Source organism: Pithys albifrons, chromosome 6, assembly GCF_047495875.1.
Source record: "Pithys albifrons albifrons isolate INPA30051 chromosome 6, PitAlb_v1, whole genome shotgun sequence".
NCBI lineage: Eukaryota > Metazoa > Chordata > Aves > Passeriformes > Thamnophilidae > Pithys > Pithys albifrons.
The window spans coordinates 2240460-2517219 of record NC_092463.1 but is presented as its reverse complement, the minus strand read 5'-3'; the positions used below and the strand labels follow the sequence as shown (position 1 = coordinate 2517219).

General features: G+C 51.6%; 5 protein-coding genes across 13 annotated transcripts; 3 read left to right on the top strand and 2 right to left on the bottom strand.

Moving 5' to 3' along the window:
- Positions 1-43664: 43664 nt before the first annotated feature.
- Positions 43665-54895, bottom strand: TMX1 (thioredoxin related transmembrane protein 1). Its single transcript, XM_071557205.1, has 8 exons — positions 54709-54895; positions 54512-54627; positions 53170-53215; positions 52507-52635; positions 48328-48373; positions 48138-48239; positions 47747-47816; positions 43665-46518 (listed from the first exon to the last, which is right to left on the bottom strand). The coding sequence occupies exons 1-8, from the start codon at positions 54876-54878 to the stop codon at positions 46349-46351; spliced, it is 849 nt and encodes a 282-aa protein (XP_071413306.1). The 5' UTR covers positions 54879-54895; the 3' UTR covers positions 43665-46348.
- Positions 54896-90851: 35956 nt separating this feature from the next.
- TRIM9 (tripartite motif containing 9) lies at positions 90852-165106 on the top strand. 5 transcript variants are annotated; one of them, XM_071557201.1, is made up of 13 exons: positions 90852-91726; positions 132750-132845; positions 133280-133402; positions 144199-144309; positions 144879-145032; positions 146556-146701; positions 148854-148992; positions 154540-154728; positions 157108-157149; positions 158224-158247; positions 159291-159594; positions 160614-160776; positions 163335-165106. In XM_071557201.1, the coding sequence occupies exons 1-13, from the start codon at positions 90911-90913 to the stop codon at positions 163395-163397; spliced, it is 2370 nt and encodes a 789-aa protein (XP_071413302.1). In that variant the 5' UTR covers positions 90852-90910; the 3' UTR covers positions 163398-165106. The 5 variants fall into 5 exon arrangements, with proteins under 5 accessions (XP_071413302.1, XP_071413301.1, XP_071413303.1 ...); XM_071557200.1 differs by having other exon boundaries at positions 146544-146701; XM_071557202.1 differs by lacking the exon at positions 154540-154728 and having other exon boundaries at positions 146544-146701.
- Positions 165107-167673: 2567 nt separating this feature from the next.
- PYGL (glycogen phosphorylase L) lies at positions 167674-182917 on the top strand. Of its 2 annotated transcripts, none has more exons than XM_071557197.1 (21): positions 167674-167781; positions 169526-169778; positions 171251-171352; positions 172935-173013; positions 173257-173360; positions 174064-174195; positions 174953-175064; positions 175139-175221; positions 176218-176361; positions 176519-176611; positions 176823-176969; positions 178109-178272; positions 178370-178484; positions 179166-179267; positions 179344-179491; positions 179571-179629; positions 180296-180437; positions 180591-180798; positions 180877-181011; positions 181458-181524; positions 182509-182917. In XM_071557197.1, exons 2-21 carry the CDS (start codon positions 169536-169538, stop codon positions 182695-182697), a joined length of 2568 nt encoding a protein of 855 aa, XP_071413298.1. In that variant the 5' UTR covers positions 167674-167781; positions 169526-169535; the 3' UTR covers positions 182698-182917. The 2 variants fall into 2 exon arrangements, with proteins under 2 accessions (XP_071413298.1, XP_071413299.1); XM_071557198.1 differs by lacking the exon at positions 167674-167781 and adding an exon at positions 168504-168518.
- Positions 182295-189326, bottom strand: ABHD12B (abhydrolase domain containing 12B). Its single transcript, XM_071557199.1, has 13 exons — positions 189176-189326; positions 187369-187496; positions 186869-186971; positions 186656-186775; positions 186316-186346; positions 186110-186155; positions 185901-186030; positions 185641-185681; positions 184897-184976; positions 184592-184674; positions 183971-184049; positions 183688-183812; positions 182295-183358 (listed from the first exon to the last, which is right to left on the bottom strand). Exons 1-13 carry the CDS (start codon positions 189259-189261, stop codon positions 183337-183339), a joined length of 1074 nt encoding a protein of 357 aa, XP_071413300.1. The 5' UTR covers positions 189262-189326; the 3' UTR covers positions 182295-183336.
- A 5885-nt stretch (positions 189327-195211) lies between these two features.
- NIN (ninein) lies at positions 195212-272846 on the top strand. Of its 4 annotated transcripts, none has more exons than XM_071557194.1 (30): positions 195212-195261; positions 201616-201819; positions 207723-207804; positions 217309-217472; positions 223499-223538; positions 224806-224993; positions 226032-226178; positions 227093-227260; positions 229246-229382; positions 230736-230876; positions 231924-232098; positions 232603-232713; positions 233442-233531; positions 235505-235658; positions 235982-236103; positions 236330-236856; positions 238056-240056; positions 241286-241411; positions 243049-243118; positions 243827-244042; positions 244517-244630; positions 246240-246362; positions 246843-246956; positions 247741-247887; positions 248615-248782; positions 249939-250088; positions 250371-250469; positions 254179-254367; positions 264674-264787; positions 270406-272846. In XM_071557194.1, exons 2-30 carry the CDS (start codon positions 201637-201639, stop codon positions 270613-270615), a joined length of 6270 nt encoding a protein of 2089 aa, XP_071413295.1. In that variant the 5' UTR covers positions 195212-195261; positions 201616-201636; the 3' UTR covers positions 270616-272846. The 4 variants fall into 4 exon arrangements, with proteins under 4 accessions (XP_071413295.1, XP_071413293.1, XP_071413296.1 ...); XM_071557192.1 differs by lacking the exon at positions 195212-195261 and adding an exon at positions 195403-195476; XM_071557193.1 differs by lacking the exon at positions 195212-195261 and adding an exon at positions 201368-201389.
- The last annotated feature ends 3914 nt before the right edge of the window (positions 272847-276760 follow it).

Here is a 276760-nt window from a genome sequence, read left to right as displayed (position 1 = left end):
CTGGGAGGGAACTGTGTCATCTGCCTGTCAGGTGTTTCTATTTGTCTCTTAAGATCAAAAGTGGGAAAAACACCAAGTAGGGAAGGTGCTCCTGGTGTGAGAGCCAGATGTACAGTGACTCTGGTCTGCCTCTCCTGGATTTGGGAAGCGTGTTTCCTCTTCTCTAAGGACAGACTGAGAGAGCTGGGGTTGTTCAGTCTGAGAAAGAGAAAGCTCCATGAGGACCTCAGAGCATCTTCCAGTGCCTCAAGGGGCTCCAGGAGAGCTGGAGAGGGGCCTGGGACAAGGTCTTGGAGGAACAAGATGAAAGGAATGGCTTCCACTGCCAGAGGGCAGGGTTAGATGGGATTTTGGGAAGGAATTCCTCACTGTGAGGGTGGTGAAGCCCTGGCACAGGTGCCCAGAGAAGCTGTGGCTGCCCCATCCCTGGAAGTGTCCCAGGTCAGGCTGGAGGGGGCTTGGAACAACCTGGGCTGGTGGAAGGTGTCCCTGCCCATGGAAGAGGGTTGAAACTGAATGGTCTTTACGGTCTCTTCCAACCCAAACCATTCTATGATCTGTGTTGTTTGCCACTGGCCAAGTTATCAGCCCTTCCTCTGCTTCTTCTCCCTGTCTCTACAGGACCTGTGGTCCCACATGACTTCACTCCTGTGCATCCATGGGATATCTCAGGTCACTTCAGACTGTTGCATCAACAGTCTTGTAGTGGAAGATCCCCCAGTGTATCACATCCTCCTACCCCAACACTGCAGGGAAGGACAGGACAGCAAGAGCCTGAAAAATAAAGAAAGTTCATTCATTTATTTCATATTTTTCTTCATGTCTCTTTGCTGGGCCTCACCAGTGCCAATGGGGCTCTAATGACCATACATGTGATGTCCTGGCAGATCATCATCTCACAACTCCCTGGTGTGAGCCAGGAAATGTCCCTGTATTTCCAGGTAATGGAACGAGGTGGTTCCACCCCTGAAGATTCTTAACGAGCAGCGTCCCCATATCCATGACCATGTCCATGCCTTCCTCCCTGACTGTACTAGAGCCCACAAAGCTGTTTCCTCCTGCCATGGGAAAGGCAGCTCCTTCCCCTAAATGGACTTTAATTAGCCTGACCACCTGCCAGGAGCTACTCTGGTGACACACATGCCCCAATTAAAGCCATGATTTCACTCCAAACTGCAGAACCCAGGCACAGCTTGTCCCTGGCTGGTGGGGACCTTGTTCAGCCTGGGGAATTTGAGGACAAATATCCAGCATTGGGGTGGTAAGGCTGGTCATTGCATAAAATCACAGAATCATGGGATCACAGAATGGTTTGGGTTGGAAGGGACCTTAAAGATCATCCATTCCCACTCCCTGCTATGGGCAGGGACACCTTCCACCAGCCCAGGTTGCTACAAGCCCCATCCAACCTGCTCTGGAACACTTGATGCAAAGGGATAACTTGGAATACAGGGACAACAGCCCTGCAGTGGCTGTGGAAGGATTCCTGGAGCAGCCATAGGAGGCAGAGCCACCTGCCAGCCCTGCCCGTGCGGAGCAGCTCGCCCCGTGCCCCGGGCACAGACGGTTCCTGGGAGCGTCTCAGCCCCGTGGCTTCCGTTCAGGGCTGCAATTTCCTCGTCACTCACTTCATTAGGAGTCACCCAGGGTGGGATGCAGACTGGGCTGAGTCACACCCTGCCAGCTGCTCCTCTCTGCACAGGGAGTCTAGACGGCGGCTGATGTGGAGACATCTCCTCTGCGAGATACCTGCACCAGGTCCCCACATCAAAGGGCCCCTGAGCAACTAAAGTGAGGCTGTAATTAGGACACCCCGAGGCAAGAGGGAGAGAGTTTCTCCCAGGGCTGCCTGATCTCCCTCCACAGCTCCCTCAGTCAGGGCAGTGGCCTCTGCCACCCTCTCAGGAGGCTTTGGTGGCTGCAGCAGGGTCTCCTGTCCCACTGATTGTGGGGATCGTGTCTGTGCTGTGCTGACCCTGGTCTACAAATCCAAACCACTTTGCAATCCAACCATACTTTGCTGTGGCTTCTTATCTCCCTTGTGCACAAGGAGAGGAGCCCAGTGCAAGGACCAACATGCCAGGAGCTCCTTAAACCCTTTCTCCTGCCAAATAGCCCCAAAAGCCAAGGACCAGACTCCAGGAAAGGCTGAGGGAAGCTGAAGCCCTGGAAATCCTTGCAAACCTCACCACAGCCTTCCAGGGACTCACTTCATGGGTGACCAACATTGCAATGCAGCAGGATGGAATTTTCACTCCAGGGAAAGCCCAGGAAAGCAGACATTTAATTAACCAGAGGAACCAGCTCCGTGTCACTCCTTGCTGTGAAGAGCATCCGAGTCTCATCTCCAGCTAAAGGCTCCAAGGAACCCAATGCCTTGCAGGTGGGAGGTGCTGGAAGATGTTTCCCCCTTTTACTGGGGATTTGTGCAGCTGGACCATTTCAGAGCCAGCTGGTGACCACAAAAAGGAGAGAAAATTGGCAAAAACAAGGATATAAGCTCTGGTGGGCAGGGAAAGAGGATCCAGCTGCTGATCCTACCTGCCAGCACCAGCAAGACCAGGTGTAATGTTGCCCTAACAAAAGCAGGGAGAGGCTCCTTAACTTGCCATTAAACCCTAAGCTCCATATGATATCCCTAAGCCTCAGATTAAAGGATTAAACACTGAAGAGACCCCAGGAGGCAGCTGTACACCAAAAGAAAGCCTCGATGAGGTGGAGCGTTGCTGCTGTAATCTAAAATTCAAATTTAAAGAGAATACTGTATTAAAAGGTGGGTCTCATCCATCCAGCTGGCTCTTCACATGACTAACCCCACAAAAGAGGGTTATTTGGTTCAACAAGAAGATGTCCATTCCAAAATGCAGGACTGGCTTCTCAGGCTGTAATTGTTCTCCACGCTGGGAAAATTCTTGTTATTGGCTGGCTGGAGAAGACACAGTGAGATGCACCAGGCAGACTTGCTGCAGAGCAGCCTGAGAATCCCTGAATGGCTTGGGTTGGAAGGAAACTTAAAACTCATTCCATGGGCAGGAACACCTCCCACCAGCCCAGGTTGCTCCAAGCCCCATCCAGCCTGGCCTGGGACACTCCCAGGGATGGGGCAGCCACAGCTTCTCTGGGCACCTGTGCCAGAGCCTGCCCACCCTCACAGGGAAGAGTCAAAGCCCTGTCTTGGAACTGATTTTCCATTTTCCAAGAGAGAGTTTTCACTCATTCTGTCATCCAGTAAATCCAAGCTCTGTTTGGAACACAGTTTGTGCTCACGCTCGCAGCTACACAACGGCCTCATTTCCCAAGAGAGGCGACCAGGGGAGGCTGCTTGGGAAGCGTGGTGGGATTAAAAAAGAACACCCCTTTGAAATGTGGAAACCTGGCTTTAAGCTGAGTGGGGATTTAAGGCTTTGAATATTCTAGGAGCAAACCAATGCAAACTGACTTTAAGGATTCCCTCTGTCTCCAACCTGATTGAGAAGTCGGTGCAGACTTAGATGATCAGTGACATTGAGATGAGAGGGAAAATATAAGCACAAAGAGAATATAAGGTGCATGATTTTATGGGTTATATAATAGTATAATATTATATAATATTATATATAATTTAATTATGATCCCCTGCCCAGTCATAGTTCACCAATGGTTTGCTGTGTTCCCCCCATAGTTTGCTGTGTTCATCCCATGGTTTGTTGTGTTCATCCCATGGTTTGTTGTGTTCATCCCATGGTTTGTTGTGTTCATCCCATGGTTTGCTGTGTTCCCCCCATAGTTTGCTGTGTTCCCCCCATGCTTTGCTGTGTTCATCCCATGGTTTGCTGTGTTCCCCCCATGGTTTGCTGTGTTCATCCCATGGTTTGCTGTGTTCCCCCCATGGTTTGCTGTGTTCATCCCATGGTTTGCTGTGTTCATCCCATGGTTTGCTGTGTTCCCCCCATGGTTTGTTTTGTTCATCCCATGGTTTGCTGTGTTCATCCCATGGTTTGCTGTGTTCCCCCCATGGTTTGCTGTGTTCATCCCATGGTTTGCTGTGTTCCCCCCATGGTTTGCTGTGTTCATCCCATGGTTTGCTGTGTTCCCCCCATGGTTTGCTGTGTTCATCCCATGGTTTGCTGTGTTCCCCCCATGGTTTGCTGTGTTCCCCCCATGGTTTGCTGTGTTCATCCCATGGTTTGCTGTGTTCATCCCATGGTTTGTTGTGTTCCCCCCATAGTTTGCTGTGTTCATCCCATAGTTTGCTGTGTTCATCCCATAGTTTGCTGTGTTCATCCCATGGTTTGCTGTGTTCATCCCATGGTTTTTTGTGTTCCCCCCATGATTTGTTGTGTTCATCCCATGGTTTTTTGTGTTCCCCCCATGGTTTGTTGTGTTCATCCCACAGGGAACAGTCATGCTGATGATGATGGGCTGGAGCAGAGGACAAGAGCTGGTCACCAAAACATCCCCTTATCCAGAAGCACGAGGGGTTGAGGGGTAGCAGCAGAGGGTGAGTGGGAGAACTGCTGGTACAAAGCTGTTCTCACAGAGCCCTTCCCCTTCCTCCTACGACTTTTGCAGATTTATTCTTCTTATAGCAACACCAGTTTGGATTTGAGGCAGGAGAAATTACCCAACCTCACTGCCCTGAGCAGTTCCAGGGCACAGTAAATGCAGGAACTTGTCAGAGCTGCAGTTGATTTGCAGATTATTAATTTGCTTATTAGATCACATTTGGCTAATAGCTCCTGTGATCCTGCACAGCACGAGCTAATAGATCTTCCCTGAAGACCCACCAGCGTCTGGCTTGATGGTCACCTTGGAGGCATCCCTAATTAAACCAGTTTTGCCTTTCTAATAGAGCCCTAGAAGTCAGCCAGCAGAGCAGGAGGCGTTTCCCTCTCTCCACCCTTTGATGGCAGGAGTGGAGGTGAGGAGGAGGAGGAGGACAGTCTGACTGAAGCTGTTCCACATATTCTGTCACAGCTGAGGCCTGCCAAGGCTTCCTGGGGTGCCTGACCTGGGATCAGCATGGATGTGTGCTGGGCAAAGGTCCTTCAGCAGCCACTCCTCTCCCACCACCTCTCCTTGTATGGGATGGGGCAGCTGGGAGAGCTGGAGGTGGCTCTCAAGGTGAGCTGAGCTTTGCACACACAGTCCCTGCAGTATCTTCCCAAAGGAAATGCTTTGTGAAGGGACATTCCAGCCTCTGCTTGCTCTGAGCCATTGTACCAACAAAGCCTCCATCCACCTGGCTGCCCAGGAAAGCCTGTCCACCTTCAACACATCAGGTACCTCTTCCCATCCTACCTCCTCCCTGCACTACTGGTGGGCTCTTCTCCAGGGACCTGATGTTCCTTCCCAAACCTTGCTCTTCCCACCCTTCCAAGACCCAAGTCTTGTCTCATCCTGCCCCACCCATGGCATCTTCTCCAGGGACTCGATGTTCCTCCCCAAACCTTGCTCTTCCCACCCCTCCAAGACCCAAGTTTTGTCTCATCCTACCCCACCAACAGCATCTTCTCCAGGGACCTGATGTTTCTCCCCAAACCCTGATCTTCCCACCTTTCCAAGAGCTGAGCTTTGTCTCACTGTGGCTCACCGATGGCTTCTTCTCCAGGGACCTGATGTTTCTCCCCAAATCCTCCTCTTCCCAGCCTTCCAAGACCCAAGTTTTGTCTCATCCTGCCCCACCAACAGCATCTTCTCCAGGGATCTGATGTTTCTCCCCAAACCCTGATCTTCCCACCTTTCCAAGAGCTGAGCTTTGTCTAACCGTGGCTCACCAACAGCATCTTCTCCAGGGACCTGATGTTGCTCCCCAAACCCTGCTCTTCCCACCCTTCCAAGACCCAAGTTTTGTCTCATCTTGCCCCACCAACAGCATCTTCTCCAGGGACCTGATGTTTCTCCCCAAACCCTGATCTTCCCGCCCTTCCAAGACCCAAGTCTTGTCTCATCCTGCCCCACCCATGGCATCTTCTCCAGGGACTCGATGTTCCTCCCCAAACCCTGCTCTTCCCACCCCTCCAAGACCCAAGTTTTGTCTCATCCTACCCCACCAATGGCATCTTCTCCAGGGACCTGATTTTGCTCCCCAAACCCTGATCTTCCCACCTTTCCAAGAGCTGAGCTTTGTCTCACTGTGGCTCACCGATGGCTTCTTCTCCAGGGACCTGATGTTTCTCCCCAAATCCTCCTCTTCCCAGCCTTCCAAGACCCAAGTTTTGTCTCATCCTGCCCCACCAACAGCATCTTCTCCAGTGACCTGATATTCCTCCCCAAACCCCGCTCTTCCCACCCCTCCAAGCCCCGAGCTTTGCCTCGCCCTGGCACACACCCCTCCGGCACAGGCAACGCTTCTTCCTGACACAGCTCAAGCATCACAAAAATGTGTCCCGGCTGGCTGGGGCAGCGCTCCGTGGGCAGACATCCCAACCCGCCTCTTCTCCAGCACCATCCCACTATCCCTTGCCCTTCCTCTCCTCCCTATTCCTCTCTGCTCTTCCCCGCCTGCGAAACAAGAAGTCTTTGTGTGCTCCCCCCGTTCGGAGCAGCACGAACAGCCTGAACTTTCCCTGAGTGAGTTTTTCCCCTCCAGCAGGATCGTGCTGTGCCGGTGCCAGGTATTAACTCAGAGCATGACTCAACGAACCAGTTCAGACCAAGCAAGAGCAACCCCTCACTTTTCTTCCAAGGCTCAGGCTCAGGCCAGCACCGGCTGTTCTGGAGCATCAGAAAAGGATTGTTAACTTGAAATATGACTTTTGAAGCAGTTTATTAAATTTCCCCTCCTTTGTGACCCAGCTGGTGTGGGAGGATGATGGAAATACAATCAAGGAGATCATTCCAAGGGAGTTTTTCCCTAAATTTTCTGTCTGGTTTTGAGGTTTCACTGTTTGATCTTGGCAGGTATTTTGTTGAAGAGATATAGTATGAGAAGTGACATTTGTCATGGGATGGAGATGGACAGTTTTAGGAAGGACGAGCTCCACAGTTTTTGTTTCATGGAATCACTGAGGTTGGAAAAGACCTCTAAGATCATTTTATTCAATGTTCACCTAGAACTAAGTCCACCACTAAACCATGCCCCTGAGTTTCACATTGTTTGTCCTGGGGATCAGCAGAGTCTTATGAGCTTCCCACCATCCAGAGAGCCCCAATATCCTGAGCCTCTCACCATCCTGAGCTCCCAACATCCTGAATCCCTCAGCATCCTGAGAGCCCTAGAATGCTCTACCAGATGCCCTGGCTTGTGACAGGGCACAGACACGTGGTATGGAGGGGCCCATCCAGCTCCCAGAGGGTCAGTGGCTCTGGCTGTGATGAGGAGCAGAGGCAGCTGAAGGTTTCACCTTGGGAAAGCTGCAACACTCCAATGGGCCAATAAAGGCAGTAGCTCAAAAGAAAAACAGACAAACTAGAGAAGAATACAAAATTCCAAGCAGCCTGTGGTCTGGGAAACAAAGCTGGGCAGGGCCATGCTGGAGGCTGGAGCCACAATTTGGGATTGAAGCTGCCAATTCCATCAGAAGCATCATTAACGTCGTGTTTATCTTTGCTGTTCCAGAGCTGCTTCCAAGCCCGAAAGCCCCAGTGCTCCCAGGAGCTCACCAGGAACAACCCACACTGCTTGGGATTGCCCAGCAGCCCTGGATGATGGGATCCTGCATGTGCCCTGCACATCCTGGATGAGCTATCTGGCCTCTGGATGCCACTGGCCCTGTGATGGCCAGGTCATTGCAGGGTGATAACACTTCCAGGAGACAACCAGGAGACATTGGTGAGGCCCTGGAACAGATTGTCCAGAGAAACTGTGGCGGTCCCACTCCTGGAAGTACTCAAGGCCAGGTTGGATGGGGCTTGGAGCAACCTGGGATAGTGGAAGGTGTCTGTGCCCATGGCAGGGAGTGGGAATGAATGATCTTTAAGGTCCCTTCCAACCCAAACCATTCTGTGATGCTGTAATTCTGTCTCCTCCCTTTGCTTTCTTGTGGGTGACATGGAAGAGGAGAAGGAGGCAAGGTGGGAGCATGGAGTAATCAGGCATTGGAATGGGCTGCCCAGAGAGGGGGTGGCTTCCCCATCCCTGGAGGTTTGTAAACTGAGCTTGGCCGTGGCACTGAGTGCCATGATCTGGTAAAGGGACTGGAGTTGGACCAAGGGTTGGACTTGATGATCTCGGAGGTCTTTTCCAACCCAATCGATTCTATCATTCTATGATTCTATGGGATGTGAAGCAACAGTGCCCAAGTGTGGGGCACAGAAGCCTCCTCAGGTTTGGGAACATCAAGGGAGGACAAGGGGTTGAGTCGTTCATGCCAACACTGGAGGTTTGTCCTGCTGCTGCTCACAGGCATTCAGAGAGCAGGAAGCCAGATCTTTAATGGCAGCATGACACCTACACCCAGCTCCACCAGGAGAAATCCTGCCATCAGGACTGGCCCAGCAAGCAAAGGAGCAGGACCAGTTCAGGAGGGTTGCGCCAGACTGGGCAGTGACCTGCAAGAGCAACCCAGGCAGAACAACTTCAAAGCAATGCTGGGGTGGCAAAGCAGCTCCTCCTGCATCTGCAATGGGCTGCAGACTGAGGAGGTGCTGGAGAGGCTCTGCAGGAGTGTCCAGAGGTGAGGAGCACTCTGGGTGCCACATAGGAATGTTCTTCTGGAGCCCAAGCAGATCCATGTCATTGGCATCACAGTCATAGAATCATAGAATGGATTGGGTTGGAAAAGACCTCCAAGATCATCAAGTCCAACCCTTGGTCCAACCCCAGTCCCTTTACCAGATCATGGCACTCAGTGCCACGGCCAATTTCAGGTTAAAAACCTCCAGGGATGGGGAATCCACCCCCTCTCTGGGCAGCCCATTCCAATCCCTGAGCACTCTCTCTGTAAAGAAGTTTTTTCTGCTCTCCAGCTTCAATTTCCCCTGGCAGAGCTTGAGCCCATCGTGCCCCCTTGTCCTATTGCTGAGTGCCTGGGAGAAGAGACCAACCCCCACCTGGCCAGAACTTCCCTTCAGGGAGTTCCAGACAGTGCTGAGGTCACCTCTGAGCCTCCTCTTCTCCAGGCTAAACAACCCACCAGGGCCATCTGATCTCCATGCAGCAAACAGCTGGGCTGGGAATGGTTTTCCCTGGATGACTCCATGGGGACACACAATCCCAGTGCAGTGGTACCTGAACCATCCCAATTCCAGCCCGATGACTTTGTTTTCCTCTGCAACACCTGCCAAGCATGGCAGACACCTGCTTTCAGCTTGGGAAAGAAAATCAAGGTGTCACCTTCACTTCCATGAAAAAGCACCTCCCTGGGCTTCTCAGGAAGGTGACCAGTGACTGGACCCACTGTAACTCCATGCTTGGCAAGCAGGATCTGCAGTGGGAAGGTGCCCCATATCCCAAAGAGAGCAGGGGAGCTCCAGGTTTGCCATGTACAGGCTGCTCCATGCAAAGAACCAAGCAGGGCCAGAGTGGGTGGGAGCGAAGGTTTCCCAGCACTGAAATGTTTCACTTGGATGTTTTTCTGCATGGAACTTTCTGCCTCTAAACAACCAGTGCTTTCTGTTCAGCAGTGACCTCAGTGGGAAGACAAATTGCTGCACAAAAAGGACAAGGAGCTGACGCCAGAAGGAAAAACTCGGCGCTGGTCCCACGAGCAGCTCTGGGTGGGTCCAGACAAAGAATTTTTCAGAGCTTTTGTGAAAGTAGTGGAATAAAAATTCCTCAAAAAATCTGGGGTTTTTTTGAGAACTCTAAAGTGCAGTTGGTCTGGACTCTTAATATGAGCACCCTCCCAGTTTTCTGGCTTGGCCCCTACACAAAAAGTATCCATATCTTTCCCTTTTCCTCCTCTTCTCCAGGATCCTTTTGCTCTTTCATCTCAATAGGAAGCAACACCCCAATTAACAAACCCTGTGAGAATCCTCAGGGCCTCATTAGAGTTCTGCCCTGGTGAGGGTGGGCAGGCCCTGGCACAGGTTGGGCAGAGAAGCTGTGGCTGCCCCATCCCTGGGAGTGTCCCAGGCCAGGTTGGACAGGGCTTGGATCCACCTGGGATAGTGGAAGGTGATCCTGCCCATGGCAGGGGTGGAATGAGATGAGCTTTAAGTTTCCTTCCAGCCCAAACCACTCTGGGATTCTGTGGTGTTGATCAACCCTCAGTGTGGTTTTATTCCTCTTCCTGCATTTTTGGCTCTGACAATTTATATTCATATATTCATTTATGAAAATATTAATATATTCCTGATTTGTATATTCATATATTCAGGGAGCAATAGCATTTTGGTGACTACTGATGGCTCTTCCCAATAAGACCTTCTCCAGTTGGAGATTTCCCAAATGGTGCTTCACTGGTTTGATCCATGAGCAGTAGATTTGGGGTGAATTGCCACGTTTTGCTCTCCAGGGAAGGCCATCCCAGAGCACATCAGTGGTGGGAGACACCCAGGACAGATTTCCCACTACAACAGCCAACAAAAGTGAGCCAAGGTTTGGCAAACTGCACACTCAAAATGTCTCAAAGAGAGTTTGGGATTAAAAACTCCTATTTCTGCATGTTCTAAAGAAAAATTTGTCTGGATTTTTTTTCCCCCCAAGGCAGGGCAATTAATTCACTCCAACACTTTGCTCAATTAATTTCAAAGTATGCTTGAGAGAAGAAAGGAGAGAAGGTGAGCCCTGCACCCTAATTTTCCATAGTGTTAGGCCTGTGGCAAAACACATCTGAGCTAAGCCATCCATGACATTTATTTCCCAATCCCAACCTGGAAGTTTTCCAAGGGACACCCAGACAAAGAAACTCAGCCTGGGAAGACCACTGGGATTCAGGAGTGGCTGCTGGGTGGGTCATGTGGAAGCTCCTATTTAGGGGTTTAATTGCTGGTTTGGGGGTTCAGCTGCAGGATCCACAGTTTTGGATGCTCCAATGAGCACCACTGACCAGAATCAGGTGCTTGGCATTGCTGTGAGCTCTGACTCCATTCCAAGCTCTTCCCTAGAGTCCCAAAATTGGCATCTATGGCATCACTTCTCACACTGCCAATCCATCCAAGGGTCCAGACAGGGCAGACAGGGATGCACTTGTGGGATTTCCAAGAAAATGCCAATTAGGGGCTTTTCTGCCCTCTGGGTCCTTCAGGACCCTGAAATGTGTGTTGCTGCATCCAACACTGGACACCTCTGACTCCCTGGTTGCCTCCATGACCACACTTTTTATTTTAATTCAGGGTGTTTTCCAGGACTTTGTACAGATAAATCCCTGCATCTCCCAAGAGGTGCCTTAACTTGAAGGAGTTAAAAATGCCTGTAGAGCCCTCCAAGCCTTTTTAATGATGAAAAATAAAGGAAACCTGGAGGCAGCAGGACCTCAGGTCCTGAAAGAGGCACAAAGTGAAAGCCCTGCCCCCACCTGGGCTGCTCCAAGTCACTGCAGCATCCTGGGGCTGGGATTGGGAAGCAGCTCGGTCTGCATGGCCCAGCAGTGCAGTGAGGGGGAAAATACTCCCTTTGGCACAATTTGGGTTGCAAGTTGCTCCTTTTGGTTCTCCTGGAGGGGATGTTAAAGGGTGATCTCGCCCTCAGGGCCACAGCTGGCAACAACACCTGCTTGGGCTTTATTTGTGATTCCAGGTGTTAAATCCCAGACTGCCATCCCAAAATGGGAATAAAAATGGGTGTCTGCAAGCAGCAGGTTTGGGGCTGGCTCACAAAGCATCAGCTTGGCCACGTGCTGGTGTAAATCCCATCTGGGTCTTCAGATCTGCACTTGGGTCACCCACATCCACCCAGCCCCTTCAGCCACCTGACCCAGAGAATTCCAGGCTCACAATCCCAAAAGCCATGGGCTTCCCAACCCTCTCCTTAGGATCACAGCAGCATCAAGGTTGGAAAAGCCCTCCAAGATTGAGTCCAGCCATTAACCAGCACTGCCAAGCCCACCAGTAACCCAGTCCCCAAGTGCCACATCCACATGTGATGTGTAACCCTTCCCTTCCTCGGGGCTCTTTGCAGAGCTGAGGAATCAGCAGCAACTTTTTGTCTGGATAAAAACCTCTGTGAGAGGAAAAAACAGAGGGAAAATCCTTCCTTGCAGGAGAGGGTTTGCTTGGGTCAGGCCCATGAATGAACTGCTGCAGGAGGGGGGAGTTTCTCCATCCCATGGGTGCTCTGCTGTAGGATGTTGGGAGCTGCTGCCTGCCAGGATTGCTGGGAATGTGCTCCATGTTTGCAAACCCATTGCAAAAACACTCTGAAACTTGCCAGGAAACAAATTTCCAAAGAGAAACCGAACATTGGGATGAATGTGGATTTTTTTATTCCAGCTTTGATTAAAAGAGATCTCGTCTCTTCATGAAGAGGGAAGTTTGTCCCTAAAGGAAAAGTCCAAACATACCCTTGCAAGGAGGGTCAGCCACGTTCCTGCAAAACACCTCAGCCTGGATGAAAATACCATTTTCTGCCAGGAAAATTGCTTTTTAACAAAATACCAGCCCATGGGAGATAGGATGTGACAGAACTCATCCATCAGGACATGCCAAGGAGGAGGTGCTGCCCTGAGCCGACTGTCCGGTGCCAGGACATCCCTGCTCCAAAGTCATGCTGGGAGCTTATCCCGCTTATCCCAATTCCCCAAAGTTTACCTTGGCTCCAGAAAACCCTCCCAAGCAATCCATGTGTCTCTGAGCTGACATTTAAAATGTTGGGAGGTTCTGGCTGGCTACAGAGTTCTGCTCTAATTATGTTCCATGTCATGAATTCATTACCGGCCTGATCCAGTGTGGGCAGATTGCAGGAGTCAGATTTTGTCCATGAACACTCGTGTTTTGGATCTCCTGCTTGTCAGACACTTTTCCCAGGAGGCCTTCAAGCCAGAAAGACTTTTTTCCAGTTTTCAGGACTTGCAATGACTTCATCGTGTTTGCTCAGTGCAGATCAGAAGTTTAATGTCGAAAAAATAAAAGTATTAATCCAAAGATTAAGTTGTCAGGGAATGTGAAAAAGCAGCGAGCTGGGAAGAGGAAGGTATGAGATGAGAATATCAGTTTGGTACCACAAACATCAAAAAAACCAACCCACAAACAACCTCCCCCCCAAAATATGTGAAGAATTCCCACTGCTGCTCACAGGAAGTTTGTTACACTTGTTGGTTTTTTCTTTTTAAGAGTAATATTTTGATGTTAAACCTTCTGCCATGAGGACAAGACAGCCTAGTCCAAGCCCAGGAGCAACCAGCTGGGCTTTGGATGTGCTCCCTTTGAGTGAGCCTGGTTTGGGGAGCTGCCAAACAAACCACTTGGGCTCTGCTGGGCTCCCCCAACCCATGGGCACGAGGCAGGGCAGGAGCTGCAACCCAGTGAGTTGTGCCTGAAAGGGGATGAGATGCATCCAGCTGGTAATTTAGAATCATAGAATCATAGAATGGATTGGGTTGGAAAAGACCTCCGAGATCATTGAGTCCAACCCTTGGTCCAACTCCAGTCCCTTTACCAGATCATGGCACTCAGTGCCACGGCCAAGCTCACCTTAAAAACCTCCAGGGATGGGGAATCCACCCCCTCTCTGGGCAGCCCATTCCAATGCCTGAGCACTCTCTCTGCAAAGAAGTTTTTCCTGCTCTCCAACTTCAATTTCCCCTGGCAGAGCTTGAGCCCATCGTGCCCCCTTGTCCTATTGCTGAGTGCCTGGGAGAAGAGACCAACCCCCACCTGGCCACAACTTCCCTTCAGGCAGTTCCAGACAGTGCTGAGGTCACCTCTGAGCCTCCTCTTCTCCAGGCTGAACACCCCCAGCTCCCTCAGCCTCTCCCCACAGCACTTGTGCTCCAGTCCCTTCTCCAGCCTCGTTGCTCTTCTCTGGCCCCGCTCCAGCCCCTCAATCTCTTGCCTCAACTGAGGGGCCCAGAACTGAACACAACACTCAAGGTGTGGCCTCCCCAAGGCAGAGTCCAGGGGAAGGGTCACTGCCCTGGGCCTGCTGGCCACGCTAGTTTGGATCCAGGCCAGGATTCCCTTGGCCTTCTTGGCCACCTGGGCACACTGGTGGCTCCTGTTGAGCTTCCTGTCCCTCAGTCCCCCCAGGTCCCTCTGCCTGGCTGCTCTCCAGCCACTCTGTGCCCAGCCTGGAGCGCTGCAGGGGGTTGTTGTGGCCATTTGCACCATTTGTTCAAATCCTGGAGCCACACAAAGGGTTTACATCTCTCAGCCAAGTGGGGTTTAACGATTCTGTTGCTTCTGCTTGGGGTGGAGACAACAAAAACGCCCTCAGAAAGCTCTGAGAACCCAACAGGGGCTGTGCAATGCTCAGCTTAGCCCAAAAAGGGTTTTTTTAACAGTTTCTTCTTAATTACGATGCTCGTCAGCGACAGCAGAGCAGGAGCAAGGGCTGCTTTTCTCTCCCCAGTCATCTCAGTGCCATCTATCTCCCAACAGTTCATTTTAATTATGCAATTACAATGTGTACAAAGCTTTCTGTGAGCTCCAGTGGGTAATTAAAACAGATGGGGAGCTTAATGGGACCGACTCCTTTTTCTTCTTTTAATTAATGTGTTAACAGTTTACGGCCCAGCCTGTGGAAATCTGTTATTTGGCAGCTCTGGGGGGTCTACACCTTCCTTGAGTAGAAGCCACAGCACACATGTCGTGACACAGGCACAAAGGTGCTGTCCCAAACGTGGTGTGTCACCTCCACAGTGTCCTGTGCCTCACTGGTAAGGCACCAGCACCCTCAGAGTGATGCTGGATGGATGAAGGTCTTCCTGAGGTCACTGAGGTCTCACAGGACAGGGAAACACAAGCACATCTAAAAGGTCATCTCAAATCTCTGCTGGAAGTGGTGGTGGAGGAAGAGGAGGAGGAAGGCATGAACAGATGAGTGCCAGGGCACAATCGTCTCCAACTCCAACCTGTGGGGACAAAAGAGGATGCAAAACACTCTTGGGGTCAAGGTGTGAGGACCAGCAGTGATTGGGAGCAGCAAAAGGGCTCAGCAAGGGTAGTACTTTGAGGGGAAGAGCAGGGAGGGGATGAGACAGGGTAGAATCACAGAATTATTGGAAGGGACCTCAAAACTCATCTTATTTCAACCCCCTGTCACACCTTCCACTAGCCCAGGTTGCTCCAAGCCCTGTCCAAACTGTCCTTGGGCACTTCCAGGGATGGGGCAGCCACAGCTTCTCTGCCCAACCTGTGCCAGGGCCTGCCCACCCTCACAGCCAGGAATTCCTTCCCAATATCCCATCTATCCCTGCCCTCTGGCAGTGGGAAGCCATTTCCCTTGTCCTGTCCCTCCAGGTCCATGTCCAAAGTCCTTCTCCATCCTTCCTGCAGCTCCCTTGAGGTACTGGAAGGCCACAATTACATCATCCCAGAGCCTTCTCTTTTCCAGGCTGAACAATCCCAACTCTCTGAGCCTTTTGGTTTTGCCAAGGGCTGAATCAACAGACCAGCACCCCAACATTGCCTCGTGACATATGGCCACAACAGCCTCCAAAGTGACACCAAAGTGACACCAGGCACTTCAGACACACAGTGTGAGTCTTTCCTGGCCAACCAAAGCAGCACCTCGAGCTTCCTGGAGGAGCCATCCCTCTGAGAAGTGCCAGGTGTTGGGATGGACATGGATCAGGGCGGGAGCAGATGGGACCCCAAAGATGAGGTTCTATGAGGAAGAGAAGCTCTGGGACAGGCAGGGCAGGGCAGGGCAGGGCAGGGAAGGTGAGGAGAGAAAGGAAAGGATGGACTTTATTGCCCAAGGAGAGTTGAGGCTGCAGGATAAAGCAACAACAGGCTGTGGAATCTCAGGAATTAGGAACTGTGTCCAGTTCCTGCTGACACAGGATCAGGGCAGATATCAACTGATGCCACTTGGAGCCCTTTTCATGGCACCCAAGGGAAGGTGGGTCCTCAAACAGCCCCTGTTTCACTTACTGAGCTCCCCACCACAGAACATTGGGAATGCCAGTGGGTCATGAGGATACTGAAGACATTCATGGGATTGAAATCCACTGGGATGCTGAACTCACAGAAGCCCCATCAGGAGGTCCTTGAGCTGGACATGTCAGATGAAGTGCCCATCACTGAGTGACTCTCGTGAGCCTTTGGCAGTGGGACAGGATGGGGTGGGGGATCAAAGGGCTTTTCCAAACTAAACTATTCCATGATTCTATGATTAATTTGTCTATGATTAACTTCAGCAGGATGATGCTCAGGAAGGGTTTGCAGAGCACCTCCCAAGGCTGGGGATGGCTGGAAGGCACATTCCAGGAGCATCCTGATAAACTCATAATATTTTTGGTAAACTGGCTCTGATTACAGTAACAATCAAGGCAGGGGGCATAGCTGGAGGAGAATCCCATCCAGCCCACTATTGGATTGGGGATAAATCATGGCCAAGGCACTGGCTGTGCCCTGGGCTCCATTGGGCCACTGGGATTGGCTTCCTGGAAAACCAGCAGTTTTGTGGGAATGATCCCTGAGCAAAAAGGGCCACTTAATGCCATTTAACAAGAAAACCTCCCTGCAGAGGTTTGCTTTGCCCAAGCCCTGGTGTGCACTGAGTGCTGAGCTCCCACCAGGCAGCACATGGAGCTCTTCCTGCCAAACCCTTGGCTGAGGGATGAGCAGGGCTGGTCCGAGCGAGCTGGCCAGCTGAAATAATAATTCCATGGTCAAGGGGAGAACAATGTGTTATTTCTGAGAGCACTGGGAGTCTGTCTGGATTTGATTTCATGTTTTTCAATTGCAGGCTGGACTCAAAGTGGCTCTGCAGCTTCACAGAGGACACAGAGGTGCTGTGACAACTGAGGATGAGCCCTGCTCAGGGATGTGCATGGAGGGCAGAGGAGGCTGGAGGGGACAGGGACACACACACGGATGTTGCAGCCTGGCGTGGGCTTTCCCCACATCTGCAGCCCAGCTGTTGTGCTACAGCTCAGCTTTCCCAGCCCTTGGATGAAAAATGTTAATGGCAGGGAGAGGGATGCCTCAGCCAGGGACAGTGTGGCTCAGCAGCCACATTCCAGCTCTGGGAGAAGCTCTGCATGGCACTGGAGGCATTTGGAAGTTGAGGCAATGGATTTGCAGGAAAGCATCCAACCCTTTTCAGGCCAGACCACAGGGATGTACTTACCCATGCCAAGCATGTTGTCCCCAGTGAGGGTCACGCAGTCAGGGCAGGATAAATCATCTGGTGATAAGCTCTGTCCAGGCTGTCCCAGCTCCCTCCTGCCCCTCTCCAGAGGACCAAATGCTCCTCAGCCCTCCCATTGCAAAAGGAGCTCGTTGCTACAACAGAAATTGCAAAAACCATGGAAACTGCTTGTCTCAGCCAACCCCAAACTTAACTGTATACACAGCATAAAATTTAGTTGCTTTAAACTTGCATTTTTTGGCTCAACTCTCGTGGCCACATCCTGAGCCCGAGTGGATTGAATTACTGAGCACAAAATAAATTCCATCTGAGCGGGCTGTGGTCCTTGTCTCCCCAAAGAAAGGCCGAGGTGTTTGCTTTGTCCTTTTTTGTTCTTTTTTGTCTTCTGGAAAAAAAAAAACAAGCTAATTTTGTCCATGTGGAGGAAGAGTCTGGGCTGCTGTGTTAGCCATGATTCCCTGACATCAGCCACCTTCCCTGCAGAGCTGGAGCAGAGATTATCGTGCCATGGCCTCTGGATCAGTCCCAATGGCCACGATGCTCCTGCCTCCAGCATCCTCCTGGCAAATGTCATTTGATGTGGCAGTGCCACCCCCTCTGTCCTCCTTTGGAGCAGGGACTGTGCACTAAGACACAGGAGGACTCTGAGTATTTGGGAAGGTGGGTAGCAGGGGTCAGGGCTGCCTGGGGGCTCTCTTTGTCCTTAAATTGGACAGGGGGTAGGAGAGGAAAGTAGAAGGTGGTGGCAGAAGAGCTGGGGGGGAGCTGCAAATACCCACAGAGTGTCCTCTGCCAGCCTGAGGGTGTCTCTGAGCCCCCCACCCAGACACGGGGCACAAAACTTGAGAATGTAAAGAGGGAAATGTCCCCAGTGGTCCCAGCACTGCTCAAGCCTCAGAGGGCTGTGGTGGGGCAGGAGAGGTTTCCCTGGGCTCCAGATTTGGGGGACTGGTGGGGTGGCATTCACAAAGCATCACACTCAGGTGCATCCCACTGATTCCCAGATAAACTCAAACCGAGAGGAATCACAGAATCATAGAATGGATTGGGTCGGAAAAGACCTCCGAGATCATCAAGTCCAACCCTTGATCCAATCCTACTGTGATCACCAGCCCAGGGCACAGAGTGCCCTGGGCTGGTGATCACAGTGGGGTTGGATCAAGGCATGGTGGATTCTCACTCAGTGCCACATCCATAGAATCAGAGAATGGATTGGGTTGGAAAAGACCTCCGAGACCATCAAGTTCAACCCTTGATCCAGCCCCAGTCCCTTTACCAGATCATGGCACTCAGTGCCACGGCCAAGCTCACCTAAAAACCTCCAGGGATGGGGAATCCACCCCCTCTCTGGGCAGCCCGTTCCAAGGCCTGAGCACTCTCTCTGCAAAGAAGTTTTTTCTGCTCTCCCACTTCAATTTCCCCTGGCAGAGCTTGAGCCCATCGTGCCCCCTTGTCCTATTGCTGAGTGCCTGGGAGAAGAGACCAACCCCCACCTGGCCAGAACTTCCCTTCAGGCAGTTCCAGACAGTGCTGAGGTCACCTCTGAGCCTCCTCTTCTCCAGGCTGAACACCCCCAGCTCCCTCAGCCTCTCCCCACAGCACTTGTGCTCCACTCCCTTCTCCAGCCTCGTTGCTCTTCTCTGGCCCCGCTCCAACCCCTCAATCTCTTGCCTCAACTGAGGGGCCCAGAACTGAACACAACACTCAAGGTGTGGCCTCCCCAAGGCAGAGTCCAGGGGAAGGGTCACTGCCCTGGGCCTGCTGGCCACACTAGTTTGGATCCAGGCCAGGATCCCATTGGCCTTCTTGGCACCTGGGCACACTCTTGGCTCCTGTTGAGCTTCCTGTCCCTCAGTCCCCCCAGGTCCCTCTGCCTGGCTGCTCTCCAGCCACTCTGTGCCCAGCCTGGAGCGCTGCAGGGGTTGGGGTGGCCAAAGGGCAGGACCTGCACTTGGCCTTGTTGAACTCCATCCCATTGCAATCAGCCCATCTCTCCAGTCTACCCAGATCCCTCTGCAGAGCCCTCCTGCAGTCCAGCAGGCAGAATTCCACAGGCAGACAGAGAAAGAAGCCGGAGAGGAACGGCCATGCCCCCCTCCCCGCTGCCCGCAACCCGCAGCTGCCTCGAGGGTGTCTCGGTGCGGGCGTGGGAAGTGGCTCAGCCAGCTCTGCCTGTCCCTCCCTCCCTCCCTCCTGCCGCCCGCACCTCTCCTGGCCCAGCAGAGCTCCACCCCGGGGCTGGCGCTCCCCGCATCGTCCCCTGCCTTGCACACACCTGCAGACCCACTCTGGGGTCTCCTCCATGGAAAACATCTCCACAGGGTCTTGTCCAAAGGGGTCACCAGGCCCCCCGGTCCATGCTCGAATAAGCCCATCAGGAGGTCTGACCTCCAAACCATCTTGAATGAAAGAATCCCCCAAAACATGCTTTGGGTACCACCCAGTGCTCGTCTCACAGCCCAGTTCCAGCCCTGCAGCAGTGCTGTGGGAAAGGAGTTTTTGGGGAGTTCTTCTTGCTCAGAGCAGCCAAAATGCTTCATGATTTGCACAATTCATTCTCCGCTGGTGGATCATGGACCCTTCTTTGCTGGTGGCTCATGGACCCTTCACCTGGTCAGGGTGAAGACTCTGCAGCTGGAATGGAAAGTTGAAGCATGTGCCCCACTCCAGCCTGCATAACATTCCTTGAAGACATTCTGGCATATTTATTGGCTTTGGTATTGCAGCCTTTTTTGTAGTTAAAAAAACAGGATGGAGTTACCACCATGGGGTTTGTGCATGGCCAAGGGCAGGGCTGGTGGATGTGGTTTGATGACACCACTGTCAGTAGCTTCAGTGCCAGCCCCCCCTCCCAGCCTCCAAAGTGAGCTGGAAGTAATGGAAGAGCACTCAGTGCCATGGGGATGGTCTTCTGGGGTTCATTTGGCACCCTGGAAGGGAGCAAGAACCTCCTCAAAGACATCCTTAACAAGAAGCAATGGATATCCTGGAGCAGGAACATCCTTTCTGGCTGTGATCCCCCCCTTTGGGAATCACCTCCTTGGGCTGAGCCATCCAAACTCTCTTGCACATCAGGGTGTGACATCCTTGGTGCCAGGGTTGAGCCACGTGGAGCAAATTGTTCCTCACACTTTCTCAGGCTTGGCAGTTAATAAGGATTTAATAATCATTTAATGATTGGCATGCACTGCATGGGAGTGTGGAGCAGTAATTGCCCAGTTCCCTTATCAGGACTCACATCTGCCCAGGGAAGTTTGGCACAGCTGGAGTTTTGATCTCAGCTCCCTGTGATTCCCACGCACCAGGCTCGTGGCACTGCGTGTGCCCAGGCTGGGTCACACTTCCCACCGTGCCATGGAATGACACAATGAGCCACTGCCTTTCCCCAAATCATTGCACAGGAGTGACATCACCATTTCCACAAAATCACAGGGTCCAAGAATGGTTTGGGTTGGAAGGGACATTAAAGACCATCTTATTCCAGGCCCTGCCACGAGAAGGGACACCTCCCACTAGCCCAGGTTGCTCCAAGCCCTGTCCAACCTGGCCTTGGACACTCCCAGGGATGGGGCAGCCACAGCTTCTCTGCCCAACCTGTGCCAAGGCCTGCCCATCCTCACAGCCAGGAATTCCCTCCCAATGTCCTAATATCCCATCCCATTCTCTGTCAGTGGAAAGCCACTCCTGTCCCTCCATCCCGTGTCCCTCGTCCCTCTCCAGCTCTCCTGGAGCCCCTTTAGGCACTAGAAGGGACTCTCAGGTCTCCCTAAATCCTTCTCTTCTCCGGGTAAGCCCTCCCAACTCTCCCATCCTGGCTCCAAGAGCAGAGGGGCTGCAGCCCTTGGAGCACCTTCATGGAGATCTCCTGCAGCCAGGCTGCTCCAATCCCTCTGTGATGAGCAGGCATGGCTGGAGAGAGGAAAAAAAAATTGAAATAGCAGAGGGTTCCCTTCTCCTCCTCCTTCTCCTCCTGAACCACTGAGTCTCCCTCTTGAGACGTGCAGTCACTGGGAAAGTGGAAACCTGTCCTTCAAACCCCAGCAGGGCTGTTATTACAGCAAATGGGTTTGCAAATAAGGATCAGAAAAACAAACAAACCCAAGCCAGAGCCCTCCAGCTTGTCATGGAGAGAAGGAAAACAGCCACTTGCTGTGGCTCATGGCCCCATCCCACCCCCAGCTCTGCTGGGATGCAGCATTCCAGTAACTGCAGCTCTCCCAGAAGTGTTCCTGCCATTACCTCACCCCCAAATCCAGCAGTGCTGGGAGAAGGGCTCTGCTTGCCCCACACCTGGTGTGCTGAGGGGATGGCACGGAGGTATCAGGTGGCTCAGGGTGAATTCCAGTTCAGCAGCAGGATGGGCACATCCTCCTTAGGGGTGGATGGAGGGAGAGGGACCTTCTCAGCAGAGGAGGATTTCAAAATCATCAACCCACTGTCATCCCAGTCTGAGCCAAATCCAACAGCTGGTTTGGACTAAAATGAGAAGGTTCATCCTTACCTTTCCCAGGATTCTCCTATAGAGAGGGATGGTCTGGGGTCTTCTCTGGCCCCACAGCAGCAGGACAAGTTTGTTGTCCTCAGACTTGTCTCTGGTCACAGCAGCTGACACAGCACGAGGTCAGGATGCACCACAGGTGTCCAGGAGCTGGGAAGCTCCAGAGGAATCTTCTGCCAGACCCACAGGGAGGGAGGGAGGGAGAGGCCCAGCTGCAGACACATTCTGTGCAGACAAAGCATCCGGCCCGACCCCTCCTTACACACGTCTGAGGAGCTTGTGCATATTAAAATAATCCCTTCAAAGAGACTGGCAGGGAGAGAGCACTGAAGTATTGATGAGCCAAGCTGGCACAGGGATTGATGTTGAGGTGTTTGTGAAGTTTATTAATAACTTTAGAGAGGGCACACAGCACCCCTGCACACAAACACAGCCCCCTCACCAGGCTCTGATCCCCCACCCAAGGACAAGCCTGGGGCCCATCATCCAACCCCAGGCTGGTACATCTGTCACCCCACCAGTCTGGCTCTGCCTCATCCTGACCTCTCAGAGCCTTCAAAGAGAGGAACAAACAAGAGATAAGGGCAGAATCTGATGCTGCAGATAAACACCAGCTAAAATCAGGGCGGGGAAAGGGGGCACAAAGCAGAACCTCAGATGGGATTCCAGCTCTGCCTCCTCTGGGCTTTTTTATGCAACATCATGGAAATCCCCCACATTCCCATCTTTGTATCTCCTCTCCTCTTAAACCCAAGACAACCTTTACTCCATCAGAGCAGCTCAGCACCCAAGAGAGGCCCTTTTTGCTCCTGATGGAAAAGGTCCTTCCCCCAGAGGGTGGTGGGCACTGCCCAAACTCCCCAGGGCAGTGGGCACGGCCCCAAGACTGCCAGAGCTCCAGGAGTGTTTGGGCAACCCTCTGAGGGACAGGGTGGGATTGTTGGGAAGTCTGTGTAGGGCCAGGAGTTGGACTGGATGACCCCTGAGGGTCCCTTCCAACACAGAATATTCCATGATTCTATGCCCCTGACCCAGAGCTCTGCTCTGCTCTCCTTCAGGACTCCCTTCCTGATACAGATCAGAGAATTTTTAGGTCTCTCTGGGAGATCTGCTCTGTCTTGTCTCCAGCCTGTCCTGTCTCTGCTTCCCTCCCTGGGCTTTGTAGGTAAATCAGATGGATATCAATGAGGGCTTAAAATGAGCCCCAGTCCTTCCTGCAGATAAGCCCAGGTCTGGTGGGCCCAGCCCTGCACCTCCAGGCAGGAGCTGGAAAACCTCAGTTGCTCCTGGAAAAGGGGTGGGCTGGATGTGGGGTCTGCTTTCACCTCTTGCATCAAGGCCAGGTTGGACAGGGCTTGGAGCAGCCTGGAATAGAGGGAAGTGTCCCTGGTAGAATGAGATGGGCTTTAAGATTCATTCCACCCCAACTATTTTGGGATTCTGTGATTCTCCACAGGTCTGCACATCCCACCTGGCTGTCTGTCCATGCCAAACCCCTTCTGTCCTGCAGAGAAGCTGCTTTCCCAATCCCATGTGCATTCCTGTCTGACATATCTGCCAAACAACTCAAGCCTTGGAGACATGTGGAATTGCAGAAGAGCTGTGGATCCCCAGGCAAAGTCTGTGTGGGCTCAGGAGGACACCAGACACCCCTGAGACCCACATGGGACATGATCCAAGACTAGCAAAGATTCTCCTCACATTGGTGACCACAGCAAGTGCCAGCTCTGCACTGACGAATACTACTGAAAACTTCATCACAAGCCCAAACCATCTTGAAGAGCCCCTTTTAAGGGCAGAGAGAAACCAGCAGTGTGAATCTCCCAGGAATCTGGAGAAGGATCTCCCCTCCTTCTGCTCCTGCCTGTATGAACTCCTCTTTCCCAAAGCCCATGGGACCTCCCCATCCCACATGTCTGGGAGAATAAAGAGGTAAAGAAGGAAATACCAATTATTGTCATGATCTCTTCAACACTCAGATTGTCCTTTTTTCCCCTGTTTTTTTTCAAAGCCACATCTCCATGTCACTTGGTTCCTTTGGAGCAAAGCTCTGCCAGGTTTCCATGTGGAGGCACCTGCACCTCCACCACATCCCACCCACCTCCTCCCAGAGCTGCAGCCTCCACAGTTGGCCCGTGCCTGATCTCCTTTCAGCTCTTTCCCCAACCTCTGATCCCTGTAGTTGTAAATCCTGGAAATGAACACGGTGAGCAGCCAGAATGATGTCACCTGGGGCCACTCTGACTCACCCAAAACACGGGAACAGCCTGAAAACACCGGGAGCAGTGATTTACAACCCAGCTCTCCACCAGCTCCAAGGTGACACTGTCTAAGGAGGGAGACAATTTATGAGACCAAAACTCCTTCCTTGCACACCTGAGCTCTCCTGGAGGTGACACTGAGCCACATCCAACCTGCCAGGAAGCTGGAGAGCATCCCCCACACTCAGGGCATGTCCCTCTCCAGCTGGGAACAGAGGAGCACTTTGTGCTGGGCTGTGTTGGAAGTGCAGCTTCTCCTCCTCTTCCTCCCTGTTTGTCCATTATTCCCAAGACAGTTTCCCCAGGGTTGGTGGCCCAATGATCCCAGACTTTGAAAATTGATCAAAAAGCCTGACAATGGAAAAGTTGTGGGTGGGGAGCCTGCAGTGCCTGGCCTGGCCTGGCTGCAGAAGTTTGGACATTGCCCCCCAGACTGTGCCTTCTGCCCCAGAGAGCTCTGCTTGGCAAGGAGGTTGTAGCAAAATTCTTCCTCAATCCCAGCCACCTTCTCAAGATCATTCAATGGTTTAGTTTGGAAGGGACATTAAAAATTATTTCATTCCACCCCTTGCCATGGGGAGGGACACCTCCCACCAGCCCAGGGTGCTCCAAGCCCTGTCCTACCTGGTCTGGGACACTTCCAGGGATGGGGCAGCCACAACTTCTCTGGGAAACCTGTGCCAGGGCCTGCCCACCCTCACAGCCAAGAATCCTTCCCAGTATCCCATCTAACCCTGCCCTCTGGCAGTGGGAAGTCATTCCTCCTTGTCCTGTCTCTCCATCCCTTGTCCCAGGTCCCTCTCCAGCTCTCCTGGGGCCCCTTTAGGTACCGGAAGGGGCTCTCAGGTCTTCCCAGAGCCTTCTTTTCCCCAGCCTGAATGCCCCCAGCTCTCCTAGTCCTTGGAGCATCTCCTTGGCCTCCTCTGGACTTGCTCCAACCAGTTCCATGTCCTTTGTGGGAAACTATGGAGGTGGTGGTGCACCCACAGCTCAAATCATGGCCATGGTCTATCAGCTAAAAGCAGAGTGTTGTGTTCACAGACAGGTTCTCCTCTCCCCATGCCTTGACTCTCCTCCTGGGCTGTACTTGAACCCTTCACCCCTGGGGCCATGAATTATCCAATGACTCATAAACCAGGGCTGGGGACTCAGAGGGAAATTTGCATTTCAGAGCAGCCTCAAGATGGGCAAAATAAGAGAGGACAAAGCCTGGGACACAGCCAGTCTGTGACAAGAATGAACACAACCTTGGGTGCTCATCCATCAGCCCACCACAGGGCTCTGACCATTCCCACCAGGAATTCACCCCACTGCAGGTGCCTTGTGGGATGCTGCAGAGCTGGAAAACCTTTTGGATCAAGCTCCAGCCCCTCTGAGCATTCCCAAGGGATGCTGAAGCATTTGGGTGGGGGGTCGGGGTCAGAATCAGCAGGACTTGCAAGAAAACTCTTCTGAGAAATTAAGGCTCCAGGAGCTCCATCTGACAGCACTTTTGGGGGTTACTCATGAGGGTCTGCAGGCACCCAGTGGGAAAGGATTCCTGACAGGTGCTGCCTCCTCAGCCTTGAAAAAAATAATTGCACGAGTGAGCAGATGACACAGGACAGATTAATTTGGGAGATAAAGTACCAGGTGAGAGAGCTCTGATGAGGTGAGAAGGAGACTGGAAGTATTGGCTACCTTGAGAGTGGGGGACATGACAAATGGACCCCCCCGTGAGGGAGCTGAGGTGGGTTTTCAACCAAATACTGGCACAGTTTATGCTCCCAGAGCCATATGAGCAGTGACAAGCTGATCCTGTGCTATGGACAGGAAAGAAGAGACAAGAAGGGAGGCTCTGAAACCCAGAACTTGTCAGGGTCTTTTGGGGGGCAGATGAAGAGAAAGATTAAATCACAGAAGAAAAATCTACTTCTATCAACATTTTTTTGCACTACTCTGGGGCCACGTGGGAGAGCTCCAAGATGCAGAGCAGCTGTGGAAGTGCTGGTGTCACCCTCTGCATGGCCAGCTGAAGCTCAGCAGAGCAGCAGCTCTGAAGCCACACAGGTGACCTGGAAAATCAGCTGAACGCTGGTCCTGGGGAGCTTCAGAGGAGGCAACAGATGGTGACCCCTCCTGTGTGATGCACATTGCAGGAGAGTCTTGGTTTGCCTTTGCAGATGCCTCTCCACCCCCTGGGAGTGGGAATCAGTGTGGGATGGTCCACATGTGGTTTGGAAATGGCCATGGTACACAGGTGTCCAGGCAGGAGATGCTGTAAAGTCCAGGACTAGGACAGATCAGATCCCAGCCTTGAACAAACAGCCAGTTCTGTTGCTGATGGTGCTCCAAGGAAGACAAGAAATTTGGGATGTGCTGATCTGCAGCTGTTCCAAGAAAAGAGGGAGGGAAGGAGTTGTCCCTATCTCCAAAGCAGTGGCCATCACCTCCCACCAGCTGGCAGGACACAGACTCTTATGGAATCATGGAACTGTTCAGGTTGGAAAAGCCCCCTGAGATCATGGAGTCCAACCATTCCCCAGCACTGCCAAGGCCACCACTGACCATGTCCCCAAGTGCCACATCCACAAGGCTTTTAAATCCCTCCAGAGATGGGGACTTCACCCCTGCCCTGTGCAGCTGTGCCAGGGCTGGACAGCCCTTTCCATGAATAAATTTTACCCAACATCCAACCTAAACCTCCCCTGGTGCAACATGAGGCCATTCCCTCTCCTCCTGTCCCTGTGCCCTGGAGCAGAGCCCAACCCTCCCCAGCTCTCCCCTCCTGGCAGGAATTGCAGACAGCCAGAAGGTCCCCTCTGAGCCTCCTTTTGTCCAGACTAAACGACTCCAATTGCTTGGACCAGCCCAAGATGAGCTTGAGTAGCATCACCTGAAGGAAAATGCCCAGGTGATCTGATTAGAACAGCAGATTGGAGTTTTGTGCTCAACAAGGTCTGCTCCCAACTGTCATAGAATCATAGAATGGATTGGATTGGAAAAGACCTCCGAGATCATCAAGTCCAACCCTTGATCCAACCCCACTGTGATCACCAGCCCAGGGCACGGAGTGCCCTGGGCTGGTGATCACAGTGGGGTTGGATCAAGACGTGGTGGATTCTCACTCAGTGCCACATCCATAGAATGACAGAATCATAGAATGGATTGGGTTGGAAAAGACCTCTGAGATCATCAAGTCCAACCCTTGGTCCAACTCCAGTCCCTTTACCAGATCATGGCACTCAGTGCCACGGCCAATCTCAGCTGAAAAACCTCCAGGGATGGGGAATCCACCCCCTCTCTGGGCAGCCCATTCCAATCCCTGAGCACTCTCTCTGCAAAGAAGTTTTTTCTGATCTCCAACTTCAATTTCCCCTGCCTGTCCTCCCAGGCAGAGGCCAATTCTCCTGGAACCTGCTCAGAGGGGCAGGGGAAAACATTTTGGGTGGCCTGGTCTCCTGCCAGCCTTCCTGAGGAACAGGCTCATCAATCCAGGCCTGCACTGAAGATGCTCATCCCTGTACAAACACAGCAAAGATACCCAAGGAGGATCATTTGTGCCAAATGCTTGGGAAAAGCCCTAGAAATCAGGGAACACGGATGTCTTGGCTCACACCACCAAGGGCAGGAGCTTTCCAGTGAGGAAGGAAGGCAGCAGAGCCAAGCCTGGCTGCAGGAGGGGGGCTGAAATCTGCCCACTCCCAGCCTGCTGCCAAGGTTTTCAGGCCAGGAGGGATTTTCTCTCTGTTGGAGCCGAGCAATGGAGATCTTTCATTGATAAACACAGAGATATGTGCTGGCAAAAGCCAGACCCGATGACTCCACGGGATTTGTTCCAACAATGCAACAACAGGTGTCAAATCTGGGGGGAAATTAAGGTCCTACACTGACAATCTCTGCTCTGGAACATCCATGAGGTCTCTTAGTGCTGCACCCTCTGAGCAGGGCTCTTTTTGGGGAAGGTGGTAAGAGACAGAGTTTGACAAGCTCTGTTGGTTCATCATGAACTTGATGATCTTGGAGGTCTTTTCCAACTTTAATGATTCTATAAACAATTTCTTCCCAAACCAAGGAAATCTCCAAGTGTGATGACTTTGGCTGAAGAAATAAAATAAATTTTAAAATCAGGCAATTCAGCACTAGTCTGTTTTAAATGTACATATTAGCACTGGCAGTGTTAATAACAGATGTGATTATTCAAAAGCTCCTGAGGACATCAGGGCACTGCAAACTGCAGATATTGGCAACCCCTGAGCATTCTTCTTTTCCACCTGCCATTAAATCCACTCACAGTTCCCATCTCAGTGTATCAGAATTAATTATGGGCACTCAGGCAGAGATTACTGGAAGAAGTCCTTCATTTTTTGTTCCACATGTCTGGCTGAAGGATTGTTCCATCTCCAGTGCCTGGAGCAGGAGGGTGATGAAGAGACCAGGGGGGTGGATTCTGCATCACTCTGGGGTCATCTTTGCCCCTCAAAGGTCTGAGGGTGCTCGTGGATTCAGCCCCACAAAGAGGTCACTGAGCATCTCCCATCCACAGCACAAATGGAATGGAATATTTCAGTTGGAAGGGACCTGTAATGATTATCTAGTCCAACTGCCTGATCACTTCAGGGTTGATCAAAAGTTAAATCATTGAGGACATTGTTAAATGCCTCTTAAACATCCCTGGAAATGTTCCAGGTCAGGTTGGATGGGGCTTGGAACAACCCCCTGCGCGCTCCAGGCTGGGCACAGAGTGGCTGGAGAGCAGCCAGGCAGAGGGACCTGGGGGGACTGAGGGACAGGAAGCTCAACAGGAGCCAACAGTGTGCCCAGGTGGCCAAGAAGGCCAATGGGATCCTGGCCTGGATCCAAACTAGCGTGGCCAGCAGGCCCAGGGCAGTGACCCTTCCCCTGGACTCTGCCTTGGGGAGGCCACACCTTGAGTGTTGTGTTCAGTTCTGGGCCCCTCAGTTGAGGAAAGAGATTGAGGGGCTGGAGCGGGGCCAGAGAAGAGCAACGAGGCTGGAGAAGGGACTGGAGGTGGCACTGAGTGTCCTCTTAAACACCTCCAGGGACGGACAGAGAATCCACCATGTCTTGATCCAACCCCACTGTGATCACCAGCCCAGGGCACAGAGTGCCAGAGTGATCACAGTGGGGTTGGATCAAGGGTTGGTTTTGATAATCTCAGAGATCTCTTCCAACCCAACTGAGAAGAGCAACGAGGCTGGAGAAGGGACTGGAGCACAAGTGCTGTGGGGAGAGGCTGAGGGAGCTGGGGGTGTTTAGCCTGGAGAAGAGGAGGCTCAGAGGTGACCTCAGCACTGTCTGGAACTGCCTGAAGGGAAGTTGTGGCCAGGTGGGGGTTGGTCTCTTGTCCCAGGCACTCAGCAATAGGACAAGGGGGCACGATGGGCTCAAGCTCAGCCAGGGGAAATTGAAGTTGGAGAGCAGAAAAAATTTCTTTGCAGAGAGAGTGCTCAGGGATTGGAATGGGCTGCCCAGAGAGGGGGTGGATTCCCCATCCCTGGAGGTTTTTAAGGTGAGCTTGGCCATGGCACTGAGTGTCATGATCTGGTAAAGGGACTGGAGTTGGACCAAGGGTTGGACTTGATGATCTTGGAGGTCTCTTTCAACCCAAATGATTCTATGATTCTATGAACCTGGGATAGTGGAAGGTGTCCCTGCCCATGTCAGGGGGGTGGAACAAGATGGGCTTTGAGGTGCCTTCCAACTCAAATCATTCCATAAAAATTGTTTCAGATTCGAGGCATCAACCAGCTCTCCAGGTGCCCTGTTCTCCCTGCACACCCCCCACTGCAGCAGAAGTGAAGTCATTCCTGCCCAGAGAAAGTCCATTCCTGGTGCACTTCCAACCCATATCAAGTGCTTTGGAGTTTTTGTTGGGCTTTTTTCCCTCTCTGCATATATTTGGGGTTTTTTTCAAACAACCAAGTTTGGAAAGTCGCAGGAAATAAAAACAAGAAATTGCTGACAAGTGTCCCACTGTAATTGAGTGAGAACACAGAGCTCAGCTCTACAGATTCCCAGAAATACAGCCCAGATGTGGCTTCCATGGTGGCTCAGCCAAGCCACAATCCCTGAAATGACTATCCCTGAGACTGAGAAAGTTCCCCAGAGCCCCTTCCAGCCACTCACCACGACAGCAGTGCCCAAACAACACCCAGACAAAGCCTTAGGAAAACACAGCATTGGCAGCAGAGCCTGGAGGGGCCCCAGTGCTGGAGGTCTGCAACAGGGATCAGAGAGGCATGGAATCCCAGAAGGGTTTGGGCTGCAAGAGACCCCAAAGATCATCCAGTTCCACTCCCTGCCATGGGCAGGGACACCTTCCACCAGCCCAGATTGCTTCAAGTCCTGTCCAATCTGGCCTGGGACACTCCCAGGGATGGGGCAGCCACAGCTTCTCTGGGCACCTGTGCCAGGGCCTGCCCACCCTCCCAGCCAGGAATTCCCTCTCAATATCCCATCTAGCCCTTCCCTCTGATTATGGGAAGCCATTCCCCTTCTCCTGTCCCTCCATCCATTGTAAATAGTCTCTCTCCATCTTTTTTTGGAGCTCCTTCAGGTCCTGGAAGGCCACAATCAGGTCACTCTAAAGCTTCTCTTCTCCAGGCTGGACAATCCCAACTCTCCAGCCCTCTGATCATCTTGGTGTCCTCCTCTGCACTCACTCCAACATGTCAATGTCTTTCCTGTGTTGGGAATACTGGAAGCAACTCATTTGATCCACACAAAGCTCACCTGTGCACACACCTGAGCTTGAACACATGACCGTCTATGCCTCACTTAAATCCCACCTGCCTGCAAACCACAGAAAACTGGGAATATGTGGATTGCAGAGGGTCATTGTTGGGGTCTGAACATCATTTCAGCCCCACTGAGCTCCTGTTCGGGGGCAGCTCCTGGGACCATTCCCTCAGGACACAGTTAGGGAAGGGACAACCATGGGATGGGAGCAAGGACCAACCACAGCAATGAAGGATGAAGGATTGTGGCTGGCACATGACTGGGGAAAACCCAGCACAACCAAAGGCACAGCAGGGTCAGGAACTGCTCCAGGGAGTTTGTCTTCAGCATTTCCAAGTCAGAAAGTTCTGCCTTTACAAAACCTCCTGTTTCTCCTTTCATAGCAGGCTGAGCTCTCCATCCATGGTGTGTGCAAAGAAACACCAGTGATGGCTTGGGATGCACAGACCACAGCTGGGACACTTTGACATTGCTGTGTGATTTATGGCCAAATACTCACAATCAGAAGTGTTCAGTGGCACCCAGAGGCCCCTTCAGCTCACACCCAGAGTGTCTGACCCACCTTGGGAGGGTTGCAGTGGCACAGAGGGTCTGCAGGGATTCCTCAAGCCCTGCAAACCCAGCAGACAGGCTGTGTCCTGCCATGGAGGTCCATATGGAGACGGGGAAATGAATGTGCAGCCTCCTCAAATGACAGCCTGTGTTTTCTCCTGCAATATTGAACATGAAGAACATAACCCTGAGGTTAGGAGGGAGAAATTCCCTCCCTCCACTCTGTTGCAAACCAGATGGCCAACCAGTACAGCTGGGCTGGCTCTCCAAACACCAGCAGGTTGGTACAAATCACATGTTTCAGACAGATGGTCCTTTCACCAAGAGTATCTGCCCAGCCTTGCCCGACCTGTGTGTTTTCTGCAAACAGATTCCTGATCCCCACACCAGCCCACGGTGCATCTGAAGCACTGAGGCTCCACTTACAGAGCCTCAAGGCATTTCTGTCACCCTTTACAGGGTGTAATGAGACTTGCCCCTCTCCTCTCCATACTCAGAGAACCATTTTGGGAGAAAAACTTACCAAAACCAGGAGGTGATCTTCCATTATTTAAGCTGGGAACAAAACATGCTGGGCAGGCTCACACTGCAGCCTCTCTGAGCAGCTGGTGATGTCTCCCAGCACCACAGCTCTGCTCCAGCTGCCCAAACACCACTAATCTGTATTTTTTAAATCATAAAAAGACACTAAAATGGACAGTGGACACCTCTCCCATCTGCCTGGGAAAAGCTGGGTTCACATTTCAGTTAAATCCCAAGTGAGATGAGCCCTGGCAGCAGCACAAAGGGGCATTTGGGTGCTGTGATGCCCCATCACAGTTCTGGGCATCAGAGGCTGCAGAGGGCAGGGGATGGTCCCCCCCTTCCCGTTTTCATGCAGTGGGGCTGGGAGGCAAATCATGACTGCTGGGACACTGCCTGGGCCACCAAAAACCCTCTGCCATGACAGAGCAGTGCAAGGACTTCTGCCTGGGAGGGTGGGCATGCCCTGGCACAGTTTGCCCAGAGAAGCTGTGGTTGCCCCATCCCTGGAAGTGTCCAAGGCCAGGCTGGATGGAGCTTGGAGCAACCTGGGATAGTGGAAGGTGTCCCTGCCCATGGAACTGGATGATCCTTGGGGTTCCTTCCAAACCATTCGGAGATTCTATGACCAGACTGTGCCTACACCAGGTCTCTGGGTTGCTCCTGGAAGCCCAACCAGGTTAACCCATGGTCATCAGGCAAGGGTAGCTCAGGGAAGCCCAGTTTACCCATTTCTAACATGGGCATCTCCTCTCCACCCACCCTAATTGGTCCAAGGATGCCTGTTCAATTCCCAAAGTTTCAATGACCTCTTTCTCCTGGAAGATCCACAGCTCTCACCTAAACATACTCAAGTTCCCAAACCAAGAGTGAGGTCTGTGAGGAAAACCTCCCCTCTCCCAGCCAACCCCCTTCCCTGCAGTGCTCCAGTTGCTCCCAGGGGCTCCTTCTCCACTCTTCAACCCTCCTGCTACCTTTATTCCCACAGCTGGGTAGCATTCTTCTAACTACAAGACTTAACTCCCTGTAGAGCAGAGATTTCTTCCCTATATTCCCTTGGAGGGATTATCTCCAGCTGCTGTTATTCCCTTATCAATAATTCACGGTGCAGCCACACTCCGGTTTGTGTTGGTGCTGCTGGTGCAGTTCCCAAGCTCTGCACAGGCAGTGAGTGATCCCATCTCCTCCAATGTTGCTGATGCTCCCAGTGAAGCAGAACGAGCAGCTCCCCCCCCAAAATGAGTCACATCCTCTGGAAGCTTCTCATCCCAGGCTCCCATCGAGGAGAGCGGCTCTGCAGAAGGGTTGGGCGCCCTCAGTGCTGGAATAAATAAATAAGGGGGAGATAATTAAACTCCATATTTCAGTCTTTGAGGAGGAGTTCATAGCAAGGGCCTCTTCAGCTAGAAAAGCCAATACAATTAAGTGATTAAAAGAGAAAAGCACACATAAAACTCGAGGAGGAGAGGCCGGACGAGCTGTTGTGAATACAAATGGTACACCAAAGCCTCCACCAAGACTCACCCACTCCTCCGTTAGAAGCACAGGCTTGTTGCTCTTCCCATTTATCTCCCACAGAACAACAAGTGTGATACACAAAGCTCAGCATTAAAGCAGCATCGTCTCATTGGGCTCATTTATCCTGTACAATGCACTTGCACAAATGCCTCATTTCCCACCAAAGAGATGCTCGTCGGGATAGGTGACACCATCTCGGCACTGCTGATTGAAACCCAACCATGAGGGTGATTTGTGGCTCTCAGGGTGCACAAATGTCCTTTGAGACTAAATGAGGCACTGGTGAGAGATGAAAGATGATCTGCCCCTTCCCAGTTGTCACTGGGAAGCTCCGAACCCACAGCTTGGATGAGCCATCTCGGATGTCTGAGACATCTGTGCAGCCACTGACTGAACCTTTAATCTTGCAGGCTGGCTGTTCTCCTGAGCTCTGTCACAGAGCCAAACCAAGCAGCAGTGGAGTGCTCTTTGATCCAGCCAGGTGGATCTGTCTCCCATGGATTTCTTGGCACATCTCTCCCTGGAAGCTGTGCCTTCCATCTCTCTGTTTATCTGCTCATTTCAACATATTGTGTCACAAATCATAGAAACACTGGATGGTTTGAGCTGGAAGGGACCTTGAAGTTCATCTTGTTCCACCCCCTGCCATGGGCAGAGACACCTCCCACCAGCCCAGGTTGCTCCAAGCCCTGTCCAACCTGGCCTGGGACACTTCCTAGGGTGGGGCAGCCACAACTTCTCTGCCCAACCTGTGCCAGGGCCTGCCCAGCCTCCCAGCCAGGAATTCCTTCCCAATATCCCATCTAACCCTGCCCTCTGGAAGTGGCAAGCCATTTTCCTTGTCCTGTCCCCCTATCCCTTGTCCAAAGTCTCTCTCCTGATTTCTTGCAGCCCTAGGAGGTGCTCCAAGGTCTCCCTAGAGCCTCCTCTTCTCCAGGCTGAACATGTCCAGCTCAGCCAGTCAATCCTCCCATGGCAGAGCAGGGAAGGATCCCTCTGTGGGACAGCAGGATGCTTTCCACCATGGTTTGAGCAAAGCAGAGGACAAATGACTGGAATACAGAAGTTTGGAGAAGGGGAATTCCTCACTGGATGGCCAGTGGCATCAGCACTTGTAGGTAAAGCTGAAAGTGCAAAACTCAAAAGGCTGGATTTCCACTCTCCAGGCTGACTTATCCAGTACCTAAAGGGGTTCCAAGAGAGTTGGAGAGGGACTTTGGAGAAGAGCTTGGAGTGACAGGATAAGAGGAAATGTGCTTAAGCTGAATGAGGATAGATTAGATCAGATGCTAGGAAGAAATTCACAAGAAATTAAAGTGCCTTCAAGAGAGCTGGCTCCAGAAGCTTATCCTGAGCCTCCACTTATGCAGGGAATTGGACACGGTCCGACAGGCTCACACAGGAGATGTTCAGTGCCTAATTCACTGCAGGAGATGACAGTGGCTGCAAAGTAATGGACAACAGTAAAGACTGTGACCAATGGGATGAATCACTCAGAGCTGAGCAGCTTCAGGAGAAAACAGGAAAGAGGGGATAATAAAAATCAAAGCTTAGAGCTTTTAGCCCCAGGACTCAAAGCAAAGGCAGCTCTGGGGTGCTCAATAAAAAAACAAGTCCAGAGGAGGCCATGGAGATGCTCCAGGGCTGGAGCTCCTCTGCTCTTGGAGCCAGGCTGGGAGAGCTGGGGGGGGTTCACCTGGAGAAGAGAAGGCTCCAGGGAGGCCTGAGAGCCCCTTCCAGGGCCTAAAGGGGCTCCAGAAGAGCTGGAGAGGGACTGGGGACAAGGGATGGAGGGACAGGGCAAGGGGGAATGGCTTCAAACTGGAAAAGGGTAGATTAAGGTGGGATACTGGGAAGGAATTCCTGGCTGGGAGGGTGGGCAGGCCCGGCACGGGTTGGGCAGAGAAGCTGTGACTGCCCCATCCCTGGGAGTGTCCCAGGCCAGGTTGGACAGGGCTTGGAGCAACCTTGGATAGTGGATGAGCTTTGAGGTCCCTTCCAACCCAAACCAGTCTGGGATTCTCTGGGCAGTGATGTGGCTCCTGTGCCTGCTCTGTGTTTATCTCCAGTCTGGGGGATTTATATTCTGGCTGGGCAGGATCCCAGAAGCAGCAGGTCTCTCCCCCTGCATGGCCATGGATGTGCAGCACAACTGGAGCCCTCAGCAGACACTTCTCCTGGGCACAGGATGCAATGCTCAGCCCCTTGTTGTTCTTCCCTCATGGAACCCACTTCCCTTTCAATCCTACTTCAGAAATCCACTCCTGAGGGTGAGCCAGCGTGAGGTATCTCAAGATCCATGCTTTGCTTCCATGTGGTTGGACACATGACACTGGTGGAATTTCAGGGTAATTGGGCTTGCCTGGGTGTGAGGGGCTGTGAGGAGGGACAGGGGCTTTGCCACACACAGGGCTGGAGGAGAAGTGGAACAAGGCTGGAGCAACACTGGTGGAGGGCTGGAAGAAGAGCTGGAGAGAGAGAAAGGGCCGGAGAGGGAGAGAGAGAAAGGGCCGGAGAGGGAGAGGGAGAAAGGGCCGGAGAGGGAGAGGGAGAAAGGGCCGGAGAGGGAGAGGGAGAAAGGGCCGGAGAGGGAGAAAGGGCCGGAGAGGGAGAAAGGGCCAGAGAGGGAGAAAGGGCCAGAGAGGGAGAAAGGGCCAGAGAGGGAGAGAGAGAGAGAGAAAGGGCCGGAGAGGGAGAGAGAGAGAGAAAGGGCCGGAGAGGGAGAGAGAGAGAGAGAAAGGGCCAGAGAGGGAGAGAGAGAGAGAGAAAGGGCCAGAGAGGGAGAGAGAGAAAGGGCCCTAGAAAGGGCTCTCTGGGATTTACCCCCTGTGTAGACTGGTACTGAGAGAAAGACAGAGCAGGGGCAGCCCCTGGGGCTGTGGCAGGGCTGTCCCTGCACGGAGCAGTGCCAGGTTTTCCTGCAGGCTGCTGGCACAGGATGGAGCCAACACGTTGTGGGTGCTCCAGCACTTGAAGCAGAATCCTGCTGTGTGCTGTCTCCAGCCCAAAGGCTGAGAAAGTATTTGCCTTCCTGCTTCCACCTCTGAGTTTCCTGCACCTCCTCCTGCCCTGCCTGCACTCAGTGGCCAAAGGGATGCAGCAATTTGGATGCTGGGTACAGGCCCCAGGTTTGTCAGTGACACTTGAGAATTGGCAGCATCTCCAAAATGTGCTGGTGCCTCCACTCAACCCTTTCAAACTAAAATTAAAACAAGAATTAAAACCACTCAGTTCAATCGACCTAAAAGCAACATAAACCCCAGAACTGATACCATTTAAAAACAGCAATCACCTCCTCTGAGCACAGTTCTCACCACAGGGAGGGAGAAGTGCCAGAAATCACCTGGAAATTGCAGTCAATTCTCGGTGGAAGGAATTCAGCTGCTTTGCTGATAAGCAGCAACATAAATCTCTGAGCTGGAGAGGTAGATCATTAAGAGAAAATGTTTAGAGAAATTAAATCCTTTTTGCTGCTTCTTATGCTAACAGGGAAAAGCAAGTGATTTGCAGGAGCACAACATTTAGGAGAATCAAATTCATCAGCATCCCCATCTGTTCCCATTCTCATGCTGACTTTGTCAAAAATCAGCTTTCCTTCAACCAACACCCGCCTCACTTGTAACCAAAAGAGGCCAATTCTGCAGAGATTTGTAAATAAACCACTTGTACAAAGCCAGCCAGGGGAAAAAAATACAAGGGAAAGGCCTGATTAACAGAAATACATGTTGGGATTGGAGGGATTGAGGAGATGGCAAAGAGAATAAAGGACAGGGAATGACTAATCAGCTCAGCTGGGAAAATAACCCAGAGGGCAGTGCAGGGTTAATGATACCAGAATGGGGAAATCTCCAAAACAGGATCCTGCATCGCTGCCTCAGCTGCTGTTGTTGCTCCTGGATGAAGCAGGATCTGGAAATAGCTCCATGCTGGAGCTGCTTTGCATGCAGGGACCAGCAATCTCCTCCTGCAGCCCATGGGGTTCTGGAAAGATCTGAAAAATGTCACAGAATCATAAAAGAGAAGCACAAAATGTCCTGAGTTGGAAGGGACACAAGAATCATGAGGTCAACTCCATGTCCTTCTATTCCCTATGGGAAGCAACACTGGCCTGGTTTGTTAGACTGTTCCATCTATTCACAGTAATTGATAAAACACATTGTCAATACAGTTAATTTAAACAAAACACACTATTGAGAAGGTCCCATCCCAAAACATGTCCATTTGGGATTTCACAGAATCACAGAACTGTTGGGATTGGAAAGGACCTGAAAGATCATCCTGTTCCACCCTTTGCTCCAAGCCCCGTCCAACCTGGCCTTGGACACTTCCAGGGGCAGCCACAGCTTCTCTGCCCAACCTGTGCCAGGGCCTGCCCACCCTCCCAGCCAGCAATTTCTTCCCAATATTCATCCTAAATCTCCCCTTTCCCAGCTCAAAGCCATTCCCTGTGTCCTGTCCCTCCATCCCTTGTCCCCAGTCCCTCTCCAGCTTTCCTGGAGCCCCTTTAGGCACAGGAAGGGGCTCTCAGGTCTCTCCAGAGCCTTCTCCTCTCCAGGTGAACACCTCCAGGCTGAACAACCAATTTAAGTGACAAGGCTCAGTTCCCATATTCTTCTTCAGGGATTATTCTCCATGCTCCCATATCCCATTTATTTGTCTGTTTGTCCCATGCAGGCATTTCCTGCAGCATTTTCAGCAGTGGGGAGTCCAGGTGGGCAGGCCCATGGATCATCCCTGCTTGGCACAGGCCAGGCCAGGCAGGATCAGGCTGATACAGTCCCCCAGGACATCCAGCAGCAGAACCTTCCTGGCAGCTCCGGCGGGGATCCCGCTGGGACACGCACGCCAGGTGTGGGCACTGAGCTGGTTTGGCACTGCAGCAAACAGGGGGAAAAACCCCTGGCATGTGCTGCCCTGAGGGCCACACTGGGCTTTGGGCAGAAAACCCAGAGCTCTGCAGCTGCAGCCCTGGGGCAGGATGGGCTCTGCCCAACACCTGCCCATTCCAGAGCCTTTCCTCACCTCCGGGTGCTGCAGCCGAAGGTTCCAGCGAGGAGAACACACCAAGGAGCCTGTGATGAGGACAGTGTGTTCTGAAGAGCCAAGAGACATGGAATTATGGAATCACTGAGGTTGGAAAAGCCCCCTGAGATCACGGAGTCCAACTATTCCCACAGCACTGCCAAGGCCATCACTGACCTGTGTCCCCAAGTGCCACATCCACAGGGCTTTTAAATCCCTCCAGGAACGGGGACTCCACCACTGCCCTGGGCAGCTGTGCCAGGGCAGGACAAACCTTTCCATGAATAAATTTTCCCCAATATCCAATCTAAACCTTCCCTTTATGCAACATGAGGATGTTTCCTCTCATCCTGTCCCCCATCCTCCACCCCAGCTCCCCCCTCCTGTCAGAAGTTTGTGGAGAGCAGGAAGGTCCCCCTGAGCCGCCCAATATCTCACTGTTCTCTCCCAGGACTGGAAGTTCAAGTGATGATCCCAATCACCACAGAATAAATCCATCTGTGGAAAGCACAAAGGAGTTGGGTATTTCCCTTTGCCATCCTTACCTCCAGCCAAGCCCCATCCCAGGTGCCTTCCTGCTGTTCTTCCTCCAGCTCAGTCTTAATTATTCACTTCCTGACATCCCCTCCTTCAGGAAGTTCTCAGCAATCCATAAAACCTGCTTTTCCCATTTATTTGGTCTATCCAAACATCCACAGTGGAAGGAGACACAGCTGAAAATATTTACATTCCATGCTTTACCATCCTCTTTTAAGGCATAAACTTACTTCAGGTCTCTCCCTAGGAGTGAGATTTCCTTCAGGGAAACACACAGGTCCAAGCAATCCCTCTGTAGCATCTCCAGGTTGCCACCACGTGGTGGGATGGCTCCTTTCACTTCCTCTCCTTTTGGCCACACAACTTCTCCCACAAATTTCTGGAGTGAAGGTAGAGCAGCCCTTTGGGAGATGTGGTCCAAAGCCCTTTAAAAATACTTTAAAAAATAAAAAATTTATTTAAGCAAACCCAGAATGGAGCAGATCTCAGTCTGGAGTCTTGGAGCAGGTGAGGAGCATTAACCCTTGGTGAACTCTTAATTATCCTAAAAAAGCAATGAGTGATGCCCTGGAGTTCTTCCTAAAGAAGGACACAGGGAGCCCATCCCCTGCACATTCTTCCCACCACCCTGCAGCCAGATCCAGTCCCAATTTCTCCAGGAATTCAAACTCCTGCAGCAGCTACAGCTGGATTCTCCATTTCTTGAGCAAGCAGAAGACAAATGGGATGTTTTCCAAAGCGACCACAGGAGTTCTGGAAAAGCTGAAGGATTTCAATCAGCAAATCTTGCAAAAACAATGATTAAACTCCCTCTTTATCGTGCCCCCCATGAGGTGCTGTGCTGGCAGCTCCTCCTGCCCAGCCAGTGGTTGGGGTTTCAGTCAGGGCTGCACAATTCCAGCAGAGAATCCCAACAACTCCTCCCAGAGCTGACAGCTCCTGCCAGGGTTTGTTCTTGCCTCCCATGCTTAAGGAAACATAGAGAAACCTTCAAGGAAAGCTCAGATCCCAGTCAGGTGGGCCTTGGGTGGCTCCAGCAATCACTCCACACTGGGTTGACAAGTGTTTGTAGCTGCGATGGATCAGGAGGGGCTGGGATCATTCTCCTCATCTCTGACAACTGAGGCTTCAACCAGACAGTTCCTTCAGAAACCTGTCACCACACACTTCAGACTGCCTGCAAACCTCTGCTTCTAAAAATAGAGATTACACACTGATTATTCTCCCTGAACAAGAGAGATTTTCAGAAACATTTGGCTTTTATTCATCATCCCACAGTGATTGCATTGATCAGCTTGTGTGGTGGCATCACTGCTCACACCAGACCCTTCAGGAACTCGGAGCCTTTGGGTGCCACAGGCACCATCCCAAGGGACATCAGGTGTCATTCCTGTTGCTGAGCCCACACTAAAACCTGCTTAATTCTGAGGATTTAATCTCCAGTTATTGTTACAAAGTCCTGTTGAATTAAGTAAATACATAAAAGAAAGCTCTATATAAGGCCACTTAAAATACTTCCCAAATACTTGAGAAGGGAATGAGAAGAGTAAGTGGAGGAAACAGCTACTTTGGAGAACCACTTAAGAGAATCCCAGAATGGTTTGGGTTGGAAGGGACCTTAAAGATGATCTTGCTCCACCCCCTGCCATGGGCAGGGACACCTCCCACCAGCCCAGGTCACTCCAAACCCCATCCAACCTGGCCTTGGACACTTACAGGAATGAGGAATTCACAGCCTCTCTGGGCAGGGAAGAATTTCTCACAGGGAAGAATTTCTTCCCAATTTTTATTTCAAATCTACTTCTCCAACCACCTAAGAAACCCACTCTGCAATCCAGCGAACAGCAAGGAAGATTCAACAATGGAAATGTGGGATATTTTCCTGGGAGACCCACACACAGCCTGTGGGAAGAAACCAGCCAGGCTCCAAGGCACGAGCAAGGAAATCAGAGAGTAACGACATCACATCCCCTCAGGAGCCAAACAGGTTCTGCATCCCTCTTATTTCCTGCCCATTTCCTCATGCCCAGCATCTCTGGAGCTCCAGGGCCTTCCCCCACTGCCACAGGAATGGGAAGATGACAGGGAAGGCACACACCAAGAAGAAATTTTTCCTCTGAACATACATTCCCCTTCAGTTGAGTCTTGGTACATCCCACATGCCAAGGAGTTCAAAGGAAGATGGAAGGAATCTGCCTAAGAAATGAACAGTCACACAAAGAGGGGGGAAAAAAGGACAGTGGAGATCCAGGCTCAGCAAAACAAAAAGACTCTGGAAGGAAAAACACAGCCAACAAATATATATATATGTATATACAGACACACACATACATACACATATATGGAATCATAGAATCGATTGGGCTGGAAAAGCCCTCTGAGATCATCAAGTCCAACCCTTGGGCCAACTCCAGTCCCTTTACCAGATCATGGCACTCAGTGACACGGCCAAGCTCAGCTGAGAAACCTCCAGGGATGGGGAATCCACCCCCTCTCTGGGCAGCCCATTCCAATCCCTGAGCACTCTCTCTGCAAAGAATTTGTTTCTGCTCTCCAACTTCAATTTCTCCTGGCAGAGCTTGAGCCCATCGTGCCCCCTTGTCCTATTGCTGAGTGCCTGGGACAAGAGACCAACCCCCACCTGGCCACAACTTCCCTTCAGGCAGTTCCAGACAGTGCTGAGGTCACCTCTGAGCCTCCTCTTCTCCAGGCTAAACACCCCCAGCTCCCTCAGCCTCTCCCCACAGCACTTGTGCTCCAGTCCCTTCTCCAGCCTCGTTGCTCTTCTCTGGCCCCACTCCAGCCCCTCAATCTCTTGCCTCAACTGAGGGGCCCAGAACTGAACACAACACTCAAGGTGTGGCCTCCCCAAGGCAGAGTCCAGGGGAAGGGTCACTGCCCTGGGCCTGCTGGCCACGCTAGTTTGGATCCAGGCCAGGATCCCATTGGCCTTCTTGGCCACCTGGGCACACTGTTGGCTCCTGTTGAGCTTCCTGTCCCTCAGTCCCCGCAGGTCCCTCTGCCTGGCTGCTCTCCAGCCACTCTGTGCCCAGCCTGGAGCGCTGCAGGGGGTTGGGGTGGCCAAAGGGCAGGACCTGCACTTGGCCTTGTTGAACTCCATCCCATTGGAATCAGCCCATCCCTCCAGTCTATCCAGATCATATACATATATATATAGACATATACATTTTTAGGTCTATTTAATAGTGACCTTCCATTAATGGTTTCTCATTTTGCACTTTTAAAACTCCTTTGTGTTATGGAGACATAACTTATAAACCCCTTTTAAATAGAGACAGTCAGAAGATTCCACTGATGTCTTTCCCCCTCTGATGTTCACAGGGGTTTCAGAACCTGCTCTCAATTCAAGGACATCAGTCACATGAGTCCACATCCATGTCCATCCCAGCATTCCTCTCTGGTTTTGGGGAAGGTGGAACTCCTAGGACTTAAGAGTTGGTATTCCAGAGCTTTCTGGATCTGCCTGGCAGCTAAAGAGAATTTCTATAAGCAATGCTGAATAGAAGCGAAACTTGTGTCTGGAAAGTTGTAACTAAGTAGGGAAAAGTGAAGGAAAAGGGCAGGTTGAGGCAGAATCTCTTTTAGAAAGTTACTGAAATTAAAGCAAGGTAAGGACTTTTCAAGGTAAAGAAAAGCTGGTCCAAGGGGGGATTGTAGGAAATCAGCCAAGAAATGAAACTCAGGGAAGAGCCAATGGTGATGGTGCTCAGGTCAAACCAAGAACTCCAGGTGATGCAAACAAGGAACGAGACACATGCAGGAGACACAATTCCCTCTTCTTAATTCAAAAACCTCACAAAATGAAGATTGAGATTGTACTTTGGTGTTCCTAAACACTGAACTACTGCTGTAAATAGCAGACTGGAATTTCTCCTTCCATCAACCTTTGTCACAACTGAACCCACTGATTTCCAAAGCAAAACCTGCAGCTGACTTTGGCAATCTGGCAAACACCAACTGCCAACAACTCACAGTTGCTCCTGTTTCTCACCAGGCTGGTTCCAACTAATTTAATATCTAAATATACTTCAATTTGACTTTCTTCTTGGTTTTTTTTTTTCCTTAGGAGTGATTATTATTTTCTGTTCTGTATAATACAGTGAGTGGCAGAGGAGGGCAGTGAGCTTTGTATGAGCATCCCCTCAATTCCCCAGGCAATATCCATCCCTTACTCCTGTTGGGGAGGAACTAAGAACATTATTGCACCTTCCCAGAAACCTCCACACATTGAGAGCTGAGCTGGCACATCCTCAGTACTCTCTCCTAAGAGAAGAGATGAAGAAAAAAGCAAGGAACAGGCCAGGAGCCTCCCTGGTGGCACAGGGAGTTGCTCAGCAATGCCTTGAGCATTCCTTGCCTGGATTTGTTTCCTCTTCTTTCATTTCAGAGCTGCCACAATTCTGAATTAAGCTTCCCACTCTAAGATTAATGCAGCAGTGTTGATCCCTTCAGCTCTCAGGGCTGGATACCCTGTGGAGGTGGCAGAGGGAGGGGTCTGTCTGCAGCTGAAACACCGTTTGGAGGCGTTTTACGTAACTACAGAAAACAGTTACAAGAAAAGGGATTTTAAACCTCATTTGTCAACTGCAGCCCACAGTTTTTGCTACACAATAACCCATTTTATTACCCTTGCTGGCCAAGCCTGGGATGGGTGAAAGCTCCTTCCCAAATCATTTAATCAAAACGAGGTACACAAGCCTAAAAACTACAACTACCTTCAGTTGAACCAAATTGAAACTCATCTTCTCAAACAGATTTATCACAAATGTAATTTTTTGCTGCACTGTTGCAATTTTTAACCATGGAAATCCATCACTAAACTGCAAGATACTGGCTTAGGAAAAAAAAAAAAAAAGACACAAACACAGAAATTCAAAGCTGGTGGTTATTTTTTACTTCAAGACCCTCCGAAACATTAAAAAAAGTCTTATTACAGGTAATTAATTCCTTCTGGAATGAAACAGGCTCAGCCAAACTGGTATTCAAGCATCATCAATACACACAAAGGACAGGCTCTTACACTTGGGGTACACTGCAACCCTCACTCAGTCTCAGTAAACATCTTTGGAATAGAGATTTAAAAAAAAAATAGCAAGAAATTTAAATATTCACAGGACAAAACCCCAACATTATGCAAAATGTGAATGGGCAGATCTACAGAGATCAGCAAAGACAGGCTGCCTAGGGATAATCCTTGGAGAGGTTGGATTCCAGCAGCTGGGAACACTTATCCCTCAGAGGCAGGTTTGGAATTTGGGGGCTTGCCTAAGGCAGGGAGGCAGCGAGACAAGTGTGCAGCAGGCAAAGGCAAAAGGTAAATTAGTGCTGGAAGTTCTTGCTCAACCAGGAGTCTACAGCATGAAAAAGAAAAGGCTGGTTGTTCTTTTAAAACTCAGAGATAGCCCAAAGTTCTCAGGATATATTTCAGAAATGGAACAAAGTTTTATTGCAACTGAAAAATTAAAAAGCCCTGCCCTGATAAAAGCTACATTTAAATATATTCCAAGTGCAGGGAGAACACACAGTTCAGCTTTTAACACAATTCAACACCTTTCCTTACCAACAGCTACAGCGTTTCTGTGTCCTGACTTAAGCCCTACCCAAATAAAAATAAAAAAAAAATTCCATTTATCTAAGACAGTGCTACTGGTTCTGTCATGGATTTATTGCTTTATTTACAAAGGCTAAAATCTAAACTTTCAGAGAATTAATTTAAGGCAATCCCACAAGCCCAAACTCCTTAAAAGCATTTCTGGTACACGGTGGTCTTTGTTCCAACAGCAGGAAAAGTTTTAGCTTTAAAAAAAGTGAGAGGAACACTCAGATTTTAACCCAAAGGACCTTTTCAAACCTCAATTCCATCTTCCAAGCACATAATTCAAGTCATTCCAGAGCACCAGAGTTCAGAAAAGGGGGGAAAAAAAGAGGGAAAAAGTTAAAGGAGGAAGATGCAAGACATGTTACATAACAACTCATTCTTACTCATCTCAGTTTGGAACATCCACTGAGATATTTGGATAACTCAATCCCTCTTTTTCCACCCATAGCATGGAAAATGAGTTATGTTTTATCACTTAAAATGCATCTTACTGACAAAAAAAAAACCATTCTAATGTGTTCTTAACAGCTTTATGAGCTGATTCACCTGCTGGAGCTCCAAATATTGGATTTCCCAAAATTCCTTGTTCATTACAAGCTCCTTGTTTGATGCTCTGTCTTCTTAACACTCATTAGGGGAGTGGGGATTTGGAGCTGCAGGGAAAATATCAAAAGTATTTCTATATTTGCTGTGTTAATATTCAAAACCAAGTTTACTATTGACAGATTTATCAACTGCCAGTCCTGCAAACCCACCCAGACAATTTAACCCCCCCCCACCAAATAACTACAAACAAAAAAACCCCAAACAATAAACAAACCAGCAAGAAAAGGCTTGTTAAAAAAATAAATCTAAATGTGCTCAGTATTAAGGTAACCCTTCCCTTGCAAATACTTTGGAAATTAAAAGAATATGGAAAACTCTCCACAAGGTAAGTGGTCCAATGGGCATGTGCATTCTTTTTATTTCTATACAGAGTGAAAACAAATACCATACAGAAAACAGCAAACTACATTTTTTTGAAAGAAAAAAATTAAGGTATATTGTTCCAAAATGGTTTTGTGAAAATAGGGGAAAAAATATTTCTGTAAAAGAAATTAGGAAGTTGTTATTTCAACTTCAGGCCAGGTACAGCCTGCCTGGATTTGCAGTGAAATTTGATTAAGCAGAAATCACTAATGATTTATTAAAAATAAGCAGAGTCCTCCTGCCATCCAGCAGGGAGAGGGGAGAGGGTTTGCACAGAGGACCCTGCATGTAAACTCTTCCCACCTGGAGTCATAAACAAGATTTCATGATGCTACTTGTGACTTTTTTTCCCAAAGAACTACTTTGCCAAGAAGCTCATACAGTTTTCTACAGCCTTTTCTAGAAGAAAATGATGCAAACAGCAGGTTTCTGGTCAGCCAGAAAGTCCCACTACACAGAGCCAGTGCCATCATCTCTTGTAAGACAAAAACAAACCTGGGGGTTTGTGGCATTCATTGTCAGAGCAAAAAAGCAGGTTTTGTCACATAAAAAGCCTGGAATGTGTCCCATCACTGAAGGAACTCTTCCCCTCAGCATTTCTTGAGAGCACAGCTAGACAAGGTTTACACTGAGAACCCTTCTGAACACCTTAACAGCAAACAGGTTAGTGCATTTTCCTTGCTAAGGTTCCCTAATGCAACAAGTACACTGGTAAAAATAATCCCTAGGGAACAAGTCATTCCAGAAGCCACATCAATTATTTTCTTGGCACTTCTCTGCACACAGGGAGGAGAAGTTCCAGCTGTTTGCAACAGCAAGTTTTACTTTGGAACACCTGATGCCAAAGAAGTCTCTTTTCTTTTTGCTGAATTCATGAAATGCATCAACATTACCAAGACAGGAGTCATTCTTCTCTCCAAGCTGAAGGATTTGACATTTATCTCCCTTTGAGTTGGTGACTCAAACACTAATCCTGCTCACAAATCCAGCTAAGATTTATGGAGTGTGGCAGCTGTTTTGGGCAGGCGCTGCCTCACAGTCGAGTCTCTGTTGGACGCCTCTTTACCCTCCATTTCATCATCTGAATTATCCTCCTCATCTGCTTCTTGTTCTTCATCCAGCTTGTTCAGCAGCTCCCCTGCCTCTGGAGACAGTTTTCCTTAAGGAGAAAGAAAAACATGGATACACAAATAAATACATGAGCCACCAGTGTGCCCAGGTGGCCAAGAAGGCCAATGGGATCCTGGCCTGGATCCAAACTAGCGTGGCCAGCAGGCCCAGGGCAGTGACCCTTCCCCTGGACTCTGCCTTGGGGAGGCCACACCTTGAGTGTTGTGTTCAGTTCTGGGCCCCTCAGTTGAGGAAAGAGATTGAGGGGCTGGAGCGGGGCCAGAGAAGAGCAACGAGGCTGGAGAAGGGACTGGATGTGGCACTGAGTGTCCCCTTAAACACCTCCAGGGACAGAGAATCCACCTCCAGGGACAGAGAATCCACCATGTCTTGATCCAACCTCACTGTGATCACCAGCCCAGGGCACTCTGTGCCCTGGGCTGGTGATCACAGTGGGGTTGAATCAAGGGTTGGACTTGATAATCTCAGAGGTCTCTTCCAGCCCAACTGAGAAGAGCAACGAGGCTGGAGAAGGGACTGGAGCACAAGTGCTGTGGGGAGAGGCTGAGGGAGCTGGGGGTGTTTAGCCTGGAGAAGAGGAGGCTCAGAGGTGACCTCAGCACTGTCTGGAACTCCCTGAAGGGAAGTTCTGGCAAGGTGGGGGTTGGTCTCTTCTCCCAGGCACTCAGCAATAGGACAAGGGGGCACGATGGGCTCAAGCTCTGCCAGGGGAAATTGAAGTTGGAGAGCAGAAAAAACTTCTTTGCAGAGAGAGTGCTCAGGGATTGGAATGGGCTGCCCAGAGAGGGGGTGGATTCCCCATCCCTGGAGGCTTTTAAGGTGAGCTTGGCCGTGGCACTGAGTGCCATGATCTGGTAAAGGGACTGGAGTTGGACCAAGGGTTGGACTTGATGATCTTGGAGGTCTTTTCCAACCCAATCCATTCTAGGATTCTGTGACACAATTAACATACTCTTTTAGCATCACAGGCAATCACAGCAATGCTGGGAGCTCCACTCAAAACTCTTCTCTCTCTGCCTACATGGAATTTCATATTTTGCAGGTATGAAAAAGCTCAAAAATATTTTTCTACCTCCTAAAAAACAGTTTTTTACAAGTTTAGCTACACAGAAAATACAAACCCACTACAACCCTAAGGGCAAACAGCAAAGCATCAATCACAAGTGCAAAGAGCTGCAAACACAAGTTCTACACCAATATTTAGTTTATAGATTTTCCAAAGAGCTCACTGGATGAGAAGTTCACAGTGGGCTTACTTGACTGAGGGTACTGTGGTGGTCTGTGCCTCTTGGAAGGGCAGATACAGTCAGCCAGGAACACCATCATCTGAAACCAAAGAAAACAAAGGTGAAACCTCCAAACATTCTGTACATGGCATCATCTGGGTTGGAAAAGGCTTTTGAGATCAAATCCAACCATTTACTGACACTCCCCTGGGATGGACCCCACCCACCCCCACACCTCTGTGTGTCAGTGGTGTAGCAGGTCAGGACCATTTCCCCTTGGATTATGGGGGCTTCATCCTGCTCCCCATCCCTGTGTTCCACCTCAGAGTATCCCAAAACCAACTGGTTATCCTACTTGCCCCTGAGGTGAAGGCAGCACTAACACCCAGCAGTCACTCCCTGCTCCAAATGCTGCACTTACAAGTCCCAGTATCAGTCCTGAGAACAGAGTTGCCAACCCATAAACAGCATATGAGACATAGACTGGTATTCCAAGATTTTCTGTCAAATAAGCATGGCCATGCTGGAATAAAAGACAAGAGAATCATTCCAGGAACAGCTGAAATATCAAGCCTGCTAAGAAAAAATAAGGTGGAAATATAAGCACATACCCTGATCCACATGGACAACTCAAACAAGGCTGACATGCTGCTCATCCTGGAACAGAGCAGAGAAAAGAAACTGAAAACAAATCTTTAAATTCAACTCAAACCTGTATATTCTGATTTCCCTTAGTCCCACCCTGAACTTCCTGCTGCTGGTTGGTTCTCCTTCTAACTGCTGTGGGGTTTTTTTTCCTGTTCTGTCTTTAGTTCAATACACCCCTTTCCCATCAGGCTACTTTTGGTATCAGTTTGTGGACAGCTACAAATTCCCAACTTTCCTCAACTTGGATCTGCTGGCACGGGAATTTCAAGTTACTTTTATGTTCCAAGTGACATTTGGACAACAAACTATGAGGAACCAGCTGGAATTCTATTTTAGATACTATGAATGGAACATGAGATTTTATTAAAACAAAAAATTAAGCTGTCAAAAAATCAGGTTATATAAGAACTGAGAGATCTTCAGACACTTTAGTGTCTGAATATAGAAAATAATAGCAAAAACTTGTTAATCCTAAATTAATAACCTGTCTCACACATTCCTTGGTGTGGGATAACATTTGGTAGGGGAACAACCACACAGTTTGAAGACACAAACAGCACTGTGAGTACACAAAGTGAAACAATGCTGAGCCTCCTAGAAGAGCATCAAAAAATGTAAATTTTCAGACATTTCCTAAACTGAGCATTAACAGAAGAAAAATCACGAGCAATTGGGTTCATTTGTCTCAACCAAACATGTGCCCCATTGCTTTGTCACTCACAGTGTCTCCTCTACCACTGATGCCACCACAAAGCCCCTCAAAGCCACAGAACTTTAAACAACTTCAAAGATATGTTTGTTGTCAGACTGCAGAGTCTCCACACTTCATTTTCCTTTAACAAAGAAACTTTCACTCTGCTTCTAATTTTGCTACAGAGACATCAGATTAAAAACCCAGCTATGGGTGCTACATTATTTTCCTTTTTTTATTGCCCATTTGGAATCCCAGAACGGTTTGGGGTGGGAGGGACCTTAAAGCCCATTCTGTTCCACCCCCTGCCATGGACAGGGACAACTTCCACCAGTCCAGGCTGCTCCAAGACCATCCAACCTGGCCTGGGACACTTCCAGGAATGAGGAATTCACAGATACTCTGGTCAATCTGTGCAAGGACCTCACCACCCTCACAGCCAAGAATTTCTTCCCATTATCCAACCTAAATTTGCCCTCTTTCAGTTTGAACCCATTACTCCCTGTCCTATCACTACAGTTCCTGATGGAGAATCCCTCTCCAGCTTCCTTCAGATTCTGGAAGGAAAGAAATTTTGGAATTCAGCTGAGCAAAACATCTCACTGTCCTGTAAACAACTTCAAGTTACCTACAAGACTTTAATAAAACTACACAGTCACTTGTAACTATTTTAAGGCTTCAAGTAAACCTTGCTCAGGGCACCTCTGCTATGGTGACCATGCTCAGGGTCATGGTGACAGTGCTGGGGACAGCTCTGCCGTGGTGACAATGCTGGGGACAGCTCTGCTGTGGTGACAATGCTGGGGACAGCTCTGCTGTGGTGACAATGCTGGGGACAGCTCTGCTGTGGTGACCGTGCTCAGGGTTATGGTGACAATGCTCTGCTATGGTGACAATGCTGGGGACACCTCTGCCGTGGTGACAGTGCTGGGGACATCCCTGCCGTGGTGACAGTGCTGGGGACACCCCTGCCGTGGTGACAGTGCTGGGGACATCCCTGCCGTGGTGACAGTGCTGGGGACACCCCTGCCGTGGTGACAGTGCTGGGGGCACCCCTGCCGTGGTGACAGTGCTGGGGGCACCCCTGCCGTGGTGACAGTGCTGGGGGCACCCCTGCCGTGGTGACAGTGCTGGGGACACCCCTGCCGTGGTGACAGTGCTGGGGACACCCCTGCCGTGGTGACAGTGCTGGGGACACCCCTGCCGTGGTGACAGTGCTGGGGACACCCCTGCCGTGGTGACAGTGCTGGGGGCACCCCTGCCGTGGTGACAGTGCTGGGGACATCCCTGACGTGGTGACAGTGCTGGGGACATCCCTGACGTGGTGACAGTGCTGGGGACATCCCTGACGTGGTGACAGTGCTGGGGACAGCTCTGCCGTGGTGAGTGCTGGGGACATCCCTGCCGTGGTGACAGTGCTGGGGACATTCCTGACATGGTGACAGTGCTGGGGACATCCCTGCCGTGGTGACAGTGCTGGGGACATCCCTGCCGTGGTGACAGTGCTGGGGACATCCCTGCCGTGGTGACAGTGCTGGGGACAGCTCTGCCGTGGTGACAATATTCAGGTCACCTCTGCCACGGTGACAATGCTGAGGACATCTCTGCTGTAATGACAATGCTCAGGTCACCTCTACCATAGTAATAATGTTCAGGTCACCTCTACCACAGTGACAATGCTGGGGACAGTTCTGCTGTGGTGACAATGCTGGGGGCACCTCTGCTGTTGTGACAATATTCAGGTCACCTCTGCCACGGTGACAATGCTCAGGTCACCTCTACCACAGTCATAATGCTGGGGACATCTCTGCTATGATGACAATGCTCAGGTCACCTCTGCCATGATGACAATATTCAGGACATTTTTGCTATAGTGACAATGCTCAGGTCACCTCTACCACAGTGACAATGCTGGGGACATCCCTGCTGTGGTGACAATGCTGGGGACATCCCTGCTGTGGTGACAATACGCAGGTCACCTCTGCCATGATGACAATGCTGAGGACATCTCTGCTATAATGACAATATTCAGGACACCTCTGCTGTGGTGACAATATTTAGGATACCTCTGTATAGTGACAATGCTGGGGACATCTCTGCTATGGTGACAATGCTAAGGTCACATCTCTGCTATGGTGACAATGCTGGGGACATCCCTGCTATGGTGACAATGATAAGGTCACATCTCTGCTATGGTGACAATGCTGGGGACATCCCTGCTATGATGAGAATGATAAGGTCACATCTCTGCTATGGTGACAATGCTGGGGACATCTCTGCTATGATGAGAATGATAAGGTCACATCTCTGCTATGGTGACAATGCTGGGGACATCCCTGCTATGATGAGAATGATAAGGTCACCTCTGCCATGATGACAATATTCAGGACATTTTTGCTATAGTGACAATGCTCAGGTCACCTCTACCACAGTGACAATGCTGGGGACATCTCTGCTATGGTGACAGTACTGAGGACATCCCTGCTGTGGTGACAATGCTGGGGACATCCCTGCTGTGGTGACAATGCTGGGGACATCCCTGCTGTGGTGACAATACGCAGGTCACCTCTGCCATGATGACAATGCTGAGGACATCTCTGCTATAATGACAATATTCAGGACACCTCTGCTGTGATGACAATATTAAGGATACCTCTGTATGGTGACAATGCTAAGGTCACATCTCTGCTATGGTGACAATGCTAAGGTCACATCTCTGCTATGGTGACAATGCTAAGGTCACATCTCTGCTATGGTGACAATGCTAAGGTCACATCTCTGCTATGGTGACAATGCTAAGGTCACATCTCTGCTATGGTGACAATGCTAAGGTCACATCTCTGCTATGGTGACAATGCTAAGGTCACATCTCTGCTATGGTGACAATGATAAGGTCACATCTCTGCTATGGTGACAATGATAAGGTCACATCTCTGCTATGGTGACAATGATAAGGTCACATCTCTGCTATGGTGACAATGATAAGGTCACATCTCTGCTATGGTGACAATGATAAGGTCACATCTCTGCTATGGTGACAATGATAAGGTCACATCTCTGCTATGGTGACAATGATAAGGTCACATCTCTGCTATGGTGACAATGATAAGGTCACATCTCTGCTATGGTGACAATGATAAGGTCACATCTCTGCTATGGTGACAATGATAAGGTCACCACTGCCATGGTGACAATGATAAGGTCACCACTGCCATGGTGACAATGCTGGGAACACCTCTGCTCTAATGACAAGATTCAGGTCACCTCTGTTATGGTGACAATGCTGAGGTCACCTCTGTTATGGTGACAACCCTCCCACAGCTGAGGGAGAGGCAGGACACCCACCCACCCACCCACCAGGCTGACATTGCAGCACAAGGTGTGACCCACCTCAGGATCTGCCCCTGCACATCTGGCAACAAATTCTCACAAAAACCAACCCCAAACTTACAGCAGAGAGGAAGGACCAAACCACGAGGACACTGGTTGAATAGATTTCCATTCCTGGTCATTGATGAAATTAATGAAGTCAGTTTTAGTCCTTGCACCCTGGTATCTCCTGAACTCTCCATCTTTACAACTGTAAACAAACAAGAACAAAAAAAAAAAAAAATCCTTGTTTTTCCATGGTCCAAGAATGGAGCATTTGATTCCACTCAACAAATTCCCTCCTATCACCTTGTCTATTTTTATTTTTTTTTCCTCAGTTTTAATCTTTTACATGATACTGGCTCTAAAATGTTTTCCAAACCCCTTGACTGCAAGTTATTTCCAGACTGCACAAATATCTTGGATATCTTTAGGCTGTGGTTCCATAAAAAAAGATAAGGATCTCCCTAAAGCACTTGCCACACAGTTCATTAGAGATCAACCTACAGAGAAATGATTGCAAAACAGAAACACCCATGGAAAGACAGAATAAGTAAGGCCTGAAGGGAAAGGAAAAGAAACCACCTGGCAGTACCACAAGGTCACAGATAGTCAGGCAGTGATTGAGTCAGTAAAAAGTAACTCCCATTCTTAAAGAGCATAATAAATCACATTTATCTGTCCCAAAAATGATGAAAAAATGTCTAATCTCCTCAGAAAAAATCCTGTTGCATTGAATACTTACTGATAGATGGTAGGAAGGGCTGTGATGACAAAACGTCCACTTAATCCTGTAAGAAAACAGTTATTTTGAGAATTATTTGGAGAAAAGTACAGGACTTGTCTAAGAAAAGGCAAGAAATGTTATTATAAACCAAAATACAGACAGTGGCAGCCACAGGTGTCAATCTTTAACTGCAACAAACACAACCTTCATATCAAAGCAGTGCACACAGTCTACAAGACAATTTCCTGGACAAAGAGCAAGGAATTTTGTCCCGGGGGGAAAAAAGATTTCCAAGGATAACTCTGTTTGACTATTTGGCTGTAGCTCTTCAGAGAGAGGTGCTCTCCTTTCCCCCACGGGATCTGCAACCTCCAGAAAGCCTGAAGGAAATAACCCAAGTCAGGCAAGTTTCAAAATCCACGTGACTTTGGAGAAATGGATCAGCATGGAGAAGGTCATGACTACAAATCCCACACAGATGTGGGAGACTGAGCAGAGGGAGAGCAGATTTGCACTCCCTTTTGCCAACCAAGAGAGGGACTGCCACAGGCAAGGCTGAAACCACAGCTCTGCTCAAGAAATATGACCAAAACTCTTCTGGAAATCCTTCAAACCACTCTCTAGAGAAAAAAACATAATATGTAATCATAGGATATATAATTTATTCTATCTGTTTTATCTATAACCTGACAATCTCCTCCCTCTGAGGGTGGGCAGGCCCTGGCACAGGTGCCCAGAGAAGCTGTGGCTGCCCCATCCCTGGGAGTGTCCCAGGCCAGGTTGGACAGGGCTTGGAGCAGCCTGGGATAGTGGGAGGTGTCCCTGCCCATGGCAGGGGGTGGGATGGGATAATCTTTAGTGTCCTCCCAACTCAAACCATTCTGTGACTCAACAAGCAAAATTAAGAGTGTTTAGTCATGCAGCACCCTGCCTTTGGGAGAGATAAATAGAAGACTTATTATTCCCTATTAATTCTGTTCACTTCTCTACTTGAAGGGAAGTTCTGGCCAGGTGGGGGTTGGTCTCTTCTCCCAGGCACTCAGCAATAGGACAAGGGGGCACGATGGGCTCAAGCTCTGCCAGGGGAAATTGAAGTTGGAGACCAGAAAAAACTTCTTTGCAGAGAGAGTGCTCAGGGATTGGAATGGGCTGCCCAGAGAGGGGGTGGATTCCCCATCCCTGGAGGTTTTTCAGCTGAGCTTGGCCGTGGCACTGAGTGCCATGATCTGGTAAAGGGACTGGAGTTGGACCAAGGGTTGAACTTGATGATCTCGCAGGGCTTTTCCAACCCAATCCATTCTATGATTCTGTGATTCCCACTGTTTGAGCCGATCCCCCCCGGCCCCTCAGCCCCTCTCACCCGGCTGCTCCGTCACATCCACCTTGGCCACGTTCACCCCCAGGTCCTCTCCCCACTCGGCGAACTTCTCCCACTCGGGCTGCAGGTTCTGGCAGGCGGGACACCAGGGCGCGTAGCTGTGGGGGCAGCACACCCGGGTCACCGCACAGTGCCCCACACGCGCCCCGCACCTCCCCTCGCCAGAGCTCCCCACTCACAACTCCACCATCCACTCGCCCTCCAGCAGGTCCCGCCACATCTCGTCCGACAGCACCTTCACGGGGCTGGGTTTGCCCAGGGCGGCGGCCGTCAAGGGCAGGAGCAGCAGAGCCCAGAGCGGCGCCCACAGCGGGGCCCTCAGCGGGACCCACGCCCGCCCCGGCGCCATCTTGGCCCCACCGGCCTTCCGCCTTCCTGTGACGTCACGGCTGGCCACGCCCCCACCCGTCCTGAGGGCCCCGCGCGTGCGCGGGAGGGATCGAGGGATCCCGGAATTCCATAGACATGGAATCGTTCGGCATGGAAAGGGGTTTAAAACTCATCTCGTTCCACCCCCTGCCATGAGCAGGGACACCTCCCACTAGCCCAGGTTGCTCCAACCTGGCCTGGGACACTCCCAAGGATGGGACAGCCACAGCTTCTCTGCCCAACCTGTGCCAGGGCCTGCCCACCCTCACAGGCAAGAACTCACAGAATCCCAGACTGTCCTCGGTTGGAGGGACCCACAAGGATCATCGAATCCAACTCTTCAGTCAATGGCCCACACAGAGGATTGAACCTTGGCATTATTACAACCAAGTTTTAACCGAGTTAATTCCTTCCAAATATCCTAAATTTCCTCGCTCTCAGTTCATACCCGTTTCTCCTTCTCAGAGAATCCCAGAATTCCTGAGGTTGGCAAAGCCCTGCCAGCCCTTGGAGCCCACCCTGTGCTCACTCCCATCACTCAGCACCTTAAGCTTTTTCAGGAAAGGAACCTCCTTTCCCATATGTACAAACTTTCTCTGCCACAAATTTTTCTCCACCTCCTGCTCAGCAGCACCTGTGACAACATCACCTTCCCTTTCCTACCTGGATTAATCCCTTCCCCTTCCCCATAATTTCATATCCCACAACCCAGAGCCTTGGCAGAGGTGTGCAGCAGCCTTTGAGCAGGAAAAAGAATAAATTTTTATTTGATTTTATTTTATTTTTGCCACTTTTCCATAGTACAACATGCATGTTCCCTTCTGTAGGAGAACATTGAGGCGTCATTGATGAGTCCTGTTACTCATCAATTCATTGCTCAGTAATAAGTCACTGCTTGTTCCACTTCAGTCATAATTGAGTTTTTGAAATTCCTTGTTGATAATCCAAGAATATTCCATTCAGCACCAGCAATGAGATGAGGTGCAAAGAATATTCCATTCAGCACCAGCAATGAGGTGAGGTGCAAAGACCCATCTCTCATTAACTCAATTATCCTAAAGGTCTTTCCCAACCTAAACAACTCTGTGAATTCTCTGATTTTCAGCACACATCCTGATAATTTGAGATGTGATGAAGAACAAGTGCATAAAATTGTGTTGTAAAATAAATTTACTGCTGTAAATAAAAGATTCCTCCCAAGGCCCACCGAGCTCTCTGTGGGCACAGCTTGAAAGACCCTGACAAAGATGATTTTAGGCCTCCTCCACTTGGTTCCAGGAGTTATTTAAGTGTAATGACTGCTCTGAATTATTTTTATCTCTGTTGTTAAGGTTACATTGATGCTGTCTTGTTTCTTTGCAAAGTTTTGAGCACAAGAAAGCCTTGACTGTATCTTTTAGGCGTTTCCCTCCATCCTGTTCCCCTCAGCCCTCCCGAGCTCAATGGAGAAATATCTTCCTCATCTTTGAAGATTCACAGCAGAATAAAGAGATTTAATAACCCACTGACTTTAAGAAACAAACACATCTTTTTTATTTCCCTGTTCTTTTCCAGTGCTGCCACACAGAGGCAGAGTTGAGGCTCCTTCTAAACGGGAAGAAAATCCTCGACCTGGATTTCCTGCTGGGAATTTTTCAAGGTGTGAAGGGGCTTTTTCCTTGCCCAAATACTTCTGGTTTTGGTTGTTTTTCTAAGAGAAAGGGGGTTTTGGGGGTCAGTTTAGTATTTCCCACCAACACACAACCACAACTTGATCAAGGCTGGGGTTACAAAAATACCAAATGTCTTTAAGTTTCATGAGAAAACTTGTCCATTTGGAGTGAGCACAGGAAAAGGCTGAAGCACAAACCCAGAGAATTGTTTGACAGAGGGAAATGATGAGTATCTTAACTTGGTCTGGTGAGAGGTGACCCTGCCCATGGCAGGAGGTGGGAACAGGGTGGTCTTTGAGGTCCCTTCCAACCCAAACCATTCTATGATAAATTCTCCTGTCCCCAGAGCTGTTGGGTTTTGATACAGGAAGGAAGATGATGAAGCAAAAAAGGCCTGTCTGATGAAGAAATAATTCTTTTCTTGATGACATCTGCACCTCAGAAAATCAGATCCCACAGGTAGGAGTGGGAGTGAAAAAATTCAGCTTCCTTTGGGCTTTGTTTCCTTTTGAGCTGGGAAAAAAAGAAAAAAAAAGACTAAAATGCTTGAATGTCTCATTTTTCCCAAAGTTAAAGCCACAGAGGTGAAGAAATTCCACAAAATCCAATCCAAAGTGGTCAAAACCAATGCACACAAATTGACCCACTGGGGTTTCTTTGGAGAATGTTGATTCATTTCTATATTTGTATATTCATTTCTGCTGGAACAAACTGAAGCAGGTCTATTTTTACATATTTTATGTCTTTTTGTCTTCCTTTTTAAGTACCTTTACATGTCCTGAGGATGAGCTGAGCACTAAACCAGACGAATGAGCAGTAGGAGCTCAGTGTGTGACCTTTGGAAGGACCACTCGAGGAGAGAGAGCAGAGGCCTGGCCAGGTGATGATTCCAAGCTCTGCAGTCCCTGGATGAGGTTCAGCATCGGAGCCCTGACCTCATTTACAGCTCCTGCATTTATGGAATGCCAAGAGATTATGCAGAGAGCTTTCCTGAGTGGGATCATATGAGGCAGGAGACATGAAGTCATTGTCCTGAAGCCCAAGGTGAACTCAGACTGTCCCAAAAACTCCCAGGCAGGCCTAGGGCTGCATTTTGTAGTGCTGCAGGAAGGAAAACTGATCCTGCTTTATTTGTTTTAGGTTGTGTTCCTCAGGGATTTCTTAAAGGGGATTTTGTGGTCAGTTTAGTCCTTCCAACCAACACACAACCACAATTTGATCAAGTTTGGGGTTATAAAACTAACAAGTGTCTATGAATTTCTTGAGTTGTTCAATTAGAGTGAGCACTTCTGCCAGGCTGTTCCCTGGCTTCATCCTTTTGGGAAAGTTGGTATTTAGAATTCCACCCAGGGCAGTTTACTGGGATTCAGCATTAGAAGAAAAAAAAAAATTCAACAGCCAATTATTTTTCTGCAGCTCAGGGTTTCACTCCAAGAAGACAGTCCAGACATCAATTCTTCCTCCTACAGAAAAATCCTGCATTTCATGGGAAATAATTTGACCCTACCTGCCTGAACTGCAGCCCACAGAGGTGCCTCTGACTTCCCAGGATCCAGACTGGGCTTGGTGTCTGTGGCCATGACTTTCCCATTGTACATGACTGGCCAGGAATAGCAGAACTCCCTGTCCTGCTTGGAGAAACCCTGTTGGAAAGGACATTCCCATCCAACAGCCCAGCCCTTCTGTTCCACCTGAGCTGAAGCCTCCTGGGGTCCAGAACAATCTTTATTAAGGGATTCAGGTTTTTGGGAGCCTCAGTGTGAGCAAAGGGTTTCCCATCCTCTCCTCCTGCTGTTACACAACCCCTGCCCAGCTGCAGTTTGTGTTTGCACAGTGAGATTTGCTGCTTCCCACTTTGGGAAACCACTTGGAAGACCTCAGAATTACAACAGCCCTTCTCACAATCCATCCTCCCAGTGCTAAGAAACTCCAGTAACTGCTAATTATTCAGTAATTAAGTGTCTCTCTGGGGTTGTAATTGTGAGTGTGGCCTCTCCCAGTCACTGCCTGCTCCTTAGGTAGCAGTTTTCTCCAGGCCCAAACAAATTCTCTCCTTTACATTTGATTGGATTACAAAATTGCTTTAAACTCTGTGGAGATGATTAGGAAAAGGGTGTTTTTGTGCAATAGTTACCATGGGAACTAAAGTAGAGAGAGGTCTTTATAAACCAGAAGTCAGAGATTGTGTTGCAGACAATTAATATTGTCTTGTTCATTTGCTTTAACTCTTTGGTGCATTATTCCAAAATAGTCTTTATCTCTCTTTCCATATTAAATGCTGTGTCAAAGAGGTTCTGCTCCTCAAGGGTTCACCCCTCATTCTCTTGCAAGGTTAGCTACATATCCCTCTTCTTCTTTGTCTCCTTGGACTGGGGACATCTCTGCCTGGGCTTTGGTTTGGGATTGGGATATTATGTGTGGGAGAAGTGTCAAAGCTCCTGTCCTGTCAGTGGAACCAGAGCTCTGAGCTGAGCAGCTCTCATTGCTTCTCCTGGATCAACCCCCTCTGCTCTCTTTTCCAACATCCCAGGCTTCTCAAACCTTCATTTCTCCTAATTCCATGTTTGACACTAGAGAAGAGCAGCTGATAACTGACCCAGTGCCAGGAACTGTCCCTCTGCTCTCCTCTCTTTCCAAACCTTCTTCCTCCAGCCACTTTGCCCCATCCCATCTCTTGATTTTTCTCCCCCCTGCCCTCTCCCACATCCTGCCATCCTCTGGCTCTCCCCTCCCAGCGCGTGTCACACCTCAAAAATAATTAGCAAAGGCACGTCCTTATTTTCCCCCAGACTCTTTGAACAGGAGAAATTCCCCCACCAAGGGAATTCAATATTCATGTATTTAAAAAGCAAGCTCCTCCTCAGCCCCCTCCCCTGTGTACTGGTGACCTCCTTCCTCTGGATACGGGGTTGGATTTGGGATTCCTCATTATCCTGGGGGCTGATCCACCACGCTGCTGTTTCAGTTCTCCACAAACAGCATTTCTGTCCCATCAGAGGCATGAGCTGCTTTCAGTGTAGAAGCTGCTTCATTTTCAGGCCACTGTTCAGATCACAGAGTTGTGACCCCAGTTCTTCCACCATCCCACCTGTTTCACAAGAGCAGCCACAGGATCTCAAAGAGCCAAGGGTGTAGAGAAGAGCAAGGAGGCTGGAGAAGGGACTGGAGCACAAGTGCTGTGGGGAGAAGCTGAGGGAGCTGGGGGTGTTTAGCCTGGAGAAGAGGAGGCTCAGAGGTGACCTCAGCACTGTCTAGAACTACCTGAAGGGAAGTTCTGGCCAGGTGGGGGTTGGTCTCTTCTCCCAGGCACTCAGCAATAGGACAAGGGGGCATGATGGGCTCAAGCTCTGCCAGGGGAAATTGAAGTTGAAGAGCAGAAAATAATTCTTTGCAGAGAGAGTGCTCAGGGATTGGAATGGGCTGCCCAGAGAGGGGGTGGATTCCCCATCCCTGGAGGTTTTTAAGGTGAGCTTGGCCGTGGCACTGAGTGCCATGATCTGGTAAAGGGACTGGAGTTGGCCCAAGGGTTGGACTTGATGATCTCGGAGGTCTTTTCCAACCCAATCCATTCTATGGGTCTATGATATTCCCAGTTTCTGATCAAAATCAGGGGCGAGTGAGCCAACCTCAGAGAAACACAGGGGAGAATTCGCATTGCATGAGCTAAGCCTCCTCTTCTCCCTGGCTCCAGTCTCCAACAGCTTTTGGCAGAAACCTTCCAGAATATTTGTTCTGAGGCAGCCTGGAATACGTCAGCAGGCAAGATTTCAGCTCAGGAAGATGAGAGGAGACTGAGAGCAGGGGCTTGCAGTGGGAACTCTTGGGCAGCCAGAAATGTGGGTGTTGGCACTTCCTCTGCTCACAGCATTTTGCTGCAAAAAATGCACAGAGTGCAGAGCAAAGCACATGTGTGTGCTCTTGCACACCCAACTGCACAGCCAGGCACAAAATGACCATCTGCTGCCCTCCAAATATTTATTTACTCCAGATTTCCTCTCACCTGCTGGTTTTCCATCCCTGAAAGGTGCTCTTGGTTCCAGGGACACCACATGTTGTGCTGATTGAAACCCATTTTCCGTGGCAAGAAACCTGTTGCCCTGAGCCAGCACAGGATTCTACCTGAGGATGTCCAAAGACATAGAAGGAGAAAATGATGCTAAAACTGTTTTCTTGTAAAATGTCACCTTTTTCACAGGAGGAAGGTCTGGGCAGGTATTTTTGTACTGATTTAGGAGCTCCAGCTGATGCTGCATGCACAGGGAGGGACAGAAAATAGGCAAAATTTAATTTATTATTCTCAGTCCATAAAAACATTCCACTTCAGGGCCAGTTTCTATCCTTAAAAATCCACGAGGCAAGGGAGATGTCAGCACACCTTGCACTTTCCCTGTCACCATGGAAAAGGAAGCCTGTGTAAGCTGAGAAGCTGGAACCAGGCAACAAGAACCAGAAAGTGTTTATTGTGGCCAGAGCTCCACGTGGATGCATTCCCAGTCACCAGCAGACAAATCCCAGCCTTGTGCAGGCTGTAAAGATCCAACCTGTGTGTTCCCTGCAGCCTCTGGTCTGGAGGAATTTTTCTGGGAAGCCTGTGGGGATGTGGTGTTGCTTTTGAAGCTGAAAATAATTCCATCAGAGAGACAATCTGTAACAGGCCCTTTACTTCACTGCCATCAGATAATGCTGGTGAGATGCAGGCCATGACCTTCTGGAAGATTATGCTGGATTATTAGATCAGATTAGATTAGATTATCTTCTTGGATATTGAGGTCAGGAGGTCCATGGGGTGAGAGGGAGGTTTTCCACAAATCTCCAGGCATCCAGGTGTTCCTGGGGGAAACCACCTCACTCCTCCTTTCCTTTACATCCCAATTTCATCACTGATGCCAACCTCTTTCTAGTCATATCCTTGCTGTTGAGATCCAACCCACTGTGCCAGGCAGAGCCACAAAAGCCCTGGAAGCTTTTCCACCCTCAGGAGACAAGCTGGCTGCTGTTGGCAGACATCCTGCTGCTGCTTAATTGGGAAAAGGGTTTTAAATCAAGCTGGTATTTTTTTTCTTTAGGCAAGACATCTCAAATGGAGTGCTCAGCATCAAAGAGTTGAGCAGAGCAGAACAGAAACAGCAGCAAGATCATCTGATAAGGCAGAGAATGAGCCTCCTGACCCTGGTGAGGCCAGTAAGGCAGACAGCACTTCCAAAGTTGTCTTTGAACACAAGGGAACATTTCTCCTTGTGACTTTTCTATTTTGCAGCAAAAAGAGAAGCACAGCAACAGAACAAAACTGTTCTTCCAGAAGGAACCATAATATAGAGCCAAATATCTGCTCATTGACACTGGTGGGCTCTGAGTCAGGCTCACAGGAGGATGCACAGCACATCAGGATACTGCATTTACCTCCTCTTCCCCAATGCTCTCCCTGGAAAGACCTTCTGTGAGCAGCCCCATTGCTGATGGGCATTTGCTCTCCTGGGCTGGGATTAGGATGGCAGAAACTTTGCAACTTTCAGATCCAAACTCCCTGAGACTGCAAGAGTTTGGATCTCACTCTGGACTTCATTATTTGCATTTGCTTTTCATGGCCAGGTGGTTTTGCCTTTATACAAAAGGCATTGGCCACAATGGGTGTGCATTGGCCACAATGAGTGTGGGCTCATTCTCACAGACAGCTTGTCAGGGTTTCTAAAAACTTCTCTTTTTATAATTAATATTTTCTTCTTATGTTCAGTTCTGGGCCCCTCAGTTGAGGAAAGAGATTGAGGGGCTGGAGCGGGGCCAGAGAAGAGCAAGGAGGCTGGAGAAGGGACTGGAGCACAAGTGCTGTGGGGAGAGGCTGAGGGAGCTGGGGGTGTTTAGCCTGGAGAAGAGGAGGCTCAGAGGTGACCTCAGCACTGTCTGGAACTGCCTGAAGGGAAGTTCTGGCCAGGTGGGGGTTGGTCTCTTCTCCCAGGCACTCAGCAATAGGACAAAGGGGGCACGATGGGCTCAAGCTCTGCCAGGGGAAATTGAAGTTGGAGATCAGAAACAAATTGTTTGCAGAGAGAGTGCTCAGGGATTGGAATGGGCTGCCCAGAGAGGGGGTGGATTCCCCATCCCTGGAGGGTTTTAAGGTGAGACTGGACATGGCACTGAGTGCCATGATCTGGTAAAGGGACTGGAGTTGGCCCAAGGGTTGGACTTGATGATCTTGGAGGTCTTTTCCAACCCAATCCATTCTAGAATTCTGTGATTCTGTGCCGTGGAAATTGGAGTCCCAATCCCCAGGGGCTCCAAAGGACAGGTTGTGATAAGGATGGACATGCTGGGTCACTCACAGGAGGAGTTTTTGTCCCACTGTCCCTTCCTCCACTGCTGTCACTGAGGCCCAGGGGGCTGCACTGAACCACCTGCAGAGCAGGAGCTGGTTGTTCCTCATGTTCTCTGCATTTTCAAATGGAAGCCTATTTTCACTAAAAAAACATGGATTTATTCACCCCTTTGCAATAAAAACAGAGTCACATTAATATGTTTTCAGGGGATAATTGAGTCAGTGATTCAGTAACAAGAGCTGTGTCCCCTGTTCCTCAGAGGGTGTTCTCTCTGGCACATTTATCCACATTCCTGCTGTGAAGAGCCCTGTATGACCTGCCCACGCTGGAACTGCTGTGTGGGCTTATGCAAAATGTTCCTTCACCCACAGATCCCTGCCTGCCTCTGCCATAAAATGTCATTGAGAAACCTTCCAAGGAAGCTGATTGGAGAAGCTCCTCTCCTAGGACTCTGCTCCAGCGTGGACCTGCTGAGCTGCAGGTAACAATCCCATCTCTGGTGCAGAATTAGGCTGAAAAGTGATGGGGAGGGGTTTTTGCATTCAAAGGAAAAACATAAGGACATGTTGTCATGTCACAGAGTCACACACTGGTTTGGGGGGAAGGGACCTTTAAAGGTCATCTTATCCAACCCTTTGCCATGGGCAGCGACACCTCCCACCAGCCCAGGGTGCTCCAAGCCTTGTCCAACCTGGCCTTGGACACTCCCAGGGATGGGGCAGCCACAGCTTCTCTGGGCAGCTGTGCCAGGGCCTGCCCACCCTCCCAGCCAGCAATTCCTTCCCAGTATCCCATCTATCCCTGCCCTCTGGCAGTGGGAAGCCATTCCCCCTTGTCCTGTCCCTCCATCCCTTGTCCCAAGTCCCTCTCCAGCTCTCCTGGAGCCCCTTTAGGCACTGGAAGGGGCTCTCAGGTCTCCCTGGAGCCTTCTCTTCTCCAAGTGAGCCCCTCCTAGCTCTTCCAGCCTGGCTCCAGCCCTCAGAGCATCATCGTGGCCTCCTCTGGACCCAGTCCAACACTTCCATGTCCTTCCTGTGCTGAGGACCCCAGACCTGGACACAATATTCCAGCATGAAAGTGCTCCTGAGAGTGGGGCTCCTGCCCCACAGGAACAAAAGATGCAAGTGATGGGGGTCAATCTGGAGGTCAAACATCAAACATAAGAAAAGTGGGACCCAGGGGTTTCTATCAAACATCTAAATCAGAGGCTGGAGAGATAAGAGGAATTTTGATTAAAAGGGTCCTTTAAGGAGCAGCTTTTCCTGTGGCTCAGACTTGCCTCTCCTTTTCATTTATTTATGCATTTCCTCATGTCAACAACAGCCCAATGTGCTGTTAGAATCAAACTGCACCTTCAGACAAGCAAACAAACAGGCAACCAAATGCTGCCCAAGAGGAACTGTTTCATTTTCCTGGTACCAAAGCACAATGCAGGGATAGCAGGGAGGGGATCTGTCACTCCCATGCAGCTGAACTCTGCTCTTTAGTAAAATCCCTCTTAACTGCTCCTGCCTGAGCTGCAGTCCCAGGAATCCACCACCCCCTGGAAGCACCTCCTGCACAGACTTGTCTCCTGTGGCAGCATCTCCTACTCGCCTGTCTGCTGCTGCAGGATGATAAGTCAGGTTTAATCATTTCCAAGTCTAATTGTTGTGTTTCAGCAGAAATTTGGTGCAGATCAGTAGCTCCTGAACATCTTAAAAGGGCCAATTTCACCAAGTTCATAACAGAATTATAGAATCATAGAATCCCAGAATGGCTTGGGTTGGTATGGACATTAAAGGCCATCTCGTTCCAAGCCCCTGCCATGGGCAGGGACACCTCCCACCAAGACCAGGTTGCTCTAAGCCCTGTCCAACCTTGCCTTGAATAGGTATGAGCTGGCAGCAAACTCTCAGGTAATGTGAATAATAAAGGGGACAGTTTAAGGATGTTTTCCTACAGAATTAAACCACCACGAGCTGGGCCATGGAGGTGCTCCCATGGCTGGAGCCCCTCTGCTCTGGAGCCAGGCTGGGTAAGCTGGGGGGCTCAGCTGGAAAAGGGAAGGCTCCTGGGAGACCTGAGAGCCCCTTCCAGTGCCTAAAGGGGCTCCAGGAGAGATGGAGTGGGACTTGGGACAAGGCATGGAGGGACAGGACACAGGGAATGGCTTCCCACTGCCAGAGGACAGGAATAGATGGGATATTGGAAAGAAATTCTTGGCAATGAGGGTGGGGAGGCCCTGGCACAAGTTGGGCAGAGAAGCTGTGGCTGCCTCATCCGTGGAAGTGTCCAAGGCCAGGTTGGACAGGGCTTGGAGCAACCTGGGTGTGTGTGAGATCAAGGTGGCCATGTGGCTCCAAACGTTCCTGGATTTGCTCAAAAAAATGGGCAAGAAAGAGGCTCTGAAGTGATTCGTGTAGAGGACAGAGAACTTCTCAGGAATGTGTCTAGCTGTGGTGGCATTCCTGGGCACAGCATGCCCTCCCTGTCCAGGCTGAGGGACAGGCACTTCCCAGTGTGTGGCTGGAGAGCTGCTCAGTGAAGGAATGGCTGTGTCTGGGGTTGGGAATCCAAAGATCTCCTGTCCACAGGATGAACAATGGGAAATAGAGCAGGGCAAGGATGGGTACTAGAAACTGTCAGCAGCAGAAATGGGATTAGACCCAACCTTCTGTCTGAGGGCTCCACGGATCTTCCTGGTTTTGGAGACCTGGGCTGACCTGGGGTTGAAGATCTGGTGCTGACCTGGTGGAAAAGAGGTAAAAAAAATTTTAGGATGCTCTTGGAACACCCACAATTCCAGCTGGGGCTTGAGCACAGCTTTGTCATCATGGTTTGATCAACAGCCTGTGCTGCTGCCTGTGCCATCTCCTCCCCCTTTTGTTTTTAAGGTTCTTTAGTCACATAGGAAAATGTCAGGCTATAAAAAACTCACGGAACAAAATCAAAAGCCCAAATGAGAAGGAAAACACAGCTGCAATTCCAAGGTGGCTTTTCAGGTTGGCTGTGACCAAAATCCTTTCAGCACCTCCTTTCCTACACCACGTGAAGACAAACCATCTTGAAGACCAACATGCCTGATTGGGTTGGGGACAGATGATGTAAAACTAACCTAAATGGTTTTATTCAAGTCACTAAATGAGTGATATTAGGACAAATTTCTTCACCAACAGGGTGGTCAGACATCAGAACAGGCTGCACAGGAAAGTGGTGGATCCCCATCCCTGGAGGGATTTGAAAGCCGTGTGGATGTGGCTCTTGGGGACACAGGTTAGTGGTGGCCTTGGCAGTGCTCAGGGGATGGTTGGACTTGATGGTCTTAGAGGTCTTTTCCAACCCAGAGCTAATCCCAGTTCCCAGGAAGGCTGCAGGGAGCCCAGTGCTGGCACAGCCAGGTTCCCGTCCCAGCTCTGGGATCATTCACCTTCTCCCCTTGTGTTCCCATGGCCAGAGGCCAATGAGCAGAGCAGAAACCACACACACATCCACCTGGCAGCTGGCAGGAGCTTCCCAAACCCTGTGGCACTGGAGCAGGCAGGCAATTTATTCCTCTGCCACCCAGTGCTGTGAAGGACCATGTCCCTGTGAAGCAGGAGCAGAGCCAGGGCTCGCTCCTGTGAAAGCAGCACCAGTGGGAAGCAGGGACAGCCCTGGAAAAATGATGTCTTGGAGATTTTAGTGTTTTAATGGAGTTTGGGGTTGTCCATAACCCACTTTTAACACTGGGCAGGAGCAACCTGGATGCACAGGTTTGTGTGCCTATTATTGGGGCTGCAGGAGCCTGTGGGTGCCCAGAGCCCTGACACAGCAGGTACAGCTACACTGTCACTCCAGGCCAGCTCTCCTGTGCTGTGACAGGATTCTGTGTCCATCCCATCCCCTCCACCTGTCCCACATTCCTTCACAGCACAAGTGGGCTCATGCACATTCCCACCACAGAGCTGCCTCCCCACTGCCAGCCAGATGGGATCAGGATCCAGGGCTGGATTCAAGCTGCCAAGAGGCAATGCAGCAATTCCAGAAGCCCTGGAAGAAATCTGGGCTCCCAGCCATTGCCGGAGCAGTGAGCCCAGGCACAGCCTGACGTGTGGAGTGCCTGCACCATCCCTGAGGAAGGTCTTTGGGAAAGCCAAAAGCTGGGGAGACAGAGGTGACTTCTGGAGCATGTGCAAGCACACAAAACACAGACAGGTGAGGAAACACCCAGGGGTGGGAGAACACCCAGGGAATAAATCACATATACTGTCCTGCTGTGACAGCATCATCTTGACTAGAGTGATGGACAAGCTCTTCTGAGGAAAGGCTGAGAGAGGTGGGTTTGTTCAGCCTGGAAAAGAGATGGTGTAAGGGTGACTTAACTATGGTCTTCCAGTACCTGAAAGGAGCTATAAAATGAACAGGGACTTGGGACAAGGGATGTAGGGACAGGACAGAGGGAATGGCTTCCCACTGCCAGAGGACAGGGTTTGATGGGATACTGGGAAGGAATTCTTCCTGTGAGGGTGGGCAGGCCCTGGCACGGGTTGGGCAGAGAAGCTGTGGCTGCCCCATCCCTAGAAGTATCCAAGGCCAGGCTGGAATGGGCTTGGAACAAGCTGGGCTAGTGGAAGTTGTCCCTGCCCATGTCAGGGGGTGAGATTGGATGAGCCTTAAGGCCCCTTCCAACCCAAACCATCCTGGGATTCTGTGATTTGAAGCTGATAACTGGGGACATGAACCATGTGCACCACAGGATGAACAGCAGGGCTGTTTCTCTGATCTTACCCAAATGTGGCTCCTAAAAGAGAACTGTCTGGAAATTCAGACAAAACCAGCAAGTTTAATACACACACTATCAAACAATGCAGAGGGAATGCAATCCCACTGTGCCATTTCCAGGGGGGACAGGTATGAGCTGCAGACCTTTTTGATCTAATAACAACAGTGCATAATGATCCCCAATGGCTGGAAGCTGGAATCTGAAAAATTCCAGCTGGAAATAAGATGCACATTTTCATTGGGAGGTAATGAATCCCTGCAGCAGTTTGCCAGGGAATGGGATGGGATCAAGGCTCTGTCATCCAGAGCCTGACGTACACACCTGGCTCTGGGAGGGGGATGTTCTTCCATCACAGCAGTTCTGTGAGGAGCCACTGGCCATTATCAGCCCATACCTGGCAGATCAAAACTGCTGCACAGCACGGGGCTCTGCCTTAAAATCCAGGATGTGCTTTTTCCAGAGGAAAATGGTCCTACGTAGAAACACAGATTGGTGTGGGTTGGAAGGGACATTAAAGGCCATCTGGTTCCAACCCCTGCCATGGGCAGGGACACCTCCCACCAGCCCAGGTTGCTCCAAGCCCTGTCCAACCTGGTCTGTGACACTTCCAGGGATGGGGCAGCCACAGCTTCTCTGGGCATTCCAGTGCCAGGGCCTGCCCACCCTCACAGCCAGGAATTTCTTCCCAATATCCCATCTAAATCTCTCCTCTTTTAATTTAAAACCATTCCCCCTTATCCTGTCTCTCCAGACCCTTGTCCCCAGTCCTTCTCCAGCTCTCCTGGAGCCTCTTTAGGCACTGGAAGAGGCTCTGAGGTCTCTCCAGAGTGTTCTTTTCTCCAGGTGAACATGCCAGACCTCCCAGCCTGTCTCCAGAGCAGAGGAGCTCCAGCCCTTGCAGCATCTCAGGAGAGGGCTACAAAGCTGCCACTTTTTCCATACTCAATTTCTATGGCTGTTCCCCTATCGTTTTTCCTGCTCCCCACAACAAACACCAGACACCAGCTTTTTACCCCACATTTGACCTACAGTTCAGATCCCAAAGGGCCGTGTATGACCAGCTTTGGTTCAGCTGATCACCGAGACACACCTCTGTTTGTTCAGCGACCCCAGATGAGAAATCATCACATCTTAATCCAGCAGAACACGGGCCCAGGGAATATACTTGTAACACTGTCATTTAATTTATTCACACAATCAGATTAGTAAATGAATATGTGCCGAGCCCCATCTCTGTTACAGTCCATGGATATTTCTCGGAGCATCTGGATGTCTGACAGTTTGTTTACATGATCACCGACATGAATAACTTAAATTATTTGGCTTAGCATCGTGAGCAGCCTCTGTTGGAGCCGCCTGCAGTGGCAGCTCCCAAGGAATTTTAATGAGCTCTTAACAATGCGCGAGGGGTTTGCTATTGTCGGCGGACACGCGCGAAAGGACGGGGGAGTGATACCTATTGCGGGGCACAAAAGGATTAATGATCTCTTTTCAGTGTGTCCTGTGTGGCTGAGCTGCCTGCAGAGGTGGCTCATCCCCCGGCCAGCGGACAGACCCCTCCCCGATACCCCAGAGAATGGCTGGAGCTGTGCCAGGGCAGGGTTAGGTGGGATCTCAGGGAAAGGCTCTTCCCCCAGAGGGTGGTGGGCACTGACCAGGCTCCCCAGGGCAGTGGGCACGGCCCCGAGGCTGCCAGAACTCCAGGAGGGTTTGGACAATAGGACAGGGACAGGGTGGGATTGTTGGGATGTCTGTGCAGGGCCAGGGATTGACCTGGATGATCCCTGGGGGTCCCTCCCAGCTCAGGATATTCCATGATTGTATGATCACTCTGAGCTGGGCACACTGGTCTTGGCACCCCATTTTCCATGCCAGGGATGAGGCACAGAACAACCTCACCAGGTGAACCTCACCAAGCTTAAAATTATGGAAAAATTACACTTTCCTGACTAGCTGATGCCCCTCCTCTGCTGGCACTGGTGGCATTTTGAGTGGAGTGAAGGGCAGAGGTGGGAAGGGGCTTGCAGTGAGACCTGGGGAGGGATTCTCTGAGGTGATGGACCATCTCTTTGTGGAGATTCCAAGCTTGCTGTGCCATGGGAATCACTGTGCTGTGAGTCTGGGTGTGCCCAGGGTGAAGGTCAGGAGCTGGACTGGATGATCCCTGGGGGTCCCTTCCAACTCAGAATATTCTATGATTCTATGACCTGGAAGGATGGCAGGAGTTGTGCTGTCACCTCTCTGCTTGTCCTCTTCCAGAAGGCTCGTTTAAAAGGAAAGGGGTCATGGCCACTGCCCAGTTCTCCTCCATCCTCCTGGCAGGTTCCTCTCCAGTGCCCACAATCAGCCTGTGTGGAGTTCCCTGGTTTGGAGCTCAAGCCATTAGATGAGTGTCACTGCGGCTCTGCCAGCAGCTGGGTTGGGTCTCCAGCTGCTCCAGGGCTCCACAGGGCCTTGCTGCAGCCTTGGGAAGCAGCTTTGCTCCAAACCTCCCCACGCAGGAGGGTGAGCAGCCAAGGGGAGCCACAGGTGGTTGTGACTGTGTGCCCTGATCAGTACCTGCTGGAAGAGGCTGGATCCACACACATGTCATGGATGAGAGATACACACCCCCCAGGGCTGGGAAATGCAGCAGACACCCAGCAGCACTGTTGGGGTGGTCAGGGCATAGCCTACACATCCTGTCTGTCAGTCAGGAGGGCTCCTCCAGATGCTCCTTCAACCCTGGGTGGGTTCCAGGTTTATGTAGGTACCAACTGAAGGAGAGACCCTGAGGGACTTGGAGGCATCAGGAACAACATCCTGGATTGTCTCAGAGTGGAGATGGAGTCCCCCTTCCCTGCAGCCCTGTCTTCCAGGCTGTACCCTGTGCCAGTGTCTTCTCCCAAGGGTGAAAGCAGGGACAGGGACCAAGTGGAATCCCCCCAGCCCTGCAGAGCCAGGAACACCCAGTAGCTCCAGCCCTGGGGGGTGAACTGGAGTCCAGCACCAATTAAGGGCATTTTGGCAGCCCCAGCTCCCTCCTGATTCCTTCCCAGCTCCATCCTGTGTGGAGCTGTAATGAGGAGGCACATGGGCTTGGTTCAGTGGCCTCCCTGGCAGACAATGAGTTTGGATGCTCATGGAAACCGGCAGAACACGCTGGCAAAGCTGGTTAATGAGGAGTGACACAGAGCATGGTCAGGTGGTGGGTAGGTCTGCTTTGAGAGCTTGGCTTATACATCCCATCTGATGGGCTCCAGAGGAGGCCACAAAAAACACCAGAAGGCCACAGCCCCTCTGTTATGGAGACAGACTGGGAGAGCTGGGGGTATTCACCTGGAAAAGGGAAGGCTCCTGGGAGACCTGAGAGCCCCTTCCAGTGCCTAAAGGGACTCCAGGAGAGCTGGAGAGGGACTGGGGACAAGGGATGGAGGGACAGGACACAGGGAATGGCTTCCCAGTGCCAGAGGGCAGGGCTGGGTGGGATACTGGGAAGAAATTCTTGGCAATGAGGGTGGGCAGGCCCTGGCACAGGTGCCCAGAGAAGCTGTGGCTGCCCCATCCGTGGAAGTGTCCCAGGCCAGGTTGGACAGGGCTTGGAGCAACCTGGGCTAGTGGGAGGTGTCCCTGCCATGGCAGAGGTTGTAATGAGATGGTCTTTAAGGTCCCTTCCAACCCAAACCATTCTCGTATTGTACATGCAGGGGTGGCAGAGTTTGGCTAATGGTTGCACAGGCAGCAGCTGTCCTGGAGGATGGGATTTCAGACAGAAAGGCATCAAAAATAAAGGAAAAAGGTGAGGATTTTCTTTTAAGATCTCACAAAGCAAGACTTTACAGTGTAAATATGGCATTTCTGCACCAGAGCCAGGGGACCAGCACGTGGGAATAGGGCACATCCAGTTGCCCCCACGCCAAGAAGCTTCTAAAACACCTTTTATATTTAGTCAAACAAAGTGACATCTTCACCTCACTCTTCACACCCCTCCAGTGAGGGCAAAGCAACATCCCAGCAATCAAAACACCCACCTGGACACAGGAGGAGCACGTCCAGGGCGAGAGGGGGTGTGAGACACCAGCCCAGCGTGGATGTGCAGTGACAGCCCTGCAGGGGGAGAGGCAGGAGGCTCGGGAGGAGCAGCTAAAACGGGATTTGCGCACTCTCCTATTTTAGCAGTGCCTTAGTCAGAGCAACGTGTATTCCTTGGATATTTTTGTCTGTTGCAGTTCGGGAGCGCATTCTTTGGGAATGCAGCTGCCTTATGCAACATAGAATCATAGAATGGATTGGGTTGGAAAAGACCTCTGAGATCATCAAGTCCAACCCTTGGGCCGACTCCAGTCCCTTTACCAGATCATGGCACTCAGTGCCACGGCCAAGCTCACCTTAAAAACCTCCAGGGATGGGGAATCCACCCCCTCTCTGGGCAGCCCATTCCAATTCCTGAGCACTCTCTCTGCAAAGAATTTTTTCTGCTCTCCAACTTCAATTTCCCCTGGCAGAGCTTGAGCCCATCGTGCCCCCTTGTCCTATTGCTGAGTGCCTGGGAGAAGAGACCAACCCCCACCTGGCCAGAACTTCCCTTCAGGCAGTTCCAGACAGTGCTGAGGTCACCTCTGAGCCTCCTCTTCTCCAGGCTGAACACCCCCAGCTCCCTCAGCCTCTCCCCACAGGGCTTGTGCTCCAGTCCCTTCTCCAGCCTCCTTGCTCTTCTCTGGCCCCGCTCCAGCCCCTCAATCTCTTTCCTCAACTGAGGGGCCCAGAACTGAACACAACACTCAAGGTGTGGCCTCCCCAAGGCAGAGTCCAGGGAAAGGGTCACTGCCCTGGGCCTGCTGGCCACGGTATTTATGATACAGGACAGGATCCCTTTGTGCTTCAGCCCCTCTGTGCCCCCTGGATGCTCCATCCCTGTGGCACCCATGCCATGAGCTTGGGAAGAGTTTGGGGGGTGCCAGGAGCATTGCATGTCCTCACTGCTACATATTAAAGGAAGGAAGAGCCTTTCTGGGGCTTGAAACCTTTGGAAGTTGAATTGTTTCCCTCTGCAGTGACCGTTTTGGAGGAGAGCTTGGCAGGAGTCATCCTTCACATCCATGGAGAAGCCACAGCTCCCTGAGAGCTTCCCTTCACTTCTAAAATCCTCAGGCATATTGACCAGGCTCTGAAGGGCCACCTCTGGCTTCTGCCTGGCCCTGGCTTTTCCTGCTGCCCATCCTGGAGGTGACACCTTCTGCTGGGCACCTTTCCTTGCCAAGAGGTATCACCGTGTAATTTTAAAGTCATTTTGGGGAAGAGATCAGCTGAGCTAAGGCTGGCAGCCCATGGAAGTCCAAATGCAGGTGTCAAGGGTGATGTTTAGGAATTAAAACCAACCACCAGTGGGGTCTGTGCTGTATTTCTTTGCCTGCAGATTAAAGCTTCCTGTGGCTGCTTGAAATTTTGCCATGGAAAGTAATTTCTCCTGTAAATATAATGAGTCAGAGATGCCTGGGAACGGTTGTGTGGATGAATTTTCTTACCTCTAGAATCATCATCTTTCAAAAAGGCAAATGTCTTGTTTATTCCTTACTTGGATAAAGACTTTTTTCTTTTAGCATTTATTATTTCCTGCTGCTGCTTTGTGAGTCAGGACACCTTGTACAGACACTGGAAGGTTGTGTCATGCTACAGCTGGTTATTTATGTAAGGGTAGATAATGACAACCATTAATTGGGAAATAAGGAATTGTATTCAGTCCTGCAGCAGCTTTTGTGCTGCACAAAGGCAGAACCACAGCTGCAATGAGCACCAGGAGAGAAGGTCCTCACCAGGGCTCCTCAGGGCTAAAGAAACACCCTAAAAATTGAATTAATGGCCTGTTTTGAAAGCCACTATAAGGGTGATTGAAGCCATTTGATGCCAAGGTTGGTGTTCCACGAAATCTCACCAGATACTGGAAAATATTTTCAAAATACAGATTAAATGAGGGGAACTTATAAAGTATTTTCAAACCCCTAAATCCTCTGTGTGAAGCACCAGGTGGAGAGAGACACAGTATTCACCAATCCAGATCCAGAGACCACTCTGGGAATGGTTTGAATTTTAAGGCTTTTGGGATGCACCTGCAGCTGCTCCTGTGTTTGCCACCATGGGATGTAACAGAGACATTGCCCAGAGAAGCTGTGGCTGCTCCATCCCTGGGAATGTCCTAGGCCAGGTTGGACAGGGCTTGGAGCAACCTGGGATAGTGGAAGGTGTCCCTGCCCATGGCAAGGGGTGGGTAAGATGGTTTTTAAAGTCCCTTCCAATCCAGACCAGCCTGTGATTCTCAGAAAGCTTTTCCACTTTTGCTCTAACTGTTTAGATAAGCACTGAGGCTCCTCTCAGCTTAGAGGACTTCACTGCACAGCCAGCCAGCATTTGCAGTGTGGGGATATCTGTCAAAAATGATTCATTCCATCCCCTCCTCTCTCTGCTGACATTTTCCTCCGAGCCATAATAAGATGCATTTTTCTCTGTTAATCTTCCTCACACTTCATGTTTGGGATATTTCATGCCCAAGGAAGGGGCTGGTGAGGAAGAGGTGGGTTCCCCCTCTGCAGGAAGGGGAGACCCAGAGTGTGATACTGGGAGTTGTCTGGCAGCCACCTCCTCTCCCTGGAGATCACTTATAGAGTGCCAGAATGGTTTGGGTTGGATGGGACCTTAAATCCCATCTCATTCCACCCCCTGCCATGGGCAGGGACACCTCCCACCAGCCCAGGCTGCTCCAAGCCCTGTCCAACCTGGCCTTGGACATTTCCAGGGATGGGGCAGCCACAGCTTCTCTGGGCACCTGTGCCAGTGATATGATACAGCCAAGCTGGCATTGCCTCCAGCACTGTGTGACAGGCACTCAGCAATAGGACAAGGGGGCACGATGGGCTCAAGCTCTGCCAGGGGAAATTGAAGTTGGAGAGCAGAAAAAAATGCTTGGCAGAGAGAGTGCTCAGGCATTGGAATGGGCTGCCCAGAGAGGGGGTAGATTCCCCATCCCTGGAGGTTTTTAAGGTGAGCTTGGCCGTGGCACTGAGTGCCATGATCTGGTAAAGGGACTGGAGTTGGACCAAGGGTTGGACTTGATGATCTCAGAGGTCTTTTCCAACCCAATCCATTCTATGATTCTATGATATTCCCAAGCCAGCACAAGAGCAGGACAGACCTCCCTTATTATTACCAGTTGGAGTTATATATGAAAATACCAGAAGGCTGGAGCCCCCCTGCTCTGGAGCCAGGCTGGGAGAGCTGGGGGGTCACCTGGAGAAGAGAAGGCTCCAGGGAAACCTGAGATCCCCTTCCAGTGCCTAAAGGGGCTCCAGGAGAGCTGGAGAGGGACTGGGGACAAGGGATGGAGGGACAGGACACAGGGAATGGCTTCCCACTGCCAGAGGGCAGGAATAGATGGGATATTGGGAAGGAATTGCAGGCTGTGAGGGAGGTCAGACCCTGGCACCGGAATGCCCCGAGAATCTGTAGCTGCCCCATCCCTGGGAGTGTCCCAGGCCAGGCTGGACAGGGCTTGGAGCAACCTGGGCTGGTGGGAGGTGTCCCTGCCCATGGCAGGGGGTGGAACGAGATGGTCTTTAAGGTTCCTTCCACCCCAAATCATTCCTTGATTTTATGGTGTTTAAATCCCCTTGGACCAGCTTTGGAACCCACAGCCCAGGCCCCTCAGGGACCCATCACCCCATATGAAGGTTCAGGGAAGCAGCTGCTGAGCAGATATAAATAGGGAGCCTGGGGAGCCTGTTTCCAAATGCAAACAGCAGAGCTGCAGGAAAGGCTTTGCTCTGTTTGGATGGTGCTAAATTTTCCTGAGCTCAGTGACAGGGAACACAATAGAGATCTCAGACTTTGGGATCCCATTCTCCACCTGCCTTCACCTCAGTAATTTCCTCCACCCACCTCCTGCTCCTCCTCCAGCCAACCTCCACCCCCAGGTATGGATGGAGCTGCAGCATCTGCCAGGGAGGATTAAGAGAGACAGGGAGTTGGGAAGCCACTTCTCCTGCCTACACATCCCTCTTGGAAATCAGGCTGCTCTGATGGGAGATGTTTGCACCCACTCTTGCAGCAGGATGGGATATCACACATCCTCCCACACTCCCCACCTCCCTGTGGGGCCTCTCTGCTCCATCCCATTCCTTCCCCAGCCCTGACCACATCCCACCTGAGCCCACAGTCTCCATGAGGTCTTCAAGAAAATATCACAGAATCTCAGAAATGATCAAGTTGGAAAAGACCTCCAAGATCATCAAGTCCAACCCTTGGTCCAACTCCAGTCCCTTTACCAGATCATGGCACTCAGTGCCACAGCCAAGCTCACCTTAAAAACCTCCAGGGATGGGGAATCCACCCCCTCTCTGGGCAGCCCATTCCAATGCCTGAGCACTCTCTCTGTAAAGAATTATTTTCTGCTCTCCAACTTCAATTTCCCCTGGCAGAGCTTGAGCCCATCGTGCCCCCTTGTCCTATTGCTGAGTGCCTGGGAGAAGAGACCAACCCCCACCTGGCCAGAACTTCCCTTCAGGCAGTTCCAGACAGTGCTGAGGTCACCTCTGAGCCTCCTCTTCTCCAGGCTAAACACCCCCAGCTCCCTCAGCCTCTCCCCACAGCACTTGTGCTCCAGTCCCTTCTCCAGCCTCGTTGCTCTTCTCTGGCCCCGCTCCAGCCCCTCAATCTCTTGCCTCAACTGAGGGGCCCAGAACTGAACACAACACTCAAGGTGTGGCCTCCCCAAGGCAGAGTCCAGGGAAAGGGTCACTGCCCTGGGCCTGCTGGCCACACTAGTTTAGATCCAGGCCAGGATCCCATTGGCCTTCTTGGCCACCTGGGCACACTCTTGGCTCCTGTTGAGCTTCCTGTCCCTCAGTCCCCCCAGGTCCCTCTGCCTGGCTGCTCTCCAGCCACTCTGTGCCCAGCCTGGAGCGCTGCAGGGGGTTGGGGTGGCCAAAGGGCAGGACCTGCACTTGGCCTTGTTGAACTCCATCCCATTGCAATCAGCCCATCTCTCCAGTCTCTCCAGATCCCTCTGCAGAGCCCTCCTGCCTTCCAGCAGGTTGACACTCCCTCCCAACTTGGTGTCATCAGCAAATTTGCTGCTGATGGAGTCAATCCCCTCATCTAAATCATCAATAAAGATGTTAAACAGGACTGGACCCAACACTGACCCCTGGGGAACACCATTAATGACCAGCTGGACACAACCCTGTTCACCAGCACTCTCGATTCAGATCCACGTCTCTGAACCAGCAGGGGAGTTCACTTGGAGAAGGGTCACTCAACTCCGTGTTCGCTGCTGGAGAAACTCCCAGCCGAGTCCACCACCTGTGGCCATCCTTAAACATACACCCCTTCCATTCCAGAGCATCCTCTCCCAAATCCATTCCCTTGTGCACTCTTGGCATCAGCAACGCTGCTCCTTTTTGATGCCTGTTCCAGAGGGGATCATTTGATCTCCAAATTTCTCAGTACAGTCAAGTCAGAGCTTGCAATTTCCTTTCAGATGTGTTGAGTTCCTGCATAATTTTCAATTCACTCTTCTTTTGTGGGTAATGAATAGAGAAGGGTGTTCTCCATCAAAGGCAGTTTATTAAAATGCAAATAAACTTCAGGCTGAAGGTCCATTTGAGCACTGAAAATCACATACAGCAACAGGGAATATGAAATCTGGTCCCAAAGAGAACTGAGGAACAGAATATTTTTAAGGAGAGGAGACAACATCAACCCCCACCACAAACACTACCCAATTCAACCTACTGAGTGACAATTTTTGGTGGTTTAAGGCATCACCTCAAGGTCTGGGCAGCCACAGCTGGCATTTCCCATGCCAGGTTTCCTACCTGTCTCCTTGGAAAATTCAGTCAGAGCAGGTCAGACACTTCTGAGGAAGAAATAAAAGCTGCAGGGGAGGGTGGACAAGTCCTGGGTGAGAACTCTGTAGAGACTTGATAAATTCATAGCAATGGCACCTGTCTGAGCTGGGCATGGATGGTGTCTGGGAAGGTCTCATGGGAGAGATGTTCCAACTGCACACCTCAAGTCTACCTGATGCTTTCCATATTCCAAAACCCACAGAGCCTGGAGCTGCTCCTTGGTAGGACTCTTGCTGGAGTGGAGGTGTTCCCCTCTGTCCCATGATCTCAGCAGCTCTTCACTGAAAACACCACAGATGAATGGTGGTCTCCCAACCTGGTTCTGCTGCCAACTGATGAGTCCTTGGGTGTCCCAGACCCCCCAGTTGTCACCCAGTGCCACCCAAACACAATCCCTATCCTGGTCACACAGGCAGCACTCAACACCCACAGCCCTGGGAATTCAGATGCTGAAGAAGCTCATGGATGCTCTGGATTCAGGAACACGGGATGGGTAAGGTGGCCACATCTCCTCCCCATCCATGGCAAAAACTGTCTGGCAGTTTTGGGAACCCAACAAGCTGAGCAGGGTAGGAATGGCCATGGGTTGGCTTCCAGGGGAACCAGTGACAGAACAAAAGGGAATGGCTTCCCACTGATGGAGGACATGATTAGATGGGATATTGGGAAGGAATTCTTGGCAATGAGGGTGGGCAGGCCCTGGCACAGGTGCCCAGAGAAGCTGTGGCTGCTCCATCCCTGGAAATGTCCAAGGCCAGGTTGGAGCAACCTGGGCTGGTGGGAGGTGTCCCTGCCCATGGCAGGGGGTGGGATGGGATGATCTTTAAGGTCCCTTCCAACCCAAACCATTCCATGATCCTGTGATTCTATGGATCATGACACACAGACCCAGGTCCTGCCATCCCAGGTGGCCACTGCCCAAACCAGACCCCTCAAAGCCTTCCAGCACCCAGCCCTGGAGGAGCTGCAGCCTGAGGGAGAAGGGAGCACATCCTGGAAGGGTAAGCCCTGCACAGCCCCTGCCCACAGGGGACATTCCCAGCTCTGCTGGTCCTCAGGGAACTGTGTCACTTGTTGGTTAATGTTCCTGTGGTCATTTGCAGCCAGGGAGGCCAAAGCCGTGACCAGAATGTATCCAGGTTGCCATGGCAGCAGGAACAAAAATGTTAAAATATAAATAAAAGCAAAGAAAAAGCAAACCCTAAGGATGGGAGAAGGGATGTCCAACACAATGAAAAGCCAGGATGATCTCAGTGCCAACACAAACCCGGTGGAAGCTCCCGGGAGGAGAGGCAGGGGAGGTGTTGGCACAGGGGAGGGATGATGGATGGATGCAGAGCAGTTGTGGGAGGAGGAGGAGGAGAAGGAAGACAAGCACAGGGTTACCTGTTTATCACTCTGCTTCAGGGAGGAAAAAAGCCCTTTGGAGCCTTATGGGATGGCTGGAACAGGTGGAGGTGCTGCCACAGCCCATGGACTCAGAGAAATTCCCTTTTTTTACATGCAAAATGCTGCAGTGTTTCCTTGTCCTGTCCCAGTCACTTGTGCCTCGTGCTGGAGTCCCCAGGGCCAGGCAGCCACACTCACCACCAGCTCCTGGATGTCCAGTGGTTGAAAGAGCCCATCAAAGTGGATTTGTTCCTCACCTGGGCTTTTCCAAGGTCCAGAAGGATGAGACTGACTTGTTTGAATTCTCTCCCCTTCTTTTTGCAGGTTGATTTTTCCAAGTTCTGTTCCTCCCACCCCTCTCTGCTCCCAGCAGCTCTGCCCCAGGACACATGGTCATGGAATCATGGAATTCCAGAATGGCTGGGGTTTTAAGGGACCTCAAAGACCATCTCCTTCCACCCCCTGCCATGAGCAGGGACACCTTCCACTAGCCCAGGTTGTTCCAAGCCTTGTCCAACATGGCCTTGGACACTTCCAGGGGTGGAACATCCACAGTTTCTCTGGGCAAAGAAGTCCACAAACATTTCATTTTACTGGTGTTTCAGCAGCCCTTTCAAATGGAATGGTTGTGGTGAGTAGGTGGCTGAAGTCTCTGTACAAATGATGCCCTTTTTCTTTCCTGGAAAAAGTCTTTGTGGTTTCTCTGCTAAAACATCAAAACCAAAAGCAGGGAAGAGTGAGTTACAGGCAAGGGCCTTCCAAACAGTATCCAGAAGATTCTGACCCTCTGATTCAGCCATGTCAGGGACAGGGCCATGCCAGGGACAGGGCCATGCCTGGTCACTGCTCTCCTTCCAGCCAGAAGACTCTTACCTGGCTGCTGTTGAACCCATGAGAGTTACACACATCTCCTCCTGGCTGTCTGTGAGCCTGAACTCATTCACTGTGGAGCAACCATGGAGCATCAATATCCTCATGTCCACCTTTTCCTTTTTCTGTGGTGCAGACATCTCCTTTGTCTCAAAATCCTTCAGGATGCTCAGGCTGGAGAGCTGTCTCAGCTCCAGCACAGCAAAGGCAGTCAGGGACAAAAGGGAAAGGTTTTGCTTGGAGAGGGTTTGGTACCTGCATCAGGGGACTGGCAGGTGACATTCCCTTGGCAAAATCCCAATGCCTTGAGGTATGTCTGCCTGGAGCAATGCCTGAGGCAAGGAGTTACACAGCAATTCCCTCCTAAAATCCTGCTGCAGCACAAGGACAGCAAGGACCCTCCAGGAGAGAAGTGTCCCCGTCACAGAGAAGGTGCAGTGAGGACAGCTCAGCTTTCAGTGAGATGATGTAGCAAATGTGGTGTCCCATGAGACGTTTTCTTCCCACATCCTTTCCTGTTCATCTGCTCCACCATCTACCCTCACTGTGTCTGAACTGCAAGGAATCCACATCTTCTTCCATCCTTGAGGCCAGGCTGGATGTCTGGGTGCTGGATCCCCTAAACACACAGGGAATGTGTGTTTGGTTGGCACTTACACTCCCAAAGGAGGATTTTCAACTTTTTTGATGTTAAGCTTGGTAACAGACTAGGAACAGGTAGCAATGGTGTGTAAGAGCAGCAACACTGGACATTCATGGACACACCCTGGTGGGCTGGATGTTGGCCCAGGATGTTGCCCAGCATTCTCCCTGAGCTCCGCTGCCACCCGGGAGAAGAGCAACCCAAAAAGTCATAGGATATCTCAAAATGCCAATTTCTCTCTGTTTTGCCCTTTTATTGAGATTTAAAATATGACTTTGCCAGCCAGAGGTGGGTCTGTGTGAGGAGTGGGCTGTCAGGAATGGGAACATGCCCAGTTTGCTTCCCTCACATCTCCTCAACGCTGCCACCACCTCCCTGATTCATCTGAGCGTGTCACTGCACAGCAACAGCCCGGTGGGAACACCCACATCGTGTTCCCCGAGGTGGGAAGAGGGGGAGATGTGCCAGGGAGTTGGAAGCCATTCCTGTGTGAGGGGTGAGCGTGGGATCAGTGACACAGATCCCACCAAGAGCTGGAACATGGGATCAGTGCCACCAATCCCACCCAGCACTGGAGCATTGGATCAGTGACACAGATCCCACACAGGGCTGGAGCATGGGATCAATGCCACCAATCCCACCAAGAGCTGGAACATGGGATCAGTGCCACCAATCCCACCCAGCACTGGAGCATTGGATCAGTGACACAGATCCCACCCAGGGCTGGAGCATGGGATCAATGCCACCAATCCCACCCAGGACTGGAGCATGGGATCAGTGACACCAATCCCACCCAGGACTGGAGCATGGGATCAGTGCCACCAATCCCACACAGGATTGGAGCATGGGATCAGTGACACAGATCCCACCCAGCACTGGAGCATGGCATCAGTGCCACCAATCCCACCAAGAGCTGGAGCATGGCATCAGTGACACCAATCCCACCCAGGACTGGAGCATGGGATCAGTGCCACCAATCCCACCCAGCACTGGAGCACGGCATCAGTGCCACCAATCCCACCTAGGGCTGGAGCATGGCATCAGTGCCACCAATCCCACCAAGAGCTGGAGCATGGGATCAGTGCCACCAATCCTACTAAATGCTGGAGCATGGCATCAGTGACACTAATCTCACCCAGCACTGGAGCATGGCATCAGTGCCACCAATCCCACTCAGCACTGGAGCATTGGATCAGTGCCACCAATCCCACTCAGGATTGGAGCATGGCATCAGTGCCACCAGTCCCACTCAGGGTTGGAGCATGAGATCAGTGCCCCCAGTCCCACTCAGGGTTGGAGCATGGAATCAGTAACACTGATCCCACCTGGAGCTGGAACATGGGATCAGTGCCACCGATCCCACCCAGCACTGGAGCATGGCATCAGTGCCACCAATCCCACCCAGGATTGGAGCATGGCATCAGTGCCACAGATCCCACCCAGGACTGGAGCATGGGATCAGTGCCACAGATCCCACCCAGGACTGGAGCATGGCATCAGTGCCACCAATCCCACCCAGTGCTGGAGCATGGGATCAGTGACACAGATCCCACCCAGGACTGGAGCATGGCATCAGTGCCACAGATCCCACCCAGGACTGGAGCATGGGATCAATGCCACCAATCCCACCCAGGGCTGGAGCATGGCATCAGTGCCACCAATCCCACCTGGAGCTGGAGCATAGCATCAGTGCCACCAATTCCACCCAGGGCTGGAGCATGGGATCAGTGCCTGCAATCCCACTCAGGGCTGGAGCATGGGATCAGTGCCTGCAATCCCACTCAGGGCTGGAGCATGGGATCAATGCCACCATCCCAGCCCAGAGAGGCAGCTGAAGAATTTGTGAAGGTCTGTCTGCTGCTGTCCCTTCCCACAGCCTTCAGTTTGGATCTGTTGGTTCCATGAGCAGGTCCTTATGGCTGCAAGGAGGAAGGGTTGATCCTCTCATTGTCTCTGCCACAGTCTGGTCACCCCTGTGCCTTCAGGTCAGCTCAGCTTCTCTCTGCCAGGGTTTGGCATCCAGCCATCAGACTTGGGATCTGAGGCCAAGTGACCCCAGGGAGAGGGACTCCTCTCACAGCACCTGCCCAGGACATCCTTGTCTTCCTCATGGTGAGAACCAACCTCCCCTGATGGCACCTCTGGAAGGGAGAATGCACAGTGGCACAAGCAGGACCAATTCCAGGCTGGAACAACCTGGTCCAGTAGAAAGTGTCATGGGCAGTGGGTTTGAACTGGATGGTCCTGAAGGTAACTTCCAATCCAGACCATTCTGTGATCACATGATTCTATAAAATCCACAGTGAGGCACAAAGGCACCTTCTGCTGATCCTCAGCAGAGACATCCTCACCCTCTGGTGAAGGTTCTGCACCAGGGTGAGTGTCCTGGAGCCATGGGCTTCACCTGGAGGCTGCTCAGAGCAACAGCTGGACTCATCCTGTGGGAATCAGCCCATCTATCTCATCCCATCTACCATCAGGTGTCCACCATGAAGACATCCACACCTCAGCAAGTCTCCCCAGGCTCCCTTCTCAAGCCCCTGCCTGATTTAGGAAGAGGAGATGGAGCAAGACCTGCACACCCAGGAGGGAGCAGCTAAAACACACCTGCCCTCCAGGCTGGCTCTCCAAGCCTACATGGAGCTGCCACCTGCACAGGGAGCTTCTCCCAAAGTCCAGAAGATTTTGGATTTAGTGGTTTATTTAGTGATTATTTAGAGCAGATGGACACTGGCACGGGTTCCATGAGTGGGATGTCTCAGGTATTAAACAGCTGCTCCAAGCACTTCATCTCATTACCAACACAGATCCTGAAGAATACAGGGAAGCAGAACGACTCCCAAACCACCTAACCTGGAGACAATTCTCCCATGTAATTACTGTGGTGTTAAACACCCTTACATAATGATTACAGATTTCAGGTCAGATACTCCATACGTCACGGAAGCAGGGAGTGTTTTGACATTTATGGGAATACTTTTTATTTTTAGTTAGTTTGGTTGCCATGGCAGCAAGAAGAAATCTGCACTAGGCTCAGCTATACATTAGATTTGTGCCTCCCACTTGATACATCCAAAAAGTTTCCCCCCAAGTTGTCAGCCAGGAGCTGTGAGGGGTAGAAGGAGGCTGGAAAGGACAATAGTCCACGGGCCATAATTTAAGGTGGAAACTATTGCTGAAGGCCCTCTCTAATGCCTGGGTGAATGCAGGAACTCATCAGCAGAGAAAGTTTTATTATTATATTTAGATACAATTTAGATTATATTTAGAATTTAGAATTTAGGTTTATTTAGATATCTTAACAAAGCAGGTGGTACTGCAGAGGTTGGTAGAGGTGGAACAGGTCCAGATCCTCATGAATAAGCCATGTTCTGCTCAAATGAAGCAGGAATTGTCTGAAAATGGGACTATTATGGAATCCCAGACTGGAAGGGACCTTAATGGGTCATTCCACCCCTTGCCATGGGCAGGAACACCTTCCACTAGACCAGCTTGCTCCAAGTCCCATCTAACCTGGCCTGGAACACTTCCAGGGATGATTAAACAAGCCTGGAGTTCTTTGTGAAGCCAAGAAATTTTGATCAAAGTTTCCTTTTCAACGTTGAAGACACAAGGGAACATCACACCTTCAGCACATCTTCTGAGCCACCAAATGTTACCAGCTGAGTCTTTGGGCAGCAGGGAAAGGAGGATGGAGACAAACCCAGCCTGTGGGAGGAAGGACAGATTTTTCTGGTGGGATGAGTTTAATATTGCTGTTCTCTGGGCTGAGTCACAGGCTGGAGAAGTGGGGCATTAATCTCAGGGGAGATGAGTAAGTGGGCAGGATGGTCAAAGGATCATCACAATTTATACCTCCCCATGTGTTACCATTGGTTTCTGCTCTCTCTTGATTAAGATCAGAAATTTTTCACTACTCCTCCAAGTGAAAAAAAAAACCAATCCAATAATAATTTAAAAATAAATGATGTCACCTTTGAAAACAAGCAGCAAATTTAGATTTAGAGATTTTTCAATACAGCTCCCTCTGAAGCATCATTTGGCTTCCCCCTCGCAGTCCTCCTGCAGCAGTCAGACATCCCTGGGTCCTGGCATCTTGCCAGCCTGGCACTTACTTCATGGAGCAATTTTGCCATCTTATTTCCAGGAGTGATTTCCAGAAGAAGTTTTCTGGGAGCTGACATAGAAGCATCACCCTCTGCCAATGCTCACGGTCATGGCTGGAATTGATGCTGGAAAGGCCTCAGAGAAGAGCAATTCTTCAACACTTGGGAGTTTATCCTTACACTTAGTGCTGGTTTTAATAAGGGAAGTGTGTGCTCAGCAATTGTAATTAAAGTCTGTTAAAGGAAAAAATCATTAAGTATTTAAATGGGTTACACAGTTAATGTTCTCATTAGTGTTTCTCAGGACGTGGCCCTGAGCTACAGCAGCTTTGGCCACCTCCAGGTTCTGCAGAGGGGTTTGAGGATGTAGGAACCAGGGGGCTGTTTGACACCCACTCTGCGTGGGTGATGAGTGACTTTGCTGGTGCCCTGGGCACACAGGGCTGGAGATGCTGCTCATCAGCCAGAGGAGCCCTGAGTGTCACTGTTTGGGGACAGGGAGGTCCCTGAGTCACAGAGTGCTTTGGGTTGGAAAGGATTGTTAAAAGCCATTTAGTCAAACCCCTGCCATGGGCAGGGACACCGCCCACCAGCCCAGGTTGCTCCAAGCCCTCTCCAACCTGGCCTTGGACACTCCCAGGGATGGGGCAGCCACAGCTTCTCTGGGCACCTGTGCCAGGGCCTGCCCACCCTCCCAGCCACCAATTCCTTCCCAATATCCCATCTAACCCTGCCCTCTGGGAGTGGGAAGCCATTCCCTGTGTCCTGTCACACCAGAGCCTTGTCCAGAGTCCCTCTCCAGCTCTCCTGGAGCCCCTTTAGGCTCTGGAAGGGGCTCTCAGGTCTCACTGGAGCCTTCTCTCCTCCAGGTGTTCCCCCCCAGCTCTCCCAGCTTTCTCTCCATAACAAAGGGACTCCAGCCCTGAGAGCATCTCCTTGTCCTCCTCTGGACTCACTCCAGCAGCTCCACATCCTTCTTGTGCTGGGCATCTTTGCCTGCCTCCTACACAACAGGAAAAACTCTGACTCTGAGTGTTTTGCCATTGGGAAGCTCTTCTCTCACCTCCAAAATCCATCTACCCACAGGCAACCTCATCACTATCCCAGGAAGCTGCAATTCCCTGCCAGAAGGGAGGGAGCAGAACTGGCAACAACCTTCAGCCTGGTCCTGAGTGGTGGCAAGGAACCTGTCCTGGGCAAAGGGAAATTGATTGTGGAGAACTGGGCATCAAAACACCCAAAAATGTGAAGGTTTGGCTACAGGCACAAAGTATTTCCTGGATCCCTCATGTTGGGGACAGTGACACAAAGTGGGCAAAGATGCCACTTGGGTCCTATGAAGGTCGGCCATCCACAATAATGTGATTTTTCCTTGCAAAAAGAAGACCTCAGAAGCAAATAGGAAGGGGTTGCAACTCTCTGAGCTCCTTCAGCTGCTCAAACAAGCCCTGGGACTCTGCTAGACATGTCACCAGCATCTTGGCACCAGAGATGAGGGTGACCTCAGCAGCTGTCCCAATGCCAGGAGCCGTCCTCAGGATGGGGAAAAGCAGGACATGCTGAACACTGTGAGTGACCTGAGGGAGTGGAACCACAGCAGGGATGTGCATTTCAAGGTCACACACACAGGGACTAATAAACAAGAGTTTCTCCTGTCAGCCAAGAGCTCATCCACTCAAAATGATGGACGAGGAGGAGGAGGAGGAGGGTGTATTGGTCAGGAACGGGATGAATTATGAGCTGCCAATGTCTTGAAGCCATAAAAAGGCAGCTCTGGCTGCATCTGCTGAGGTGTTTTCAGCACACACAGGGAGACAGGAGTGCTCCTGTACAGGAACACCAGAGGCCCTGAGTAGCTGACAAGGCACCACATGTGGTACCTCCGGGCATGAGAGGAAACACATTGTCAGAGCCTGAAACAGGTTTCCCACATGGTAGTGGAAGATCTCCTTCCAGCAGCCACCTGAGGCCTCTCCAGTGACATGGGAGCACCTCTAGAAAGGTCCTGGGGACCCCCAGCCATGTCCCAGCCTCTCCTCTCAGGAGCCCTGAGCTCTTGTCCACTCTCTGTTTTGTCTCTTCAAGGTGTTACAGGCATGGGATGAACAAAGGGGCTGCAGAGCTTGTTGTCTTGGCTCATTCCTCTCTTTTATTTATTAGCTCTAGCCCAGCTCAGGGCCTCATAAATCAACCCAAATTCACCCCCCTGGCCACCCATTACCTGCACACACACCCTCTTGTCCACCTGTTCAGTCCTGGTGAAATCCCACCCTGGACCTGAGCACCCTTTGCCAGGGAGCCAAGGTCATTTGTCGCCTTCCCAAGAGCCTGCCAGCAACACACCTGTGGGAAGATCCCATCAGGCTCCTGCTGGATGAGAGATTGATCCATCACAGGGATGTTGCTGGCAGATTAATTAGCAACAGCCTTCAGCTCTGTGTCCCGCTGCTCCTCACGCTAAAGACACGAATCCTATTGATTTTCCGAGTCCTGCCCTCCCTCTCTCCTGCAATCCCTTTGCTGGTGGGGATCTCAGAAGTAGATTTTGGAGCAGCACATACACCTGCAGCAATGTAAAGCCATGGAGGTTTCAGAACTTACTGTTGCCCAAAGCAAGGCAAGTTTAGGTTGTTTGTCACCAAAATAATAATAACAACATGAAAATACTTGTTAAAATGGGAAAAAAACCAGCCCCTGCCTCCCAAGCAGGATTCCTAAGGAAAAAAATCCAGGTTTTTTCCTATGAGGGTGGGGAGACCCTGGCACAGGTTGCCCAGAGAAGCTGTGGCTGCTCCATCCCTGGGAGTGTTCACTCCAGCTTGGACAGGGCTTGGAGCAACGTGGGATAGTGGAAGGTGTCCCTGCCCATGGCAAGGGGTTGGAACGAGGTCATTTTGAAGGTTCCTTCCAACCCAAACCATTCCATGATTCTATGATATATGGAGGCTGGCAGGGCATGGAGGGGAATGGTCAGGAGCAGGTGATTGATGTCCCCATTATTATGATTCCCCAAGAGGATCCAACAGCACTTACAGAATCCCAATGACTTTAATTTATCTCAGCCCCACAGAGTCTTCCACAGCCCCCAGAACAGAAGCTGCTTGCAACAGAAACAGGGATACACTGTTCCCATGGCAGAGGTGGAGCTGCTTCTAAAGCTGGAAAATTCAGGAATTTCTTCATGGAATGGGTTGTCAGGCATTGGAAGGGGCTGCCCAGGGAGGTGGTGGAGTCCCCATCCCTGGAGTTATCCAAGGAATTACTGGATATGGCACTCAGTGCTCTGCTCTGGGTGACAAGGTGGGGATCAGTCCAAGGTTGGACTCAATGATCTTGGAGGTCTTTTCCAACCTAAATGATTCCATGATTCTGTGTAAAGATGAAACAGCTGGCAAGAGCCACACGAGAAAAGCAGGAGCCAGCTTAGATCAGGATGACTTCTCCATCCTTTAACTTGGAATTGCTGATCACAGTGACATCAAACAAATGAATGTTGAAGGTGGGACAAGTAATTTTTGCAGGTTCAGAGCTGCACAGATCTCAGGACAGTGACAACTGTGACAGCTGTAAATAATGCCCAGCCAGAGCACGGGAATGCTCACTGGGACAACAGGGAAAGCACAAGCTGCAGTGCCAAGAAGAAAATAACTGAATGTTTATGACCAAGTGTTGCTTCCAAATGTGCTGGCTGAGTTCCTCTTGGTAGGGCTTTCTCCTCTTTCTGCCTGTTTCCACAATCACCAGGATCTCTCCAGCAATCCCAGACCTGCCAGGGTGAAAAATGGCCATGGGAAACGAGAGGCAAACAAGGAGTGATGGTTTTACTTTGGGAAAAGGGCAGCTCGAGGAATGAGAGCAGGGAAAAAATGATCAGCTCTGAGCAGACACCGAAAGGAAGCAAATGAGGAGTGCACAGCAGAGTCCAGGGGAAGCCACGGTCGATATGGAGCCAGCAGGAGGAGGCAGAAAGGACAAAATAAAGAATGGAGCAGAAAGGAAGAGCACTCGGAAAGTGCTTTTCTCCTTATCGCTTGTCCTTCCTTTTCAGGCTGAGTGGTGGTGGTGCCTTCCTTGTGCAGCTCAGCCCGTGGGCTTCTTCTCCAGCTGAATGCCAGTGTGGGAGCTTGGCACCTGCTCACGGGATCCAAGGAACTGCACAGACCCACAGAGACCCTTAGAGTGTCCCATCAGGTACCGGACACACAGCCCAAGGGTGGCCCCCAGTTCTTCTGCCATCTCCCCACTGTGGAAACAGGTGCACCAAAAGTGGTGGCCAGTGGTGGCTTGACTGTTTCAAAAACTAACCTTGATTTCTGGGATACCAGGACCCAAACCAGTTCTGTGCACTCTGTATTTGGATGTACAAGCAGCCAGAGGAGCCAGCACTGGGGACTGTCCCATTTTGTCAGGACATTTCCAGTGCCATGCAGGTCACTGCCTCTCCTGGATGCCATGAGATCATCCCAACCAGTGGGACCATCACACCAAGATGGGGCTCTGAGAGCACTTAATGACCCTGAAGAGTCTCAGAAGAGGCTCCCCCACCTCTCAGCTCATGGTCAGGAAGATCCAGCTAAGCTCAAGTCTTGGTCCTTAGTCCTGGACTAGCCAAAACTCTCAGCACAGGGGCCTGTCTGCATCCAGCCCTCACCCCCTCACAGCTCCTGTGGAGTTGCTGCGAACCTGCCTCAGTTTCCCCAGCTTTGCCACCAGTCCCCTTGTGTCACACCAGGGCTTAGCATTGAGCATCAGGATCCCAAAGCCACCATTCCTGCATCCCTGGGAACAGCCCTGAACTGTGGTAAGGGTCATCCTTTCCCTTAGGCCATGGCCCCACACCCCACATAAAGGATCAGAAGCTGAACTTCTGCCCCTCACTGCCCCAACAGTGGCTTTGCAGAGACTCTGCAGCCCCTCTGAGCTCCAAATTCCAGCCCCAGGCTGGACTCTCTGCTCCCAAACTCCCACATTGTTCTTCTCAGGTCACGGATCCTCTCCCAAGACAAGTCATAGAATCCTACAATGGTTGGGGTTGGAAGGGACATTAAGATCAACCTGCTCCACCCCCTGCTATGGGCAGGGACACCTCCCACCAGCCCAGGCTGCTCCAAGCCCTGTCCATCCTGGCCTGGGATACTTCCAGGGATGGGGCAGCCACAGCTTCTCTGGGCACCTGTGCCAGGGCCTGCCCACCCTCACAGAAAAGAATTCCTTCCCAATATCCCATCTAGCAGTTTGTAGTCATTTCCCCTGTCCTGTCACCAGACACCCTTGTCCAAACTCCCTCTCCAGCTCTCCTGGAGCCCCTTTAGGCACTGCAAGGTGCTCTCAGGTCTCCCTGGAGCCTTCTCTTCTCCAGGTGAACACCCCCAGCTTTCCCAGCCTGGCTCCAGACAGAGGAGCTGCAGCCCTGGGAGCATCTCCATGGCCTCCCCTGGATTCATTCCAGCAGCTCCACATCCTTCTGATGTTGGGACCCCAGTGCTGGACACCATCCAAAGCCACCAGCACAGGAGGCACAGAGGAGCTGGACTAATGGGCAGCGCCAAATGTGTGCACAGAGAGAGAGAGAAAAGAGATAACACCAAGACAGTCCAAGCAATCTTATTTTTCCGTTGACTGAACAGGATCCGCTATTCCACACTGCCCGTTGCCAGGATATTTTTAAGACCTTAGCAGGGTCCCATTCCCGCTCTCCAGTGGCGGAGCGTGTCCCCACGGGGGCGTCGCAGGCTCAGGGACCGCGTCCCACTCCCCACGCAGGGCATCCCCGCATCCCACCGGTGCGAGCAGTGGGAAGCCACAGGATTATGGAGCCTGATGCGATTTATCGCACACGTGCGGCCGCTCTTAATAATTACCACTACAGCCTCATCACCTAATCCCTCAGCAGACTCCTCGCCTCCAGCACTCCCAAAGTCACCTTGCGCTGCCAAGAGGGGGAACTGCGAGAGCGTGGCTGTATCCCAGGGGCGGGATGCTGCGGGCACCGCGGGCTGCCCGCAGGGAGGGCGAGAAACGTGGGGCCGGAGGGCGTCAAGGCGCGGGGGCGCTCCCCGGGGGCCGGGGCGGAGGGGAGGAGAGGGAAGGGAGAGCCGCAGATCGATGCGCGGATCCCCCGCGCAGCCCCCGCGCTCCGCACCGACCCCACACCGGCCCCGCCGCAGCCCCGAGCGCAGCGCCCGCAGCGCCGCCGCCGGAGAGGGGGCGGGACGCCGGGCTGATTGACAGACGGGAGAGCCAATCGCGAGGCGGAGCGCGCCCCCGCGCCGGCGGGCTGGCCAATGGGAAGGCGCGGGGCGGGGCGTGGGGCGCGGCGCGCGGCGGCGCGCGGCGGGCGGGCGGCAGTCGGCGCCCAGGCGCGGTGCGGTGCGGGTCGCGCTCCTCGGGCTCTGCCGCGGCCCCTCCGTCCCTCCCCTATGGAAGAGATGGAAGAGGAGCTGAAATGCCCGGTGTGCGGCTCCTTCTACAGGGAGCCCATCATCCTGCCCTGCTCGCACAACCTGTGCCAGGCGTGCGCCCGCAACATCCTGGTGCAAACGCCGGACTCGGAGTCTCCGCAGAGCCGGCGCGCCTCGGGCTCGGCCGTCTCCGACTATGACTACCTGGACCTGGACAAGATGAGCCTGTACAGCGAGGCCGACAGCGGCTACGGCTCCTACGGGGGGTTCGCCAGCGCGCCCACCACGCCGTGCCAGAAGTCCCCGAACGGGGTGCGGGTGTTCCCGCCGGCCGCCCCGCCGCCCCCCGCCGCGCTGGCCCCGCCGCCGCCGCCGCGCAACGCGTGCCTGACCTGCCCGCAGTGCCACCGCAGCCTGGTGCTGGACGAGCGCGGACTGCGGGGCTTCCCCCGCAACCGGCTGCTCGAGGGCGTCATCGACCGCTACCAGCAGGGCAGGGCGGCGGCCCTGCGGTGCCAGCTCTGCGAGAAGGCGCCCAAGGAGGCGGCCGTGATGTGCGAGCAGTGCGACGTGTTCTACTGCGACCCGTGTCGCCTGCGGTGCCACCCGCCGCGGGGGCCGCTGGCCAAGCATCGCCTGGTGCCCCCGGCCCAGGGCCGCGTCAGCCGCCGGCTCAGCCCCCGCAAGATCTCCACCTGCACCGACCACGAGCTGGAGAACCACAGCATGTACTGCGTGCAGTGCAAGAGCCCGGTCTGCTACCAGTGCCTGGAGGAGGGCAAGCACTCCAGCCACGAGGTCAAGGCGTTGGGAGCCATGTGGAAGCTCCACAAGGTGAGCCCCGGCCTCGGGATGCGCTCACCGCTGTGGGGAGGGGGCACCTGCCCGGCACACCTTGACCCGCACATCCCACCTCCCGCAGCATCCTCAGCCGCCCTCTCGCACTGCGTTTTGCACCCCTGCGGGAGAGGAGCGTTGCCCTGTCGGCACGGGGAGGTTGGCATCGCGCAGGTGGTGCTCCCCATGGGTCCCCAAACCATGCAGGTGATGGTCCCCAAACCGTGCAGGTGATGCTCCCCGTGGGTCCCCAAACCGTGCCGGTGATGCTTCCAAAACCATGCAGGTGATGCTCCCCGTGGGTCCCCAGACCGTGCGGATGATGCTCCCCATGGGTCCCCAAACCGTGTGGGTGATGCTCCCCCCATGGGTCCCCAGACTGTGCAGATGATGCTCCCCGTGGGTCCCCAGACTGTGCAGATGATGCTCCCCATGGGTCCCCAAACCGTGCGGATGATGCTCCCCATGGGTCCCCAAACCGTGCGGGTGATGCTCCCTGTGGGTCCCCAAACCGTGCGGGTGATGCTCCCCCCATGGGTCCCCAGACTGTGCGGGTGATGCTCCCCATGGGTCCCCAAACCGTGCGGGTGATGCTCCCCCCATGGGTCCCCAGACTGTGCAGGTGATGCTCCCTGTGGGTCCCCAAATCATGCCTGACAGGATGTGGAGGTGGATCAGAGACATCCGCGCCGCAGAGCTGGGAAAGCAACAGGGAGCGATGTTTTTGGGAGGATGGGGGGTGTGAAATCTCCGGGATGTGGAAGCTGCGTGCCGTGGGGTGCTGCTGGGGAAGGGGTGCCACCTCCTCCGGCACATGGAGCCACAGGGAGGAGGAGGAGGAGGAGGAGGAGGGATGGCAGCGCGATAACGGAGCCATTCCCTGAATACCGATCAGCTCTCCGGAGCGTACTCACTCCCACACACGTCCACGCTGGACCGGAGCATCCCAGCGCTTGGGGCAGGGATGTGCCATCACCAGCTTCAGCTCCGCTCCATCCGCCCCGCCGCCTCCCTCCCTCCTCCAGTGACCGAAGGAACTGGGGCAGAAGTGACTGGGACGCGGGTGGACAGGGCACAAGGGGATGGGCGTCACTCCTTGGCTGAACATTGGAATAATTGGCCCCCTCTCCAGCAAATCTGAGCGGGCAGGAGCAGGTGGGAGGACCCGTGACAAGGCGCTGGGGAGTGATGTGGGGCGGTGTGACCTGCCTGGTGGAAGGGACTCGGCTGGATTGCTTTCCAGGAATGTCTCAGTCCTGCTTTGGAAGTGTGTGGTCTGTGGAGGATGAGGATTGCTGGGCTGCAGCTCTGCCCCCCGAATTGGGTCACTGGGGGCACGCAGGGACAAGCTGGCACTTGTCATGGTGCCCCAAAAAGGGTAACACATTATGTTGTTGTGGGAGGAAGGGTTCAGTGGTGCCTCTTGCTGCTGGAGGGGCTTTTCCTGACTCCTTTTTGCTGGGAGTGGGGGCACCTCCTCTCTGGCTTCCCAGCATTCCTGCAGGGATGAAGCCCATGTTGCCAGAGCAGTTTGGGTGCCCGTGCCCTGGTCCTCATGCACAGGGTGCAGTCACTGATCCCAAAGCTGGCAGGAGCACCCAACTGCTGCCCAGGAGCACCATGGCACTGCTGCCCTGGTCACAGCAGCACGAGGGCTCTCAAGGAGGGTGCCAGAGGATGGAGCCAAGAAACAGGACAACAGCCAATGAACAGAGACTGGAACACAGAGATTTCCACCTGAACATAAGGAAATTGTTCTTTATTGTTCAGGCCACACTGGATGGGGCTTGGAGCAACCTGGTCTAGTGGAAGGTGTCCATTCTCATAGCAGGGGGTTGGAATGAGATGAGCTTTAAGGTCCCATCCAACCCGAACCGTGGTGGAATTCTTTGATTCTAATGTGGCTTCCCAGAGGAGATGTGGAGTCCCACTCAGCAGAGATACTCAAAAGCCACCTGGACACAATCCCAAGGAACAGGCTCTGGGGACCCCTGTTTGAGCAGGGAGGGTGGATCAAATGACCCACTGTGGTCCCTTCCAAGCTCACCCATTCCATGACTCTGTGTTAGCATGGCATGGACCATTGGATGCTGTGGGCATCTTATTCCTCTTGCCTGTTATGAAACCCAGGGAGTGCTCTCTGTGCAAGAGCAGCCTGTTCTCCAGAGTCTGTTCCTCCTGGCTCAGCTCTTGGTGGAGGATGAACCCATTTGGTCTGAGCTGACAGAGCACCAGCAGAGCTGGGTCCAACTGTCAGTGTTGGCCTCCAAAACAAGAGAAGGGATCAGACCTTTCCATAAGGTTTTGGCTTTCCCTGTGTTGGCTGAGGTGCAGCAAGGCACTGATACACATGTGAGCATCTGGACAACTTTATGTGCAAGCACTCAAATACTTCAGCCCCTGTGTTCTTCATTAAGGTGGGTTATCCTTCCCTGAATGCTTAGCTTTTCCTTCAAAACACCTTTTCCCAGAGGAGAGCTGTGGCCATGCAGGATTTCATTGATGTAGTTCACAGACGTGGAGCTGGAACGTTATTTCAGATAATGATTTTCCTGCAATTGCTTTCAGACTTTTAGAAATGGACTAGTGAAGTCACACCTGCTTTGAGTGAGCTGTGGCTCTGCAGGGGTTCCTGGCTCTGCCCTGGTGTTGCTTTGTTGGGGAGGGAAGAGAGTCTGTTGTGTCAAATGTGTTGTTATGGGATAATTGAAGGAGCGATTTCAGGGCCAGAGCTCGAATTGCTCCCTGAGGTGCCATCTGACAAAATCAAGGCAAGAGGCTGTTGACCTTGATTTTTGTTATCCAATCTATTAAATCAATACTGTTGAGTTCCAAGCTTTATACTGGTTGAGTCTGGGCATTAGGAATCAGAACATCTGCAGATTTGAGCAGTGAAACTCATGGAAAAGCATCTGAGTGTTGTTTTTTGAAGGGCCAGACTTGCTAAAAGGGTGTCTGTCCCTGTTTGCCTGATCTTTTCTCCCTGATGAGCAGTGGAATGATTCCCTACAGCTCTGAGGAAAGGACAGGCTTAGGAATCATGGAATGTTTTGTGTTGGAAGGGGCCTTAAAGATCATCTTGCTCACACCCCTGCCATGGGCAGGGACACCTTTCACTGTCCCTGGTTGCTCCAAGCCCTATCCAAGCTGGCCTTGGACACTTCCAGGGATGGGGCAACCTGTGCCAGGGCCTGCCCACCCTCCCAGCCAGGAATTCCTTCCCAATAACCCCACCTAAATCAACCCTCTTTTAGTTTACACCCATCAGCCAGCTCCTGAATTCTCTCCTGCCCTTCCCACACCTCCAGGTGTGAAATTCTCCTTGCCATCCATCTGTGCTCCTCATTTGTGACCCAGGGAGGTTGTGATTGTCCCTGCAGCCCGCCCTGACCCCAGAGAGCCTCCATCAGCTGCTGTTCTTGAAAGCAGCTCCATTCACGCCCCAGTAGGTGATTGCCAAGCCCTGGGCAATCCGCGTTAAGTGCAGCGTGGAAGGGAGAGCAAAGGGCTTCTCCCAGCCCTCTTTGGGCTCTGCCCCCCTTGTCACTTGTGTGGCTCTCACAGATGATCCTTTCAAAATAATCTGTGCTGAGGCACAATCAGTTGTAATTCAGGGAGCTGGGATTTCTAAGCCAGACACAGATTGTGGGAAATCCTCTCCTCTCCTGTCTCCCTTTCAGGACAGTTGTCAGGAGAGAGGTAAATATTCAGAGGAAAATGGGGTTTTAATCTGAATTGTCCCAGTTTTGTACAGATATTGCAGCTGTCTGGATTTTATCCCCACAAGCTGGAGTGCTGCTTGGCATGTCAGAAGCAGAAGCACAAGATGGAGCTGAATCATTTATTCTTTGCACATCCCAGTCCCTCTTGCTTTTGCTGGGAAACGTGTGCTGAGTGCAGGCTCAGCAGCTCCGTAATGTGTTTTCACAGATAGATGGATACAAAGATGGATGGATGGATGTGGATGTGCAAATACCCAGGGACTGGTAGGGGTCTCTGGGGTCTCTCCTATCTCTGACAGCCCTGGAATCCCATCCATCAGCTGATCAAGCTCTGTCTTAAAAACATTTTACCCGTGCTGGTACATGTTGAGAATGTCTCCAGGAGTTGGTGGGTTCTGGTAGCAGGTTTGAAGCAGGTTTTGGGTTAGGCAATGGACAGAGTGATGCAGAGCAGTTATTCCTGCCCAAACTTTCCCCTTGTGGGTTGCACACCACTCTCTTATCTGGCTGTGCCCTGCAGAGCCCCTGACACCTCTAACCCCATGGCTGGACACCCTCCCTGGGGTGGCTCCTGCCTGCCAGAGGCTGCTTTTGTCTTGGAGATGACTATCCCAACTGCAGCAAGGCTGAACCTGGATCTGCTGTGCACAGAAAAAAAGGCTGAAGGGGTCAGTGGTCGTGGTGAGGAGTTCCTGCCCTCTTTTTGAGCAATGCAGCAAAAAGCTTCCCTCTGCTTTGGGTTGGGATCGTGGGATTCTCCACAGGGTCTCACAGGGCTTTGCCTCTTCCCTGCTCTGCCATCCCATTCCCATTCCTTGTGCATCCAAAGCAGGGCAGTGAAGCAGGTGAGGGGTCCTGTAAAGGAATGTGGTGGATTCCTGGAGGGATTTAAAAACTCTGTGGATGTGGCACTGTTGGACTTAAAGATCTTTTCCAACCCAAACAAATCCATGATTGTACCCCAAGGCTCTGGGGTGGGACCACTCTCTGTTATGCCTTGAGGAGCAGGTCAGGCAGCCTGTCCAGTTCCTCTTGGAGTGGAGCAGAAACAGGTCTTGACTCCAGTGGAAGGTAAATAATTCTGTCCATTATAGTTCTCCATTGGATTTAACTGTCTGGGATGGGATTGCCCATTCCAAAGACACAAATTGTCCTGGGATTGCAAAACCCTGAGAATCTGCATTCCACACTGTGTGGAGTCAGCTGTGTGGAATCAGTAATGATGGTCAGCAATCAGGGGCTAATTAGGTGTCACCTCAGCTCCTCCAGACTCTCATTAGCACAGATGGGAATCAAGCCCTATTAAAAACCAAAACTCCTGTGCACAGCAGGACTTTATTCCAGCTGTTCTGCACAGGGGTGGCAAACCCTGCCAGTCTCTCAGTGTGGGCACAGGAGCCAAGTCAGGGGTGGGCAGGCAGAGCTTTTCTTTGGCTCCCTTGGCCGGGCTCCTCTGTTGGAACTTCTGGAGAGAGTTGCTTTTCTGAGCACTGGGAATGTGGTGCTGTTGGATCTCTGGGAATTCCTGTAGCCCTGCAGTGCTTGGAGAGGTATCCAGGGAGTTGCTGTATGACCAAGATCTGTTTGTTTTGCAAAGTAAAACATTTGCTGCTGAGAATCCTTAATGTTTCCCTGTGTCCAGCCGTGCCCTTTCCCAAGCCTTGGTGTGATGGCCTTCCCAAATCCCACCACTCTGGCTCCATCACCTGCTGTCTGCAGCAGCAGGGTCTGTCCTCTCCTCCAGCAATGCCCAGCAATTCTGCTGGGGCTGAGAGAGGGGCAAACAGGCTGGGATGCCTTAAAGTTGGAAAAAGCAGCGAAATGTCGGGGCTGGAGCACCAGGAGGGACCTGGGGAAGGGTCTGGAGCACCAGGAGGGACCTGGGGAAAGGTCTGGAGCACCAGGAGGGAGCTGAGGAAGGGTCTGGAGCACCAGGAGGGATCTGGGGAAAGGTCTGGAGCACCAGGAGGGAGCTGAGGAAGGGTCTGGAGAACCAAGAGGGAGCTGAGGAAGGGTCTGGAGAACCAGGAGGGAGCTGAGAAAGGGTTTGGAGCACCAGGAGGGACCCGGGGAAGGGTCTGGAGCACCAGGAGGGAGCTGAGGAAGGGTCTGGAGAGCCAGGAGGGAGCTGAGAAAGGGTCTGGAGCACCAGGAGGGAGCTGAGGAAGGATTTGGAGTACCAGAAGGGAGCTGAGGAAGGGTCTGGAGCACCAGGAGGGAACTGAGGAAGGGTCTGGAGGACCAGGAGGGAGCTGAGGAAGGGTCTGGAGCACCGGGAGGGAGCTGAGGAAGGGTCTGGAGGACCAGGAGGGAGCTGAGGAAGGGTCTGGAGCACCAGGAGGGAACTGAGGAAGGGTCTGGAGGACCAGGAGGGAGCTGAGGAAGGGTCTGGAGCACCGGGAGGGAGCTGAGGAAGGGTCTGGAGCACCGGGAGGGAGCTGAGGAAGGGTCTGGAGGACCAGGAGGGAGCTGAGGAAGGATTTGGAGTACCAGGAGGTGGCTGAGGGAGCTGGGGGGGCTCAACCTGAAGAAAAGGAGCCTCAGGGGGGACCTTCTGGCTCTGCAACTCCCTGACATGAGGGGGAACCTGGTGGGGGGGGGTCAGACTTTGCTCCCAGGAAACAAGACACAGGACAAAAGGAAACATCCTCAAGTTGCACCAGGGAATGTTTAGGTTGGATATTAAGGAAAATTTCTTCCTCAAAAGGGCTGTCCAGTCCTGGCACAGCTGCCCAGGGCAGGGGTAGATCCCCATCCCTGGGAGGGATTTAAAAGCCCTGTGGATGTGGCACTTGGGGACACAGTGAGTGGTGGCCTTGGCAGTTGGACTCGATGAGTTAAAGGTCTTTTCCAGCCTAAATGATTCTGTGATTCACACCAGCTTATGTTTGCCCTGGATGTGGAGACGAAGCTGCCACCTTGTCTTAATTTATTTAGAAAGCAGCTTTCTGCCAGGTGGCTCTTTCCTCTGCACTTACTGCAGTTAATGGAGGAAGGAGCAAACACAGATATCCTGTTAATCAAAGGTAATGTGGTACAGCAAGTTCTACGAGGTGTTCCTGGAGCCTGGGAAGCAGCTGATGCCAGGAGATGTCCTTATTTGCAGATGGAAATGGGCCCAGGGCCATCTCAGAGTGACTGTAAATCACTGCAGCTTCATCCATCCCATTCCAGTGGGAAACTTGGATGAGATATGGGGCAGAAATTCCCTGGGAGGGTGGGCAGGCCCTGGCACAGGTGCCCAGAGAAGCTGTGGCTGCCCCATCCCTGGGAGTGTCCAAGACCAGGTTGGACAGGGCTTGGAGCAACCTGGGCTGGTGGGAGGTGTCCCTGCCCATGGCAGGAGTGTTGGAAAAGTCTGGCCTTTAAGGTCCCTTCCAACACAAACATTCTGGGATTCTAAGTCTAAAAACACCCTGACCTGACAGGGTGATGCTGTTTTGCATCATTTATCTCAGGCTTTCCAAAGGCTTCCAAGCATCTCAGCATGGAGATTGATCTGTGGTGGGATTCCTCTTCATCCAGAAGGTTCCTGCACTCTGTAAATATCAAACCTTTTCCAATCTCTCCACATTTCTTTTCTTCTGTTGGCCACTCTATGAGTGAAGGATCCCCATGACTCGACATTGCTGCATTTACTGTGGTGCAAGTCAGGGAGGTCACCACGGCTGTAATGAGTAAAAAAATCATTCCTTGTGTCTCTTCATGGAATTTTCAGCAGATGTGTCAGCCAGAGGTTCCCCTGTCACCACATCCCTAAGCTTGGAAAACCAGGAGAATCAGCAAGCAGAGCAAACACTGCACCTGGTGTTAAGTAAATGACTTGAGAGTGAGAAAAAGGCTTTGCTGTTTATTTACCAGGTTTCACAAGATGCACTTGGAGAGCTGACAGTGGTGCAGGATGGATCTCTGTTGGGGACATGATCTTAAGAGGCTTTGGGGCTGCTCTGCTTATTCCTGCTCTTCTAAATAATCCACCAGCCCCAAAAGCTTTGAATTTTAGAGGAAAAACTCTGCCTGGTATCACTTATTGAATCACAGATGGGTTTGGGTTGGAAGGGACCTTAAAGACCATCTTATTCCAACCCCTGCCATGGGCAGGGACACCTTCCACCATCCCAGGGTGCTCCAAGCCCTGTCCAACCTGACCTGGGACACTCCCAGGGATGGGGCAGCCACAGCTTCTCTGTCCAACCTGTGCCAGGGCCTGCCCACCCTCCCAGCCACCAATTCCTAATTTAAATCTCTCCTCTATTCACACATATGTTCACATATAACCCAAACATCCTCTTTGGGAGCCTTGTGATGTACTTTCTAGAAATCTTAAGACATTTCTGGAGTTTAGCCTGGAGAAGAGGAAGCTCAGAGGTGACCTCAGCACTGTCTGGAACTCCCTGAAGGGAAGTTCTGGCCAGGTGGGGGTTGGTCTCTTCTCCCAGGCACTCAGCAATAGGACAAGGGGGCACGATGGGCTCAAGCTCTGCCAGGGAAAATTGAAGTTGGAGAGCAGAAAGAAATTCTTTGCAGAGAGAGTGCTCAGGCATTGGAATGGGCTGCCCAGAGAGGGGGTGGATTCCCCATCCCTGGAGGTTTTTAACCTGAGCTTGGCTGTGGCAGTGAGTGCCATGATCTGGTAAAGGGACTGGAGTTGGACCAAGGGTTGGACTCGATGATCTTGGAGGTCTTTTCCAACCCAATCCATTCTATGATTCTGTGATTCTATGAAGGTGGCACTGAGTGAGAATCCACCACATCTTGATCCAACCCTACTGTGATCACCAGCCCAGGGCACAGAGTGCCCTGGGCTGGTGATCACAGTGGGGTTGGATCAAGGGTTGGACTTGATGATCTCAGAGGTCTTTTCCAACCCAATCCATTCTATGATTCTCTTTCTCTTTCCTGAAGTTTGAAGGAACTTTGAGCAGCTCTGGCTGAACCTGTGTGATTCACACACATCCTCACTTAGCTCAGAGTGCTTTTGAATTACATTGCTCTTCCCAGCTGTGGGAAAGACTAATTAAAGAAAAACTCAGCTGAAACATTAACAACTCCCCAGCTCTCAAAACTGTTCTTTTGTCAGCCTTGTTCCCTTCCTTGTTCTTGGGATGAGACATTCCACAGGACTGTGGGATGCATTTTTACCTGTTAATTTGGCTTATAAATAAACCAACTCATTCCCTGTCCATTGAGATAGTCCTGCTGGATTTGAATTGGATAAATATCTATTTAGAGCAAACACATAAGCCAGAGAGCTGGTGCTGTAAATCTCTGGTGACCTCAGCTCAGGTGATGTCCTAGAAGGAAAGGCAGAGCCTGGGGTGGAATTACTGTCAGGAGTGAAGCTCTCAGGGTGAGTTTCTCAAATCCCTGTGGACCATCCAAGGTGTAACTGGAAAGGGCAGGATGGTTTGGTAAACCAGTGCTTTGGGATCACCATTGAGGGGTGTCTGGGTGGGCATAAAAAGGCATTAAACTCTTTAACTGGGAGACACATAATTAGAAATATATAGAAGCTCTCCCCCATAGCAGTGGCACCTTCCTGATTATTACAGAAAGGAGACCAGAGCTGAGAACAGCAGGTCAAAGGATTCAGCTTTCCCACCAAAGGAAAATTTTGTTTGTGGTCTGAACTAACTCATATTTTGTCTTCAGAACTGGGTGCAGCTTTGGGAACAACAGCCTGACCTGGAGCTGGCTGGAAAAGCTCAGCAGGGGTTTGATTTTTCCTCCTAAAAGCAGAATTTCTAAGCAGAAAGAGCAAGATAAATTTGAGATTTTCTTGAAGTACCACGTGGCTGTAGCAGCAGGTGAGGGCAGAGAGATCCCTGCCTGTGAGGGAGGGGTGATGCCAACCTGAAGCACAGTAGGCACAGCATGGACTGGATTTTAGGCCCATTTTTCCATTTAATTATCCATTAAATTCCCTGGGTTACAGAAATACAGGGATGTGTTAATAGGGGCACACTCAGTTCTGCGGCAGCACAAATTGCTCTGGGAGGGCTCCAGTGGTTGAGGGATTTCCCATCAGTGCTAATTACCCTTTCCCCTTTCCTAACCTTGTATGAGTTGGTGGATTGGAAAAAAAAAAGGATGGGAATTGGGTTATTAATAAGGCCTGCATGGATGTGGCCTGGAGTGCCATGGGCTGGAGCCTTTCCCAAGAGGAGAAGGAGGAGGAGGTTGGATCCACAGCTGGTGTAAAGCCTCAATAGCTGGGAAATATCAGTTAAACTGTTTGTGCCCAAGCCCTGAAACTGTGGAGCATCTTTGAATCATGGATGTCTTTTTTTTTTTTTTTTTTTACATTTTTGAGCGTTGGAGCCTTGCACTTAATTCCATCTTTTTTCCCTTGTTCCTGGCTGGCCCTTGTGGATTTGCATGGTCAGTTCCCTTCTCTTGCAGTGGTGCCCTGCAGCAGGATCGGGGCGTTTGTGTGAATTAATGATGGTTTATGGCTGTGCTTTCAGCTCCAGGGTCCATAATGCATCCATAGCATCACTCCTGCGCTTTCCACCTGCAGCTCTTGGGGTTTTCTCTGCTGAAATCCCTCTGTTTTCCCAGGTCACCAATGCCCCTGGATTAAAATATATTAATTCCCTACTTCTGTTAACTTCACCATTTTCCTTCTCTTTGCTTTTTACCTCTTGACCTTTGCAGGCTGTAGGCAATGGAAGGAACTGCTGTTCCTGCCCCATCCCTGGAAGTGTCCCAGGCAGGTTGGATGGGGCTTGGAGCAGCCTGGGATAGTGGAAGTTGTCCCTGCCCATGGTTAGAGCAAGATGGTTTTGAAGGTCCTTTCCAACCCAAACCATTCCCTGATTCTGGGATTCCTGGCCCAGCACTTGGGGCACTGCCTGCCCAGGGTGTCTGATCCTTTGTTAGCTGGAGGGTTTGCTGTGCCAGAGGGATTTCTGCTTGGGAAGAACCTTTCTGTCCCTAGAGCCAAACTCCAAGGCCTGGTTTTGACTCCAGTGTGTTGTTAAGAAAACATCCCTTCCCAAACAGGTTTCTCTGATTCTGTGCTGTGGACTCTCCATTGGAGCTGGAGAAAGGGGGTTATGTCAAGCTTTGAAATGGGTTATTTCTAACAAGGCACATTATTGATCCCAAGATGAAGATGGACTGCTTGGGGGTCAGAGCCTCTGTTCCCTCCCTCTCCTAATTGACAGGAGTCTAAACAGGAGCCACCAGTGTGCCCAGGTGGCCAAGAAAGCCAATGGGATCCTGGCCTGGATCCAAACTAGCGTGGCCAGCAGGCCCAGGGCAGTGACCCTTCCCCTGGACTCTGCCTTGGGGAGGCCACACCTTGAGTGTTGTGTTCAGTTCTGGGCCCCTCAGTTGAGGAAAGAGATTGAGGGGCTGGAGCGGGGCCAGAGAAGAGCAACGAGGCTGGAGAAGGGAGTGGAGCACAAGTGCTGTGGGGAGAGGCTGAGGGAGCTGGGGGTGTTTAGTCTGGAGAAGAGGAGGCTCAGAGGTGACCTCAGCACTGTCTGGAACTGCCTGAAGGGAAGTTCTGGCCAGGTGGGGGTTGGTCTCTTCTCCCAGGCACTCAGCAATAGGACAAGGGGGCACGATGGGCTCAAGCTCTGCCAGAGGAAATTGAAGTTGGAGAGCAGAAAAAAATTCTTTGCAGAGAGAGTGCTCAGGGATTGGAATGGGCTGCCCAGAGAGGGGGTGGATTCCCCATCCCTGGAGGTTTTTCAGCTGAGCTTGGCCGTGGCACTGAGTGTCATGATCTGGTAAAGGGACTGGAGTTGGACCAAGGGTTGGACTTGCTGATCTCGGAGGTCTTTTCCAACCCAATCCATTCTATGATTCTGTGATTCCTGACAGGGCTGGGCTGTGTTACCCAAAGCTCCCAGTGATCCAGCCTGGAGCAGGGGAGGAGTGGGAAGCTGCTGGCAGGTGCAGCTCTGGTTGTTTATACTTCACTGAGGGAGGGAACTGTGGCAACATTTCCCTGAGGATGCTGGAAAAGGAAGGGGTGGGCTGCAGGTCTGTTCTCCCTGCCGAGGATTTGCCTCCTTCTCCTGGGCAAATAATTGCACAGCCTCCCTGTTTGTCCTCTCCCTGCTTCCAGCTGGGTCACAGCTCCCTTCCTCCAGCCCAGCAACCCCATGGTGGTGTGATGTGAATTCCTAAGGGAGCACGTGGAGCTGTTCCAGGAGCTTCCAACAACGCGGAGGGCGCCGGAGCCGTCAGGGCTGGGTGAAATCCCATCAGGGATGTAATGGGAGCATCGACCTCCCTCCCTGGGAAAGCACTTCATGCTTGCTCAGACTTAAATGGAAGTCACGGAGATTTCAGGGCATGACTTAAATGTTTTCTGGGCTTGGGGCATCCGAGGTGGTAAATTGGTGAGAGCCCTTGATGTGCGAGCGGCGCGGGATTAACGCCGGGAGCCGTTGTTGTCCCTTGGCTCCGTGACAGATGCCACTGTTTCCTGGGAACACAGAGCTCTTTCTTTGGCAGGGTACAAGACAGGAGTGTAAAACAAGCTTTGACTTTCATGGCAAACCCACTGAAGTCTTAGCCCTGCTGTCTGAGGGAGCAGTCAAAGTGCCTCTGATTGTCCCGACACAGATTTCCTTGGAGCTCCTTTGTGGCTCAGCTGACTCCCTCTTTCTTGTGCTGTTTTTAATCCCCAGCCAGCTCTTTGTGAGGCTCCTTCCAGGAGGAGCAGCAGTGCTGGTTCATGTCTCACTGTCACACAGAACCCACACAGCTCCTCCATCCACCCTGCACCGACACTTCTCCCATCCTGACGTTGAGTTCCAAGGAAACGAGGCCCCGAAAGGGCTTGTGCTGAGCCCACAGCCTGGTGAATCACAGCCAGTGCAGAGACAGTTTCTCACCTCTGAGATTATTTCTCACCTCCTCCAGAACACAACAGATGAAATTTCGAGATCCAGGATTTTTATTTTTTTCTTTTAGCCAACAACAAAGAGTTGTGATAATGTGTCATTTCAGATGGTGCCCTCTGGCAGGACGGAGGGCAGCAGGCACTGCCCCTTGCCCTGCTCTGCTAACAACAGATGACAGCCCAGATCGAGGGGCAGGGAGGTCATTTGCTGGTGGTGGCTGTGGGAATCACGCTGTGCTTCTGGAGCTGGGACCAGATGACCCACCAGCCCATCCATCTGTGACTTGAACTCTCTATTGATTTCCTGCTGCAGTGCCAGGCTGTTGGATGGGCCAGGACATGCTCCAGGCAGGATCTTTCCTCCTTTTCTGGCTGGCAGGTGACTCATCCACATCTCTGGTGGGCAGACCCTGCCAAGTTGCCATCTGACCAGCTGCAGCAGGTTTCTGGCTCGTGTTGCTGTGCCCTGCTCTTTCCTTGTGCCAGCTGTGCCAGGTTGGCCTGAGATGGGATTCCTGGATGAGTCAGGAGCAGTAGGAAAGTGCCTGAGGAAGGGCCAGCACACAGCTCTGTTTTAGCCTGGAGAAAAGGAGACTCAGGGGAGACCTTCTCATTCTCTACAACTCCCTGGCAGGAGAGGAGAGCCTGCTGGGGTTCAGGCTCTTCACCCAGGGAACAAGTGACAGAATGAGAGGAAACAGCCTCAAGGTGTGCCAGGGGAGGTTTAAGTTGGACATCAGGAGGAATTTCTTCATGGAAAGAGTGGTCAGGCATTGGAAGGGGCTGCCCAGGTGGAGTCCCCATCCCTGGAGGTGTCCATGGAACAACTGGACATGGCACTCAGTGCTCTGGGCTGGGTGAAAAGATGGGCATCGGGCACAGGGTGGACTCAATGGTCTTGGAGGTAATTTCTAACCTCAGTGGTTGTGATTCTCTGGGATCATAGAATGGATTGGGTTGGAAAAGACTTCCGAGATCATCAAGTCCAACCCTTGGTCCAACTCCAGTCCCTTCACCAGATCATGGCACTCAGTGCCACGGCCAAGCTCAGCTGAAAAACCTCCAGGGATGGGGAATCCACCCCCTCTCTCTGGGCAGCCCATTCCAATGCCTGAGCACTCTCTCTGTCTCATCCTTGTGTGAAGCCTTGAGGAATGTGACTTGCAGAGTGAAAAGGTGAGAGGAAGAAAGGGGGAAGGAGGTGGGATCCCACCTCATGCTCTCATCATTCTCCTCCCCACCCTGTAGTGCCTCAGCATCTGGGGAGGGTTCAGGGACAAAGAGATTTTGGTCAGTTTGTTCCAGTCTGGATTGGATGGGGCTTGGAGCAACCTGGTCTGCTGGAAGGTGGCCTCAAACATGAGCTGTGTTTGGGGGGATACCTCCTGCACTTATGTGATGTTTCTTCAGCCCAGGGGCAAAAAAGACACTTTTATGGTGCTGTGTCAGCTCCTGGGGTCACTTGCAGCTTGGCAGGGGCAATGACAGTGACACTGCACAAGGTCACTCGTGGCAATTAGCACAGATCATCCTTCAGCAGGACCTGATGCCCTCAGTGTTTGGTTCATCTTGTGGTGCAGCAGAAGGAGGGTCAGAGGAATAATTTATGTCCTGGTTGCACAGGCTGTGTGTGATGGGAGAAAACCCCTTCCTGCCATATGTCACAGCTTGGGCTTCAGCAGAGCTGTCAGTTGTTGCAGTTGTCATGAATCATGGTCAGGTCCAAGAGCTTTGGGTTCACAAACCAGGCATGGCCCCAGGGGAGGGGACAGATCCTTAGCAGGGCTTGTAACAGGACAAGGGGTGATGGTTTTAAACTAAGAGAGGGTTAATTCAATAGATGTAAGGAAGGAATTCTTTATTGTGATGGTGGTGAGGCCCAAGAACAATGAAACTGTGGCTGCCCCATCCCTGGAAGTGTCCCAGGCCAGTTTGGACAGGGCTTGGAGCAGCCTGGGCTGGTGGGAGGTGTCCCTGCCCATGGCAGGGGATGGGATGGGATGATCTTTCAGGTCCCTTCCAACCCAACCCATTTCCAGGACTCCATGATTTGAGCCTGAAGCATTTCAGATTCTCCTCTCAACAGCAATGAAGGGATTGAGACACAAAACCAAATGAGGAAAAATGCACTTGTCACTCAAATTCCCTCTGCCTGGAAATCCATCAAAGAGCTGCTGTTGAACAGGGAGTGTTGGAGCAACCTGGGATAGTGAAAGGTGTCCCTGCCTGTGGCATGGAGTGGAATGGGATGAGCTTTTATGTCCCTTCCAACCTGAACCATTCTATGATTTATTGAGAGTTGTCACCAGGTAGGTCACGGATCAGTTCCCTTCTAGTGATTGTGGTTTTCACCACCTTTTTTGTGTTACAGGCACACAATAATTGGAATTTGAACCCAAACCCTGTCAGTGGGGTTTGTATTTATACAGCCCTTCCAGAAGGGGTTACATCCCAGCCCTGAATCCAAGAAAACATCCACTTCACTTGTACATGCCCCAAGATACAGTTGATTTAAATTAAATATAATGAAGTTTACAGGGCCAGTGTCATCACCTGGCAAGAGCAGTGTGGAGTTCAGGGGCTGTGCTGGTTTAAACTGCTTTAAACTCTGCTGTGATATATGACCTGTTCCTAAATGTGCTTTGCAGGGGATCCAGGGCAGAGTTGTTTGCCTGATGGCCATGCCTGGGAAAAGCTTTTAACCTCAGTAAAATGCCTATAAAATCAATATTTATTCTATTGCAGTCATTTGGTTTAAGCAGTTTACTTGGTTTGGGGTCTCCAAATTGATTTCAAGTTACAGTTTGAAGAAGCCAAGAGATGTCTGATCACAATATCACAAATGTGTGTTGAGTGTGTCATTTAAGGCCAGATTCTGCCTCCTTCATTTGTCCTGGATATCAGGAATAACTGTGGTGACTTGGAGTTACTGAATCCTTCAGTGTGGGGTTGGTGGAATTTGACTCTGAACATTTCTGTGCAGTTGGAGGGTAATTTATGTAACAGTTTATGTAACAACTTGCTGCCTTCACCATTTTGCATGTGCATAAATACATCAATCTACCTCTTCACTGGAGAGAATATTTTCAGATCAGGTGGTCTGGGTGGCTGCACAGCTCTGCAGCAAAAATGGGTGTTTATTCTGAGGCAAACTTAATATGGAGATGATTATTTTTAGTGCCTGTGTTCAGAGGGGCAGATAATATAGTCTGTCATTAAATACCTCTACCATCCCTGGGCCTAGGTGGGATATGGCTTGGAGAGGTGGAGCTGGGTCAGGAGCTGGCTGGAGGGCCCAGAGAGTGCTGGTGAATGGAGCAGCATCCAGCTGGTCACCAGTGGTGTCCCCAGGGGTCAGTGTTGGGTCCAGTCCTGTTTAACATCTTTAGTGATGATTTAGATGAGGAGATTGAGTCCATCAGCAGCAAATTTGCTGATGACACCAAGTTTGGGAGGGAGTGTTGACCTGCTGGAAGGCAGGAGGGCTCTGCAGAGGGATCTGGAGAGACTGGAGAGATGGGCTGATTGCAATGGGATGAAGTTCAACAAGGCCAAGTGCAGGTCCTGCCTTTTGGCCACCCCAACCCCCTGCAGCGCTCCAGGCTGGGCACAGAGTGGTTGGAGAGCAGCCAGGCAGAGGGACCTGGGGGGACTGAGGGACAGGAAGCTCAACAGGAGCCACCAGTGTGCCCAGGTGGCCAAGAAGGCCAAGGGGATCCTGGCCTGGATCAGAAAAAGGAGGTCTTTTCCAGCCCAATCAGTTCTATGATTCTATGGAGATGCTCCAATGCTCCCTCTGCTCTGGAGCCAGGCTGGGAGAGCTGGGGGGTCACCTGGAGAAGAGAAGGCTCCAGGGAGACCTGAGAGCCCCTTCCAGTGCCTAAAGGGGCTCCAGGAGAGCTGGAGAGAGACTGGGGACAAGGGATGGAGAGACAGGACACAGGGAATGGCTTCCCACAGAGAGGTCAGGGACAGGTGGGATATTGGGAAGGAATTCCTGACTGTGAGGGTGGGCAGGCCCTGGCACAGGGTGCCCAGTGAAGCTGTGACTGCCCCATCCCTGGGAGTGTCCAAGGCCTCTTAAGGGCTTGTCCTGTGACACTCAGGTCCCTCCTCAGTGTCTTTCCACTCTGGAAGTGCCTGTGAGAGCTCAGACCCCACGGAGCTCTTTGCTCCTGTTCTCCTGCATGTGCAGCCCTTTGAGCCCTTTCCCTGTGTGTGAGAGAACAGGCCTGGGCAAGCTTTGCTTGATGAGCTGTTTTCCCTTCTGTATTCAAAATTGGTTGTAAGTTGAAATAGAAACATATTTAAATAAGGCAAAATCTTGAAGGGAAAGGAACAGGCCCTGGCACTTGTGTAACTCAGCCCTTGCCTTGCAATGTGCCACTGGAAAAGCTCAAACTCCACATTTTAGAGTTATATTAAAAACACCTCAATTTTCTATGACATTTGTGTGCAGAACCTTTGTCCTTTATTCCTTCCAAGCTGCTGTGAGAAGCAGCCACAGCATCCTCACAGTTCAGTGCTCTGGGGGTGAAGGGCAGCATGAGGGTTGCCCTGGAGGTGGGTGGTACACAGGACAAGGAACATGGAACAGCCCTGGGACAAACCCAGGCTGCTCCTGTGGAGATGGATTGTGGATCCAAGAGGTTGTGGCAGGGACACTCCAGCCTGACCACCTGGGAGCTCATTAAGAGTCTGGGCTAATGAGCTCAAGCAGAGCATTGGGCTAATCCCACTGGAGGAGGTCTGTGGTTCATCCTGCTCTGCAGGGTGGACATCCCACAGATGGGAGAAGAGGGAATGGCCTCAGGTTGCACCAGGAGAGATTTGGTTTGGATATTAGGAGAAATTTCTTGACCAAAAGGAAGGTCAGGCATTGGCACAGCTGCCCAGGGCAGAGGTGGATCCCCATCCCTGCAGGGATTTAACAGCCCTGTGGATGTGGCACTTGGGGACAGGGGTCAGTGGTGGCCTTGGCAGTGCTGGGGGAACAGTTGGACCTGGTGATCTTAGAGGCCTTTTCCAAGCTAAATGGCTCCATGATCCCAGCTCAGACACCCATGGCAGTCCCTGAATCCCTCTCTCCTCTGCACCTGATGGAGCCAATTCCTCCCAGAGCACCTTTGGACATTGTCACCCTCTGTGCAGCCTCTTTGCTCTGTCTGCACAGGCTGCTCCTCAGATCTTCTCCTTCCCTGTTTACTGGTCAGGTCCTGAACCTGCACTGGACCAGAATGAAGCAGCAGCAGGAGTGAAACTCCTGGGATTTGTTCTTGCTGCTCCTGTCCACGGAGCCCAGCAGCGAGGAGAGCAAAGAGCATTGAACAAGCTGTCTCTAGCACAGCTGGTGTGTTTGCTTTCTGCACCCAGGAGATCCTCTCCTGTTCTCTTCAGCGTCTGTTGGTGTTGGAGCAGAGCTGGGGATGGAATACAGAGCTCCTGAGGTGCTGGGGATGGAATACAGAGGTCCTGAGGTGCTGGGGGTGGAATACAGAGCTCCTGAGATGAGGGGAGGGAATACAGAGCTCCTGAGATGGTGGGGAGGGAATACAGAGCTCCTGAGATGAGGGGATGGAATACAGAGCTCCTGAGGTGCTGGGAAGGGAATACAGAGCTCCTGAGATGAGGGGAGGGAATACAGAGCTCCTGAGATGAGGGGAGGGAATACAGAGCTCCTGAGATGGTGGGGATGGAATACAGAGCTCCTGAGATGGTGGGGGTGGAATACAGAGCTCCTGAGGTGCTGGGGATGGAATACAGAGCTCCTGAGATGCTGGGGGTGGAATACAGAGCTCCTGAGGTGCTGGGGAGGGAATACAGAGCTCCTGAGATGAGGGGAGGGAATACAGAGCTCCTGAGATGCTGGAGATGGAATACAGAGCTCCTGAGATGCTGGGGGTGGAATGCAGAGCTCCTGAGATGAGGGGATGGAATACAGAGCTCCTGAGATGGTGGGGGTGGAATACAGAGCTCCTGAGATGGTGGGGAGGGAATCCAGAGCTCCTGAGATGAGGGGAGGGAATACAGAGCTCCTGAGGTGCTGGGGGTGGAATACAGAGCTCCTGAGATGGTGGGGATGGAATACAGAGCTCCTGAGGTGCTGTGGCCACCTTAGTGCTGAGTTTGGAGTTGAGCTTACAAGTGTTACAAAAGCACCTGTAGAATCAAACAATCATGGAATGGTTTGTGTTGGGAGGGACCTAAAGACCATCTCTTTCCAACTCCTGCCATGGGCAGGGACACCTTCCACTAGCCCAGGTTGCTCCTAGCCCTGTCCAACCCAGCCTTGGACCATTCTATGTGGTATCTTCTGTCCCACATCCCTCCTGCCCCACCTCTGACTTAGATGGCAGCTTGGAATTGGCTTTTCCCCTTGGATCTCACAGCTGCTTTGGCTGTCACATCCCAAGGACTGATCACCGTCTGACTGCCCTTTCATTATCACAAACTGCTTGATGTTCTCCAGCCCTTCTGCATCTCCACGTGACCTCCATGGCCTTCCCTCTCCTCCTTTTCCTCCAGGTAGGTGGTGGAGGAGAGAGGCACCTCTGGTTTCTTTACATCCAAGTGTATCCTTCCCATGCCCAGACTGGATTCTTCCCTAGAGACTTTTAGAGACATTCACTGTCTTTGTGGCTCCTTTTCTCCTTTGCCTGGTTTTATTTTAAGCACTTTTTTCTTTCAACTGAGGAAAAAAAAAACCTATTACTGAATAACTGTGAATTATTCCCCCCCTTTTCCTATCCCCTGGTATTTCCTGAATTCTTCACTTCTTCATAAATGATCATGAATGATTCAGTGGGTCCATTAACTGCTTCCCTGGTGACTCCAGGATGGATTGGTGAGCTCCAGTGATCCGGATATCCTCCAGTTGTGGGTCTGGAACCCCCCTCACCTCCTCTCTCCCTGTGCATACACTGACAAATTCTTCATTACTTCCTAATTAGCCAGACGTCCTTTCTTATTAAAGATTAAATTTTTTTAAAGGCACTCATTATCTCAGCTCTTCCAGGATTATTGATTTCTTCTTCTTCCTTTTTTATTAATGGATCTACAACCTTCTCATAATCCATCTGGTGCAATTTCCCTGCCCTGGAAGGACTTTCCTCCCCTCCCTCCACCCTTCCCAGTCTCCTTTTGCCTTGAGTGCTTTTATCCCTTAGTACCTCTCTCTGTGGTTTATTTTCCTTGGAAATCAGTGTGGGCTCCCCAGAGGCCATTTCAAAACACCTTCTGAGCTTGAAGGGAGGAGGATTTCCAAAGGGCTCGTTCCTGGATTGCACTGGGAGAGCTGCAAGTTGGAATCCTCAGAGGTTTGAAATCTTTGCACTCGCTGAATTCCCACCTTCCTGCACTGCCCTGCACCTTTGGGATTGGGGCTTTCTGCCTCTTGGTGACCTTTCTGGAGCTCTTGAGCAAACCCTCAGGGATTGGTGGCACTCTGGAACCTACTGGAGGAATGAAAACCAGTCTGGCCTTACTGCTGGGAGCAAATGGCTACTGGGAGGCTTGGGATTGTTTCCCTGGGGCCACTTCCAGCTCCCAGCCAGAAGAGGAAAAGGGCCTGTGAAATGCCCCCTGTGCCCACCCAGTAAGGGGGTAGAGCATCTGGCACATGGAGTCTGTTCCCTGTCTGAGGGAGGATTTCTGGATATTCTTAATCTGGGAATAATGAGATGCTTTCCCATCTCTCTCCTTCCCCAGGAATCCTGTTCCCTCCATGTTTTGGAGCTCTCTCTAATCCAGGATGAATTTTTGGTATTTGCAAAACCAAATGCAATCACATTTTGGGAGTAATCCCAAATCCAGCCCTTTCCAGCTTGGGAAGCTTTGCATCCAGATGTAGAGGCTGAGACTCCAGTGCCTGGAGGAAGGAGTTAACAGAGCAGAAAGGCTGAATTCCTGTGTTTTTCCTGCACCTGAGGTGAGCTCTGAGCTCCCTCACTGTGTGTTTTCCTGGCAGGATCCACCCAAGCATCCCTGCTCTGAGTGTTGCATTCCCAGTGCTGCAGTATCCATGGTGATGGGGAGCATTTCTCCAGCAGTGCTTGAAAGGAAGTGGGAAATCCTGGTCCTTGGACCTGCCCTTTGGTCTCTGATGGAGGGAAATCTCATTGGGAGAGGAAGGAAAGTGGAGCCCGAGGGGTTTGGGAGCGGCCCTGATCTGTTTTACCCCCGTGGTGAAACTCCAGGGGGTGACAAGGTGGGAGCATCTCTGCTCAAGTGAAGAATTAGAATCATAGAATGGATTGGGTTGGAAAAGACCTCCGAGATCATCAAGTCCAACCCTTGATCCAACCCCACTGTGATCACCAGCCCAGGGCACGGAGTGCCCTGGGCTGGTGATCACAGTGGGATTGGATCAAGATGTGGATTCTCACTCTGTCCCACTTCTACAGAATAACAGAATCATAGAATGGATTGGGTTGGAAAAGACCTCTGAGATCATCAAGTCCAACCCTTGGTCCAACTCCAGTCCCTTTACCAGATCATGGCACTCAGTGCCACGGCCAAGCTCAGTTGAAAAACCTCCAGGGATGGGGAATCCACCCCCTCTCTGGGCAGCCCATTCCAATCCCTGAGCACTCTCTCTGCAAAGAATTTGTGTCTGCTCTCCAACTTCAATTTCCCCTGGCAGAGCTTGAGCCCATTGTGCCTCCTTGTCCTATTGCTGAGTGCCTGGGAGAAGAGACCAAGAAGATGTTCATGGCAGGCTAAAGCTCTTTTTTATAAAAGTAATTCAGCTTTGGTAAAAGAAACTTCAGATTGGGAGGAACATCTGAGAGGAAAAGTCCAGCCTTCTGCCCAGAAGCACCAGCCATAATTGAAGGAGACAGAATTCCAGAATGGTTTGGGTTGGAAAAGACCTGAAAGCTCATCCCATTCCATGGGCAGGGACACCTCCCACCAGACCAGGTTGCTCCAAGCCCTGTCCAACCTTACCTTGGACACTTCCAAAAATGGGGCAGCCACAGCTTCTCTGGGCACCTGTGCCAGGGCCTGCCCACCCTCCCAGCCAACAATTCCTTCCCAGTATCCCACCTATCCCTGCCCTGTCAGCAGGAAGCCATCCCCTGTCCTCCAAGCTCTCCTGCTGAGAGCTCCTTGTGTCTCACCTAGGCTGGCTGGAACCTTCCAGAGGCTCTGGTGTTATCCAGAGAGTTTTCCATCCTGTTGGAGGGGAAGGGAATGAAGCAATAAGACCAGGTGGTCCACATGCATCTCCATTTTGCTTCCTCCTCCTCCTGCTGCTGCTGCTCTGTGATTCCAGCAGTCTTATTAAAAGCAGAAAGCATCAAATTAGGGATAATTTGCTGATGTTCTGTTGCTGGCGAAGCCTTGCCTGCCAGTGCCTGCTGGCAGAGCAGAGATCTCCCAGCACTGGCGCTGCTGTTTCCTAGAGATGTGAGGGAGAGCTCAGGACAGCTGCTGGAATTGTTCAGGTCCCTGCAGTGTGTTTTGCTGATGGCTCTGGGCATCCTTTTTACACGGAACATCTCGGGAGGTTTTAATGCATCGCTTTTGTGCTCGTCAGGCACTCACTGGGAAACAGGAGCTTTAAAGCACCAGCCAAGAGCAATGTTTAGTAAAAAACCAAAGGGAATGTTTGAAGAGAACCCACAGCCTCTTAAAAATATGTCAGAGCAGCAGAGGGAGGGGTTTGTCGTGTCCTCCCAGGTCTGGTAGGGGGTGATGGGTTTGCCTGAAGAGATGGTGGTGTGCAGGGATTTATTGAAGTCCAGCGTGGCCAATTGAAGGGCTCAGAGGAGAGCACCAAAAACACCCCAAGAAGGTGCTGCGGGATGTCCTGAGTGTCAGGGAGAGTCCTGGCAGCTCAGCCTCAGCTGGAAGGAGTGAGGGGGAGCCTCAGTTGGATGGTGTGGGAACACCATGGTGGTGACAAACTGGAAGAGCAGCTGGAGTGACCCCAGGGACAGAACAAGTGAGCTGGGAATGCCTGGGGAGGAGAGGAGGTTGGACAGGGGCATTGGGGTGGCCTTCAAGCCTCTAACAGGCTGTTGGAGTCTTTGTGCTTCTCTGGTGCAGCAGGAAGTAGGACATTTAAATCATAGCAGTGGAGAAGTGGTTTAATTTCTCCTTCTCCCAGAGCTGACTTGGGGATTGGGGATTTTGCCACATGGGCAGTGGCCTGAATAAGTGCTAAGGACTCCAAATCCCTTCTTCTTCCACAGGGATTGGCCAGGACCCCATCAGGGAGTACCAGATGTCCTCAGACTGAGTGTTCAGATTTAGATGGAAATGACCATCATGGAATGGTTTGGGTTGGAAGGGACCTTTAAAGGTCATCCAGTCCAAACCCTTCCATGCTGATGCTGTTGCACATTCCAGACTGTTTCCCACAGGGGCAGATGGTTGGGAGCAACAGCCAGAAGGAACATACACAGAAAAGCCACAGTCTTGTAGTCAGAATCACAGAATCATAGAATGGGTTGGGTTGGAAAAGACCTCCAAGATCATCGAGTCCAACCCTTGGTCCAACTCCAGTCCCTTTACCAGATCATGGCACTCAGTGCCACGGCCAAGCTCAGTTGAAAAACCTCCAGGGATGGGGAATCCACCCCCTCTCTGGGCAGCCCATTCCAATCCCTGAGCACTCTCTCTGCAAAGAATTTCTTTCTGCTCTCCAACTTCAATTTCCCCTGGCAGAGCTTGAGCCCATCATGCCCCCTTGTCCTATTGCTGAGTGCCTGGGAGAAGAGACCAACCCCCACCTGGCCAGAACTTCCCTTCAGGCAGTTCCAGACAGTGCTGAGGTCACCTCTGAGCCTCCTCTTCTCCAGGCTAAACACCCCCAGCTCCCTCAGCCTCTCCCCACAGCACTTGTGCTCCAGTCCCTTCTCCAGCCTCGTTGCTCTTCTCTTCTCAGTTGGGTTGGAAGAGACCTCTGAGTTCATCAAGTCCAACCCTTGATCCAACCCCACTGTGATCACCAGCCCAGGGCACTCATTGCCATGGGTTGGACTTTGGATGTGCCCAAGGTCAGACTTGAGTGGGAGAGGAGATACCTTTTGTTGGGAAAGACAGCTGAGGTTTTGGGTACAGCAGCCCATCCTTGGAGGCTGCAGCATTGAGGATTCCTTAGGGAATGCCAGGAGATGGGTGTCTGTCTCCATGTTGTGGAGATGCTGAGAAGATTTCTGTTCTTCCTCCCATCCAAGGGAAGGGCTGAGTGTCCATAGCCAGAGGGAATGAGATGCCATCTCCCATCTGTGCCTTTGAAAACCTCCCTTCAGCTAAATCCATGAGTACATTCCGTAAAATCCCAGTTTTGGGAAGAAGCCAAGGAGGCAAAGGCTGTGAAATGAGGAGCTGCTGCTCAGGCTCCAGGCTGGGATCTCGGAGAGCTGCAGTTCACATGGACAGGGAGATGCTGCTCAGGGGTGCTGCTGCTGCTGTGGGACATTCCTGCTGCCATCTCCTTGCTCCTGCTGGTTGGAAGGTGGCATTTTACCTTTGTATGAAGCACCTGAGGCCTCCTTAGACTGAGTGCCCACCAGCCCCATTGCCCCAAACCTTTCTGGTCTGCCCTGGGAGAGCTGGACTTGACCAGCAACACCCTGGTCATTGTGGCAGAGCAGGTGTGAACTCCAGACCTCCTGGATGCCATATCAGGACCAGGTTCAGGAGGGAAGGCAGCTGAGCTGTCCTTCCTCTGTGGTGGGAACTCACAGAATCACAGAATGGTTTGGGTTGGAAGGGACATTAAAGATCATCCAGTTTCAACCTCCTTCTATGGGCAGGGACACCTCCCACCAGCCCAGGTTCCTCCAAGCCCTGTCCAACCTGGCTTGGGACACTCCCAGGGATGGGGCAGCCACAGCTTCTCTGGGCACCTGTGCCAGGGCCTGCTCACGCACCCAGGGAAGAATTCCTTTCCAATATTCCATTTAAATCTATTCTCCTTCAGTTTAAGTCAACTCCCCCTTGTCCTGTCCCTCCATCCCTTGTCCCAGGTCTTTCTCCAGCTCTCCTGGAGCCCTTTCAGGCACTGGAAGGGGCTCTCAGGTCTCCCTGGAGCCTTCTCTTCTCCAGGTGAACACCCCCAGCTCTCCCAGCCTTCCTGGTCACCCTCCAGCTGGTCTCAGTGATGGGGTGTATTCCTGTACCCTGTTGCCTCAGTGAGTGCAGCTCAGAGCTGGAGAATCCAATCAAATTTGCATTTCTAGGCAATGAAATGTCAAAGCAAAGTCAAGATGCTGGCAAGCTGTCAAGCCTGGTCCTGAGTGTGCCTGACTACACCCCACAGATGGTTGTTAAAGGACAAGGTAAAAGGATGGTCAATCCACTCAGGGCAGAGGGAGGCACTGCCCCTGTAGGACAAGGTAAAAGGATGGTCAGTCCTGGGGATCTCAGCCTGCCTTCCCCTGGGCTGGAGCTGGGGCTGGGAGAAATCATTGTTTATGCAGTTAATCAGGTTTAAATTTAACTCCAAACAATGTAATCAGATTTCAAGACTTAATGCAATAATGAGATGGAAGAGCTGAAGTGTGAGGAGCCACCGGGGTGTGGGCTGAGTTGGGAGGCACTAATTGGATTGGGGGCAGATGGAGCAGAATTTTAAGGCAGAAAGCACAGGATTTGCACCTTCCTGGATGTTGGGCAGTGCCAGGACCACAAGCACTGCCTGGATTAAGGTGTAAGAGAAGGTGTTTGGTCTTCACATACAGCAATGACCTGACATCTGTCCCCCCCCCAGAAATAGATGTGGATCCCCTGGAAGCATCACCTGCAGGCTGAGGGGTTTGTTTTGTCCCCAGGACCTTTATTCTGTCCAGGACAAAGATCTGAGCCCATGGGATCATAACCTAAGTCTTTGCTTCTATGTTTTCCCATCCACCATGGAGAAAAATGGTGTCTAAACCTTGTCAGATTTACCTGATGGGATTTTCCTCACCATTTTCAGCAATATCCCTAAGATTTTTTGAAGAAAAAGATGCAGGACTGGTTTGTGCCATTCCAACCCAACAAGAGCCAAACCTTTCCCTGTTACTGACCTGACTGGAAGTGGTTTAAAGCTCCTTGACCTTTTCTGGCAGTTGTTCCCCCAGTGCTCATTTGTTCTGCATAAGTCAGAGCATTTCACAGCTGTGGTGATTGACCCATCACCAACATGCTACAGCCTTGAGCCTTTTATAACAACGAGCTGAGGAAAGGAGAGGGGGTTTAATAGTCTTTTAATTAAGAATGTGACCATAGCACCATCACTGTTTTTCATCCTACTCTTCATTTCATGGGCACATGGGGGTTGTTGGGAAGAGCTGACAAGCCAGCCCATGGCTCAGTGTTCCCTGAGCTTGATGTTTGTCCTGCAGAGGCTTCTCTGTGTCTCCAACTTCGGAGGGAATTTGTAGTAGAGAATAGTTGGGGTTGAAAGGGACCTCTAAAGGTCTTCTTGTTCCACCCCCTGCCATGGGCAGGGACACCTCCCACCAGCCCGGGTAGCTCCAAGCCCTGTCCAACCTGGCCTGGGACACTCCCAGGGATGGGGCAGCCACAGCTTCTCTGGGCACCTGTGCCAGGGCCTGCCCACCCTTCCAACCACCAATTCCTTCCCAGTATCCCACCCAGCCCTGCCCTCTGGCAGTGGGAAGCCATTCCCTTGTCCTGTCCCTCCATCCCTTGTCCCTAGTCCCTCTCCAACTCTCCTGGAGCCACTTTAGACACTGGAAGGGGCTCTCAGGTCTCCCTGGAGCCTTCTCTTCTCCAGGTGAGCCCCCCAAGTTCTCCCAGCCTGGCTTGGGACTTGGAACAAGGGCCTGGAGGGACAGGACACAGGGAATAGCTTCCCACTGCCAGAGGGCAGGGTTAGGTGAAATACTGGGAAGAAATTCCTGGTTGGGAGGGTGGGCAGGCCCTGGCACAGGTGCCCAGAGAAGCTGTGGCTGCCCCATCCCTGGAAGTGTCCCAGGCCAGGTTGGACAGGACTTTGAGCAAGCTGGGATAGTAGGAGGTGTCCCTGCCCATGGCAGGGTGTTGGAATGAGATGAGCTTTAAAGCCCCTTCCAATCCAAACCATTCTGGGATTCCATGATCCTGGGATTCTGACATCTACACTTAGACATATCCTGGCCCAATGGACAGATTTCCTTTCCCTAGGGATGACAAAGAGCAGGACACTTTGCAGACAGACAGACTGCAGGGAAAAGGACTCAGAAGATGAGTCTGTGCAGAAGGGAAGCTGCAGGAATTTGGCTTCCTGGTGCCCTGGGAAGCGAATTGGGTGTTACCCAGGGCTGCTGTCAATGCTTCCCTTTGCTCACCTCACCAACACAGACCCAGCCCTGAACAAACATCCAGGAGAGATCCAGAGGAATGGATTATTGCCATGGAGTCACCCAGTGCTGCAGCACTGCTGAGGAAGTCAGTGCATGACAGATATCAAGAGTGATGCTGTTCATTAGTGCAAGGTAATCAAGGCCATGGATCTAGTTGCAATCAGGCTCAGGAAGCAGAGTTCAGCTTCTGGAGGAGTGTTCTGCATGTCAGAAGGAACTGGCACATCAAGCAGAATCTTCCACATCAAAAATAAATTACATCTGTGATCTCAGGCAGCCACTGAAAGAGCATCATAATTGTCGTTGGGAAGCAACAAATTCATTGCAGAGCCTTAATTAGAGAAAAAGGCTAATAAAGGCAGACATTGCATTTCCTGAGAGGGCTGCTTAGCAGTTAATCCCTAGGGCAGCTGATCCCTGCTCCCTGTGGCATTTTTCCTTCACTCTGCCTAAGCCTCTGAGCTCTGGATTCCCCTGCCCACGGTGAGCAGACAGAAGGGAACAGGTATTAGAGACTCAGCCTGTGTCCTGAGCTCCCAGGTCAGCTCCAAGGGTGCTGTTCCCAGCATTCTGGCCTGTTGTCCCAAGAGCTGCCCTCTGAAATGCAGTGCTCCTGTCCCTGGGTCATCATCCCAGCAGGGCTAGCCCTCCATGGTCCAGGTGGCCACTGGGCCAGTGAAGTGCCACCCACAAGAAATCCCAAGCAGCAGGTTCCAGGGACAGCCCAGGGACAGCCCAGAGTTCAGCAGAGAGGGAGCTGCCTCTGCAGGGGATCTGGAATTAAACAAGGGGCAGTGGAAGAGGCTGAACAAGATAATTGGGGACCACAATATCAGAAAGATATGCAGCTGCTGGAAAGAGTCCAGAGGACTCTCAGAGAGCTGGAGCCAGGCTGGGAGAGCTGGGGGTGTTCACCTGGAGCAGAGAAGGCTCCAGGGAGACCTGAAAGCCCCTTCCGGTGCCTAAAGGGGCTCCAGGAGAGCTGGAGAGGGACTGGGGACAAGGCATGGAGGGACAGGACAAGGGAGAATAGTTCCCTACTGCCAGAGGTCAGGGCTAGATGGGATATTGGGAAGAAATTCCTGACTGAGGGTGGGCAGGGTGCCCAGAGAAGCTGTGGCTGCCCCATCCCTGGGAGTGTCCCAGGCCAGGTTGGACAGGGCTTGGAGCAGCCTGGGCTGGTGGGAGGTGTCCCTGCCCATGGCAGGAGGTAGAATGAGATGGTCTCTTCCAACCCAAACCACTCTGTGACTCTCCAATCACGTCTCCTCAGCCCAAAAAGCACTCCCAGCACACGCCCATGGAGCTGGGAATGAGCCCAGCCCTGTGTTGCCCCCTTGTCTCCTGAAGCTGTGCCCAGGCTGGGGGATCTCCCCAGCTCTGTGGAGTGGTGGTGTCTGTCCCACCCCTGAATACACAATCCAGCCTGTGCCTATTCCCCCCAGTCCATCAGGTTGCCTGTGAGGGCTCCAGAGGGGAAGGGATGTGTCCCCAGGATCCCATTTGGATCTTGGCTGGCTGTGGGCATAGAATCACAGAATCATAGAATCGATAGGGTTGGAAAAGACCTACAAGATCATCGAGTCCAACCCTTGGTCCAACTCCAGTCCCTTTACCAGATCATGGCACTCACTGCCACAGCCAAGCTCAGGTTAAAAACCTCCAGGGATGGGGAATCCACCCCCTCTCTGGGCAGCCCATTCCAATCCCTGAGCACTCTCTCTGCAAAGAATTATTTTCTGCTCTCCAACTTCAATTTGCCCTGGCAGAGCTTGAGCCCATCGTGCCCCCTTGTCCTATTGCTGAGTGCCTGGGAGAAGAGACCAACCCCCAGCTGGCCAGAACTTCCCTTCAGGGAGTTCCAGACAGTGCTGAGGTCACCTCTGAGCCTCCTCTTCTCCAGGCTGAACACCCCCAGCTCCCTCAGCCTCTCCCCACAGCACTTGTGCTCCAGTCCCTTCTCCAGCCTCGTTGCTCTTCTCTGGCCCCGCTCCAGCCCCTCAATCTCTTTCCTCAACTGAGGGGCCCAGAACTGAACACAACACTCAAGGTGTGGCCTCCCCAAGGCAGAGTCCAGGGAAAGGGTCACTGCCCTGGGCCTGCTGGCCACGCTAGTTTGGATCCAGGCCAGGATCCCCTTGGCCTTCTTGGCCACCTGGGCACACTGGTGGCTCCTGTTGAGCTTCCTGTCCCTCAGTCCCCCCAGGTCCCTCTGCCTGGCTGCTCTCCAGCCACTCTGTGCCCAGCCTGGAGCGCTGCAGGGGGTTGTTGTGGCCAAAGGGCAGGACCTGCACTTGGCCTTGTTGAACTCCATCCCATTGCAATCAGCCCATCTCTCCAGTCTCTCCAGATCCCTCTGCAGAGCCCTCCTGCATCCCAGCTGGTAGCTGAGTTCCTTGCCCTGAGCTGTCCCACAGGGAATGATGGGGAGGAATTCATCCTACTCCTGCTTGTATGAACCAGCCAGTAGCAAAGTTGAGGACCTTCCTGCCAAGGCTCACAGCCCAAAAAAGCCAGACTCAATCAGTGTCAAGGTTACAAGACTCCAAGGGATGCTGCCACCCAGACCAGGATGTGGAAATGGAAATGGTTCAGCACAGAAAAACAGCAGCTCCAACATGGATTTGGAGTTCTCTCAACCTGCATTTCCACCCTGATCTCCCTGTGCAGAGCTGCTGTGACTCCTCTCAGGGACACAGCCTGGAAGGTGCAGCCCAGGATCACACCCAATGCAGTGGAGCTGCAGCAGGAGCAGGCAAGGGAGAGTCCAGAGTGTCCTGAAACAGGGAGAGGGAACCTCAGCATCAACTCACTCAATCCACCTGATTTGGCCTCGTTTGTTTTCTCCCCTTCCTTTGTTTGCCCCTCTCTGTACCTGTGCACAGGGAGCAGCTTTTTCCCAGCATTCCTGTAACACATCCAGCAGTTCTGTCTGTGCTTTCAAAGGAATGCCTGTTAGATTTTGCCAGGGAAAAGCTGAGATGAGCTGTTGTTGAGTGTTAATGAAGCAAATTAGGAATTAATTGGACGATATCAAAGGGCTGTTAATAGGTGCTTACATTTCTTCTCCCCTAAAAGGCAAAGCAAGGACTACATCCTACATCTAAGCAAGGACAGAGCATCTTCAACACATCCCCACAGTCAGGAGTAGCCCAGGACATTCTCTTATGATCAGGTGACCCACCTGGTGGATGAGGGGAAGGCTGTGGATGTGTCTGCATGGACTTCAGCAAGGCCTTTGACACTGTCTCCCATAATATACTCCTGGAAAAGCTGGTAGCCCATGGCTTGGACAGGTGTCCCCTCTGCTGGGTCAGGAGCTGGAGGGCCCAGAGAGTGCTGGTGAATGGAGCTGCATCCAGCTGGTCACCAGTGGTGTCCCCAGGGATCTGTGTTGGGTCCGGACCTGTTTAACATCTTTAGTGATGATTTAGATGAGGGGATTGAGTCCATTAGCAGCAAATTTGCTGATGACACCAAGTTGGGAGGGAGTGTCGACCTGCTGGAAGGCAGGAGGACTCTGCAGAGGGATCTGGATGGACTGGAGAGATGGGCTGATTGCAATGGGATGGAGTTCAACAAGGCCAAGTGCAGGTCCTGCCCTTTGGCCACCCCAACCCCCTGCAGTGCTCCAGGCTGGGCACAGAGTGGCTGGAGAGCAGCCAGGCAGAGGGACCTGGGGGGACTGAGGGACAGGAAGCTCAACAGGAGCCAACAGTGTGCCCAGGTGGCCAAGAAGGCCAATGGGATCCTGTCCTGGATCCAAACTAGCGTGGCCAGCAGGCCCAGGGCAGTGACCCTTCCCCTGGACTCTGCCTTGGGGAGGCCACACCTTGAGTGTTGTGTTCAGTTCTGGGCCCCTCAGTTGAGGCAAGAGATTGAGGGGCTGGAGCGGGACCAGAGAAGAGCAACGAGGCTGGAGAAGGGACTGGAGCACAAGTGCTGTGGGGAGAGGCTGAGGGAGCTGGGGATGTTTAGGCTGGAGAAGAGGAGGCTCAGAGGTGACCTCAGCACTGTCTGGAAGTGCCTGAAGGGAAGTTCTGGCCAGGTGGGGGTTGGTCTCTTCTCCCAGGCACTCAGCAATAGGACAAGGGGGCACGATGGGCTCAAGCTCTGCCAGGGCAAATTGAAGTTGGAGAGCAGAAAAAAATTCTTTGCAGAGAGAGTGCTCAGGGATTGGAATGGGCTGCCCAGAGAGGGGGTGGATTCCCCATCCCTGGAGGTTTTTAACCTGAGCTTGGCCATGGCAGTGAGTGCCATGATCTGGTAAATGGACTGGAGTTGGCCCAAGGGTTGGACTCGATGATCTTGGAGGTCTTTTCCAACCCAATCCATTCTATGATTCTATGATTCCATACCTCCTGGATTTGTTTAGTGCAAGGATCAGGGACAGCCAAGCAAGTTGCCACACATGAATCGATCCTCAGTGAGTGTCCTTGTGGGCAAAACTGGCCTTTGTCAGCTTCAACAAACTTGGGGCTTGATCTTGGAGGTCTTTTCCAGCCTTAACGATTCTACGATTTGTCAGGTTGTGAGGAATCATCCTGGATCTGCCCTTTTCCAGGGGGATAAGGTGTAAAGCAAGGCTGATCCCACAGCAGTGCTTGAGATGCAGAAAGTCTCTGCAGCTCCAGTGAAGTCCAATAACTTCATCTGGTGTCCCCATATTTTTGGAAGTGTGTTATCTCACAGGCCCCTTGGCAGCCTTGTCTTCTGCTGGAGGGTTTCCCATCGTTGTTTGCCCTTGGAAGAAATGGGTTAAAGAACAAGAATGCTGCAAGTTGGAGGGGTCAGGTCTTCTTCCTTGTACAGGCTCCTCCCAAATCCTGCTGAGAAATCCTTTCAGGCTGCAGAGCACCAGCTGGCCTGGCCAGAGCCAGCCTGGGATCCAGGGAATGGCAGGTTCAAATGAACACAAGGATTCTCAGCAGGAACAAAACACTTTGCTGTTCCATTTTGGCGTGGAAGCAGCAACGTGTGACCTGTCCCTGCAGCCTCCCAGCCATCCCAGCCAGGCTGTCATCCATGTGGCTCCTGGCAGGGGGTTGGAGGCTGGAGTTCTTCTTTCACAATTCTGACATAACTATTCTTTGTATTAAAATCCATGTCAAAGAGGAAAAATGCTGTTTTTATTCTGAGTCTCTTGTTCCCAGCAGTGTCTCCAGTGCTGGCTGATGTTGTGACCAAGTCACAGCAGGTCATTTTTAGAAAATTAAAAGTCTCTTTTCAGGGAGGATCCCCAAAAGCTGAGGCTGCTCAGGGTGCCGCATGTGAGGGGCTTTGGGCAGCCAGGTGGGACTGGGAAGGTGCTGGTACAGATGGACTGACAGACATGGCCACTGTGCAGGATGTCCCTGTGACCAGGGGAAATCCAACACAATAAATCCAACCTGCATCCAGGCAGGCTGGGAGGAGGCAGAGCCCCAGCCTGCCCAGGCCAGGGAATCCTGCAGCCACATGGGAGGCAATGAAAGGGTTTTAGTAAGGTCATGCCTGAAAAGAATATATCCTTGTTTTACTTCCAGGCTGGAGCTTTTGAATCTGTTGTGCCTGCTGAGGGAACACTCTGCACTTGTGTCTGTGTGAACAAAGCCAGTGGCCTGGGACATCTGTGCACCCAAGGAGGGCACATCGGGACTGGGGACTTCAGCTCCAGGCTGGTTATTGCCATCACCACCATATGGGATGATGTGGTGGGATGGGGATCCCAGGGAAGAAAGAAATTCCACAGAATCACAGAATGGATTGGGTTGGAAAAGACCTCCAAGATCATCAAGTCCAACCCTTGGGCCAACTCCAGTCCCTTTACCAGATCATGGCACTCAGTGCCACGGCCAAGCTCAGCTGAAAAACCTCCAGGGATGGGGAATCCACCCCCTCTCTGGGCAGCCCATTCCAATACCTGAGCACTCTCTCTGCAAAGAATTTCTTTCTGCTCTCCAAGTTCAATTTCCCCTGGCAGAACTTGAGCCCATCGTGCCCCCTTGTCCTATTGCTGAGTGCCTGGGAGAAGAGACCAACCCCCACCTGGCCACAACTTCCCTTCAGGCAGTTCCAGACAGTGCTGAGGTCACCTCTGAGCCTCCTCTTCTCCAGGCTAAACACCCCCAGCTCCCTCAACCTCTCCCCACAGCACTTGTGCTCCAGTCCCTTCTCCAGCCTCGTTGCTCTTCTCTTCTCAGTTGGGTTGGAAGAGACCTCTGAGATTATCAAGTCCAACCCTTGATCCAACCCCACTGTGATCACCAGCCCAGGGCACTCCATGCCCTGGGCTGGTGATCACAGTGGGGTTGGATCAAGACATGTTGGATTCTCTGTCCCTGGAGGTGTTTAAGAGGACACTCAGTGCCACATCCAGTCCGTTCTCCAGCCTCGTTGCTCTTCTCTGGCCCCGCTCCAGCCCCTCAATCTCTTCCCTCAACTGAGGGGCCAGAACTGAACACAGCACTCAAGGTGTGGCCTCACCAGTGCTGAGTACAGGAGAAGGATCAGAAGTGGGGTGTGGGCCCAGAAATGGGATGGACACAGGTTTGGTCAGTGCAGACATCCTGGTGACATCCAGGTTCCTGTGGGACAAGCTGCTCTCCCCACCTCCTCACCTGAGCTCTCTCCCCTTCACAAGGGTATTCCAGGGGCTGCTCCTGAGGTCCCAGCCATGCCCAGCTCTCCTCAAACCCAACCAAACACCAGCAGCTCCTCGGGATGTGTGTCCATGTGCAACATTTCACTTTGATAAACAACACAGGATGGGTCTGAATAAAAACCACCTGGGCTGAGCTGATAAAGCCTCCAAATTCCAAGGGTTTGGCAGTGATTTCTGCTCTTTGCTGTTCTGTTATCAATGGCAGCAAAAAAAAAAAAGAGTGGCTTTAACAAAATCCTATCAGCTGGTGGGCAGCAGTTTGGAGTTGGGATGTGGAATGGGGCAAACCCCACTGCATGACCTCCCCCAGCTCAGGGAGGGCTGCACAGGGATGTGAGGTGTTTTCCCAGCTGAACTTCTTGCTGTCTCCATCCTGGCTTGGTCCACAGTCTCTTCTGGAGCGAGTCTCCCCCCTGCCAGCTTTGGGGATGTGTGTCTGCTGTGTTGCTGCACAGGGACAGGGGGAAGGGTGGGAGAGGAGAGGAAGGAGGAGGCTGCAGGAGGCAAATTCCATGTGCACAAAACACAGTCCGTGTGCCCAGGGGTGCTGAGCACCCTCAGCACCTGCTGCTGGCTGTGAGTGCCCTCAGCACTGCAGAGGGGTGAGGTCTGGGTGCTCTGCACCCATCCTGGTTTGGACCCTTGGGCATCCCAGACCCACCACATCCCTCCATTTGCACTGGAAAGGCTGGAACTCACCCGTGGGGATCCTGGGTGTCACCACCACCAAGGTGTCCCCATCTGGGGTGTCCTCCCTCCTCATGCTCTACCAGGGGTTTTGCTTCCTTCCCCCAGGAGGCTCCAGCAGGTCCCAGGATTAACAGCAGCAGGTGCAATGGCATCTCTGCCCCTTCCAGAGACTCCACATGCCCTGGAATTAATTCTGATGCCAATAATGTTGCTCCCAAGTTAATCCTCTCTGCAGAGGCCTGGCCTAGAGATGCAGATCAGGTGGAGGATCATCTGCTCTGCAGATCCAGCTGCCCTCCAGGCCACGGCAGAGGCAGCAGGAGCATCCAACCCTAAGGAGCTCCTCTCCCAGGGGCTGCTCCATGCAAACAGTTTGCATTCCCTCTTCCTCCTGCACACCCCAGTTTCCCTGGCATAACTTCAATGGAGAAGCAAAGCCCCCGTTGTCTGCAGCAGGGGAGGGAGATGAACCATTCCCAAAGGTTCCTTTCTGCCCTGCAGTTTGCCCCTGGGATCTGTGCTCACAAACCTGGCTCTGTGTGTGTGTGTTTGTGTGTCCTGCTGATGACAAGCGTAGGCTCTTCCATCTGTTGCTCTATTTGCAGCTTTCTGTCAGGCTGAGAGCACGTCCTTCTCGTGAGAAACCAGGAAAACCTGAGCTGGAGCTTTGTCTGATGCTCAGCAGCAGAATGGTGCAGTGTTGGAAGAGGGATAATTCAGATCCATGTCCTGTTCCTGTCACCTGCTTTGGCTCAGTTACCGATATTTGGAGCTAAGGTGGTAGAATTGTGGAATCAGGAATGGTTTGGGTTGGAAGGAACCTTCAAAACCAAGGGTTGGACTTGATGATCTCGGAGGTCTGTTCCAACCCCATCAATTCTATGATTCTGTGATCTCATTCCATGTCACTGCCATGGACAGGGACAACTTCCACTAGACCAGGTTGCTCCAAGCCCCATCTTACCTGGCCCTGGACAAGAGAGCTGAGAGGGACTTGGATCAAGGTCCTGGAGTGACCGGACAAGGGGGAATGACTTCCCATGATTAAGAGGGATAGTGGGAAGAATTGTTGGCTGTGAGGGTGGGGAGGCCCTGGCTCAGGTTGGGCAGAGCATCTGTGGCTGCCCCATCCCTGGGAGTGTCCAAGGACCAGCCCCAGCAGGACCCCAGGACACGGCTCTGTCTGACCTTCAGGGGCAGGTTCAGCCCAGGCAACAGCTCCTTGTTTCTTTTCAGAGGCAGCAAAGTCAGGCTCTCGTGACTGGAGCCAACAGCCAATTAGCAGCAGTTCAGCTTCATCAGCTTCCTGACTGAATGCAAGTTTTAATTAAACGTCCCATTCTAATTAGTCAGGCATCAGGTCCAGTGATCTGGCCTCAAGATTCAAAGGCTGCAGGTCCTGTGCCTTAATTAAAGAAGCACATGAGCTCAACTCCAGCATCTGTGGCAGCTCCTCATCCTTGGGAGGGCATGAGGAGAACAGTGGGGAAAGGACCTTTTCTGACCAGGGCTTGTTCCTGGTCTGCCTCCATATGGATTCTCCGGTGGAGGAACTGGCTGTGAGATACCTTGGTTGGAAGGAGAGAAGGAACAGGCTGGTTGCAATGCTTGGGATGTCACAGCAGGTTCTGGGCTCTTGGTGTGCGGCCAAGAGATCTTCAGGGATGAGTTTTGGTGAGTCTGATGTTTGTTGAGAGCCCATGAACATGAGCTCAGGTATGCCCAGATGTGCCCAGGTGGGCAAGAAGTCCAAGGGCATCCTGCTTGGATCAGCAGTGGCATGTCCAGCAGGATCAGGACAGTGACCATCCCCTGTGCTGTCACTGCTGAGACACCTCCAGTCCTGGGGGCAGTTCTGGGCCCATGACAAGGACACTGAGGGGCTGGAGCGTATCCAGGGATGGAAATGGAGCTGGGGAAGGGTCTGGAGCAGCTGAGGGAGCTGGGGGGGCTCAGCTGGAGTAAAGGAGGCTCAGGGGGCGCCTTCTGGCTCTGCAATCCCTGCCAGGACGGGGAGCAGGGGTGGGTCGGGCTCTGCCCCAGGGCACAGGGACAGGAGGAGAGGGCACGACCTCAAATTGCATGAGGGGAGGTTTAGATTGGATATTGGGGAAAATTTCTTCATGGAAAGCTTTGTCCAGCCTTGGCACAGCTGCCCAGGGCAGGGGTGGAGTCCCCATCTCTGGAGGGATTTAAAAGCCATGTGGATGTGGCACTTGGGGACACGGGGCAGTGTTGGCCTTGGAAGTGCTGGGGGATGGTTGGACTTGATCTTGGAGGGCTTTTCCAACCTAAACCAGAGCCTGCAATGGAGCTGGGGTTTGAAACAAGTCACTCTTTGGGGTGGCCAACTCTAGAGAACTTGAGGCTGCTTTTCTCAGTGTTCCAGGTGGAGCTGTCACACAGAGTGCCCAGCAGGACCCAACACCTCCTAAAATAACCAACCCAACTCCCTCCTCGCCCCACGGTAAAGCTGGAGGAGCTCCATCACTGGCAGCTGGGTTAGACAGGAGGAGAACCAGAGCAGTCCCAACCAGGCAGAGTTAAAATGATGCTTTTCTCTGTTTCTTGGAGCGTGCTCAGCCCTACAGAGCCCTCAGCCTTCTGCACCGGCTGTGCTCATCCATGCACTGGGACAAGGGAGAATCAGAGAGTGACAGAAATCCCTTTGTCAGCCGTGCCTGGGAAGGAGGAGGGTTATGGAGCTATTAGTGAGCACAAAGAGGGGACAGATTCTCTCCTAAGTGCTCTGGGGACAGAGATTTAAATGCTTAGCTCCCATTAATGCTAATGTGAATCACAGAGGTCTCTTCTTACAGCCTTGGAACAAGAGCATTGAAAAAGGGGCCAGCTTTCCGCAAAGAATAAATTCTCTTGGTTTTAAGGCGCCGTTAAATGGGATTTTTCTTCATTTCACACTCATTAATTCCCCTGCCTGTGCTTGCTGAGGGTTGGACTCAGTGCATGATCCCCTGGACAGTGTCCCCAGAGCGAGGTTCCTGACCCCAAAAAGCCCCAAAGGGTTTTGTTTTCACGTGGAGATGCAAAGTGCAACATTCCAGCTTTTTGCAGGGAGGGGAAATCCTTCCAGCCTGTGTCAGAAATATCAGCAGCTCTTGTTTCCTGCCATCTGGCACAGAAGGAGACAAGGCTTGAGGTCCTTCAACCTTCTGCTCCCATGTAGAGGGCTCCAGTGTCTAAAGGGACTCCAAGGGAGCTGGAGATGGACTTTGGAGAAGGGCTTGGAGCAGCAGGACACAGGGAATGGCTTCCCACTGCCAGAGGGCAGGGATAGGTGGGATATTGGGAAGGAATTGCTGGCTGGGAGGGTGGGCAGGCCCTGGCACAGGGTGCCCAGAGAAGCTGTGGCTGCCCCATCCCTGGAAGTGTCCCAGGCCAGATTGGACAAAGCTTGGAGCAACTGGTGTTGGAACGAGATGGTCTTTAAAGTTCCTTCTATCCCAAACCATTCTGGGATTCTGCAACTCCTCTTGAGTCTCCACCTCCTTCTCCCTCCATGTCGATCACACACTTGGGGGAAACCTGTGATTCCCTCTGTGCCTGGAGAATTAAATCCCTCTCCAAGGTGACAGGAGGCATTAAAGCCTGGCTGTGCTCCAGGGGTCACCAGAGGTACCTGTAGAATTAATTCCTCTGAGTTATTAACATGATAACAACCAACAAAAGGACTTTGTTTTCCTGTGGCACAGGTTGTGAATCACGTTGGCACTGCCCTGAATGAATCCCTGCACAGTCCCATCCACCCTCCATTGGTGTGTGGCATTAATTAACCTTTGTTAGTGGGCTAATGAAGGCTCACAGTACTGAGCTGGGGTGACTCTTGCCATGAGCAGCAGGGATGAAGCAGGAGAGCTGGGCAGGGGTTTGTTCCAAAAGGGATGGGTCCAGGAATGTGTCCCTGCTTCTGGAGAGCCTTGGAATGATGGGAATCCATCCTGGAGATCACCACGAAGCTTGTGCTGATAAAAAGCCAAGCTCTAGAGCTCCAGTGAGGACCCTGTGGCCACCCATCCACAGGAACTGGCCAGTGCCAGCTCTGGCTGCACATCACAGATGGGTGGGATTAGGGGGAGGCAAAATTCATCCAGAGAAAGTTTGCCAGATCCAAGCTGTGGTCCAGGAGCAGGGATGCAGTGCCTCTTCTGGAAGTGCTGGTAGACATCAAAGGAATGAGTCCTTTGGAGCATCTCATGGAAATTAGGAAAAGGTCCTTCCCCCAAGAGGGTGGTGGGCACTGACCAGGCTCCCCAGGGCAGTGGGCACGGCCCCAAGGCTGCCAGAGCTCCAGGAGGGTTTGGATGATCCTCTGTCAGTGGATCCTGGAGAATACACAGGGAAGAACATCCATGGACATGGAGATGAACTGGGGAACAGTTTATTCTGCTTTTCTCCACGGCTCTTCCAAGCTCCAGACCCACAGTGTGAGTCTTTCCCACCAGCCAAGGTCTCCCAGCACAGTCCCCAGCCAGGGCTGCTGGGCCAGAGGGGAAGCTGCAACTGCTGGGAGCTCTGGGGGGGTCACTGGGTCCAGCTGGAATGGAGAAGGAGGAAAAGGTCCTGGCTGCTCCCTCTGGGCTCTGGGAAACACAGGACACCATCCCAAGCTGCAGCTTCCCGTGGATCCAGCCCTGTGGGCAAGAACAACCTGCAGCTCTTGGCTGAGAACTCCTTGGAGGCACCAACTTCCTTCCCAAGGGCTGGGAGAGGCAGGAGTTGGTTGGAAGTTCCCTCAGTGAGTGCCCAGGGCAGTGGGCACAGCCCCAGGGCTGCCAGAGCTCCAGGAGGGTTTGGACAACGGGACAGGGACAGGGAGGGATTGTTGGGGTGTCTGTGCAGGGCCAGGGATTGACCTGGATGATCCCTGGGGGTCCCTCCCAGCTCAGGATATTCCATGATTGTATGACCACTCTGAGCAGGGCACACTGGTCTTGGCACCCCATTTTCCATGCCAGGAAACAGAACACAGAACAACCTCACCAGGTGAACCTCACCAAGCTTAAAATTAGGGAAAAATTACACTTTCCTGACTAGCTGATGCCCCTCCTCTGCTGGCACTGTTGGCATTTTGAGTGGAGGGAAGGGCAGAGGTGGGAAGGGGTTTGCAGTGAGACCTGGGGAGGGATTCTCTGGACCATCTCTTTGTGGAGATTCCAAGCTTGCTGTGCCATGGGAATCACTGTGCTGTGAGTCTGGGTGTGCCCAGGGTGAAGGAATCATGGACAATGCACACTGGCATGCCAGAGCTCTCATTAAATTTTAAGACCTCATTTAAAAGCTTGCCCATTAGGAAAACCTCAAAGAATTATGTTGATATAAAGAACCCCTTTCTGAAATGTATGTTAATGGGGAAAAAAGCCTTCTAAAGACTTTAAAGGGTGAAAAAAAACCCCACCATGCTGCAGTTTTAATGAGGAGCTTGTAAACATAACCAACCCCTGCTGATTTTCTCCATTAATTGTGTGTGTTATTGGAGACCGGGGCTCTGCAGCTCTCAGCAAACCACCTTTGCTAAGCTGGGCTTAAGGGGCATCTTCCTAAATCCAGGAGGGCTGTGGAGGGAGGTGGAGGCTTTTGCAGGGGCAGGGCTGGGTTGTCCCTGTGGATTCAGGCTCTGACCTCCCCCTCCTGCAGCTGGAGGAGGAGGGAGGAGGGCTGGGCAGACCTGCTGAGCTGGCTTAGCAGTGCCATTTTTATTAGAGATGCATTCTCTGATTAGCTCCACATCCCAAGGACTGGGGCACGATAAATTACCAGGGAAATGCAGGAGTCACTTGGGTTGGATTAACATCTCCAGGGGAAGCAGCAGTGAGGTCATTTTCTGGGCCATTGAATGCTTGCCATTCATTTGCTACAGCATCTCCTTTGACAGCAATTCTGCTTTTTGTTCCTGATTTCAGCCCAGCACCACCTCAGCAGGCCCTGCTGCACCATCACCTCCCCTTCTCCCCTCTCCCATCCCACCTCCTGCCAACCCAGTGCCAACATCCTGATCACAGGAGGGATGAGCCAGTAGGATTTTTAGAGTTTTTTAGGGCACCTTCTGGGCTCCCTTCTGTGCCTGCCACAAAGAAAACTCACCCCTCAAAACCCACAGGGAATTTGGAGCTCACAAAAGAGGCAGAATTTACCCAGAGGTAAATTGTGGAGGGTGATTTGCTGGGCTCTTGAGATAACAACTCCTCCTGGAATCAAGGCAAAAGGGGAAGATTCTTGAGTTAATGTTCAGAAAATACCAGGGAAATGAAAAGGCATTTGATTAAGATGATGATTATTATTACCATAATAATAATCATGTGGGGGTGCATTCCCACCCCTGTATCCACAGGAGAAAGGAGCAGTCAGGATTTGGCCTGGCAGTGGAGGACCTGCTTTACCTTCATTTCTGGGAGAGTTTTAGGCTCATTTGGGTGGCCTGACCTGTGCAATTTGTCTCCTTCTGCTGATCACCCTCAGCAGACATGGGGCAGGTCCTACAGGATTCCTGCTGTCTGACTCCCTGGAGAGCACAGATCCAGGGGAGGGAGGGAGTGACTGCCTTCACCTGGAGACCCAGCATGGATGTGGCTTGTCCCTGACCCCCCAGGGAAGCCTGTGGAAGAGGTGGACACTGAATATCTGCTTCCCAAAGCCAGGGCATCCATTCTGGATGGCTAAGCCTCCTTTTCTTTCCCCTGCACTCTGTGGGATGCTGAAGGCATTCCCAGCCCAAATCTCACACTCATCCAGGGTGATGGATGAGTCCTGGACATGGAAATGACCTTGCTCTCTCTTCTCCCTGCAGAGCCAACTTTCCCAGGCCTTGAATGGATTGTCAGACAGAGCCAAGGAAGCAAAAGAGTTCCTGGTCCAACTCCGGAACATGGTGCAGCAAATCCAGGTACGGTGTGTCCTGGCTGAGGAACTGCCCCTTCCCACCAGGAGGAGCTGCCCTTTGCCATCCTCTGCTGGGTGTTCTCCCAAAGGGCCCCACACGTGACTTTTCATGTGACCTCCCTCAACCCTCCCAAAATCTGCTCCTCCCAAAACTGCTGGTGCCTTGGGGGGAGCAGCAGAGACCCCAGCCCTTCCCATCTGTGCCATGGGGAGATCCAGGGATGTGGCAGGATGGGCCAAGCCTGTTCCTCACCTGCCACCACCACGTTTTCCATGACCCCTCTGAGGTTCCCTTGTGCCAACACTGGGGGTTTGTGGGTTGCAGTGGTGCAGCTACACACACACAATTGATCCATGTGGCATCATTAAAAAGGGAAATCCGGGTTCCCAACTGCACTGGGGACATTCCTGGGCTGTGACTGTCCCTCTGCCCTGCAGGAGAACAGTGTGGAGTTCGAGGCCTGCCTGGTGGCCCAGTGTGATGCCCTCATTGATGCCCTCAACAGAAGGAAAGCCCAGTTGCTGTCCCGGGTCAACAAGGAACACGAGCACAAGCTGAAGGTGAGCTCAGGTGCTCAGAGAGCTCCTTCCAGTGCTGGCACTGGATGGGAATGAGAACTGGGATGCTGTTTGTTGGGGAGGAGCATGAAAGTCACTGGGAAACCACTCTTTCTTCACGTGCTGAGTTCCATCTCCCTGCAGATGCCCAGCCCGCTCCCAGCATGTCCCTCAGCAAAGTGTTGCTTCCTTCAGGTGATTCCCACTGAATGATGCCATTACTGGGCCAATTATTAGTCTGGAATAGGAACAGGCTGGAAAATTACCTTCTCCGTGCTCTGTGTGGCTTCCAAGCTACTGGAATGATCCTGCAGGATGCTGGGGCTCTGTAACTTCTGCTGCCTTCAGCTGAACTTCTGGGGCTCTTGGTGTCATGAGATGCCACTTTGGTCACCAGGCAGGAGAAGGATTTACTCTTTATTTTATGTGCCTGGTGAGCACCTGATGGCCATGGGGTGGTGGTTGCACTGAGATTGTTGGTGCTGAGGGAGCAGAGATGGAACCCTCAAGATGAGCTGGTTTGTGTCATTCCTGCAGCCACCACACCACGTCTTTGCAGCTGATCTGGGGCTGGGAAGGGAAGCAAAGGGCCAAATCTCACCTGGGAGCAGTGGAACAGGTGTAGCCATGCCCAGTATCTGTTGGATAAGGTAGTTGCACCCTGGCCATCACTGGTGGGCTCCAGCTGAGGTGTGTCACACCAATATTTGATTCCAGAGTCCCTCTTCCAAGGTCATTTCAGGGTTCTGGCTGGAAATTTCTCTCTCTGTTCTCTGGCTCCTCTTGCATCCCCACCAGCCTTGCTTTGGGCCACCCTTGGAGCTCCCAGAGGGATTCCTGGACCTGCCTAAAATCAGGGAGAACACCACCAGTCATGATGGGCAATGTGAGGACATTTCCATGGGGAGCTGCACAATGGGAGCTCTGTGGGACTGAGCCCACCATCAGTTCTCAGTGCCCAACAACAAAGCCCAACCCCAAAGAGCCATGGCACAGAGGGGACCCCCAGTGCCTGGTGGGCTCCCTTCCCCTCACCCCCTTCAGGGCATGGTTAATTAAACTCTCACAAAGCCAGGCAGCACAAAGCAATTCCCCTGCTCAGCACAACCCGCGGGGGCCTTTCGCTTTTTGGCCGGAGGAAAGGATCTGCATCCCACTGCCTGCTCCTGCCTCCATCCCACCCCCAGCCACACTCATTACCAGCTGGGAATTGTCATCAGCCAGGCCTGGGCCTTAAGGAACAGCCCCTGGATTTCAGGCTGGGCTTTTAAATCAGACCTCAAGCCTCTCTCCCTGAAAGACTGAGCTCTTGGAGATCCCCACGTGCCACAGGAAGGGCAGGAAGGGCTCTGTGTGCTCTGAGAGATGTGACACATGAAGCTGCATCCAGCTGGAATAATGGAATGGGTTGGGTTGGGAAGGACCTTAAAGATCATCTCCTTCCACCCCCCTGGCATGGGGAGGAACACCTTCCACTAGACCAGGTTGCTCAGAGCTCCATCCATTGAACACTTGCCAGGATGGGGCAGCCACAGCTTTTCTGGGCAGTCTGTGCCAGGGCCTGCCCACCCTCCCAGCCAGGAATGTTTGCCTAAGTTGCCATCCCAGCAGCTGGTGTTTAAAATCCCAAAGCTGCTCCCTCTGCTTTGAATCCCATGGAGTAGATTTTTAGCCTGAAATTATTTGATTTTTCCCTTTTAATTCTTGCAGGGATGGGAGGGGATAAGTGATTAACACAGTGGTGCTGCCATGCTCTGAGACTTGCAGTCCTGACCCACCTGGTGCCAGCTGGAGTCTTGCACACTGAGATTTGCCTCCTGTGGCTCCAGAATCATCAGGCTGGGTCACACATTCCTGGTGGATGCACATCCTTCCCCTCTGGTTTGGGGACAGGGATGGAGAGAGTCTCACCTGCTTGCACAGGCTGCAGATGGCACAGAGGTGCAGGACAGTCTCAGTCCTGGGGGTACCTTCGTCCTTCCCTCTGGGAAAGGGCTGCCCAGATTACCCCCACAGAATCCCCTTTGCCCCTTCCAAGGAACCCCCCAGACAAAGGCAGCACGTGCAGCTCCAGCTGGACACAGGCTGGGCCTCACTCCAAGGGTCAGGGCATGCAGGGAGGCAGAAAAAGGAGCAGCATTGTGACTGCAGCAGCTGCTTCCCAACAGGACATCCCAACAGCTTCCCGAGGCTGAGGGGGATAACAAAGCCCCCAGATTTTGCCCAGAGGCTCTGGAATGCTGGAAGTTCTCATGACTAATGACAGGACTCGAGGGAATGGCATGAAGATGTGTTAGAATCACAGAATCATAGAATCAATTGGGTTAGAAAAGACCTCCAAGATCATCAAGTCCAACCCTTGGTCCAACTCCAGTCCCTTTACCAGATCATGGCACTCAGTGCCACGGCCAAGCTCAGGTTAAAAACCTCCAGGGATGGGGAATCCACCCCCTCTCTGGGCAGCCCATTCCAATGCCTGAGCACTCTCTCTGCAAAGAATTTTTTTCTGCTCTCCAACTTCAATTTCCCCTGGCAGAACTTGAGGCCATCGTGCCCCCTTGTCATATTGCTGAGTGCCTGGGAGAAGACAGTTAGGACAGTTTAGGTTGGATCTCAGGGAAAGGTCCTTCCCCCAGAGGGTGGTGGGCACTGACCAGGCTCCCCAGGGCAGTGGGCACGGCCCCAAGGCTGCCAGAGCTCCAGGAGTGTTTGGACAACACTCAGGGACAGGGTGGAATTGTTGAGGTGTCTGTGCAAGGCCAGGAGTTGTACTGGATGATCCTTGTGTGTCCCTTCCAACTCGGGGTATTGCAGATGGAGCAGGAATCCTTCTAGGGTGGCAGGAAGGACTGAGCAGGGCTAACCCTGCAGCAGAGGGGCCACCTCCCACCTCCTGCTTCCCCAGCATGTGGTGCTCAGTGCCATCTCTTCCTGCATTGTGTACAAGTTGGGCCCTTGTTGGGTTCTCCTGTGGGACTGTGGGCCTTGTCCTGGGTGATGTTCACATCAGCACAGGACGATTTTAGCTGCTGATTTACACTGAGAGTTCAACACTTCCCACAGGAGCCACCAGTGTGCCCAGGTGGCCAAGAAGGCCAATGGGATCCTGGCCTGGAGCCAAACTAGCGTGGCCAGCAGGCCCAGGGCAGTGACCCTTCCCCTGAACTCTGCCATGGGGAGGCCACACCTTGAGTGTTGTGTTCAGTTCTGGGCCCCTCAGTTGAGGCAAGAGATTGAGGGGCTGGAGCGGGGCCAGAGAAGAGCAACGAGGCTGGAGAAGGGAGTGGAGCACAAGTGCTGTGGGGAGAGGCTGAGGGAGCTGGGACTGTTTAGCCTGGAGAAGAGGAGGCTCAGAGGTGACCTCAGCACTGTCTGGAACTGCCTGAAGGGAAGTTCTGGCCAGGTGGAGGTTGGTCTCTTCTCCCAGGCACTCAGCAATAGGACAAGGGGGCACGATGGGCTCAAGCTCTGCCAGGGGAAATTGAAGTTGGAGAGCAGAAAGAAATTCTTTGCAGAGAGAGTGCTCAGGGATTGGAATGGGCTGCCCAGAGAGGGGGTGGATTCTCCAACCTTGGAGGTTTTTAAGGTGAGACTGGACATGCACTGAGTGCCATGATCTGGTGATCACAGTGGGGTTGGATTAAGGGTTGGACTTGATGATCTCGGAGGTCTCTTCCAACCCAACTGATTCCATGATTCTGTGAGACCAGGCCAGAGCATTCCTGCCAGGCCTGCATGTCCCTCTGCCACTGCCCTGTCCCCCCACCATGTCAGCTGAGGACATGAGCAGATGGAGGATGGGTGAGACTTGGCTGTGCCACCGTGGAGCCCTCTGAGATCCAAAGGAGTTGCTCCAGCAGCCGGCGCGGAGCCGCAGCATCCTGGCAGCAGCCGGATTCTCCATGGGCTGCTGCTCCTGCCCATGGAATGTTGGCCCTCCTGGCATGGTGTGGCACCATGTGAGGGAGGAGGAGAGGCACAGGGGGGACAGAGCCTGGCACGGGGCCACCGGTGCTTTTCCCACTGGAGCCCAAGTGGCCATTCCTGCGGCGCCCGGAGTTGGGGTGAGCTTGGCTTTGGGACTGACCTACTTTGTCCTGACACACATTCCATGGAGACAGGCACCAATCCAGGGCTGCCTGTGGGCCAGCACTAATTACTCCAGAGCAGGGAGAGGCTTGTGAGGACATGAGCTTGGAAGGGACAATTCCCTGCCTTTATCCAACCTCCCACTACACTTGGATTCAAGATTGAGAAACTGGGCTTTAAAAATTCACACTTAGAGGGGCACTGGGCCCAGGTACCTGCACCACTCTGGGACAGACCTCCTTGTCTGCCCTCCTCACTGCTGTCCCTGGTTCCCAAAGGAGCAGCGTGGCCTTCCCCAGGGGATGGTGCCCTCCAGCACAGACAGGTTTGTGCAGGGGACACAGAGGCTTCCCTCTGGTGTTGTCCCAGGAAAAAATCTCTGCTCAGCCCACAGCACACAAGGACTGAGCTCTGCAGGCACCTCCTTAAGCTCTCAGCAGTGTGGTGGATCATTCCAGTCTTTTTCTGGCCCTCAGGCCATAGGATGTCTCTTTGCTCCATGATTTCACCCCCGTGCTTTGGCTGCGGAGCCCATGTGGGCAAACAGGAGTTGGCACATTTTGATGACACAGGAAATGCTCACCAAGGCTTTTGTCCTTAGCCCTGGATCTCCAGAGATGAAATGCTGGTCCATGGCCCTTCTTTAGGGGTTGCAATCAGGAGTTTCCAAGGGAAACTTGGTGTCCCCTGTTGGATTAGGTCACTGGTGGTGGTGACACAGCAGCTCTGCCTTTCCCAGCTCCAGCCTGAGCCTCCTCTCCCAGCAGCAAATCACCATGGAAACATCCACCTGGAAAAGCTCCTCTCACAGGCCATGTGTTTGTGGGATTCATCCCAATCAAACCAGCAGGGTCTGGCCTGGGGAGTTTTCCAGCTGGGATTTTTCCACAGCATCACCTGTACCACCACCCTCCATCCCCATAGGTGACTGTCCCTGTCCATGGGTGGAATCTCCATGTCCTCCATGTGGCATTCCCAGCAGGACTCACCCCAGGTGTTGGGAATGTTGAGTGCCTTGAAAACCCAAAAACTAAAAAAATAAAGAAGGTGAGGGAGACATTTCAGTAGAGACAAGTGCAGGTGTTATTGCCTTCTAGGAGCTGTATTGACATGGAAATTATACTTAATGTCACCTTAAAGGGAAGAAAAGCTCTTGAAATAAATATCCTATTTTAAGGTAGTAGTGAACTGCTAGGAATGCTCCCAAAAATCCTTTTTATAGGCTGTAATTAACAGCCAGGTTCTGGCTGCTGCCTCATTTGGCACCTAAAGGGAAAAGCAAGTGGTATTTGGTAGAAACAAGCACACACAGAATGTGTGGAGCTTCCCAAATCCCCTCACTGGGAAGAGCCAGGCTCCCTCCAACTACCTGGAAGGAGGATGGAGCCAGCTGGGGGTCAGGCTCTTCTCCCAGCTCTCAAGTGACAGGACAAGAGGAAAAAGGCTCAAGTTGCACCAGGGGAGGTTTAAATTGGATATCAGGGGAAATTCTTCCCCCAAAATGCTGCTCAGGGCAGTGGTGGAATCACCATCCCTGGAAGTGTTCCAAAACCATGGAGATGTGCCAGATTTTCCTGGCAGTCTGGTGGATACTGCAAGCCCTTTGAGGCCTCCTGAGGATGCCCCTCAGCCCAGCACAGCCTCTTGCACGAGTCCAAGGCCTGAGGAACTTCCAGATTTCACCTCCACGTCTCTTCATGGACACACTTTTCATTACTGAGGTAACAGGGAGTAGAAATCCCACAGGCAGGAGGAGAACCACAGGATGCTTGAGGCCATTTGGAAAACATTTCAGCTTCCCTGACCCCACTGGGTTTAGACCAGGCCATCAAAGGTGTGGGAGATGTTTATGTCTTACTTCTCAAACCTTTAATTTTACAAACAGTGATTAATGGAGTCTCTCTGTTCCTGTCTGTGTCCAGTTTCTTTTCCAAGCTGTAAAGCCATGAAGCCCCACTAGATCCCAACTGAAGATCCCTCTCCTTTCCTTGAAAACAGTTTGGTTTTGGTGAAGGGAACATGCATTTCCACTCTTGCCTTTCCTGCTGTGGAGGTGCTGCAGTTAAACTGCTGTTTCATGCCCTGGTTCTCCAGGTGGATTGTGCTGGATCCCTGAGGGATCACAGATTCTGGAAAGGCCAAAGGTGTGGGCTGGGACAGAGCTGCAGTCACAGCTTTGGGTGCCCCTGGATCAGGCTGCCTCTCCTTGGATTTTGAGTGGCTCCAAGGCTGGGGACTCCACAGCCTCTCCCTTCTGTTTCTTTAACCACCTTTATGTTAAAAAACAAAACATTTACTTATGTCTTCACCAAGCAAAGGCTGTTTCTTGGAGGCTGTTTCTGGCTGGAGGGAGCAGATGGCAATGGGCTCTGGCAGGGAGAGGCTCACAAATTCATTATCCCAGGCAAGCCAGACAGAGATTTAAGCTGCAAAGAACATAAGAAGATTGTTTTAGCAATCCCATCTTTGCTGCCTTCCCAGCTGCACGTGCGTTCCCTCCGGAGAGGGGTCTGACATGGAGGAAGGAGGTGGCTTTTCTGGGCATTCTGCGTGGGATCCTCACTTGCCCATCTGCAGCCCAGCAGGCAGGGAAGGCAAACCTTGCTCTGGCTCATCAGGCCAGTCAGGATATGCTGTAACAGCGAGGTTGGACCCCACAAACTGCTCTTCCCTCACACTCAGTGTCCACCATGATCTGCAACTCAGAGCCCAAACATCACAGAATCATAGAATGGGTTGGGCTGGAAAAGACCTCCGAGATCATCGAGTCCAACCCTTGGGCCAACTCCAGTCCCTTTACCAGATCATGGCACTCAGTGCCACGGCCAAGCTCAGTTTCAAAAACCTCCAGGGATGGGGAATCCACCCCCTCTCTGGGCAGCCCATTCCAATGCCTGAGCACTCTCTCTGCAAAGAATTTTTTTCTGCTCTCCAACTTCAATTTCCCCTGGCAGAGCTTGAGCCCATCGTGCCCCCTTGTCCTATTGCTGAGTGCCTGGGAGAAGAGACCAACCCCCACCTGGCCAGAACTTCCCTTCAGGGAGTTCCAGACAGTGCTGAGGTCACCTCTGAGCCTCCTCTTCTCCAGGCTGAACACCCCCAGCGCCCTCAGCCTCTCCCCATAGGGCTTGTGCTCCAGTCCCTTCTCCAGCCTTGTTGCTCTTCTCTCCTCATTTGGGTTGGAAGAGACCTCTGAGATTATCAAGTCCACGGAGTGCCCTGGGCTGGTGATCACAGTGGGGTTGGATCAAGACATGTTGGATTCTCTGTCCCTGGAGGTGTTTAAGAGGACACTCAGTGCCACATCCAGTCCCTTCTCCAGCCTCATTGCTCTTCTCAGGCCCCACTCCAGCCCCTCAATATCCTTTCTGAACTGAGGGGCCCAGAACTGAACACAACACTCAAGGTGTGGCCTCCCCAACGCAGAGTACAGGGCAAGGAGCCACAGAGCCAAGAGCAAAGCAGAACAACCCCCAGGCCCCTCTTGGGACAGGAGCCACCAAATGATGGCAAAGGGCTGCCCCTCTGTACCTCCTGGATCCCTCCTGAAGGACTGAGCATCCCCACTGAGAAAGGAAACCCAAGGGCTTGCCCACGCTCTCCAGAAGGTCAGGGTAGGATTCAGATCTCCAGGAGCAGCTGTTGGCTCTGCTTTGTTCTTACAGGGCCTAAAGGGGCTCCTGGAGAGCAGGAGAAGGACTTTGGGCAAGGGCCTGGAGTGACAGGACAAGGGGAATGGCTTCCCACTGCCAGAGGGCAGGGTTAGATGGGATACTGAGAAGAAATTCTTCCCTGTGAGTATGGGCAGGCCCTGGCACAGGTTGCCCAGAGAAGCTGTGGCTGCCCCATCCCTGGGAGTCTCCCAGGCCAGGTTGGACAGGGCTTGGAGCACCCTGGGCTGGTGGGAGGTGTCCCTGCCCATGGCAGGGGGTGGAATGGGATGATCTTTAAGGTCCCTTCCAACCCCAACTATTCTGATTCACCACAGCAGAGCCATTCAGTGCACTCAAGGGTTAGAAACTGGCATTGAATGAACTCTTCCCTCTACTGCAACACCATCTGAGGCCAAAACCAGTGTGTGCTGGTCCTGCTGCTCCCTGGCTGCGTGTCACAGCCATCCAGCATCTCCACAAGGCTCCATCCACAGGTCTGGGTCCAGAGGAGCAGTGTGGGAGCTCCCTCTGCTGCCTTGTCCACCCTGCACCCTGCCCAGCACCCAGGCTGGCTCAGCCTCCCTCTGCCACAGCCTGGAAACACCAGGCTGGGATTGCTAAAAGCAGCAAGGAGTGGCTGCTCCCTAAAAATCCAGAGCTTTCTTGGAGAGTGTTCAGTGGCATTTCACAGAAGATGATGTGCTGTCCCGAGCCTCCCAGGAAAACAAGTGACAGGACAAGAGGAAACAGCCTCAAATTGCACCAGGGGAGGTTTAGATTGGACCTGAGAGGAAATTTCTTCATGGAAAAGGTTGTCCAACGCTGGCACAGCTGCCCAGGGCAGGGGTGGTGGAGTCCCCATCCCAGGAGGGATTTAAAATCCCTGTGGATGTGGAACTTGGGGACATGGGTCAGTGGTGAGCTTGGCAGTGCTGGGGAATGGGTGGGCTGGATGATCTTGGAGGGCTTTTCCAACCTAAATGACTCTGTGATTCTGAGCTGCAAGGCTGGTAATTCTTCTCTTCCTGCTCAGTGATTCAGTAGAGGTGATTAAATGAAAATTAAACCACACATGATGGGATTGATTGCCCTGCAGGAGTCACCTCCCCTGGAATCCAGGTTCATTCACTGCACCATGTGCTTCCTTCCACCTCTCCATCCCTCACACAGGGTTGCTGTAGGGATGCTCACAGGAGGAGGTGCTTCCCGGCCTGGTGTGAGCATCCAGGTGCCCATGGAGCAGCGGGCACAGGGACCCTGTGCCCTCAGGAATGTTCAGCCCTGGTTGTTGCAGCTTTTCTCATCTGCACCTGCAGATCTGAAGCAAAGCCCATCCTCATTGTAACACCCTGTCTGTGCCCCACAGAGCAGCACAGCTTTGTTCAGTGCCACTGGAGAACTGTACACAGCTTTAAAGCTCTTCCAGGGATAAAAAAGGGAATTATCTGTCATGAGCACATTCCTCTGAGCATCAAATGTCTCTTCCTGAGCTGCTCTGCCAGTCTCCAGTGGCAGAAATCCTGAGGATATGAAGGACCAGCCAACCTTCAAATACACCCTCATGGTATCCAGCCTGAATCCTCTCCTCCCTGCTGTGCCTCAGGGAAGGTCAGCAGAGCCCTCAGGCACCAGTAAACACACTTGTGCTCCTCTGCTGGGATGCTGGAATGTCATCCCTTGGGGAACCAGCTGTGGGTGCAAGAAGATGTGTCTTATCATGGAGCCTGCCCCTGGAAGAGCTCCATGAGGAGCCCAGCCAAGGCCAGCAGGATTTATTTGTCTCCTCTCACTGGCACTTCTCACCCTCTGAGGTGGAGAAATGAGTCAGTTCTGCAACGTGGACGTATCAAATAGACCCTCAGAGCTGCAGCTGGGGGAGGTGGTGTGTTCATCCCTCTTGGAAATACCAAAATACTGGGCATGGTGGGTGCAGCTGCCCCAGAGCCAAGGATGGATTGGGCAACTGTGTATCCATGGAAATAGGCATTGCCTTGCATGAAGCTCATAAACTGCCATTTGGAAGCTGCTTAATTAAAAACAGGGCATGGAACTGTCCTGCTTTGAATAATTACGTGGGTTGGTAATTTGGAGCTAAACAAGGTTTGTTGGAACAGGTTGCCCAGAAAGATTATGGACTCCCCATCCCTGGAAGTGTTCCAGGCCAGGTTGGATGGGGCTTGGAGCAACCTGGTCTAGTGGAAGGTGTCCCTGGTGCCCATGGGAACACCCTGGTGCCCCTGACCCCTCCATCCTGATCCCAGGACACTGCTCCTGGGAATGCCATGGGAATGTCAACCATTGACATCTTGAGGGTCAAGGAGGGGTTTCTCCCCCTCTGCTCCTCTCTGGTGAGACCCCACCTGCAGTGCTGCCTCCAGCTCTGGGGTTCCCAACATCAAAAGGGTGTGGAGCTGCTGGAGTGAATCCAGAGGATGCCACGATGATGCTCCAGGGCTGGAGCCCCTCTGCTCTGGAGCCAGGCTGGGAGAACTGGGGAGGATCACCTGGAGAAGAGAAGGCTCCAGGGAGACCTGAGAGCCCCCTCCAGTGTCTAAAGGGGCTCCAGGAGAGCTGGAGAGGGACTGGGGACAAGGGATGGACGGACAGGACACAGGGAATGGCTTCCCACTGCCAGAGAGCAGGGCTAGGTGGGATATTGAGGAAGAATTATTGTCTGGGAGGGTGGGCAGGCCCTGGCACAGGTTGGGCAGAGAAGCTGTGGCTGCCCCATCCCTGGGAGTGTCCAAGGCCAGGCTGGACAGGGCTTGGAGCAACCTGGGATAATGGAAGGTGTCCCTGCCCATGGCAAGGTGTTGGACTAGGTGGTCTTTAAAGGCCCTTCCACCCCAAACCATTCTGGGATTTTATGTTGTTGCTCACAGGTTTTCCAAAGATCTGGAATTCAGTGTGTGAGTCTTGGCCAGCTCCCTTGAGTCTCTGCCTCCCTTCACATGTCCTGTCCCTGTCCCTGTGCCCACACAGCTCCAAAGGCCTTTGGCTCCCCATCTCCCCACACCCCAGAGCTGTGACCCCCCTGCTGTCCCTGTGCCCTGGCAGGTGGTGCGAGACCAGATCTCCCACTGCACGGTGAAGCTGCGCCAGACCACGGGCCTGATGGAATATTGCCTGGAGGTCATCAAGGAGAACGATCCCAGTGGATTCCTGCAGGTTGGTGTGGAGCTGCTCCTGTGGGGGCTGTGAGGGGAGTGGGATGGACCCTGCAGAGCTGAGTCCAACGTAGCAGAGCTGGGGGTTACACCAAGGGGGATGTGCCCAGCTTTTCCAGCCATGAAATCTGGGACCAGCCTCTGATCTCATCTCCACAGCAGGACAGAAGCAGAGCCAGAGCAGGGACATTTCTGACTCTGACTGGAGGAACAGATGGTCTGGGGATAAATTTGGGATTTAGCAGGAGGTGGTGGGTGGTGTCTCTCTGGAGCAGGGATCAGAACGTGCTGTCTCATGGCTCTCCATGGAGAGACCAACACCCAGCCCTTGGAACTGCATCCCACCACTCATTCCTGGGCTGGTCCTTTTGGTACTGGAACTGCCTTTAAACAGTCCCCAGAGCTCCCAGGTCCCCTCTGCCAACTGAGCCTGCGGCGAGGGGCGATGCTGGAACCCACATGTGCCATCCCAGCCTTTGGGAGTCAGAGGGAGGGAGAGGAGCAGGGTGGGGACATGGCACAGCTCACATCCCAGTGGTCCATGGTGGCTGAGCTGCTCCTGGTCTCCAGATCTCCGACGCTCTCATCAGGAGAGTGCACATGACCGAGGACCAGTGGGGAAAGGGGACGCTCACCCCACGCATGACCACAGACTTCGACCTGAACCTGGACAACGCTCCTCTGCTCCAGTCCATCCACCAGCTTGACTTTGTCCAGATGAAAGGTAAGGGTTATTTCCAATCCCTTTCCAAAGCCCACCTCTTCTCATTCCATGCAGCATCTCAGAGGGAAGGGGCAGGAGAGAAGAGTTTCTTGTCTTCTCCCAGCAAGACTGAGTGCCCCAGACCCAGAGTTATGCCCATTTCTTTGTGTTTTGCAGCCTTGGGCCAACCATCTGCCTCCCTGTCTCAGATCCCTGGGCACCTGTGTGCCAAGCCAGGGTGCCAGGGGCTAGGCTTTGCCTGGAAAACCTCTCTGAGTGCATTAGAAAGTTCTTAGTGCCTTAAAAAGTGCATCGAAAAGTGCTCTGCAGGTTGGGCATGATCACAATAATGAGCATCTTCGGATCAAGAACCTGCTGGACTTTGCAGCAGTGAGGAGGGACCATTTGTGGTTTCTCATCATTAGCCCAACTGCTCTTTTGAAATGTCAGTGGTATTTTTTGATAGCAAACCCAGGGAGGGCTGGGTTGCTGTTTTACATTAGCCCTCCCTTCCTGTAATTTAGCCCAGAGGGTTATTTTTAATTAATAAGAGCAAATCTGCTGCTGGTTTAGCTGCCCACCCTCCTCTCATCATCTCCCTCCTCCTCTCATCTCACCCTCACTGTGGAAATAAGTTGTGGGTTTTGTAGACTTGCAGAAGGTGGGGTATGGATCCCAAATCTGTGTCACAGCACCAGGGGAGGGAGGGAGGTGTTGGTAAAGAGCAGGTGAGCAGCAGGTACAGGGCATCCCACCCCCTGTCCCTGGCTGTTCCTGAGGGTCCAACCCAGGAGATGGAGAAGTCACAGAGGGTGAAAACTGAGCCTTTGCCAGCAAGTCCATCTTTTCTCTCCCAGGCATCCCTGGCTGCTCCACAGCTTGTCTGGATTCTCCATGTTAGTTTTCACTGCTCTTGTCACTTGGGCAGTGAGGATGAGGGTGGTGGACAAGCAGCTCTGTTGAGAGATGTATCAGTGGACATCTCCCTTCCCTGTCACACTGTCACTCTTCCATGCTTTTCAGAGCAGGAATGGGCTGCATGACACATGTATAGATTCCCAAAAACAGCAGGAACAACCCTGGGAGTCCTTTCTGTCCCCTGTGTAGCTGATGGGAGGCCATAGGGGGTACTCAGCCCCCCAGGTTTAATTCCTCTCCTTTCTGTTACAGTGAATTTATTTGATGGAAAGGCAGAGCAGCACTTGCTTCTGGGCTGTAGATAAGTCCAGGCCCAGGGCTCTGTGGAGCTTTGGGAGAGTGTCCCAGGTTTGGGATTGGCTGGACCAGGCAGCTCTGTACCAGCTGTGTTGTTGTGCTGCCGTAATTCCCGAAAATTAATTAGAAAACAGGAACAAAGCAGAAAAGCTGTGGGGGAAACCTCAGCTTCCCCTGGCTGGGAGGTGGAGAAATTTGGAGTCCTTTGTGCTTCCTCTCCATGTCACACCCTGCAGACCACAGACCCTTAGGGAATAAACGCATCCCTGTGACCCCGTGCGGTGCCACCAGCCAGGGTGGCACTGACTGGGGTTTAGTGTCGTCCCCAGTGCCGGCGCCGCCCATCCTGCAGCTGGAGGAGTGCTGCACCCACAACAACAGTGCCACCCTGTCCTGGAAGCAGCCCCCTCTGTCCACGGTGCAGGTGGAGGGATACATCCTGGAGCTCGACGACGGCAACGGCGGCCAGTTCAGGGTGAGTGTCCGGAGCCAGTCCCAGCGGGAAGGGGATGCTCCTCCCTCCGGTGTTTGCCTGTTGGGAAGTGACCACACGTTTTTTTCCTCATACTTCTTGCAAGTCCTGTTTTCCCTGAAAAGCAGAATGGCTTTTCACTGCCAGAGGGGAGGGCTAGATGGGATATTGGGAGGGAAGTTATAGCCAGGTGGGGGTTGGTCTCTTCTCCCAGGCACTCAGCAATAGGACAAGGGGGCACGATGGGCTCAAGCTCTGCCAGGGGAAATTGAAGTTGGAGAGCAGAAAAAAATTCTTTGCAGAGAGAGTGCTCAGGCATTGGAATGGGCTGCCCAGAGAGGGGGTGGATTCCCCATCCCTGGAGGTTTTTAAGGTGAGCTTGGCCGTGGCACTGAGTGCCATGATCTGGTAAAGGGACTGGAGTTGGCCCAAGGGTTGGACTCGATGATCTTGGAGATCTTTTCCAACCCAATCGATTCTATGATTCTAAGAAAGTCTTGGCTGGGAGGGTGGCAAGGCCCTGGGCATTCTGGGTGGGATCCTCACTTGCCCATCTGCAGCCCAGCAGGCAGGGAAGGCAAACCTTGCTCTGGCTCATCAGGCCAGTCAGGATATGCTGTAACAGCGAGGTTGGACCCCACAAACTGCTCTTCCCTCACATTCAGTGTCCACCATGGTCTGCAGCTCAGAGCCCAAACATCCACACAGCCAAGAGCAGAGCAGAACGACCCCCAGGCCCCTTCTTGGGACAGGAGCCACCAAATGATGGCAAAGGGCTGCTTTGCACCCCCTCTGCACCTCTTGGATCCCTCCTGAAGGACTGAGCATCCCCACTGAGAAAGGAAACCCAAGGGCTTGCCCACGCTCTCCAGAAGGTCAGGGTAGGATTCAGATCTCCAGGAGCAGCTGTTGGCTCTGCTTTGTTCTTACAGGGCCTAAAGGGGCTCCAAGGGAGCTGGAGAAGGACTTGGGACAAGGGCCTGGAGGGACAGGACAAGGGGAATGGCTTCCCATTGCCAGAGGGCTGGGAAAGATGGGATATTGGGAAGGAATTGCTGGCTGTGAGTATGGGCAGGCCCTGGCACAGGTTGCCCCATCCCTGGACACCAAAGCCAGGTTGAACAGGGCTTGGAACAACCTGCTCTAGTAGAAGGTGTCCCTGCCCATGGCAGGGGGTTGAATGAGATGCTCTTTAATGTTCCCTTCCAACCCAAACCGTTCTGGGATTCCATAATTCTGTGAAGCTCCATATTTTTAGGTTGCTGAATATTTCATGCAAGGTATACTAATTACCATGAAAGCTTCATGCTTTGCCAGCTGCCAGCAAGCAGAGGTGTTTAGGGCCTGAGGGCTTTTAAATTGCTGTAATTACACAATTAAAATATGGTTTTTTCTCTGATCCGACACGCTGATAATTATCCTGGCGTGTTCACACCCACTGGGAGCAGGTGTGGGACCAGCCCATTGTGCTCTGAATTCCTCCATAAAATACTCAGGCAGGCAGGAGCCAGAGCAGGGTCAAGGTGAAGAGAGGTGCCATGGGTGGGATCTGGAGAGAGGAAGGAGCAGGAGGCTGGATGTGGGGAGACCAAGACTCAGCACTTGCCTCTGATAGAATTCCTTCCCAATATCCCATCTATCCCTGCCCTCTGGTAGTGGGAAGCCATTCCCCCTTGTCCTGTCCCTCCATGCCTTGTTCCCAGTTCCTCTCCAGCTCTCCTGGAGCTCCTTTAGGCACTGGAAGGGGCTCTCAGGTCTCCCTGGAGCCTTCTCTTCTCCAGGTGAGCACCTCAGATCTCCCAGCCTGGCTCCAGAGCAGAGGAGCTCCAGCCCTTGAAGCAACATCTCTGTGGCCTCCCCTGGATTCACTCCAGCAGCTCCACATCCTTCTGATGTTGTGGGAGCCTCAGAGCAGGATGCAGCATTCCAGGTGGATCTCACCTGAGCAGAGCAGAGGGACAGGATCCCCTCCCTCAGCTGCTGCCCACACAGGAACACATCACAGGGTCATTCTGCTCTGCTTTAGCCACACAGTGCTTACAAGTGTGCCCCAGGAGGCAGAGCAGGGCTGAACCCTGTGCATCCTGACCTCCAGGAGCTGTTTGCCCACTCCTGGCACTCCAAGCTCTGGGCACTAACCATGGTTGCCTTGCAGGAGGTGTATGTGGGCAAGGAGACCATGTGCACAGTGGATGGGCTGCACTTCAACAGCACCTACAGCGCCCGAGTCAAGGCCTTCAACAAGTCAGGAGTGAGTCCCTACAGCAAGACCTTGGTGCTCCAGACATCCGAGGGTAAGGAATGGCACCAACTCCAGCCCGGAGCGCTCGGACACCGCTCACCCCCCAGCTTAGCTCTGCTGGTCCTGAGCATTCCCTGCAGGAAAGCCAGTGCTGACCAGAGGGAAAAGTGGTGGCAGGGGCCTTAAGCAGTGCCAGAATTTGTCTCTCACCCCCTTTGCTTTGCAGAGGATGTTCTTTGGAGAGGTGCAGTGGGAGGTATTGAAGTTCACGTTCACAAAATGCACAAAGGGGAGCTCAGATGGTTTCTTTAATCCCATCTGAAACAAAACACTGTCAGTGTTGCTCCTGAGGGCTGTAACCACAGGATTTAGTCCCTGGAAGTGCAGGACAGAGAGCAGAGGGGACACAGAGCCATGTGGGTGTCCTTGCAGATCCGGGGATGCACAGCCAGCCCTGGTGGCATCGTCTGCATCACCCCCACACAGGCAGGAGCTCGGCTGGAATATTAAACATTCCCTTGGAGGTTGCAGAGGAGTCTCCCCACCAGGCTTTAAGTACATTTGTCACACCAGGCCCTTAATCCAATGTGGAAAATTGGCTTATTTCTGCCATGCAGGTGGAGAGTGGGAAGGCTGGACCTGAGGTGGGAGTTGGAAGCAGCTGTGGAGGAGGAGATCAGCCCCCACCCTTGTGTCTGCTGCCCCACAGCTTCACTGCCACCACAAAACCCCTCCCTGGGAGTCTTCCACGCTTGGTGGAATCCCTTTTCCTTGCTCCCAGACTAAAATCTCTCTTTTCCGAGCCGTGTGAGGAGTTTTCCATGGCAGCATCCAGCTGGTTGGCAGCTGGGATCAGAAAGGAGCACCCACAGCTTGTAGGGTGAAAGGAGGGCGAGAGTTTTCCTGCCACAAAGCATCTCTGGTGGCTTTGAGCAAGGAGAAGAGTGGGCTTTCTGCTGAAAAAAGAGAAGGAAAAGCAGAGCAAGGGTATGGTGCTGTTTCTCTTGCTGCTTGCACTTACCTGCAGGAGAGAACCATTCCAGTTGGGAAAGGGCATGTGCCAGGTTTGGATGTGTGAGCAGTTCAGCAAGGAATGGGAGTCAGCCACATGTGACAGAGGCCTAGTGGAGAGTAAATCTGTGAGAAACCTTCCCACAGGAGAGACAGGAAGCTGATATCACAGGTGCAAAGGCCTTGGCACATCTGTCAGACAAACATCAGTGTGTGTGTCTGCAAAGCTGAGCACCAGCATCAAGGAAACCTCAGCATTCCTGGGGATGGGACAGCCCAGATCCAGCCCCGTGCTGTGGTGGCCAGGACCTCTACCAAAGCCTGAAGGTCAACAGTTCTCACCCACTTCACTACCCTTGGCAGGAGACAGCAGAGCTTTGGTTTCTCCTCACATTTATGTCTCCTAAAACCCATTTGAGACACAGCTTCCTAACCAAAACCAGCTGGGCTTTAAGTTGTCCCAGCCAAGAGTCTCCAGGGTCCCCACTATGATCTTCCCAGCTCTGATTTCCTCTCATAGGTGTCCTCATTCCAAGCCCAAGCTCCAAAATAGGAAGGAATCTGGGATAAAATGGCTGTTCCTGGTCCCAGCAGGGCCATGTCCTGTGCACCAGAGAGAAGCTCCACTCCTCAGAGCATCAGCTGAAAGTTTGCTGCATTCAGCCTTTTCACTTGAATGAGCTTTTGCATTTGTTATTCCATCAGGAAAGAAAGAGGGAGGAAAAGTCAAATGGGCCTGGAGCATTTTGTGCTCTTAGAGGCCCGTCTGAGCTTTTAGGATTCAAAGAGAAAGAAATTACATCTGCGTGCGGCCTCCGGATATCCACGGGACTCGTTGAATGGAGCTCGCACATCGCAGCTCTCTCCAAGGCTGGGCTTTTATTTCTGCCTTTTCCAGCAGCATCAGGCCCTTAAGAGCTGTTTTGTGTGAAGTAGGTTTAGCTTTCCTCTTCAGCTGAGCTCTGCAGCTCCCTGCAAAGTGGTGGTGTGGGAGGAGTGCATAAAAGAAGAGATGGGTTGAATGCAAAGAGAACATCTCTTGGAACGTGGCTGTCCTGCTGTTAAGTGGTTATGAGGAATTCTTTATTTAAAAGCTGGTTTGTAGTCCTGGCCCATTAAATCTTTATGTGCAGCCTATGGAAGGGGGCTGGAGTCTTTCTTCTGCCTGCTCTGTGAACAGTGAAATAGGTGGTAGAGCAGGGAATGAAACATCTTGCAAGGCCTCAGAATCTGAAGAGAACAAGGTTGAGATGTGAAATTGTGTGTGGGGTTCTGTGGTCCTGCCCAGCCAAACAGCCAGGGAGAGCCAGGCAGCACTGATGGGAATATCCCATGGGAAGGTGGCACACACAGCATCTTCCCAGCCCCTGGTGTGGGGCATCTTCTGCTCAGCCCAAAGGAAACTATTGCAGTTCACTCTTTAAAGCTGGTTTTGGTGCCACCAGCAGGACAAAGTGGTTCCTGGTTGGGAGAAAGTCAGTGCTCCAGAGCCCTTCCCACATGGGGAGGCTTCCCAGGGGTGAAAATGCCCATCATCAGCAGAGCCAAATGGGAGCAAGGCCTGAAGGCAAAGTCCTCACCCTGAACCATGTCCTCTCCTGGGCTGATGTCAGGCCATGTCTCCTGCTCTGTCACATCTTGGCCTCCAAGGCTCTGCCGTGTGAGACCTGCCTTAATCTCCCCATTTCTGTGGGATGAAGTTCAGGTGTAGGCTGGGCAATCAGTCTGGAATAAAGCTTGTAAGGTGACCCTGTCCAGGGCACAGGCATCTCCCAGAACTTGGTCAGTGGCAGCATTGCTTGGCTCTCCTTATCCTTGGGAGACCTGGGATCTCTCCCAGCCTCCTCCTCCCTGTGCTGGGCAGCTCCTGCTCTCAGGGTCTTCCCTCATCCAGGAGATTTTCCAGCCTCTGGTCAGTCTCCTGCTGACTTACAGACCTTCCTGAGGGCTTGGGGCCTGCAGGTGGGCTGGTTGCTGGGCTGCTTTTCTCTACATGGGTTTCTGAGATTCTCCTGAGTCCCTCCAGTGTTGTGTTTTTCCATGTGCTGCATGGCAGGATGAAGGACCTGCTTGTCTCAGATGGAGAAGAGAAGCTCAGCAGTGCTGGAGGGGACTGTCCCTGCCTGCTCCCCAGGCCCAGAGCTTCGTCCTCCCTTCTCCAGCATAGTCAAGCCCCTCTTCTCTTCTTTCAAGCCCAGCTCCTCACTTGGAGCCCACCTTTATATTCCTGGCCATCCATGGAGGGACCCTCAGCAGCAACCAGGGCTTTTTAACCAGCAGCTCTTGGGAAGGGGTGAACAACCCAAGGTCAAACAGCCTGTGAGGAGCTGTAGGGTGCTGATCAGGGGGAGCCATGAGCGTGGTTACTCATGGTAGTAGTTCCTCTCACTCCTGGTTAGGTCTGAGAGCCCGTCCCTCCCTCACCTTGAGCTGCATTTTATGACCTGTTGTGCAATAAATGATGTGCCCCCTGTCTGACCCCACTGACACCCTTTGCTTCCACAGCAGCAGCAGAAGTTACAACCCACTGTGGAAAGAAATGTCTCCTTTTGATCTGTTTGATTTCCAGCTCAATCCATATTGACAGCTGAGATGGGAAGGCTGGGGGTTCGTTATCCTGGGAATCTGAATGTGTGGATGGTGGATTCCAGATTTTTGTGTTAACTTATCCCTCGATAGGGTTAGGGAAGAATCTGCAGGAGGTGACCATTTGTGGTAGCAGGGAATGGAAACAGATGACCTGAGAGATTCCCTGCACTTTGACATTTTGCTGTGAATCCCATGAGTTAAATTCTCACTGTAAGGCTCAGATGTGTTTTGACAGGTACAAAGGGATACCAAGAACACAACATCCCGAACAACCTTTGAGTAAGGTGGGTGCTTGGTGGTTCTTCAGGGTGACACAGCTTAGCAGAGCCCTGCAAAATGCCTTTCAGGGTTACCAACTGAGTTTTCCACCATTGTTGTACCCAGAAAGGTGTGAGATGTATTAAAGCACGGTGGGAAGTGTGCATGGTAACCTGGGAATTTTAGGTGTGTTACTGTGAAGAGCTGCAGGACCCCCTTTAAAGAGATCCCTGTTGAATTTGTCACACTGACATGGGAATTTTGGAGGATGAACAGGTCTTCCTTGCCGGTGCTGCCGGGCAAGGCTGCTCTGAAGGGTCTGGCTGGCTCAGACAGCACAAGACATTCCTGCCCCACGCACCAGAGCGGGATCTGTGCGGTGCCAGAGCAGGATCCATGCAGTGCTAGAGTGGGATCCGCGTGGTATCCAAGCGGGGTCTGCGCAGTGCTAGAGCGGGATCCGTGCAGTGCCAGAGCAGGATCCATGCAGTGCTAGAGCGGGATCCGTGTGGTACCCGAGCGGGATCCGTGTGGTGCCAGAGCGGGATCTCCGCAGTGCCGGAGTGGGATCCGTGTGGTGCCAGAGTGGGATCTGTGCGATGCCAGAGTGGGATCTGTGCAATGCTGGAGCGGGATCCATGTGGTACTCGAGCAGGATCCGTGCAGTGCCAAAACAGGATCCCTTCAGTGCCAGAGCAGGATCCGCATGGTGCCAGAGCAGGATCCCTGCAGTGCCAGAGCGGGATCTGCATGGCACCGGAGTGGAATCCATGTAGTGGCAGAGTGGGATCCAGGTGGTGCCAAAGCGGGATCCCTGCAGTGCCGAAGATGGATCCGTGTGGTGCCAGAGTGGAATCCGCGTGGTGCCAGAGCCGGATCCGTGCGGTGCCAGAGCGGGATCCGCGCGGTGCCAGAGTGGGATCTATGCGGTGCCACAGCAGGATCTGTGCAGTGTTGGAGCAGGATCCCTACAGTGCTGGAGCAGGATCCATGTGGTGGCAGAGTGGGATCCGCACGGTGCCAGAGTGGGATCCAGGCAGTGCCGGAGTGGGATCTGTGCGGTGCCGGAGCAGGATCCATGCGGCACCAGAGCGGGATCTCTGTGGTGCTGAAGCAGAATCCACGTGGTGCCGGAGTGGGATCCGTGTGGTGTCAGAGTGGGATCTGTGTGGTGCCGGAGTGGGATCTGGGCAGTGCCAGAGTGGGATCTGCGCGGTGCCGGAGTGGGATCTGTGTGATGCCAGAGTGGGATCCGTGCAATGCTGGAGCGGGATCCATGCAGTGCTGGAGTGGGATCCGTGCAGTGCTGGAGCAGGATCCGTGCAGCACCGGAGCGGGATCTCCACGGTGCTGGAGCAGGATCCACACGGTGCTGGAGTGGGATCTGCGCTGTGCCAGAGCAGGATCCAGGTGGTGCCAGAGTGGGATCCATGCGGTGCCAGAATGGGATCCGTGCGGTGCCAGAGCAGGATCTGTGTGGTGCCAGAGCAGGATCCGCGCGGTGCCGGAGCGGGATCTGCGTGGCACCAGAGTGGGATCCATGTGGTGGCAGAGTGGGATCCAGGTGGTGCCAGAGCGGGATCCAGGTGGTGCCAGAGCAGGATCCGCGCGGTGCTGGAGCGGGATCCAGGCGGTGCTGGAGCGCCTGTGCTCTGCTCCACGTTCCGGGTGTGGGCGATGGAGCGGCGCCGTCCGGCAGAGCCCATTTCTGATCTCTAGTTTGCATTGATCTTACATTTAGACACGCAGTCAGAAGAACAGACCCTCCCTTTTCCAGTGCCTTTGGAAAGATCGCAGCTTCGTAGAATGAGTCCTTTCTCCTCCACCCTTAATCTCCAACCCAGCTTCTCGGGGAGATCCTACTTTGAGCTAAGATCTTCGGCCCACCAGCTGAGCTTGCATTCTTCCTTACAGTCCCTGAATTCAGCCGGTGAGCTGAGCACCTCTGGCATTTCCTCTTGGTCTGTGCTTCTGGGCATCTCCAAAGTCTCTGTTCGTTTTGTTCCGTTGTGTTTGTTTTTCCCATGACATGCAGATGGCAGGGGGAGTTCTTTCTGTTTGTCCCTGGCCTGCTCCTGCTGCCAAGGGGGTTCTGGTGGCACAGCCCTTGTGGTGTTTTCATCTGTGCGTGGGCAGTTTGGGCTGTGGGGTGGTGATGGAACAGCACAGTAACTCCTCATGTGGGTGCTGTTCTTGGCAGGGCATGGTTGAACCCTTTGGCACAGCCAGCAAAACAGGTCATGGAATTCCACACTGGTTTGGGTTGGAAGGAACCTTAAGGATCCAATTCCAACCTCCTGTCACGGGCAGTGACACCTTCCACTGGGAGATCCATCAGCTCTAGTTTGCATTGATTTTGTTTCAAGGGACAGTCAGAAGGAAAGACCTTCCCTGGGAGAAACCTGTGGGAACACCTCCATGGTTTGTTTTCCCTATATGACCAGGAACTGGAGGCTCTGCTGGGAGATTTAGTCTGTGAAATGAGTTTGGTTAATTAAATCTAGACCCCTCTTAAGAAAGAAGCAAGACTGGAAGCAAACAAGGTCTGGCTTGTTGCCCAGAGAGGCTGTGGACTCCCCATGCCTGCAAGTGTTCAAGGTTGGACAGGGCTTGGAGCAACCTGGTCTGATGGATGGTGTCCTTGCCCATAGCGGGGGGTCTGAATGAGATGATTTTAAGGTCCCCTCCAACCCAAACCAGTGTGGGATTCTGTGATTCCAGCAAAGACGAGCTCACAGCCTGGCTTAGGACCCTGAAGACCTGGGCTCTCATCCACCCAGCTTTGAGCACTGGGCTCGGCTTTTCCAAAGCCAGACATGACCATACCAAAGCCTTGGTTTGTGCAGAGCAGAGGACACCACTCCTGTGATGCCTCGCTCGTCTGGCAGCCCCCACATGAGCTCTTGGCTTCCTTCCCTGTTCCTGAACTCGTGGGTTGTGGTGGGACACAGGCAGGTCAAACAGAACGAGAGGTGGTTTGGGGCAGCCAGCAAGGAGCCACGGGCACAGGGATCTCTCAGCTGTTTTCTAACCAGTCTTTGCACATCTTCCTTTGCTAAAGATCCTGGGCCCTGATTCTTCCACCATTCTGGATTTACACCACTCCAGTGATGCCATTCCTGCCTTCCTCTGGTGTAAGCCCAGGAAGAATGGGGGCCCCCGATTGGTTTCCATCCCATAACACGGAATGAGGAATGCTGCAGCATGACCCTTGCCACAATAACTGGGGACCCCGCAAACTTCCTTTTCTTTGTGCTTTTTATGTTTTATTTCTCATCGTGCTGCTGTGAGCTGATGGCTTCAATGCTGTTTTGTTAGGAATGTTCCTTCCTTTGTGTCCAGTGTTCCAAGAGCACCGTGCTGGCCGTGAGTGGTACCTGTGTGGGCAGTGTGGACCCTCTGCAGCCACACTCTGGGGTGGGGGGACAGGGCAAAACGGGGTCCTGAACACCAAAATGGGCTCCCTCAGAAGAGCTTGGACCACAATGATATGCAGAGATCTTGAAAAGCACTTTTTGAACAGGGACACGGGGCACAATTCATTAAACAGCCTCAGGAGGTGCCACTTGGCACTGGCCAGGAGCACGGCACGGAGCACAAGCACAGCCAGGGGCTTTCCCACCAACAGGCACATCAGGAGGGGCAAAACCAGTCACAGAGCTCCACAGGGTGTCCTTAAAATCCAGCATGCTTCCTGAGTGCCCTCCCATGCAGTGCCAACATGGGGCTTCATGTTGTCCTCTCCTCCTGGTGAGGAGCTTCTAGATCAGGACAAGCTCCTGGAGGATGAAGGACATCCCAACACATCCTGCCCATGCAGTTGATGAAGCTACAGCCCAGTGCCCTTTGGGTGCTGGTGGGGGTCTGAGGCCAGGCATCTGCCCCCAGGGACCCCCTTTCCTGCTCCACTCCTGCCCAGCCCATTTAGGGAGACAGCTTGGAAGAGCTTGTGGTCCTGTCCACTGAACACGTCAGTGGCTGCTCTTTCCTCAGTCTCTCTCGTCAAAGGGGTGGTTTCTCAGTCAACCTACTGAATATTTACCAAGAATCCCAGACATTGCACTAAGGCTAAAATTTCCTGCCTCCTTTCTGGAGAAAACCTGAACAATTTGGCATCCTGAGCAATCAGGGCACAGTCCCCACTCAAACTTATGGCTCGTGTTTGTGACTCCTGGTGCTCTCTGGCTTTTAATGAATCAGGCCTCCCGTGGCTGCTGGATGCTTAGTTAATGATTAAAGGCTCCCAAGTGTTTGTCAGGTGGTTGTTGTTCCTCAGCTGTGATGTGTGAAATGTAGTATCTCTTTGTAGGATGCACTTTTGACACACAAGGATCGCCTTACTCTCAATTAGGCAAGTACCTTTATTATAATTAACTGGCACCTCCTGCGTGTGGCCTTGTCCTTTTTTGCTTTTTAATCTTTTAACTTTGGCAACAGAGCAGCATTTCTTGCTCACACCCTGCTTGCAGAGCAGTCTCAGATGTCAGAGAATCATGGAATTGTTACGCTTGGAAAAGCTGTCTGAGACCATCAAGTCCAACCATTCCCCCAGCACTGCCAAGGCCACCACTGACCCATGTCCCCAAGTGCCACATCCACATGGCTTTTAAATCCCTCCAGGGATGGGGACTCCACCAATACCACTGGGCAAGAGGCAAATTTGGAGGAGAAGGAGTGATTACTGTGAGATGTAAAGGCTTTTAAAGTTTTTCTCCCATGTGCTTTGAAAGAGAAGCCTGAGGTCAGTGCTCTGGAAGTGACTCTAATTGAGAACTGATCCCACTGCTCTCCCCCTGCTCTTTTAAATGGACAGAGGGCAGGGTTAGATGGGGATATTGGGAAGGAATTCTTCCCTGTGAGAATGGGCAGGCCCTGGAACAGCTTGCCCAGAGAAGCTGTGGCTGCCCCATCCCTGGGAGTGTCCCAGGCCAGGTTGGACAGGGCTTGGAGCAACCTGGGCTGGTGGGAGGTGTCCCTGCCCATGGCAGGTGTTTGAATGAAATGAGCTTTAAGGTCTCTTCCATTCCAAACCATTCCATGATTCTAAAATTCTAAACCAATACATATTCCCATTCATTAAGGGCATTTGAACATGGGCAAAATGCTGCTGAGGCAATTAGCCCTTCTGCAGCTAATTAAAGCAAGGTGGTTGCTGTTTGCATGTCCCCCTCAGCCTGCCTGCAGGACCAATCCCGTTCGTTCCTCTGGGAGAAGGAGCCCCATCCCTGATGGATTCCCTCCTCACTGTGCCAACCACCCTGAACCCACCTTTGTGCCACCTCTCCCCACCTTGATCCAAAGTGCCATAAGCTCCATGCTCTGGCTGGAGACACAGCCAAGCAGGAATGGTTTCTCCTTCCTTTCCCTGCCCCCCCTGACGTGCTGTTTTCTCTCCCGCACGCCTTTCCCTTTGGAATGACCACAGTTGACATTAAAAAGATGGTGGCAGGTACGGCGGGGGCTGTGTCGGGGGGCGCCCGCGTGCATGTGAGCTGTGCTGGCACCTCCAATAAACACTCAATCAGCCTCACCAGAGTGGTGTGTTCTTCAAGCTGTGTTCCCTCCCACAGCCGTCAAAGTGCTTTGTGGATGTGTCACTTCACCTTGGGGAGAAAACCACCTGGGGGAGCCAGGCTGGTGGCTTGGGGAATGCCCATCCCTCTGTCCTGTGACACTGTGTCAGATTTGCAGTAACAAGTCCTGTGCATTTAAACCAGCAGCTGTACCGAGTCCTGGAGGTTTTGGGGTGTTTTCCAGCCTTCCCATGAGCTGGTTCTTGTCTTATGTGTGTCTCGTTGCTCGGCAGGGAGGTTTCTTGGTGTGATGTAGCATCTCTGTCCGTGGAGACCTTTCTGTGTGCTTTTGGTTCCCAAAAACAGCCCTCAAATACACACACAGAGTTTGTCTGCTGATTGTCAGTCTGCTTCCCACACTAACCTGAGCCTGCAAACTGCTGCATGAGTAACCAACCCTTCGGTGTAAAAGTTATGTGTGAGGTCAGGTTGGACAGTGCCTGGAGCAACCTGGTCCAGTGGAAGGTGTCCCTGCCCATGGCAGGGGGTTGGAACAAGATGGTTTTTAAGGTCCCTTCCAACCCAAACCGTTCCATAATTCTGTTAGATAGAGCCTGGAGACCTGTCTGGTATCTCATGTGTCCTGCTAGGGCCAAATTTAGGCCATCATGAGGATCCTGTGGGCTCATGAGCTGAGACAGACACTGAGAGGAGATGGAGACATGGAGCAGCAAGAGCAAAACTCTTCCAGGTCCTGGCCATAAAACCTCAGCCACGCTGGCATCTGCAGCCAGAGGAGCTCAGAGCACCCCTCCACGATGGAAGTTGCCCTCTGTGAGCCAGCAGCCCCCTGCACCGTGCAGCTCCCTGCGTGCTCCGTGTCATTCCCTGCATGCAGCATGTCCTGTCCGTGTCTGCTCCGCGGGGCTCCGGCGGCCGTGCCCCGGCCACGCTGACCCGCGGTGTTTGTGTGTTCCAGTGGCTTGGTTCTCCTTCGATCCTTCCTCTGCCCACGCTGACATCATCTTTTCCAATGACAACCTGACTGTCACCTGCAACAGCTACGATGACAGGGTTGTGCTGGGGAAAACGGGCTTTTCCAAAGGGCTCCATTACTGGGAGCTGTCGATCGACCGGTACGACAACCACCCCGACCCGGCCTTCGGCGTGGCACGCATCGATGTCCTGAAGGATGCCATGCTGGGCAAGGACGACAAGGCCTGGGCCATGTACGTGGACAACAACAGGAGCTGGTTCATGCACAACAATTCCCACACCAACAGGTAGGTGGTTTGGAACAGCATCTTCCAGAGGCCGCAGCCCAGGCTCAGCTCAGGGAAGAGCTCTGGCTTTGCCAGTGACACCTACAGGTACCCATGGGAAGGGTGACAACAGTCCCAATCCTATTAGAGGATGTGCCCCTTCCCCATGCAGGGACAGTCCCTGCCTTATTTCAGTATTCCTTCCCTGCCTCCTGCCACTCTTTCCATGCTGACTCTTCCCATGTAGCATCCCCTTCCCAGCAATGCCCAACTTGCAGCTCCTGTAACTCCCTCAAGGGAAGTTCTGGCCAGATGGGGGTTGGTCTCTTCTCTCAGGCACTCAGCAATAGGACAAGGGGGCACGATGGGCTCAAGCTCTGCCAGGGGAAATTTAACTTGGAGATCAGAAACAAACTCTTTTCAGAGAGAGTGCTCAGGCATTGGAATGGGCTGCCCAGAGAGGGGGTGGATTCCCCATTTCTGGAGGTTTTTAAGCTGAGCTTGGCCGTGGCACTGAGTGCCATGATCTGGTAAAGGGACTGGAGTTGGCCCAAGGGTTGGACTTGATGATCTCAGAGGTCTTTTCCAACCCAGTCAATTCTATGATTCTATGATAAGAAAACAACATCTGCTTTGATCCCTGTGCCACAGCTGCTGCTTGTGTTCTCCACAGGATGGTGGGACCTGGGACTTGGACTGGGGAGAGCCTGGTGTCACCTTCCTGCAGCCTCAGGGGCTGTTCCCTGATGGATCAGCAGGTTTTGGTGTGGGTCCTGCAGCTTTGCTCCCCATGTGCTTCCCCCATGGCTGTGTGGCTGCTCTCAGGGTGGCTTTGCCCTCTGGGACCTCACAAAACAGGCAGCAGTTCCACAGGAGGATTTAGGAGGAGATGCCCAGGGATTCATGAGCATGGCTGGGATGGGAACAGGTCATGGCTTGGCTCCTGGGTGACATTCCCTATCACCAGTCCATGAGGTGCAGGGCCTGAACCCTGAGCCAGGAGCACAGGGGACATTAAGCCACTGGTCTCTGTCCTGCAGAACCGAGGGTGGGATAACAAAAGGCGCCACGGTGGGAGTGCTGCTGGATTTGACCAGGAGGACTTTGACGTTCTCCATCAACGAGGACCAGCAAGGGCCTGTCGCCTTCGAGAACCTGGAGGGCCTCTTCTTCCCCGCTGTCAGCCTCAACAGGAACGTGCAGGTACAGGCTTGGATGGGCTCTTTGGAGCATCCCTGGGGCTGAACATGCTGTCACACTGCCCCTCATGCTGCTGTCACTGCATTGGGAGTTGCTGCTCAGCAACACAGGGACTTTGTGGAGCCAGGAGGGCTCTTGTACAACAGGCATGGCTTGGAAAGAGCTAAACTTAGACCCTAAACCACCTGTGAGATTCAAACATCCGGGCAGGCCTTCCTGAAGCCACAGCTGCTGCCTCAGGTTCCTTGCTCCAGGTTTCTCCATCAGGGCTGGTGGAGCACCAGGATCCTCCAGCCCTTCCTGGCTTGATAACTGTGTTGTGATGATACCCTACAAGAGTCTCACCAGCTTGTACAGCTCTGCCAGGACCCAGATGGGACCATCACCAGGGAGAAGGGCACCTTTTAAAGCCTTTTTACATTTGAGGCATTTCAAACCCCTCTTCTCTCCCTCTCTCCCAAGCTCTCAGCTCTCCTGAACATCACCAAGCAGTGGCTCCCTGGGCCGATCTGGTATTTCCATGTTTCATTTCTCTTCTCACTGATCACATCCCTGCCATCATCTCCCCCAGGGAGTCTTCCACGTTCACCAAACCCAGCTTTGGCACATCCCCCACCACTGCCCTCACCTCCGACCTGCCCAGGCACATCCAAGGACACAGTGCATGCAATGGATGATCTCAGGGTGTCAGGAATTTTGTCATGGTCTTCTACAGTGGATGTCAAAGCTCAAGAGGGACTTTGGACAAGGGCATGGAGTGAGAGCATAAGAGGGAATGGCTTCCCACTGCCAGAGGGCTGGGATAGTGGGAAGGAATTCTTCCCTGTGATGGTGGAGGGGCCCTGGCACAGCTTGCCCAGAGAAGCTGTGGCTGCCCCATCCCTGGAATTGTCCAAGGTCAGGTCCAGCAACGTGGGCTAGCACAAGGTCTCCCTGCCAATGGCAGGGGTTTGGAATGAGATGGTCCTTAAGGGTAAGGTCCCTTCCAGCCTAAGCCATTCTGGGATTCTCTGAACACCTCTGGGCAGGAGGCACCAAGTGGCCTCTGTAAATTAGGGATCCATGGATTAGGACTTGCTCTACTATATCCTTCAGGATACAGGGTTTACTGTGCTGTCACCAAGGCAGTGACAGTTTTCCAGCAGCACTGAGACAGAGGTGGGTCACAACCATCCCAAACCCTGGGAGCATCCCTGCCAGTGTCCCACTCCCAGGGCCTTGCAGGCAGGGGAGTCTGCCCAGCTTTGAGAAGGGCTGGAAAATGTTTAATTAGGAAACATTAAAGAAGCCCATCTTGTCTGCACTGGTTTTAGAGGTACTGTATTAATTTGGTGTGGTGAAAATGTCCTGCTGTGTGGTGGGTTTAATTCCTACCTCAATCCTCTAGACAGCCATAAGGGACAAGGCATTTCTGGAGCCCCTTGGCTTTCTGAGTTCTCTGGGCAAGAGGGAGCTTTAATCCCCTGACAACAGAGAAATCCCATGGGATGCTGATAAAAAGCTGCTTATAAACCGAAGCCATTCATTATCCTTCTTCAGAGGTATATGACTAATTAAAAACAGCTCTAATTAGGAAGGAAACTGTTGTATTTTAGACAAAATTTTCCATAAATCTGTATCTGAAGGGCAAAATGCTGCTGCTGCAATAAAAGAAGGAATTGTGCTTTCCTTTCAAATTAAGCATTTGTGGAGAGAACTGAATTCCCCCTGTGCTGCTCACCAGTGTGTGTGGGCACTTCCAGGGCCTGGCCCCTTGCCCAGCCCATCCATACACATGGAGCCTGATGGACCAGGATTTTTCCTGCACCAGTGAGCCTCAGGTCTCCAGTATTTCCTTCTCTCTCCCTTTTTTGCCAGAATTGCAGTCTCTGCTGCATTGCTCCCCATCCCTGGACAAAGTCAAGACAAGTGCCTAACTCCCTTTTTCCTGGAATCAGGATGGCTTGGGTTAGGAGGGACCACTGAAGTCTTCACTTGAGCATCCCCCCACCCTGCCCCATCACCCTGATGCTGCTCAGCTTCCCCACCACAAAGGTCCTTCCTCCCACCAGCATCCCCTCCACTGTCCCCATCCCCTCCACTGTCCCTATCTCTTCCACTGTCCCTGTCCCTGTCTCCATCCCCCCTCAGCTCACAAGCTTCTCCAAGGTCTCCTGTAATGGCTTCACTGCCCTTCAGGCCCCTCCATCCCCTCTTGTCCATCCCAACTGCACAAAGATCCAGCTCCTGCCATGTCCCACCTCTCTGGCAGCCAACTGTCAGAATACTGGGAATATTTGGGCTGTAGTACCCCCGGTACCAGCAGTCCCAGTTCACAGGGCTCCAGCAGGACAAGCAAGTCAGAACAAGCAAGATGAAGCTACTGATGCTGTTTTGGGGACACTCCCAGTCCCTCCTGCAGCAGGAAGGATGCACAGAGGGACAGGAGGAGCTCCCCACATCTCCAGCCGCATCCTGCCTTTCCCTGGGTGCTGCTCCTGCCCTCCCTGGGGGTGATGTGCCAGCTGCCATTCCCACCAGGCACAGTGGGACACCGCTGAGCCACATGTCTCTCATTGCAGGTGACTCTGCACACCGGACTGCCCGTCCCCGAATTCTACGCTTCGCGCTCGGCCATGCCATGAGGATGCTCCCGGAGCCGGCTGCCTCTTCTTGGGATGAGAGGAGCCAGCCTGTTCCCTCCTGCAGGACAAGGCTGGCCACCCAGCCACTGGGTCCCTGTCCAGCTGCCAGGTCCCTGCCCAGCTGCCAGGTGGCCTCTGGCCGGACACGGGGAGGGAGAGCGGGAAGGAAGCCCCCGGCTTTTGGCCGCCCCCGCTCTCCGGCCTCCGCACGGTCCTGTGTGTGTGCGCTTCGCTCTTTAGCTCTTTCTGGCTGATGAAGTACTTAGGTAGCCTGAGCTGTTCTCCTGTGTCCGCTTTTAGGTTTGGTTTTACTGATTTGAGTTGGGGTTTTTGGGGGGCAGTTCCGTCTCGTTCCACAGAGGGCCTTCCCTTCCCGTGGGGCTGGACAGAGGGACCCCCACCACGGGAAAGCTTCTGCCCCTGCCAGCCCAGTTACTTTGCAGGATATTTCTTTCCCCTGTGGCCTTTCTTGCAGAGCACCCTCGGTCACGTGTAGAGGTGGGTCCTGGATTACCAGTCAGTCTCCATGTCCTTACCAAAACGCCCAACTCTGTCCCATGTCCCCTTGAGGCGTTTCTGAGGCGCAGGAGTGGGGCAGGGGGGTGGCCACCCTATTCCCGGGTGCTCCAGGTGCTGGCAGGTCCTTGGTTCGATGCCAGGTGCCCACGGGGGGATCTTCCCTGGCTCCCCACACCCCAGTGCCAGCACACATGCCACAGCCATAGGCCGGAGAGCCCTCGCCCGGCTCTTTGGAGATTAGTGTTTATTTTTTTATAGTTGCCATATAAAGCCTAGCCTTAAATTGAACTGATAGTGTCCTTCCAATCACCAGAGAATCCATTCTGCAGTGAGGGTCTGACGGGAAGCCCGGGGATGGGGTTGGGATGGGATGGGATGGGGAGGAAGGAGAGCTGGCCACAGCCCTGCCACGCACTCAGGAATATTCTCCCGCTGCCCTGCCCGCACCTGCTGCCGGCAGCAGTTCCTGGCAGACTCCACTCCCTACTTGACTTTCTGGTAATTCAGAGGCAGGAGAGGACTGGGAGGTTGTGGGTGCCATGCCTGGTGCCAGCCCCCATTCCTGAGCCAAGGGCACCTGCATGCTCACATCCCCACGCTTCGCTTTCCGGTCCCTCGCCGGCTCCCGGCGTGGCTGGTGGAGCCAGGACAGGCAGTGGGATCACTGCTCAGAGGGTGCCAGCATTCCCAGCCTGGCCAGATGTTCCCAGCCTGGCCAGATGTTCCCAGCCTGGCCGGAGAACCGCAGCTCCTCGCTCCAGGGCCGGCTGGGATGCAACAGGAATCCCGGCCCAGCAGAAAGACAAGTGTAAATAGCCCATTCCCTACCAGCGTGCCCTCCTCTAGGACGGTCCCATTGGTTCCCTCGTTGCTGTGGCATTAAGTTTTCCTAATTTATTGGATGGGTGCTATCTCGTTGACTCACACCGAGGAGTTCCTCTCAGCTGCAGGAGAGCCGTGTTGCGGGACAACGCCGAGCAGCTCCTTGGTGCATCCCGGAGGAGCCCCCGTGGCCGGCTCACCCGGGGCTCCTCTCCAGCCGTTACCCCCCGTTCTTTAGGATGTTCATGGTGCTTCTTAGACCCCCCAGTGATTGTGAGACGTCGTCCCCCCGTCCCGCGATGGTAGCTGCACTCAGCCGCTGTACTGACGAGAAGTGTCATGTTTGCTGTTCTAATAAAGGACTTTTATGAGAGAAGGGCGGAGCTTCCCGGAGTGTCCCTGCGCCGCCACGGCCCCGGGATTCATTTCCCATCTCATTCCTCGTGGTGGACATTCCTCATTGTCCCTGCCAGGAGGCAGCAGCAGGGAATGGACAGAACTCGGTCCATGGGGGCATGGAAGCCAGTTAAAGAAATTCCTGATGGTGAGAGTGGGCAGGCCCTGGCACAGGTTGCCCAGAGAAACTGTGGCTGCCCCATCCCTGGAAGTGTTCCAGGCCAGGTTGGACAGGGCTTGGAACAACCTGAGCTTCCTGGGTGGAAGGTGTCCCTGCCCACAGCAGGGGGTTGGAATTAGGTGGTCCTTAAAGTCCCTTCCAAGCCAAACCATTCTGGGATTCTGTGGAACCCAGTGCTGCAACAGCACCATGAGATGGCCAAGGGGCAGGTTTCATGCCGCTGTGTCCCCTTCCCTGGCATGGCAGCTCCCCCTCCTGCAGCGGTGCCACAGCTGGTGAGGCAGCAGCACACATGGACAGCAGGGACAGGAGCCTTAATTTATCACCCTGTGACCAGGAGATGCCCCAGGAGGGAGACAGGTCATGGCAAACCCCACGTTACACCCCTGTGTAACACATGGAACCCCAGATTCAGTGGGCCCACACCCCACCCAGCCTTTTCTTAAGCCTTTTCTGAGCAAACTACATCCCTTCTTTATGTTCCTGAGAAGTAGTGACAACTGCCCATTCCCAGGGTAGATGCTGAGCTGGGGCAGTGGGAGAGGGGAGGGTGCAGCTCCCAGTCCCAGTGACACGGGGCCACCCAGGGCTCCCTGCTCTGTCTGCAGCCCATCAGCAGGGAAGTCTGGGGGGCTGAGGGATATAAGGAAGGAGGGATGGAATCCTACAGGAGGAAAACATTACCAAAGCTGGATACAGAGCAGCATCTCCCCAGGGAGGTGAAACAGAGGCAAAATGCTAAGGGATGAGTGGTAGTGGGGCCATTTCCAAGGGAACGGCATGGACAGTTCTCCCAGGGCTTGCTGCTGGAATATCAGTGCTTTCTCTGTTTTCTTGAAGTGCCTCGGGAGAGGTTTTCAATGTGCAGCCTCTGAGCTCACCATGGGCTCAAGTCCAGGCCTAAAGAAGAAAATGCTAATGCATTAAGTGCATCTCAGAAGGATGTTTGTCCCTTCCAGAGCAGGAACGTGCCCAGGACACCGGAGATACAGGAAACTGCATCCTCTCTGCAGTGTGTAAAACCAGCCTGGAAGTCATGGACAGCACAGGGAATAGCCCAGGGCCAGAGGATCTGGTGCAATAGGATAAGGAGGAATGGTTTTACCCTGACAGAGGGGAGATTTAGATGAGATACTGAGAAGAAATTGTTCATGGGGAGGGTGGCCAGGCCCTGGCACAGGTGCCCAGAGAAGCTGTGGCTGCCCCATCCCTCGAAGTGTTCCAGGCCAGATTGGACAGGGCTTGGAGCAATCTGTGCTAGTGGAAGGTGTCCCTGCCCATGGCAGGGAGTGGAATGTGATGGACTTTAAGGTTTCTTCCAACTCAAACCATTCTGCATGATTCTATTATCACCCAAGCAGAAGCCTGGGCACGCTTCTAATCTAATCTAACCCTGCCCTGTGGCAGTGGGAAGCCATTTCCCCGTACCCTGTCATGGCAACCTCTTGTCCAAAGTCCCTCTCCAGCTCTCTTGGAGTCACTTTAGACATTGGAAGAGTCTCTAAGGTCTCCCCAGGCACTCAGCAATAGGACAAGGGGGCACGATGGGCTCAAGCTCTGCCAGGGAAAATTGAAGTTGGAGAGCAGGAAAAAATTCTTTGCAGAGAGAGTGCTCAGGCATTGGAATGGGCTGCCCAGAGAGGGGGTGGATTCCCCATCCCTGGAGGTTTTTCAGCTGAGCTTGGCCGTGGCACTGAGTGCCATGATCTGGTAAAGGGACTGGAGTTGGCCCAAGGGTTGGACTTGATGATCTCGGAGGTCTTTTCCAACCCAATCCATTCTATCATTCTGTCATTCTATGGATGTGGCACTGAGTGAGAATCCACCACATCTTGATCCAACCCCCCCGTGATCACCAGCCCAGGGCACTCAGTGCCCTGGGCTGGTGATCACGGGGGGGTTGGATCAAGGGTTGGACTTGATGATCTCGGAGGTCTTTTCCAACCCAATCCATTCCATGATTCTATGATTCTCCAGGGTATCCCCAGCTCTCCCAGCCAATCTCTAAAGCACAGGGGCTCCAGCCCTTGGAGAATTTCCACAGCCTCCTCTGGACTCGCTCCAGCAGCTCCACATCCTTCTGATGTTGGTGCCCCAGAGCTGGAAGGCAGGTGGGGTCTCACCTGAGAGGGGCAGAGGGGCAGAACCCCCTCTCCTTGCCCTGCTGCCCACACTGAGGAGATGAGCCCAGGACACCGGGCAGGGAAAACACACAGCCTGGAATGCCTGCGGAGCCATGGCTGGAGGAGGAAGAGGAGGAGGAGGAAGTGTTGCGTTGGAAGCCCATATCGGATATTCTTGCCCTTGGGCCGGACCGGAGGCAGGGCCGGACCGGAGGCAGGGCCGGGCGGGCAGGGCAGGGCTCTGCGGGCGGCCACGGCGCGGGAAGCAGCTGGGAAGAGCCCGGAGCCGGGGGAAAAGACATCCCACGCCTTTTCCCGAGGGACTGCGGGCGGGCAGCGAACAGTGAGGAGGCGGCGGGGAGAGGGAGGGGGCCGGGAGATGGATGCGGGGGGGCCGGTCGGGCAGGAAGGGACCGTGACATAAGACAGGCACCGTGACACGGGGGAGCATCGCGACATGGGGGGAGCGCCGTGATGGGCGGGGTGCGTGACACCGCGGGGGAACCGAGACATGGGATGGAGCGTGACACGGGGGGACACATATCATGCCACTTCCCGGCTTTTCCCTCCGGGATCAGCGGGGAGGACTTTGTACGTGCTCCAAAAGCCGCTGCCCGGGAGGGAAGGGCCACCCGTGGGGCGGGCGGAGTCCTGCGCGGGGCGGTCCCTCCGTGGGGCGGTCCCTGCGTGGGGCGGACCCTGCGTGGGGCGGACCCTGCGTGGGGCGGTCCCTCCATCGGGTGGTCCCTCCGTGGGGCGGACCCTGCGTGGGGCGGACCCTCCATCGGGTGGTCCCTCCATGGGGTGGATTCTGCGTGGGGCGGTCCCTCCATCGGGTGGTCCCTCCGTGGGGCGGTCCCTTCATCGGGTGGACCCTGCGTGGGGCGGTCCCTCCATCGGGTGGTCCCTCCATGGGGTGGACCCTGCGTGGGGCAGTCCCTGCGTGGGGTGGACCCTGCGTGGGGCGGTCCCTCCATCGGGCGGTCCCTCCGTGGGGCGGTCCCTGCGTGGGGCGGTCCCTCCGTGGGGCGGTCCCTGCGTGGGGTGGTCCCTCGCTGGATAAGCGCAGAGAAGGGGCAGGTGTGATCCCGGGGCGCTCGGTGCTCTCCCCTGGGCCCGCTCCCCCCTCCGCTGCATCTTCCTGTGTCCCCTCTCCTTTGTACCTGCCTGGGGACCCCCGTTTGTACGCCCCTTTGTTACACCCGAGGTACTCCCCTTTGCACGCCCCACTGAGACCCCCGGGACCTCCCCTTCCCCCCCCCTTTGCACACTCCTCTGTGACTGTCGGGGACCCCCCCTCTGCAGTCCTTCCGTGCACCCCGGGGGGCGGTCCCTGGGACACCCCCATTCCACCTGCCCCGGATCCCCCACCTTTGCACACCCCTCTGTGCCCCTCGGCGTTTCGCCCTTTATGCCCCCGAAGCACACACTTTCCACGTTCCTGGGGTCTTCCCCTTTGCACACCCCTCTGTTCACTCCCGGGGGTCCCCCCACTTTGCAGAGCCCTCTGAGACCCCCAGGGTTCCCTTACCTTTGCACACCCCTCTGCATCTCTGGGGTCCCCCCCCGCCTTTTCACACCCCTCTGAGACCCCCAGGATGTCGCCCTTTGCACAACCCTCTGTGACCCCTGAAGTCCCCTCTTTGCACATCCTTCTGTGACCCCCGGGGTCCCCTCTGAGACCCCCGGGGTCCCTCCTTTGCTCAGCCTTCTGAGACCCCCGGGGTTCCCTCTTTGCACAGCCTTCTGTGCACCTCCCTCCATGCACCTCCGCGGTCCCCCCACCCCGCTCCGTTGCACGCCCCTCTGTCCATCCCCAGGATTCCCCCCTTTGCACCCTCCTCTATCCATCCCCGAGGTCTCCCTCTCCTAACCCCCCACGGGGCGGTCCCCGGGGTCCCCCCCTGTGTCCCCCTGGGTGTTGCCCGCCGCTCCTCCCCACCCGTGGGCGGCCCTTGGCGGGGCCCACCCCCGTCCGCATCCCCATCCCGTCCCCCGCAGGGGCGGTGCCAACGCGGGGCGGAGGCGGAACGCGGAGCCGGAGCCCAGCCCGAGTGTCCGCGTCCCTCCTCCCCGTGTCCCCGCAGCCCCGCCGCGATGTCACGGCCGCTGTCGGACCAGGAGCGGCGGAAGCAGATCAGCATCCGCGGCATCGTGGGCGCCGAGAGCGTGGCCGAGCTCAAGCGGGGCTTCAACAGGCACCTGCACTTCACCCTGGTCAAGGACCGCAATGTGGCCACCCCACGCGATTATTACTTCGCCCTGGCCCACACCGTGCGGGACCACCTGGTGGGACGCTGGATCCGCACCCAGCAGTACTACTACGAGAAGGATCCCAAGGTAGGAGCGGTGGGATGTAAGGGGGGAACCCCTCTGTGTGATGGGAACCCCCCACAGTGGGTCCTGGGTTATGGTCGGGGTGGGATCCAGCGTAACCTCGTGGGTGTGAACCCTCCCTGCGCGCTAGAATATAGAGATTGCAGAGGCTCGTTTTTTCGTGGATGTAGGGCTGTTCCGCTCTTCCCGGTAACTTTTCCGAGCGAAGGGATTGGACTTTACCAAGCGAGGCCACTGTCCTTTGCTTTGCAAAACAAACAGAGCCCGGCTTGGCCGGGAGCGGGGTGCAGGGCATGGGAACGCCGCTTGTTGTCCCCCGGCGCCGGCGTGGGTGCCGTCTACGAAAACCAACTCCAAAGCCTTCCCGGGGGAATTATTGGAAAGGCTTAAAGGCACCCGAAGCCAACCACAAACAGGTCTTGTTTAACACAAGTGATCCCAAGCGTGAGAGATCCGGTTAGTGCAGGAGTTGCTGTGCCGCTGCTCGTCCCGCTGGTTTGCTCCGAGCTGCGCCCCGGGGGGATTAAGCCCTAATCCCTTTCCTGACACCTGGATGTCCCTGTCGGCATCAATTTCCTCCCTGTCAACACCTCGCTGGGACGGTGCCAGCCCCGATAGCTCAGCACTCCCCCGTGTTGTGGGAAAAATGAGCCTCTTCCAGGGCTTGGATTCGGGACTCTCCCATGTAGCCAAGCAGCGCTGTCTGCCTGGAGTCACCGCTCCCGGCTCTGCCGGGGTCCAGCCAGAAATCCCAAGGGATCCTGCCCAGCACATCCCGCCCATGGCAGGAGGGTTGGAACGGGATGATCTCTAAGAACCCTCGCAACCCAAACCATTCTACGCTTCCAGGATTCCATCCCATCTCCATTCCCAGCCCGACTCCGCGCAGGTCCTGGGGAAACCTGTCGAGTCAGCGACTTCCTCCAGCCTAAATCCTTCCTTAAAACCTGCCGGTGCTGACGCCAGGGCACGGCTTACACAAGGCCGTACCGACCGTATCCTGCCCCCGCGGTGTCAGCGGGAGCATCCCGAACCCCCGGCAATGGCAGAGGAAGCCACTGTCCACACTGTCCCCAAGGCCACCGCCTGGCCCCGGCGCCTCGTGTGGTTTTCCGGTCGCTCTGCAGCTCCGGGGTGGCGTTAGGAAACATCTCCTCTTTAAAGTTTAACTTTGTTGTACTGCCGCGGCCACCGGCGGGCGTGGGGTGACCCATCCTGGAGCTGTCCCTGCTCTGGGACAGGATGACGGGGCTTGTCCAAATAAAACAGCCTCTTCCCGGCTTGGGAAATAGCAGGAGAGCAGGGCAGGAGCCCCAGCCCTGAGAGTCCTGGTGCAAACCACCCTGCTGTGTTTAGAGTCAGGTTTTTTCCTCTTTTTTTTTTTTTTTGAGATATCACCCAGTAGCAGCTTTGGGCTCCTGCAGAGCCCCCTCCAACCCTAGAGAAGGTGACCAGGGTGTGATTTTCTCTTCCAGAGGATTTACTACCTCTCCCTGGAGTTCTACATGGGGCGGACACTGCAGAACACCATGATCAACCTGGGGCTGCAGAACGCCTGTGACGAGGCCGTGTACCAGGTGAGCATCCCAGGTGGGGTGAGGACCTGGATCGGGAGGGCTCTGTGCCCTCCAGCTCCTGGGAATGTGCATGTTTTGCCACACTGGCTGCAAACTACTCCTTGAGCTGCAGGAGATGCCTTAGGGAATAAATTCTGCTCTGAGATCTGGTCTTGAAAGGTCTGGAGCTGCCCAGCCCAGCAGCTGCAATCTGGGCAATCAGCAGCATCCCTTTTCCAGCCCCTAAACTGGAAGGGAACTGGTGGTTCTGGGGATGAGGCTGTTCCTATTCACAGTCAGTGGCAGGGAGGAATAAAACCTTGGCAGACTCAACCCCAGCTGGGCACTGGCACCTGCTGGCACTGGGATTATCTGAGGTTTTTGGGTGGCTCCTTCCCTCCCTACCCTGCCCCTTCTTGTGCCCAGCACTGTCAGACATGGTTGGGGCAGTTGCACAAGAGCAGAAACAGCTTTTGTGCAAACATGTTCAAAGGAGAGGAACTTATTTTTAGGGTTTTTTTAATTTTTCCCCACTTGCTGTGACCGTAGGACAGTGGGGGGACATCAGAGCAAGGGTTTCCATGGGAAAAGGGGACTCAGCTGAGTCTCCAAGGAGTTTTGCATATGCAAAACCTCTTCCTTCCACAGTATCCCAGGCTGGAAAATTAACATTTCCCTCGAAAAGTGGTGTAGGTGCTTTTCACCTTAAAGGGTGATGCCTGGAGTCAGGAGGATGGGCAGCTGGAGGCCTTCCCCAGGGAATGGGAATGCTGGGGGAGCAGGAACACGGCACCCAGGTGCCTTCCCCAGGGAATGGGAGTTCTGGGGGAGCAGGAACACAGCACCCAGGTGCCTTCCCCAGGGAATGGGAGTGCTGGGGGATCAGGAATATGGCACCCAGGGGCCTTCCCTAGGGAATGGGAGTGCTGGGGGAGCAGGAACACAATACCCAGGTGCCTTCCCCAGGGAATGGGAGTGCTGGGGGAGCAGGAATATGGCACCCAGGGGCCTTCCCCAGGGAATGGGAGTGCTGGGGGAGCAGGAACACGGCACCCAGGTGCCTTCCCTAGGGAATGGGAGTGCTGGGGGAACAGGAACACAGCACCCAGGTGCCTTCCCTAGGGAATGGGAATGCTGGGGGAGCAGGAACATGGCTCCCAGGTGCCTGCCCCACAGGATTGGGGTGCTGGGAGAGCAGGAACATGGTGGCTGCCCCTGTGGGATTGCAGCCAGGGAGAGAGGAAACAGGCCTGGGAATAAGACCTCAGAGCCCTTGGAAATGTCTGGGTCCCTGAGAGCAGCACCCTGATCACAGCCAGGTGCCCCCATGCCCAGAGCTTGCCCACGGCATGTGTATCCCTTGTCAAGGCTGGTGGAGTGACTTTAAACACTGGAACTGGTCCCTGCCATGGTGTGGGGCTGCAGCCAAGAGCGAGAGGGGCTTTTTTGGGTATCAATCCCAGTGTCCCAGGAATAGGTCTTGTGGGATTGTGTGCCTTTCTACCCCACCTGGAGCTCACCTGCAAAGGAGTGCGTGCCAACAGTGCCTCCTTTCCTGGGGCTGCCTACCCTGACAGTCTCCAACTGATCTCCTTGTTTGTAGCTTGGGCTGGACATGGAAGAGCTGGAGGAAATCGAGGAGGATGCCGGTCTTGGCAACGGGGGCCTTGGCAGGCTGGCTGGTGAGTGAGCCCCCTGGGTGGGGGGCACATCCCTGAGGGCTTTACATCCACCATGGGGAGCACCCAATCCTGGGGGATTTATTGCTCCAGCCTTTCCAGCGTGGAATGAGAGGTGCTGGGTGGCTGCTGGCCCTGGCTCATGTCCCTGCATGGCTGCTCTCGTGGCCATCAGCGGGGCCTGGGAGAAGGATGTGCTGTCTCCCAGGGGGATCCCAGCTCACTGCTCCCCTCTCTCCCTTCCAGCCTGCTTCCTGGACTCCATGGCCACGCTGGGGCTGGCAGCCTACGGCTACGGCATCCGCTACGAGTACGGCATCTTCAACCAGAAGATCCGGGATGGGTGGCAGGTACGGATGGAGGCGCGTGGCCCTCGCTGTCCCCCGGCACAGCCAGAGCCCCACATGCACCTCACCCTCAGCTCAGGGCCTACAGGTGCTCTCCTTTAGCCTGGAGGCTGCTGCTGTGGTGTTTAAAGCTTGTCAGGTGCTTTCTTGAACAACTTTACCTTCTTGAACTGGTGCAAGCACACAGCATCCATCCCTTGTCCCCATCCCTGCTGGGGGACAGTCCAAGAGCTGCTCCAAGGCTGCCTGGAGCAGGTGAGGATGGAGCAGTTGTGTCCCGTGGAGCAAAGGTGGAAGAGGCTGGTTTGGAAATCACAGAATCACAGACTATTCTGTGTTGGAAGGGACCCACAAGGATCATCAAGTCCAACTCTTCAGTCAATGGCCCACGTAGGGGATTGAACACATGACCTTGGCATTGTTACAACCAAGTTTTACCCAACTGAGCTAATCTCAGGTGGCAAATGCAACATTAGCAGTGCGTTAAGTGAAATGTTCTGTTTCCCCATCTGGCAGGAAGACTCTGGGTTCAGGGTGGTTCTGGTACATCCCTGTTTCCAGCCTCACCCTGTGGTCCCAAAATCCAGGTTTGGGGCGGGCGAACAGACTCCAAAGTATCATCCCCTTTGCCATGAGCAGCTGGAGCCTTTCCCAGCCATCCCCTGGGGCTGGGTGGCCCTGTCACCGCTGTCACTCCCTCTGGCAGGTGGAGGAGGCTGACGACTGGCTCCGGCACGGCAATCCCTGGGAGAAGGCCCGTCCCGAGTACATGCTGCCCGTCCACTTCTACGGCCGCGTGGAGCACTCGGCCACCGGCGCCAAGTGGATCGACACCCAGGTATGGGCTGGGAACGGCAGGTAGGGAAACCCCCTCCCCATCCTTGGAACCATCCCTGGAAGTGTTCAAGGCCAGGTTGGATGGGGCTTGGAGCAACCTGGTCTAGAGGAAGGTGTCCCTGTCCATGGAATGAGATGGGCTTTAAGGCCCCTTCCAACCTGCATCCAGCTCTGTGGTTCCCAACTCAAGAAGGATGTGGAGCTGCTGGAGTGAATCCAGGGGAGGCTACAGAGATGCTCCAAGGGCTGGAGCCCCTCTGCTCTGCTCTGGAGCCAGGCTGGGAGAGCTGGGGAGGTTCACCTGGAGAAGAGAAGGATCCAGGGAGACCTGAGAGCCCCTTCCAGTGCCTAAAGGGCTCCAGGAGAGCTGGAGAGGGACTGGGGACAAGGCATGGAGGGACAGGACACAGGGAATGGCTTCCCACTGACACAGGGCAGGATTAGATTGGATTAGAAGCATTCTCAGGCTTTCACTTGGATAATAGTAGAATCCCAGAATGAGCTGGGTTGGAAGGGACCTTAAAGCTCATCTCATTCCAGCCCCTGCCACAGGCAGGGACACTTTCCACTAGCCCAGGCAGAGCCAGGGAATCTGGAGTGTCCCTTGGGGTACAAACCACGTCCCCACACATGCAACCCCACAAAGGTGGACACAACCCTGAGCTCAACCCTGAGCAGGAGGGTGTGTGGGATGGGAGGGCTCCAAGAGGATCATGGGGGGTCCCAGCCCAACTCCAGCTGCCCTGATGCTGCCCTAGGTGGTGCTGGCACTGCCCTATGACACCCCCGTGCCTGGGTACATGAACAACACCGTGAACACCATGCGCCTGTGGTCGGCTCGAGCTCCCAACGACTTCAACCTGCGTGACTGTAAGTGGGTGCTGGTGGGATGGGGCAAAGTGAGGGGGTCCCATGCCCACCTTATCCCTCTTTTCCTTCCCCAGTCAATGTTGGGGACTACATCCAGGCCGTGCTGGACAGAAACCTGGCAGAGAACATCTCCCGTGTCCTCTATCCCAACGACAACGTGAGTCACGGTGTGGGACTGGGGGGGGTCTCTGTTTTAGGGGAAGGGGTCCCTGTTTTAGGGATGGCTAAAGGGGGCACAGACAGAGTGGGAAGGGCAGCAGCCCCTCTCCAGGACACTACAGAGATGCTTTTAGTTGTGTTTCAAGCTGCTTGGATGAGAATTGCTGCCTCTCACCAGGATGGGTCTTCCCATGAGCACAGATTTGCCAGGAGGGAGTGGGAATTAGAAAGTCCTGCTGCAGAAACATCCTTTGAGTCTCAAAATACACCCTGAAGGCAAACTGCTGAATGCTGCTGGTGTTTCCCTGATGGTCCCTTGCAGTCCTGGGACCAGAGGTTGTGCCTCAAATTGCCCTTTGCACCCCGACCCTCTTCCTGTGGGAGTTCTTGCCCTATGCTGCACACTGGCACGGTGTGAGGGGATGCACAGCCCTTCCCAGCCACAAACCAAGCTGTGGAGCAGGGGAAGAAGGCAAAGGGCTCTGCAGCTTGTTTGGGGCTGGTCCTGATGGTTGTTTTGCCATTTAGTCCTCCCCCAGCTGGTGGGAAGGGCTGGGGGCACCACAGCTCTGGTGGTGACAGTTGTGTCCTGCAGCTCCTCCTTTGCAGACCACGGATGATGGTCCTGCAGACCAGCAGGATGATGTTTTGTGCTGTATAAATGTAGTTTAGTTCTTGCCTTAGAAATGCCTCCTGTCTTACAGCTCCCATGGCTTCCTTTCCCATTTTCCTGGTACCTTCCCTTGCAGCCAAAATGCTCAAATCAGGGAGAACAGGTTTTGATGATGCTTGGCAGGGATTTAACCTGTTTGTACCAGCACATCTCAAACCCCAGGGCTGAAATCTGGGAAGCAAGAGGATGTTGGGGTTAGAGCTGATGCTGGGGGAAGCACAGGGGGCTCAGAGCCCGGCGGGGGTCCCTGGGCACAGGGAGCACCGGGAGGCACAGCGACTCCTGCGGGAATCCTGCAGTTCCCTGCTCCTCTGCCCACAGTTCTTCGAGGGGAAGGAGCTGCGGCTGAAGCAGGAGTACTTCGTGGTGGCTGCCACCCTGCAGGACATCATCCGCCGCTTCAAGGCGTCCAAATTCGGGAGCACGGACACCGTGCGAACCGTCTTCGATTCCTTCCCCGACCAGGTACCAGCCAGGGCTGCTCTGACACGTGCCTCGGAACTTGTGCCAACACCTCTCAGGTGCTGCAGAGGTGTTTGGCCCCTCCGTGGTGCCCGTGCCCCCACTGATGTGGGCAGTGGGTGCACCCTGTCCCCCATGTGTCCCTACCCTGCTTTTCCAGGTTGCCATCCAGCTGAACGACACACACCCCGCCATGGCCATCCCTGAGCTGATGAGGATTTTTGTGGACATCGAGAAGCTGCCATGGGATAAGGTAGGGAGACCCCACCTGGCTCCTGGGTCTCCTTCACTCCCACCCACCCACTGGGGAACCAGTTTTGTGGCTGCTGGGAGGGATGTGGAGCAGTCAGGTTGGGTTTAACTGGCATGCACTGGGAGGAACTGGTTCACCCATGCTGGTGGGGGGACCATGGGTGAGTGCTGGCACCTGGGGTGCTGCTGAGCACCATCTCTCCCCACACCAGGCCTGGGACCTCACCAAAAGGACCTTTGCCTACACCAACCACACGGTACTTCCCGAGGCTCTGGAACGCTGGCCTGTGGACCTGGTGGAGAAGCTGCTCCCCAGACACCTGCAGATCATTTATGAGATCAACCAGAGACACCTGGATGTGAGTTCCTGGGGGCAGTGCAGGAGCACACTCTGGAGAGGGGGACTGGGATATACTGTCAGGATGAGGGGGATGCACAAACTGTGCGGGCAGGTGATTCCAGCTGCGATTTTGGGAGATGGGTGTGGAGGAAAGTACTGTCCCACCAACATCCTACAGTTAGTGACTGTTTGGAGGCTTCACCCATTGCTCCAGTGACCTCCCTGTTGGAATTTCTTTGCTTCCTAAATTCATCCTGGGAAAGGATGAGGTTGGAAGTGCAGAGGAGATGGTGGTTTGACCTGATGCCGTGAATGACCCTTCCCCCCAAAAACAGGACTTCGAGCCACGTTAGTGTAGGGTAAGATAAAAAGTAAAGGTCCTTTAATAACCCAGGCCTACAGCCCACGGGAATACAGGATGACATGCATGTGCCCCAGTTCTTGTTTCCATGGCTTTTATAATAAGATCCCTCCAATCATTGCTTTACACCTTTCTCAGTCCAGCCCCAGTCCCACCCCTGGACCAACCCCCAGAATTGGGTCTGGGGTCAAGACCCTCTGTCTTCATCAACTCTTCTTCCTCAGGCACACAAAGGTCTCTTGGAGTTCATCCAGTTCTGGCTTTTGGGTCACTCTGACCTATGTTTATGTTTCATTCTGTAGGCCTTCTGATATCCTTCAGCTCTTTACCTTGGAAAGGAGTCTAAACAAGATTAATTAACTAAAGGAGTTTGAGCTCCCTGTTCTGGGACAGAGGTAGTGATAGAAAGGCATTAAACTTAAACTGTTAGAAATATTAACCCTCTAAAAATCTACAACTACTGTGTTCCTAAAATCTACAAAATGTGAAAATCAGAACAAAAACCCCTTTGGCATCAGACCTCCTGGTCTGGCAGCACGAGGCTTTTGCCAAAAGGGCCTTACTGGCCAAGTGTGTGCCCCAAAACCCATCTCTGGGAGGTGTGGGGGGTCCTTCTCTCCAGAGACATCTGTCTTGGCAAAGGGTGGGGTTTGCACCATCACAGTGGAGTAAAAGCCATTGCTCTGGCTGGTGTCAAATGCACTGGAGACACTGCTGTGGTCCCCTCCTCGTGAGCCACGGAGTGGGACATCCCTCAGCACCACCACCACCGCTCACCCCTCCGGCTCCACCGGCAGCACATCGCATCCCTGTTCCCTAACGACGTGGACCGGCTGCGGAGGATGTCCCTGATCGAGGAGGGCGGCACCAAGAGGATCAACATGGCCCATCTCTGCATCGTCGGCTCCCACGCCGTCAACGGCGTGGCCAAGATCCACTCCGAGATTGTCAAGACCCAAGTGTAAGCACAGGGAGGGAGGGTGGTGGGTCACCCTCAGAGGTGGTGGTGGGGGTGCCAGGTGGGTGAGGCTGAAGCTGTCCCCTCCTCATCCTCACAGCTTCGAGGACTTTGCGGAGCTGGAGCCGGAGAAGTTTCAGAACAAGACCAACGGCATCACTCCGCGGCGTTGGCTCCTGCTCTGCAACCCGGGGCTGGCAGAGCTCATTGCAGAGGTAACAGGGTGGGGGAACACCCTAGTGCCCCTGACCCCTCCATCCTAATCCCAGGACACTGCTCCTGGGGATGCCATGGGAACGTCAAACATTGACATCTTGAGGGTTAAGGAGGGGTTTCTCCCCCTCTGCTCCACTCTGGTGAGACCCCACCTGCAGTGCTGCCTCCAGCTCTGGGGTTCCCAACATCAGAAGGGTGTGGAGCTGCTGGAGTGAATCCAGGGGAGGCCACAAAGATGCTCCAAGGGCTGGAGCCCCTCTGCTCTGGAGCCAGGCTGGGAGAGCTGGAAGTGTTCACCTGCAGAAGGGAAGGCTCCAGGGAGACCTGAGAGCCCCTTCCAGTGCCTAAAGGGGCTCCAAGGAGAGCTGGAGAGGGACATGGGACAAAGCATGGAGGGACAGGACAAGGGGGAATAGTTTCCTACTGCCAGAGGGCAGGGTTAGATGGGATATTAGGAAGGAATTATTGTCTGGGAGGGTGGGCAGGCTCTGGCACAGGGTGCCCAGAGAAGCTGTGGCTGCCCCATCCCGGGAAGTGTCCAAGGTCAGGTTGGTCAGGGCTTGGAGCAACATGGGATACTGGAAGGTGTCCTTGCCCATGGCAGGGAACAAGATGAGCTTTAAGACTCCTTCTAAGCCCAACCATCCCACCTTCAACACATGCCTGTGCTGCCATTGCAGAAAATCGGGGAGGACTATGTGAGGGACCTGAGCCAGCTGACCAAGCTGCATGAGTTTGTGGACGACGACCTCTTCATCCGGGAGGTTGCCAAAGTGAAGCAGGTGAGGGCTGTGGGCAGGGGGGACACGGGCAGGGGGGCAGAGACCAGGGGCTGACAAGCTCCCTGCCCTCACCCAGGAGAACAAGGTGAAGTTTGCACTGTACCTGGAGAAGGAGTACAAAGTGAAGATCAACCCTTCCTCCATGTTCGACGTGCACGTGAAGAGGATCCACGAGTACAAGCGGCAGCTGATGAACTGCCTGCACATCATCACCATGTACAACCGTAAGGCACCGGGGCAGGGGCTGTCCCAGGAGTGTCCCTGTCCCCCCCACGCCCCGGTGACACCACCTGTCTTCTCCAGGGATTAGGAGGGATCCTGCAAAGCTGTTTGTGCCAAGGACAGTGATCATTGGGGGCAAGGTAAGTTGAGTCGGGAGTTTTCAGACATTTTGGTGGAAGTCCTTGAAAGTGCCCTGGGGAATGTGGGTGCAGATGCCTCATGGGGCCATGTCTCTACATCTGCCTGCCAGGAGGGTGGAGCCAGCTGGGGTCAGTCTCTTCTTCCAGGTAACAAGTGACATGACAGAGGAAACAGCCTCAAGTTGCCACAGGAGAGGTTTAAATGGGATATTGGGAAAAATTTCCTGGCCAAAAAGGTGGTCAAGCACTGGAACAGGCTTCCCATGGCAGGGGTGAAGTCCCCATCCCTGGAGGGATTTAAAAGTCATGTAGATGTGACACCAGGGGACATGGTCAGTGGTGGCTTGGCAGTGCTGGGGGAATGGTTGGCCTTGATGATCTCAGAGGGCTTTTCTAACTTAAACAATTCCATGATTCTGTGTCCATGAAGTTCTCCAGGAAGAGCTGGGGTAGCACTGGTTGACTGCAACCCAAGCAAGGCACCAAGTTTGGGTGGGGCTGGGACAACCATATGCTGCCTGTGCTCATGGAAGCCCCCAAAAACAGGGTGGTGTGACACATGCTGGATGAGGTGACGGGAGCAGGGCTGAGCAGGTTCTTCCCTGGATGTGGGAGCTGGATGTGCCTCACCTGCCCCTGGCACCAGCTCTGTGGCTTCTCTTCTAGGCTGCCCCAGGATACCACATGGCCAAAATGATCATCAAGCTCATTAACGCCGTGGCTCAGGTGGTGAACAACGACCCCATGGTGGGCAGCAAGCTGAAGGTCATCTTCCTGGAGAACTACAGGGTTTCCCTGGCAGAGAAAGGTACCCTGGGTGGGGCATGCTGTGGGGTGGGGATCTCCATCCACCAGCCCATGGCTCCATCACTACCAGGTGGCAGATCCAATGTCCTTTGGCACAACACAAACCCAGAGCTGGTCACCCTGAGCCCCTCATGTCCCTGTGTTTTCTTGGCAGTGATCCCTGCAACTGACCTGTCAGAGCAGATCTCCACAGCGGGCACAGAGGCATCAGGCACAGGGAACATGAAGTTCATGCTCAATGGGGCTCTGACCATTGGCACCATGGATGGAGCCAATGTGGAAATGGCAGAGGAAGCCGGGGAGGAAAACCTGTTCATCTTCGGCATGAGGGTGGAGGATGTCACGGAGCTGGACAGGAAAGGGTGAGGGCTGGGGACATCACAGGGGTGTCACCACAGGCACCTGGGGCTGCACCATCTCATGCCACCCCTTCCCTCCAGGTACAATGCCCAGCTCTACTATGACCGGCTTCCTGAGCTGAAACAAGCTGTGGACCAGATCAAGAGTGGCTTCTTCTCCCCCAAAGAGCCCAACCTCTTCAATGATGTCATCAACATGCTCTTCCACCACGACAGGTGAGCTCTGGGTTGCCATCCACTCCCTGGTTTGGGTCTGTCCCCTGCAGAGCAGCCCCTGGCACCAACCATTCCTTTTCTGGCCCTGGTGACATCAGTGTGGTGGGACAAAGCATGTGGACAATGCTCCTCAGGTTCAGGCTCTCCATGGATGGCCCTTCATGCTTGCTGCAATAATGCCTTTGGGTGCACAGCCCTTCCAGATAATTTTGGGTATCTCAAGGGCTTTCCTGGCCAGAGCACTGAGCAGCCATGGGCATTGGGGTTGGAGAAATGTTCTTCATGGGTGCCCTCCCAGGGAACTCAGGGTTCTCTACCAACAGGGCTTGGGGAGGGGGAGTTTGGCTGGAGGATTTGTGTCAGTAGAAGCCCCAGGTAGGCACCATGCCATGCTCCCACTTTCCCATTCCTCCTGCCCCTGAGTCCCCTTTTCTTCACTGCTACAGGTTTAAGGTCTTTGCAGACTATGAGGCTTATGTGAAGTGCCAGGAGAAGGTCAGCGAGCTGTACCTGGTGAGTGCCAGCCTGGGGACAAGGCAGGGACACACCATCCCGTCCCAGAGAAGGGGTCTGGTGGGGTTGTGCATGGAGATGGGATCCTGTGCTGCTAGTTGAAAGCCAGTCTTGAGGCCCATGTGGCCAACAAGCCACACTGTCCCCAGTCTCAGGCCCAACAAGCCACACCGTCGGTTGGATGAAGTTCAACAAGGCCAAGTGCAGGTCCTGCACTTTGGCCACCCCAACCCCCTGCAGTGCTCCAGGCTGGGCACAGAGTGGCTGGAGAGCAGCCAGGCAGAGGGACCTGGGGGGACTGAGGGACAGGAAGCTCAACAGGAGCCAAGAGTGTGCCCAGGTGGCCAAGAAGGCCAATGGGATCCTGGCCTGGATCCAAACTAGCGTGGCCAGCAGGCCCAGGGCAGTGACCCTTCCCCTGGACTCTGCCTTGGGGAGGCCACACCTTGAGTGTTGTGTTCAGTTCTGGGCCCCTCAGTTGAGGAAAGATCTTGAGGGGCTGGAGCGGGGCCAGAGAAGAGCAACAAGGCTGGAGAAGGGAGTGGAGCACAAGTGCTGTGGGGAGAGGCTGAGGGAGCTGGGGGTGTTTAGCCTGGAGAAGAGGAGGCTCAGAGGTGACCTCAGCACTGTCTGGAACTGCCTGAAGGGAAGTTCTGGCCAGGTGGGGGTTGGTCTCTTCTCCCAGGCACTCAGCAATAGGACAAGGGGGCACGATGGGCTCAAGCTCTGCCAGGGGAGGTTTAGGTTGGATATCAGGAAAAAACTCTTTGCAGAGAGAGTGCTCAGGCATTGGAATGGGCTGCCCAGAGAGGGGGTGGACTCGCCGTCCCTGGAGGTTTTTAAGATGAGATTGGATGTGGCACTGAGTGCCACGATCTGGTGATCACAGAGGGGTTGGATTAAGGGTTGCACTTGATGATCTCAGAGGTCTTTTCCAACCCAGCTGATTCTATCATTCCATGATCCCCACCACTCCCCTTGCAGAACTCCAAGGCCTGGACCAAGATGGTCATCAGGAACATCGCAGCAGCCGGCAAGTTCTCCAGCGACCGCACCATCAAGGAGTACGCCCGGGACATCTGGCACGTGCAGCCCTCGGACCTGAAGATCCCAGCGCCCAACGAGCCCCGGGACACGGCCCAGGACAAGACCCCCAACGGCACAGCGGCGTAGGGACACGGAGAGGGGCCGGAGCCGGGGGACGGGAGCACAAGCGCTGTAAAATTCTCTGCTGTCGTAGTGTCTGTGTCGCTGCTGCTGGTTTTCCTACGGAGCGGGAGCGGGGAAGGGGCGGGATTTTTATAACGGCAAAGTGTCGTGTGGAAAGCGAAACCACGTCGCCCTGTTTGCTTTGCATTAGGTGCTAAAAATAAAAAGTGCCATTGGAGTCCAAGGGGCTGTTTGCTGAAGCCTAAAATTAGGGACTGGGCTTGTTTCCACCAGCGCTGAGGGCAGGAAGAGGGTTGGCCAGGGATGGGGTGGGCAGCACAGCTGGACACGGCTGGCTGGGCCCTTGCAGGTGCTGCTGAAGCAAATATGAGGGTTCAGCTCATGCCAGCTCTAAGTGCCAGGGGTTGAGATGTTTGAAGTCAGGCTCGTGTACCCCCACCACTGATCCATGGGATGCTCCTGCTCATGGCTCTGGTGTCCCAGTGTCTCCATCCCTCGAGGAAGCTGCAGCATCCTTGAGGCAGTGGGCGAATTCAAAGTTTCTCAGTAGTTTTTATTACTTACAGCAGTAAGTTCAGTGCCATGGGGGGGTCCTGGAGCGGGATTGAGGGAGCGCGTGGTCGCTGCACGCAGCAGTTGGCATCACTTTGTGTTTAAAAAGTCTCTGCAACAAGATGTAATAAATCTTACACTGTGTCACTGACCCTCCTGTGCTGCGTCAGAGCCTGATTTGGGATCCCTGGATGTGGGGCTGAGCTGGGCTTGGAGCATCTCTGCACCCAGTGCACAGAGGAGCTGGTGTCCCCAGGCCAGCTCCCCATGCCACCCAGGCTGAGGGCAGTGAGGAGTGATTGAAGCTCAAAAAGTGATGCCAGCAAACACTATGGGGAGGAGAAGGAGCTGGGGAAGACACTTGTGTGTTGCAGCAGGAGAGGATGCACCAGTGGAAGAGGCTCATCCTGTGCCCCCCCAGTTCTGCAGAGCAGCACTTACTTCACCAGGGCTGGCAGCTCTGGGTTCAACGAGATGTAGTCGTGGCCCAAGCTCAACTTTTCAGGAAAGGTAATGAACTTCACCTTGGTTTTGTCCTTGTAGGCGCTGCGAGCTGTCTCGTAGAGCTGTGGCAGGGTGGGAACAGTTAGTGGCACAGGCAGGGGACCCCAAACCCCCTCTTGGCACCCTGGGCATGGCCACCCCCTCTCTGGCCATTTCCTCCCTCCAAAGCCAGGCTGGAACGGTGCCCACCCCTGTGGCAGCCCAGGTGGCAGGTCCCCACCTTGCGTCCCAGGTGTGGAGGCACAACACTGTCATCTTCTGCGTGCAGGATGAGGAGGGGACAGGCCAGCACCTTCACGCTGTGGGCACCAAGCGCAGCGCTGAGGACTCACCCCAGAGCCAACAGACCCCCAGGAGCCTCCCCAGAACCTGCTGAAACTCCCACAGCACCCTGACCCCCCTGGCACTGCCCCTCAGAGCCATCCTAACCCACTGGTGGCGCCCACACTGGGTGCCCTGGCATGCCCATGTGGGTGATGCCCATGCTGCTTGCCCTGGCATGGCACCACCAAGCTCCCTAATCACTTCAAACCCAAATTAATGGGTGCTCAGGTTTCAAAAGCACCCATAAATCTTTTTGGCACGGGCTGTGTGGGCTGAGGGAAGAGTGGGTAGTGCCCAAAACAAGGGATGGTGGCTTGTGGACTTTGCTCAATAACCACATTGATATCTGAAGTTATGCAAATAAAAAGGCACTTTTGAGGCATGAGTAAGCTGGGTAAACACAGAGGAGAGCAGGGATTTCATGGGGTGACATGACACCTCTCCCCACGCAGGTGGTCCTGGAAATATCCCGGCAGCGCCCAGGAAATGGCTGCTCCCCTTCCCACCAGGCACTCACTTCTCATCACTGCGGAAGAACATGTCAGCCCGAGCCAGAGAGTCCAGGATGAGGTACCCAAAACCCGGGAACTGGCGATAGATCTGCCAGGGAGAGAATTTGGGGAGTGCTAAGACACAGCTTGGATTCAGCTGTGGGTGAGGGAGACCCAGGTAGCTGGGGCTGACACTGCTGGGGGACCCCACAGGCAGAGCCTGTCACCACCTGGGGGACCCAACACGCAGAACCCACCCCTTTGTCACTGCTGGGTAACCCATCCCTCTGTCCCTGCTGGGTGACCCCCCCAGACAGACCCCCAGACTCACCTTGGTGATGGGGATGTGGGCAGCAGCCTCTCGGATGTTGGTGTAGGGAGACTCCAGGACAACGGCATCAACCTGGACCCCTGAGGGCAAAGCAGGGTGGGAGCAGACATGGCTGGGGGGGCTGTCCCCCCTGCCCAGGCTGGGCCACACTTCCCTTACAGGCAGCAGCCATGTGGCCAGGATGTCCCCATCCTACTAAGGAGGACAGGGATGGCCATTTGTTCCCAGCAGAGAAGCCAAGTTTGATGCTCAAGCAGAAAGCAACAGGGCTCCCCATCTCCTCTGAGGGACCTGGGGGTGTTCAGCCTGGAGAAGAGGAGGCTCAGGGGAGACCTTATCACTCTCTACAACTCCCTGAAAGGATGTGGTACCCAGGTGAGGGTTGGTCTCTTCTCTCAGGCAACCAACAGTAGGACAAGAGGGCATGAGCTTAAGCTCTGCCAGGGGAGGTTTAGGTTGACTATCAGGAAGAAATTCTTTGCAGAGAGAGTGGTCAGGCATTGGACTGGGCTGCCCAGGGAGGTGGTGGATTCTCCAACCCTGGAGGTTTTTAAGGTGAGACTGGATGTGGCACTGAGTGCCATGATCTGGTAATCAATGTGGGTTTGGATTAAGGGTTGGACTTGATCATCTCAGAGGTCTCTTCCAACCCAACTGATTCTATGTGGCCCCCAAATCTGGTCAAGGTGGTGCAGAGCCGTGGGTGACACCATAAAGGGACAACACAGCTATGCTGGCCCTTACCTCGCTCCTCCTGCAGTTTCCTTGCTGCATTTGTGGCAATCCTGTGACAGGAGAGGTGACAATGAGGAGGAGCAGCCACAACACCCTGGCAGGGTCCACAGCACCCTCAGACTTCCCCTTTCCTGGCTGTGTTTGGCTTTGCAGATACTCCATCAAGGAGCTGCTCCATCCCTTGGCCCACCTCCAGGGGGCACTGGTTTGGCAGCAGTGCCACAGGGTGGGTGGGCTCTGTGTCCCCCCATTTCCCACCCTGCACCTACCCTGTCCCCAGGGAATGTCCCCAGAAGAGGATGCTGCTGTTCCCACTCCGTGCCTTTGCCCAGTCATAAAGTGCCAGGACATCCGTGGTGAAGCCGCTCTCTGTGGGGTGCCCACTGGAGTCCCCATAGCCTGTGGGGGACATGGCTGGGTGTCACCACCCTGGGGGGCACCAGCGCCAAGAGGGGGTCACCCAGCAAGAGTCACCTACCTCTGTAGTCCAGAGCCAGGATGTGGAAATCAGCAGCTCCCATCGTCTGTCAGAGCAGCAGAGTGTTATGACCTGGGGGGGCAGGGGATACACCCCAGGACCCCCAGCATGGCCAGTTCAGTCTGCCCATGGTGTCCCTCAGGTCCCCAGAGCCAGCACAGCCTTGCTCCCAGCAGGTCCCAGTGTCCCCACAGGGGACCACTTACCTTCAGGAACTGGACACGGTGTCTCGCAGCCCTGATGGGGGAAATGAGGTTTGAGCTTGGGGGGATCCCAAGGGACCCTCCCCTCTGGCACCAGTGCAGGTGAGGGACCAGAGTGACCTTTTCCCAGGAGTGGAGAGCTGGATGCTCTGGGGTGGGTGAGTTTTATCCCCTTTATCTTACAGAGATTTTCCATGACTGATGGATCAAAGCCCATCATGGCACCCCTGGCCCTGCAGCACTGCTGGCTGCTGCACTGAGTTTGCTGGTTCTCAGCTGAGAGCAGCCACTGCAGCCAACCCACCCTGGTCCTGGCCCTGCAGCAGCACCCTCAGGCACTCACCTGGTGCCCCCATTGCCATGCAGGTAGATGATCACAGGGTGAGCATCAGCAAGTGCCTCCTCGTACCAGTGCTGGTCCTGGCCCCGTGCCTCAGCCCCTCTGCTGCTTGGCACCGTGTGCCTGGGGGCAGAGCAGGGTTACCCCAGGGAATTCCACCTGCTTTAGCCACAACACTGCTGTGCCCACTCAGGATGCCAAGGATGTCCCACTCACCAGATGCCAACCCTGACACCAGGCTCGGTGGTGAGGTGCAGGTTGATGGTGTTGTTCACCAGCAGCTCCGGCCGCCGAAAGTCCACAAAGAAGGGGAAGGCCACTGATGGAGAAATCACAGCCATCACACCACACACCCAGTTGCTTTTACACATTTTGTTTTTTCCAAATCAACGTGTTATTGTTTTTAAATGATTTAGGACCGTGCTCGGGTAGGCGAGCTCAGCCTTCTGCACGGATGTTGTTGTGCGTGCCCAGGCGTGTTGTAACTCCAGGCAGTAAACAGGGTCGGCAGCACCACGTTATTACAGCTTGCAAAACAAAGGGAAAGGTCCCTCCGTGCCTTCTCTGCAAGCCCATGGCACAGGGGCAGTCGGGGGGGTGCTGTCCTGGTGTCACCCAGGCACCAGGTGTGGTCCCACCCGTGTTTTGGGGGCTCTCCATCAGCCAGCTGAACCCCTGGGAGACTCTCCCAGCTGGGACAGCCCCAGGATACTCACGGAAGTTCAGGTAGACAAATTTGGTGAGCACGCTGGGGAAGAGGCGGATGAGGAAGGGCACGGAGATGTAGATGAGGAGCATTCCCAGGAGGAGGGTGCGCAGCCAGGGGCGCCAGGAATGTCGGCTCCTGCAAAGGAGGCACTTTGTGAGCACATCCCCTCCCATCCCAAGGGATTTGGGATGCAGCAGAGCAGGCTCCCCATTCCCAATCCTGACTGTAAGAGTTGGGTACAGCAGCTTTTCCCCACGAGGGCCTGAGGCTACTGTTTGTGCCCCCCTGGGATTGGGAACTGGATCCCCACACCAGCATCGCGTTTGACTTTAGGATGGAGTCGAGGTGTCGGAGCAGCCCCAGCATGACACAGTGTGACAAAGCCATGATTGGGTCCCCACACCCTCCCACAGGATGCCGGGAGGCAGGAAAGGCAGCTTCCCACGGGATGGGACGCCGGCAGGCAGGAAGGGCAGGGAATGTGCCAGGGCTGCAAACCAAACCGGCAATAAGGAGCAACCGATACTCTGTGGCAACACCCCAAGTCCTGGCTGCTGACACAGTCACGGAGGTGTCCCCAAACCTGGCACCAAGAGCTCCTGCAATACTCCAGGGACGTGCAGGAAAGGTGGGAAAAGGGCTCAGGGAGCCCACAGTCCACAGGGCAATGTCCCCCAGTGCCACCAGCACAGGGTGGGGAATGTGTCCCCCTCCAACAGTGTCCTGCTCCAAAGGGCTGGGGATACATCCAGCTGCCCTCTGCAGCAGGGAGATCCAGCCCCAGCCTCTGAGAGGGAAAGGAGAGCCAAGAACTGCAGCTTTCCCAGCATCAACGTCCCTCGTGGGTTGATGGTGCCAGGTGATGGAGAAACCAGTCTGGGTACTGGGGGATTTAGGGCAGAAGTCTCTGATGGATGGCCAGGCAGGGCTCAGTCCCTGGGTCACTGTTCCTCCTGCAGAAGAGCACCTAGACCACTCCCTGTCCTGGGGTGTTCTGCAAGATCCTAAGGGAAGGTTGCAAAAGGGGTGCCAGAGCAGGGTGGCACTGGTGACCAGGGCACAGAGAGCTCCTTGAATCCCAGTCAACCCCCAGGTCTTTGGTCTGAGCAGTCCCAGTTTGTGCCAGCAGCAACGGGCCAGGAATGCGCTCGAGAGGCTGCAGGGAATTGTCAGGTGCTGCTCTGGGTCTACACTCAGTGCTCAAGTGGAGGGGAGAGCCCTCACACAGCCCTTGCACAACACCTGCTGCAGGTGAGCACTGAGCTGGACCGGAGGATGTGCCCACCAAGGGGCACCTCTGACAGCTGGCACGGCAACCACGTGGGACAGCAGGGGGACATGGCACAGCAGGGCATCGGGATGAGGTGGAGCATGGCCACAGTGCAGGATCATGGCCATGGCAGGTGACACAGGGACATGGCCAGTGCATGGGATCACGGTGGTGGCAGGGTGACATGGGGACAACAACCACGGTATGGGGTCACAGCTATGGCAGAGTCATGGCATGGGGTCACAGCTATGGCAGGGCCATGGCCACAGTGTGGGATCACCCCCGTGACAGACAGGGTGGCACGGCCACGGCAGGGGGGGCAGACACGGGGTCACGGCCCCAGCAAGGTGACAACGCCACGGCGTGGGGACAGAGGAGCACGGCCTCAGCAGGGCAGCACGGCCAGGGCACGGGGACAGACCCTCGCCACGGGGCACCAGGCGGTGCACGTGGTCACCGGAGGCGCGACAGGTGACACGGCCGAGGGCCGGCCACGCGCGGCCCCGGGGAGCGCAGCGGCGCGCCCAGGGCAGCGGGTACTCACCGCTGCTGCCGGGCCGCGCCCGCACTGCCCTCCGCCCCGCTGCTGTCGCCGCTGTCGCCATCCCTGTCGCCGCCGCGCCGTCGCATCGCTCCGCACCCACCCGCGACAGCGCCGCGACAGACCCGCGACAGACCCGGCAGGCCACGCCCACTCTGGGGCACGTCCCGCCAGCCGCTGTCAACAGGCCACGCCCCCTCGAGTAAGCCACGCCTCCTGCAGCATCGGGGGCGGGGCCAGGGCCGCCCACGTGGTGTCAGCGCCCGCTACGGGGTCGCGGGGAGGAAACTGGGGACAGGCGGGGCTGGGGGGACCCCGGCCTGGGGTACAGCCCCTGTTCCTCAGGGACTGATGTGTATGGGGGGGGGACCCCGGCCTGGGGTACAGCCCCCTGTTCCTCAGGGACTGATGTGTCTGGGGGGCACCCCGGCCTGGGGTACAGCCCCTGTTCCTCAGGGACTGATGTGTATGGGGGGGGACCCCGGCCTGGGGTACAGCCCCTGTTCCTCAGGGACTGATGTGTATGGGGGGCACCCCGGCCTGGGGTACAGCCCCTGTTCCTCAGGGACTGATGTGTATGGGGGGCACCCCGGCCTGGGGTACAGCCCCTGTTCCTCAGGGACTGATGTGTATGGGGGGGACCCAGTCCTGTGTTACACTGCTCTGTCACCCAGGGGTTGATGGGTGTGAGGGGGACCCGGTCCTGGGTTACAGCTCCCTGTCCCCCAGCAATTGATGGATTTAGGTGGGACCCTGGTAGGGTTACAGCCCTCTGTTCCCCAGGGATTGATGAGTCTAGGGGGGACCCCGCAGGCGCTGCAGCCCCCTGTCCCCCAGGGATTGATGGGTCTAGGGGGGACCCCGCAGGAGCTGCAGCCCCCTGTCCCCCAGGGATTGATGGGTCTGGAGGGGACCTCGGTGGTGTTACAGCCCCCTGTTCCCGGGATTGATGGGTCTGGGGGGGACCCTGGTGGTGTTACAGTCCCCTGTCCCCCAGAGACTGATGGATTTAGGTGGGACCCCGGTGGGGTTACAGCCCCCTGCCCCCAGGGTTTGATGGGTCTGGAGAGGACCCTAGAAGATCTGTGGCCTCAGGGATGGTTGATCTGAGGAGAACCCAGCAGGGCTACATTTCCCTGTCCCCTGGGGACAAAGAGGGTCTAGGGGACACCCCAGCAGGAGAGATGCCCCCTTTCCTCCAAGACAGGCCAGGGACTGCACGGGTTCAGGAACAAAGTGACAAGCTGGAAAAATCAGCCTTGCCATGGGCAAGCAGTGCACAGGAAAAGCTTCTGGGCTAAAAAGTAAAATAAATAATTAATTAAATAAATAAAAGGGGATTAAACCCAAAGTTTGTGTCCCTTGGCTTCAGTAGCAAGGGTGAAAACCTGCTGCTGGCTCCCTTTGCAGCTGAGCCTCCCACCTGCAGCTCTGTCAGGATGAGTCAACTGGAACTTTTCAGGCTGAAACTTCCAACCAGGAAAGAAACACTCCTGTTCCTCTGGTATTCCCTGTGAAACTCTGCCAGGTACAGGAGGATGTGCTGACTGCAAGGCACACATGGCTGGGACATCACCTGCTCCACCACACCCAGCAATGGGGCCCACAGCAGAGGGGGTTCCCTTCAATACACCCTGTGAGGGATGGGGGCAAACCCTTTCCCAGAGGAGCAGCCACCCATGCTGGCATTTGGAGCTGCTCTTATTCCAGCTGCCCTCCAAAGCAGGGCTGTGCTGTTTTTCCTGAGTTAGGATCATGGAATTGCAGAATGGTTTGGGTTGAAAGAGACCTTAAAGATCATCCCGTTCCCACCACCTGCCATGGGCAGGGACACCTTCCACTATCCCAGGTCTCTCCAAGCCCTGTCCAACCTGACCTTGGACACTTCCAGGGATGCCACAGCTTCTCTGGACAACCTGTGCAGGGCCTCATCTCCCTCACAGGGAAGAATTTCTTCCTAATATCTAATCTAAGCCTACCTCACCAGCCCTGAATGCAAATCCAAAGACAAACAGGTCTGGTCAAACCAGGGCAGTGGGTGGGCAGGCAGGTGCATGTTCCCCATCAGCAGGTGATGTAATAAGGTGGCACAAGCCAGTCCCAAGCTGCTCTTCCCATGGCACAGGGGCAGGAGAACATGGCAAATGACCAGCAGATCCGGCTGGTTTCACATGTAGGGACTTTTTCCTTCCACATCCAATTTTTCCCCATCCCTGGTGAGTGCTGGGGCTGCAGCTGGAGCAGATGACAATGAAGATGATGGGAGAGATGGTCCTCAGAACCTCCACTTTGATTCCCACAAGGATGGGCAAGGTGCCTGAGGGGTCTGGAGCTCTGAGGTCTGAAAGGGATTGGCACGGAGTTAGGGCAGCACAGACAGAGCAGACACTCAAATGCTTCTTGTCATAAGGAGCCAGCACAGCAAACGTGGCAAACAGGAGGGCCAAAGGGAAAATCCTCCAGTGGAAGAGTGTGCAGGATGGGGCCCGAGCTGCCCTGCTAGGAATGTGGTTGTGCAGTGGGAGCCGAACGTGTGATGGCAGCAACGAGCCGCAGCCGTGGAGCCGGGACAGCACTGCGGCTCAGCAGGGCTCGCCTTTGTTTTGTGCAAAAAATAGCAAAGTTTGGGCTTAGGTCATTCCAAACTTCTCCCTGCACCAGCTGGGAGATGGGGAGGTTCCCTCCAGCTGTTTTTTCCTCTGGAATATTTTCCTTTTCCCCTTCGTTTGTGTTTTGCTGATGGTTTCACAGCTTTCATTTTTGCTGCTTTTTGGGCTATTTTATGGCCCTGCTTTCCCGGGAGGTCGAGTCGATGGGTGTCTCTCCCAGCGGGAAGAGACCCCAAGAATGCAGGAGCAGCTCTCAGCTCCCTGTGCCGCAGCCGGACCGTTCCTCGCCCCAGAACAAAGCGCCCCATTGTGTAGGGAAAATGGGAAGGAAAGCGTGACGGAGCTGCCCGAGCGGTGCCGGGAGGGTGTTCCTGCAGGACTGGAGCACCCGCGGCCTCAGAGAGGGGTCACCCACCCGCCTGCGCAGGCGTCCCAGGATGCTGACCCTGGTTTTGGGTGGCTCTGTGCCAACCCCAAGCCTGGCCATGGATCCCCTCACAGCCCTTGGAGTCCGGCAGTCCTGGATTTTTCCCACGTGCCCCGTTTTTTGTGGCGTGTCACACGTGACACGTGGGGAGCGGAGGTTTCCTTCCTGCAAATGCCATGCTCAAATGCAGCTGCTGGCTGGAAGGGGGCTCCAAAAATAGGCTGTCGGGCTCCGTGTCTGGCACAGCTCCGTGACTCCCTAGAAACACGTTTTCCTCCCATGGGAAAACGAGGGAAAAATAAAATCAGGATGCCTTTGCTAACAGCCGGTCCTAAAAATGAGTCAGGAATTCGCACTGTGGTGATCCAGCCCTGCACTCTTGAGCGGGGATTCTGCACATCCCTGTGGGATGGGGACATGGAGACACTGAGCATCCCCATCTCCCACCCACACGTGGCCGGGCGCTTTGTTGGGTGACAGGGGAGATTTTTCGGGGCTGTCGCTTGGATTAGCGAGGCACCGGCGAGGAGGAGGGTGAGGGGGATAAAGGTCCTGGCACTCGCCGGGCTTGCAACAAAACAAAGCACCAGATGGTTTCAACTTCGGCATAATACAGGGTGAAAAAGTGTTTGAACCGGGGATGGAAAAGCAAATGTGGAAAGAGAGGGAGAAAGGAAAGAAAGGAAAAGCCCTCAGCAAGTGTCAGAGCAGAAGAAAGCACTGGAGAAAAATGGCAAATGTTAAAAACTGAGACAAAAAGCCCTTGACCGGCACAAAGCCGGGACTGCTGACATCTGTCCGGCAAACTGTTTCCCTTTGAAGTCACCTTTCCTCGCCTCTGTCCTCACAGGGACACGGCCAGGGCCCTGGACAGGGCTGTGCTGGGTGCTGGGGGCTCTGGCATGTCCCACAGCCACAGCGCTGGCCCTGGGGCAGCAGCACTGACGTGCCAAGTGACGTGCGGCAGAGCTGGCCCTAAATATTTTATTCCACTGTTACCTCACGCGCGGTGTCCCCTGTGTCCTTGTCACAGCCGGTGGGACCGCTCGGCAAACCCCACCCGCGGCTCTGCTGCGGGATCTCGTAGGGTTTTAAGCCTGGATTTCCATCAGAGCAAGGCTTAGGCAACCCCCTCTGTGAGGCTTTTGTGTTCCCCTCGCTCCTCTCCCCCGAAAAACCTTGAACCCGAAGACCAGAGTCGCTCACGGAAGGAGGCACAAAAGTTCCCTCACCCCTGGCATTTTCACAAAAAAAAAAAAAGCAGCAGCAAAATCAGCTCATGCAATTGCTCGAGAGCGGATTGCAGCGTGGGTGTAACCCCTTATTAGCCATCCGAGAATCCACAAGCCACAAGCCTTGGGGACTGCCGGCTCCCCGCGGCTCAGCCGGCGCTGAGCAGGAGCGTGGGCGGCCCGTGGCTCCAGCTTCCAACCGGGACTGCCGAGCTTTAAATACGGGTTGGAGTTTTGCTGGTGCCTGCGGGTCGTGTGTCAGAGCCCCGGGCCCCGCCTGAGGGATGGCTCGTGGGGCACAGGGTGGTCCCTGGTTTTGTGACCCCCCCAAAGCGAGTGGGGGGCACAGGCGGGACGGTGTGCGGAGCTCCCACGGGTGCCAGGGGGTGGAAGGACTGGGGGACATGATACTGGTTTTTTGGGATGATGAGGAGCTGCAGGGCCATGTCCCCAGGGGTGCAGGACAGAGTGGAGCCAGGGTGATGTCACCCCGGGGGGTGGGATGATGGGAGTGAGGTGATGCCACCCTTGGGGGGTGGGATGATGAGAGTGAGGTGATGCCACCACCCTGGGGGCAGGACAGTGGGGAGACAGGCTGGTGCTACCCTGGGGTACAGGGTGGTGGGAACCAAGGTGATGCCACCTGGAATGCAGCACAGCAGGGAGCTGGGGTGATGTCCCCCTTGGCTGTGGGATGATGGGAACCACGGCGATGCCACCCTGAGGGACATGACAATGGGGAGCTGATGTCACCCTCTGGTGCAGGACATTGCAGAGCCAGCGTGATGCTACTGGGGGGCAGGATGGTGGAACCGAGATGATACCACCCTGGGGTGCAGGACAGTGGGGAGCTGGAGTGGTGCCATCTGGGAGTAGGACAGCAGGAAACTGGGGTGATGCCACCCGGGGGGCTGGGATGATGGGAAATGAAATGATGTCACCCTGGAGGACAGGATACTGGGGAGACAGGGGGATACCGCTTTGGGGTGCAGGACAGCAGAAAGCTGGGGTGATGCCATCCTGGAGTATGGGATGACTGGAACTGAGATGATGCCACCTGGGGGGGAGGCAGAACATTTGGAGAGACAGGGAGATGCCACTCTGGTGTGCAGGACAGTAGGGAGCTGGGGTGATGCCACCTTGGAGTGCAGGACAGCAGGGAGATGCGGTGATGCCAGGACACTGGGGAACCTGGATGGTGCCACGCTGGGGTGTGGGACAGCGGGGAGTTGGGGTGATGCCACCCTGGGGAACATGACAGAGAGGAGTTGGGGTGATGCCACCCTGGAGCAGATGACAGCGGGGAGTTGAGGTGATGCCACCCTGGGCTGCAGACACTGAATGGTGCCACGCTGGGGTGTGGGACAGCGGGGAGTTGGGGTGATGCCACCCTGGGAGACGTGACAGAGGGGAGTTGTGGTGATGCCACCCTGGGGAACATGACAGAGGGGAGTTGGGGTGATGTCACCGTGGGGAACATGACAGAGGGGAGTTGGGATGATGTCACCCTGGAGACATGACAGAGAGGAGTTGGGGCGATGCCACCCGCGGGCAGGACAGCGGTGACACTCCGGTGCCCCAGCGGTGCGCGACATCCCCGCAGCCCCCCGCAGCTGTCGCCCGTGACGGGGGGCGGTTCCGGGCGGTGCCTCACAAAGGCCGCCGGTCCCCCCGCCCCGGGGGCCGCCCCGCACCCCTGGGGGCCGCCCCCGAGCCTCGGCCCAATAAACGCGGCCGCATTTAAACTCGGCGCCTCCCCCGGTCCCGCAACGCTCTGAGCGCTCCGCGAGGTCTCGCCGCGCCCGCGGGCACCGGCAGCCGGTGAGGCCGGGACGGGGATGCGGGGGATGAAGGGATAGCGAAGGGAAGGGGGTATCACCGAGCCCGGGGTGCGGCGGGGGGGGCTCTGGCCGCCTCGGTCCCTCCTCCGCGGGCGGTGCCGGGACTCAGCCCGCCCCTTCCCGTCCCTTCCCGGCGGGGCCGGCCGCGTGTGCGGGCGCCGGGACGGGGCAGCGGGGAAGGGGCGCAGCGGCGAGGTGGGTGCGTGGGGAAGGAGCTCTGGAGGGTGGGGGGAATGCTGGAGGCAGAGCGGGAGTGCTGGAGAGGAGGGTTGCTGGAGGAACGGGATGCTGGAGGGAGGAGGGGATGCTGCAGGAGAAGGAATGCTGGAAGTGGGGCGATGCTGCGGGAAGGGGGTGATGGGGACAGGGTCTTGTAGCCAGAGGGTGCAGGGAGGATTTCGGCAGTATCTGCGTGTGGGTGCCCCACCGAAGCCCCCGAGGTGCCCTTTGCGCTGGTGGCAGCGGTCCGTGGGGGTGAGTGGCACCGGGTGCCGCTCGCCCTCCTGCCAGGGACACCCCATCCCACTGTGCGTCCCCGTCCCCGGAGAGATGTCGGAATGCTGGGAGCGTGTACAGGACCACTCTGCCCGGGCTGAGTGGAGGAAGCAACCGGCTGTGGCTGGAGGAATTAATAACAGCAGTTGTTTTGTCATCGGCAAAGCCCTCGCTGTCACCAGGGTGGCAGACGGCATCTGCTGTCTGGTCACCAACCGCGGGCCGCTCGCTCTTGGCGCATCTCTGCGAGGATGGAGCTGAGTCTCTGAGCCAGGAAAGCCCAAATCCACAGCCTAGGAGGTTCCAGCGCTGAGTGCGTTGGGATTTTTGGGGTGACAGTTTGGGTGTATCCTGCCCATCTTCCTCGAGCGCTCCCCAAACCGGAGCTGGCGGTGGCCGCGTTATCGCCGTGATTCAGCACAGCGCAGGTTTATCGGAGCCGGGGCATGGCTGAGCTCCTCGGGAATTGCCGAATTCCCTCATTTCCCGGCGCGAGAGGCGTCGCTGGATAAATTACCGGCTCGCTTTGTTTACTTCTGAACTAATCAGCTTTGTGCCTCCACCTTGGGCTTTATCGCACCCGGGGCTGCCCGAGTTACTGCAGAGCCACTCCAGCCCTATTTGCAAAATCAAACCAGATGGGCGCTTTGTTTTTCCTTACGGAGGGAAGGCTGGGAGTGAAAAGCCCTATTACAATGCAAATACCGGGCCGGCGTGAATATTCAAACCTCTGCGTCGCTTTTGAAGCTCTTTACATAAATTTATAGTGCTTTTGTAGCCATCGCTGCTTCGCTAATCTGGAGTGGAGCTTGGTTAACAGAATCTCCGCTCTCTGCCAACTTTGGAGGGTTTGGGGGTGTTTTGGGGTGCCCGGGGAGAGGTGGCATTGAGGTGCAAAGTGGGAATGATGAGCGTGGTCAATGGGGAGGAGGAACCGCCAGCTGTAAGGCTGACTCTGGTGGTGACCCTTGAAGAGCCGGGCGTGCTGTCAAGTGATTTACTGATATTTGGGTGCTTCATTGCCCTTTTGGGTTTTGTTTTTCCCTTTCCCTTTGGTTTCTCGGTGTGACCCTTTGTGGAACTGCTGCTACCAAGAGGATGGGTGGGCCGAACTGGGAAATTACCCCCACACGGTTTGGGGGCTTGGGAGTCTGTGCAATGACAGGGCACAGAGTCTTCTCTCTGCTAACAGGAGACCCGAGGGAACGGCTGGAGCTGTGCCAGGGCAGGGGTGGGTTGGATCTCAGGGAAAGGTTCTTCCCCAGAGGGTGGTGGGCACTGACCAGCCTCCCCAGGGCTGTGGGCACGGCCCCAAGGCTGCCAGAGCTCCAGGAGGGTTTGGACAACACTTTGAGGGACAGGGTGGGATTGTTGGGGTGTCTGTGCCAGGCCAGGAGTTGGACTGGATGATCCTTGTGTGTCCCTTTCAGCTCAGGTCATTCTGATTCATCACAGCCACTTCGCCACAGCTGCGATGGATGAAATGGTTCATTAGGGGAAGGAGATAATGAGTTTGATGAGACAATCTCAGCCCTGGTTTTTCAGCAAGGGCTCAAAGGTCTGGTTTTGGTGGCTGCTGGGCATCTCGTACACCTCACCACTAAAAACTGGGGTCCTGGTGGGTTTTGCCACTTGTGGTCACACTGTCCCATTATCACAAGTACAGCAGGAAGGGAAAGTTGCTTTAAACCTGCCCATGAGTGGCTGTGCTCTCCAGCACAGAGGGGACACTGGAGCAGTGACATCCCAGGAAGCAGGTGCTTGTGTTTTGGATCCTGCGAATTGCCAGGCCCTCTTTAGGTCCAGGTGATCAAGAGCAGCAGCAAAAGCAGCATTTTCCTTGCTGTCCCTTGAAGGTGGTGACTTGATGGAGGGCACTGCCTTCCACAGAGGGCTGGTCGGTACCCATAGCCCTGGCTGGTGATGCAGCCCATGGGGCATCTGGGCAAAGCATCCCCAAAATCTGTGTCTTGTGCTGTTGTGCAGCAGCAAACGTGGGTTTGTGTCTGTTTGGTGAAAGGTGTCCCTGGGAGGTTGGAATGAAATGGTCTGTAAGGTCCCTTCCAAGCCGGACCATTCTGGGATTCTGCGATTCCTGTTGGTTTTCACCCAAAACAAAAGGTAATTGTCCTACTTGTAGAGTTTTTACTTTCGGATGGCAATGATTGACCAGGTAATTTGTGTCTTCATTAGCTCCAGGTTAAAGCTTGGGGGTCGTTAGCGATTCCAGGCACTTAATATGCGAAGCGGTAATTACTGTTTAAGCCTATATTGTTTGAGTTAAATTTAGCTGGGAATTTAGTCCTATCAGGCCCCTACATTGTGTGCTGTGAAGGTTATCTGGCTCTCGGGAGGGGGTGGACTTAGGGGAAGGAAAGAAATGCCGGTGAAAACTTCCTCTTCTCATCATCCCTGAGGGCTTTGCTTCCCTGGACTTGTTATAGGGAGAACAGACATAAGGAATAATGCGGTTGTGACTCTAAATCTGCACCTTTCAGCCCTGTCTGCTCAAGCTGGTCATTTTGGGGGCCTCGAAACGACACAGAAGGCCAGCAATAAATCTGAACAAAGTGATGCCCTACTCAGGGACCCCTCTCCTCCTGGGGAGCCCCCGCTCAGCTGCTGCCTGCCCGCCTGCCCCTATTATCCCCCCGGCCCAGCCACCCTCCTGCATCTCAGCTGCCGGCCCATCTGGAGCAGAGATGAAAGGCTGGGCTTTAATTCGGGCTTTGTGTGCCTCTTGTGTATCCCCCCTCCCCTCCCAGCCCTTTCTCCGCTGCCGCTCTCCCCGGCGCGCGGGTACCAACGTGGCTCTGACGCTGCTGACCTCATTATTTTGACTGCTGGGTGATGCCAGGCGACCTCTCCAGCTCAGGTAGGAGGGCTGGATGGTTTCCCCCCCCCCTCCCCCCCGTTCCTGAAGAGCTGCTGAATAATTCAGCCGAGAGTAGGCATCTTGGGTCACCTTGCGCAGCCGGCTGCGTGTCGGAGGCGGCTGCCTAAGATGGAGGTTGTGCAGGATGCGTGTGGGATCGTTGGCAGCTCCCTGGCCCTGACTGACTGACTGCAGGTAGGCAAAGAGCCCTCACTGCTCATTCCTCAGGCTTTTAATGCTGGGAAGCAGCAAATCCCTTTCCTGGGCTGTGCAAGGTTGGTTGGGTCCCACTGAGCTCGGTGAGCTCCGACCATCCCTTAGAATCATAGAATGGATTGGGTTGGAAAAGACCTCTGAGATCATCAAGTCCAACCCTTGGGCCAACTCCAGTCCCTTTACCAGATCATGGCACTCAGTGCCACGGCCAAGCTCAGCTGAAAAACCTCCTGGGATGGGGAATCCAACCCTTCTCTGGGCAGCCCATTCCAATGCCTGAGCACTCTCTCTGTAAAGAATTTTTTTCTGCTCTCCAACTTCAATTTCCCCTGGCAGAGCTTGAGCCCATCGTGCCCCCTTGTCCTATTGCTGAGTGCCTTGCAGTGGGGGCGTGTGAGGTGCCAGGGCTACCTTGCCAAAAACTCACCTGGGCTGTAGGGCAGGTCTGGCCCAGGCACCTGATGTGCTTTTCCTTTGGGGATTGTATTTTTCTTGCTGGTTTTATGGGCTCCCCAATGCTTCCCTCACCTGGAGCCCATCTGGACTCGCCCAGGGCAAGGTTTTGGGGCTTCCTGCTGTTGTGGCACCAAGAGGGGTGACCCCAGTGCTCCAGCATTGTGGATGCTCAGGGACATGTTGGGAGATGGCATTTAGCTCTCTGTGCTGTCTAACTGGGGAAACTGGTTCTGGCAGTGGAAGAGTAGGGTCGGATGCCAGAGACATCTCCGGGGGGCAGGAGGTGGCTGACCCTGAAGATAAGAGGCTCAAAATTCCTGGGAAGCTCCCTGGGTTGGAGTCACCTTTGCTGCAGGCTTGGCTGTGAGTTTTGGGGCTGCTGGAATGTGCAGGGAGGGCTCTCTGACACCAGTATCAGCAGCAGGCACTGTGGAGCCCTGTGGGTGCAGGTGGGAAATGGGGTTACTGGTGTGACATTGGAAAGTAGTTTGTTGCCTTCCTCCTGCTCGGAGGCACCCGAGTTTTTGGGTGCTGCCTCCTCCTCTGTGCCTGGAGTTCAGTGTGTCTGCACCCTCCCTCCTCCCTGCAGCACTTGGGTGCTGTGATAAATCAGCTCAGGAGGGATATGAGCAGGGGAAATCAGGGGACTGAAGGGTGTGAGGCTCAGGATGGGAATTTAGGGATGGGCAGTGTCCATGGTCATCCCTGTTCATGTCAGTGCAGGAGGAAGGGCAGCCAGGCTGGGCTGGTCCTGTCCCACAGACCCTGCCTGGCACCAGCCCTGCATCCCTCAGCAATGTGGGATCCCAAGGATGCTGTGCTGGCATCTGCTCCTGCAGCCAGAGGAATCAAGGACAGGCTGCACCGCCTGCCCTGCAGATTTCCCAGTGGTTGGGCAGGGGGGTGAGATTGGGCTGCAGCTGGAGCAGCTTTGCTTGTTCTGGGATGTCCGTGGGCACTGCCAGTGGCACAGGCAGCCACAGGAACCCTGTGGGGCTGAGAGGGAGGAGGGCAGGGTGGTGAGGGGGTTTGGAGGAGGATAGAATTGTGAGGGGGTTTGCATAGAACCCCTGTCTTGGGGAATGTGGCAGAGACAATAAAATTCACATGGCTGGACTTGGGCAATGGTCGAGGCTGGCTGAGCATCCCGGGATTCCCAGTTGTGTCCTTGGGACACCATGTCCTGGCAGTGCCTGTTGGCACTCAGTGCACTCTGGGGATGATGGTGGTGGTGCCTGTTGTATCCCCTGGAGTGGTGACACATCCTCACTGAGGCTGTGTTGTGGCCCTGGGTGACACTGCTGCCACCCCAGGCCAGGCTGGTAAATGGGTCCAGCCAAATCCTTCATTTCAGACGGGAAATTTCCCTCTACTCCCCTGCCAGAACAGTTCCTGGGGCTGTGATCCTCTGATAGCAGTGGATGAGAGGGATGGAAAATTGCCTTGGAAGGGAGGATGAAGCCCTGAGGGCAGCTGGGAGGGAACCACCTGGGCTTTGTGTGCCTGGTGCAGGATACCAGGGATTTGGGCTGTTCCCTTGCTGGGGTCAGGTGTGCTCTGGGACTGAGTTTGCTGCCTCTTTAGCAGCATTTTCTCTGCCTTCAGCCAGGGTTTGGCCTGAAGGAGCAGTGCAGTGATTGTTTGGCAGTGCTGGGGGATTGATTGGACTCTTATCTTGGAGGTTTTTTCCAATCTAAATGATGCCACGATTCTGTCTGTGGCGCAGGGATGTGTGTTTTGTTCATGGAGGGGCGTACACGGTGTCTGTCTGTCCTGAAGTGTTTGGGTGGGGGTCTCCTGCCCTCCCCTCTGCAGGCAGAGCCCCCCCACTTTGTTCCCTGCAGCTGCTGAGCTGTTGTTGCCAGGGTGGTTGTTGTTTATCTCCTCACCAAAGCCTCACCTGCAACACCTGGGGATCAGTGGAGCTCAAGGGAACAATTTTCCCCTGCAGCACCTCAGCTGCTCCAGCTGAGCCGAGTGAGCTGCTCGTGGAGTCAGTGTGAGGTGGCACTGAGGGACGTGCCACGTGGGGCTGTCTCAGCCACCTGGGCTGTCCCCTCTGGAGGGTTTGGCTCTGCAGATTTTTTTTTTCTCCTTGGTCTTTGTGCTGTGTGACTTCTGCCTTCCCACAGTGGGATGGAGGAGTCTGGACCAGTGGTGGAGCACCAGGGTCGCTTAATGAGACCAAATAGGAGCCTCATGGGCAGCTCCTGCACCAGCCCTTGGGGTTCTTCACCCTCCCATGGCATGGGCAGCATGGTCAGTGTTCACCTGGGCTGTTTCTTCCCACAGGTGAGCGTGGCAGGCTATGGGATGGATGAAGCTGAGCAGGACCAGTATGAAGCTCGTCTCAAGGAGCTCTTCGACAGCTTTGACAGCACAGGCACGGGGTCCCTGGGGCAGGAGGAGCTCACTGACCTCTGCCACATGCTGCACCTGGAGGAGGTGGCCCCAGCACTGCAGCAGACCCTTCTCCAAGGAAACCTCCTAGGCAGGGTAAGCCTGGGACCATGGAGGGGGGGAACTGGGGGTCCAGGCACACCAGTGTGTGGAATTGTCTTGGAAAAAGTATCTTTGTCTGTAATTTGTGAATAACCAACGTCTTGGAAGCTCTGGGGCTTCAGGACTTGGGGAGTCTGGTCTGTTCAGCAGGGTGGGCACAGGGCAACTTCCAAGAGGGTGATAACAGGGAAGGGAACTGCTCTGCCCCAGCTGGAGGTGGTCTGAAGCTCAGAGATCATCACTTTAGGCTCAGCCTTGTGCTCTGGGGTGTTTTCCCAATGTCCTGGCTGCTTGGCTCACACCATGCCCATGCCCCTGGCACTGGTTGTGCCACTGCTGGTCGGGGTCACCTCCCTGAACCAGCTCACCCAGGTGCTTGCACAAACTCTGCAGCCCTTTGGATGTGACTGGGACCTAAATCCAGGGCTTGAGCCTGTGATTTACGTTGGCTTAAGCTGTAGTTAGGCTGGTGGGGCTGTGCAGTCACACACGTTTCTCTAAGGTAGAAGATACTGTCCAACTCAGGCAGTCACTGGCTGGGCCACCTTTGTCCCTGTAGCTGATGTTGGTGGTTTTCCAAAGCCACTTTGTGGTTGTGGTTGTACCTTTGGAGAGTGAAATGCCAGGGCACTGAGCAGAAGTTGTTTGCCCTTGGAGGGATCTCCTCATGTCCTTGCACTTCTGTGTTATGTCTTTCCCGGCACGCTGTGCTCAGAGTTCATTGGATCCTTCCCTCAAAATCACCCTGAAATCCCATCACTGCTCATTAAAATCAGAAAATGTGGAGCTGGGCAGCCAGAGCTCTTGATAGATACGAGCTAAGTGGCTATTCCAGCTCCAATTTCCGATCAAACTGCAGCTTTCAGAAGCAAAATTCCTTTAAGGAACAAAGTCTCCTCTTCCCTGCCTGCCCTGGGGCTGTAGCTCTTCTGCTGGCAGTGAGTGGTGCTGGAGCTGAAACAGGGATGGATCCAGGTGGAGGTTTCTGACCTTTGGAGTTGCAGTGTTGTATTTGCTGGAGCACCGGAGACTTTGTTATGCTCTGTTGTCTTGAGCTGCTCGAATGCTGTTACAGAATCATGGAATGGTTTGGGTTGGAAAGGACCTTAAACCTCATCCTGTTCCAATCTCTTGCCTTGGGCAGGGGGCAAGGACATCTCCCACCAGCCCAGGTTGCTCCAAGCCCTGTCCAACCTGGCCTGGGACACTCCCAGGGATGGGGCAGCCACAGCTTCTCTGCCCAACCTGTGCCAGGGCCTGCCCACCCTCCCAGCCAGGAATTCCTTCCCAATATCCCATCTAAATCTGCCTTCCTTCAGCTCAAAGCCATTTCCCTCTGTCCTGTCATCTGGCTTTGCCACGTGTGGGGTGGTGGGATAGAGGTAAAGGCTGGGCAGTACTAAACATGTGGCTGTCCCGGGTGATCAGGGCCCCAAAAAGCATCCCAAGTGCCAGGTCACACTCACCCCATCCCAGCTGGAGCTCCATCCCTGGGAGCTGTCCCAGGGCACGAGGCATCCCATTTTATTTCATTCCTTTTGTCTTTGGGGGTGGTTCTCCCTTATAACCTGCCACTTGAGCATCAGGATAATGTCTCCTGTGTTTCCTTCCCTTCTCCCTGGTGTCTGAGCTCGTTAGCAGCACCAATGGCCCATGGCTAAGTGTGAGCCGGGTTTAATAGCCCTCGGATCCTTGGGGTTTCCTAGGAAGCTCATCGGGAGAATAGCAGCAAACATGTTGCTCCCTGAGCACAGACTTCTTGCACCTGCCCTGCCAGCTCCTCGCTGCAGATGGTCCCAGCCTTTTGTTTTCCTGCACTTCCAGGGGCCGGGATTTATGGGAGAGCACTGGGAGAGGGGGGTGGTGGGGGGGGGGGGGGATGGTTTTGTCTGCAGAGGGGCAGCTCTGTGTGGCCACGTGCTGGCTTTTGTGCCGGGGGCTCTGCTCCAGGGATGAATGCTCTGTGAGCGTGGAATCGTGGAATGGTGTGGGCTGGAAGGGATCTTAAAGATCATCTCATTCCAGGGGCAGGGACTGCTGGGTTGGGCAGGGAGCCGAGCTGGCATCCCATGAGTGAGGGGCTGGATACCTGTGATGGTTTGGGGATTAATGGGGTCTGGTGGGGCCAAATCCCCCAGAACTGTTTTCCTCACAGGATTGCTTGTGGAGGCAATGCTTGCAGCAATTCCTGGGATTCCTCAGGAAGGGTTTCCTCACAGCTGGTGGTGGGAACGAGGGGATGGGTGCAGGCGTGTCTGTCTGTCTGCCCTCTCTGTGCCCTTTAATTAGCAGCAAACTCACAGTGTCTTAGGGACAGTACACATGGGCTGGGGTTGGGTGATGTGCAGGGATGGGGTAGGTCCCTGGAAGTCATGTCCCATCCCTGGAAAGTGTCCCAGGCCAGGTTGGACAGGGCTTGGGTCAACCTGGGCTAGTGGAAGGTGTCTCTGCCCATGGCAGGGGGTTGGAATTAGCTGGGCTTTAAGTTCCCTTCCCACCCAACCATTCTGGGCCTCTCTGAAGTCTGGCACCTCCAAACCCTGTGCAGGGACTGTCCTTGGCACTGTCCTGGAGCAGGGATGGGGAGCTCAGGTTTCAGCTGCAGTATTGCTTTGACAGCCTCAGCAAGGACACCCCAGTGTGGGGTTTCACTGGTCAGCTCCTTTCGGTGCTGTGGCTGGGTGACCTCTTGCAAAATATCCTCCCTCTGTGCCCACAGGGTGCTCTTCCCCTTACTGTGCAGTGGGTTTTGCATGCAATGCAGGAGACTTCACTGCAAGGTTGCAAGATTGCCCTGTTCTGATGTTGCTGCAAGATTGGCCTGGTAGAACTTGAGGGAATGGCATGAAGTTGTGTCAGGGCAGGGTTAGGTTGGATCTCAGGGAAAGGTCCTTCCCCCAGAGGGTGGTGGGCACTGACCAGGCTCCCCTGGGCAGTGGGCACAGCCTCAAGGCTGCCAGAGCTCCAGGAGGGTTTGGACAATGGGACAGGGTGGGATTGTTGGGGTGTCTGTGCAGGGGCAGGAGTTGGACTGGATGATCCTTGGGGATCCCTCCCAGCTCAGGATATTCCATCATTTTATATCTTCTCCACCAGACAGTTCCCTCTGCAACCTTCTGGCTGCCTCTGCTAAGAGGGAATTTGCAAACAGGGGCAGAGCTTTGGGAATAGGAAGTGCTTGAAGATGAAGGAGAGGGAGCTGGGGATGCCAGTTTGCCCCGGAGAGGGGCAGGTGTGCCAACTGCTTTGCATGGCAGGGGCAGCCAGCGGGAAGCAGCAGGTACCTTGGCACAGGCACACGCTCTTTCTAGTGCTAATCAGTCACAGCTTCAGAGGGCAGGGGCTGTAAAGCAGGCTCTGGATTTCTCAGAGGAGCTGGGGTTGCTCAGCAGCCACAGCCTGGTTGGTCCCTGAGCCCCGTGGGAGGTGGTGCCTCTGTTGGTGTTTAGTCTTGTTTGTCTCTGATTTACTTGGCCTGGGAAAATTCCTCTCAGCAGGGAGTTGATGGGCTTTGTGCAGTTCTGGGGGGGGTTGCAGGGCCACGTGGCCTGTGCCTGGTGCCTATCTCTGGGTGGGCACAAAGGTTTTGGCATTGCATCCCAAACTCTGCTGTGTTTGGGCTGGTTTGGATCAACCCTGAGCAGACACACAAGTTGGCAGGTCCAAAATGAAATAACAGAATTCCAGAATGGTCTGAGTTGGAAGGGACCTTAAAGCCCATCCAGTGCCACCCCTGCCACGGGCAGGGACACCTCCCACCAGCCCAGGTTGCTCCAAGCCCTGTCCAACCTGGCCAGGGACACTCCCAGGGATGGGGCAGCCACAGCTTCTCTGCCCAACCTGTGCCAGGGCCTGCCCACCCTCACTCAAGGATTTGTGCAACTTCTGTGGCTTTCCTGTCCCATGCCAGCCTTGCCAGGCTTGTACTCAAGCCCAGCTCTAATTTTATCAGCTGTATTTCTCTAAGCACTCTCTGTGTGCAAACACACAGAATCCAAGGTCAAATGTGCACCACAGAGACTGGTTTTCCTGGTTATCTGGTGTTAGGAAAACCTGTGGAAAATCTCCTCCCTCTGCCAGCTGGGACTCCACCTCCAGAGTGGGGTCCTGCCACTGGGAAGGGGTGTGGAAACTCCCTGTTCCTGTCCCTCTGCTGCTGATTTGCATTTTAAATCCTGCTGTGCAGCCAAGCACAGCCCTGGCACGGGGGGTTGGAGCTGTGGGCACGTCCTGCCCTGCAGCCTCATCTTCCATGGGCTCCTTTGGGTGTCGTGGTCATGGTCAGATCACTCTGTGGCTGCAGTGCCAGAGCCATCTGTGCCTTGTGCAGCTGAGTGAGGGCTCAGCCCCTTCATCCTTCCTCCTCTTCCTCAGTGCAAGCACGATTTGTGGGCTTGTTGTGCAGACAGGTGATGTGTCAGTGGTGCTGCACACCTGCCCAGGTGATGGTTCTCTGTTTAATTCAGGGTTTGCATGAGTGATGCAAAGGGATGTCCCATCCAAACCCAGCCCAGCACCCATCCAAGGGACCAGCTCTGTTGTCACTGTTCCCTTCCTGAGACATCCCATGGGGAAGGAACCTGTTATTCGAGCACCCTCATCTTTTATTCATCCTCATTTAGTCTAAATGTCAAGGTGTTTTTTTTTCAATTGGAGAAATTCTCCTGTCTCTGTAAACTGTCCTTTGGAAGTACAGCAGCACTTGGAAATGGATGGCAGCAATTAGTATTCAATGAGGGTGTCCCTGATGAGTCTCTTTGCTGAACGTATTTTTAATTGTGTTTAAAAAACACGTTTAAAAATGTTTGAGCCCACAGGGGTGATTGGCATTGCCTGAGCTGTGGTGTGAGATCTCCCCAACACCCCCATGGCTCACCTGTGTCCCCTCCCTGCCTTGGGGCTTATTGGCTTTTGAGGGAGGGCTTCTTTGACCCAAAAAACAAGCTGGAGAACTTCAAACCTGAACTTTGTTGTCTGTGCAGCATTAAAATCCCCCCTGTGGCTCTGGATTTAACTCTGCCAGCCAGAGCAGCCTCAGTGGGTTCTTGAAATATAAAATCTCTTATTCAATGCTAAAAATTCTTCTAAGATTTATTTAGCCTGAAGAAATCATAGAAGCCAGTTCTGCCTGGCCACTGACCCATGTCAAATAACTGCTCCAGCTGTCCCCAGCTTTGTCCCCCACGGCTGGAATTGCTGACATTCCCTGGCACGGCTGTGGAGGAGCTGGAGCCCCTTTGTGACTGTTCATGGCTCTGAGGCAGGAGACTTTCCAGGAAGGGACAGATGGAAAAGGGGGGAAAGAAAACCCCTCAGTGGCAGGATCATCCCTCTGTGGTTTTTCTCCAGCCTTGGTATTCCCAGTGCTGCTCTCGTGGAACTGCAGGAGCTGGGGCAGGGCTGCCCTGGGAAGGGTGGGATTTTTCTGCTTTCCACTTTGGGAAGTGGGTTTTGAAGCTTAATTAGGGCAGTGAAGCATTTCCACAACTGAGTCTCCCATCCCTGATCAGGAATGGGATCTCTGTAGGAGCCACTGACCCTGAGAGGTCACCTCAGATGATGGAGATGTTCTCTGCTCCTCTGGATGTGTTTCAGCTTCTTGCTTGCTGGGAAAACCCAACCAATGCATGAAAATGGTGGCTGTGGCTCATTCTGTGAAAGCAGGAATTTTTTCCCCCCATGCCTAGGGATGTTGGCTGTGTCTTCTTGTCCCTTGCTGTCACTTCTCCAGGCTCCAAGGCTGAGTGAGCTGAGACTCCTTTGTTGTCAGCAGACACAGGCACTGATGTTTGAGCGTGGTCTGAGTGGTTTCCATCTTCCTGCTGGATTATTGGCCTCATATTTAACAATCTGCACAACTTCATTTCCTCTTTCCTTCCTTTTTTTCCCCCCCACAGGTCCACTTTGATCAGTTCAAAGAAGCACTTATCCTCATCTTATCCAGAACCCTGTCAAATGAAGAGCACTTCCAAGAACCAGGTAAATACCAAAATTATCTCCAATGCTGCATTTTCCTTGGCCAAGCAGACATGGGTGTCTCTCATGGAGGAACTTAGAGAAAATGCTTGTTAGCTGCTGAGATTGGCCATCCAAGCAGAAGAGCCTGACTTAGGGAGAGTTGATGTCTGTTGTGGAGCCTTGTGAAAAAGCATTTTCAGAGCTCTAAGATATTTATGCCCCATTACCATGATCTAAATGCCCAGAGGGGCGTGTGATGTCTGTGTGTGGACAGTTCTAACAGCACTTCCCGTGCTCAGGATGTCTCAGGGCTGCAAAAGGGGCTGAGGGAGCTCCATCCCACAGCACTTCTGTGGCCAGGGATGCTTTAGGAGTGGGGAGCTGTGGGCAGGCAGTCAAATGGCTCATTTAATGCTGCTGCTTTTTCCCAGCTGGGTCTGGGGTTGATTTTTATGTTTTTTCCAGTCCATTTTATTTCTTTTGTGTAGGAAGCTCCCCTGTATTTCTCCCAGGGAATGGTCAGTCTGGTCCAAAGTGTTCCTGAACAAAGTGAACTACCGGAGAAACCAGGTTGGGGCTGGTTGGAGAGTTCCAGAATGGTTTGGGTTGAAAGGGACCTTAAAGACCATTCTGTTCCAACTCCTGCCATGGACAGGGACAAATTCCACTATCCCAGGTTGCTCCAAGCCCTGTCTAGCCTGGCCTTGGACACTTCCAAGGTGACCTCAGCACTGTCTAGAACTACCTGAAGGGAAGTTCTGGACAGGTGGGGGTTGGTCTCTTCTCCCAGGCACTCAGCAATAGGACAAGGGGGCACGATGGGCTCAAGCTCTGCCAGGGGAAATTGAAGTTGGATATCAGAAAATAATTCTTTGCAGAGAGAGTGCTCAGGCATTGGAATGGGCTGCCCAGAGGGAGTGGATTCCCCATCCCTGGAGGTTTTTAAGGTGAGCTTGGCCGTGGCACTGAGTGCCATTATCTGGTAAAGGGACTGGAGTTGGCCCAAGGGTTGGACTTTATGATTTCTGAGGTCTTTTCCAACCCAATCCATTCTATGGATGTGGCACTGAGTGAGAATCCACCATGTCTTGATCCAACCCTACTGTGATCACCAGCCCAGGGCACTCTGTGCCCTGGGCTGGTGATCACAGTGGGGTTGGATCAAGGCTTGGACTTGATGATCTCAGAGGTCTTTTCCAACCCAATCTATTCTATGATTCTCTGATTCCAGGGATGTGGCAGTGCTGTGAGTCCTCATATTGTGATTTTTTTTCCTTGCTTTGTTTCAATGTGCCTGGAAAATTTGTCTTTTTAGCCTTTCCTTGGCAGGAAATGTGGTTGCAGCTTCAGCGTGCCCTGTGTGCCCCCCTGCTCAAGGCACTGGTGGTACTGGGAGCACTGGGAGGTGTGGGGAGCCCCTGCAGCTCCAGCTGGTGTCACACCTGTATGTAAATCCCTAATCCTGGAGCAGCAGGGGAGTGAAATCCCCCAAGGAGAAAACAGCTTAGCAAGGGCAGAGAGGGAAACTCCAGGTTTCCTCTCCTGGAGCATCAATCCCAGCTGGAGAATCCCACTCTGGAGAGAGCAACCTGCCAGCAAAATTATAACTTTCCCCCTCCTAAATAGGCTGTGAAAACCACAGGGTTGAAGAGATGTGATTGATGGATTATTTTTTTTTTATTTTCCACCTCTCATTTCCAAAGCTCTTAATGCTTAGAGGGAGATGGGTGGTGACAACTCTTGCACCAGACATTCCTTAATGGAATTTCCCAGCACAGGTCAGTGGGTGCTTGGGAGTGAGGGGGGAGCACTGTGGGGTGTGGAGAGGGGTTGGATCTGCTTCCAGCCCTTTGGAGAGGAGCTGGGACAGAGCAGGAGGCAACCCCAACACCCCAGTGAACCAGAACTAATCCAGCATTCTGCATTTCTTGGGGAATCACATGGCTGAGAAGCTCCAGCTTGATTGAAATGTAAATAAATCTTCCAGAAACGGCTGAATTTGGGGGTTATCACCGGGGAAATTACAAGAGAAGGCAGAGAGTCCTCCTTGGGGACACGTTTTGTCAGCTGGGTTTGGAATGGCAGGAAATCAAAGGGCATGGGATGCAGGTAGGGAGCCAGAGCCAGGCAGGCCTGGGAGGCATTTTATTTTTAATGCATTTTGACAGGTTGGTTAATGCCAAAGTCTTTGCTTCTTTTAATTTAGATCAAACTGGAGATTGGGAGAACAAGCTGCTTTGTGCTGTTGGTGTCAAGCTGTCAGGGAGTGTGGAAATGCTGGTGTTCCAGTCTGCCCCAGGCTTGGGAAAAATTGAGTTAAGAGCTTTAAATCGTATCATTTAAATCATATCATTTAAATGAAAATTTAATTTGGGAGGGAAAAAAAAAGCAGAGGTTTTAAGGCTGTTTGCTGTGTGTGTGGAGTGTGATCTGGAAGGAAATGACTGGGATGCTGTGGTTTTATCCACGGATTTGGGTGATGGGAAGGTGCCTTTGGTTTGGGAGCACTGGAGGGCTCATGGATTGGGCTGTTCTGCAGTCCCAGAGTGTGTGACATGGCCAAGGGGACCTGGTTGGGGACATCCTTGTCCCCATGGGTGCTGCTGGGCACAGGGAGGACAGGGAGCTGCTGGAGCAGGTCCAGAGAAGGCCACCAAGTTGACTGGAGGGATGGAACCCATAAGGAAAGGCTGAGAGAATTGGGATTGTTCAGTCTGGAGAAGAGAAGTTTCTGGATGACCTCATGGTGGCCTTCCAGGACCTGACAGAGCTACAGGAAAGATGGAAAAACACTATTTAAAAGGGCTGGAGTGAGAGGGTGAGGGGGAATGGATTCCCACTGCCCAAGGGCAGGGCTAGATGGGATATTGGGAAGGAATTCCTGGCTGGGAGGGTGGGCAGGGCTTGGTACAGGTTGGGCAGAGAAGCTGTGGCTGCCCCATCCCTGGGAGTGTCCCAGGCCAGGTTGGAGCAACCTGGGACAATGGGAGCTGTCCCTGTCCATGGCAGGGGTGGCACTGGGTGGGCTTTAACATGCCTTCCAATCCAAACCATTCTGGGATTTATGGCAGGGCAGCCCTGGGGTCACAGCAGGATCCCTGGGTTGGAGACAAGGAACCAAAACTGCTGCAGTTCCTGCAGAAGCAGCTGAGGGGGTTTCCTTATTTTAGGAGGAAGCAGCAGGTGGGAGAAGCACTCAGGCTTGCAGAGAGCAGCTGATAAATTTTATATGATTTTTTTCTTGGCAAAGGGGCAAAATTCCCTTTACAGAGGGAAGACTGGCAGGGAGGATGGTCCTGGCATGCTGTGGGCACTTTGCCTGGGAAGCAGCCCTGGAAACCAAGGCAGGCAGAGCTCCCAGTGCTGCTGTCATCAGCTCTGTCCCCTCCAGGGTGATGGTGTGGGGACACAGAGCCAGCTGTGACCCAGAGCATCAGCTGGCTGGGCAAACCCAGGCTCTGCTGGGAAGAGGGATGGAGAAGTTCCAGGAAAAGCAGAAAAAGACTTGAATGTGGTTTAAAATAGTGATTATTTGAGCTCCTGGGACCTGACTGGGTCCTGCTGCCACCACTGCTCTTTGTCCATGGGTCATTGTTGGGACAGTAAAATAGATTTAAGGGCAGGGAAAAGAAGGAAAAAAAATCTTGTGGGTGATTAGGGGGGTGAAAAAAATCAGGCTTTTTTTTCCTCCCCATTACAGCAAATAAAAAGTGTGTGCAAGCTCAGCTAGGGAGGGATTACCAGGGTGGAGTGCAGGATTATGGGAACACCCAGGAGAAATTAAAGAGCAGTTTGTTGCCATCATTGCTGTGGTCAGGGGGAATTGGGGGGGATTTTCCCCTTCTCAGCACTTGGAGACAATAGAAGTGCCCTCCCAAAAAGGAGCTGGTGGGGATGATGCCCTTGGAGGGGCATCCCTGGGAGGAGGTTGTTCAGCTGGTGAAGGGACTGGAGCACAAGTGCTGTGGGGAGAGGCTGAGGGAGCTGGGGGTGTTTAGCCTGGAGAAGAGGAGGCTCAGAGGTGACCTCAGCACTGTCTGGAACTGCCTGAAGGGAAGTTCTGGCCAGGTGGGGGTTGGTCTCTTCTCCCAGGCACTCAGCAATAGGACAAGGGGGCACGATGGGCTCAAGCTCTGCCAGGGGAAATTGAAGTTGGAGAGCAGAACATAATTCTTTGCAGAGAGAGTGCTCAGGCACTGGAATGGGCTGCCCAGAGAGGGGGTGGATTCCCCATTCCTGGAGGTTTTTAAGGTGAGCTTGGCCGTGGCACTGAGTGCCATGATCTGGTAAAGGGACTGGAGTTGGCCCAAGGGTTGGACTTGATAATCTCAGAGGTCTTTTCCAACCCAATCCATTCTGTGATTCTATTCTAGGTGCCTGCAACAGAGGTATCAAACCAGTGCCACTGCCCACACAGGGGTGCTTGAGGCACAGACAACACCTTTGGGTGGAAACATGTTGATTTTTGGGTTGTGGTGACCCAGCTGTGGCTCCTCTCCACCTCCACTGCTGAGCATGAATTATGCAAGAGGGACTTGGAGGAGTTCAGACATACCTGGTGCCTGGGAGGATTAGGATTTAGCAGATCCCAGCTGCCATGTGCTCTGCCCAGCAGCTGGAGCATCCCTGCCTTCCAAATCTTAAGCAGCAAAGAAATTAATTTCACCTCTACACGCTGGGATTGTGGGACGAGGGTTCCTCCTGCTCTAAACCCCCTTTTGTCTGAGCTGCAGGGCTTTGATGCTGGGCCCAGGAGAGGGGAGAGCCCCCCCTCCCACTCCTTCCCAAGCATCTGAGGGCAGAGCAGGATTTTGAAATGACTTATCTGGTGCAGAAAGGCAGAAAATCAAGTGTAAATCTCCAGCCATGGAGACGTTTCACTGCCGAGATGGCAACAAGGAAGGGAATTGATGGTTTTTGTCTGCACACTCAAATCAGGGAAGTCTCATGAATTCTAGACTTAAAGTGGGCTATTTTTTTTATTAAGGAGGCACTTTGGGGGCCACAAACCCTCTGGGCAATGGGCAGGAAGGTGAGAGGCTTGTTCTGACAACCTCCTACCCTTGCCCCCAGCCCAGGGGCAGATCAGACCTTGGTGTTTAATTAGGCACCAGCTCTGGAGTGTGTTTTACTGAGCCTGAGTGTTGCCAAGGGCTGGAGGAGGCAGGGAGGGCTCAACCTATTTTATTTTTCTCTTTTTTTCCCTTTCTTGGTGCTTTCTCAGCCATGCAGTAGTGGGAGTCTGAGCAGCTTCCTGCTGGTGGGGGAAGTGGGTGCCAGAGGCTGGACAGGAGCATCTTCCCTGCTGTTCAATACAGGGGGATATCCTTTATTTTTGGGATAATATCACACAGGGCTGTCTCATGTGCATCTTCCTCACTGCAAGCCTTGGTTTTGACATTTCCCTCCTGTTCCTCCTTTCCTTTTGAAAGCACATCTGGACTGAGCAGCTCATTCCATCTAAGGCTGAACTTGATGATCTCAGACATCTTTTTCAGCTTTAATGGCTCTTATTCCTCAGTTTTGGCTGGGAATGAGAAGCTGTTCATAGAATCAGTTGGGTTGGAAGAGACCTCTGAGATCATCAAGTCCAACCCTTGGTCCAACTCCAGTCCCTTTACCAGATCATGGCACTCAGTGCCATGTCCAGTCTCACCTTAAAAACCTCCAGGGCTGGAGAATCTGCCCCCTCTGTGGGCAGCCCATTCCAAGGTCTGAGTGCTCTCTCTGTAAAGAATTTCTTCCTGATATCCAACCTAAACCTCCCCTGGCAGAGCTTGAGCCCCTGCCCTCTTGTCCTACTGTTGCTTGCCTCAGCTCATCCCTGAATTTCCAGCATTTGGGGAGCTCAGGTCGCTGCTTTTTGCTGGTGTGAATGCTCAGCATTCCTTAAATATTTGGAATAGTAGGAGCATCAAGGACACTGATCCCTGTGCTGGGAGTTTGAGTTGGGAAAGCAGGGGATGGAGAGGCTTAGAGGGTGCTGCAGGTGTGGGAGATACCCATGGTTGAGGGATGATGGTGCATGAAGCTTTCTGGAAAGGAGATGGATTTGTGTTTCCAGGGATGGGGCTGCAGGATGTGGTGGCGTAGGTGGGGGAAGAGCTGTAACCCAGTGTTAATAAAAGCACCAGGGCTCTGGAAGCAGGATTTCAGGGGGCCTGAGCTGGGATCTCCTCAGGAACTGGGCTCAGGCACAGCCAGTTTGAAAGTCAGGGCAAACTTTCTACTCTCGGGCTGTGAAGGGTCACTTTTCTCTCCTGGGGATGTTCTCAGGCTTCACAGTTTTTTAGTTACAGAAAAAAGCTCAGTCAGGGTGCTCAGACCAAAGAGGAGGAAAATCAGGTGGCAGCCTCCAAATGCTTAAAACACAAAAGTGGGGAGATGTTCATTTAGTGGTGTGTTCAGTTCTGGGCCCCTCAGTTGAGGAAAGAGATTGAGGGGCTGGAGCGGGGCCAGAGAAGAGCAACAAGGCTGGAGAAGGGACTGGATGTGGCACTGAGTGTCCTCTTAAACACCTCCAGGGACAGAGAATCCACCATGTCTTGATCCAACCCCACTGTGGTCACCAGCCCAGGGCACTCTGTGCCCTGGGCTGGTGACCACAGTGGGGTTGGATCAAGGGTTGGACTTGACAATCTCAGAGGTCTCTTCCAACCCAACTGAGAAGAGCAACGAGGCTGGAGAAGGGACTGGAGCACAAGTGCTGTGGGGAGAGGCTGAGGGAGCTGGGGGTGTTTAGCCTGGAGAAGAGGAGGCTCAGAGGTGACCTCAGCACTGTCTGGAACTGCCTGAAGGGAAGTTGTGGCCAGGTGGGGGTTGGTCTCTTCTCCCAGGCACTCAGCAATAGGACAAGGGGGCACGATGGGCTCAAGCTCTGCCAGGGGAAATTGAAGTTGGAGAGTAGAAAAAACTTCTTTGCAGAGAGAGTGCTCAGGTATTGGAATGGGCTGCCCAGAGAGGGGGTGGATTCCCCATCCCTGGAGGTTTTTCAGGTGAGCTTGGCCGTGGCACTGAGTGCCATGATCTGGTAAAGGGACTGGAGCTTGACCAAGGTTTGGACTTGATGATTTCGGAGGTCTTTTCCAACCCAATCCATTCTAGGATTCTGTGAGATTCCCATTCCTGTGCTTGCAGGGTGCTCACCATGAGGGCACTTGTATTTCACAGAATCATGGAATAATTCAGGCTGGAAGGGCCCTGGAAGACCATCTCATTCCACCCCTTTCCATGGGCAGGGTGACCACATACAGCTGGATTTTCAGCTGCAGCAGGGGTTAAACACACTGTCAGTGTGGCAGGGTTGGGAATGGGATTCTTTGGGAAATCCAGAACGAAATTCAGCTTTAGCTTCACCATTGCCAAATTACAGCTTCTTTTCCCTTCCACATCTCTCCCAAAACAGATGGGCACGGGGAGGTACATCCCTGTCTTAGGAATAAAAAACGATTCCTGAAGACAAACAAAGCCCCCAGCCCTCTTGTTCGGGGAGGGAGAAAATAACAGGGTGAATGAGTCGCCACCAATATTAGCATTTCAGAGGGAGCTGCTGGATGGAGATTGTTCACCACCGGGCAGGCTTTAATAGGAGTGATAAGGTTTGCTTTTGTTCTGGGGCTCTTTCTCAATCAGCCTGTCTCCTCGAGATTTTTCTATCGGCTCCCTCCATCTCCCAACTTTCATGTGCTGAGTCCCAGCTGCAGCAAATCTTGTTAAAATGGCCTTGTTCAAACACTGCACCGGGTTTGTTCCCTAGAGCTGCAGCACGGCTGGATGGAGTGCGAGGCTTCAGGAATCAAAGCACTCCTCGGCCTGTGTATTTTATAATTCATTGCATAGCTAAGTTGTGGAATATTTTTTTCCCCCCCTCTAACAAGCTTGAAGCCTTTTCTTCCATATCTAAAGGAATATTATCCGAGGAGGCATTTGGGTAGAGGGGTTTAGAAACCCACTGCTTTCCTTTGTCAGTGATGGAGCAGCTTCCCTGTGCCTTATTAGTATTGCAGGGCTTGCATTTATTTCATATCAGAGCCCTCTGCAAATAAAATTTTCAAAAGCTGCTGCTCTTGCCACGGCAAGTGGCAGAAAATAAAAGATGATGGAGTCCTGGGGGGGTTCAGACAGTCAGGTTAGCAAACACTGGAACAAAGCGTGGCAAGGAGCCTTCCCCTAATTGAATCCCTGGTTAATTTGGTCCTTCTCTTAATTTGCCCCCTGCTCCAGACGTCGGGCGATTCGCACTGAAAATAACCCAAAACGTGCTTGTTTATTTTTTGTTTTGATCCCTGTCTGCCAGTGCTGTTGGATAATTCAGTCCCCAAAGGCAGGGGCTTGCTGTGGGAAGCTGGAGCCGGGGAATGTTGAGCCCCTGTAATTAGATGAGGACTCCAAAGGGTTATTTAGATCCTGCAGTTGGCATGAAGTGCTCGACACAGGCTGGGACCTGCCCTGCTGTCTCCCGGATCAGCTGCTTGTGAGAGCTCTTTGCCTCCAAATTTGCCCCATTTTTTTTTCCACTTGCCCAGTTGTTTTTGTGCTTTTAATGGAGCTGAAATTTAAATCCCCAGAAAGCAGCAGCAGTCGCCCAGGTGTCTGAGGGATCTGGAGATCTGAGCTGCCCAAGAGCAACACTGTCCCTAATTAAACCTGCCTGGTGCTGCTAATGGAGATTAGTGCAAGGAGGAGAGACCTAATGGACTTTCCATCCGAGGCTCTTGGCAGGGTTGAGGAGCGTTCCCCCATCCTGTTAACTTGATCTGGGAATTGGGGAAGGGTGAGGAAGAGGAAGTGCTGATTTTACTTTGTGACAGCTTTTTTTTAGGGGGAAGCAGAACCAATCCTAACCCACACCTTGAGTGTTGTGTTCAGTTCTGGGCCCCTCAGTTCAGGAAGGACATTGAGGGGCTGGAGCAGGTCCAGAAAATAGCAACAAGGCTGGTGAAGGGACTGGAGCACAAGTGCTGTGGGGAGAGGCTGAGGGAGCTGGGGGTGTTTAGCCTGGAGAAGAGGAGGCTCAGAGGTGACCTCAGCACTGTCTGGAACTCCCTGAAAGGAGGTTGTAGCCTGGTAGGGGTTGTCTCTTCTCTCAGGCAACCAACAGTAGGACAAGAGGGCAGGGGCTCAAGCTCTGCCAGGGGAAATTTAAGTTGGACATCAGGAAGAAGTTCTTTTCAGAGAGAATAATCAGGCATTGGAATGGCCTGCCCAGGGACATGGTGGTTTCCCCATCCCTGGAGGTTTTTAAGGTGAGACTGGATGTGGCACTGAGTGCCATGATCTGGTAATCAAAGTGGGGTTGGATTGAGGGTTGGACTTGATGATCTCGGAGGCCTCTTCCAACCCAACTGATTCTATGATTCTATCATTCTATTCTATGATCAGGCCCATGGTGAGGGCAGTGGTCCTTGTCCAGTGGGAATGGTGGTGGCAATTCTGACCAAACCATCTCCATATGCTGTGACTTGAAAGCTTGATCTGAAAAAAAAAAATCATGTTACCCACATGTTCTGTGCTTGAATTTCCCAGATTCCTCCCCAGAAGCACAGCCCAAGTACATCAAAGGGGGCAAGCGCTACGGCCGCCGTTCCCTGCCCGAGTTCCAGGAGTCGGTGGAGGACTTTGCCGAGGTGACCGTCATCGAGCCGCTGAGCGAGGAGGAACATCCCCCACACATCCCCTCCAGCGAGGAGGTGAGCAGGGAAGGGATGAGCCTCAGGCTGGGCTGGTCATCCCCCAGACATTGCTGCTCCCCACATCCAAAGTGGAGTTTGGTTTAGATATCACTGGAGCTTTCCCAGCAAAGACATTGATCAGCCATTCCAGGCAGCACCTCTGTGGTAGTTTTGATCCAGGCCTTCTCTAGTAACCAGGTGTAACTTGGGAAAGACTCATCTCCCAGGTATTCCCCACTTGGTTTTTTTTTCCCTCCTACATGACAAAGGAGGATATCAGAGAGGGGAGATAGGAAGTGGCAGGTCTTGTTGGGAGCAGGGAGTTTGCTGCTTATGGAACCTTGTCAGAGCCACGCAGGAGATCAGAGAACATAAGAGAGGGAGAGAGTATGAAAAAGAGCTGGCCTTCTTCTTCTGAGAGTTGTTGGTAGGATTGTATTGTACTGGTTTGCCTCTGGGGTGGGTGGGGGTGTATAGTAGTACCTATTTGTTCTGTTTTCTCCCTTTGTTGTCCCTGTTTCCCACTTTTTCTCCCCTGGAAGTTTTCCTGTGTTGGGTGCAGATTGTGTATATTTAATTGTAAGCATTTAGAAAATACATGTATACTCCAACTTAATTCAGTTTCTTTCAAGTTTTTTTCTTTTCCCCTTTTCTTTCCCCCACTTTGAGGAGCGGAGGAAGAAGGAGAGGCAGGTTGGGGGCTGGGAAGCCAAAACAAAACCAAGACAACCTCCCATGCCCCAGCCCCAAATTGCCATCCTCATGGCCCCTGTGGGAAGGGAGGAAGGAGCCAGGGGTGATGTGCTGGTGGTGACGTGCTCGGTGTGCCGGCACCGCTGGCCTCGCTGCTCTCCTGGCTCCGGCACAGCCAGCAATTAGGGAAGGGCTGTCCCGCTGCCTCCGTGGCTAACGAGGTGTGGGCTGGGAGCAGAAGGAGCACGTCCACATCCATTAGCTCAGCTGCCAAAATCCACCCGTGGCTCTGCAGATCTCTGGCAGAAGGAATGGGGAAAAGGGGTGGTGGGTGCTTTGGGATGGTGATTTAAACTTGCTCCAAAACCCAGTTGGTTTTTTTTTTTTCATTCCTGGTTTTGTGACCGAAATTTGTGGCTCCCTTTGTGCCAGTGCTTTGAATCCCAAAAATCCCTCACTTCCCCAGACAGAAAAGCCAAAGGAGCTGAGTGGGTGGGATTGGTGTGCGTTGGTGCACGGCCACAGTGGCATTTCCCAGGAGCTGGGCTGCTTCCAGCCTGCCCTGGGTTGCCAAGTATTGTTGATTCAGGAGCACGGGGTGGGAGTTGTCCAGTGGGAAGGAGAAGTGCTGCTGCTTTCTCCCCTTCTGTCTCTTGGCTTCACTTGTGACACAGGGGGGGGCTCTGCAGGGCACCCAACTCTGCATGGGAAAGCAAGGGAGAAATTTCCAGGTTTTCAATGTTATTGCTATGCAGTTGATCTTAAAAATTAAAAAAAAAATCAAACAAAAAAAACCCCCTCACCTCAAGGGAAAGCTTTTCCACCAGAGCCAGCTTCTTTTCCCTGCTCTCAGTGACCTTTGCTCACCACCACAGGGATGTTCATCCATCTCCTGGAGCTGGCCACATGGACTGCCCTGACCTTGGAATCAGTGTTAATCTGCCCACATTCCCCCAGGGAAGCGATGCCCTTGATGGAAGAGGCTACTCTAATCTTACTCCCCTGTTTTAGCTGTTAGGGAGATGTAAAAGGGTAGCCTATTAACAGGGTCAGTTAATTAACCCAGCTGGGATGTAACCGCGGGGTGGGATCAACCCCCTGCTGGGAGTGCTTGTTGCACCTTTTGGGGTGATGGGGTGGTTAATTCTCTTGCAAATTAAGCTAAAAACAGGCTAAACTTGTCAAATCCCTGCTCTATCAGCACTGCTATCTCTCTAAAGCAGATCCTCTTGGTATGCATGGGAATGAGTTGCTGGGAGGTGTCCAGGGGTCCTAGGGAAGTGTTGGAGGCTCCTGATGCGTTGATTCCCTGGGACTTGGCACCACCAGCAGCCTTTTCCCAGTGTTCTCCTGTTGTGTGTACAAACATCGCCGGCGTTCCGCAAGCCTGGCCCCGTCCTGGGCTGTTTGTGGCCTGAGAACTGGGACAGGGTGGCTTAATTGGTGCTTGCTCTCAAGCAGTGCCAATTAAAAGGGCTCAGGCTCTGTCTGAGAGTTTTCCTTCCTTCCCTCCCTCCCGTTCTCTTGGCTGGAAGTGCGAGGGAAGAGGCTGGAGGGATGGGCAGCCCAGGGAGGCTCCGTGACCTCCATCCCCAGTGGTTTTTCAGGTGCTATTGGATAAGAAATGAGCAGCTGGGTGTAGATTTGGTGTTGATCCTGCAGTGAGTGGGGGGTAATGGTGGGATCCTGAGGGTCCCTCTGATCTGCACGAGGTTTGTCCCCTGTGCTGACTTCCAGTCCTCACTGTGGAGCATCTGTCACCTCCCCTTCCCCAGCTGTTGGCTCTGCCCTGGGAAAGGTCCCTCCTACTTGCAGGTTCACAGAATCCCAGAATGGTTTGGGTTAAAGATCATCTCATTCCAATCCCCTGCCTTGGCAGGGACACCTTCCACTAAACCAGGTTGTTCCAAGCCCTGTCCAATCTGGCCTTGAGGATGGAGAAATTGCTGTCCCATCCCAGTGCTGTCCCATCTCAGCTCTGTCCCTTCAGAGCCTACTGGAGCTGCTCCCTCCCATCATCTGCGTTTGCTTCTGCACAGAGTTGTTTTCAGCATGGCATGACTTTAGAGCAAAATTTTTGGGAGGATTAGGGTTGAAACTCCTTGTCTTTGGGTCCTTGATGTGAGTCTCCCAAAGTGGGATTACCCTGTAAAGCCAGGATTTGTGGATAACAGCTCAGGATAGCCCCTGCTTCCTGCAAGGGTGTGTTATTGCTGTGACTTTGGGGCTGAAGGCACCTGGCAAAGGGGGGTGTGGAGGTTTGGCAGCTTTTTGGTGTCTGTGCTGTGGCTGCCCAGCCCAGGGAGCTGATCTCTGGATCTGGGAAGAAGGAGGTTTGTCACCATCGGGGCCACAGCTCACCTTGCGAATTGGAGCAGGCTCGATGTGTGCTCCTGATCATCATTTTAATTAGCAATATATTCTGGGGGAGAACAAAGGTCTGTCTGTCTGGAGCAGATGGCAGGGGGGGAGAGAGAGGTGGGTTTGCTGCTTCATTCTGGGGGGGAGGCCCCGGCGAGCAAACGGCCCAGGCTGCAGATGCGCCGCAAGCCGCGGCCATCTGCTCCTCGTCCCGGCCGAGCACGCGCCTCCCAAAGAATCCCACATTCCCGGGATCCTGGTGCCTGCAGTGTGTGTGACCCCTGGCCAGCTGTAGCACTGCTGGGGCTGAGGGAACAATGCCCTGCCTGCCATCGGGATGTTCCGGCCCCTCTTTGTGCTCCTGACCCCGAGCCCCCAGCACACAAAGGGACCCCTGAGCCCTGCCCGGGGGTCACACGAGCCCTGTCAGGGGGTTCCAACCCACAGCCCACCCTGCTGTGTTCAGCCTTTTGGGGTTGTGGGTGTTTGTGGAGTTGTGTGTTGTGGTTTCATAGAATCCCAGAATGGTTTGGGTCAGAAGGGAATTTGTCTTGGGTTGAGTTGGCAAAATGATGACTGCCCAACACAGAGAGAAAGGGTCCCCCCCACCACCAAGGGAAAAGGAGGGAGAGGAAAAAAACCCCAACCAAAACCTGAAGTAGCAAGCTTCTTATGTTATACAAAAGAAAGACAATTAATAACAGAATATGATATAATACATATATATACAAATGTGAGAGAAAGAAAACCAAACTGACAACACCAACTACCAAGTCACCCAACCAAATAATACAAATTCCTCAGAGAACTTCCCAAAAACTCTTGCAGAGAAAACTCCCAGCAAGAGAGGAGAAAATTAACAAGAAAATTTTCACCTCCCTGGATAACACAGTGCAGAGGGTGGCAAGGCCTAATCTTGGCAGGGCAGGGCATCCTTACCCTTCTGAGGCAAAACCCAAAAGAGACAGAAGTTCCTCCTCTCTCTCTTTTTATACCTCTTGACACTTCTTGATGCTGTCAGATGATATGAAATACCTCTTTGGTTGCTTAAGTCAGGTGATGTTTGTCCCTTCTAATCTGTCACATCCTTTGAGGCCTGCGAAGACTGAGGCCTAAACTGAAACTAAAGCCAAAACTACCACAGAACTTTAAGACCATCTGGTTCCAATCCCCCTATCATGGGACACCTTGCACTAGACCAGGTTGTTCCAAATCCCATCCAACGTGGCCATGAGCTCTTCCAGGGATGAGGCAACTGCACTTCTCTGGTTCTTGGGTTCTGAGGTTCTTGGGTTTGAGGCATCCTTGCAGTGAAAGGATCTGGTGCTATAAAATATAAATATAATTAGGTTGCTTATACAGGGAGATTTGGACACAGTGGATCTGCCTTTTGAGCAGATTCCTCTCAGCTTGCCCGTCACCACGAGGACAAAGGTGGTACCTCAGGTACTCAGAGACCCCCTCTCTGCTGTTGCAGGCACTTAAGGGCTGGGATTGTGGCAGCTCATGTAGTTTTTAGGCTGTTTTCTGTCTTTGCAGATGGTAATTACATAGAATCATGGAATGGTTTGGGTTGGAAGGGGCCTTAAAGCTCATCCAGTCCTGCCCCTGCCATGGGCAGGGACACCTCCCACTGTCCCAGGGTGCTCCAAGCCCCGTCCAACCTGGCCTTGGACACTCCCAGGGATGGGATTTGGTGGTATTTGTTGCCTCAGCTCCTGTTTTTTGTGTCTGTTGGGACACTGATGCTGTGGCAGCAAAGGGCCCTTGCCTGGTCCTGCAGCTGAAATGGGAACAAGCAGCAGAGCTAAAAAAAGTCCAGTGACCTAATCCAGTTTCCATGGTAACGTTGTAGATTAATGGCTTTTAGCTGTAATCTCAATGAGACGTATTGAACTTTTTCTGTGATGATTTAGAGCCTCTTTATGTCCTGGGTGACTTTGCCTCCAAATCCATCAGTCACGTGCAGGCAGAAGGATCCACTTGTACTGCTGGAGAAGGAACATCTGCCGAGGCTGCTGCTGAACCAGAAGTTCGTGTCACGTGGGAGTAAATACCCTTGGCTGGTACAGGAGTGGCAGGGATGAGACAACGTGTAGTACATGAGGGAATCATCTTAAATCCTGTTCTGCCCTGCTCTGGTGCTGCCTGAGCTCGTGGGGTGCTGCCAGAGGGAGCAGGGTGGATTGAGAACACCAGAGTGGGGGTTTTTTGGTCCTTGTTGCCAGCACAGGTCTGTCTCCTGACCTAGAGCTGCAGTTGGTGGAGGAGTTTTGGAGTGGGTTTGGTTAAACATGGGCCAGAATAGGGGAAATGGAGTGCTGGGAGGAAAGGATAACCCAGGCAGCAGCTGTACCCATGACCTTCCCTGCATCCCCATCACCTCGACCATCAACACCTTTAAGACAAGCAGCACCAATCCTTTTTGATTTATTTCCCTGGAAAGGTTGCTTAGGAATCTGCATCCCTGTTCCTGTGCTGGTCTGGAGAGTGGAGGTGCAAGAGTTGTGGGTTTTTTTGTTTGGTTGTTTTGCCTTTTTTTGGTGTTTTTTTTGTTTGGTTGCTTGGTTGGTTTTTTATGTTTTGTTTTGGTTTTTTTAATGGATTTAGCATATGTTGGGCTGAATTTGCTCCTTTTAGGTAAATCCCAGTTAGAGTCCCTCCTATTCCTAGGGTTTTCCTAACACCTTTGGTCCTTGGCATGAGGACGGCAAACCCCTCCTTCCCATCCCCTGCCAGCTTCTGATCTGTCACCTCTCCTGGGGCCTTTGCAGGGCTCTGGGTGCCTCTTGCTGTGGTTCCTCCCCACTGGAGAGCAAGGCAGGATCAAAGAGCCACGGATTGCCAGCCCAGCCTGCAGGGAGCAGGGAGATGAAAGCCCTGCAGCATTGCTGAAGCCCTGCAGCTCCCTGAGTGCTTCTCTGAGTCTCTTTCATAAGGGTGATGTCTTGCAATAGTAATAACTCAGGAACCTTTTGTTTCCTCCACAGTGCTGGAAGACGCGAGACAGCGAGGAGTACGAGGCCGAGGGTGAGAGACAAGAGCAGCACCTGCTTGTGCTTGTTCTCCTTCCAGCTTTGAAGATCAGTCAGAGGAGCACATGGGGAGGATCTTGGGCCAGCTGGGTGTGTGGAGCATCCCAGCCTGGCTGGTGCAGAGCTCAGGGAGGTGCACCTGGGGTTGAAAGCTAAAGCAGGGGGCCTCGGAGGGCACATTTCCTGCCTTACCCTCTCTGCCTTCTTCATCCTGGTGTCCCTGACCTCAACAGCCCTGTCGTGGTGCCCACCCCTGCCCTGGGGGGTGCTGGCTGTAGTGGAACTCGGTGGGCACTAGATGTCAGCAGGAACCAGTTGTTAAATGTTCCCTGATTGTCACAGAACCATAAAATGATGTCCTTTGGTGTGGAAGGGATCTTAAAAATGCCCAACTCCACCCCATGCTGTGGGCAAGGACACCTTCCACTAGACCAGGTTGCTCAGAGCCCTGTCCAGCCTGGTCTGGATCACTTCCAGGGATGGGGCACCACCTTTCTGTGCCAGTGTTTTACCATTCTCATTGTAAAAAAAAATCCTTTTAATTGCTTCAACACCCCTTCTGCATTTCAGCTGCTCTGTAGCCCCTACCCTTATCCAAAGAAACCATGTTTTTTTCTCCTAAAGCTGTTTTCCAGCCCCAGGAGGTGACCTTGTGCAGCTGCCTTGATCCTGTGACTGTCCAGGGCAGGAGAGGCCCCTTCTCCACCTGTGCCTGCATGGGGAGCTGCCCTTCCCCTGCCCACTTTGGCCACTGGACTCATCCACATTCCCAAAGATCCTCTTGGCCACTGTCCTGGCTGTAGGTCACTCTGAACCTGGTCAAGCATGGGCACAGCTGCCCAAGACTGTGGCGGAGTTCCCATCCCTGGGGGGCACTTAAAACCTGTGGATGTGGCACTTGGGGACATGGGTCAGTGGTGGTACTGGGGGAATGGTGGGACTCCATGGTCTTAGAGAGCTTTTCCAACCCCAACAAGCCCATGATTCTATGGACCTGGGGTTCCCTCCCCTGTGGTGGCACATGTGGGGTGAATGCTGAGCAGAACCTTCTGGTGGAGTCCCGTCCTGCTGGGACCAGCATCCACACCCCAAAATCCCCAGTGTGCTCTGAGCAGCATGAGCTCAGACAAATCATCCTCTGGGATCTGATGAGCAAGGAAGGAGACTCTGCCTGATGCAGCAGCAGATCCCCTGTGATGTGCAGAACCCCCAGGTCTTCTGGTGGCCACTCCAAAAACCAGAGCAATCTCCCCCCTTTCCAGGACAGCTGCGCTTCTGGAACCCGGATGACCTGAACGCCTCCCCTGGCACCTCACCCAGCCCAGACTGGATAGAGGAGAAACTGCAGGAGGTGTGTGAGCACCTTGGGATCACCAGGGATGGCCACCTGAACAGGAAGAAGCTGGTGTCCATCTGTGAGCAGTATGGGCTGCACACAGTGGCCGGGGAGGTGAGCGACCACTGCCCGTGCCCCTGGAATGTGGTGTGTCCCCCCAAAACCTGTCCTGGTCAACAGGTTGCTACTTGGCAAGGAGTTCCCAGCTCCTGGTTTTCCAGCAGTATTTCTGGTGTCAAACCATCAGATGTGGGTGGCTGCTCTAGGAGGAGGCAGCTCCCAACTTTATACAATGTGCATGTCTTCTCATGCAATTGCAGGGGAAACTGGAATTTATGAACATTTCTTGGATTCCAAGCATGTCTCCTTAATCCCAGGAATCTTCAGGCTAGACAGTAAACATGGGTTAAATATTCATAGGTGGTTGTTTTTGACTTTGTGAAGGCCTGGGGGCTGTTTCTGTCCTGTAGCAAAAGTCCAAGAGAAAATGAATTCTTTAGCAAAGAAAGTCTCTTGTCAACTTAGGATTTAGGTTTATTAAAAAAAATCAGACTTTTTGTATCTTAAAACAACATGCAGTAAGTTAAATTAAAGCAATAATTCCTTCCCTAAGACATGTTTCTGAGCAGGTATTCCTTTGCAGCACCTGCAATGAAATGTTTTCAGGGTATTAAGGCAGAAAATGGAAAAGATAAAATGTAGACAAAGAAATAGTAAGGGACTAATCTGAACATCTCTAGTCCTGCTTTTCAGAAAGCAGCATGCCCTGGAGTATAAAATAGATTTATTATAACCTTGCAGTGTCTTACTGGGGTTTTTTTTGCCTGGTCACTTTAAGATGCTGAGGGTTTGGCATCTCTCAGTACATTGTGCTGAATTCCTGAGGTCACCCTGTCCAGGGAGCAGAATGAAGTGAGGGGGTTTTTTCATGCTGCTTCATTAAATAGAAATTCCAAGATGACCAGAAACTTTTCTCATGGTGTTTGTGTCTGCAGTTTTCCATGTGGAGGTTGCTGTGCCAGAATTGGGCTGATGTGGTACCGGGTAACTCTTGCTTTGCTCTTTTTGGAGCTCTGGGAATAGGATGTTCTCTCTCTGCCGGGTTGTTCCTGTGCTGGTTTGGTGCTAGGTGTGATTTCTGTCTCCTTGCAGGTGCTTGAAGAGGTGCTCCACAACCTGGAGCAAGATGGGACCATGAGTGTGGAGGATTTCTTTTATGGCCTGATTAAAAGTGGGAAGTCACTGACCCCCTCGGCCTCCACCCCGTACCGACAGCTGAAAAGGCACCTCTCCATGCAGGTGAGACACTGAGCTGCATCCTGGGATAACAGGAGGAGAAGTCCTGAACAAATCCCACTGAGCCTGTCTCCTCCTCTTCCTCCCTCTTTGTCCCTGGAGGGGCTGCTGTGATGGCCCTGTGGAGGCAGGAGGTGGTGACAAGGAGCTGCTCCAAAAGTGGGTTTCAAATTCTCTCTCAGAAAAAAAAAATGCTTCTTTGGGAGAGTTGGGGGAGATAAAGCAGGAAACACCCTCATGGTAGAGGGGAAATGGCTCTGACAACCTGAGAAGTGCAGTAAGTAAATGGTATAGATTTGTAAAATCCCAGAATGGTTTGGGTTGGAAGGGGCCTTAATGACCATCCCATTCCACCCCTGCCATGGGCAGGGATACCTCCCACCAGCCCAGGTTGCTCCAAGCCCAGTCCAACCTGGCCTTGGACACTCCCAGGGATCCAGGGGCAGCCAGTATAAACTGAGTGCAGGGGGAGGTGATCCCTGGGGCAGGTTGGGTACTGTAGACATGCAGGTCCCACATCTCTTTTCCAATTATTAATAATTTTCTGAGAGAGAGTTTGAAATCAACTCCCTGGCTTGGCCTGGAAGCTGAGGGCTGTACCCAAAGCTCCTCTGCAGCATTTTTAGGGGGAGTGACACTCAAACCCAAAAATAAGCAGTGGAAAATACTTCTGGAGCCCTGGGGACAGCTCTGCCACTGCCCCTCCTTGGGGTTGGTTGCAATCCAAAGTGCCCAGTGGCACCGTGAGGTCAGCGGGGGTGCTCCCACTGGGATTTTGCTGGGCAGGGAGGGAAAGCAGAGCTTAATCCCTAATCCTTGGAGGAGGGAAATGACTTGGGTAAGGCTCTGTGGGCACGGGGTGGGCAGATGCTGGCGCTGCCCGTGCCCTGTCACACCCTCACCCTCTCTCTTGGCAGTCCTTCGACGAGAGCGGGCGCCGCACCACCACCCCCTCGGCCATGCCCAGCACCATCGGCTTCTCCCTCTTCTCCAGCCTGGATGATGGCATGGGCTATGGCTGCGTGGAGGGGGTGCTGGACTGCTGGCACCAGGAGGGCATTGAGAACAGCCAGGAGATCCTGAAGGTGAGCACCAGCTCCACCCCCACCCCCTGCATGTGTGGTGTTGTCCCCCACTGTTGGATGCTGGATTGGAGATGAGTTGTTATTTTCCCCTTAAAAATCCTTGGGTTTTTTCCCTTTTAAAAGTATACCAGAGAAGCTGTGGTTGCCCCATCCTTGGAAGTGTCCCAGGCCAGGTTGGACAGGGCTTGGAGCAACCTGGGATAGTGGGAGGTGTCCCTGCCCCTAGAATCATAGAATCAGTTGGGTCGGAAGAGACCTCTGAGATCGTCCAGTCCAACCCTTAATCCAACCCCACTTTGATTACCAGATCATGGCACTCAGTGCCACATCCAGTCTCACCTTAAAAACCTCCAGGGTCAGAGAATCCACCCCCACTCTGGGCAGAACATTCCAATGCCTGACACTCTCTCTGCAAAGAATTTCTTCCTGATATCCAACCTAAACCTCCCCTGGCAGAGCTTGAGCCTGTGCCCCCTTGTCCTTCTGGTGGTATGGGATGATCATTGAGGCCCCTCCCAACCCAAACCATTCTGGGATTCTATAAAAATTCCTAGTTCCAGGAGTTCTGTGAAATTTCCAATAACTTGCTTTATGGTCCATCCCAGAGAGGTGGAACCTAAATAATAAAAATACAATGTGATTTCCAGCTCAGCTCAAAGGATCACCCGTATTTGTTAGAAAGCAATTTAATCCCTTTCCCTCCCTGAACAGCTGTACCTACAAACCTCTCAGCACTGGGGTGACCTGAATTATTGGTGGTGCTGAGCTTGGGGCCAGCACTTGAAACCCTGCCCAGTCCTTGGGGTTCTATTGTAGACTAAAAGGGTGTTTGGGATCCAAATCAGATGCCTCAGTAAATCCCATCCCTGTCCATCTTGCTGGAAGCTGTGGGTGGGAGAAGATAATTTCATGTGATGGTCTTTGGAGACCATCACTGGGTTCCCAGCAAGGATGACTCTGTGATTCCCCAGACTTCAATATCCATATGGATATTGCATATCCAGGTTGCAATAACCCCTGCTATTGCTCAGACTTTGAAACCCACCTATAGCCTGGGCTCACACAGGACAATTTGAGAAAGTGGGACCATCTCCAACCGATTTGTGTGTCCACCTTGACCTTCTCTTCTGGTGTTGCTTTCACTGGCAGTTTCCTTTGTTACTGGTGCCACTGGGGTGGTTTCTCCAGTGTCTGCAGTGGTTTAGCCCCACCACAAGCCCTTCTGTGCTCTGCTCTGTGCTCCTGCAGAGTTAAGTTGAATCATGAAATCTTTTAAGTTGGAAAAGACCTGTCAAAGATTGAGTCCAACCACCAACTCATCACTGCCTTGGTCACCACCAGAATATGTCCTCAAGTGCCACATCCATGTGTGTTTTGAATACAAAAGAAAAGGCTTCAAGGCCAGGTTGGACAGGGCTTGGAGCAACCTGGTCTAGTGGAAAGTGTCCGTGCCCATGGCAGGGGGTGGAATGAGATGGGCTTTGAGGTCCCTTCCAACCCAAACCATTCTGCTATCTATAAAATTCCAAGCAGTTGCTGATAATAATTTGCTTTCTTAGAGGTGGCATCCTTGCCACCAAATCCTCCCTTTTTTTTTCTGTTGCCTCTATTGCAAGAGCTGGTTTGTTTAACAGGAACATCTCCCACCACTTTCCTGCAGCAGCTGATATTTAGGAAAGGCTGTTGTCATTAGATCCTCTGGAGAATCAGTGCATTTCATCAGGCCTGGGTTTAATTTCCTGTCGATCTTGCAGCACCACCGGGACAGTTCCCATCTCCACAGCTGGCAGCAGCTCTGGAATGCAGGGAGGTGGCAGAGATGTCTGGTTTATTGCCCCAAAGGCGTTTGTGACAGATTAATTAGCGAGCAGAAATCTCCTCTGAGCCTCCTCATTCCATCCTGTCACTTCATGCCCAGACATCTCCAGGCTCCTGCAGGGCAGGGACGCTCGTTCTGCTCTAACGGAGTGTTGTTGTTTCCTCAGGCTTTGGACTTCAGCTTGGATGGGAAGGTGAACTTGACAGAGCTGACACTGGCACTGGAAAATGAGCTGCTAATCACCAAGAATGGGGTCCACCAGGCAGCCCTGGCGAGCTTCAAGACGGAGATCAGACACCTCATGTGAGTCAGTGGCATCGTTGGAGCGGCGGCTCCGTTCGGCCAAGCAGCTCATCAATGGGGGTCTTGTCAATGTGGCACTGGGAGGGTCTTGGATTGCTCAGAAACTTCCAGCTGCCTCGTTTATTTTAAAACACTCATCCCCAGGGATGGCAGAAAAATGTAGTTGAAAAATAAAAAAAAATGAAAGCAGGTCTGGGAATAGTCTGGAAGTGGTCACTGCTATTCCCAGGGGTCATGGATGGCCAAGGAATGCACAGCTTAGGACAGAGGCTGCTGCAATTTGTTATCAGTGCCTTTAATCCAAACTGGATCATCCAACCCAGATGTTTAACCATGAGATAGATGTGAGGGGAGGTACAAAGTCACTCTGCACCCCCACTTGATTCATTTGGAAGTCGACACAGTTTGACATTGCACCAGACTTGCTGTGCAGGTTTCTCTGTTGAGAGAGTGTGGGAGATGGGAAACACTTCCCTGTATGTATATTTATTGATTTATAAATCATATACATGTATATAGAATATATACAGAATGAATAGAATGTATGGAATGTATGCAGAAGCTCAAGTATTTCTTCCCACACAGTAATTGATCACCTTGTCCATCCCACTTTGGAGACTCACTCTCAGTTAATTCCTGTTGTGTGACTGTTGCATTTCTTTGCCATGTGCCCAACTCCAGTTGTTTGTGGTGTATTGTTTGTACTGTAAATATTTTAATAATTTGGATATTCAGGATATTAATAATATTCATATTCAGATGTGACAGACTGAGAGAGCTGGGACTGGTGAGTCTAAAGAACAGTCCAGGGAGATCTGAGAGCCCCTGCAGTGCCTAAAGGGGCTTTGAGAGAACTGGAGAGGGACTTTGGACAAGGGCCTGGAATGACAGGACAAGAGGAATGGCTTCCCACTGCCAGAGAGCAGGGTTAAGTGGGATATTGGGAAGGAATCTTTGGCTGGGAGGGTGGGCAGGCCCTGGCACAGGTTGGGCAGAGAAGCTGTGGCTGCCCCATCCCTGGGAGTGTCCCAGGAAAGGCTGGACAGGGCTTGGAGCAATGTGGGATATTTGAAGGTGTCCCTGCCCATGGCAGGGGTGGGTCTGAATGATCTTGAAGGTTCTTTCCAGCCCACATGATTCCAGGGTTTGATGAATTCAGGGAGCTTGAGGTCTCAGGACCAATGGAGATATCAAGACATGTCCAGAGCTATGGGTGCAAGTTCACATCTGGTGACTAAATGCAGTTTAGACCCTTGGAGAGCTTTCTGAGCTGTTGTTCTCTGCTGTGGCAAAAACCTTCTTTGGGGGAGCAGGGAGGGGTGACCTAACCCAGGATGGTTCTGCTTCCTGTAGGGAGAGGTTTGACCAAGTGGCCAGAGAGAAGGAGAAGCTGAGGTCAGACCTGGAGAAGGCTGAGAAGCTGAAATCCCTGATGGCCTCTGAAGTGGACGACCACCACGCTGCGATCGAGCGCCGCAACGAGTACAACCTCAGGTACTGTCCCAGGTCATCCCTGCCCTCCTCCCTGGCATCACAGGGACATGGGGACAGAGGCAGTGCCACCACTCCCAGCAGCATTTCCCACATGCTGCTTCTAACAAGCTCTTCTAACAAGCCACACCTTGAGTGTTGTGTTCAGTTCTGGGCCTCTCAGTTGAGGAAAGAGATTGAGGGGCTGGAGCGGGGCCAGAGAAGAGCAATGAGGCTGGAGAAGGGACTGGAGGTGGCACTGAGTGTCCTCTTAAACACCTCCAGGGACGGAGAATCTACCATGTCTTGATCCAACCCCACTGTGATCACCAGCCCAGGCCACGGAGTGATCACAGTGGGATTGGATCAAGGGTTGGACTTGATAATCTCAGAGGTCTCTTCCAACCCAACTGAGAAGAGCAATGAGGCTGGAGAAGGGACTGGAGGTGGCACTGAGTGTCCTCTTAAACACCTCCAGGGACGGAGAATCTACTATGTCTTGATCCAACCCCACTGTGATCACCAGCCCAGGCCACGGAGTGATCACAGTGGGATTGGATCAAGGGTTGGACTTGATAATCTCAGAGGTCTCTTCCAACCCAACTGAGAAGAGCAAGGAGGCTGGAGAAGGGACTGGAGCACAAGTGCTGTGGGGAGAGGCTGAGGGAGCTGGGGGTGTTCAGCCTGGAGAAGAGGAGGCTCAGAGGTGACCTCAGCACTGTCTGGAACTCCCTGAAGGGAAGTTCTGGCCAGGTGGGGGTTGGTCTCTTCTCCCAGGTACTCAGCAATAGGACAAGGGGGCACGATGGGCTCAGGCTCTGCCAGGGGAAATTGAAGTTGGAGATGAGAAAGAAATTCTTTGCAGAGAGAGTGCTCCGGGATTGGAATGGGCTGCCCAGAGAGGGGGTGGATTCCCCAACCCTGGAGGTTTTTAACCTGAGCTTGACTGTGGCACTGAGTGCCATGATCTGGTAAAGGGACTGGAGTTGGCCCAAGGGTTGGACTTGATGATCTTGGAGGTCTTTTCCAACCCAATCCATTCTGTGATTCTTCTCTCTGATGCCTTTGCAGGAAGCTGGACGAGGAGTACAAGGAGCGAATCGCGGCTCTGAAGAACGAGCTGCGGAGAGAGCGGGAGCAGATCCTGCAGCAGGCGAATAAACAGAGGCTGGAGCTGGAGCAGGAGATTGAGAAGCTGAAAACGGAGGAGAATTATATCCGAGACCGCCTGGCCCTGTCCCTGAAGGTAACAGGGACCCAGCGCAGGTCTCCTCCAGGAGGGAGGGATGGACAGGATGGGTTGTGATGTGTGTTGAGCTTGTCAAAAGCAATTTAAGCAGGAAGGTAGATGTGTATCCATGAGAATTGGTTTTTGGATTGTTCCTTGGATTCCTAAGGCTTTGGTTCAGATCTTTGCCACCATCAAGTGTGTGTGCACAGTTGCCTTGCTGGATCATTTTCTGTCCAGCCAGGAGGTAAAACATCTTGGAAACATTTTAAAATGTTGCTTTAAAAACAAATAAAACCCCCAAAACATCTAAAGGAAACTTGTTATGCGTTTTGACACTTGTCACAAGTCCAGTGTTCACCCTTGCCATGCTGGGATTCACACAGATTCATAGTTCCTGTCTTGGGGCAGTGTCCTGCTCCAGTTTGACTGGGAATAATCCCTTTTTGAATGAGATAACAGCTGGTTATATTTTTCTCCTCCAAATGCTGAGCCTGTTGGGGGGATTTTTGTTTGCTCCAGGAAAACAGCCGCCTGGAGAGCGAGCTGCTGGAAACGGGGGAAAAACTGGCTGAGTGTGAAAGTTTGGCAAACAAACTGCAGAGGAACTTGGAAAACGTCCTGGCTGAGAAGGTAAATCCTCCTTTTCCCACTAGGATTTCAGAATTAAACTGCTTTTGAGTCACTGCAGTGGAGCTGCCAGTTGAACTGAGGCTCTTGAGGTCCTTATCCAGGTGGGAATAAGGCACAGCCTGCCCTGGGGACGTGTGTTGCCTTCCAGCTAAGGAAGTTAAAGATACTCCACCTTAACTATAATTTTGTTCTAATTAAATTAGGAAGGCTCTGAATGAAGGAATCATCCTGCAGATCTGGAGGGATTGTTTTTTCCCCATTGCCAAGTTTTGGATAAACCCAATGTGCAGGTCCTTTCCAGGGAGGGTGATCCATGAGGAGTTCCATAACATCTCTGCTGAGATCAGGTGGAAAAGGAGGTGAACAGCTGATCAGGGCTGTGTTACTTTAAACTCATCAGAATATCAACTTCTCCAAAGGCATTTGAGTTTGTGCATCCATAGACAGAGGTTCGTGTGCTGGGCTTCCCACACAGGATCTGTTTTCCAGCTTCCTTTAAAGCTTGGGATTATTTGTCTCTCTGAGATGTGCACATGCTAAACTAGAAAACTCCAAGTGAGTTTTCAGGGAGGTTGGTCATTGTTTCTATTAGCAGGGAAGTAGAGTTTCTTTAGATAAAATAAAAAAACTCAGAGGGGAGAAGTGATAGGCTGCAGGAATGGCATCCATGCTGTGCTGGCCAGGGCTGTTTGCTGGATGAATAACTGGATCCCATTGCTGTGTTTCAGTTTGGTGACCTGGATCCCAACAGTGCAGAGTTTTTCCTGCAGGAGGAGAGACTGACCCAGATCAAGAGCGAGTACGAGCAGCAGTGCAGAGTAAGTGCAGCCCAGGGCTGAGACCTGGCACTTCCTTCACCGAGAGCAACACAACCACGAGGGTTGGAAAATCCCTCTAAGATGGAATCCAACCACTCCCAGCACTGCCAAGGCCACTACTGAGCCTTGTCCCCAAGTGTCACATCCTTACTGCAAAGGACACTGCGGAGGGGCTTGGAAAGCTCTTCCCACAGAGGCAACTGGCTGATCCAAGAGGATGAGGTGGCCCAAGGGTGGGCTGGGAGAGGGTCTGTGCATTCCTGGGAATTCAGAATTGCAGGAACTTACAGCAGAAATCAGAAATATCCTCATTTTGCTGGTTTCCAAACTGGTGCTGTTTTCTTAAAGTAAAACTGAGAATGGAAAGTTTGTCCTCTCCCCAGATCTTGTATGGGAGAGACTTCTCTAAGGTGAACCTGCAGCTTATCTATTAGCATATCTAATTTCTGGGGCCTGCAGTGGCACCAGCTCAGGTGTTGCCCAGAGAAGCTGTGGCTGCCCCATCCCTGGAAGTGTCCAAGGCCGGGTTGGATCCACCTGGGATAGTGGGAGGTGTCCCTGCTCATGGCAGGGGCTGGAATGAGATGAGCTTAAAGGCCCCTTCCAACCCAAACCAGTCTGGAATTCTGTGGCTCTGTGGTCTGTTCTGCTTGATGCTTTTCATTCAGTAAAGGGCAGATCTGTGTGCTCAGAAACAGCACAGGAGCTCTCTTGGGAAGTTGCAGTTTACAGGCAAAAATTTTGTAGAAATAAGTGTTGAACTGACACTACTTGATGTGCAGCTGATTTTTCTGGTTTTCAGTGTGGCAGGTGTACAAATCAGTCCCCAAGGTTTGCTTTCTGAGCCTTTCAGAGGTGCAGAGTTCTGTGTTTGTGTTCAGGGAGTTACTCCCCACAATCACTGCTGGTCATGGAGCAAAGTGCTTGGCATTTGGCACAAACACCTGGGATGTTCTGCTGGCAAAGGGGCAGAAGTACCAGATGGTAAATGTCAGAATGAAGGGATTTTGTTCCTAATTTGATCTTTTGCTTCTGGTTTCTTCTGATCCAGCTTCTCAAGCAGTGTTTGAGGAGCTACTTCTTGACTGCTCATAAAGATTCCTGATGTTTAATAAAAGGTCACAGGAAAAAGGAATAAAGGGAAAGGTGCTGGAGCACATTGTACTTTCACCTTTAAGTATTTTTAATCATGGAATGCCAGAATGGTTTGGATTGGAAGGGATCTCAAAGGCCATCCAGTCCCACCCCCTACCATGGGCAGGGACACCTCCCACTAGCCCAGGTCACTCCAAGCCCTGTCATAGAATCATAGAATGGATTGGATTGGAAAAGACCTCTGAGATCATCAAGTCCAACCCTTGGTCCAAATCCAGTCCCTTTACCAGATCATGGCACTCAGTGCCACAGTCAAGCTCAGTTGAAAAACCTCCAGGGATGGGGAATCCACCCCCTCTCTGGGCAGCCCATTCCAATGCCTGAGCACTCTCTCTGCAAAGAATTTTTTTCTGCTCTCCAACTTCAATTTCCCCTGGCAGAGCTTGAGCCCATCGTGCCCCCTTGTCCTATTGCTGAGTGCCTGGGAGAAGAGACCAACCCCCACCTGGCCAGAACTTCCCTTCAGGCAGTTCCAGACAGTGCTGAGGTCACCTCTGAGCCTCCTCTTCTCCAGGCTAAACAACCCTGTCCAACCTGGCCTTGGACACTTCCAGGGATGGGGCAGCCACAGCTTCTCTGCCCAACCTGTGCCAGGGCCTGCCCACCCTCCCAGCCAGGAATTCCTTCCCAAAATCCCATCTTTCCCTGCTCTCTGGCAGTGGGAAGCCATTCCCCTTGTTTTGCTGACAGAAGGATGACACTGGCATGATGGATTCAAACAAGGCTTTCCCTGCTGTGATTCCCACCTGAATGTCTCATGGCTGATGGGTTGGATTCTTTGGTTGGTTTCACTGAGGCTTCTTTATCTTTCCCCTCAGGAGCTGCAGGACCAGATTGATGAGCTGCACTCGGAGCTGGAGGAGTACCGTGCCCAGGGCAGAGTGCTCAGGCCTTCCCTGAGGAATTCCCTGTTGGAAGAGTTCGACATGGATATGAAGAGTCACGGCAACAGCGGGATTGAGCCTGACCAAGGTACAAACATCTCCTGCAGGACTCAGTTCTGTGCTCTAGGGGGTTGTGAGAACCCCTTGGAGGTAATTCCATAAAACCTTCCCAATGGATTTGATCCCTGCCTGAATTTTAGTATTCAGTGTTAATTTGGGATCTCTGGACTATATTGAAAGCTACAATTAATATTCACTTGTCTGTGTTTGTGATGGGAATTTGAGCTGCAAGTAGCTGCCTAAAGAAATGTAAATTGATGAAATAATTCTGTTGAGAATGATATATTTATATATTACAGAATTAAGGTTTTTGTGGTAATATTTATTTTATAGTAATTTTTCTTTCTAAAGGACTTGGTTCAGAAGATTGCAACCCATTAAATATGAGCATAGAGGCAGAAATGGCCATTGAGCAGATGAAGGAGCAACATCACAGGGATCTCCATCACCTGAAACAGGAGCTTGAAGACACAGTAAGTGTTGGAACAAAATGGTCTTTAGGGTCCCTTCCCACCTAAACCATTCTGGGATTCTGTGATCCCAGTAAGAAATAAAGCTTTGCAGGGGAAATGAAGAGAAAATGCTGATGTGTTAATCAAAATATTCAGTAAAATGAATATATGAAACTTCATAATATGGAAATATTGAGGAGAACATCTCTGTAGAATGTGGAAAATCTCCTCTGTTTTCCTTTTGTAGGTGAGCCATTATGAAAAGCAGCTGGATGAGACAAAAACCCACTGGGAAAAGGAGCAGGAGGACATGAGGAAGAATCATGCTGAGGAGATGGATGTCATGGAAAAGCAAATAACTGGCCTTAAAACTCAACTGGCAGAGCTTCAGGGAGAGGCAGAAGCACTCAGGGAGCAGCAGGGAGAGCTGGACTGCAAACACAATGAGGAGAAAACCAAACTGCAGAGGTGCTTTGAGGAGGAAAAAGCCAACCTGCAGGAGCTGCTGAGGCAGGAGCATGAGGAGGATGTCAGAGCCAGACTGGAGCAGGTGAAGGAGAAGTTCAGTCAGGAACGGGAAGAACTGATCCAGAACAGTGTGTGGGTGGAAGAAAAGATGAGAGTCCTGGTGCAGACCCTGCAGGAGGAGAAGGGAGAGCTGGAACGTGGGTTCCATGAGCAGCTGAAGAGGCTGGCAGAGGTGCACGCCCTGGAGAAGGAGGAGCTCCAGCAGGAGCTGCTGAGGAAGCACGAGCAGGAGCTGGAGGAGGAGAGGTGAGTCTGGTGGTGGTCGTGGGGTGAACCTCAATGGCAACCCAGTGCAGATGAACCCATAGCACATAGAATCAGTTGGGTTGGAAGAGACCTCTGAGATCATCAAGCCCAACCCTTGATCCAACCCCACTTTGATTACCAGATCATGGCACTCAGTGCCATGGCCAATCTCAGTTTAAAAACCTCCAGGTCTGAGAACCCACCCCCTCTCTGGGCAGCCCATTCCAATGTCTGAGCACTCTGTCTGCAAAGAAGTTTTTTCTGATATCTCACTTAAATTTCCCCTGGCAGAGCTTGAGCCCATCGTGCTCCGTTGTCCTACTGTTGGTTACTTGAGAGAAGAGACCAACCCCCACCTGGCTACAACATCTTTTCAGGGAGTTGTAGAGAGGGATAAGGTCTCCCCTGAGCCTCCTCTTCTCCAGGCTGAACACCCCCAGCTCCCTCAGCCTCTCCCCACAGCACTTGTGCTCCAGTCCCTTCTCCAGCCTCGTTGCTCTTCTCTGGCCCCACTCCAGCCCCTCAATCTCTTTCCTCAACTGAGGGGCCCAGAACTGAACACAACACTCAAGGTGTGACCTTAATTCCAGCTGTTCTGACTGTTCCCTGTTTTATTCCACAACACTGAGCTGCTCACCAGGGTTTGTTTTTTTTCTGACCATTCCCAAGCAGATATAAATATTAATTTTTACCTCCCCCAGAGGCAACAATGCTGTTAAAGCATAACCAGGTGTGATTGACTTGAGCTCAGTTCAGGATCCCTGTCCTTTACAAACCCCTGCTTTGTCCTTCTAAAACATTTGGGGTTTCAGAGTTGATAAAGAAAAGGATGGTTGGGAAATACTTTTAGCCAAGACCAAATGTCAGAAGAAACTATAAACCATCCTGGGGTGATGGGGGAGATGAGGGTGAGAACATCAGCCCCCAAAATCCAAGCACAGGAACAGAAGGTCACATAATGCACATGAAATCTTTTCTGAGGACATTTCATAAGTTGTGACACTTTCCCAAAGCATTTTTTTCCTGAAGTTTCACCAAATTGCCTCAAATTTAACTTCAGGTCTCTGACACACCCGTCCAATAGTACAAAACTGTGTGAAAAAGTGATTTTCCAGCTTGTTTTATTCAACTTAAAAAGCCCTTTGAATCTCTTTGAGGTAGCCCAGAGTTGAGTAATATTTTATATTAACCATGTCTAGGAAAAACATGGCAAGTGACTATAACAGAAGAGCATCTCATGCACAAACTCAGTTTTCTGTGGACACACAAACACTTGTGAATAAATATGAAGAAACCCTTCAAAGCCTGCAGGGTCGTTACGAGCGGGAGCTGCGGGAACTTGCGGAGCAGCAAAGAGAGGAGAAATCCCAGTGGGAGTTTGAAAGGGATGAGACTGCTCAGGAGGTCGCTGAAACCCACGAGCAGCTGAGGGAAAGTCTGGCAAGTGAAAAGGCTGTTTCTTCTGCCCTGAGCCAGGAGAGGGATCTCCTGGAGAAGAACTTCAAGGAAGAAGTGAACAAGTTGGTGTGCGAGAGGGAGCAGCTGGAGAAGGAGCTGCAGGATCTGAGGAGCTCTGCTGAGGAGCAGGAGAAAGAGCTGAGGGGGAAAATAGCCCAGCTCCAAAATGACCATGAGAAAGACCTCAAGGACAAAGACAAGCAAATATCTGATGTGGAGGAAAATGGGAAACTGGTGAGGCAAAAGCTGGAGAGACTGGAGAGTGAGTATAAGCAAGAAAAAGAGGAGCTCAACTCCAAACTTCTTGCTCTGGAGAGTTTGAACAAAGACATTTGTGTGCAAGCAGAGACAGAAAAGGCTGAGATGAGCTTGGAAATCGCAGCCCTTCGACGGGAGATACAAAAACTGCAGTGGGAGACGTGGAGCTTTTCCGCCCTCCAAAGCCACTACAGGGCCCTGGAGAGCGAGTACGCAAAAGCCAAGAGCCAAATTGCTTCTTGCCCTGGTCCAGCACCTCTGGGGGATGATGCAGAGGTCCTCCAGAACCTGCAGAAGGTGCATGAGCAGGCTGTGAAGGAGAATGTCAGGATGGCTGCCCAGATCCTCAGGCTGCGGCACCGGCTCCGAGCGGCGCAGCGGGAGCCACATCCCGGTCCTGGCTCAGAACCGGAGGAAGCAAATCCCAGTTTTGAAGGGTTGCCCAGTGATTGTCAAGATGCAGAGAAAGGAATGGATTCCAATGTCCTCCTGCCTTTGGAGGCTGATAGTACAGACCTGGAAGATACGATGGAGATGGATTCAGACTTGGAGGAAGGATGGGAGAAAGGCAGAGCAGGCAGCCACGTGCTCAAGGCACAGGAGTGTTGGATAGAAGGAAGTCAGGCAGCTCTGGGTGTTGATGGCACTCAGGATTGTGACAGGAGCCAAGAGCTGCTTTCTTGGGTGCCTCAGCTGCCAAAAAAGAAAGATCTCAAGAAAATTCCCGGACCAAAAATGCCACACAATGATATAAAACAACAGAAGGCTCATCTGCTCAATGGCAATGTAGCTCCCAAAAATAAAGGGTTTGTTTCTGATGCTTTGAAGCTGCAGGTTGAGCTGGAGGAGGCTGAAGAGCTGAGTGAAGCCTCTTCCCTGTTGGATCCTGTTCCTGGACCAACAACTGGTGACCTGAGGGACGTTCTAGCTCAGCTTTGGAAAAGGGTTGAAGAGTTGGAAGACAGATCCATGGCACAGGCTGAGCTTCTGTCTCTACAGGAAGAAATCCAGGTGGAAAACGAGGATTTGAAAGCTGAAATGATACAGTTAATTGAAAGGAATAAAGTGCTGGAAGACAACCTGCACAGGCTGAGAAGCCTTCATTGCAAACGAGAAGAAAGTGAGCTGGAAAGCCTCCAGTTCAAAGAGGAAAATACTCAGCTCCTCCAAAAAGTCAAAGAGTTGGGAGATTCCCAAGAGCAAGACACTCAAGGAAAGGTAGATGTGCAGAGCCACACAAGAGATGGGGAGCTGGAAGAACATCCCAGAGCATTCCCAGCCCAGCAGAACAATTTCCGGCGCGACGGCGCAGCGAGAGGAGCGCCGGTGGAAAAGAGGGAACCGCAGGAGCCCAACCCAAAGGAGAAGGTGCCAGCTCTGCCTGCCCCAAACTCCACGTCCTGCCACGGCGAGGAGAGGAGCGTGGTGCCCCAGGGCCTGCAGGGCACGTGCTCTGAGCTGCAGCAGAAGGTGGAGAGCCTGAGGTAACGTAGCCACACTAACCCGCCCGCCGCTCCGCTCGCTGCCCGGCTCCGCCATTAACCTCTGTAGATTAACCATGAGTAGCAACCAACACCATGGACTCCTCCCAACTCCTCCCATGGTGGAGAAGCACCGCTGGAATAAAGGATTGGGGGGGACTCCTCTGCCTGGCCAGGACCTAGAATCAGAATCAGACTATTCTGAGTTGGAAGGACCCACAAGGATCATCGAGTCCAACTCTTAAGTCAATGGCCCACACAGGGGATTGAACCCATGACCTTGGCATTGTTACAACCGAGTTTTAACCAACTGAGCTGATCTCAGGGTGGTGTTGACCCAAGGGGTGAAGCAGGAGGAACCTGCCAGCTGTCCTGTGGATGCAGTCACCATGTCTAGTCTGTAGTAGATAAACCCCTGCACTTCCATGTCCAAAATCCATGGTAACACTTCCAGAGTGCTTTTAGCTTTTACTAATATCACTTTGCTCCGTTTTGTTCCCTTTTAGTCCCGAGTGCTGCTCAGAACGCTGAAATTCTTTCTGCTTTTCTTAGTATTTCACTTAATACTGGAGAATTCTGGTGATTTGGAATGCTGAAAGGGCTTCTGTTTTTATCAATCTTTTAGTTAATGCTACAGAATTGCAGTGACTTTTTTCCCCAGTTAGGAACCCATCAGGTGTTTGATATGGTAAATACCATTATAACATAGAATATCACAGGTTTTACCAACTTGTTTTTAATTACTGTATTTCAGCAAGGATTTATTTGATTTTTTTTAAATGGATAAAGTGGCTACAAGTGGCTTAATTATTGCTCAGCACCAGCTTCCTGCAGGGAGTTGTTCTCTCAGGTGTTGAACCTGAGTTATTTCTGTACAGTCACTTGAGGACAGAAAAGGCACTTTCTAAGAGGGCTATTCCCAGAATTCTGAGTTCCAGCTGAGGAAATGGGTGACAAACTGCAGTCTCCTGGCACTCTGCATGTTGTGGTATTATTTGTAACTTGAGGGCTGAAAGAGAAAGAAACTTGTTAGATTTTAGCTCGCTTGAGCTATAAAAAAAATGCCAAAAAAGGCCCTTTTTTAATGAACTCTTACTCAGTAAGTGTAGAATATGAATGTGGCATTTATGCCTGGAACAAGCTGACTGTGGGTTTGCTTTGAAACATTACAGGCAGCTCAGGCTCAGGGTGTCAGCCAGAAATGTTCTCACTGTCTCCTCTCTCTGCCCCAGGTGTGAGGCTGAGAAGCTCCGAGAAGAAAATGCCATTCTGAAGAATGAAGTTAATTTATTAAACGAGGAAGGAAGCGCTTCCAGCCTGAAGCTGAGGGAGCTGAACGGGTCCCAGGAAGAAATGAGGTGAGAATTCCATGGGATGATGCACCTTGTGGTGCCTTCAGGCTCTTGCCATGATGGTTTCTCCCTTCTCTCCAAGCTCCTTTGTGTGTGAGATGTTGAATATTGTGTTTAGTTCTGGGCCCCTCAGTTCAGGAAAGATCTTGAGAGGCTGGAGCGGGGCCAGAGAAGAGCAACGAGGCTGGAGAAGGGACTGGATGTGGCACTGAGTGTCCTCTGAAACACCTCCAGGGACAGAGAATCCACCATGTCTTGATCCAACCCTGCTGTGATCACCAGCCCAGGGCATGGAGTGATCACAGTGGGGTTGGATCAAGGGTTGGACTTGATCTCAGAGGTCTCTTCCAACCCAACTGAGAAGAGCAACGAGGCTGGAGAAGGGAGTGGAGCACAAGTGCTGTGGGGAGAGGCTGAGGGAGCTGGGGCTGTTCAGCCTGGAGAAGAGGAGGCTCAGAGGTGACCTCAGCACTGTCTGGAACTCCCTGAAGGGAAGTTGTGGCCAGGTGGGGGTTGGTCTCTTCTCCAGGCACTCAGCAATAGGACAAGGGGGCACGATGGGCTCAAGCTCTGCCAGGGGAAATTGAAGTTGGAGAGCAGAAAAAACTTCTTTGCAGAGAGAGTGCTCAGGCATTGGAATGGGCTGCCCAGAGAGGGGGTGGATTCCCCATCCCTGGAGGTTTTTCAGCTGATCTTGGCTGTGGCACTGAGTGCCATGATCTGGTAAAGGGACCAAGGGTTGGACTTGATGATCTCGGAGATCTTTTCCAACCCAATCCATTCTATGATTCTATGGATGTGGCACTGAGTGAGAATCCACCATGTCTTGATCCAACCCCACTGTGATCACCAGCCCAGGGCACAGAGTGCCCTGGGCTGGTGATCACAGTGGGGTTGGATCAAGGGCTGGACTTGATGATCTCGTAGGTCTTTTCCAACCCAATCCATTCTATCATTCTATGATGTTCTACAGGTCTGAACTGGACTTATTTTGTGGTGCTGTTGGAAATCCAGCAGGCTGACAGGCTGTTCCTCACCCTTTTCCAGGCCCATTCCTAGAGCCAGGCTTAGCTGTGGGCACTGAGGTGACCCAGCAACACACCCAAGCCCAGGAGCTCCTCAGGAGCTGAACTGATGCAACTTTGTGCAGATTATTCCAGTGATTTGGTCTTTGGCAAGTAGAGAACCATCTGTGATCCTGGGATTTTAATTCCCTTCTGGAAAAGGCCTCCCTGGGGTACCTGGAGGAGTTGAGCCAAACTTACATAAAGCAATAATGCTGAGCTATAAATAAATATCCAAAATTACCATTTCTGGTGATATTATAAAACAGCCTGTTCTTAAAATAACGGGATCAACTAAGGGTGGAAAAGCCCTCTAAGATCATGAAGTCCAACCATTTCCCAGCCCTGCCAAGGCCACCACTAAACCTTGTCCCCAAGTGCCACATCCACATGGTTTTTTTGAGCATTTCCAGGAATGGGGACTCCACCACTGCCCTGGGCAGCTGTGCCAGGGCTAGACAGCCCTTTCAGTGAAGGAATTCTCCCTGTTACCCAACCTAAACTTGCATCCTCTTGTCCTGTCTTAACTAATACATTAATAAGTGATTTTGATGTTAATGAGCTGCCATTTTCCCTTAGGCAGAAAATAGAGGCTGTGAGGAAGGAGAAAGTGGCTGTACAGAAGATGGTTGAGAACCTGAAAAAGCAGGTGGGTGGTCAGAGCCCAGGACCTTCTCTGTGGAAACCATCACTGAACAAAAGCTGTTCCTTGAACAGTCACAAAGGCAGCAGAAAAATGACCATTTTATAAGTTTAAACTTTGGTAACTGTTCTTGTTACCTCATTGATTTGAGGCTTGTTTGGCCTGATCAAGACACAACAGCTGTAACTCTCCAGCTCAGAGTTTTGAGGGCACTTCCCAAAATCAACTTGGAGAGTTTACTTTGTATAAATACAAAGTTTAAACCTTTGTTTTGTGGTCTTTGTGGGGAATACTTTGCAGTGGTCCATGGGAACAGATGATGTGACTCAGCCTCTGGTTCTTTCCCAGCTGGCTGGGTCTAGGAATGCTGCCAGCTGGATCCATGGGATTGCCACTTTTATTTTAAGGGTGGTTTGTTTTCTGGCCAAAGTAGAAGGTTAAAGTAGCTTTTACATTCATGTCCTTCTCAGCATTGCTTAGGAAAATTCTTCTTGGAATAATCCACTGGGATAACCCTCAAAATGGCAAAGGGAAGGAGGAACAGTGGTGAGCTGGGTGACTGATAAACCTTGTCTAATTAAGGCCAATTAACTGCTCAGAGTCACAGTTGGAGAGACACTTGTCAGATCTTTAATCACTTTAATAGAAAGGGAATGTTAAAAATGTCATTCCCTGTGGCAAATCAGTCGTAGTGACTCTGCTGTCCCCACTCAGGTGGCAGAGCTGAAGACCAGGAACCAACAGCTGGACTCTGAAAATACAGAACTGAGCCAGAAGAACTCCAAGAATCAGGCAGATGTGCAGGATCTGAATCAACAGCTGGCAAGGGTGCTCAAGGAAAAGGAGAGGGAAGAGGGAAAGTGCACCCTGGAGGAATGGGAAAAGGAGAGACTGGTGCTGAAAGAGGAACTGGAAAGCTCCAAAATAAAGGTATGGATTATACTGGGATGACCCTGAGATCAGCTCAGTTGGTTAAAACTTGGTTTGTAATAATGCCAAGGTGATGGGTTCAATCCCCTGTGTGGGCCATTGACTGAAGAGTTGGACTCTGATCCTTGTGGGTCCCTTCCAATCAGAATAGTCTGGGATTCTGTGAATTGGCATCCCTGTCTTGGGATGTGTGTGGGCTCTCAAAGCTGAACTTTGCCAAGTGCCGCCTTAAACATTCCTGCAGGTGGCAGGAAGGAAAGCCCAACAGCAGCCAAAACCAGGAGGGAAAAGTGTGCAGGTTTGTCCTGAAAATGGAGCTCAGTGATTCCCAGTATTTCCCTGCACTTCCCACATGGGTTCATCCAGTGCCATCCCAGCTCTCTGCCCATTGGCAGTGGCTGCAGCATCCTCTGCTCAGCCCTCAGTGCTCTGGGAGTCTCCTGAACTGAAATCTGAGCCCTTTATTTTTTGCAGTCATCGAATCTGGTGTCGTCTCTGGAGATGGAGGTGTCCAAAATGAAGGTTCAAGCTCATCTGCTGGAGCAGGACAACCATATCCTCAAGCAGGAGCTGGAGAAGACAAAACAGGTATGGCATTGTTTCCCTGGAAGTGTCCCAGGCCAGGTTGGACAGGGCTTGGAGCATCCTGGGATTGTGGAAGGTGTCCCTGCCCATAAAAGGGATGGTCCTAAAGATCCCTTCCAACCCAAACCATTTTGGAAATCTGTTTGAGTGCCATCAGATCACACTCACCATCTTTTAATGCCTCCTGGGTTGGAAATAGTTACTTTTATGACCTTTCTTTAAAGAAATTAAGGGGATGTAACTGCTCTTGAGGCAGTCTCTGGGTCCAGTTCATGATTGTTCAGATATGGTTGGGCTCACTTGGACTTTGCCAAATGATTTTTGGGAGCAGTGGATCTACAGAGAGGAGCTTTGATCAGGACAAAGATTTAAAGCTCTAATCAAGGAATAGACAGGGCAAAGGGGATCCACAGGAGAGCATTTTCCTGTGGAACTGGTGATGACCCATTCAGCTCCATTGAAGGGCTGAGCTCTTCCATGTCCTCTCAGAATTCCTGTTGCTAAACCCAGCTGGAGATAAGGATGGAGATAATTTCCTGGAGGGCTCAGTTATCTCCTGTGTAAGCACAGTTCAAGTGGCTGTAAATACATGCTAATAAACACAGATAATGAAGGCTACAAATGAGTCACCTCCCTGATTAGGGCTCCACAAAGTCATTTTCTGTGCAGTGTAAAGCTCATTTGAGGCACCCAGTGCTCAGGGTAGATAATGGTCTTAAAAAGGGAAAGGAGCTGAGTCCTGCCCAGTAATGAGGGAGTTGTGGCTGGGTGGAATTCCAGGCAGGAGATTGGGTGAGGAAAGGCAAGAGAGCCTGGGGGAAGGCAGAGGGCTCAGCTGGGAAAAGGATCAGGAGTCAGCCAGTACAGTATTTTTCCCTCTGTCTTCCAACATGTGTTGATTTAGGTGGGATATTGGGAAGGAATTCCTGGGCAGGCCCTGGCACAGGTGCCCAGAGAAGCTGTGGCTGCCCCATCCCTGGGAGTGTCCCAGGCCAGGTTGGACAGGGCTTGGAGCACCCTGGGCTGGTGGGAGGTGTCCCTGCCCATGGCAGGGGTGGCACTGGGTGGGCTTTGATGTCCCTCCCCAACCCCAACTTTTTGATGCTTCTGTGGTTTCCAGGAGTAACATGGGAGAGAACCCTCTGGTCACTTCTCTCCAGGTGACCAACTCCCATCTCAAAGCAAAGAGCTCCAGAGTGGAGAAGAACAGGAATTGTGGCTGGTCCTACTTAATATGGAGAGCAGATCAAACTCTGCTTGACTTACAGGGAGCCTCAGGAGAGCTGGAGAGGGACTGGGGACAAGGGATGGAGGGACAGGACACAGGGAATGGCTTCCCACTGCCAGAGGGCAGGGACAGGTGGGATATTGGGAAGGAATTGGTGTTTGGGAGGGTGGGCAGGCCCTGGCACAGGTGCCCAGAGAAGCTGTGGCTGCCCCATCCCTGGGAGTGTCCAAGGCCAGGCTGGACAGGGCTTGGAGCAACCTGGACTAGTTGAGGATGAACCTTTAGAGGTCCCTTCCCACCTAAACCATTCCATGATTCCATGACTTGCACACCACATTCTGCAGCAGCACAGAAATGCAGCTGTGAGGGGTTTGCTTCCCACAGCTGCCCAGATGCCCTGACCTCTCTGACCTTCAGAATGAAGTTTCCAGCTTAATTACCAGGAATGAGAAGCTGCAGAAAGAGAAAGAAGCTCTGAGTGAGGAACTGAACAGATGTATTGACAAGGTGAGAAAACTGCCAACCCATCACTGTGTGCTGTTAAAATTCTTGTGTCTGTATCACCATAACCTCTAAAACTGCTTTAGGAAGTTTTTTGCCTTACCCTCAAGGCAGATAAAAGCAGAATTGCCCCTGCCTGGGTATTTTTTCTGCCTGGTCTGAGAGGGGAAAGCTTAAATTCTGCAGCACAACTTTCCTGTCATTTGATTATGTAGAAAATTCCAAGCATTGCAAGGAGGAGAGGCCTGGATATGAACACTGCAGAGTGTTCTTGGACTTGTATTGCAGCTTTGACATAGTGCAGCTCTGAACTTGAGCAGGGTCTGCACACTCCAAATAATGATCCTGTTGTGTGGAAATCCAGGCTGGGAGCTGGGGGGGTTGTGCTTTCTTTGTGTTGCTGTAACTCCCTCTGGGTTAACCCTCAAAGCCAAACTGAGTTCCAGAAGATCCTGAGTGAGGATTCTCCATGTGATCTCCTTGCAGGTAGCTCAGGTCAGCTGCTTGGAGAGTGCAATTGGCAGCTTGAAGCAGGAGCAGAAATCTTGGGAACAGCAGAGCCAGGCACTGAAAGCACAGCTCAGCATCTCACAGGAAAAGGTACAGAATGTGGAAACATAGAATCAGTTGGGTTGGAAGAGACCTCTGAGATCATCAAGTCCAATCCTTAATCCAACCCCACTGTGATCACCAGATCATGGCACTCAGTGCATGTCCAGTCTCACCTTAAAAACCTCCAGGGTCAGAGAATCCACCCCCTCTCTGGGCAGCCCATTCCAATCCCTGAGCACTCTCTCTGCAAAGAATTTCTTTCTGCTCTCCAACTTCAATTTCCCCTGGCAGAGCTTGAGCCCATCGTGCCCCCTTGTCCTATTGCTGAGTGCCTGGGAGAAGAGACCAACCCCCAACTGGCCAGAACTTCCCTTCAGGGAATTCCAGACAGTGCTGAGGTCACCTCTGAGCCTCCTCTTCTCCAGGCTAAACACCCCCAGCTCCCTCAGCCTCTCCCCACAGCACTTGTGCTCCAGTCCCTTCTCCAGCCTCGTTGCTCTTCTCAGTTGGGTTGGAAGAGACCTCTGAGATTATCAAGTCCAACCCTTGATCCAACCCCACTGGGATCACTCTGGCACTCTGTGCCCTGGGCTGGTGATCACAGTGAGGTTGGATCAAGACATGGTGGATTCTCTGTCCCTGGAGGTGTTTAAGAGGACACTCAGTGCCACCTCCAGTCCATTCTCCAGCCTCGTTGCTCTTCTCTGGCCCCGCTCCAGCCCCTCAATCTCTTTCCTCAACTGAGGGGCCCAGAACTGAACACAACACACATGACACCTGGTCCCTGCACCCCAAATCCTGGTCCAGCAGGGCTGATTGCTGCTCCTTGCAGGTGCAGAGCCTCGATGAGACCCTGCAGAGCACCACCCTCCAGATGTCCCGACTGAAATCCGACCTGCAGGCGACGCAGCAGGAGAAGGAAACGCTCAAACAAGAGGTCCTGTCTCTGCACAAGCAGCTGCAGAGCAGCAGTGAAAAGGTAAGACCTTCAGGAGGCTCAAAAGTTAACTAGAATTGTTGTATATTCTATATAATGTTTGGATTTTAAATAGATTTTTAGAATTTTAAAGTGTTGAACACAAAGATGAGTTTCCATCTCCTGATTCTCAATCTTTCCCTGAAAGAAATTATTGCCAAAACCCACCCCTAAATCCATGAACTGTATCAATTTACACCTTTAACTATAAAAATTAACTCACTAATGGACTGAGGGTCGATTTTCAGTCCAACTTGGTTTTGAAAGGTACAGAATTATGCCAGACTCTCTTGATTAATGAGGATTTGTAACTGGAGGAGGTTGTAACTGAGTGATCTTGGAATTGGTGTTATGGATTCAGTTGGTAATTTGGCTTCTTTGCCTTGTAATTAAGGAATATTTAATGTCCACATGGAAAAGAGGCAGTTTCAACATTGTACAGCAGGAACCAAATTGCAGCTATTACTGGATAATACAGAATACTGAGAGCTCTAAACAGAGCACAAATTGCTTTATTTCTCTGTGGTGCTGAACTCTGTGCACTCCCTCTGCACAGTTATTATCCAGGATTTCAGGGAAGGGAAGCACTGGGGCTTTGCAAGTTGGGTGAAGGCTGGGAGGGAGTTGGGAATCCTCTGCAGTCACCAAAAATCAACTTAACCCCCAGCTGAATAGAGGCAATTCTGCTTCTTTGTTCAAGGCCTAACCCTGCCATTCTGTCTGTCTTAAGACTCGGGTTCTGGAAGGGGCTGTGCCTTCCCCAGGGCTCCAGGACCAGCACTGGGATGAACTGGAGCAGCTGAAGGAGCAGGAGCAGAGGCTGCTCAGGCAGGACAATGAGAGGCTGCAGAGGGAAGTGCAGAGCACCAAAGCAGACCTGGCTCACTCCAGGGAGAAGGTAATTGGGACAGGTCACAGAAGGGCTGGAGTTGGGAGGGAGCTCTGGAGATCATAGAATGGATTGGGTTGGAAAAGACCTCCAAGATCATCAAGTCCAACCCTTGGTCCAACCCCACTGTGATCACCAGCCCAGGGCACGGAGTGCCCTGGACTGGTGATCACAGTAGGGTTGGATCATGACGTGGTGGATTCTCACTCAGTGCCACATCCATAGAATCACAGAATCATAGAATGGATTGGGTTGGAAAAGACCTCCGAGATCATCAAGTCCAACCCTTGGTCCAACTCCAGTCCCTTTACCAGATCATGGCACTCAGTGCCACGGCCAAGCTCAGCTGAAAAACCTCCAGGGATGGGAAATCCACCCCCTCTCTGGGCAGCCCATTCCAATCCCTGAGCACTCTCTCTGCCAAGCATTTTTTTCTGCTCTCCAACTTCAATTTCCCCTGGCAGAGCTTGAGCCCATCGTGCCCCCTTGTCCTATTGCTGAGTGCCTGGGAGAAGAGACCAACCCCCTGCCCAAGCAGGTTCACCCAGAGCAGGTGGCACAGGTCACCCCCAGGTATCTCCAGAGAAGGAGACTCCACACCCCTCTTAGGATGTGTCTCCTCTTCCAAAGAAATCACTGTTAATTCTTGTCCAGGATTCTGGTCTGGCTTCCAGTTAACACCCTTTCTTTTTTTATCCTTTTAAAAAAGGATTCTTAACATTCCCAGCATTCTTCTTGTGCAGTTTCTTGGCTCACAGTGTTAGAGGAGGAAAGGAGGAGAGAAGGACAAGATAAAATGTCAAAAATACCCCAGAGGTGCCCAGAGAAGCTGTGGCTGCCCCATCCCTGGGAGTGTCCCAGGCCAGGTTGGACAGGGCTTGGAGCACCCTGGGCTGGTGGGAGGTGACCCTGCCCATGGCAGGTGGTGGGAATGGATGGGCTTTAATGTCCCTTGCAACCCAAACCATCCTGTGATTCTCTGAGCCCCAAATTGGTTGGTCCTCAGTATTTTAGGTGAAATAGATTCATGTCCCTTCCAACCCAAACCATTCTGGAATTCTCTGAGCCCCAAATTGGTTGGTCCTCAGTATTTTAGATGAAGTAGCTGCAATTTTTGAATGATCTGGACCATCTTTCCACCTTTGCTCTTCTCTGATCCCTCCAGATCCGCCAACTGGAATCCACAATCCTGTCCCTGAAGCACCAGAAGCACCAAAGCCAGTCAGGCATCGTCAAGGCCATGGAGCAGGAGAAGCTGAGCCTGAAGAGGGAGTGTGAGCAGCTGCAGAAGGAACTGTCATCTGCCAACAGGAAGGTTGGTTTGGGCTGGGCAAGGGAGAACCTGTAAATTCCTTCTTTTCCTCAGAGTTTTGTGCCCTTTCTCCCTGTCCCAAGGAGCTGGCTGTGCCCTCCACATCTGCAGGGATGGGATGCTGTGGGACATCACACAAAGCATCACATTTCTCCAGATAACTCCTGGTTTTCAGTCTTTATATTGAATTGTTCATGACTTGAGTATTGGGGAATAAAAATTAAAATTAAAAAAATAAAGAGATAAAATAACCAACTGCTGTTTTTCTCCTCTTGTCTCGGGCAGATCAACCAGATGAATTCTCTGGAACGGGAACTGGAAACCAGCTCAGAGAATGAAGGGCTGAGGAAAAAGCAAGTCAAGCTGGATGATCAATTAATGGAGGTACTTCCCAATTAGTGCTGCCTGAGGGGCTTTGTCACTGACTCAGAGTCTGTGGGTTTATTTGAAAAGATCTTCTAGAGAAAACTAATTGCAACTAGAAAAATTCATCTCTCCTGAAATTTAACTTCATCTTTCATGGCCAAGATGAGTGCAACAATTGTTGGGGTTTATCATGAATCACTGAAGGCTTCAGATAGAAAATCAAATAGCAAAGAAATTTTTCTGTGCTTTGAGGCAAGGCTAAAACTTCCCTCTTCCTTCCTAAAATGTGTCACTCCAAATTTTCTGACTAATATTTATCTTATGCAGCTCTTAGTGTAGAAACCTGTCCTGATTTATTAAGGATTTATTTATTTATTTATTAAGGATTTATTCAATTTGCTGAATTGAAGCCTTGTTATCTAAATTGTGAGAAATTAACAATTATTTGCTGAATTCAAGCCTTGTTATCTCATCTAGATCTTGATAAATTAACAGTTTACACAACTTGTTGCTGTTTTCACTCGTGCCTTGAAATTTTCACTGGAGATTCTTCCAAATCTTCCAAATTATGCTGAATATTCAAAGTGCCCAACTCTGAGGAATCCTCGGAATGGGCAAAGTTGAACTGTGGTTTGTGTGTCACTTAAGACCAGCCCAGACCTCTGAGCTGATGTCCTGGATTTGAGTTTAAAACACAACATTAAAAAGAAAGAAAACCACAGAATTTTGGCTTTTCCCATAAACTGAAACATCTTCTCCATGAGGCTTTTATAATTCTGTATTAAAAGACTTCCAGAGAGCACATAGGGATCATTATGCTGACTATATAATGTAATTAGCTATAAAACCATAAAAACTTGATTAGTAAAGATGAGATTTTGCCAAGTTAATGAAAAGACTGTTTATATCCCTGTGCTTTTATTTATATAGTCTTAATTAAGCTTTGGGACAGTGCCAAGCACTTTAAACCCTTCGGGGTAAACTCCAAGCAGGGAATTAATTGTGTTTTCCATTGAACTGGGGGTTTGGAGCACTCAGGGGTTTGTCCCTCCTGTTCCCACTTTCCAGGCAGGTGTGTATGACATTTGTGACCTCTAACTCTCTCTTTTGTGCCTGTTGTCCTTTTGTTCCTGGCTAACCTGGCTAGAGCTCAGTGGTTGGAAGTAGCAGAGAAGGGGGCAGTTCTCTTTCTGAATTAGTGTGCGAAGGTAGAGCAATAATTTTTCATGTTCCACCAACAGCATGGAGAAAACATCTTTTTTTTTATGCCTTTTTTTTTATTATTATTCCATGCATGTTTTCAGTAAAGAAGCCACTATTCATTTGAATGTCAGTTTTTGACTCTGTGTCGTGCAATGGGATTCTGTGCCCCAAGAAGTTGCATTTCTAAGGCACTGCCATGAAAATGGGGAGAAATAACCCAACTGAAGCCAAAAAAGATTTAAAATTGAAAGTGAGAAGGTGAAAAGTGGCTTCTTACTAACCCCATTGGCTGTGAGGTTTGGAAGGTTTTGCCTATTTACCTCTGGTGCTTGCATGCTTTTTCCATTTTATCCTTAAATTTGCTGCTCTGTGATCCCACTTGGCATCATCCCAATAGTGTAGCAGGTTCATTATTGCTCCATTTTCCTCCACAGCAGGACTGTGTTGTTTTCATTATTGTTTCATTAGTATTTATTTTTAAGATGCTCTTACCACTAATTGTTTCTTCATTAGATGCTCTTGTGCTTCACAACATGAGAGGAACCCCTAAAGAAATTCTACCAAAAGCTCATTATTTTCACTGTTTGTATTGTCAGGAAAAGACCAATTCCTTTCCAGACAAGTTGACTTAAGAGAAAACCCCCCCAGATAACTTAAAATAATACAAATAGTTTTCTTTTGGAGTGCTTATAAACTTATTTCTGTTTCCCTGGGCCAGCAGAGATCAGGAGATGGTAAAAGGGCCAGAGGAGCTGCACCACAGTAAAATATATTTATAATTAGAGATTAACTCAAGAGGTGAAAAACAATTCCAAATTGAGGCCTTAATTTTATCACTTGTGAAAAGAAATTTGAATCACTTGTGAAAGGAAAATTAAACCCACTATGATAATCTTACCCACCTTTTCCTAAGGGAACAGAGCAATAGGTTTGGGATAACAAGTGAGAATTTATGGGGTCAACTAGGGAAGAAATTATTTATGCTACACCAATTCAAGCTGCAAATCAGCTTGTCTGAAACATCAGGGATTTTTACTCTGGAGTTTTTTAGCATTATAAACTATTCCAGCTGTGAGTTACTCACCTGGGGTTTACTTCAGTCTAAAAAAAATTCAAAATTACTTCATGTGACTGCGTTGGCTCTTAATATTTTACACTTAGGAGTGAGCATAAGGCAAGATACACAGGGTTTGAAACCTTGAATTTTATGGGATCAAATTGCTGAAAACATCAGAGGTGACACTGAAAACGTGTTGTGCTTTGGGAATGTTCTCTCTCCATCCTAAATTAAAAACTACAAACAGCACAACTTCAGTGCTTTTATTTGTGAGCAGATTCTCTTTTCAAAAGAGAAAATTCTGAAGGAGATTAAAGCAAATTCTGAGATGGAGGTTAAAGCAAAAATGAAGTTAACTCTCCCCTAAACTAAACTTGGATAGGTCTCCCCAGAAACTCAGGTGTGAAATGATGGATCACAGCCCAAATTCCTTTAGAACTGCATGGAATTGTGTTGGGTTTTTTTCCCTTGGAAAAACTTGACTGTTGAGCTTCTCCTCCCGAGTCCAGGCTTGTTTCTGTTGCACACACCAAACCTGGGAGCATCCCCAGTAACGCCCTGGGGGGTTGGGGAGCAGCATCCCCAGTAATGCCCTGGGGTGGGGGGGGGGGAGCAGCATCCCCCAGTAATGCCCTAGGGGGGGGGGGAGCAGCATCCCCCAGTAATGCCCTGGGGGGGGGGGGAGCAGCATCCCCCAGTAATGCCCTGGGAGGGGGGGAGCAGCATCCCCCAGTAATGCCCTGGGGGGTTGGGGAGCAGCATCCCCCAGTAACGCCCTGGGGGGGGGGGGGGGGGGTGCAGCATCTCCCAGTAATGCCCCGGGGGGGGGTGGGGGAGCAGCATCCCCCAGTAACGCCCCGGGGGGGGGAGCAGCGTCCCCCAGTAACGCCCCGGGGGGGGGGGGGGGGGGGAAGCAGCATCCCCAGTAATGCCCTGGGGTGGGAGGGGGGGGCAGCAGCATCCCCCAGTAACGCCCGGGGGGGGGGGGGGGGGGGGAGGCGCAGGTGGAGCAGCATCTCCCAGTAACGCCCTGGGGCAGCCTCATCCCTGATAATGCCCTGGGAGACCAGCAGCATCCCAATGATACCTGGCGGGAGCCTCATCCCAATAATAGTGACCTGGGGGAGCCTCATCCCAATAATAATGCCCTGAGGGGGGAGCAGCATCCCTAGTAATAATGCCCTGGGGGGGGAGCAGCATCCCCAGTAATAATGCCCTGGGGGGGAGCCTCATCCCAGTATTGCCCTGGCAGGGGGAAGCAGCATCCCAATAATGCCTGGGGAAGCATCCCAATGCTTTTGGGGGAGCATCATCCCAATAATGCTTGGGAGAGCATCCCAATAATGCCTGGTGGGGAGCATCATCCCCAATGCCTGGGGAGCATCCCAATGCCTGGGGAGCATCCCAATGCCTGGAGCATCCCTGGCACAGCAGCAGCGCTCACAGGTGGCTTTCCCCCCTCTGCAGATGCTCCACTCCGGCGGGACGCGTAGCCGGAGCCCTCATTCCCGGGAGCTCCAGCAGCAGCAGGGCTGTGCCCTGGTGCCCAAGGAGCAGCTCCTGCAGCTCCAGCAGCAGCTGCTCCAGGCGGAGAGGAGGAGCCAACGCCTCCAGGAGGAGCTGGAGAGTCGCCCCTTGGACACGGCCGTGCAGCAGGTAAAGCTCCGACCCATCTGCGGGTTGTCCCTTAGGATTGGAGTCTGGGATTTTCCAGCCTGGTGAGATCCATTCTCTGATTATGCCAGTTCCAAAGGGAACATCCAGCCCATCCAAAACGGGCACAAAATGAGGGTCACAATGGTGTTCTTTGGCCCCTGTGCTGAGCCCCACGTGGTTCCCTTGAGGCCAAAGGAAAAGGAAGGGACAAACCTGTTGGTGCAGATGATGGCACAGTCTGGGCCAGAGTGGGGGGGCTCCTCCTGGCCAGGGGCTGCTCCTCCTCTGGATCCAACCAGTGGTCCCAGAAGTCCCCAAACCCCCAGATTGTCTCCCCTCAGGTTTGGGTGGGAGCCCCCAGTGCCTCCCCCAGGGCAGGGAGTTCCACACTGGGGGATCTGACTCTGGCAGTCAGGGGGGATTTTGGAATTGTTGGTGGCCCATGGGCAGAGCTGAGCCCTCAGGTGGGTGTGGAGGTGCCAAGGAGTCCCTGCAGGGCAGTTCTCCCAGCTCCTCTGCCAGGCTTCTTTCCCAGCCAGCTCCCAGCCTGAGGGCTCAGCTGTGCCCTGGACAGCTGCTGCCAATGGGCCATTGGGAACAGTTGCTGGGCAATGGCCCAGAGGGTTTGGAATGCCCAGCTTTGGGCACACCCACACAGGGACAAACTGGGCCCACCTGCTCAACTGGGACAGCCACCAGTCCAAATCCATCCCATGAAATCCCATTGGGGTTGTGGCTGTCACCTGGAGTTGTGTCAGTTGTACTTGAGCAGAATGAAACAAATTAACCCTTTGTAGAAGGTCACTCTTCATGATTTGGCCTCAAAACAAGGTATTGCTACAGAGAAACTTCAACATTGCCATTTCTGAGACAATCCAACAGGAAGATTAATTAATTGCATCCACTTCCCTTACTGGGCAGAGTCACTTTTAGTGGTGTTTTAATCCTTTTTGCTTAAAAACCTATTATAATTTTTATTTCTGAATTATTTATTCTGGTTGAATTCCAGGCAATGCATAGAAAATTTTGCATTTCCCATACAATAATTAAGCTTAGGACTGAACCTGCCAAATGATCCTTTTCTTCAAAAGGTTAATGAATCTCTAAAGCTTTGGCTCAGGCCAGAGGTCTTAAAATTTTTAATTTTACAGCTTGATCTTAAAATAATATTGCAACGTGGTCTTAAAATAATATTACAACTGGTCCTAAAATATTATTACAGCTTCATCATATTGGAAAAGATAAAGCCCTAAATAACTTAGATAAAATACTAAATATTTCTGTTAGCTTGGATTTATTTAATTAGATATTGATCTATTAGATGAGAGAAATAGAAAAATTGGATAAAATAATATTAACTATTTATTAATCTCTTAGCAGAAGAAAAAAACTCTTACATTTTAAACTCAGGTTGCAGTTTTAAAAATAATTAGACCAAGAATTTGAAACTCAAGAAACTCTGAACGTGGTAATAGGATATTCCAGGGGTAAAAAAAGGTATTTTTGAGACAATATTTGGAGTAAACAGGTGTTAAAGTTTCCAAAACATGGAGTAATTTTTGTTTAAGAAAGGCGTAAAATCAAAATATTTCTTTAAAAAAGAACTTAAAAGCAAATAATATAAGTAAAAATAAATTTATTGTAAGGTGGTTTGTGCTTTGGAGAAATGCTGAGGATGAGGGTGCAGTTTAATTGATGAATAAATAAGGCAATAAATCCATATTAGAGCAGTGGCAGCTGCAGGGAATGTGCTGAGTCAGCGGGAGGGATGACTTTGGAATTTTGCTTTTGGAATCCTCAGGAACAACCTGCAAACCAAACACCTCCTGGAATTTGCAGTCCTAGAGATAAATCCCTTTACATTTCCTGGGAAAGCTCCATGAATTCTAAACTACTTCCAGAGAGCCTTTGCAGTTCTTTGCTGTCTGTGCACCAAGACACTTCATTCTGAACATTTTTTTCTTTAAAAGGAAATGGATATTCTGATTTATAACATTTTTTTCTGCGCTTTCCCGGATAAATTTCTAAATTATTGTTAAAAACCTGCATTCTACAGCTATAAAGGAGGCCAAATTTCCTTGAGTTTGTCTCACCTTTGCCATTTCTGTGAGCCAATCCTGCTTCACTCCCACTGTTGGTTTTCCTTCTCCGTCCTGATTCCCAACATTTAGTTGAGTTTATGTCCCTTTTGATGGTCCAACCTCCATCCCAATCCCTGTGCAGGGAGCACAAGGTCAGGTTATTGCCCTGCTTTGTGTCAAGGCTCCTTTATGTTCCAGTTTCATTAATTCAGTTAAATTAAGTGAAATTAAAACTCCTGAGCTGTCTGTGCTGTGCTGACCTGTGTGTTCTCCTCTGAATTCCCAGTCACTGCTCCTGCTGGGTCTGGTTTTTCCCTCCTGTTTCTTGCTCCAAATGTTGATTTGGAGCCTGGGAATGGCCCAAAGTTCTCTTACAGCCCCTACTTACATGTATAGATCTATACAGACATATATGTGATTATAATTAATTAAATATACATATAAATGTATAGATAAATATACACATATAAAAGTATAAATAAATATACACATATAAAAGTATAAATAAATGTACACATATAAAAGTATAAATAAATGTACACATATAAAAGTATAAATAAATGTACACATATAAAAGTATAAATAAATGTACACATATAAAAGTATAAATAAATGTACACATATAAAAGTATAAATAAATGTACACATATAAAAGTATAAATAAATGTACACATATAAAAGTATAAATAAATGTACACATATAAAAGTATAAATAAATGTACACATATAAAAGTATAAATAAATGTACACATATAAAAGTATAAATAAATGTACACATATAAAAGTATAAATAAATGTACACATATAAAAGTATAAATAAATGTACACATATAAAAGTATAAATAAATGTACACATATAAAAGTATAAATAAATGTACACATATAAAAGTATAAATAAATGTACACATATAAAAGTATAAATAAATGTACACATATAAAAGTATAAATAAATGTACACATATAAAAGTATAAATAAATGTACACATATAAAAGTATAAATAAATGTACACATATAAAAGTATAAATAAATGTACACATATAAAAGTATAAATAAATGTACACATATAAAAGTATAAATAAATGTACACATATAAAAGTATAAATAAATGTACACATATAAAAGTATAAATAAATGTACACATATAAAAGTATAAATAAATGTACACATATAAAAGTATAAATAAATGTACACATATAAAAGTATAAATAAATGTACACATATAAAAGTATAAATAAATGTACACATATAAAAGTATAAATAAATGTACACATATAAAAGTATAAATAAATGTACACATATAAAAGTATAAATAAATGTACACATATAAAAGTATAAATAAATGTACACATATAAAAGTATAAATAAATGTACACATATAAAAGTATAAATAAATGTACACATATAAAAGTATAAATAAATGTACACATATAAAAGTATAAATAAATGTACACATATAAAAGTATAAATAAATGTACACATATAAAAGTATAAATAAATGTACACATATAAAAGTATAAATAAATGTACACATATAAAAGTATAAATAAATGTACACATATAAAAGTATAAATAAATGTACACATATAAAAGTATAAATAAATGTACACATATAAAAGTATAAATAAATGTACACATATAAAAGTATAAATAAATGTACACATATAAAAGTATAAATAAATGTACACATATAAAAGTATAAATAAATGTACACATATAAAAGTATAAATAAATGTACACATATAAAAGTATAAATAAATGGACACATATAAAAGTATAAATAAATGGACACATATAAAAGTATAAATAAATGGACACATATAAAAGTATAAATAAATGGACACATATAAAAGTATAAATAAATGGACACATATAAAAGTATAAATAAATGGACACATATAAAAGTATAAATAAATGGACACATATAAAAGTATAAATAAATGGACACATATAAAAGTATAAATAAATGGACACATATAAAAGTATAAATAAATGGACACATATAAAAGTATAAATAAATGGACACATATAAAAGTATAAATAAATGGACACATATAAAAGTATAAATAAATGGACACATATAAAAGTATAAATAAATGGACACATATAAAAGTATAAATAAATGGACACATATAAAAGTATAAATAAATGGACACATATAAAAGTATAAATAAATGGACACATATAAAAGTATAAATAAATGGACACATATAAAAGTATAAATAAATGGACACATATAAAAGTATAAATAAATGGACACATATAAAAGTATAAATAAATGGACACATATAAAAGTATAAATAAATGGACACATATAAAAGTATAAATAAATGGACACATATAAAAGTATAAATAAATGGACACATATAAAAGTATAAATAAATGGACACATATAAAAGTATAAATAAATGGACACATATAAAAGTATAAATAAATGGACACATATAAAAGTATAAATAAATGGACACATATAAAAGTATAAATAAATGGACACATATAAAAGTATAAATAAATGGACACATATAAAAGTATAAATAAATGGACACATATAAAAGTATAAATAAATGGACACATATAAAAGTATAAATAAATGGACACATATAAAAGTATAAATAAATGGACACATATAAAAGTATAAATAAATGGACACATATAAAAGTATAAATAAATGGACACATATAAAAGTATAAATAAATGGACACATATAAAAGTATAAATAAATGGACACATATAAAAGTATAAATAAATGGACACATATAAAAGTATAAATAAATGGACACATATAAAAGTATAAATAAATGGACACATATAAAAGTATAAATAAATGGACACATATAAAAGTATAAATAAATGGACACATATAAAAGTATAAATAAATGGACACATATAAAAGTATAAATAAATGGACACATATAAAAGTATAAATAAATGGACACATATAAAAGTATAAATAAATGGACACATATAAAAGTATAAATAAATGGACACATATAAAAGTATAAATAAATGGACACATATAAAAGTATAAATAAATGGACACATATAAAAGTATAAATAAATGGACACATATAAAAGTATAAATAAATGGACACATATAAAAGTATAAATAAATGGACACATATAAAAGTATAAATAAATGGACACATATAAAAGTATAAATAAATGGACACATATAAAAGTATAAATAAATGGACACATATAAAAGTATAAATAAATGGACACATATAAAAGTATAAATAAATGGACACATATAAAAGTATAAATAAATGGACACATATAAAAGTATAAATAAATGGACACATATAAAAGTATAAATAAATGGACACATATAAAAGTATAAATAAATGGACACATATAAAAGTATAAATAAATGGACACATATAAAAGTATAAATAAATGGACACATATAAAAGTATAAATAAATGGACACATATAAAAGTATAAATAAATGGACACATATAAAAGTATAAATAAATGGACACATATAAAAGTATAAATAAATGGACACATATAAAAGTATAAATAAATGGACACATATAAAAGTATAAATAAATGGACACTCATAAAAGTATAAATAAATGGACACTCGTATAAAATTATTAAAAAAATGGACACATATAAAAGTATAAATAAATGGACACTCGTATAAAATTATTAAAAAAATGGACGCCCCAATAGAATTATTTTTTAAAAAATGGACGCCCCAATAGAATTATTTTTTAAAAAATGGACGCCCCAATAGAATTATTTTAAAAAAATGGACGCCCCTATAAAATTATAAAAAAAAATGGACGCCCCTATAAAATTATTTTAAAAAAATGGACGCCCCTATAAAATTTAAAAAAAATGGACAAAATGTAGGCTCTGTTATAGATATCTATTAAAAAGTGGGCTGTATTATATATATTTCTATATATATTTCTATAAAATTATATGTACACATATATAAATAAGGCTATATAATACATATATCCAAAATGTAGGCTCTGTTATAGATTTAATATATCTATTAAAAAGTGGGCTAGGCTGTATTATACATCTATATAAAAAGTAGCCTGAGTTATTTATATATCTATAAAAAAGTAGCTGATATTATTTATGTATCTATTAAAAAGTAGTTTATATTAAATATCTATATAAAAAGTAGGCTGTATTATGTATCAGTTAACAAGCAGGTTCTCTTACATGGTGATTATATACGAGATTATCCATATAGTGGGTGATAATTCCCTCTAAAACCCTCTGCTAATTCCAATTAATCCCTGCCCTCCCCTGGCAAACCCCCCTCTCATCTCTGGGGGCCCAAACTGCATTTCCCCTCCTGTGTGTCTGTCCTGCCCTTTTCCCGGGCATTGGCTGTCCCGGCGGCATTCCCAGGGCCGGGCTGTCCCGGCGGCATTCCCGGTGCCAGGGCCGGGCTGTCCCGGCGGCATTCCCGGTGCCAGGGCCGGGCTGTCCCGGCGGCATTCCCGGTGCCAGGGCCGGGCTGTCCCGGCGGCATTCCCGGTGCCAGGGCCGGGCTGTCCCGGCGGCATTCCCGGTGCCAGGGCCGGGCTGTCCCGGCGGCATTCCCAGGGCTATCCCGGCAGCATTCCCAGGGCTGGGCTGTCCCGGCAGCATTCCCAGTCCCAGGGCCGGGCTGTCCCGGCGGCATTCCCAGGGCTATCCCGGCAGCATTCCCAGGGCTGTCCCAACGTGGCTCTCCTTCCCTTCTCTCCGTAGGCGTTGCTGCCGGAGCCGCGGGCGGTGCTCGGCGATTCCTGCCGCGGGATCGGGCACCAGTGACCGCTCCGTGCCCACGGCCCTGCCACACACCCCCCACCCACCCACCCACCCACCCGGCTGAGAGAATGAGCAGCTCATTAGTTTCTGATCTTTTTCCCTGATTTTTTTTTGTTTTTCCCTGTTTTTTTTGTTTTTCCCTGTTTTTTTTGTTTTTCCCTGTTTTTTTTTGTTTTTCCCTGGTTTTTTTTGTTTTTCCCTGGTTTTTTTTGTTTTTCCCTGATTTTTTTGTTTTTCCCTGATTTTTTTTTGTTTTTCCCTGATTTTTTTTGTTTTTTCCCTGATTTGTTTTGTTTTTTCCCTGATTTGTTTTGTTTTTTCCCTGATTTGTTTTGTTTTTTCCCTGATTTGTTTTGTTTTTTCCCTGATTTGTTTTGTTTTTTCCCTGATTTGTTTTGTTTTTTCCCTGATTTGTTTTGTTTTTTCCCTGATTTGTTTTGTTTTTTCCCTGATTTGTTTTGTTTTTTCCCTGATTTTTGTTTTGTTTTTTCCCTGATTTTTTTTTTGTTTTTCCCTGATTTTTTTTTTGTTTTTTCCCTGATTTTTTTTTTGTTTTTTCCCTGATTTTTTTTATTTTTCCCTGGTTTTTTTTCCCTTGGTTTTTTATTTTTCCCCTTTTTTTCCCCCCAGTTTTTTATTTTTCCCTTTTTTTTTTTTATTTTTCCATTGGGGTTTGTTTTTCTCTTGTGGGTTTTTTTTTGTTTTTTCCCTTGTGTTTTTTTTACTTTCCCCTTGTTTTTTTTTTATTTTCCCCGTGGTTTTTTTTTATTTTCTCCTTGGTTTTTTTCCCACACTTGTTTTTTTTATTTTTCCCTTGGTTTGTTTTTTTTCCATTGGGACTTTTTATTTTACTCTTGTGGGGTTTTTTTGTTTTTTTCCCTTGTGTTTATTTTTATTTTCCCCTTGTTTATTTTTATTTTCCCCTTGTTTATTTTTATTTTCCCCTTGTTTATTTTTATTTTCCCCTTGTTTATTTTTATTTTCCCCTTGTTTATTTTTATTTTCCCCTTGTTTATTTTTATTTTCCCCTTGTTTATTTTTATTTTCCCCTTGTTTATTTTTATTTTCCCCTTGGTGTTTTTTTTATTTTCCCCCTTGTGTTTTTTTTTTATTTTTCCCTTGGTTTTTATTTTATTTTTCCCTTGGTTTTTTTTTAGTTTATTTTTCCCTTAGTTTTTTGTTTATTTTCCCCCTTTTTTTTTTATTTTTCCCCCTTGTTTTTTATTTATTTTCCCCCTTGTTTTTTATTTATTTTCCCCCTTGTTTTTTATTTATTTTCCCCCTTGTTTTTTATTTATTTTCCCCCTTGTGTTTTATTTATTTTTCCCTTGTATTTTCCCAAAAAAATCCTCCACCATGTTATTTTCCCCTCCTATTTATTTGTCTCAAAGCTGTTCTGTGAAAGCTCAGAAAAAACTTTGTTTGGGTTTTAATCTGTCACAGAAATGCTTTTTATTTATCTTATTTAAGATGTGGGGTTTGTTCACTGAGGGAAGAGCCTATTTTTCTCAAATGCTATTAATTTTATATGAGATTTGGAGAAAATCTGGGGTATTTATACTGCATTTTTGTATAAGATGTATAAACTTTTTTAACAGGGAAAGACACCCTTTTTTTTTTGGATGTAAATGAAAAATAAAATTTTTTTTAAACATTATATCTCTTGTCTTCGTAGCATCAATAATTCCAACTTCATCAACATGAATTGACACATTTAAAATGAAATATTTGCTTGATAAATGAGGGTTGTCACCAGAATTCCTGGGGAATATTTGAAGTGGGGGGTGTGTTTAAGAACAAATATTCAGATTTTTTTTTTAGCACGTGGACCTGTCAGGAACTTCCACAGGGATGGACATTCTTTGTGTGGCCTTAAATAAAAAGGCAGTGCCAGCAAAGGGAAAATCCCACACTTGTGTTTATTGGATGACATTCCTTAGGAGCCTTTTTGTCTCAAATTACTTGATTAAATTAGAATTTTAATCCTTTAACAGCTCCACAAAACACCTCCATGATCTTTCCTGCTGAGAGCAATCAACCATTTCAGCTCTTTGCTTTTCCTCCTGTTTTTAATGACCTTAAATCCCTGCTTGGGCTGCCTTTTCCCATCAAACATGGAATAATATTAACCCAAAAATCCAGGGATTTCAGGGATTGAGACCCCCCCTAATTCCTCATTTCCACGTGGCCACTCACTCCAGGCTCTTGCAGCCCTTGGGAAGTGGAACAGCAATCCAGGCTTTGGAATTCCAATCAAATTCCCAAGGATAACTTGGCTAGAAAGCCCCTGAAATTCTACTTAATAATATTTTTTCATCCAGAAAAATACCCACTCCAGCCACACTGGGAAACTGTTTTCTATATGACTTATAATCTCAATTTTTTTTCCTAAAAATGAATTACCATCTAATGCCTCACACACTTTCAGGTGTCACAGCACATCAAATGTTGAGTGGCCTTTAATCAACCCCCCAAAAACATCTTTTTATGGTGCTTTGGATGAAGAATTACTCAATTTTTCCTTTATTCTCCCCCACCCTGAGGTGTGATGGGTTTGATTTTAAAGGTGTTTTGTTGGTCCTTCTCAGATGAATTCCTAAAATTAGAGTAACAAACAAGCATTAAAAGGTTCCATTTCCCTGCAGTGTCTGAAGTTCCAAAATACAAGAAAACTTGTTTGTAATTCTTATTTATTCAGGAAATATTCAGGGAATATTTCTTATTTATTCAGGAAAACCTCACTCAGGTGTTGGTGTAACTCTCATCTGCTTTTAGTTAAACTGTCACCCCACTGGAAAAAAAAAGAGGAAAACCAGTTTAGAATTAATATAAAGAAATATTATTTATTAAAAACTCATCTAAAAAGACATAAAAAATCAAGTTTGGGGGAGCAACATCCTCCTTTTTTAGGATTTTACCCAATTTCAGGGGTCTATGGACATACCCCTATGACTTAACCCCAATTATTTTCTAAAACTATTGAGATTTTCTTGGCATTTTGTTTCCCACCTCCAACAGAAATTTGGCAGAAAATGAAATTACCCAGATCTGACTCTGATGGTTAAAGCTGAATTTTATATCATTTTTTTCTTAGATCTGGTAATTTCCAGTGTAACTTAAACTTACACTTCCAATGGTGCAAACGTCTTATAATTATTACAAAAATAATTATAAATATTAAAATATATAATATATATAAATATATATAAAAATGTATTAAAATATTATAAATATTATGTCTTATAATTATATAATTATTATAATTATAATATTTTGCTTCCATGAAGGGTTTGTTAATTCTTTTTATTTATTAATTTTGGCCCTAAAATGACCTGAAGTGTGGAGTGCCAGCTAATTTTTTTTATTTTTTTTTTAGCAAAAATGAGAAAAAAAAAAATAGACTGGTGAGTGTGAACTGATTTTTAACATAAATGTTGCTTTCCAGGGGGGTCATGAGCAGCTTCTAAAAATGATGGAGGAGAGGATGATGGATGTGGAACAGAAACTGAGGCTTGTGAAGAGGCTTCTCCAAGATAAAGTAAATCAGCTGAAAGAACAAGTAGGTATTTCAAGTCTTCCCCAAACCATCCCTGTTCCTTCTGGGACCAGCTCAGAGGCCCAAAAGCTGCCAAAGGTGTTGTTTGGAATAAAGTAAAAAGTGTTCTCCTTTTTAATTTTAATGCTCAAGTGCAGGATATTTGGCCTCAAAAATTCCCAACATCTCAAATCTGGAATTGAATCCACCACTTAATAATTCCCCCGATCAGGAAACAAAAATCAGCTCAATAATTTCCCCCAGTCGGGAAATAAAACCCAAATTCCAGCTGAGGATCCCCAAGTGGAGAAGTTACTTAGAAAAGGAGGAAAAAAACTTCCTGAAGAGTCCAGAGAGAATTATTGCACAATTCCTGATTTCTTGGACACCTCCTGCTCCAAATACACCTCGTTTGACACGTTTTTGGGGTTTCTGGAGGTGTCTCTGTGGGATTTCTGGGCTTGTGGATCCTCTTCCTAACTGGATTTATCCATAGAGGACAAAGAACACTTGAAGTCCTCTGTCATCTCCTTAAATTGTCTTTCCAGTCTCAAAATATTTAAATTATTCAGTCTAAATTTTAACAAATGAATGGATGAGTTTTCCCTTTGCTACTTCAGTTATAATTAACACATACACACACATATTTATATATGTATATATAATTCACCTACTTGCTTTTATTTTAAATTTTAATTTAAATTCATTGAAAAAAATTGGATTTACATTTCAAAATTAAATTTTATTTCCTTTCTAACTCGCTGACCTGTAAAGAGTCTAAAAAAGCTACTGAGGTAAAAACTGGGATGGTTTATTGAACACTTGACACAGAATTTAAAGGTCTTGGGGCCAGGATATGTTAATAAGGAGGATGAGTTATGGTAACATGTTAATTAGGGGGTTATACAAGTTTGGGCCAGGTTGCACAATTAGTTAATATTTTCTCTAACAGGGATTTTACATGGAGGGTGTGCTGGTTTAAAGGTGAACAGAGAGGAGAAAAAACCCAACACAAGAGAGATTGTAAATCAGAGTTATAATTTAATAGAAATATTATAATAAATGCAATGGCACAAAGAGAAATTGGGTTTAACCCCCAAGCCCAGCAGTGTAACCCACCCCCTGGGGCACAAACACAGGGGGGTTTGGTGGCCCCTGTGCTGAGCCCCACGTGGTTCCCCCGAGGCCAAAGGAAAAGGAAGGGACAAAGCTGTTGGTGCAGATGATGGCACAGTCTGGGCCAGAGTGGGGGGCTCCTCCTGGCCAGGGGCTGCTCCCCCTCTGCATCCCAGGAGTGGTCCCAGAAGTCCCCAAAGCCCAAGATTACTCTGGAGAAGAGGAGGCTCAGGGGGCACCTCCTCACTCCCCACAACCCCCTGAGAGGAGGCTGGAGCCAGGGAGGGGTTGGGCTCTTCTCCCACACAAGCAGCAGCAGGACAAGAGGGCACAGGCTCAAGCTGTGCCAGGGCAGGCTTGGCTTGGGCATCAGGAAGGAATTGTTTGCAGAGAGGGTGCTCAGGCCTTGGAATGGGCTGCCCAGAGAGGGGGTGGATTCTCCATCCCTGCAGGTGTTGAAGCTGAGACTGGATGTGGCACTGAGTGCCCTGGGCTGGTGAGCACAGTGGGGTTGGAGCAAGGGCTGGGCTGGAGGAGCTCAGAGGGCTCTCCCAACCCACTTCATTCCATGATTCTGTCCCCTCAGGTTTGGGTGGGAGCCCCCAGTGCCTCCCCCAGGGCAGGGAGTTCCACCCTGGGGGATCTGACTCTGGCAGTCAGGGGGGAGTTTGGACTCGTTGCTGGCCCATGGGCAGAGCTGAGCCCTCAGGTGGGTGTGGAGGTGCCAAGGAGTCCCTGCAGGGCAGTTCTCCCAGCTCCTCTGCCAGGCTTCTTTCCCAGCCAGCTCCCAGCCTGAGGGCTCAGCTGTGCCCTGGGCAGCTGCTGCCAATGGGCCATTGGGAACAGTTGCTGGGCAATGGCCCAGAGGGTTTGGAATGCCCAGCTTTGGGCACACCCACACTGGGACAAACTGGGCCCACCTGCTCAACTGGGACAGCCACCAGTCCAAATCCATCCCATGAAATCCCATTGGGGTTGTGGCTGTCACCTGGAGTTGTGTCAGTTGTACTTGAGCAGAATAAAACAAATTAACCCTTTGTAGAAGGTCACTCTTCATGATTTGGCCACAAAACAAGGTATTGCTACAGAGAAACTTCAACATTGGCATTCCTGAGGCAATCCAACAAGAAGATTAATTAATTACAGCCACTTCCCTTATTGGGCAGAGTAATTTTCAGTGGTGTTTTGATTCTTTTAGCTTAAAAACCTATTATAGTTTTTATTTCTGAATTATTTATTCTGGTTGAATTCCAGGCAATGCATAGAAAATTTTGCATTTCCCATACAATAGTTAAGCTTAGGACTGAACCTGCCAAATGATCCTTTTCTTCAAAAGGTTAATGAATCTCTAAAGCTTTGGCTCAGGCCAGAGGCCTTAAAATAATAGTGCAGCGTGGTCTTAAAATAATATTGTAGCTTCTTCTTATTGGAAAAGATAAAGCCCTAAATAACTTAGATAAAATAGAAGGTCACTCTTCATGATTTAGCCACAAAACAAGGTATTGTTACAGAGAAACTTCAGCTGCCCCTGGGCCATTGGGAACAGTTGCTGGGCAATGGCCCAGAGGGTTTGGAATGCCCAGCTTTGGTCACCCCCACACAGGGACAAACTGGGCCCACCTGCTCAACTGGGACAGCCACCAGTCCAAATCTATCCCATGAAATCCCATTGGGGTTGTGGCTGTCACCTGGAGTTGTGTCAGTTGTACTTGAGCAGAATAAAACAAATTAACCCTTTGTAGAAGGTCACTCTTCATGATTTGGCCACAAAACAAGGTATTGCTACAGAGAAACTTCAGCTGCCAATGGGCCATTGGGAACAGTTGCTGGGCAATGGCCCAGAGGGTTTGGAATGCCCAGCTTTGGTCACACCCACACAGGGATAAACTGGCCCCATCTGCTGAACTGGGATGAGGGGAAGAAAAGAAAGGGTTTCAGTATGAATTGATAACATTCATCTTTAAATCCATCTGTGTCTTGGAGCCAGAGATAACCAATCAGCATGGCTGAACATCACCAGGCCTTGCTGTTCTTAGTGATGGGATTTTGCTCAGCCTCTTGATCATGGCTTATGCTTGAGCTTGTCAGGCTGCTCATTCCTGGGAGCTGAACTGGGATCCTTACAATGTGAGAAGGAACAGGGGCCAATACCCAACCCCCCTCCCCAAGTTCCAGGCCTGTTTGCTCCAACCTTATCACCAACCTTATCTCTTTACTAGGACGTGGTTGTTGCTCAGTTCTCTGTACTGTAGCCTAGAGCCAAATTAATCAGGTATTGGTGGACATTTGAATAGAGCAAAATGGTACCTAGCCAAGATTTTTTCTACTAGTTTTGCCTGGGTCACCCATGAAAGGAAGCAGGCTGGGTCAAGGAGAGGAAGACTGAGTAGGACCCTCATTTTAGGGATGAAGAACAGAAGGACCCCTCCCCAAAACTGATGCCAGAAGAAAACACCACCCCAGTGCAGTGACAGTAAAATCAAAAGTGAGCAATTGAGATCTGTAGAAAACCCTGTGAGACTTCCCTATCAGCCAGAAGCAGCAAAGAGCTCAGCTACTGCTGGCTGGTAGGGAGGAGAATTGCTGAATTCTCCCCAAGAATTCCCATAGTAGGAATTCACAGGACTCTGCAGGTGCAGGATAAATAATACAAACATGGGACTTATGAGAGATGGGTTTTAACCAATTGTAGTTTCTAGTCTGGTGCTGTGTAACTCTTTTAGCCAACAAGCTGGTTCTAACCCTGTATAAACTGTGGGCTTTGTGTAATAAAAGGGCTTCACTATGAATCTCATAGATTGGTGTGAAGTTCAGTTCCTCTGCTGTTTATTTTTTCTTTACTTTACCCCAGCTCTGCCCAGACCCCTCCTGTAATCAATATGCAATGAGATGATGTAATCAATTCTGTTCAAATGTAATCAATTCTGTTCAAATGTATAAATTAGCCTGCTTTGATCCCTGCCAGGTGAGGAAGCCCCTGCAGCATTTTGCTGCCTTGATTCCTGATAAGTGAAAACATCACAAAAATAACTTCTAAGAGAAGATTTTATTCTAATAGCAGCAAAGGTGGAGGCACAGCCAGTTCATGCAGGGCAAAAACTTCCCTAACTTGTTTGTGGAAAATAAGCTGTTTTATTGTCTTAAGTCCATAGTTAACACCTTCTAATTTCCATATTAATGACTGGGCGGAATCTTGGGCAGAACTTTCCTTTTGGCTTCAAATTTGGGTGGTGTCTCCTGACTTCATCCCTCGGGGTGGTCTTGAAGTGTCTTCATCACTGCTGGACTTTTGCCTTTTCTTTGTTCGATGAGATGACCTGTCAAACTTGCAAAACCTTGGCTCCAGCTCTACAAAATCTTGGATTCTTACCATTTCATCCTATGGAAATTTCTAGCTTAGTTTAATGTATGAGTTCCAACCATAGAATCACAGAATCATAGAATGGATTGGGTTGGAAAAGACCTCCAAGATCATCGAGACCAACCCTTGGTCCAACTCCAGTCCCTTTACCAGATCATGGCACTCAGTGCCACGGCCAAGCTCACCTTAAAAACCTCCAGGGATGGGGAATCCACCCCCTCTCTGGGCAGCCCATTCCAATCCCTGAGCACTCTCTCTGCAAAGAAGTTTTTCCTGCTCTCCAACTTCAATTTCCCCTGGCAGAGCTTGAGCCCATCGTGCCCCCTTGTCCTATTGCTGAGGGCCTGGGAGAAGAGACCAACCCCCACCTGGCCACAACTTCCCTTCAGGCAGTTCCAGACAGTGCTGAGGTCACCTCTGAGCCTCCTCTTCTCCAGGCTAAACACCCCCAGCTCCCTCAGCCTCTCCCCACAGCACTTGTGCTCCAGTCCCTTCTCCAGCCTCGTTGCTCTTCTCAGTTGGGTTGGAAAAGACCTCTGAGATCATCAAGTCCAACCCTTGATCCAACCCCACTGTGATCACTCTGGCACTGAGTGCCCTGGGCTGGTGATCACAGTGGGGTTTGGATCAAGACGTGGTGGATTCTCACTCAGTGCCACATCCATAGAATGGATTGGGTTGGAAAAGCCCTCTGAGATCACCAAGTCCAACCCTTGGTCCAACTCCAGTCCCTTTACCAGATCATGGCACTCAGTGCCATGGCCAAGCTCAGTTGAAAAACCTCCAGGGATGGGGAATCCACCCCCTCTCTGGGCAGCCCATTCCAGTGCCTGAGCACTCTCTCTGCAAAGAAGTTTTTTCTGATATCCACCTTCAATTTCCCCATGGTACACTGGTCTCTATAACTACCAGACAATTTGTACCTGACCAAAGTGGCTCCAGCACTTCATGCTGTTCAGTGGCCTTGCTGTGCAAACAACACTTTGCAGAGCAGAAATAGAAATTTCACAAAACTAGGGGGGTTTTTTGGTCTCTTTTCTCTTTCACTTCCTGGGCAGAAATAAATTAAATCCCTGCTGCTGCTGGATGCAAAACCCTTCTCTCAGCAGTTCCTTTCGTGGCATTTTCACATCTCCCAACGACCAACTGCCCCTTCCCCTTCCAGCTCTCCAGGAACACCAAAGCGGACGCGATGGTCAAGGATCTGTACGTGGAGAACGCGCAGCTGCTCAAGGCTCTGGAGGCCACGGAGCAGCGGCAGAGGTCGGCAGAGAGGAAGAACTACCTGCTGGAGGAGAAGATCTCCAACCTCACCAGGATAGTGAGGACGTTGGCGGCGCCCTCGCTGGGCCAGGCGCCCGAGGTGAGGTCCTAGCGAGGATGGGGCAGCTGCCACTGCCCTGCTGGGCTCCAGGGATGGGTCTGAGCTCAGGGGGAGGGCACCGAGCTCGTTCCACGAGCGGCACTGCCAGAGGAGGGGGTGGTTTGGTTTTCCTGCAAAGTTTTGCCTAAAAGTTAAAAAAAAGCCAAACCCACGTGGTTTTTCAAGTAATTTCTTGGATGCCTTGGGTTGAATTTGAAATCTGAGTTGTTCATTTCCTCTGCTGGCTCCGTTTAATTCAAAATCTAAATTCTGAATTTCCTCTCCTGGTTCAGTTTAATTCAAAATCTAAATTCTGAATTTCCTCTCCTGGTTCAGTTTAATTCAAAATCTAAATTCTGAATTTCCTCTCCTGGCTCAGTTTAATTCAAAATCTAAAGTCTTAACTTCCTCTCCTGGTTCAGTTTAATTCAAAATCTAAATTCTGAATTTCCTCTCCTGGTTCAGTTTAATTCAAAATCTAAAGTCTTAATTTCCTCTCCTGGATCAGTTGAATTTAAAATTTAAATGGCTCAGTTTAATTCAAAATCTAAATTCTGAATTTCCTCTGCTGGCTCAGTTGATTAAAAATTTAGGTTTTAAATTCTCCTCTGCGGTCTCAGTTGAATTTAAAATCTAAATGGCTCAGTTTAATTTAAAATATAAAGTCTTAATATCCTCTCCTGGATCAGTTTAATTTAAAATCTAAATTCTGAATTTCCTCTGCTGGCTCAGTTAATTAAAAATTTAGATTTTAAATTCTCCTCTGCTGGCTCAGTTGAATTTAAAATCTAAATGGCTCAGTTGAATTTAAAAACTAAATTCTGAATTTTCTGTGCTGGTTCATTTAAATTTAAAATATAAAGTCTTAATTTCCTCTCCTGGCTCAGTGGAATTTAAAATCTAAATTTTTAACTTCCTCTCCTGGCTCAGTGGAATTTAAAATCTAAATGGCTCAGTTAATTAAAAATTTAGGTTTTAAATTCTCCTCTGCTGGCTCAGTTGAATTTAAAATTTAAATTCTGAATTTCCTCTGCTGGTTCAGTTTAATTTAAAATCTAAATTTTTAGTTTCCTCTGCTGGCTCAGTTGAATTAAAAATACAAATGGCTCAGTGGAATTTAAAATCTAAATTTTTAACTTCCTCTGCTGGCTCAGTTTAATTTGAAATCTAAATTCTGCCTCAGTCAGTTGAAGACTGGCCTGTCAGGATTTCTGGGGTTTGGAGGCTGAATTCTCATTCAGAGAATCCAGATTGAAGCCAAAGTCTAAAAGCAAAATTTACATTACTTAATTCAACGTTTTTAAATGATTTTGGCTCTCTAAAATACTTCTTGATTCTCCAAAAATGAGACCTGCTGGTAGGTGAGGCTTCCACTGAAATATAAATATCAATATAAATGTTATTGAAGGCAAGACTTCCCTGGCATGGGCTGTGCCCTACAAACTGCTCCTGGTTTTCCTAAAGAATTGGAATTCTGGGTTATTCTTTCGTGGCTTTTACTCTGCAGAGCTCAGAAAAAAAAAATTAAAATGTACCACTAGAACTTCTGCCTCCCAACTAAGTATTTTATTTCATCTGAAGAGATTTCCCAGCTGGCAAATAAAGACTATTTCTATTTTTTTCCTTTTTTTTTTTTTTTTAAGCTGTGCTGCCAGACAACTTATAAATTGTAGAGGCCTTAATTTTTGTGTGTGTGTGGAAGGGAGGGAGAGTCACTCCAGAGAAGTGAGGAGGGAGTTTTGTTGATGTAATTTGTAAATTATTGTGGAATTTGTGAATGCAGCAGAGCAGTGCTGTGTGTTTGAAGAACAAAAAAGGGCACTTGGATGGGTTTGTCAGTGGAATCCTGGCCTTGGAATCCTCACAAAGACAAATGCAGGGTGTGCTTTGACCTTTGGGGCAGGTCCTGGGACTGTGATTAATTGTAATTAATTGTGAATAAACACATTCAATGTGAATATGAAGAGCTCAGGGAATAACAAGCCTAAATGAACTTCCTTCAGTGCTGGAAATGTGGGTGTGTTCATGTCAGTGGGGAAGGGGAATACGTGAGGAAAAGCAGGAGAAACCCAGTTTGGGTGAGCATCACCTTAGTCCTCCTCAACCAGCAGAGCAGCATCAGGGTTTGGGATCAGAGGTGGGACCTCCTCCTCCTCCTTCTCCTCCTCCTTCTCCTCCTCCTTCTCCTCCTCCTTCTCCTCCTCCTTCTCCTCCTCCTTCTCCTCCTCCTTCTCCTCCTCCTTCTCCTCTCCTCCTCCTCCTCCTCTCCTCCTCCTCCTCCTCCTCCTCCTCCTCCTCCTCCTCCTCCTCCTTCTCCTCCTCCTTCTCCTCCTCCTTCTCCTCCTCCTCCTCCTCCTCCTCCTCCTCCTCCTCCTCCTCCTCCTCCTCCTCCTCCTCCTCCTCCTCTTCCTCCTCTTCCTCCTCCTCCTCCTCTTCCTCCTCCTCCTCCTCTTCCTCCTCCTCCTCCTCTTCCTCCTCCTCCTCCTCTTCCTCCTCCTCCTCCTCTTCCTCCTCCTCCTCCTCTTCCTCCTCCTCCTCCTCTTCCTCCTCCTCCTCCTCTTCCTCCTCCTCCTCCTCTTCCTCCTCCTCCTCTTCCTCCTCCTCCTCCTCTTCCTCCTCCTCTTCCTCCTCCTCCTCCTCCTCCTCCTCCTCTTCCTCCTCCTCCTCCTCCTCTTCCTCCTCCTCCTCCTCCTCCTCCTCCTCCTCCTCCTCTTCCTCCTCCTCCTCCTCCTCCTCTCCTTTGTTCACCCAACACGGTGGAAATGGAAATAAAATCATGGAAGAACTTCCTGTTGGAGCATCATAAATTATTTCACTGCTGTGCTTTTCCAAATGCCTCTAGTGGGGATTTCTATCCCCAAGACATCTCCAAAATCAAGGATTTCCTGATTTATTCAAAGACTGCAAAAATATTTTCCCAAGTTGGAAATGGGGCAAATTGATGTAAAGGTTTTAAGAAGTTGAAATAGTGAGATCTTGTTTATTTTAATATTGGTCACCAAGTGGTCTCAGTCATAATAAATCTCAGTGTGTTTGCAAAGTGGGAACTGAGTGAACCCCAAAACCAGGCCCAGGAAATCACCAAAACTCCAAAATACTTCCAGGAAATAAAGGAAAAGAGGTTCAGAACTGTATTTGGAAAAACATTATTAACTAGCACTAACTTACTGCTAATTATTTTAACTCTACTTCATACCTTGGTCTTGGTTTACTTCTGTGACCAAGAGAGAACATTTCACTTAAATTGTTGTGCAGTTCATTTCACAGGACTCAGTTTTAAAGGCTGGGCTAATTAACTAATTGTTTTAATCTCCCTTCTGGTGGTTACCAGACTTTACAAACCAAACCCAAAGCACAGCACCAAAAAGGAGCCCAGGGTTGGAACAGAAGGAAAAAACAGAGAAAATGGACTTCTTGGCTTCTCCCTTTCTCCTCTATCCCACCTTGTTCTGCTTTTATTCCATTGAGCTTCCCAAAAAATCCATGTAATGAGAGGAGAGAGGAGCAGGGGAATGTCCTGTGGGTAAAACTTTGTGAGGCAAAACTCCACTTTCCCTGGTGTATTTGTGTGAATTAATTCTCAGAAGTGCCTTTTGCCATCACACTTTGTAGAGCCTTTCTCTGCTCTGCTGGGGTTGTTATTCCAGGACAATTCAGGCCAATCCCTTTCCACATGGAGGGATCCCAGGGAAAGGAAGTGCTGCTTTCATGGGTGTCCTGTTGCTTCTTGGTTCGTTGTCAGCTCAGAGAAGCAGCTCTTTTACAAACTACTGAAAATAATCATATAAAGATGTAAATTATTCAGCATTTCATGGGGTTTTGTGCATGAATGTGTCTCCTATGCAGTACAGGCAAAAACCAAAGTATTTAATGCTGTAGCTGTCAAAAGTCACTGAATTTTCAGGCCTTGTTCATCCAACAGGTCTTGTCATGTCACACACGAACCACTTTAAAGTGTTTTCAACTCCTGCTTTTTATGAATCACTGTGAAAATAAAGGCACGTGGACATTTCAGGTTGGGGGTTTTGGAAGGGCACAAGTTACATTTATTTCTGTGTACTGAATTCTCACAAAGTGCTACATGTCAGTTTGGAGCAATTTAAAAGTCTACATTGTGGCTCATTCTTCAGGTAGTACTTAAATACAAAGAAAATGGAATTATTTGAATTCTGATTGGAAAAAAAACAAATAAAAGAAAGGATTGTAACATATCTGATTTTAGCCAGGTTATGTGTTAGGAAGAGCAGGGGACAGGCTGGATCTCTCAAGGAAAATCCTTTTGTTGACTTTGAGCAAATGCCATCCTTGTTTCTCAGGTTTTCCATCATTTACCTGTCCAGTCTCCTGTTTGGTGTCATTTCATGACAAATGAATTCTGTATAAATGAAAACAAATGTATATATTTTTTTTTTTCTATGGAGCTTGTTTTGTTCTGGTGTAATATATTATCATTAGAACATCATGTAAAACTGAGAAATGAACCAACTTACACATTATTTATAAAGAATGCAAAAAAAAAATACATTAATGTATGATCCATGCTGGTGTCTTTGGGTTTTTATCCAATGTGAAAATCCTAGAATTGTTAAGTTTGGGTTGGAAGGGGCATTAAAGCTCATTTAGTTCCAATCCCCTGCCATGGGCAGTGACACTTCCCACCCTCACACGTTGCTCCAAACCCTGTCCAACCTGGCCTGGGACACTCCCAGGGATGGGGCATCTTCCACCTCTCTTCCCATGGAATTTGCAAGTATTTCAGGTAATATCTGCAAATTTATGAAACAAAGCTTTAATAACAAAAAGGACAGTTGGACAAGTATGAAAAGTAGTTTCAGAGAATCCTAGAATGGATTGGGTTGGAAAAGACCTCTGAGATCATCAAGTCCAACCCTTGGGCCAACTCCAGTCCCTTTACCAGATCATGGCACTCAGTGCCACGGCCAAGCTCAGCTGAAAAACCTCCAGGGATGGGGAATCCACCCCCTCTCTGGGCAGCCCATTCCAATGCCTGAGCACTCTCTCTGCAAAGAGTTTCTTTCTGCTCTCCAACTTCAATTTCCCCTGGCAGAGCTTGAGCCCATCGTGCCCCCTTGTCCTATTGCTGAGTGCCTGGGAGAAAAGACCAACCCCCACCTGGCCACAACTTCCCTTCAGGCAGTTCCAGACAGTGCTGAGGTCACCTCTGAGCCTCCTCTTCTCCAGGTTAAACAACCCCAGCTCCCTCAGCCTCTCCCCACAGCACTTGTGCTCCAGTCCCTTCTCCAGCCTCGTTGCTCTTCTCTGGCCCTGCTCCAGCCCCTCAATCTCTTGCCTCAACTGAGGGGCCCAGAACTGAACACAACACTCAAGGTGTGGCCTCCCCAAGGCAGAGTCCAGGGGAAGGGTCACTGCCCTGGGCCTGCTGGCCACGCTAGTTTGGATCCAGGCCAGGATCCCATTGGCCTTCTTGGCCACCTGGGCACACTGGTGGCTCCTGTTGAGCTTCCTGTCCCTCAGTCCCCCCAGGTCCCTCTGCCTGGCTGCTCTCCAGCCACTCTGTGCCCAGCCTGTAGCGCTGCAGGGGGTTGGGGTGGCCAAAGGGCAGGACCTGCACTTGGCCTTGTTGAACTCCATCCCATTGGAATCAGCCCATCTCTCCAGTCCATCCAGATCCCTCTGCAGAGCCCTCCTGCCTTCCAGCAGGTCGACACTCCCTCCCAACTTGGTGTCATCAGCAAATTTGCTGCTGATGGACTCAATCCCCTCATCTAAATCATCAACAAAGATGTTAAACAGGACCGGACCCAACACAGACCCCTGGGGACACCACTGGTGACCAGCTGGATGCAGCTCCATTCACCAGCACTCTCTGGGCCCTCCAGCTCCTGACCCAGGAGAGGGTACACTTGTCCAGGCCATGGGCTACCAGCTTTTCCAGGAGTATATTATGGGAGACAGTGTCAAAGGCCTTGCAGACACATCCACAGCCTTCCCCTCATCCACCAGGTGGGTCACCTGATTGTAAAAGGAGATCAGGTTGGTCAGACAGGACCTGCCCCTCCTAAACCCATGCTGGCTGGGTCTGAGCCCTTGTCCACCCTGAAGGTGCTGTGTGATTGCACTCAGGATGAACTGCTCCATAACCCTGCCAGGCACAGAGGTCAGGCTGACAGGCCTG

Excerpts from the sequence above, each read along its gene's own strand:
- TMX1 (XM_071557205.1), bottom strand. The coding sequence starts at position 54,878 with ATGGCGCCGGGGCGGGCGTGGGTCCCGCTGAGGGCCCCGCTGTGGGCG. Across the intron at positions 48,374-52,506 it reads TTTGGTCCTTCCTCTCTGCT|GATGAGCAGCATGTCAGCCT; the intron begins GTAAGTTTGGGG and ends GCTCTGTTCCAG. Across the intron at positions 48,240-48,327 it reads AGTTGTCCATGTGGATCAGG|CATGGCCATGCTTATTTGAC; the intron begins GTATGTGCTTAT and ends CTTTTATTCCAG.
- TRIM9 (XM_071557200.1), top strand. The coding sequence starts at position 90,911 with ATGGAAGAGATGGAAGAGGAGCTGAAATGCCCGGTGTGCGGCTCCTTC. Across the intron at positions 132,846-133,279 it reads ACATGGTGCAGCAAATCCAG|GAGAACAGTGTGGAGTTCGA; the intron begins GTACGGTGTGTC and ends TCTGCCCTGCAG. Across the intron at positions 144,310-144,878 it reads ATCCCAGTGGATTCCTGCAG|ATCTCCGACGCTCTCATCAG; the intron begins GTTGGTGTGGAG and ends CCTGGTCTCCAG.
- PYGL (XM_071557197.1), top strand. The coding sequence starts at position 169,536 with ATGTCACGGCCGCTGTCGGACCAGGAGCGGCGGAAGCAGATCAGCATC. Across the intron at positions 179,630-180,295 it reads CAGTGATCATTGGGGGCAAG|GCTGCCCCAGGATACCACAT; the intron begins GTAAGTTGAGTC and ends CTTCTCTTCTAG. Across the intron at positions 181,012-181,457 it reads ATGCTCTTCCACCACGACAG|GTTTAAGGTCTTTGCAGACT; the intron begins GTGAGCTCTGGG and ends TCACTGCTACAG.
- ABHD12B (XM_071557199.1), bottom strand. The coding sequence starts at position 189,261 with ATGCGACGGCGCGGCGGCGACAGGGATGGCGACAGCGGCGACAGCAGC. Across the intron at positions 186,156-186,315 it reads ACCGTGTCCAGTTCCTGAAG|ACGATGGGAGCTGCTGATTT; the intron begins GTAAGTGGTCCC and ends CTGCTCTGACAG. Across the intron at positions 185,682-185,900 it reads GGACATTCCCTGGGGACAGG|GATTGCCACAAATGCAGCAA; the intron begins GTAGGTGCAGGG and ends CTCCTGTCACAG.
- NIN (XM_071557194.1), top strand. The coding sequence starts at position 201,637 with ATGGATGAAGCTGAGCAGGACCAGTATGAAGCTCGTCTCAAGGAGCTC. Across the intron at positions 236,104-236,329 it reads AACAGGAGCTTGAAGACACA|GTGAGCCATTATGAAAAGCA; the intron begins GTAAGTGTTGGA and ends TTCCTTTTGTAG. Across the intron at positions 244,043-244,516 it reads TGGAAAGCTCCAAAATAAAG|TCATCGAATCTGGTGTCGTC; the intron begins GTATGGATTATA and ends TATTTTTTGCAG.